Source organism: Thermobia domestica, chromosome 4 (assembly GCF_964235325.1).
Source record: "Thermobia domestica chromosome 4, izTheDome1.hap1.1, whole genome shotgun sequence".
Lineage (NCBI taxonomy): Eukaryota > Metazoa > Arthropoda > Insecta > Zygentoma > Lepismatidae > Thermobia > Thermobia domestica.
Window position 1 is genome coordinate 315,733,339 of NC_137457.1, and position 264,630 is coordinate 315,997,968.

Below are 264,630 nucleotides of genomic sequence, written 5' to 3' on the forward strand. Positions count from 1 at the left end.
TATATGTGTAAAAAAAGTTACTTTTATACATTCTTTAATGGGGTAATATGAAAAAATAGGAAAATAACATGTAAAGCATTGGATACTTTTTATAAGGTTGAGAACTGAACATTTTATGGATATTAGGCAAGTTGAGTTGAGTTGATTTTAAGTTTAACGTCCCGTTCAGCAGCGAGGCTATATGAGACATGGACCTACTGATTAAAGTGGAATCCGAACCACATCAGCTCCCGCCGGAAATATTAGGCAAGTTATTCGCTATAATCCATTATAATCATTAGGTACTATGCTTAATGCAATGTACTTAGTACATGTCCACAATCTGAGTCATAACTTGTAAATTTTTTTCTAGGAGCAAACATCTATTTTGCCACGGTATATTTCACTTCTGTGTTTCTTTTTAACGTATAACTGTGAAACAAGAAATCACAACACGCGTTATTCCGAACACGAGAAACCGTGGTGTAAAGAGACCCTAACTCTTCCGATCTTCCACAAAAGTATTCCGTGGTCACTGTTGTCAAGGTTTACCTTTGGATCCACATATAAGTCAGAATATATCTGTGAATTCTTTTGGCCGCATGTCTGGAAATTATACCCTGTAGAGAATCCCTTGAGTCAGAATATATCTGAGAATTCTGTTGGCAGCATGTCTGGAAATCATACCCTGTAGAGAGTCCCTTGTGTCAGAATATATCTGAGAATTCTGTTGGCAGCATGTCTGGAAATTATACCCTGTAGAGAGTCCCTTGTGTCAGAATATATCTGAGAATTCTGTTGGCAGCATGTCTGGAAATTATACCCTGTAGAGAATCCCTTGAGTCAGAATATATCTGAGAATTCTGCTGGCAGCATGCCTTTAAATTATACCCTGTAGAGAATCCCTTCAGTCAGAATATATCTGAGAATTCTGTTGGTAGCATATCTGGAAATTATACCCTGTAGAAAATCCCTTGAGTCAGGATATATCTGAGTATTCTGTTGGCAGAATGTCTGGAAATTATGCCCTGTAAAGAATTCCTTGAGTCAGAATATATCTGAGAATTTTGTCGGCAGCACGTCTGGAAATTATACCCTGTAGAGAATCCCTTGAGTCAAAATATATCTGAAAATTCTGTTGGCAGATACCCTGTAGAGAATCCTTGAATCAGAATATATCTGAGAATTCTGTTGGCAGCATGTCTGGAAATTATACCCTGTAGAGAATCCCTTGAGTCAGAATATATCTGAGAATTCTGTTGGCAGCATGCCTTTAAATTATACCCTGTAGAGAATCCCTTGAGTCAGAATATATCTGAGAATTCTGTTGGCAGCATGCCTTTAAATTATACCCTGTAGAAAATCCCTTGAGTCAGAATATATCTGAAAATTCTGTCGGCAGCATGTCTGGAAATTATACCCCGTACAGAATCCCTTGAGTCAGAATATATCTGATAATTCTATCGGAAAGCATGTCTGGAAATTGTATCCTGTAGAGAATCCCTTGAGTACCTACTGTACATTGCTACAGTGTGCATGCATATACGTGACGTCTTTTACGTTGATATGTACCTCCACTCCATAGTTTCTCGAATTCGTAATAGCGTGTTGAAATGTAAGATTTTCACCATTTTGGACATCCTTAGCTCTGAAAGTAAAGCCTATTTCAGGTGTATCCTCGGAAAATATGCGAGACATACTCCGTCCCCACCCCTGCCAGCCTCTGACGAAGGAAACCCTCCCTTTGCTTACGGAAAAGAAGTGAATGCCCTCTACTATGTTGTGAATTTATCATTTATTCGTTTGGTCTTAACGAGAGAAGATCGTAGACTACTTAGAATGGCTTACAACACAGAGCACAGCGATGTTCTAAAATAATTCATTGTGGCAACGCTTCCGCATCTAACAATTGAAAGATCTTGGCCGCCGAAACTAGTTCCTCCTCTTTGAGGGAGGTACGGGAAATCACATATCGACAGCAGCGTCAGAAGGGGAACACTTGAAATAGAAAGGCTTCTATGCACTTTTCTCAGCAGATCCATACGAGCTTTTCCTCCTATTTTTGTTAAATGCTCTATAAGAGAGCTAAGAACTCAGCTAATATTGACAATCTACATCAAATATGAGAAAATTTAGAATCTATTATTTACATTTCGTAAATACAGAGATTTGGTTTTGAGCTACCCCACAACTGCAAAACATAAAAACACTGATAATTGTTGACTCTTTTTATTATACATTTGTATGTACTTAAGATAGTGATTCATTTACCGAAAGAGGTCATACCAAACAAACAAGAATACACATTAACAAGAGTATAGATTCTTCCATGAAACAGAACATACTTAATAGTTCAGAGAATGCTATCATTTATCTTTGTTTACATAGATTCACCGCGACCAAATATCCCAAGTAGAAAATGCGCAAGATTCTGTAGCACTTTAGGCCCGTCCCAATTATCAACAATTTTGATGTAAGAAATCACTTGTTTCAGGTTGTCGGTATAGTTTATTAACATCCTGTATATTATTTCTGGGAGCCCTATTAGTAGACATTTTACTGAAGTGAGCCTAGATCACAGTTCCATTTCATTTAAGACTTTTTTTTTTTTTTTTTTTGGTGGTGGTAGACCTATTCCATGCTTTATCTATACATTGATATTCCCATCGTATTCTGGAACAAGGAGAAAGGATGTTTTAGCTTGAAGTGCACAGATAAAGTGGGTCAGTGGGTCAATTTGTAATAGGGCCAGTGGGTCGTGGGTCAACAGGACGTCACCCACTGCAACCCAACGTAACTCACACTGACCCACCGACACCCTCTGCTCAATGCATTGTAGACAATATCTTGTAAACACTGGTGAATTTGTCTACGTTTTACTTTCAAGACCTCCACTTCCCTTCCTTTTTCATTTGTTTCTATTCGTTTACCCGAGATGAGTATATCTAACTGAAAAAAAAACTTCAAGCACTTTTGGATATTGATATTTGTAACTGCAATAATAGTAATATAGGACTTATTTCTTGGCTTTCGAGACACAATCAAACTTGACACTGTTTTTTGCCCCTTTTACGTTGATCTACTTTCCCTTGATTTGAGATTTTCGAATTTCATCCTATTTTCCACTGAAAAGTATATGTAATTCAACAATCGTAATATGGCCCCTGGCAAATACTTAACCACTTTATATCGTAAAGGTTAAGATCCACCAATATTGTAACAGAGTGGCGCTTGAGCGATTGCCCATAGAAATTCAAACTCCGATTAGTGATAATTTCACAGCCTTGTTTTAATACAAGTGTAAACTCTTTAGTCAGGATCATTGGAGAGGAGGGCATGGATCATTGGTCAGAGTTAATGACAATGAGCTTTGGTGTGGGGTCAGAGTGGATCAAGGTGGGTCGTGGGTCATGAACCAAGTTTTCATTTACCCACGCCATCTCTGTTGAAGTGAACACCTCTCTTCAAACGGCGGGGGATCAGTTACCCTTCTTGCCCCCCCTCCACAATTAGAGACCTATAACGGTCGATAATATAAACGTCACTAACTCTATAGCATATGGAACCCGGAGGTTCAATGCCGCGTTCACAAAAGCTCTCCACTGACTTCTATCCTTAGCTAATTGCATCCAGTTTCTACTTTGTATTCCTATCTCTGCGAGATCCATCTTAATATTGTCTTCCCATCTGCGCCTGGGTCTTCCTAATGGTCGTTTTCCGATGGGTCTTCCAGTCAAGACTTTGAAAGCGTTTCTACTTTCTTCCATTCTAGCTACATGACCTGTCCACCTAAGCCTCCTAGATCTGACAACCCTAACAATGTTGGGTAAACCGTATAAATTATGTAGTTCCTCGTTATGAAGTTTCCGCCATTCCCCATTCCCGTTCCTCTTGGGTCGGAATATTCGTCTCAGGATCCTGTTCTCAAATACTTTCAGTCGATGTTCTTCCCTCAGAGTAAGCGACCATGTTTCGCAACCATACAGAACAACAGGCATGATTATACTTCAACGTTAAATTGCACCCAATGCTTCTAGCCTCCATCCTATTTCTTCATTTTACTCCACTAAAATGGTATGTTCTCTTTTTAGTACATTTTATAAAAGCATTATGTAAAGAAACTTAAAGCATTGGGTGCTCTTCCTAAAGTTAAGACTAAAGCTTTTATGGATATTAGAATGGTGGTTCACTATAATCCGTTATTATCAATAAGTCCCAATGCTTAATACGATCATGAGTGAAGCTGTTTATGTGAATATTAAATTGCGCCCAATGATTCTAGTCTTCGTCCTAGTTCTTCATTTTACTCCACTAAAATGGTATGTTCTTCTTTTCGTGCATTTTATAACAGCATTATTTTTAAAAGTTACATGTGTAAAAAAAAACATTACATTATTACATTGCTTTTATACATTTTTCCTAGGATAATATGAATTTTTTGTTAGCTAGCTATGGTGTAGCTAGCGCCCATTGCGAGGGCTACACCCTCTATTAGGGAAAGAAATTTGACATTATTATGGGTAAAAGGAATTTTGTTGGGCAAAGGGACATTTATTAACTTCATTTAACATCCATAAGCATTTTTTTAAAATCAGGAGATGCAGTTCGGAAATCTGAGTGGACTAACTATATATGGCTAGATGAGTGAAATGAAATGAGGATGAAGTGTTGCAAAGACGACACAACACAAAGGAACTGGTTAATAAGACAAAGCTGGATTCTAATCTTCTGTCCAGGGGACTTTGGACGTGATGAAATACATGAGGAGGCCCTGTTAGTAACAAGCAGGTTTACTATGCATAATATGAAGGTGAGATATGAGCCGAGGTGTGTTATGTGCTGAGGATACTGATGATGTTATAGTCCGGATGATCTGGAGGTATGATATATTTGTATAGTGTGAATAGCAATGAAAGAGGTGAAGGCATGTGGCGATGGTTTGGAGTGTAGGGAGCGTCGCTATAAACGGTTTCAAAAAAGAGAGCATGTTCCCTGTCATAGCATTGAGTGATATATTTAAGGCGAAGAGCTTCGAGATGATAAAGAAGGTGAGGGAACATGTACAGTTCACGGGTTAGACTCGATAATTTAATGCTGTAGACTTGGCGGAGAGCATGTCGTTCTACTATTAACAGCTTTTCATAATATTTTGCGCTTGCTAATATCCAAGCTGTGAAGCCATACGTAAGAACGGGACGAAGGAAGAAGACCTTGTACGTATTGATGAGCGTAGAAGAATGAAGCTTCCACGTTGTACCAGTAAGACTTTCAAGTAAATTTAGTCTATTTTTTGCTTTGCTGACGACGGTATAGAGTTGCAGACGCCATGTAAGATGGTGATCCAATGTTGTACCCAAATAGCTCACTGTCTTTGAGTGCTGTATGGCAGCATCGTTGACGGTAAGGGCAAGACGAGCTGGGTTTCGATGAACTCTTGATCGATGTTTTGGTGGAATAAAAGTTATGGCCTGACTTTTGGTAGCGTTTATTGTTAACCCCCACGTCCGACACCAATCACTAAACCGAGGATTGGCTTCATTCATCGCAGTATTTATTTAGGAGATAGTTGTAGCTAATACCAGGAAAGCCGTGTCATCGGCGTACTGGAAAGTGTGGACATCACGGGGTAATGACGGCATGTCAGTGACATAAAGCAGATATAAAAGCGAAGGCAAGGTGGAGCCTTGAGGAACGTTACTATGAAGAAATGTAGGATAAGATATACTGGAATTAATGTAGACATACGCCAGGCGGTTGGTAAGAAAGTTATAGATAAAGCGGAGGTACGTGACAGAAAGACGGAAAGAGAAAAGTTTGAAAAGAATTGTCATGTGCCATACTTTATCAAATGCCTTTTCAAGATCGAATAACATTAAACAGGAAGGCTTTGAAGAATTGTAATGATTAGTAATCATGTTGGTGAGGTGAAGTAACTGCTTGTTAATACTATTTCCTGGTCGGAAACCGGCTTGATGCAAAGGTAGTAAATTTTTCGCCGTTAAGTGAGTGTGAAGGCGATTGACCAGTATGCGTTCCAATATTTTGCTGAAAGTTGGAGTTAATTGAATAGGCTGGCAAGATGATACGCTATTGGGAGGTTTGTGAGGTTTAGCAAACATGAGTGTTTTAGAAGTCTTCCACTGAGCGGGAAAATATCCCGTGCGGAGAATAAAGGTAAAAATAGCTGCTAGAAGGTGTAGTAAGACGAAAGGTGCTTCTTTGACATGGCGGTAAGTAATTGAATCCAGACCAGGAGCAGTGTTACGTTTACGAGCTGTGACGGAACGGATATCTGTTACAATGATAGGTGCACTGAGAGGATGATCGGGTAAAGTAGGCTCGTGTCCGGTTGAAGTTCTGCTGAATTTATTATAAAGCCTCGGAGAGTATGCCTCCGAGAAATGTCAGCTTCGGCTGGCGTGAAGACAGATTGCAGATAGGTTGCAAAGGCGTCTGATTTTTCTTTATCTGTCTGAAGAGGGTGATCATTGTCTATTAGAGGATAAGTAACGTGTTTCTTGCGACCAGTGAGAATATGGAAACAGTGTCAGTATCTTGATGGATTGTACAGTATCAGCCGAATTACTGCAGGCTTTTGTCCACTGTTGGAGCTTATAGGCTTTAACACAATTGTGAACCGTACACTGATATTGACAATGTAGACATAATGACTGGGGATTTCCTGTACGTATATAATCTCTGTAGAGCACTCGTGATCGTCTGATAAGTGGTAAATAGTGAGATGGTAGCGTTGGGTGAAAACCATGTGATGTACTATTCGGTAATAAAACGGCAAGTCGCATCGTGGAGCGCTGAAGTTATTGTATCCAGAAAATGATAAAGGTCTTCCTCCGTTTTTGGTAGAGCTGGGTTGTCAAGAGTGGTATTGAGATAGGTGCGATATCCCGCCCAATCGGCTTTATCGAAACGTAGTGTAATGCTAGTGACGGGAGGTAGAAGTGGTGACGGACGATATGAAGATGCGAGTGATAGTTTAACCGGAACATGATCATTTCCAAGAGGATCTAAAACTTTGAGAGTACAACGTGTGGAGAGATTTGCAGAAGTAATGACAACAACCAGCGTAGTGTCGAAACTCGGGCGTGTAGGATAAAGCAGATTATGGAATGTGCCGGATGCTTTCGTTGCAATGAAATCAGGTAATATGAAGAAATGGGAATGACAGTTAAAGCATTGGGTGCTCTTCCTAAGGTTGAGAGCTGACGTATTTATGGATACTATGTTGAAAATTTGATCGAGATTGGTCATTTGGTTTAAGAGTTATTAAGTTTTATTTATTTTTTATAATTCCCCCTCCCCCTCCCCTAAGTTCTACCGTCAAAATGAATAGCTAAAAACACTCCCAGGCCAGAACTGCATCTACGTCAAAAATTTGATCGAGATTGGTCGGGAGGTTCAAGTGATTGAGAGTCACAAACATACTCACTTTCAATTTAGATCTGAAGTTGTTTGTTTATAGACACCGCTATTAATTTATGGATATTAGGGAAGTAGTTCGCTATAATCCATTATAAACAGTGAGTACCATCCTTGATGCGATCATGAGTGAAGCTGTTTATGTAAACATTAAATCATGCACAATGCTTTATGTCTTAATCCCATTTCCTCATTTCTTCCACTAAAAATGTTTTTTTTAAATCTTTTTAGTGCATTTAATAAAAACATTGTTATTATTTTGTTTTACGGTCATATTTTATGCGTAAGTGTCGGAAGTCTTATAGAAAAGCTTTGTCCTTTCGTCCTTCTGTCGACAGTTATTAGATCAAAAACGGTAAAAAGATATCTGTTGCAATCGTTTCAGCGTCCTAAAAATAGGTTCCCCATCTCCTCCGTTAACTCTCTACTTAAACCGAGTGTGATTCATATTAACCATTACCGGTTTTAACATTTATAAGCATAGAATTGGAACGGTAATAGATAGCGAGAAACTGTTTCTGAATTGTTTGAAGTCAACCTATCGCGATCATCTCGAACACTCTACAAAATCAGAAGTGGTTCAAATTTGATATTATTTTCTGGTATCAATACTGATTTCCATGGAACAAAAACTTTAAGAGATATCGAGATGCGGTTATTTGCAATCGATTTATTGTCCCAGGAATAGGTTCGATCTTTTTCATAAACCCTCTATTCAATCTGCAAGTGTTCAAAGTAGCCATTTCCGGTTTCAACACATCTACACAAGAACAAAAACGGTAAGAGATAACGGCAAGCAGTTTCGTGCAATAGATTTAGTGTTTCAAAAGAGCATATCTTCACAACCCACAACAGCTTACAAGTAGACCTCACCACTTCGCCGTTGCGTTAGCAAAAGGAAACAACTACTGTCCTAGAATAGGGTTGAATATAAGATATTGACAAAAATTTTAGCTGCTAATGAGCACTAGAAATATGGGAAAACGAAATAGAAATATGAATGTGGGAAAACCATCTATAATATACTTTGATAGTTGCAAGACCGATATTTTTTTGAAATAGATGGAGGAACAATAGTTATGACTTCAATTATGTAAATCGAGTTAGGAGGCATGTTTTTATGGCATTCCAGATCATGGCCGCCATCTTGAAATCCGCCATATTGGATCGACGTCATTTTTTCAAATGGATGGAGGGCCATGTGAGGTATCAAACAACAATGCTTTTTTCCACCCAATCTCATACACAAATTAATTTGTCCATATCTAGAACGGTTTACTACTTACAGCTCTTTCAATGTTGAAAAGTTCGTTGTTTGTAGCAGGTAACAGATAACTACAGTGGCAATGAACATAGCTCCAGAGACAACATTCTTACAGAACAAAATTACGGCAATGCAAGAAATGAAAGTCCTCAGCATTCATAAAGTAGTTCTGACCTCGCCACTTCGTGTGTGCGTTTGTAGATTCAAACTGAAACTATAAGCAGTTGGAACAGCACGATCAAGATAATAGCAATATTGGTTGCCAATGGCATTCCTGGTCGTAGCAGCTACGGTATAAGGTAGAAGTTTACGTGCATCGTGTACCATTCTACAGCAACAAACTCTTTGTAAGGAGACAAGTGCAGAAAATATTATATTCTCACTGTGAGTTCTACCCGTGAAGTTGGAAGTGTTTGAGAAATAGTTATTCCGTTTATTGTATTAAGCCTGTAATTCTGTGAGGTGCGTGCGTGTGTGTGTGTTAGGGAGACTGTGTGCAGGCAACTAAAATACGACACACCATGGTGTTAAATAAGGCAAACATTGCTATGTACCTCCTGCAGTAGTTACAGACATTACGGTTCAAGCACGATGCAACAAATATATCAGAACAGGAAAAAGTAATCGCAGATGACATAATTAGATTCGTAGCGGATGAAGAATTGGAATTCGAAATGAAATACACTGTGGATATTCTAGAGGAGGCACATCATGAGAAAAACAATCAAGAAGCTAGTGTGGAAGCGGAATGATATGTGAATTGCTATTGGTCGAATACAGGGAGCAGGAATTCACTTATGCACGCTTTCAAAATTTCCGGCATTAACTTTTGTGATATTTGTGACGCTTCATTTTTATTAGGTGCTCATGGTACTCTGCAAAATTCTGTTTTGACCATTTTATGAATGCCGAGAACTTGCATTTCTTGAATTGCCGTAATTTTGTCAAGTAAGAATGCTATCTCTGGAGCTATATTCATTGTCACTATAGTTATCTGTTATCTGCTACAAACAACGATTTTTTCAACATTGAAAGAACTGTAAGTTGTAAACCGTTCTAGATATGGACAAACTAATTTGTGTATGAGATTGGGTGGAAAAATCATTGTTGTTTGATACCTCACATGGCCCTGCTTCCATTTGAAAAAATTGACGTCGATCCAATATGACGGATTTCAATATGGCGGCCATGATCTGGAATGCCATAAAAACATCCCTCCTAACTTGATTTACATAATTGAAGTCATAACTATTGTTCCTCCATCTATTTCGAAAAAATATCGGTCTTGCAACTCTGAAATTATATTGTAGATGGCTTTCCCACATTCATGTTTCTATTTCGTTTTCCCATATTTCTAGTGCTCATTAGCAGCTAAAATTTTTGTCAATATCTTATATTCAACCCTACTCTAGGACAGTAGTTGTTTCCTTTTGCTAACGCAACGGCGAAGTGGTGAGGTCTACTTGTTAGCAAAACCGTAACTGGTTTAAATTAACTACTACTTCTGGTTCCAAAACTAATTTTCGTAGAGCAAAAAAGCATTAAGAACTATCGAGATGCAGTTCTTTGTAATTGATTTAGCATTCCAAGAATATGTTTCATCTCTTTCCTTAACCTTCAATTCAAACCGAAAGTGGTTCAAATTTACCATTTCCGGTTTCAAGATTTGTCAACATAGAAACAATGGTAGGCTATTAGATAGCGACAAGCTGTTTTCTGCAAATGATTCAGGATCTTAATAGGACATACCATCACAATCCGCAACACTCTACCAAAACCGGAAGTGGTTGAAATTTACTATTTACGATTTCAATACTGATTTCTATTGAGCAAAAACGGTAATGGATATCAAGATGCAGTTTCTGCAATCTATTTAGCTTTCCATCAGTAGGTTTTATAATCCTACTGAAACAGGAGTGGTTGAAATTTACTACTAGTTTCAGTTTCAATACTGATTTTCATAGAGCTAAAACGGTAACATACATCGAAATGCAGATTTTTGCAACTGATTTAACTTCCCAAGAATAGGTTTTACCTTTTCCATTAACTCTCTATTTAAACAGAAAGTGGTTCGAATTAACGATTTCCGGTTTCAACATATATAACCATAGAACAAAAACGGTAAGTAATAGTGAATAATGTCTTTTCGATATACAGTCAGCGTTTGAGGGATGATGTCTTTGTTTTTATTAATATATTTCAACCGGTAGTTATAAATGTACTTCTTCATGTTTGAGTATTAGTTTGGAAGTCTACCGTAGTCCACACTGTGAAACAAAACTAATATATATTCATTTTTAGTCTTTATTCAGTGGCTTTCAATCATTTTTTTTACTCCGTAACTTAAAAATACATTTAAAAATACCAAAAAAATTTTAAAAAACATAAAAATAAATTAAAAATAAAAAACAAAAAAATTAAAAAATACTACATGATTTTAATGAATGAGCTCACATATTTTATTTTCCAGGAAATTTTACAAGACTTTCATTCAAAATTTTATGGAAAAGCAACATTATATAATTCATTATAATAGAAAACTATATATAATAAAGATTACAAGTTAGTATATAAACTTCTTAAGCAAAAGATAGTTTCGTTTACTCTATTCTATTGTAAGTGTCAATGGCTTTGAAATTCGTCTGTTTCTGCTCCTTCGGTACCCTAGCACACTTCGGAACCAACATTTGCTACTGAATCCTATTAGGCAATTGCTTGTGCAAGTATGCTTACTAAAAGTGTAAATTTGTTCACTGAACTCGATAAAAAAAAAAGACGATTTCTAAATAATAATAGCAATGTATTATATATTTATAATCATAACGTGTATGGAAATGTATTATGTCTTTATGGTTACACATTTCGGCGCGAGAGACCTGAATTTGATTTCCGGTGCGGACTCATGTGATTCGGATCCCGTGCAGGTCAAGTTTTGGCACACAACTCCAAATGATTGTTGAAACTTCATAATTCTTTCACTAATTTCCTTCTTATTGTTCTCCATAAGATTTGCGCTGGGCGCCATGACATTACCCCATTTAGCAAAGATAAAATCCAAGGGTCTACCAGAAGAAATTATTGAAAAATTACAATTCTTTTACAATTTGCGTATAGATACTGCGTCCGGATGCATGGCATAAAAATTGCAGTGCAAGGAGCACAAAGTAATCTGTACTACGTGGCCAGTAAAAGTGCGAATGCTATCTAAGCGAGTCAGAACAGGGCTAAGCTGGTGGGAACGTGCGACAACACGTCCGAAGCAAGCACGCGTGTCAGCGATGGTAGTGAAAATAATTAGGTTTTCGCAATGATATGAATTTCAATACCATTAGTCACAGTTTCATACTAGTAACTCTACACTTGTAAACCTAAAATATAGTTGTATTGCTTTGCATTTAATTCTGTCGCTGCAGATTTTTTTCTTATAAATATGTCTTTCCATGAAGAATATTGAATTTTACGTGTAAATTTTCCAAAATAGTGTGTCAAAACTTGACCAGCACCTCGGATCCTACGTTAAGCTGTAGGTTCACGTCTTATATAGCCTCGCTGCTGAACAGGGACATTAAACTTCATAGCAACAATAATATAATATACAGGGTGGCGCAAAAGTAGGTATAGAACCCTGCATTGATCAAGTACATTTTGGGTTATGGATGTATTTCCTTCGACTATTCCGGGCTCAAGGTATAAGTAAAAAGACGTTAAGAACAAATAATAAAGAAACTAGGTCTACCTGTTTCATAACAATAAGAAATAATATAAAATACAAGACGGGTCTGTATACCTAGGTTTGGTTCACCCTGTATATATGCTGAAATATTCTCAATCTGAAGGAAATTTTCTATGTGGATCTATTATAATGTAAATATTATATTGTAAGTTTCTAACACATTTTTTCTTCTTTTACAGTGTCTACCGCCTGTCTCAGGACATAATCAACAAACTGTGACGAATGGTCATTTGCCAATTTATGGTAACTCTTTCTGAACACAGTGTATAAATACTCCAGAGAAGAAAAGGAAAAATATATAATCAGTGGTGCCAAGTTTATCGGTGTAATAGCAGTGTAAATATTTTTTTATAAAAAGAGCACGAAAAACAAAATAACTTCAGAGATGCATATAGTATTGCTATAACTGATATCTATCGAAAATCATGTGTAGTGTAAATTCAGAACAATGGAACATAAGTGCATCCAATGGATGCACTACAGATTTTTACAATGGAACAGACGATGTTCTTGTAGAAGACCTAGAAGTGTACATACAATTCCGCGATTCCTCCAGGTTTTGGATTCAGCGAATTTTTATCCCTTTAATTGTGTTTGTTGGTGTGTTGGGAAATGTAGTGTCCATTGTGGTACTCACACGAAAGAACATGAGAAGTTCTACGAACATATATTTAACTGCATTAGCAGTATCTGATCTCTTGTATTTGTTATTCCTGTTCTCATTGTCACTCAAACACTACCCAAACATCAATGAACCAACCAGCATAAACTATGTATACTGGCGGTATTTTGGGGTTGGAATATGGCTTGTAGATGCCACAAGTAAGTACCGGTATCTTATAATAATTATTGTTTCTTTCAAACGAACTTCTTTATAATTTTTCTTGCTTATTCATTTTTATTTTGTCTTTATTTATTTGAGGAGCCTAGTATCACAAGGAGTCAAATCTATTTTTTTTTTTTATCAAAATTGAGTTATATATCACTTGTTACATGTAGGGGCACGCATTTTTCGCACTAAGAATTTGAAAATTTCGCGTTTCGTTTTTATATTTCGCGTTTTGTCGCAATTTTCCAAATAAAGTTTCTCATTTTGTTGCTTTTGTGGAAAAGGTATTCTCTGACACTTTTACAACTGTTCATTTTGTTTATAGATCATTACAGAAATAAACTATTAATTACCTAAAAGCAAAAGCAAAATACACTGAATTATTTCACTTGACATTGTAAATTTCACTTATAGAAAATTATATTTTTTAAAAAAATCAAACTGAAGTAAAGTCGGTAACTAACGCGTAACATGTTCTTTGTAGCCGTGTCCGAATCACCCAAAATGCACCGTTCATGTCACGTTCTATCGCTCCGTCAGCGAAAAACGGGCCTTTTCAAATTTTAAAAAAAACATATTTTAAAATTTTCGCGTATTAAAAATTTCGCGCAAAACTGCCAATTTCGCATTTTATCGCGCAAAGGAGACCAATGAAAATACCCATAGAATATCATAAAACACCAAGAAACTGAAAATTACTTACTTCTGACGCATTTCGTTTTATCGCGCATTGCGAAAAATTCGCGCCTCTAGTTATATATTTGATATCACTTGTTATATGTTTGGTGTAAAAGAGTTTCATGGAGACAGAATTTTGTTTAAAAGCTTAATATTTCATACTAAAAAAACTAGTTCAAATATGAGACTTTGAACGCGTCTATATGGAGCTTCACTGCACGTTTTGCAAGATTAGTCGAAACTAAGCGAAATGGTTGTGGCGTATTTTGATACTAGGCGCCTCATTTATTCTCTTCCCTTTGCTTTTCTTTTCTATCGTTTATAGTTCTTCATCTTCCTTTTTCTGTATTCTTTTATTTTGCGTCTTTTCACCGATTCACTGTTTCCTTTCCTTCATTTCCTTCCTTCGTTGATTCTTTGTTTATTTATTCCAACTAACTTTATTTGTCTTTCTTTTATTTTCTTTCCTCTCATTTCCTTTTCTTTCTTTCTTTACTTGCTTTCTTATCTTACATTACTTTCTTTTCAAATTCTTTGCGTTGCTTTTCCTTTTATTTATTTCATTTCGTTTCGCTTTCATGGTTTCTATTTTCCTTTTTTATTTGTCTTCATATCTCTCTTTTCTTTCGCCCTTTCTTTTCTTATTATTCGTTTCTTTCTTTCCTCTTCCCTTTCCTTCTATCTTCCTTCGTTTCGTTCTTTGTTTATCTATTTCATCTATCTTTATTTATCTTTTTTTCATTTTCTTTTCTCTTATTTTCTTTTAATTTCGTTTTGACTTGCTTTCTTATCTTTTATTAGCTTATTTTTCATTCTTGCTTTCTTTGTTTCTCCTCTTATTTACTTCTTCTTGCTTCTTTTTCATGGTTTCTATATTCAATTTTTATTTTCATTTTCTTTCTTTCTTTTCTTTCATTCTTTCTTTTCTTACCACTCATTTCATTTTCTTTTTTCTTTTCTCTTTTTTCATTTATTTCCTTATTTTTAGTTTTTCATCCTTTCTTTCTCCCTTTATCGTTCTTTTATCTTTCTTTTCTACTCTCCTTCTTTTCTTTGTTTCTTTACTATTCTTCTTTTCTTTTACCATAGTGTAATGATTTCTTTCTGCTAAGACATTTATACGAGGGTAAGCCAAAAAAATTATCCGCAATTTTGACTTAACTCTTTCTATATTGTTCATAGTGACCTCTGTCCTCGTTTATTTTATTATTATGTTGTTGTGGTCATGCTCTGAAAGTTTGATCCTAACTCCTTCATTTGTCTTCCTTTTGTTCCAGTTAGGTCATGGTCGCTCCATTAGAAGTTTGCACCAAAAGAGGAACAACGAGCAGTGATCCGATTTTTGTGATCGGAAGGTGTATCAGGGACCGCAATCCATCAAACACTTTCGGCACAAAAAGTCAATAGTCATTCCTCTGTCTACAGTGCCGGATTTACGTATAAGCTAAACAAACTATAGCTCTCTTAGGGGCCCCAAAAATTTACAGAGAAAACTGGATGTACATTTCCAAACTATAGGATAAAACAAAACAATCTATAAAACTTACATAGATCAACAATATTTTGTATTCTGTAGGCTCCTATGATGTAAGTAATAGGGCCCGTTTTGCTAACTTGCTCCCAACAATATCACTAATTTGCTCCATTCTGCACATACGTTCTTCATGGACTGGTTGCATTGCAACGTGTAGCATGCAGCTGCAGATAAGTTGTCATTGACAAAAAAAAATAGCTGAACGTACAATGGGCACCATTATGTTCAATAGCATCATCAAATCTAAATCTGGGTCTGTCTGTCTAACAGAACCATGTCACGTCCACGCTTAATGTTGTTGTCATATGTGGTCGTAGATGGTTGATGAGCTTCTTCCTCGTGCGTAACATTTATGCGACCATTTTTGATTTTTTTTTTTTTTGTGTGTGTGTATGTGTGTAGACATCCGTTGCGGGTTGACATGTTCCCGTACTGTGCCGAAAATCTTTGATGGATTGCGCCTGCTAATACACTTTCCGACCTCAAAAACCGGATCACCGCTCGTTGTGCCTCTTTGGTTCGAAACTTCTAATGGAGCCGCCACGATCTTGCAGCAACAAAAGGAAGACAAATGTAGAAATTAGAATCAAATTTTCATAGCATATTCATAAAGCATAACAATAAAATACACGACGACAGACGTCAGTATGAACAATATAGAAAGAGTAAGTCAAAATTGCGAATAATTTTTGACTCACCCTCGTACAATATCCATTTTTCATTATATTGTTAAATTGCATGCAATACGGATGTGAAAGAACACTATTCAACAGTAATAGTTTCCAAAATCAGATAAATTGGAACGGAAAAGGATAATAATGGAACATATTGCATGCTATGATTCCATATTGTACAGAACCTTTTATATAGGCATTTCCAATTTGATGGAAGGGGTTATTATTCTCCATTGACCCCTACTATATTAGCAACGAGTCGAAATTATTCACATGTACGAATTCCTATTAAGATAATTTCTTCTTGTAATTTTTGCTAATTAAAAGTCATTAAACTACAGCACAAAGTAATCATTTTAACAACTTAGTGGATAATAATGTTCTGTTTTGTCTGCCAAAAAACTAATTATATACCATTCCAGAGACAAAAGAGTTTAAATTGTAAATGTCAAAGTTAATTGCACGTTTGTAATTAAAACTTACTCACTCACATTAAATTAGTTGAGAGTATTTCGTATGTCTTCACAAAAAAAATATTTATTTAGAAATTACTGCATTATAATCTCTATACAAATTACGTATATGTCAAGAGAAGTACATATGTCATAAATTGCATGTTCTAAAAGGTCATTACTAAGTGTATCATTTTAAAAAATAATTTACGTTTAGTTAAATTTACATAATATTTTAGCTGCGTATGTTTTCTTTTAGGTAATAATAATAATAATTTTTAAAAGTAATTGTAATACAGCTATGAATGTTTTTATTTTTTTGTAATAATAACTATTTTTAAAGAAGTTACAATATTTTATTTGTATGTTTTATTTTATGAAATAGCCATACACATTTTAAGCTTGAACGTTTTTTTTGTATGTAATAATAATTATATCAAAGGTATTTATAATATAGTGTGTTCATAAAAATACTACCATACTTTTAAGTGGTATTACATCGCTTTGGATAATCGTATTTAAATGAAATTGATCACATTTGAAAGAAAAACTCAAATATTTTTGTGCATGTCAACAATGAACAACACTATCAATAATTAACGAGATCAAACACAGAAAAAGTAAATTCACTCATGTTTACTTTATGATTAGTCAATATAGGTTCATTGTTGCGTGTTTCATAGGCAGTTGCTGTTTCTGCTGGAGCTCACTTGGGAAGCTTTTATGTTTCTGTACTGTTATGCTGTAATGTACTAACATAAATTTATTTCCTTTCGTTGTGTTGTGTTGTTACTAAAAAATAAGTTTTAAGGACTTTTGGCGACCCTGCAAGGAAATGATGATATCGTATTCTACAACTGGCCGCCGACGTCGCCTGACTCGACAGTCTGTGACTTCTTTTTATGAGGTTGTGTAAAGGAATGTGTCTATGTGTTCCTATTGCCTCAAAACCTACAAGAAGTGCAAGTTCGTATCAGTGCTGCCATCCAGTCCATTTCATTAGATATGTTGGAGCATGTGTAGCGTGAATGGGAATATCGTCTTGATGTCTGCATTGCCACTCGTGGGGCCCACATTCAATGTCTATGATCATCATCATCATCATATGTATTCTGCCTTTATTGGCAGGTCACTTGCTGCAGCTGAGAAGCTTCCATGCTCCACGGTCCTCCGCTAACCTTTTCGTCTTCGCGTATGATCTTTCTGTTTTAATATCATCCATTAATTGTAGTCTCTTTCGGCCCCTCCCTCTCCTTCCCGCCACCATACCCTCTAGGACGTCCCTCATGATACAATCTCTTCTTAGGCAATGTCCCAACCAGTTTCTCTTCCTCTTCCTAATAATATCTAAAAGTGTTCTTTTCTCACCCACCATTTCTAACACTCTCTCATTCGTTTTCCGCTCGACCCAACTAATTCTTTCCATTCTTCTCCACACCCACATAATGTCTATGAGGTATAGTAAAAAATATTTGAGCTTTTCTTTCAAATTTGATCAATTCCATTTAAATACGATTATCCAAAGCGAAGTAGTACCACTTCAAAGTATGATAGTATTTTTATGGACACCCTGTATCTTAACTGTTCCTTCACTTTATACTTATAATCAATTTCTAAAATAATTATATTTCACTTTGAATGTTTTGCTTCGTCTATTAAAATATACAGCTATAATATTTTAGTTTGAATATTTTATTTTATGTAATGATAACTTGTAAGAATAGTTATTTTTATAGTTTTGTTTTTTGCAATTATAATTATTTAAAAAAAAACAACTGTACAGGGTGGCCACAAAGTCCCGTTACCTCTGAAAACACAGAAAGAACTGAATGACGTGAACAATAATGCTTTCGAGAAGTTTTATTGAGATAGGAAACATAAAGTGTCCAAAGGATCAGTCTGTCGACCGTCATTGTCATGACAAAGGATAATACACCACCAGGTTCTGTGAGACATTTTGCGGAGCATTGCAGGTGTAACTTAACTGAAAACATGTTCACAGCTTCTGTCCGTTCGGCAGTGGTGTCGTAACGGTTTTGTACAATGGTGCCCTTTATGAACCCTCATAGCGCATTATCACAGGTGGAGGTATGAGCTTCATGGTGGCCAGGCAAGTGATGCGGGCAGATCCAAACTATCACGATCAATCCAACGCCCAAGAAAGACTTCCGAAAGATATTCGTGTACGGCGAGGTCATAATGGGCAGGTGCTTCATCATAGGAAAACGTAAATTAGCAAATATCAAAGGTTAACGGGACTTTGTGGCCACTATGTAATATCTTAACTTCAATGCTTTATTTTATAGGTTATTTATGTAATTACATAAACCTTTAATTTAACGTTCCGGGGCACCCCTACCGAATTGATCTAAATGAAGTAACCAGACAAGGAGTGTTCTGGGAGAAGGCAGCAGTTCTCCAGTAGCCAAGTTGGCGAGAATCATAGTGATTAGAAAGGCAACTAGGACATTAGTCCCAGACACGGACAGATTAACTTTAATGATATTGCGGGGTGGAAGGCAATGGAAGACCACCACTCTATTTTTCCCTAATTTGCTGAAAACAGAAAGAAATTATATGTTTAATGGTTTTCGCAGGCCGAAATACGGTTTCGGAAATAAAATATTCTTCCTTCATTTGGGTCTCCGGAAGGGAGGTGTATTGCGAAGGAGTATTGGACGAAAAAGTAACAATGCGGGGAAAATGCATAGAAAAGTAACAAGATATAGAAATATAGAGAAAGAAGAATAACCAAAAGGTTTAAGATAGAGAGATGGAACGTACGTACTGTAACAGACAGGGAAATTGGAAAATCTTAAAGAAGAAATTAAACAAAATAACCCAAATTTGATAGGATTTTGTGAAGTTAGATGGGAAGGTAATGGGGTTTTGAACAGCGACTAGAAGGTTTCGAAATGTGGGTGTGGAGAAGACTGGAGAGAATTAGCTGGATCGAGTGGAAAATGAATAGGAGGGTCTTAGAAATAGTGTGGGAGGAAAGAACAATTTTAGACATGTCAAGAAGAGGAAGAGAAACCTGTTTGAAAGGAACTGTATTATGAGGGACGTGGTAGAGGTAATGGTGGCAGGAAGGAGAGAGAGGGGGAAGAAGCCTAAAATTAATGGACGATACCAAAACAGAAAAATCGTATGTGAAAACGAAGAGGTTAAAGGAAGACCGTGGAGCACGAAAACTTCTCAGTTACGGCAAGTGACATGCCAATAATGGCAGAATACTTATGATGTGGCTACCAGTGTAGCTTATGCTTGGAGCCTGGTCAATCTGTAAATTTCTGTCCAAGAAGGGTGAGATCCATGTTCAATAAATGACGGAAAGGTTCCTACTGCAGGTGAATCTGTGTTTCAGTATAAAAGGACACCTTTAATTTAGAAAGACTTTTCGATGGACGGCCAGAGCTACAATGGTAGGTTAGTTAATCATCATTGAAGTAAAAATGATCACTGATAGTGTTAAGGAGGGAATTATTGGCAATAGGATGCATAGTTAAAGCAAAACTTTATGTACAAACAACTAAGTTGGTGCATTTGAAAATTCACTCCTAATTAAAAAGGGGGCCGACCCCTAGTGAAACCTCCAGTGGTGTCACCACACCGTAGGTGGCTTAGAATATCACCAAACTCGGTGTGGGGATTTATGGTTGGTCTATGCTTGAAAATGTTTTTTGCCTTTATCTCTTAATTATCTTTTATTTTTAGGTAAGAGATTTTTTTATGTTGCCATGTTTTTAGGAACATACTACCTTCTGCCATTGTACAGGTCTGAGATTTTTCATTCACTTCCTTATTTCTAGCAGCGAAAATAATATATTCTAACAGTGAAGAAAAAGAAAGAAAAGAATAAAGAATTGAATTTTTCCTGGCGACGTGAATTTAGTAAGTCTTTTCAGGCTATCAGGTGGATAAAGGTACTGATGTCTGACGTTTCGAATGAAGACATCGCATTCATCTTCAGGGAAAGTGACGAAGAGACAGGAGATGTGAGCATGTACATATGGTAACTGTTCAGCAGCGGAGCAATGAATGCGGGCTTGTGATTGGCTGAGGGAAATGTTGACTTCAGATTGGCTAAGGGATTCTGACTCCTGATTGGCTGTTATTGTTGCTACGAGAAATGTCTTTGTTGTATGTTATGTTTTTATTCCTGAAATGGACCGACCAGAAACAGAAAACAGACATTCAACAAAGTTATTTCTCGGAGCCACAACAACAGCCAATCAGGAACCAGCATCACTCAGCCAATCACAAGCCTCACAAATAGTAACCATTTACACATGTCCACATCTCCCGTCACTTCATCACTATTCCTAAAGATGAATGCAATGTGTGAATTCGAAATGTCGGATGTCAATACTTCACCCGGCTGATAGCCCGAAAAGACTTACTAAAAGAAAGGAATATTCTTAACTTTACAACTGTAAAAATTTATCAGGTTGAAGGAGAACTGTGTTAATTCGAAATGAGCTTTACAACATGTGTGACTTGTATTTATTTATTATCTTTTTAAAGGGCGATGTTACACACGATAAAGTACACATAGTTTACCAAAGGCTGCTTTGGGAACTATGAACACAAAGCAACGTTGATGTACACACTGACAGATAAGTTGTGTGGGCGGAGGAATCAATTGTTGGCATCATTTCTCATTACAACGAGAGGAGACTGGGTGTTCGAGCCTCTCAAACTGTGCATTAACGAAATATCTGTCATTTACAGTGAAAATGTTATTCTGTACATTATTTAAACTGTACAAAGTTAATAATAATTTACATTCCTAATACATTTTATTTCTTGTATTATATTTCAGGTATGACGTCAATCTGGCTTACAGTTTCATTCACAGTTGAAAGATACATAGCCGTCTGCCACCCGATGCGAGGAAGGATGTTGTGTACTGAATCGCGAGCCAAAATGTTGATCATAGTTGTGTACATATTCTGTTTCCTGTTCACCATTTCAACGCCGTTTGAATGGCATCTAGTCGAGAAACTCAATGACCAGAACGAAACAGTCGCCGTGTCAAGTGGACCTACCGACTTTGGGCAAAATGAAACTTACAAAACAATCTTTTACTGGGCAAGCAGTATTATCACCGTTTTCCTCCCTCTTATCCTATTGGCTATATTTAATTCGTTCTTGATTCACGCTGTACACTACAGCCAACGACAGCGTAAGCGAATGACACAGGCTGGCCAGTGCGACAGTAAACAGAACCAAGAGAATAAGATTACCATTACACTGATTGCTGTGGTTATTCTGTTCATGGTATGCCAAACTCCGACCGCTGTTACGTTGATCTACATGACGTTCTGTGAGCCAGAACAAGGTTCCAAGGCACACTACGTAATTATCGGACTTGGTAACATTTTCAACTTCCTCGTTGCCATCAATGCAGCTTGTAATTTTGTTCTGTATTGTGCGTTTAGTGACAAATACAGAAGGACGTTCCTTTTGACTTTCCTGCCCTGGTGGTACAAACAGAAAAGCCCTCTTCACTCTGTCAGCAATTACAACACTATTTACAGCAGCATGGATGAAAGTTCTCCCAGATTTAGTACCCGAGGTGTGTCCATGAGAGTCTCCAGAAGTTCTTGCAGTGAGAATCGAACAAATGCAGGGTGTATGATGGACAAAAACGGTCTTCTAGTTGCTAATAACAGTGGTAGTGGTGCCACACCTTCAGCAGGTGGAGGTACTCCACTTCTCAAACGTCATGCTTCGGCGTACGTCTCAAGAGATCACGCTGTACGACGTAGTGGATCCGACTTCCCCAGGTCCCAATCTCTTCTGTCCAAATCCTCCTCGCGGGGAAGAACGCCGAGTAGAGAAAGTGTAGGTCTTACGGAGCGAAATGGTAGACATAACGATGGAGGAAGAGTTGGTAAATCTTCTTCAGCCCTGCTTTGCCTGCACTTACCCAAACGCGCATGGCGAGTTCCGAGATTTTGGAGAAGTTCCAATCATCAACAACCGACGAATATTCAAATCACCGTTACGGATGGTGAAAGTATTGTGTTAGCCTCCAGTAAACAACATTCTGTGGACAGTGAGTACACAACAGTGTGAAGCCGAAAGGATACAAAGTATTTGTATGTGTGTGTGTATGTATGTGTGTATATATGTTACTAAAACATCAATATGTATTTTGACGATGCTCAGTATTCGAGCAAGAGATCATATTTTAAATATCTGCACAGGCTTGAGACTGTACAATGTCTGAGACCATCGTTCACTTTTAGTTTGTTGAATTATTATATGGGAAAATTTTTCCTTTTTCCTCGTTGAAAAGAATGGATAATGTTTGTTTTGATATCATGTATTATTTCAGTATAAGTAAGTGAGAGGAGGATAAATTTTTAACATGAAAGTGAACTCTTTATTGATAGGAATGAGGAAATATTTTCCTCTTTTTGTTTGAAAAGAATGTAGAATGTAATGGAAGTAAAACGTAGGGAAGAGCTACTGAATTTGTTTGCTGTTGTAATTACGAGATGTTGAAGAGGATGTTAGAAGAAGTGACATGTTGCCAGGGTATGAGAGCAATAAAAGTCAGCAGACATAATCCGTTTCACTTTTTGTTATCGGAAGTAGTATATGATTGTTGAAGTGGTTATTGTGGTTTGAACAGAAAAATTTAAACACCACGCCAGAAAAATTGTCAACACAAAGTAATTTGGTCCGATACTGGAAAATCTGTATATAAGATACAGAAATACTGTAGAAAAGAAGGTATTACTCGAACAGACGTTTCTACCAAATTTTGACACATTTCGTACGTTTTCAGGTTATGTTAGAGCTTTGTATTTCAGCAGAGCATGCACTAAATGAGGAGCTCCATTACTACTTGTAGATTGACTTTAGGAGAGCTGAGTATAAATACACTGCGGACGAATGGCATAGAAGCTACAGTGCATAAAACACGAACCAATTGTGCTAGGTGGCCAATAAAAGCACGAGTGCTATCTAACCGAGTTAAGGTAGGAGCGCAGCAGGGAGTGCGTTCGTATAGAGCGGGCGACGGGACGTCCCGTCAGTGACGAGAGGTATACGCGTAAGCGCGGATAGTGAAAGAGCACACTTACACATACAATATTTTCACTATCACTCAAAATTCATCTCAATACACTGTGCACTGACAGCAATTACTTATATTCACATTCTCATTCCTTCACAAAAATGTTTCACATCGTATTTTACCAATAAATTTTCTATTTGGTAGAACCGTCTGCTCGAGTGAACGCGAGAAAAGCCCTACGCTGCAGACACATTACTTTCAACGCTTTTTTAAAATATTCTATAATGTATGAAGTTCTTTCTTTTCATATAGAACAATTAAGTATTTAAGTTACTATATATCATATAGGTATATGTATATTAAACGAAAAGCAGTTTAAAGTAGCTATACGTACGATTGATCTCACACAAATTTGATTAGGTTCTATTTATCATTTACCTCTCTGTTTCTTTGAGAAGCTTATGCACATGCAAAAGAAATTTATGTTAAAGAGCTGTACGTTCCAAACATTAAGTGCTCCAATCTAAGCCGTTATCAACAAGTACTTAAGACGCCTAATCACGCGAAATTAAAATACCGTTAATTTTACAGTAATTATGTACAGTGCAGTATTTGATATCTTCAAATAGATAAAAGATAATCGAAATGTGGAACAAGATCGGCCTAGACAATATTATTTTGCATGAAGTACCGTTATCACAAGTCGCCTAGTATTTTTTTTTGTTTGCATCCATTTAGAAAGCGAAAATAAATGCCAATTTTCTAACTGACTGGAAATCGAAAGCAGATAAGTGAGTCATAATAACCGTATCTCATGTAAAATAATATTGTCTAGCGAGCTCTTGTTTCACTTTTCGATTATCTTTTATCTATTTCAAGAAATCACATAATTACTGTAAAATAACTGTATTTTAATTTCGCCGTGATGGGGCCTGTTAAAATAAGAATATTGTAAAACAATAAGAAAATATATATATCTTTAACATATTTCAAAAGGGGGAAAAAGAAAATGTTTCCCATATAAAATAGTGAACTTTTTTTTAAAATATTGCCAGTATACAATAGCCTTAAGTATTTATTCGTTTAGTATAGTTATTGTATTGCGCACACAGTACTTTACCGCGCACGAATACACTTACGTACGCTTGTATATTAATGCCAAGAGCAAAAAAAAAAAAACCTGAGCGTTTTCAGGTAAAACTATCTGTAAATACTATTGAAATGTAGTAACTATGTATATTGTCAGTTAGCAACTAGTCAAGAAAAGTATAACACTGTATTTTTAAAGGAACACTTTTGAATGAAGAATACCAAAAAACATATATATAAAGAACAGGGTAATTAAATACAATTAAATATCTTAATTGTTTTTATTGTTTTGCTTAATGTTAATGCTAAGTAAATGTACTCTCTCTATTGACACTGTAGTGCTTATATGTAATATATGGTATTAGGTATTCACTATTTATAAAATTAAAAAAAACAGCCTTACACGTAATTTAAAAAAAACCGTCCTCACGTTTTCTTCCTGTAAGTTCATGAATGTATACGTTAACCTCATGGCTTAAGATGTAAGTATGTTCTTTAGTTCCTTTGATAAGGAAATAGAACCACTTTTTTTGGTATGATCAGGTGCGCCCACAAGGGGAAGGAAGGAAGTCATGATGCAAAGTGATTTATGACCATAGAGTTATAAAGTAACCACTAGAGGCACAATTGGCCCTACTATCTATCTGATTCCAGCCACTAGCGCGTTGCCAATTGAACAGTCATTTGTTTTGTACTTGTATGGCAAAAAGCAGTCGCCTGCTATTTGTTTCAATGCGTAAACAATGTTATCAAGTGAAGATCCAAACAAGATTTCAGATTAGCATTCAGTTAAAACATATCAACTATTTAAAAGCTCAATATTACTAATGAATTAAAAGACCATTATATTTTCGAATAATGCTGTGTTTTTATTATTTTTATAAATTCATGCGGACATCTATCTGAAAGTGGAGTAGGAAATGTTAATCTTATAAACACAAAGTACAAACGATGAAATGAAATGAAATTCTTGAGTTTTACGTCCCACGGTTATGCCGGTTAGGCTAAAGGAGACGGTGATGATGAGTAATGAATGAAATGGTGGAATAAAGAAAGTGGGAGGAAACGGGAGAACCCCGAGAAAACCCACGCACACAGTGTTTGTCCACCACAAAGTTCACATGGCGGGAGCAGGGTTTGAACCCGAGACCCCTAGCACCAGAGGTGCACTCTCTACTACTGAGCCACCGCGGCCCAAAGTACAAACGATATAAAGACATCAGGCTTCTGTACACTTCATACGATACACGTTGCTATCCGCATATTAAAATAAGCTATTCAGATTTAATTTCAGTTGCGCGGTTAATCTTGATAAAATAAAGAAATAATATATATATATATTTAATTGTGTCTACGCGAAACATGTTTATCTATAAATTAATCACATAAAATACATACTTCTACTAAGTAAAAGAGATATCCATTAAAACAATATCATTTATCGTGTTTTAACTGTTACGAATATTCCAAGCATAATGGGTAAGGCTAGTTTTAGACGGAAACATTTATCGTAGCATTTCTCGTAGCAAAAATCGTATGTATCATCGATATCCTACCGTGTAAAGTAGCAAATGCTATAGCATTTCCCATGCCATAGCATATCCTATGGCATTTCTTGACGATATAACCTGCTCTATTTCGCAGCATTTTCCCCAGCATTTCTGGTCCGATTGCAGCGCCATGGTGTGTTAAAATGAAGCGAAAGATTTTGTGTCAAATATCCATGCCCTTTGTTTTGTGCGGGAAATTGAATTGTAGTAAAGAAAAATGAGTTGGAGTAGGGATGCTCTTTGTCCATATACTTCTTTGTGGTTTTCGTTCTATAATATAACCGGCGAGAACTGTTGTTACAACCACTATAACTTTAGCTATCTCACGCTTTAGTTTCGGAGCCATAATTGCGCTCTACTCCAGTGATTTGTTTGCTACGTTACGACAAGATGCTTAGCAAAATGCTACCGTGTAAAAGCACCATGTACCTTTGATGTCATAGAATATTATACGATTTTTGGCAGCACATCTGCTACGAGAAATGCTACGATAAATAGTTCCGTCTAAAACTAGCCTAAATTACCTGGAGGATGAAGAGGCACTCTCCCTTTGTAATTACTAATAATGATTTCTATTTTACAGTACATTAGTCAAAAGAGTTCTACAAATTAACAATGTTTCTGTTCCTAAATAGCACCTATGATATAGTTTGTTTAGAAAATGAATTACATCGTTGAAATAAGTGCAAGTAACACATAAAAAAATTAAAGAAACTACTCGAAATTTAATTATTACAAATACCGGGAAAATATACTTTCATGCATTATAACCAAACCAAATTAGTAGTTTATCATCTAAAGTTGGGACATTAGTTCATGGAGGAAGGACCCTTCCGGTTTGTTTTCTTGGAGGGACTAATGACAAGTTTAATTAGGAAACAAGAATGGCCCTTAACTACAAGTTTGATTAATGAATATATATGGTTTAGAGGGACTAAATGACCGTGCATGGTCACTTAAAGTGCGAAAATGGGACTGCTGATGTTTCCCTCTTTCATAACACACAATGCTATACAAGTGCGCTTTTGCCATACACCAGTGCGATTGAAAGGGAACGTGTTCGCTGCGCCAATTGTGCTTCTAGTGGTTATTTCATAACACTATATTTATGAAATATTTTTAAAAAATTCCATCATAAGTGTATATATACACACCGTATTTTGCTGTGTATAATGCGCAGTCAAGTTTTGCGACAAATTTTTATGCACAAAAACTCTTTTGGATGTAAAGAGAAAAAAAATTAACAAACCAAGTTAATTTCGTGCCTTCTCTGTTACCATATAGAAGTTTCTGTTTCTTCATGTTGGCTCCACAACTTACAGCACTTTTCCTTGAAAAAAAAAGTTCAATGTGTCTCTCGGCAGCTCTATTATTATAATATTCAGCACACTTAAACTTTTTTTTAGCTTAAAATTCTCTTCTTAAACCAGGGGCGGATTCAGGGGGGCGATCGGGGTGATCGCCGCTTCCCACAGAAGAGAAAACTTTATTATTTTTTATATAAATGAAACTCATCCTAGAGTTTAGATCTCTTAAAAGTAGTCCTAAGTAGCAGTATTACAACCTTCCCCCCAGAAGTCCGTCCTGGATCCGCCCCTGTCTGCAATAACTTTTGCAAAATGCCAGTCACACGTAGATTGCAAAAGTTTTCGCGTCATGTACACAAACAGAAATTACGTGCTCTTTATACTATAGCGTTTAATGAAGTCGATCTATAAGATACTTATCACAGTACTTACTCTGCGATTAATAATACATTGTTATTCGTATGTTCATACTTAGACAACAATGGTTGATTTCTTTACAACAGTAAGCTTAACAATGCAAATGTTATATAGCAGGTAGGCTATTACCAGTAATCTATATAAGGATGTCATTATTGTTTTCAGTAGTAGTTTTAACATACAACCATACAATTTGAGAATTAAAATCATTTATATAGATAAGGAATTAGTGCTATTCAGGTATAATGCACGTCCTTATTATCTCCTTTAAAGAATTGCGCGTTATACACGGCAAAATAGGTGACTGTGTCTCTTCGGTTCTAGAACAGCAAGTGCCAAATACTTTTCTGTAGAAACACACTTGCACGCTGTATACGTATATGGTACAAAAACAAATCATTCATTAGCTGAACCTAACCTACTATATAATCTCACCAACTAGGACATATTTCATGCATATCCGTGCAGAACATTACAAAATTATTAACTATAATTCATTCCAGATTAGCTGATAGGCAATCAAAACTAACTCCCCTTTTCCGGCCCTCTTTGCCACTGCAGAAGAGGAAAACATGTTGTTAATCTTGACAGGGTGGGAAACTTTTTTAAGCTACAGTATCTTGAAAATATACATTTTATCTCAGTTCGCTTGCACCTAATGTTGGAAAGGCAGTTTTTTTAGTCACTATCAACACTGCTATGAAAATTATTCATGTTTGACTTTTGTCATTGTCTTACGTTAATTTTGTTTTTAAAAAAGAAAAGAACTCATTCGTTACAAACTTAATTCGCGTGTTTCTTTAATTTAAGAGTCGGAGGACGTTGTGAATCAAACCAACCATGTTGAAATTTTATCGTTTCCTTTTTCATTTGTAATAGAAGCCGCGGTGGCTCAGTGGTAGAGCGTACACCTCTGGTGCATGGGGTCCTTGGTTCGATCCCAACTCGCGCCAAGTGAACTTTGTTCTCGACAAACACCGTGTGTGTGGGTTTTCTCACGGGTTCTACCGTTTCCTCTCACTTTCTTCATTTCATTCATTTCTTATCATCACCGTCTCCTTTAGCCTGGCAGGCATAAACGTAGGACTTAAAACAAAGATTTTCATTTCGAATTCAGCGCAGTTGTCACGGTTGCGCTTTCCTCATACAGATTGTGTTTTCTCTCGGATTGCATATTAGTATTCAATTATTGTATGAATACAGTAAGTACCGATTCAATTTCCAACCCTGTCATAGCTTCCAATTTCAACATCATTTTACAACCTCGCATTCATACCAAGAAAACGATAATTGTTCATTGAAATTTACTATTATACTAAAAAGATGGGTTACGTATCTCACTAATACAGGTAAATGTAATGAAGTGTTTCATAACATGTAGAGCTATTATGAAAATTATAATAATTAATTCTTTGGATATTTCCATACATTCACGTTTATCAGACCACATAGGGGAGGAGAACCGGTTTCGATCTCCTATGAACTTACCTGGAATGAACATTAGTTTTTTGATCTTTTGTATAATAAATAAAATCCATCAGCAGTTAGTTTTTTTCTGTTTAGGAAAATTGTATGTCGGCATGTTGTTCTATAATGTGAAAGATCTATACAGTTTACACAAGAACAAATCATTTTAATCAAGAGGTCGTACGTATTGTAAGGAAGTGTTATTGAAAGACAAGCATTTAAAAAAAGAAAAAGAACAAAGGTATGCACTGGAGTTGCGTGACTGAACAACCATGATGTAATTATGCTGTATATAATATTCTTAATGTTAGATTAAATTCTTGTAACTCATATATTGTATACGTTCTTCATGTTCGACACCTGTTGAAAATTACATAGTTATTTTTTTTTCTTTTGAAAACTTTTCTTCACTGTTATTGCAACACTGCGTTATGTTATTCAACGTTGATATTGTGAACAGTACACATATTAAACTCATCTCATAAAATTTATTCAATGTTAAGCTTAACACTTAGTGGCATTTATATAACGTTTTGTTATTTCCAAGGTTCGATTTACTACGTTAAGAGGCTTAATTACTGCGAAATTAAAATGCTACTAATTTTACAGAAATTATGTGATATCTCCAAATAGGTAAAAGATAATCGAAATGTGGAGCAAGAGCGCACTAGATAATATTAATTTGCATGGGGTGCCGTTATCATGAGTCATCTAGTAGCTTTCCGTTTGCAGCTATTTAAAAACGCGAAAATAAATACCGGTTTTCTGAATAGCTGGAAATCGAAAGCAGATGAGTGAGTCGTGATAACAGCATCTGATGTAAAATAATATTGTCTAGCGAGCTCTTGTTCCACATTTCGATTATCTTTTAGCTATTTGAAGATATCACATAATTACTGTAAAATTAGCAGTATTTTAATTTCGCCGTGGTGGGGCCTCTTAAACGCTCGTATACTCTTCTGGGATCCAGTATACAAATTGAATATCACATTTTTATTCAAGAATAATAAACAGAAAATTTGACAACTAGAAAACACTGACTGAATACGATTTATTATTATTATTATTATTATTATTATTATTATTATTATTATTATTATTATTATTATTATTATTATTATTATTATTATTATTATTATTATTATTATTTAGTTTTGCAAATCTGATCAAATGTTACTTCAAATCTTTCTCAAAATGTTACTCCTTCCCGGATATAATTCAGACGTTGGCGTAAAGCTAAGTTTACCATCATGGAAATAATCGCCGCAGAAACAAAACAATGTTATTGCGTCATCTTATCCTGGATAAAACAAATCCAATGGAGATTGGTACACCGTACTGGTTTAAGACTGGTCGTGCATTACCTTCCTATCCTTTTTAAAGCCAACCTACAGGTCTCTCAACCAAAAGCTTTCCAACTAGACATTTTATTGGAAAGTTTCGGTTTGCGTCAACGCAACTCAAAATTTGCTTTTCAGTTTGCGATAATTGATACCCCCTTCTTACTCAATTACTGCTTCTTAATAGTCAACATTTTCTGTGTCAATTGAGAACTGGAAGCAAAAATGTGATCTTATATAACCTTTTTAAAGTTAATCGCTAATAGTTGTGTGTAGTTATGCTTTTGGTTTCGTTACACATTTAAAAATTCGAACTAAATGCATGGGAGAAGTGCCCCATTTGTATCACTTGTGATTTTCTACTTGTGTATCTTACTCAACGAACTGAAAAATTTAGAGCCATCTTGTGCAAATTTAATTGTTGCTACTTTTCTGATAGAGGAGGCCCTCTCTCGATTTCAAATTATTTGATTCGAACCAAATTCTAGCTTAAACTGTACCTTTATAATATCTATCCTGCTCTAAATTCGTTATATCAGAATTTCTGGAACTAATTAAAACGTAGCTTACTCACTAAGTATTTCAATGATAACACTTAAGATAAAATATATTTAAACTAATGTATTTTCCGAAGATTTTCTTGCATTCGCCTTTTTATTTTTCATAAAATCACTTCTTTATAATTGAAAATACATCCACCCTTAATGGCTTTATTTACATATTATATTTGAACTGTATAGTAAAACATGTTTATACACGTCTGTCCACAAAACTTAACAAGTTAAATGTTCAGGTCTGACCATAGAAGAAAATGCTATCATACGTTACGGACTGTTGTCCGTATCAACATATACGTATAATATTTTAAATGTTGTCGCTATATCTTGCATAACAGACGATTACGAACAATCTTATTGAGACAGTATTTTGCTTCCATGTAGGGTCTATATGACTGAAAGTATGCTTATAACTTGAATTGATACATTTATTTAGTGATAAATTTCACGCGATCTCAAAGTTGTCCTTTGAGTCAATTTATATAACGTTAAAAATATACAAAACTTTGCGACATCGATAAAAAAAAGTTTACAGCAATGTGAAGCTTAGCGTCTTTTAAACATTAATCCTACACTTGTTCTATTCAACGTTGAAAATATACGCGTTATGTCCTTCTAATAAATGATCATTCAGCGTTAACATGTTTTTAACGTTTAAAGTGTGTATGTGTGATACAAAGAATGCTTTCTATAATCATAGAATAAGTATTTTCTATTGTAATGTTCAGTGTATGGAAGCAGATAACATGTGTGTATAAATATAGCATTTTTTGTAATGTATGATAATAACGTTTAATATGTATGCTATTATTGATTTGGTTATATAGCTGTTTATATCAGAATCCAGGACATTTTTAGGATTACAAGATATGTTGAAATTGGTTATATACAGCATATCCTGAAGAAAAAAGAAAGAAAAATAAAGAAAACTACCATTTTCGAACTTAGAGAATGGTATTTTTTAACAATTGAAAAATGTATGTCATCAACTTAAGAGCATGACATACTAAAAATAATACAAAATTTACCATTTTTCTTTTACTTGTTTTTCATAAGTGAAAGGAGATAATGAAATATAACTTTCCACAATCACACATAATGCTATTCTACAACAGAAAATATGAACCTGAAGAATTTACAGTGTTGCCCGAATAACATATCCCCCAAAATCTAAATTAAGGCAGTGACTAGAGGAACGAACTCAACTGCATTTGATAACGTATCATGTTGTCTTGGAATCCTGTGAACTACTTTTAAAATAACATTATTATTTAATTTTAATAACTTAATGTTAAAACTATTTTGTTTATTACGAACTAAATACAACTATTATTTTTTTTAAATAGTTTACAAAATACCAAGACATGTTACGTATTCAAATGCAGTTGAGTTCGTTCCTCTGGTCACTGTCCTAATTTAGATTTTGAGGGAAATGTTATTCTGGCAACACTGCAATTTCTTTCAATGGCAACATTAAAATGTTTTCAGATTAATATTTTCTCTTGTAGAATAACATTATCTATGATTGTGTTAAGTTGCGTTTCATTACCTCCTTTCACTTATGAAAAACAAGCAAAAGAAAAATGGTAAATTTTGTATTATTTTTAGTATTGTAAGGCTTTTAAAGTTTGAACTATTATCTTTCAAAACAGAATGGGCCTTATGCAGAGTCGTTTTGGCACGTGATTAGTGTCATACTAGAGTTCGACTAACATATGTTTTATGCAGTAGTCAGGCCTTTAGTATGGCGCTAATCATGCTTCAAAACGACTATGCATAAGGCGGAGTAACTTTAAAAAAGTAAAACCTAGCTCTAAGTAGTTTCAAGAATTATGGAAAAAATTATAGCAGCTCTACGTAAATATACGTTTGCAACTGCCGCTAGCTACTTTCATAACACATTGTAGAAGGTAATAGTACGTGTCAGAATATCCAGTTGTTACTCAATTCATTCTTTGGGGTAGTTACCATAGCATTCAATATAATACTTTTCTCAAAATGATTTTCAAACTTTTAGAAGCTTAATCACTGAAAGGTGTTTTTAAGTCTCACAATTGTTAGACCATTTTCTGCAGTTTTGAAAAAAAAAGTCCAGCACTCATTTTATGTCAAAAAAGTTGTGTTATGTTGTCGGAATTGATGTCTTTAATATTTATCCTGTTACCCGAATACATATGGCGTGTTCAGTACATAAGAGAATAAAGTTAATTTTTAGTCATTTTGGACAAATGTCATCTTTAAGATTTCTATCTGAAGATTCTTTCAGAGCTTAAAGGATTCATACCAATATATTGTAAATAACTCTTATTATGAAAAAATATATATAATGTACCGGTACTTAAGCTTTCGCGCAAGCTTTCTCTCTTTTTTAACAACTTCGGTAAAATCACGTGCTCTGAACGCCCCATATATATATGTTGCATGTAGTTTTTTTCGTATGAATACTTACATGATAATCAAGCATGTTAATTTATACCGTATTACTATAGTTACAACTATTTCTCTTGCATAAAGATTTTCTTGGACGTTACTCTTTCCTTTCAATCTATCTTTAGAAGTAATAGATTTTAGAAAAATAAACACACTGCTGAACAAGACTGCACTTATTTAATATAAAAACACATTTAAGTGCAGTCTTGTTCAGCAGTGTGTTTATTTTTCTGATTTTATACGCAAGACGTTGACTATGATTGTGTGTTAGTTTAATAGATTTTACAACGTAAAATTTAAATCTTCGTTTGGACTATTGCCGATCTGTGCAAAACTTTCTCTTCTACTTAAGAAACCACTTTCCAAAGTTTAGTAAGGAAATACACTGTAGTATAGATGCAGTGCAGTAGTTTTCTATGAAAAATATATTTCTTAATTAAGGTTTGAGAATAAAATTCTGAAGTAAACTATTGTTGATTGGTTTGGAAATCGTTATTATTGATGTACCATTGGTGTTAAGTTTGCTGTTCACAGATTGTTTTAATATCATTATTTAGGCTTAAATAAACGCAAGTGTATTATGTTGAGAGAAAAATATACATTTTTTTACAGAATTATGTTTGATTAATACATAAAAATAAAAAATAGTATTAAACAGGTACAGTAAGTAATTACAACTCTTTTTTTAAAATGATATTTCAAAGTAAGACAGACTCCTATTCGGGTTTCGACTTAAGATAATCTTTTTTTATTTCAGAAAGATAACCTATTTTTGTATGTTAAGAAAGATTGGATAATACGATACAAATGAATTACCTTAATAAACACAGATAGCACGCGCTAACGGTTAATAAACTTCGGTATGGAAGCTTCTTCTTTGTGACTAGGATATTTTTGTTTGTCTTGCTACAAACTTCACCAATAATATAGATTTAAAACTAAACCATTAACAAGTTGGGTAACTTTTTTAACAAACCAACAAAAGTGGTACAGTCAACGACAAAAATTATTTCCGTTTGGTAAAATTTATTTTGGGGAATAACGGTGGTATGATTGGAACGTACAACTGTGATATGACTTGAACGTAGAGAAAATTACATTCTTTTTAATTTACTGAAAGCTGTACTCAAATTCCATTCTGATTCCATTGTTTTTTTAATTCTGATATTATTTACAAAACTAATTTCATCAAACAGAAAGGACTTTTGTCGCTGATTGTACATAAGCTTTAAAGTGTTACTTGAGTCAGTTCGACACTTTGATAGTTAATATTCATATCTGAAGAAATAAATAAACAGTCGAATCATTAAATGAATTGCCTAAAGTAATATCTTACCAAAATAAGAAAATACGAAACTTACACAAACAAGAAAGCATATTTACAAATATATGTTACTGATACTTTTCATGTTATCAGTTTAGGGAGACACAAATTTGTAAAATCTACAGAAGAAAAGAGTTTCTTGATTTCAAAATAGGATTACATAAGTAATCGAAATATATCGGAAATTTTACGAAATGCTCTTTATCACGTAGTACTATGAGGAAGACATAATGAAGTGAAGTGCTACGTGGAGGTATTGTACAAATTAACCAAAGAAATGTCGCAAATCTGTGATATATGCACAGGGCATATGGTTTTATACTATATGAAACGTTTTGCACTATACTTCTTTATATGTTTCCACCGTCGCTGACGCGCCTGCTCCCTACAGATGGAAACTCAAGCTACGGCGCAGGCCCACCTCCTATGGATCTGATCTGACTCGGTTAGATAGCATTCGTGATTTTTAGTGGCCTCCTAGCACAAATTGCTTTGTTTTTAAGTTAGTTCGTGTTTTATGCACTGTAGTTCTCATGCCATCTCTATTTAAACTCATCACTCTTAAAGCCAATCTGCACCCATTAATGTAAACCCTCCCTTTAAAAAAAACACTTTATAAAGGAATAAGAGTTTATTAAGTAGGATAGCACGATATTTTCTCCTAAGCATGTTTCTTTCATTTGTTTAAAAATATTTGTCCTTTCATCCAAAGGGAATATTTTAATTTTCTTGCAATGAAAAATTTAGATTTGAATCCAGATCTTATTTAGTGTGGATCCATATTTAACTTAATTGTTTTGATTAAGAAATACGTTTCTATTAATTTCTTACTTGCCTTTCTCATTCTTTAGTTAAGCACCTATTTTTGTTAATCTTTTAAAAGGTAATTCAATCTTTTTTTCGATTTATTCTTAAATATTATTCTACAAATGATATAATTCGATAGACGAAAATAAAGTGCTTCCATGTTTATGATTACTACAATGCATCATTATTGTGAAAGACAGATTGAATTCCCCGTAAATAATCTCCCAAAATGTTCCCCGAAAAGAAAATAGTATAACTTTTATTTTTTAAAGATAGTTCTGTTTTTAAAATTACAATATTACGCTGCAAAGAAGACTCTTTTCGTTTTAGGAACACTTGTAAAAATAATTTAACATAGATCGTAAAAGTCGACTTATCATGTTGCAATATCATGGGGGACAAATGGCCAAATTCCCATTATCTCTCTCAATCAATCAAGAAGTATTGCATATCATCTGTAATTATGGTACCACATTTTTCACTTAATTTTATAATTTGTATTAATGACAATACGTATCGATTTACTTTTGGCGTACCGCTCGAAATAATTATGAAAAATTTTAATTCTTTCTCTAATTTCCTTCCTATTGTCCCCTAAAAGGTTTCTGTTGGGCGACATGAAACTATAAGTAACTGTTGAAAATTTACAATTCTTTTACGATTTGCGTATAAATACGGCTTCCGAATTTGTGTCATAACAATTACAGTGCATAAAACACTAACCGCCCTGTGCTAGGTGGCAACTGAAGAGCACGAATGCTATCCAACTGAGTCAGAGAAGGGCGAAGCTGGAAGGCGAACAGTAGCGAGGGGATACGTCTGAAGGGAACAGGCGTGTCAGTGCAGGTGGATATATCATAAGCGAGTGTAGTGAAAATGGGTGGGTTTTGACAATGATGCGAGTTTCAATAGCACTTGTCATGGTTTCATACTAGTAACGGTCCACTTGTAAACATAAAATCAACTCCTGTATACTGTGCAGAAATAGGCCGACAGTGCAAAATAGCATCTAACAGAGTCACCTTTCATATGCACTTACTTATTTTATCCGTCGTGTAGCACTTGTAATGATTTTACACTAATAACTCTCCACTTATAAACCTAAAATGCAGCTGTATTACTTTGTATTTAATTCTGTCGCCTGCAGAAATTTGTTCCTTATAAATATGTCTTTTCATGTAAAGTGTTGAATTTTACCAGTAAACTTTCCAAAATAAGGTGCACCAAAACTACACCTTTACCTTATAATTTGTACAGGTATTAAGAATAAGAATCCTAAGTCTGACCGTGAGACATAAAGTCTTACAATGCATTTATCTGGCATCTTTCCTAATTTATCAGTATCTTTCCTTGTACATTACCTCATTACGAAACAATTATTTATAACAAAACTCAGTGACAATGATGATCAGAACCTAGATCTGCACCTTAAGATATGAAACCTCAATTGAGGTTATGAGAAAGAAGAAATGTTGATAATGAGAGCCTATTCATTGCTTTAATAAAAACCATATAGCTAATCAGTTATTATTGTTTTCTATGTTATAAGGCGGTATATAAATGCTCGTATTTTATATATATTTCGAAATTAATCTGCTCCATACACTGTGTATATAATATATTAGTGTAAAAATGTAAAATATTTGTAATGAACAAGTTAGAAAACAGAAAAAAAAGTTCCTTGTCCACACTGTAGACTATTTTAATACACGAACAAACACGTATCTTGTAATTTGCTTTTGATGTTCTCTAATATATGACACATTTCTCAAAATTACTTCTAGGTATGTAAACACGAAATTAAGAAAACTTTTAAAGTATTATGTAAGATGATAGAAAACAATACACAATCGCTTTAAACAAGTCCGAAACCTATTCTTCACTTACTAATTATTTCACTTCTGTATATCTTACGTTTAAAAACTATAGCTGTAACATTCTGAACAAGGAATGGTCTTGAAGTTTTGAAAATTGGTTGTTATATATGATAGCATATTTTGGTCGTTAATTAAAATTCTTATTTACTGTAGTTTGATAAGTGGTTCATAAGTTGGCTTAGTTGACAAAAAAATATATACAATAAAAACATACGTTTATCTGATCTTCGGAATTACGAAACGAATTTGAATTTAGTTTATCTTTTCAACTAAGATTTTTTTAAATTGCAATACAAAATAGGATTTTGGAAGAATTGTAATAAATCATATCTAAGAAGTTGACTGCCTTTAATAGAGTTGCACGGAAAATGTCATTGGTTACTATGTGCTCGCATTATATAGGGTGTTTGAAAAAGAACTCCTTAGTTTTAAGTATAAATTTAATTAGGAAATGAATGAAACCTTACATCAATGAGTACATATCATGAAAGAGAATTCCTTCAAGTTTTGTTTAATGTTGGTAGACTTCAACGTGGGATCCATTTGTGGCCCTGCACACGTCGAGACGATATTCCACTTCTCGCCACGTATTCACCAACATTTCAGGTGTAACTGTTCCAACCGCCGCGACGATTCTTTCCCGTAAATGATTGATGTCTTTGATCTTTTCACTGTACACAAATTTTTTTATGTGGCCTCAAAAGAAAAAGTCCAGTGGGTTTGTTGCGGAGTCTGCGCTTTCTGTTGCGGAGTTGCTCTGCACTGCACGCCTGCCTGGACTGAACTGAACTGAGGAAACAGAGGAAAAAACAGCACTGGTGCCGTCTCAAGGTCAAGCAGACCTGCCAACTGCAGGAGAGCAAAACTTGGAGAGTTGATGAATCAAATACCATAAACTAGAATAGTGATGTCATTTTGTACAGATTCTAGGACACATTAAAACTAGGGAGTTCTTTCAAACACGCTGTATTATCTTCACGATACAGAAGCATTAAACAAAGGTTAATTAAATTCACTGGCAAGGTAAAACCTTAGTAATCCCTAAACGGTGCTAGAGAAATATATATTTGAACCTCATATAATGCCGTTCTATTATAATTGAAATTGGATAAATATATGGTTCGAATACAGCATGTGTAAAAATAGTCTTCGCCGTGTCTTACACAAACTACTAGCGACAATTTCGATAGCTCTCTAACCTTAATTTCTTACACTTTATTTCCTCTCTTGTAAATTAAGCGAACAATTTTCGTTTTCTCTGATCACCAGTTTGGAAAATGTCCTACGAAACAGCAACTCTGGAAAACGTATTCGGAAAATATAATTTTGGCTAATTAAATATTTTCAATTAAAAACAAGAACTGGGTATTGATATTAAACTTATGTGGAATGTTATTCTTTCATCGCCTTAATCATTCCTTGTTTCATAGCCATAGTCATTTGCTGTGACAACGTCATGATTATTTCGTTTACTACCAGATATCTCTTTTATATATATATATATATATATATATATATATATACAGTATAACCTCGTTAACACGAACTCGCTTAAGCCGAACACCCGCTTATGACGAACAAAATTTCGGTCCCGGCATCGCTGTACGTTATCTTATAGGAAGTTTTATCGGTTAACGCGAATTTCGGTTAGCACGAATCACGAACTAATTTTTAGTCCCTTGAGTCAGTAAAGGTTTTCATTTAACATGAACTTTCAATCCTTTGTTTGTTTGTTTGTTTTTAGATCATTTTTCTTATTTCAGATTTCACTCCAGATCAGTTTTTGTCATAGTATTTATACAGACGAAAATTGCCTTGTAAATAAGAGAAAAACCAGAAATTGGTATCTTTCCTCTCTTATGAGGTGTTGATTCTGTCCTCCGTCAAGCGCTGAACATGCAGGTGCTTGGCAGACGAGCTGCTGGTGACAGCTCGAGACAAAACATCTTCTCTCCAAACTGGTGACAGCAGTCATAAATACCTTTCCGTTACTAGCGGTACCCAATCTGCTAGCGGAGTTATCAATTTTATAACTTGACCTAGATTTTTTGCGTGGAAACTTTTTTTTAAAATCTTCGAAGATAGGATAATAAGCTCACTGTAGTGTTTTCACTTTTCAGAGGACGGTACCGAGACCGAAACTAGTCTCGATCTCGATCTTAATTCGAATTTGAGACCGAGCCGTGCTTTTCGAAATCTAGACGAGACCGAAACTCTCAATCTTGTCTCGATACAATTCTGTGGATGGTATCAAGACCGAGACTACTCAGTCTCGTCTCGATACCATCTCTAGTGCTTTCTATGACATACATAATATACTGTAATAGTATATATAGTCTGTATACTGTAGTGCGTATGTATGAAGAAAATCTATTCGAATAATAAAATTTGGGTCCCCGGTTAACGAATTTTTTTAACACGAACTCCTGATTTTTCAGTCCCTTGGAATTCGTGTTAACGAGGATTTACTGTATATATATATATATATATATATATATATATATATATATATATAATTATGGAATGATGAAATCAGTTTTAAAATAATTTCCATTACTTCAGACAATTTTATTACAAAAAGACAAAGTATATAACTCATTAGTATTGCATTTTCCTATTTTCACTTAGAGAACAACCTATTATTAGTATGGGGTTGAAACAATAAGAAGCATAAGCTAATAGCTTACTTCAATCTTACAGCATAAAGAATGTATCAGTCTAGAGTCCTGCTGGAACAGATTAGCATTTTTGTAGCTTAGATCCCTTTTGTATCAAAAGAATTCAGCTATACAAGACTACACGTAACAATAGCTATGTAAAACAATAGATTGACAATACTGTTAACACAGAGTTTTTCTCCTTTTTAAAACTTATTTTCATAATTTATGGATGTAATAGTTATACTCAACTTGTGGTGCGTTGAGAGTACAAAGGAATCAAGTTCAATTAAAAAGTTGTGAGAAAAAGAACAATTTTTTTTACGATACTCCTAACTACATCGAAAAGTTAATTCCTTTTACGAAGGTTATTTAAATATTTGGACATTATTCTCGTAAGCTCTGAAAGAAGTTTCATATAGAGATCTTAAAGATGAAATAGAATAAAGCCCAAATTATCCGCGGAATTTGGTGGCATGGACACGTGGATAGCGGAAATCGCGAATAACCCGGAAAAAAAGACTGAAAGGTGCAAACACAAAAATAATTAAAAATTTTAGCGTAACTATATTTTATTGTTTGTATTGCTCGGATCGTCAAGGTTAGTGATAAGAGAATGTGAAAGCCATGACCAAAACAAAAGAGCAGGAGTCTGCTACTTATCCACAAATTCCGAGATGGTATATAGGATTACGATACACAAGTAACTTGTCAGTAATTTTCGACCTTCGTTCTCTAGGGCTTTTATTTATTTATTTATTTATTTATTTATTCGTAATTATCCCTCCAGTGGTCGCCCGTGGACTTTCACTCCGCGGTGAACAACGGATGTAATTTACTACCACGCAAATCACTCTTCCCAATTCGTGTCTTTCATACCTTACAATAATCGACTTCTGCTTATCAGAGTAGAATTGCACTTTGAAACATGCACTATTGTTGAAAATATTGATTTTTATAATACAATTTATTTTTATGTTTTAGAACAAACAGCACTTTCTTAAATGTGGAGTGTCAGTCCGCAGCGACTACTTATGAGAAATAATTAGCGTGATAGCAGCAGGATTATTATTTTTTTTCGTGGTACTCGCGGATAATCTGCACTGCAGATCATCGTCTCTCGATAATCGTGACCTTACTGTACGATCAAAATGACAAAAAAAAAAAAAAAAAAAAAAAAAAAAGTAGACTTTATTCCTTTGTGCACTAACGCGCCAAATATTTGCACACTTGCTTCAGTGTTCGAATTAACGGGGGCTGGCGGGAAGATTCCCCCTCTCGTAAAATACCATCCCCGGTTCATACTACTGAAATAACACAACATCCTTACCACAATAAATATTTACCTCTTGTATAGGCCTATATACCCAACAGTGCACATCTGTCTTCAACATTGGGGGGAGGATACGGGCAGTTTGATACAAATCATCAGTTATTCCCCAAAAGCACTTTCCTAATCGGATTATTGGGAGATCCCCCATTGGGGGGACATGACCTCCGATTTCTCCGAGATTTGTGCCCGTACCTACAGCTCAGACAATTTTCCAACATGAAGAGAAGGACACAACCTCCTGTGCCACTTATCACAATTTGTGCCCAAGTAGCGAAAATGGAATTAATACAGATTGATGCGCCAGAGCCCGAAGTTCAGTTTGAAATACTTTTTAAAAAATGGAAAAACCAAGAGAAATCAATTTCATCTCACTTTCTTTTGAGGTAGTCGGACAAAATCATCATACTTATCCCCGAAAAACACATTTCAAATCAATTATTGGAGGGACAGTCCCCCTCATCCCCCTGGGATTTGCGCCAGTGTATATACCGACATTATACAAACATTTTCCTTTCGTCCGGAAGTTTAATTCGAACACTGACTTGGTTCCTTCCGGATCAGTCTATTTTCAACATTTTTTTACTTTTATGATACTTTATACAAGACTCGATAAACAAGAAAATACTGTATCTAAAACAACGAAAGATGGAACAATCATCGTCTTTCTGAGTAAGAGGTCAATCGAGTAGAGACACTGTCATTTGTTGAACTATTAAAAAAAAAAAAAAAAAAAAAAAACGGGCGAGAATATTTATTATGCTTTCTTCACAAAAGGTAACAATTCCAATAAATTATTTCTTTCGCAAATCTATCAAAGGAGATACAGATAACGCTAGTTTCATTACTGTATTCGAATTATGTAGAAGGAGTGGATGAAGAAATAAAAAAGAAATTCGACGCAGCAAGAATCAAAGCAAAACAAGATCAAATAACATCAACGGATCATCCTCAAGGTCAGATTACAAATGAAGCGATTTCCTGTGTAGAAGGAAATAACGTCAATTGAATACAATAAACAACCAAGTGATACGAAGAAAGAAGATCTAAGTACCCAAATTCTCTACTTTCATCCATTCTTATTTCAAAAAGAGAATGAAGATGACAATCAACTAATTTTGGACAGTTAGTTACATATTTGCCCTAAGTTCGTCAAAATATGATTATTAAACTACTTAAGATGTAATTTACCCAATGAATGTTCAATGATAACACACAAAATAAAATAAATTTAAAATTCACAAGTTTACGACATTTTTACATTTACCTTAGATTTTTACAATGTCTTCCTTTTAAATTCAACATACATACTACGTTCACAATGACGTCTTTTTGGATTATATCTTAACTGCCTAGAAATCTGTTTGGCAGTGTTGCCACAGTCCTAGCTCTGGAGTGGGCTGAAAAATAGTGCCACATTGAAACAAAAAGGACCGAATCCATTATTTTATACCAGTGTAATAATGCCCCCCCCCCCCCATTACACGAAACTAAAAGAGGTAAGATTCTAGAAAGCCCCTTCTCTCTTTTCCAAGAGTTCACATCAAGAAAGTGCTCTTTTAAAAATTACTTTTTAAAGACATCCAAATAGATTTCAAAATATTCAACTTTTTTTTTTTTAAGATTTCAAGCTAAAATGTATACTGCACTGCTTCTTTCTCGTCTCCTTCATGTAACCGTCATTTGTTTCTCAGTATAGTTCGAATAACGAATTTTCCACACAAAGTTCATAGCGTTATGCGGTGGAACGTCACAGAGTGAACGTTCAACATCATTTTTTAAGAGTCCAACACACAGTATGAGTAAGGTGAGATGTAGAAAAGTCTTACTGACACTTTTAAAAATGACACAAGTATTTGTTAAATGGTGCTGAATTGGGTAGAATTGTACCAACTTTTTCACAAAAGAGGCTGAAAATGCCAGCGTGGTACCAACGGGCCGACGAATGACAAGAAGGGCTGAATTTGGTACAATTGTACCAAGTATGGCAACACTGCTGTCTGACCACAAAAGCTAACAACATGAATGTGCAGGTCTGGCCATAAAATAAAATTATATCTTCCGTACCAGACCATTGTCCATAACAACATTTACACATTTATACGGATTATCCTTACAATACATCGCCTTTACAAATTTTGTTTAGAAGTGTGCTGCAAACCTAGTCTGGACAGCAGCTAACTTTCAAACATAGAAATAACGATAATATTGAAACGAGTGAACAGAAGAAGCTGTTTACTATTTTAAAAAGTTTCAAACCTTCTGATTTGTGTGTTCAAGCGGGTTTCTTTGATAGCTCCAGGGATCCTGAGTCCCCGCCAAGGAAACAAACAATTTTTACGTGCGTGATTATGGACTTAACTACATACCCTATCCAGGGGTGCCCACAAGGGGGGCTATGACGCAAACTGCGTCATTGAAATATTTGGGGGGGTAAAATCTATATAAATATGGTTGATGAGGGGGGGGTAAAATTAATCGAAAAGAAGATTTTTCATGGGAGAACACCTACGGATAGACAATTGGGTGGTGCGTCATAGACATAAGGGGGGGTGGGCACCACTGTCACATCATAGAAGAAGTTCGACACTTAACCTACAGATGATATGGATTTCACAAGTATCACGAAAATGCAGTCTAAAAAAGGTGCAACAAAGCTTCAGAAATTATTTTCAACAAATCCAGACGAAATGAGTAACGTACTTTAGTAATGGAGCATCCATTTACAATAAATATTAAGCTCCAGCATTTCAAGATCAACTTTATGTTGGAACTACCATTATTACTCTCCTGTATGTCTGAATGCATATATACTACTGTGTGCACGACCCGCTCGGGAGAGTAATACTCCCGGAAGTACGTTTTTCCGCGCGTTACTCTAGCCAGTTGTTTTACGCGCTATCCTAGCCAGTTGTTTTAAGTTGGTCACAAAATTTATATCATGAAGTACAAGGGGAACAAAACGAGCCCTATATCATGGACTACAAGGGCATAAGTACTACAACTACTTATCTGCACAAAAATAAATAAATCACTTTTTCAAGTATTATTTTCATATTATTATAATTTAATAAGTGTTACAAAAATGTAAAAAAAAAAAAAAAAAACTTTCCTCGGGCCGGGTTTGAACTCGTGCCAAAAGAGACTTTTATTACTAGCATATAGCGCTAGCCCACTCGGCCACGAAGGCCGACAACAGCAAGGACTTGATTTCTGCTATTTTATTGCAACGTGGCAAGAAGTGGATAACGCCAACCAATCAGAACTTTCCCGAGCTTGTCCTCTGTGTGCTACCGCTGCGAGATTATTCCAAAGGAATCTGCAATAATAAACTCAAGAACGATGTTTGCACCGCAAGCAAGCAAATGTTTTAGGAACAGTCCTTAAAAAAAAAACACTCAGAAGAGTCGGCAAGATTCAAACAGTTCTCTTCAGTAAGGGAGACCTTTCTTCCAGGAGTAATCGGTGCCCAACTAGTTAAATCCCAGAATGACTTTTCAACTTCCACCCTTAGAGAGAAGAAACAAACTCCATCTGCAACAATACATCTATTTTTCATTGAAAAAGAAGACAAATCATGTGGAAACAACAAAATAAACAAGAACAAGAAACAAATGAGAAGCTTCATATACCTACAACTCAAAATTAGATGAAGAAACCATACAACTATTATATAGTGAACTATATATATAGTGAAACCATACAACTATTATATAGTGACAGACAATTGAATGTCACCAAACAAGTTATTGAATCTACTGTAGATAGATTTACAATAGGTTACTTACAATGTTCTTACAAGGGTTACAGCAATCATCATTAGAATGGATTCCAGTTTTTAAGACTTACCATAAATGATTATCAAGAACATCAGTCAAAAATATCTCTAACCAAAATCAGGAGGATTACATCCCTATTAAAGGTGGTGGTTAGGAATTTACCACTAAACATAACAAGAAATGAAGTCAAGAATGTCCTAGTCAGCCAAGACTAATCGATAATAAAAATATATCGTATGAAAGGAAAACAATCAGAATCAAATTGTTACTGTGTTTGGTAAAGCTTGAGAAAGAAAGCGCCAACTGCACTTGAATAATCAAGATCTTAATAGGGCAGTTTAGACCACAACTGTTTCTACAATGCTACAAATGTCAAAGATTGGATCACTCTCAATTCACATGTCAGATTAAATTATGCTGTATGAAGTGTGTAGAACCCCGCTGGGCATAAGAGTGCACCAAACCGAGGGGCATTTCAACTGGTTGTGTTAGTTGAAAAGGATAACGTCCTGCAAATTTTAAATAGTGTCCAGAATACAAAATACCATCAAAAGCAAGGAACAAATCTTCCAACCTAAGTTAACGAAAACCTCAAATAAACAAGCTGACCAGACGCAGGGGTCACAAACTGCTTTATCAAAACAGACACGTATGCTCGGCGCTTAATTACGAGACCTTAATAAACTACAACCCAGGCAAACAACTCCCGATACTAAAAAGTGGGACTTGTTTTAACTCTTCACAGACTACAATTTGTCAACAAAACTTCATAAGCAACATTATCATCTACCAAAACTGAAAGAAGCCACAGGCTTCTTTACCAAGTTCACGATATTCATTGAAATGGTTGTCGAGATTTTGGACAATTGTACAGAATAAAGTGAACATTAGCCATTTCAGTCTAACCAGAACTACTTTTGCCCAAGATCAGTATGGAAAGCAGAGAAAATGTCTCAACCAATCCCTACTCAGGATTCTTTGAAATAATTAACCCACAAGAATATATTGGTATATAAGAATGTAAGTCTCCCCAGAAAGCAGAGGAAATCTCGAAATAATCTACAGAATATCAACCAGATCGAGTATCTAACACAGATTCTACAGGGTGCGGCACATAAAACCGGCCCGTAAAGTGAGCACATAAAATGAAATGTAATGTATTGAATATGATTAACTACAACACATAAATGAAATGTAATGTATTGAATATGACTACTCACCTTCACAGCAGGTGCTGAAAGTGTCCTCCGCCCACTTCAACACACATGTGAGCACGATTGAGGAGATTCATATATACCCTTGTCAGTTCTTGTGTTGTAATACTATTGGTGACATCCTGGATCCTGGTCTTGAGTTCTTCAATTGTGTGTGGATTTGTTTCGTATACTCTTCCCTTTAACAGTCCCCATAAGTAAAAGTCACACGTGTACAAGTCTGGTGACCGAGGAGGCCACAAGCCTTTGCTGATTGTCCTCTCTGGTGTAAACATCTCATGCACAAGGGACAATGATGCAGCTGATGTGTGGCATGTTGCACCGTCCTGCTGAAAGTAACATAACTGACGCTCCTCTTCGGTCAAGTGTGTATAAAACTCCTCCAGGATTCCCATATACACGTCACTGTTCACTGTCGTCTCAAAGAATATGGGCCCAATAACGCGTGTGGCGGAAATGGCACACCAAACACCAATCTTCTCATCATGCAAGGGTACCTGGTGGATTGCGTGTGGATTTTCTGTCGACCAATACCGGTTGTTTCGGGAATTTACGTACCCAGACAGGGGGAACCACGCCTCGTCACTCATGATGAGCATTAGTGGATCCAAGAAACCACTGGCAAGATTGCTCAACAGCCATGAACAGAAATGCACCCTCTTCTGCAGGTCAGGCTCCTTCAGTTCTTGCACAACACTTATCCGGTACGGTTTTAACTTCAGTCCCCTTAAAACACGTCTACAACTTCTCTCACTCTCATGAACCTGTTGACTCAATCTCCTAGTTGACTTTCGAGGACTTCTTGTCAGTATCTCCTCCACCTGCATCTTTAATTCAGGTGTGCAGACAGATGGTCGTCTGTTCCTGGGAGCATTTTGAACCGATCCTGTACGCCGCCATTTTTCAATCAATTCCTGAATGGTGCTTTTTGCTGGCACAGAACGTCCTGGAAATTTCTCCCGAAACAAATTCTTTGTTTTCACAAAAGATCCAGTGAGAATGAACCCTTCGACAATGGCAACACGCTCGGGAATCGAATACGGCATTATCACATACTGACACTCACCCGGCTTAACACAACAAGGCCTTTTTCTCAACTGGTTTCGACAAGTTTCACTGGCTGCGGCTGCACGTGACTGCTGCAGGTCACGTAAGTCGACCTGACCTCGATACGCCATCTCTTGGTAGGAAGGTAGATTATTTAAGTGTTGCCAAAAACACAATATACCAGAATATTACGACGGGCCAGTTTTACGTGCCGCACCCTGTACATTAGATAGACTACCAGACCACTCTTCCAAACTCCGCAAATCCAAACCACCCACTTTCATATTATACCACGCTTATCCTGCATGTTATTAATGTGGAGCTCAAGAAACAGAAAATTGTGTTTTATAATCTCAACAATCAGTCGAAAAATGGTCGTCTACAACTGATTTAAAAATTTCAAATAGTTCCCAACAAATTTTCAAACTCATTAAGGGTGGTGTACTGCTTCAAGAAAAGCAGTACAAAGTCGAGGGGTCCTGGAATGTCCCAAATCCCACTCTCTGTGAAAGTTGTTATCAGTACGGCCACGACCAAAAGAGATGCTTAAGACCATGTTGGAAGTGGGGGATCAGTAACTTCTGTTCCTTACATCAGTATATTCTGCTACTATTAGTTCACAGTAGCTTCTATACCTGACAAAAGTACATTCTGCTTTTATTAGTTCACAGTAACTTCTGTTCCTGATATCAGTAAATTCTATTTTCATTAATTTACAATTGTTTATGTTTCTGATATCAGTATATTCTGCCTTTATTAGTTCACAGTAGCTTCTGTCCCAGACATCAGTATATTCTGCTTTTATTAGTTCACGATAGCTTCTGTTCCCAACATCAATATTCTGATTTTATTTGTTCACAGTAGCTTCTGTTCCTGACATCAGTAGACCACGATCGATCGAAACTGCGATATGAACGAGACAGTGTTGACAGACGAAGACTAACATGCTAGAACCAAATAATTCTTAAACATAAGGTAGGAGTAACGGTTAGAAAGAAAATAAGAACACACGCGGTTACTATAGCTTACATTGTTGTGTTGCATTGTTAACATTTGTGAAAAATCAGTTCCTCTAATTAAAATTTATTTTTCTTGCACTAATCATCATCATCTTTATTTATTAAAAACGGACAAAATCATTTTAAAAGTGTCCAGGAATATAATTTCTTTCATTTGTTAAAAACGGACAAAATCATTTTAAAAGTGTCCAGGACTATCATTTCTTTTATTTATTAGAAACGGACAAAATCATTTTAAAAGTATCCAGGAATATCATTTCTCTTAATTATTAAAAATGAACCAAATTATTTTAAAAAGGTCCAGGACTGTCATTTCTTTTATTTATTAGAAACGGATAAAATCATTTTAAAGATGTACAGGACTATCATTTCTTTTATTAAAAACGGACAAAATCATTTTAAAAGTGTCCAGGAATATAATTCCTTTTATTTATTAAAAACGGATTAATTTTTTAAAAAGTATCCAGGACTATAATTTCTTGAAATTATTAGAAACGGATAAAATCATTTTAAAGTTGTCAAGTACTATATTTTTTTGTATTTTTCGAAAGGGATAAAATCATTTTAAAGGTGTCCAGGACTATTATTTCTTTTATTTATTAAAAACGGATAAAATCATTTTAAAATTGTCCATTAATATAATTTCTTTTATTTACTAGAAACGGTTGAAATCATTTTTAAAGTATCCAGATTATAATTTCTTTTATATAATAGAGAAATGAAAGACATCGTTTCAAGGGGAAAATAGAATTGTTGAACGTAAAACCTGCCAGATAAACGTAAAAATTATGGGGAAATTCGTAAGATCTAGCAACCTTTTATTGGCGAACCAACAATTTGCCAGCATTTCACCAACAAACTGGATCAAAATGTTACTTCTTGGTAAACGAAGGTTGGTAGTTATGTTGGTTGGTAAATGGCAGTAAATAAGAAAATCACAACACAGGATCTATGCTGGTGATTAGTTAGTGTACCGTTTTCAACTATTGGGCCCATTGTCTTCGCTACTAGGGGAAGTTTCGAGTTGAATTGAATATCGTGTGAGAGAAAAAGGGAGGAAGACTTCAAGACCAGTTCTTAGAACTAAGGATCTTATAATATAGAGGATAAGCTTAACAAAATCGTATATAAAACGTTAGTGTCGCCATATTTGTTATCCAAACTAACAACAATAGCTTCACTTAATAAAATCAGTAGATAAAACACGGATATACAATACCTGCTTCCATTTATTTTAAACACACTCGACCCTAGCCAAAGGAGCTAAACACAAGGTTCTCATTGGTTCGAGTTATTCGTTTCTCGATACGTAGCGTACACATAACACAAATCAAACACTAGTTGCTACCAGTCTTTTATTTTTTCACGCACTACTCTAGCCAACTGTTTTTAAGTTGGTTACAAGGAAACGAGTGAGGTTAGATTTACATCGAAGTTGTACCATTCGTAAAATATATGCTAGCTGCTTGGATAGTGAAATGCAGTTTTCAAATATTTTATACAATTGAAGAAAAAATAAACTTTAATGAAGTTTAAAACATTTATATTGTCTTTCCGCAAGTATTATGAAAAATATGGAATCTAGAAAATCTCAGCGCAAAGAAATCTCATTAAGTGAATTTAGAAACAAAAAAGTAAAGCTATAAAGAAAGAATTAACGATAAGAAGGAGGAGAAAAGTAAATAAAGTTAGAGAAGAAGCAAACAAGAGGTAAAGTACAATGTGCCTACAAAAATCACTTTACAAGATTGCACACTTATTACAGACTCACTGTATTAAATAGATAAGTGTGATTTAAGACATAAGAAACAACCAAAGTTTCCTTAAACCTTAATTATAATATATATTATAATAGTTGTTGCACATAGCCGAAACTACAGTTCCAAATATATGCTACAGCATGCTCTCAGTATCGGTCGAAATGATATTGTGAAAACTTCACTTTCTTCATCATCGTTTGATGAACGATGTATTTGACGTATATATATAAACTACATAGATGTGTTTGAAGAAAGAAGGTGGTCATGCAGTCCCCCTACCCTCCAGTTCACCATCGCAGGAAATGTTGTGTTTAAATAGTCTCCAATGTAGTGGTATACCACCCTGTTGCAATAATAAATTTGGTTAAAAGTTTTCCAACTGCAATGTTCACACAGAGCATTCGATCGATTTTCCTGACCGATATTTCTCGATATATCGAACTTTTGATATGTTGACGATATCGAGTTTTGATGTCCAAATCTGAATATCGCACACCTCTTGTTTTCTGATACCATTTGCAAGCGGTAGGACGAAATGGAAAGGTTTTCCTACACTTAACTCGGAGATATCTTTGTGTTTTTGAGGGAGGAACGCAGATTGAAAGTATTTGAGAATAAAATATTGAGGCGAATATTCGGGTCCAAGACGAATGGGAATGAGGAATGGCGGAAACTTCATAATGAATAATTTATACCCTTTACCAAACATTGTTAAGGTCATCAAGTCTAGGAGGTTCAGATATGCAGGTTATGTAGCCAGAATGGAAGAAAGTAAGAACACTTTCAAAGTTCTAACTGGAAATCCAATCGGCAAACGACCATTAGGAAAACTTAGGAGCAAATGGAAGGATAATATTAAGATGGATCTTGCAGAAATAGGAAAACAAAGTAGAAACTGGATCTAGTTGTCTAAGGACAGAAGTCAATGTGCTTTCGTGAAAGCGGCATTGATCTTCCGGATTCCATAGACCATAGGGAGAGAGAGATATAGAGTAAGGGACGATATCTAACAATCTATTCGTAACTTTTCAGTAGTAATAATGAAATTAAATGATAAACTCAAGATGACTATCACATTTTATTCCCACGCACTTTAGAAAACATTCAAAGCACAAGAAATGATACAATGAAGTTCTTTTACACTACACTAACACTTTATTTTTACTTAAGAAAGCTATTTCATATTTTCGTTTTCTGAAACTATCAATCAATTTCTTAAGACTTTTAAACGAAAGACTTTATTCCTGTCAGAAAGAATCAATTTTAGATGTGAAAAATTATCTTTCCACATCTACAAATGTTGCTGAAGCATACTGGAAACAAGTATCTTGGGAAGGATTCTTATCATTGTCAAGAGTTACATCAGCATCATCTACCATAACACTAGCAATCTTTTTCAATTTTTCCAAATCTAGATTAATACTTACAACATAATCACACTTTCGCTGAATGTCTGCGCCTTGTTACCAAGGTACAATACTCAGATCATTGACAGCATAATTGAAGGTTTTCAAAGAACTAAACAAGGTCTGTAATAGCGTCTGGAAACTTTGCAAAATGTGCTGCAATGAAAGGTAATATCTTGTTCAAATCCCCTGACGTTATGGACCTTTCTCAATCAAAAATTTATTGACCATGAATTACTGGAATATAATTCAAATAATCATTAAAAAAGACATTCAACTATTTAAAATCTGATAAAGTTCCTAGCAAAAGAGCTCAAGAGATAATCATTAAGATTTTATTTCAAATATATATATATATATATATATATATATATATATATATATATATATATATATATATATATATATATATATATATATATATATATATATATTAAAGACAGGCCCGTAAATCCCGTATGTGAAAATCTTCATAAATCATAAGTGCAAAAAAATATATAAGTACAATTATTATGCTACCACTCAGAAATGTCAAATCAAGAACTAACAATTCGAACGTCTTATAAGGATTTTCGCTGGACATAATTGAAATCACAAACAAAATGAATGAAACATCTTTAATAAAGTTTAAACCAATATCAGCTTATAACAAATAAAGGAAAATAGAAGACTTATCTATTAAGGCTGCCTCTTAATAATGAGAAAGTTAAAACCCACGGCAGGGTTCAGAAATAAGACGTTTAAGGCGTGTCCTCCTTTCCACAATACTCAATGCAAGTTAAACGACGTTGCCTAATACGTTCTACTTCAGCAGCTGCTTGAAAGAAATATGATAGAATATTAGCGCATGTTTATGAGAAAAGATAATCGTTTCTAAACAGGTAATCAAAAACAACACTATTCTACGTACAGTCACTCATACTTTATTGTAAATTTGTTTCCGCATATAAAAATCAATCTAAAACAGATTTTCCCATCTTAATTCTTCTTTATTATCCCATCTATTTCGTTCCAAGACTTTGCTTTGCTCTGTCTTCACGTATAACTGCATTTTACGAATAAACACAAACGTCGAATAAACAGACCGGCATTATGCAGAGTCTTTTGACGTATGATTAGCGCCATGTTAAAGAGTTTGACTAAAGCATGGTTATCAGAAGTGTATTTTGAGTCTCTGATTAGAACGTTGTAGTTGACAAACTTAATCACATGTGACTAATTAATTTAGAGCAAAGGGTATCCTGGTTTCGCTACAATAAACTTATATTATGAGAATACAAACCAAGGATGTTATAAATAGAAGATCTGTCCATATTTATCTTCATCCTATTAAATCGGTGAAGCCAAAAAGCAACTGAACATCGGCACGTCTGATTGGCTACTCTCGTTTCTACCATCGTCTGATTGGCTACTTTCGTTTCCACCATGATTGTTGGCTCAAAACATTGCGATCCTATTGGGCGGAGTGGACAGAGTAGGGGTAAGGAAACTGTGACGTATGGCTTCAAGATTTTGTTGTAAGGGCAGATCCTCTATTTTATAAGATCCTTGATACAAAACGCAATTAATTACCTGTCTTCCTTCCTTCCTTCCTTTCTTTCTTTCTTTCTATCTTTTCACCTTATCGGGTGAATTGTCTATGAAGCAGCTATTTAGCCAAGTCCTCTGTTTCTGTTTTTAAAAGTGAACATTGAGAGAGGAGTAGAAAATTTCTAGTTTCTGAGGGATACAACTGAAAGATAAATTATCTTCCCTTACAATTACAACATAATCCTCTATTGTCGCTAATATTTATTGATTTCTACTTATTCACCCTCCATAAATACATCTCTCAGAAATGAATAAGTTAATTATAATTCGATTTGTAACTATTTATACGTTTTCATGATGTCAAATCACACAGAAAACATTTCGAATTTCATATATTTTAATTTTTACAGACTTAGCATGTTCACAACTGAATTTACGCAGTTGCGACATTTATTTTTTTCACTCGAGGTATTGAGATTGTATTAGTTAATCCAATCTAAGAGTAAACGTCCCAGCGAAGCAGAGTTGCCAAGCTAAAAGAGCAAAATTATCGATTTTCGTTTTTAAAATTATCGTATAGTTGTTATGCACGTGATAATTGTAGAAGCAAGTATAATACTACTACTAATAGCAATAATATAGAATAAACTTATTTAGTAATTCTGGGCCTTATGCAGAGTCATTTTGACAAGTGATTAGTGCCATACTAAAGCATTCAACTACCATAAGATTTCTGCAGTAGTAAGGCCTTTAGTATGACGCTAATCATACTTCAAAACAACTCTGCATAAGGCGGCCTCAGTTTTGAACCCCAAATCGGTGCCACTCTCCTCATATATATATATATATATATATATATATATATATATATATATATATATATATATATATATATATATATATATATATATATATATATATATATATATATATATATATATATATAATAAACATTACTGTGAACTACAACATTTCCACCCCATCGTAAACGTAATTCAATTTAAAAATGGCTGCAGGATTGCCATTTGCCAATTCTCAAATGATTAGCGATTTATTTTTAGCGGAAATTACTGTTAAGAACCTCAGTGTGTTTGTATTTTACAATTACTTAATGCTTATCTACAGTTTATTTCCACATTCAAAAACTGAAAAAAAAAGTGTGTAGTCGAAAATTATCGTATATTCACCTGTTATGGCAAGGGCATTATCGTATATAGAATTGAGGGTGAAATTATCGTATATTGCGGTAAATTATCGTATAGTTGGCAAGCCTGCAGTGAAGTGTACGCAGGTTTGTTTGGGATTGGGGTAAGCAACAAACACAGCAGTGTTGAAAACAGCTACACTAATAGTTTCCCTGCGTTTTGGAAACCTTACTTTTAGCATTAGGTATAGATATTCAATGTATAGCCGGTTTTAGTTGTTTTCTTTTTCAAAAAAGAAAGATATATAACTATAAGCTTTTCCTCTGTATTCATAGATCCTAGTATTGAGCGATAAATCATAGATACATGATTTAAAAAAATACATATAATCCCAGAATTTTCGAACAAAAATATATTTTCTCATTTCTTTCCTTATATTTGACCACATTCTGTTAGAGGGGGAACAACACGCTTTTGATATAAAGATGTTGTCGGCTTAATCAGAGCCCTGCTTGCAGTCATGTCTGTTTATCAAACATCCCAAGTGTGGTATAGCACCTTCAAATAATATTACTTAAATATATATAAAAATAAAAGTATTTAATCTAATATGTATATTCAAATTTATGTATTGCTCTAAGTTAATGATTATGGGTGCCATGTACGTATGTATGTATCAAGAACTAAAATTTATAAACAATATTACATTTTTGAGAAGTCCTAAGTATAACTTATATTGTTAAACAAATAACATTACTGATCACAAACTGTTTGAATAAGCATTTTTAAGTATATAAAACTTACTTTTAAAATATGGTGTATATATACATATACAAGTTTTATCATATTGGTAGAAAAAATAATATCCTATCGCAAAATAATTCTTTAAATGAAACTGAGTGCTTGTAATAATTATCATGGATGTAATAAAAGAATGTTATTTTCATTTGTGGTCTCTGTTATTTATATCCTTGAAAGGTTTCTTTTATACTAACGCAGGCTATACACTATAGGATGGATCCTAGGAAATCTTTTACGATTTTTCCTAGAGTCAAAATCTCAACGTGTATGGCATAAGATCGCATGTCATTTCCTATGTTCTGAACGACCCTATGAGATTTCTCTTGTTTAGAGCACGCTCTATTTAGGAAAGAAAATTCGTAAAATTTCTATTTAAGCGACTTCACGTGAGAGAAAGTGGAAAAAAATTCTCCCCGACAGCCGCCATATTTGTTCACGATACGAAATGATCTGTTCACCGTATTTAAAAGGGAATCATGAGCAAGTTAACAATATCCCCACTACCGATTTCTTGTTCAACTGTAGGTGCCATTTTTTTTTTTTTTTTTTTTTTACCACAATGCACTATGGATCAACATCTCGCAAGTCATTCGGTCAGACAGGAAAAATCTTCACGTGTATGGCACAAAAGGGTAGGATTTTCTACGAGGCATGTCATAACATTCATCCTAACATATTTTCTAGGATTTCTCTCATAGTGTATAGCTGGCCTAAGAGGCTTAATGAAAGCACACTGGATAAGAAGTTAGTTCCTTCTCTAAGACTAACACTCCAGTGCCCTGAAAAATAGACACCCTGTAGCCATTGCTACGTATCAATGCACAGTACTAACTATTGTTGATGCTGGAATGAATACATGCGGGATCTCTCTTTGGCAGAAAATTAAGACAGGAGAACCCGAGATCATTAATTTTTGGAAGTGATAATTTGAATTCACTCTACATTCATTCATACATACGAACAAACTGAAAGTTTCATAGGAGGTCGCAGGGAAGGCTAAGCCTCCTGGCAATTCCCCTAGCTACGGGTGTGGCTTCAACTCTACCCTACGTGGGATAGCATACAGAAAGTCAAATGGAATTATCTGATAAGCGGTAGCATTGATTGCAGAATACCTTCAACTATTGTTTGTTTGCGAGCTATTATGGCCATTTTTGCAATTTTAGTTGTAGGAGGTACCGAATATCTTGTGTAGGATTCATGTTTGGAGATTGTCTGGGTAACAGGACCGTTTCATCTCCATTTTGTCTCTTGCAGCAGGTGATCACTTTTGCTTTATATGACATCATCATCCATTAATTGCATGGCATTCTGCGACAGTTCACCCGTTTCGAAGAATGGGAACAATCCACCTGACAAATTTATCGGTGTGCTTTGCAGCATTGATGTGTTCATCGAAGAAAAACAAGTTGCTGCGGCCACCTTTCAAATTTAGCCCTACACCATATTTATGAAGCAGAATTTCACTGTAGGATGATGAAATTGTGGGAAAGCGTTGTTCGTCGATCTCTTTCATACCCACTACTGATTGCTGTACGAGAATTTGCAAAACCGACATTCATCGGAGATTGAAAAATGTTCAAAAATTATGACGAGGGACCCAATTGTGTCTCTGTGTTATATACGGTTTTGTACGAAGGGACTTATTTCTGGCGGCGCCTCGATACATTTCCGTACTATGCGTATACCGCTGGATGGTTTGTAGTGATCTGTCAACCTGAGCTGCTATGTTTTGGATGGCTGTTTCTTTGTACTCTTGATCTCTGTATTTATCACGCGTAGCAATGGTCCTGGCGCAACGACAAGTGACTTTCTGTCCTGTTTCAGCTGTACTATAATCATGTTTACAGTTGATAACAGTACACGTAACACAATACTGATACTGAGCCGACTTCAATCACTATCACAATGTCTAATTACGTGTTTTCGGCTAAATTTCGTCAACTCCTCACAGACGTCTACGCGACTAGTGACACTTGCACTCCACGCGTCATATCCAGCGGATGATCTAATTCCTTCGGTGTCTCAACGAAATCGAATTACCCAGCAGCTGTGAGGGTAATGTGTTGTTATAGATAGCGTTTGACTATTGATACATGATTAAGTCACCCATTGCAGTTAACTGAAATAAGTTTGTCAGATGCTTGTATGAGTCCGTGAATGCATTTCTGACCAATATATGTTGGTAGTATTTAATATAAAGGACAAAGGGCAATGTGATCGTCAGGCAATTTAAAGACAAGTGTCCACACCTCCAGCATCTCCCACATTGAGGAGATGATATTTGTCAACTTGGCGTTTTGGTCATTTTAGGTCTCCTCAGGTACTCAATTACTAGAAGGTAGGTTAACTTCTTAGCCCCATTTGGATGAAGGCAGAACAGAAAAATAAACTCCGCCCAGACCGGTGATCGAGCCTAAGTTGTCTGGTTGGTACATAGACATCTTAGCAAATACCGCCGCCATTCTGTGATTGGATGTGGTCTATGCAAGTTCTTAATAGTGTAATAACGACCTGATTACTGCTGATTTTGTATTATTACTTTCATTAACACTTGTGAGTTTCTTGTTACTCCTTGCCACAAATCTAAACGGCGTGACAAACATCTTGACATTTGAAGGCGGCGCTCCAAATTCCCTTTAAATGCTGCTAGCAAATGAGAGGTCAGCGGTATTGCCACGTTTATTTTGTACACATCCACGTCTATCTCCTGTCACCTGATCGCACTGTAGTTTGTCTGCTTAGCCATACCCACTCCCCTTTACCACTTGGCAACGTCGCGCCAGAGTTTGCGTTTTATTCGTTCAGCTGAAATGCCAAGATGTTTGTCACAGGCTTTAAATCAAACTTATACACGAAATCCCCATATACAGCTTAGGAGAAAAGTCCTGCTTTCTTTCTGAAAAGCAGATGTATGCATTGAAATTGTGCCAGTAATATCATAGACTGATGCATCCTAATGACTACTCATTACTCTATGATAACACTCAAGACATCTTCGTGTGAAATCGGGAGACTTCGTATGTCGTGATTACGGGAGATATCTGGCGGTACTTTTAGAAGAATCTGTAATTGAAAACCATCATGAAGAATTCGGAATGGTGAACAACTGCGTTTTCCCTGTGGAGACTTGTGGATTCAGGGTCATAAGTGGCCATATACCGGAAGAAAAACATCAGTAATATCACGTAAGATTTCGAACCCCGATTTGGCAAAGCATCACCAATCAGAACTAAATGATGTAAGTGGAAAAAGAAAGCCTTCAGCACGGGAAGTATGAAAGACATCTCACGTGCTATCGTTGTAGAATCGCTTGTTCAATCACCCACGATGTCAAAAAGGAATGCTCTGCCGTGTTGTAAGTACCGTGAACAATAACGCATGACAATATGATGAACATTTTGAACGTAAAACCTTTTCAGCCTATGACTGTGAATGAATTAACAGACAGTAGCGGAAAGGTACAAGGCTGCAAGTGTACTGAAGCTGGAAACATTTATCAACACAGGAAAAGCAAAACATGTCCTGTTTACTTATAAAATACATAAGTTAATGGAGTTTATGAAGCAGAAAAATATCTCTCTAGGCTTACGATAATCCGCAGTTTTATCAGAAAATTGAAAAAAAAATCAGAATGCAATGATAAAACTTCTTTAAAGGATCAGCGAATCTTGTCTTAACTTCACGTAGTACAGGCTTTTGAAAATAATATTTAAGGGCAGAAAGTGGTTCGTCAGTTGAATATCCGTCCAAAATAGAAGCAAGATAGTTTCCCAAAGTCAATAGATTAAGAATTTACAACGTTATAGTTGACTAAGTTTGTAGGGATTACAGATCCAAGTAAGAAGACATGTGTAATTCTTAGTGGAATAAAAGGGTAACAAAAGACTAGTTTTTTCATTCTGCTTCATTGGACGAACTTTGCTTCTATTGCGTCCTTTATTGTATCTCGACCATTCTAAAGACAAATACTTTTCCCAAGTAGTTTCATATTTACACAGAAGCAATACGGATTTAATTACTTCCAAACCATGAAGCGACCGGTATTATGGACACTGTCTGGTTTCAACACGATGGTGCGCCTGCATCCTTTGCAACTGACATTCTTCATTACGTAGCTCATCACGACGTTTCCACAACGCTAGATTGGGCGCAGAAATGGACACTCACTTGCGTCGTTGTCTCGGCTCTATGCAATCCAGATCCTACCATACCAGATAATGAATTGTGGGGTTTCATTAAGGAGAAGGTGCAGCATAGCCTATATGTTTGCAACTAAGTTTTAAAAGAGGCTGTTCCACGCGCCTTCCAAGAGATAACGCTGCTATCCTCCGACAAAATACAAAAAGGAACATGGTGGCGTACAGCGACGCAAATACACTAGTTATCGCCCGGGACAAGAACTCGTCTTAGCGCCCCCCTGACCAACTAAACCAAAACGCTCTCCCAAATATTTATCCAATTTTGCGCCCTTCCAATCCGGCGCCCGAGGCACAAGCAACGTTTGCCCTCCAGTTACGTCACTGGTGGCGTATTAGATTGTGTTGTGATCATGGAGGGAGTCATACTAATGTCCTAGATGCGTAACAAGTTAAAAGTATTAATTTTCTTTTCGTACTTGTATATTAATCTACAATGAAGTAAAAAAACTGCCTTATTGTCAGTCTGCTATCTAACTGTCAATTTATAATTGTAAACGGAAAAAAATAAATAAATGAAAAATGAAATGAAATCTTTTTTTAAGTTTTACGTCCCACGATTATGCCGGCTAGGCTAAAGGAGACGGTGATGATGAGAAATGAATGAAAATGGTGGAATGAAGAAAGTTGGAGGAAACGGGAGAACTCCAAGGAAACCCTGCCCACGGTGTTTGTCCACCACAAAGCTCACTTGGCGCGAGCTGGAATCGAACCAGGGACCCCATGCACCACAGGTGAACGCTCTATCACTGAGCCACCGCGGCCCCCATGGAAAAAAGTAGCTGTGAAAAATAGTTGTATGAGGACTTCTTACCCACTACGTACAAAGACATTCTAATCTGACACAAACAATCAACAAACACGGAAAATCACTTGTTTACCTACAAGAACAGAATTTTAAATGCGAACATACATGTAAGGACATACGACAAAACATTTTAAATAATAAAAAAAAAACAAAGAAAACGATCATACATTTATTGAGATGTTATTATGAAAATAATTGTTTCTTTTTTCTTCTTTTTATACAATGGACATAATAATTTTAACAAAATGACTATTCGTAATGTTAATATTGAAGAAGATGCTCGGATATTTGTATGTCAACACTTCACAAAGAGAACTGTACATAATTTTGGTTGAAGTTAACATACTCTCATTTATCGATTTTCATCAACTTCACGAAGTACATAGAAGAACAAAATAAAATTTTAATACATATCTTAATACCAGAGAGACATGACATAAGTACTTACAAATACTGAAGATATAAAATATCTTATCACTATAATACAGGGTTTGTTCGGAAAGTAGGACTGAATTTTTTTAAAAAAATCTATTTACAATTTTGACACATCGACTTAATAGTTCTCAAAATATGTCCCTTCTGCATTAACACAGCATTTCCAGCAATTCTGCCGATCACTGAAGACTCCCTGGAACGCAGAAACTGGAATGCTTCTCAGCTCCCTCGTTATGGCCTCTTGAATGGTCTGGACGGGACCGAGCCGTGTTGCCATCCTTTCATGATCCTTTTCAGTCGGGGAAGGAAGAAGTCGTCTACAGGAGCGATTTCTGGGCTGTAGGGTGGCTGGGAAAGCTGTGTCATGCCATTTTTGATCAGGAAGTCCATGACAGCAAAGGAGGTTGTGGCTCGGCACATTGTTGTGATGCAGCTTCCATGATCCAGCGATTGCTGGACGGACGTAGGCGACTCGTTTTCTGAATCTATCAAGTGTTTCCACTTAAGAATGCAACATTCACAGTTTGACCAGGCGGTACAAACTCTCTGTGAATCACTCCTTTGCAGTCAAAATATATGATCAACATTAACTTCATTTTCGACTTCCTAATACGGGCTTTTTTTCGGGCGAAGTGAGACGGGGGTGTGCCACCCAAGTCTTTGCACTTTACGCAGTCTCTCTCGCAGTTTTATCTAGTTTGATGCAAAACTTCACCGCGTAACGCTACTCTAACAAGCCATTCATTGTGGAGATGACAAAGCACCTTGAAAGGGGTTCACCTTAAACTCGATCTACACTCCGTAAATGCTTGGAGACGACTGCCGACTGGTGCGCTGATAGCTACGACCCCCCACCCAACCAACACAGTAACCCCTTTCCTTTACCACATTTTGGCGGGAAAAACTCAGTCCTACTACTTCTCGAACAAACCCTGTAGAGCATGGAAGCTACAGGAAGACGAGGTAATCACAGTTGTTTATACATTAAACCAGCAATAAGAAGCATCAGAGTGGCAAAGATTTTCTTAACACAAGGAGAACATAACTTGTTGTTCTCAAATTATTGATTCAATAACATTTGGTGAACAGATTAAATATGTACTATTAGGATGGAAACGCATTTCAATAAAATGCAATCTTCTCTTACTTCATTCTAATGGCGGCTTTTGAGGGAAGTCACACCTATAACAACTAAACTTTAATCGTTTTTTTTAAAGTAAAGAAACTTTAATTTTGTTCCATGTAACGTCCCTCAAGAGGCGAGACTGGTTATTTGAATTTTTCCTCATAATAACAGAAGAGTCAATGCAGAACCAACCTTGAAAGTGTATAACACTTCATAAACTTATCTTTTGTCTAGAATTTCGAAGCGAATTGATCTCTTTGAGTACGGATTTTCTCATCTCAAGTTACAAGAGATAATGCTCCTAATACATTAAAAAAATATATATTAAATGTACTTAATTTTATCAATAAATTCCGAAGAAACAGATAAAACAATGACAATTTTGAATCGTACAAAAATATCACTAAATTCTGCACACACACATTTAATTGCACTAAACTCTGTTGCTTTCGTCAGAAGATTTGGGAAATAATTTGGTACAGGAAGGAAAGTACAAAATGAAATTCTAAACAATGAAAAAAAAACTTTCATGTGAGTTTAACAGGTCAAATGACGAAAGCAACAGAAATTGCTGAAACAGTTTAGTGAAATTAAAGTGCGTTCGACATGGTAAATTGTGATATTGTTTACTAATTATATAAACATGAGTCATTAAATATCTTCGTGAGCTTGATTGTACAGTCATGGACAAAAGAAATTAACATCTTTTATATAACAAATTACATGTTTTGCTCTTGTAGATGATTTGCATAGTTTTACAAATAGGCGATACAGCAAAAAATGAGGTGTTCAAACAACACAAAATGACTACCACTATAGCGTCTTACTTGTGTGTTATTTCAACAGCAATGACATCGTCTTCCGAGCATATCACAAATAACCAGTAACTGGGAGTGAGAATTTGCATTGGTTCTTACTGTTTGCTATAATCCCAGCTTTACGCAGTATATTTGGCATTTATACCAAGTACTACGTTTTCTATGCAATAACACCAAGTGACGACCAGCGTATTACTGCATTAAGTTCCTAGCACGTAAGAACAACAAATGGCAGCACTGCTACTCACGTAACTGTTCTCAGACAATTCATAGGCTTGCAAAACTATTTTCGTGACCGATTTCACAAAACATAGTACGTTATTCGTTACTTGGTATAAATGCCAAAAATACTGCGTAAAACTTTGATTATTGCAAACAATAAAAACCAATGCAAATTTTCACTTCCAGTTACTAGTTATTTGTGATATGCTCGGAAGGCAGTTGAGATAACACAAGTTTTACGCGAAAGTGGTAGTCATTTTGTGTTATTTTAACACCTCATTTTTAGCTGTGTACATAGATTAAGCAGACAAGTAAGAGAGAGCGCCACGTTAAAGGGTTTACATTAGTACTACAAATATAGTATCAAAAGAATGTCTATATAATTTAAGTTTATAATCTACTTTTGTTAATAATGACTGGGATTAAGTAGCAAAATATTGTCACTAAAAATTCTCTCAATTCAAAACTCCACCACCGGCTTTGAAACGTGGAGTTCTTCTTCAACGGTGAGAAATAAATAAATAAACCATTGTCTTTTACAAAAAAAAAAAAAAAAAAAAAAAAAAAATCTTTGAGTCAATTAAATAATCAAGAAAAAACACACATTTCCACACCCTTTGTCACCACAGTCTTCTTCCACGCTTGAACCACAATGTTACTACAACAAAAAAAAATCATTGAAGGCACCAACTCACCACTACCATATAGTCAGATTATCACAGTTATTTATTTCTGTATTCTTCTTTTTCACACAAATATGTTATTCAATATCACTATCTTCTTCTTCACCTCCTTCTCCTGGCTTCTTAATTAGTTTCCATTTTTCCGCAGCTTGTAACGCTTCCTCAGCGTACTTTCGAATTTTCTCTGTACCCTCAGATTCTGTAATATAATATGAATATTAGAATATCTTTATAATGTTATCTTTGTACTTCTACAATAGCACAGTGATGTCCAAAATGATTGTCGCATGTCTATAACTGTCTTCTTGTAAGAAAATAATTTGATAATGATTTTGCAGGGTACTTTTAATACAGATATTATGTGTATAATCGGGAAATGTATATTTGTGGTATAAATTTCACAGGAAAAGAATTACAAATACAAAAATTAGAATGAATAAAACGAAATGTTGCTAAGTGGACAAGAAAGTTTTAGTTTCGCTTTATTGTAATTATTTACTGCTCTTTTGACATGAAATTATCCACATGTATGTCTTTGCCGATTATACACATACTAACATTATAAGAAATACCTGGCGAAATCGTTGTCAAATTATATTCCTACAACAACATATTTATAGACATGCGACAGTCATTTTGGACATAACTGTACGCGGGTGATTCAGAAAGTAATGTCTCCTACTACTTGGCCAATAATATTGAAAACGTTTTTATCTATTTATCATTAATGCACTGATGTTTAAGCTATAGAATGTCACTTGTTTCACCTTCCTATCTCTTCTCGTTCCAGAGTAATGGAACAATTCATAGCATCCAATGGTGACGTCCGGTTGAAACACCGGGCTGTCATTGAATTTCTGACTGCGGAAGGTTGTGCGCCCAGAAACATTCATCGCCGGCGACGAGTCGTGGATACAACATTACGAGCCAGAAACGAAACGTCAGCCGATGGAGTACCACCACATGTTCTTTCCTCCGCCAAAAAATTCAAAGTTGTCCCATCTTTTGGCGAAGTGTTGACATTCTGCCTCATTATGCCTGTAGTCCAGACCTTACGCCCTGCGACTTTTGGCTATTCTCCAAACTTAAGGATCACCCTAAGTGCCAACGCTAGAGTTATGACGCGGAGATGGCAGCAGCAGTTCTGCAATGTGTCGCCAGCAACCACCACAATTCTTCATCGACGGCATGAGAAACCTTGTTTTGCATTAGCGCAAGTGTGTTGCCCGTAATGGAGACTATATTGAAAACTGATATCACCATTTATAGCTCACATTGCAAGCTTTCCACTGATACCTATATCGGTGCTATCTGTCAAGGTGGCATTACTTTTTGAATCACCCTCGTATTATCATTTATTGGAAAATAAATGGTTTATAGATGAGACGATCGACAAATCTTATTGAGCTAAACACAGTGATATGCGTGAATGTAACCTCATGCTTAGTTTCCCGTTTTAGTAGAGTGTTACACGTGGAGATAATACGTTTTTTAATATGCCGAATTGATATGCGTCAATGTAACCTCATGCTTAGTTTCCCGTTTTAGTAGAGTGTTACACGTGGAGATAATACGTTTTCTTAATATGCTGAATTGATATGCGTCAATGTAACCTCATGCTTAGTTTCCCGTTTTAGTAGAGTGTTACACGTGGAGATAATACGTTTTCTTAACATGCTGAATTGATTCGGAAAAAAAAAACTCTTGTCACTATCTCTTACAATTTTTATTCTACGACGATCAACGTTGAAAACGGAAATTGTTGATTACTACCATTTCTGGTTTGAATAGAGATTAAATGGAAAAAACGGAATCTTTCCTTGGAACGATGAATCGATTACGAAAAACCACTTCTCGATATCTCTTACCGCTTTTGTTCTGTGTAAATCAATATTGAAATTATAAGTACTAGGAAATTTCAACCACTTCAGGTTTTCATAGTGTTACAGTGGTTATAGTATGTTTTCTTAAAACACTGAATCGATTCACACACACACGCAAGAAGAAGAAAAAACGTTTCTAACTAATACCGTTTTCGTTCTATGGCGATCAACTTTGAACCGGATTTCTATTATTAAATGGAAATTGATTTCTACTATTAACTAACTAACTAACTTTATGGCCTATGGAACCCCCAGGTTCAATGTCGTGTTCACAAAAGCTCTTCACTGACTTCTATCCTTAGCCAACTGGATCCAGTTCTACTTTGCATTAATATTGCTACGAGATCCATCTTAATATCGTCCTCCTATCTGCGCCTAGGTCTTCCTATTAATCGTTTTCCGATTGGTCTTCCAGTTAAGACTTTGAAAGCGTTCCTACTTTCTTCCATCCTGGCTACATGACCTGCCCATCTAAGCCTCCTAGACTTGATGACCCTAACAATGTTTGGTAAACAGTATAAATTATGCAGTTCCTCGTTATGAAATTTCTGCTATTCACCATTCTTGAATGTTCGTCTCAGGATCCGAATGCTTGCAAATAGTTTCAGTCTGCGTTCTTCCCTCAGAGCATGTTTCGCAACCATACAGCACAACAGGCATGATTATCGTCTTATATATTTTAAGCTTCAAATTCATCGACACAATTCGCGACGACAAAGAATTTTGAACTGAATAATAGCACAAATTCCCTGCTTTTCGTCGATATTTAATTTCTTGACGAATATGGTTTTGATCTGTTAACATTGATCTAGATAGTAGAAAGTATCCACTTTCTCGAAAGAATTAGCTGATATTTTAATACATCCATCATAATTTGCCGTATTACGATCCCTACGAACTTCCATGTATTTAGTTTTCTCTATATTTACTTCTAAACCCATGTCCCTGCAAGTGTTTAATAAGAACTCTGCATTTCTTTCTATTGTTCTCCTATCATCCCCTATTAAATTTACATCATCAGCATACGCCATAACCTGGTGAATACCGTTCAGCTCTAGGCATTGGCTGCTATCTTTTGATTTTCCTTATAGCGTATTCCAAGACAAACTTGAATAATAATGGCGACAATGCAACTCCTTGTTCCAGGCCATTCTCAACGTGAAAGCTCGTGGAAAGTTCTTGTTTCAATGGAGGATTAACAAAGATGGTGCTATCCTTGGCACGATGAATCGATTGCTAATAAAGCGCTTTACGATACTTCTTATCATTTTTGCTCTGATACATGTCAACAGACGGATGGACGTACGCTCATGTCCAAAATGATTGTCACATATCTATAACTCTCCTCTTGTAAGAATATAATTTGATAATGATTTTGCAGGATACTTTTAACACTGATACTATGTGTATAATCGGGAAAGGTATATTTGTGGTAAATTTCATAGAAAAAAGAATTATAAATACGAAAATTAGAATGAATGAAACAAAATGTTGCTAAATGGACAAGAAAGTTTTATTTTCGTTTTATTGTTCTTATTTACTGCTCTTTTGACATGAAATTTGCCACATACATATCTTTGTCGATTACACACATACTAACATTATAAGAAATACCGGGCGAATTGTTTATCAAATTATTCCTACAACAACATATTTATAGACATGCGGCAATAATTTTGGACATGAGTGTACATAACTGTTCAACAAGACTTCCAACACTTATGAACAGCCTAGTTTGGAAGTAAAAAAAAAAAAAAAAAAAAATGCAGAGCCGAATCGTAACAAAACGTTCACTCTAACTGTTGCTGAGAACTTGAATAATAGACATCGTACATATCGGAGCCGTTGATGGTATGTAAAGAGTATTTTCCTTGATGCGATGTGAGAACCAGTCCATAGAAAAACAGCAATGTATGAGTAATACTAAAGTTCCATGACTAACACTAGCATTTTGTAACTACTAAATGACAGAAAATGGTTTATTTTGTGAGATTAAAGCTATGATATTTCTCTTTTGCAGGACATGTGAAGATTCGGTAAAGACAGCATATGTGCCTTTCTAATCACCAGTCATCGAAGACACTCTAGTCCTCAGTTCGTAGATTCTCATACGGAACAAAGGACAAACATTAAGTTTTGCTCTAAGTTAGAAACTGAACTGAACTGAAATAAAATCTTTGAGTTTAACGTCTAACAATTATGCCCTTTATACTAAATGAAATGAAAATGAAATGAAATTTTTGAGTTTTACGTCCCACGGTTATGCCGGCTAGGCTAAAGGACACGGTGATGATGAGTAATGAATGAAATGGTGGAATCAAGAAAGTGTGAGGTAACGGGAGAACCCCGAGGAAACCCACGCACACGGTGTTCGTCCACCATAAAGTTTACTTGGCGGGAGCACGGTTTGACCCGGGACCCCATACACCAAAGGTGAACGCTCTACCACTGAGCCCCCCCCCCTCCCTCCGTTTGCACTAAGGGAAAAATGAAATGAAATGAAATGAAATCTTTGAGTTTTACGTCCCACGCTTATGCCGGTTAGGCTAAAGGAGACGGTGATTATGAGAAATGAGTGAAATGGTGGAATGAAGAAAGTGGGAGGAAACGGGAGAACCCCGAGGAAACCCACGCACACGGTGTTTGTCCACCACAAAGTTCACTTGGCGGGGGCTGGGATCGATCCCGGGACCCCAAGCACCAGAGGTGAACGCTCTACCACTGAGCCACCGCGGTTGCACTAAGGGAGAAAGTAATTAAAAGAAGTAAATGACGATGGAAGAATTGGTGCAATAAGAAACGGGAGCACGCTGAGAAAACCCACGGATACGATGCTGTCCCCCACAAACTTATTGGCCGGGGATCGAACCACGGACCCCACGCAACAGAGATAAGCGCTCTACCACTCAGCGACCGTACCCCCGAGACGACAATTAACCCTTTTAAACTTTTTGCCCTTTATACAGGCCATGGCGTCGACCTTCGGAATTTGCTTTATAAATTTCTAGTAAAGCTTTTCACACCGGGTTTTTATCATTTATTCAAGTATGGAAGCACCAAAGAACATGTTTTATGGACATTTTGCAGACACGTGTGGGATGTCTTGGGGCAGTGACGTCACAAAAAACGAATGCGGCTTTTAAAAAAGGGTAAATTTTAGAGTTTTTTTTAAAAAAATTCGTGACGCATCCCTATTAATCTTAGAAACATAGTATGTACCTCGATGGTTTCGTTATAAAGCAGAATTTCCAAATGTAGCACTCAAATTTCTCTATTGTGTACCAGAAGCGGGAAAATCCTGCCCAAATCGAAAAAAGGGATTTTTTTACAAAAATTCCCTTTTGGGGGAATTTTCTTCCCTCAGGTGCATGATAGGGATATCCAAGTTAACCGTTCGAAAGGCCGATTGATGCCGAACAAGACGAGGTACGATTCATGTTCCTACCATGATTAGTCTTTATGCTGAAGTGGATTGGATAGAAATTGCCTGAAAATGTATTATCAATGGAAAATTGGTAAATCGACTACAGCGTCAAGACTATTTTACCCCGTACATTCTTTGTTCCTCATTATTTTCACAATGAAGCAAAGTTTTTTTTTTTTGGTACCATTCGCATGTGCGTGTCACATATCTGAGCGGAGAAATTCGCGATAAAAAGAATTTTTCTCAAAAAATCCCTTTTTCCCACACTGAGCGGGAATTTCTCGCATTTGGTTTGTAATAGGGAAATTTGACTGATGCAGTTGGAAACTGCTTCATTACAAAAAAAAAAAAAAAAAAGTACGAACCATGATTCTAGCATCAATAGTGTTGGTACTGTAGCTGCTTGACTGAAAGCCTAAAAGTTACCTTAAAAAAAAACAAAATTTAAAAGGGTTAAAGCAAGTGATGATGATGCATGAATTAGTGGAATGATAAAGTGGGAGGAAGCGGGAGTACCCCAAGAAAACCCACGAACACGATGCAGTCCTTTACAAACTTACCCTGCCGGGGATCGAATCAGGGATCCCACACGAGATAAGCGCTCTACCACTAAGCCATCGTGCCCTCCTCCGTGCTCTAAGTTAGTAATTTGAAAGATGATAAGTAATTTGTACCGCGAGAATGCCTTACGTTTTCTTTCAGGATTTGCCGGACTGTTTCGCAGTTAATGCACACTACATACTTCATTACGCAAACAGTCTGACTGCAGCAGATTGCAAACACGCTCCACATTATCCTCTAAATGACTGGCTGACGGACGTCCCACTTCTAAAGCCATCAGGAAATCGGGCGTCCCATTCAAACCCATGATCACGAGATAAAGCATTCTCGTGGTAAACAGTTTGGATCATCTCATAAGCCTTTGTTATTGATTTCCCTAACTTACAGCAAAACTTAATGTTTGCTCTTTTTGCTCATTCAAAGTGAGAACCAAGTCACATGCTCTACAAAAGAATATTCTAACCTTACTCTTACATGATAACTGTTATTAGTAGTTACAGAATATCAGCATTAGTCTTCGAACTTTATTGTCAAACTTTATATTCTGGACGTACCTTATAAAATTAACGGAGGTATATTGTCTTTTGAACAGCAAATTTTGGTTAACTGACGAAAAGGACAGTGAAAATTTAAATTTAAAAAAAAAAAAAAAAACTTTACTTACCTATCTTGGTTAACGCCATAAGAATTTCCATTATGTCTGTCTCTATAAGCTTTTCAGCGACAGATTTACTGCTCTGCATCATATTGCAGACAATCACCACGCCTCGATGCTGGACTTCAGGATTCGGGTTGGCAAGAAGAAACCTTAAACACTCTAACCACGACGTAGGCTGTTTTTTTTTTTTTCAATAATGAAAAAGAAAAAAAATATATATACATTAATATATATATATATATACAAATGGAAAATTTTCGTAAGTATACCGATACATCAAAATGTCTTTAAATAGACTTCTACTATCCACATCCATTTTCGCAAAGGAAGTTTTCGGTATACGACAGGTGTTCCGATACATAAAATGAAATGAAATAACATAAAGATATCTTCAATATGTTTGGAATCACTAAGTACACTGCACATAGGATTAGAGATGCAAGGGCTCGGAAAAAAACCGGCTTTTTTGGAAAAAAACTCGGTTTTTTCTGCTTTGCTTTTTTGCTTGGGAAATTTTGGGCTTTTTTCAAAATACTGCTTTAAATTGATAAAACAGACTTTGTATCGCTTCTCTATAACACAAAAAATCATTTAATTAGTGGTTGATGCTGATAATAATATAAAACATCGAAAATAAACTATCAATTTCGAAAAAATATTTCAAACAATTTTTCTTCAACATATTTACATTATGAATTCCACAGGATTAACCAATGTATATAATAAGAATTTTTTAACCTCCTATATACAAAAGTAAGCAGAGTTGGCAAGAACCGTGGTTGTTTTTGAAAATGCCAAAAACCCGTTTTTTGGGGGGATGTTTAAACCAGGCTTTTTTTGGTTTAAACCAGGCTTTTTTGACTTAGATTTTTTGCTTTATGTATTTATATTACATATTCACAGAAATAAGTTTGTTTCGCCTTGATGTTATTATGCAACAGCGGGCTTATGTCGGAAGAACTCCCATAAGCTTAAAGAAGTGCGGTCAGTAAATTTCTTAAGTTGAGGATCTCCCGCCCTAGCCATTGGGAAAATCCCGTCATTACTTGAAATGTAAGACAATAACGGGAAAATCATGTTATTGCTTTACATGTAAAATTTAAAGGTCAAAGTACCATAATCAGTACGCTAAAACTGAGGTATTAAATTACAAATTTAGTACCGGTACGTAGATATCATTGAAAGTCCAATCCAAGCTAATGTTGGAAGCTACGTAGGCAATCGATAAATTTTGCCAATTTCTATCAATATATTTAAGCAATATTGGCTTCTTTATAAAACAACACGCATTTAGGCATGCAGAAATATACAATTTGGTTTGTTTCGTATATTTAGGCTTAACATCCTTACGAAATACCGAGGTTATCAAGGAGAAGACTTTCGCTTAAACTGACATCCGAACCGCTACTTGGGTTACGCATGAAAGAAGGTTTGTGGTTCGACCGAGAATTGAACATGGGACACCTTGATTAAAAGGTGAAAGGGAAATAAAACTATTGCAGGTGGTTTGATATCTGGAAACGTCACCATGAAGTTCACACGATTCGCATTTTTCATTCTTTTTATTTTTGTGGTTTAAACCAGTTATTAAAAAAAAAAAAAAAGTTGGTGTAAACCAGCCAACCCTAAAAGTAAACACTTCTTTTTAAAGAATACACAAATAACTAGCAAAATAGTATGTAGTATTTTTACTTCAAAATATTCCATACCCTCTTTTTGAAACAAAATAAAATTAAAATAAAACATAAGAGAAATACTTAGATTTATATGATACACTTAAAGGCTGCACATCTAGAGCTTTTGGTTCTGTATATTCTTGAAATTCTACAGTTAAGTTTTATAGAACTACCATCACAGTTTACCCAATCCTCAAGTTTTCTGAATTTTTAACAAGAGGGATTCAACACATCATTACGGAACTCCCCCCCTTCCCCCCCCCAAAAAAAAAGACTACGGAATATATTTAAGTTAAGCTAAATACAACTGCACAACAAACATGACTGAGTGATTAGCTTTTGCGCTTCTATCGGGAAGTCCGGGATTCAACCAGTATTCGACCATTCTGACAAAGCTTTTCTTCATTCCATCTGTGAATGTAGAAATAGTGCGTGTACTGTGAGTTGGGCGACTTCCTTTTTTATTGTTCTTTAATCGTTATTATTACTAATTACCAGCAGTGACAGTTTTGCGAAGGTTAGGGGGGCGGTCTTTCGGACTGAAGCCCGTTCCCCAAAGTTACGGAATGTCTGCAACAAACGAAATATCTATTATTTATGCCTTTACTCATAAACTTTAAGCTCCCGTCAAATAAAAATTACGAATGTTTAAAAAAACTAAACATTAGTAAGAAACCCTTCCCAAAATACTTTTCTAAATCCGCCACTGATTCTCAGTATAAAATGATTTTTAAAGTTGTATCCGGAAGATTATTGCTAAACATATAAACGAAACAAAATATTAGTTATGCCTGTACTCATAAACTTCAAGCACTTCCCAAATAAAATTAGGACTTTTTAGGAAACGAAACAATCAGAAAAAATCCTCCTAAAGTACTTTTCTAAATCCGCTACTGATTATTTGTATAAATTGGTATTCAAGGTTGTGTCCGGAAAATTATTGCTAAATTACTTCACAGCTACAGTATAACACAAATGTGGAAGTACGGTTTGACGGATATATTGAAAAACGTACGCTTTGACGGATAAATAGAAAAACGGGCAAGTTTAACTTTTGCGCTAGAAGCTAGAGTACTAAAAGCTCTTAGAAATGAAACACGGATGACAAACTAGAGAAGAAAAAAGATGTCGATAACTCAAAAGTTAAAATAAAGTTAAATAGCCTCTAAAATTACCCTCAAATACTACATTCTTCATGTTAGCTTTAATTCGTAAAACATGTGCTCCATCCATCTTGATAGTGAATTTCAGAGCGAAATATCACATTCAGGTCATGGAATTCTTATCTAACTATAGAATATACTATGAGAAAGCTATTTAGATAGAAAAATCATGAAGTTGAGAAAAGCCAAAATTTCCAAAATTCTCGTTTTTTTCCCAAAAAAGCCGGCTTTTTATGTGAAAAAAACCATCGATTCAAAAAAGCCGGCTTTTTTGCATCTCTACATAGGATTGCCACCTTTTTCTAAATCTAAACCGGAACATACTTAGTCAGGGACGTACGCATGAATTCATTTCGGGGGTGTCCAAATTCAATTCTTCTTTTGTTTTTCCCACATTCACATAGGCGAAACACAAAAGAAGACAGAAGAATGGATGAAACAGCACAAAGACGACGTAAGGTTGAAGAGGGACAAGAACGCAATATAGAAGTATTAGAAAGAGCAAACCACAGGCTAGAACAGATGTCATAGAAGCAGGAAACAGAACATTGGTGATCAAACGGAAAGAAGCCGGAGAAATTATGAAAGTAGGAGACAACGTGATGAATTGGAATGCAGGATTTTCGATAAATAAATACCGAAGAAAGTAGATCAAGTGGTAGAGCGTTGTCTTCGCATTAGGGAGGTCGCGGGTTCTATTCCTGCTGCCGACCATCCTGATTGGGGTTTTCCAGGGTTTCCTTCAATCCTACCAGGCAAATGCCGGGATGGTACCTACTAAAACAGGCCCTGGCCGATACCATCCCAAATCCTTTCCATTGTTGTTATTGTTGTTAGATATCCAGTATAAAATGGCCTCTGAGCTGTATCTGGTGATTGTTAAATAAATAAAGAAAGAATGGGAGAAGATTCTCCTTAAAGAAAAAGAAATGAAAAGGAAGAAGAAAAGAAAGAGAACACATTAATAAGGGAACGGATAATTAGAGAACAAACATGTATCTAGCGAAAATGTATATTTTTAATTGGATAAGTGCGCAACTGAACAAGTGAAAGTGAAAAACACAAATGTTACTTTTAATGAAGGGGCGGAAAGTATATAAGAGATGACCAATTCACAACTAGTCAGAAGAAGTGGAAGTCTGATGAAGACACAGTTATTGTGCTTAAACTGTAACGTGATTGTTTTTTTATATATATATATATAATCACATAGCCTTACTGGGTGTGTTGTTGTATTTAGTTTGCCAAGTTCAATATGAGGAGTCGGGATTTCGGGGCGGGGAGTCGGTCCAGACTCCCAGGACTCATTCCTTGCGTACGTCAATAATGTAATGCTAGAAATTTGGTAGGTATATACTCCATCATTAGAAAAAAAATATACTGTATTCTCACCCCCGTACACGCTCGTTTCTAAATTTGAGGTGGGTATACCCTCGATAATAATAATAATAATAGTTGAATATATGCTATATACTCCTGTATATGCTCCATTAATCCCTGGACACATTTATCAATCATGTGCAGACTGTTGTTCCTCATACCGAAACTTGTACATAAAACAATTTATTACGAATAATAGAAAGAAATACATATATACAGTATTTATGAATAAAAATTGCAATGAAAATTTAAATCAAAAACTCATGAAACAGAAAACCCTAGCACCAGGTTCTTGGCGGTCAGTTGAACAATAATTATGAACCAATGAGCCGGTCAAAGAATAATAATATTGGCGGTGATTTCACTGTTTGGCAACACCAAAATTTTAGCGATAGGACCGTTTCGACATTTCCATTGCCATAGGTACACATCGTGGGTCGAAATTTACAAATTTCAAAGAATTTCTGTCGCATATTTTCTAAGTAGTATGAATAATTTGGCGTCTCGCCTTATAATGTGTCCTTTCTAAGGCGTAATTCGGGACGATGAAAATTTTTCTAATCTTCGGAACATCCCACCATATAACGCGTCCCTTCTTAGGAGTAGTTCGGGACGATGAAAATTTTCCTACTCTTCGGGACATCCCACCATATAACGCGTCCCTTCTTAGGCGTAGTTCGGGACGATGAAAATTTTCCTACTCTTCGGGACATCCCACCATATAATGCGTCCCTTCTTAGGCGTAGTTCGGGACGATTAAAATTTTCCTACTCTTCGGGACATCCCACCATATAACGCGTCCCTTCTTAGGCGTAGTTCGGGACGATGAAAATTTTCCTACTCTTCGGGACATCCCACCATATAACGCGTCCCTTCTTAGGCGTAGTTCGGGACGATGAAAATTTTCCTACTCTTCGGGACATCCCACCATATAACGCATCCCTTCTTAGGCGTAGTTCGGGACAATGAAAATTTTCCTACTCTTCGGGACATCCCACCATATAATGCGTCCCTTCTTAGGCGTAGTTCGGGACAATGAAAATTTTCCTACTCTTCGGGACATCCCACCATATAACGCATTCCTTCTTAGGCGTAGTTCGGGACGATGAAAATTTTCCTACTCTTCGGGACATCCCACCATATAATGCGTCCCTTCTTAGGCGTAGTTCGGGACGATGAAAATTTTCCTACTCTTCGGGACATCCCACCATATAACGCGTCCCTTCTTAGGCGTAGTTCGGGACGATGAAAATTTTCCTACTCTTCGGGACATCCCACCATATAACGCATCCCTTCTTAGGCGTAGTTCGGGACGATGAAAATTTTCCTACTCTTCGGGACATCCCACCATATAATGCGTCCCTTCTTAGGCGTAGTTCGGGACGATGAAAATTTTCCTACTCTTCGGGACATCCCACCATATAACGCATCCCTTCTTAGGCGTAGTTCGGGACGATGAAAATTTTCCTACTCTTCGGGACATCCCACCATATAATGCGTCCCTTCTTAGGCGTAGTTCGGGACGATGAAAATTTTCCTACTCTTTGGGACATCCCACCATATAACGCGTCCCTTCTTAGGCGTAGTTCGGGACGATGAAAATTTTCCTACTCTTCGGGACATCCCACCATATAACGCGTCCCTTCTTAGGCGTAGTTCGGGACGATGAAAATTTTCCTACTCTTCGGGACATCCCACCATATAACGCGTCCCTTCTTAGGCGTAGTTCGGGACGATGAAAATTTTCCTACTCTTCGGGACATCCCACCATATAACGCATCCCTTCTTAGGCGTAGTTCGGGACGATGAAAATTTTCCTAACATTTGGGACCTCTCGCCTAATTCGGAAACAGGTGCAAACTCTAACCACAAAGTCCAAAAACACCACATTGGGACAAAATAACAACATGGGTCATATTAAACAATGGAACCCTTTCTTGGAACACTTTCTTCACTACGAACTAATTGTAGTAAAATTGGTTTAGGTTGAGATCACTGTTGAGGAAAAGAAAGAAAAAGTATAAAAATATGATATAAATAAATAAATAAAATACAATTAGCAAAAAAAATGTCCCTGGTGAAAAATAGATAAAAAAGGGAAATATACATAAAAAACAATAGCTCACAAACGGGAAGAAACAAGAAAGAAGAAGAAAAGAACAAACAGTGCAAATGGCGACACAGACTGAGGTCTGTGCCAGCAATAAAGGGTTTTCCTTTTCAGAAAAGGGTTTGAATTGCATTGGAAAATATAAAATGTAGTTTAAATATGGCACAGTAAAAGCCAAATATATGCAGTTTGCCCCCGAAAAGCGATGAGACTGGTTTCATAAAATTTGATTATGTGTCCAAGCCATGTGGTCTGAGTGGAGAGCACCGACTGCAAGAGTCAGAGGATGTTTGGCTGTTCTGAGAACCAGACTGGGTAGCATAGTGGTTAATGCATCGGCACGATATGCCGGAGATCTCGGGTTCGAATCTCGGTCCAGTCAATCATTTTTTTTCACTCTTTGTATGTTATTGAATTCGCACGTACAGAGGGTTTGGGGTGTGAAAATAAGTTTAAATCGGTTGTTCCCTCCTTTCATAATTAATACATAAAGGACAATACAGGGTGTCCGGAATGGGACTGACGGTTTTTAAAAGTGTATAGTCTTAAGATGGTCAGAAACAGAAGAAGAAAAATAAAACATTCGTATTGAAAGAAAACTCAAAAAGTTTTGTTCAGCAAATTTTACTTGAACAACTACCGGTGACGGCGCTTCTGTCGCCGATAAACAGAAATGGTGTCAGCAATCGAAAAGGCGCAATGTGTGTGGTAGTTGGCAGAGACAAAAAGTGTTGTTCAAGTTCTTCCTGTGGGGGTATGTGAAAGACCTTGTGTATTCTGGTGAAAAGGGGCGTAACCTAATGAACTGGAGAACTGTATTAGGAATGCGATTGCTTCAGTAACATGTCAGATGTTACAGAATACGTGGAAAGAGAGACTGAGTTCAGGCTAGATATTGTAAGAGTTACAAATGGAACTCACGTGGAGTTACACTGAGTTAGAATGACTTGTAAGTAAGAGCAAATAAACTTTTTGAGTTCTCCTTTAAAATGCATTTTTTTTTTCTGTATCTCTGACCATATTAAAACTATACACTTTTAAAAACCGTCAGTCCCATTCCGGACACCCTATATATTTGTCTGTCCAATTTTGCAAACGTAACAAGGAATATATGGATTTACAAATACTGTTGGGTATAGTACACCTGAAAATATTTCGGTAAATGAAGAGGAACACTACAGCTTTGCACATTCAACTGCATTCTTTCCTTTGTCTAACTTTGTACATTCAACTGCATTCTTTCTTTTGTCTAGCTTTGTACATTCAACTGCATTCTTTCCTTTGTCTAACTTTGTACATTCAACTGCATTCTTTCCTTTGTCTAGCTTTGTACATTCAACTACATTCTTTCTTTTGTCTAACTTGGTACATTCAACTGCATTCTTTCTTTTGTCTAGCTTTGTACATTCAACTGCATTCTTTCCTTTGTCTAGCTTTGTACATTCAACTGCATTCTTTCCTTTGTCTAACTTTGTACATTCAACTGCATTCTTTCCTTTGTCTAACTTTGTACATTCAACTGCATTCTTTCCTTTGTCTAGCTTTGTACATTCAACTGCATTCTTTTCTTTGTCTAGCTTTGTACATTCAACTGCATTCTTTCCTTTGTCTAGCTTTGTACATTCAACTGCATTCTTTCCTTTGTCTAGCTTTGTACATTCAACTGCATTCTTTCCTTTGTCTAGCTTTGTACTACCATGAGCAAAATAAATGACGCGTCTCTTTATTTTGAAGTTTTTTGAAAATATCTCCGTTTTCTTTATATGTTCGAAATTTCGGAAGGTTTCCCCAGCAGGACAGGTTAATAACAAACCCGTTTTTAATATTTGTGTTAGATATTAGCTTAAAATAAAGAAATTAGAAGCAAAAAACATTAAATCGACAGAAATCTCGAGAATTACCAACTCTGCTAAAGTGGGAAATTTTCAAGAACACGAGGGAATTCTGCAGTTCAACACGAAGCAGCGACATCTATGACATTGAGAGAAATGTGGATTAAATCTTCAAACTAAACTTTTAACGAATATTTCTAGTATGTCTTATTATATGCATTATCTGCAAACTCCAAATATATGAATATATGCTAAGTATTAACATAAAGATAGAGCAAATAGTGGAAATTATCTATGGAAAAGGACGAATTGGTAGGACGATCGTAATGAAATATCGTCTTTACCGGAACAGGCTCAGTTCACGTAAAAAAACAAATAGCTCAGTTAGTAAAAGCAACGAGTCTGTATGCTCAAGGTAGCGGGTTCGATCCCCTGGAAGTACCGTTATCATTTTTATCACTACACTACGGTTATTTTTTTATTTTTTTATTTGGGAAAAATCAAATTGTAACGTATGTGAAAAACTCCAACGATACCAAAAAAAGAAAAAATGCTGTTGTCGCACTTGCAGTAGCGTCCTTAATTTTGTTTGCAAAGTTTCGTAATTATTTCCCCTGTGCTCACTGCTCACCATATGCTCGCTGGCGCATAACGAATGTTTCCCAGTAAATGTTAATTCTAATTTGGAGAATTTTATAAAGTTTCACAATATTTCTCACTAGATAGTCTTCTATCTACGTGTTTGGATATTTTGATAACAGATTTCCCTATTAAATGTTTAATTTTCCCTAGATGTTTAATTACGGAAAAGTTTTACAATGTATTTGTATTGAATTGAAATTGTTTTGAATTTACTACATAAGGTAAGTAGACCGAAGGAGGAGAACTCAAGTAATTGATATTCTACGTAAAAGCAACCTATTGTAGAATGATGCTTCTTACCTTCAGCACATAATCTTTACGTTAGAGAGTCAGACAGAGAAAAATCCTGGTTTTTCCTCCTCTACGACCACCCATCTTAAACCTCTACATATCATTGTTCGTCTCACAAAATTTCGGTGCTCCAAAAACATTCAAATAATAATAATAATAATAATAATAATAATAATAATAATAATAATAATAATAATAATAATAATAATAATAATAATAATAATAATAATAATAATAATCCTGAATATGCCATCCTTACATAATGTAGGATATCTTAGTTTCCTAGTTTAAATCTTAAATATCTTAGTTTAAAATGCTTTCTTTAGTACTTATTTGAGCAACCATGTAGGAGGGGGTACGACTTTTTATTTTGCCCCTCTCATTTCAGTAGCCTTCCAACAGAAAGTAATTTTTGATAAGCAGGACAGACAAAATGAATAAGAAATATATTTACAGCATCCTCTCCCCTTTCATGATTGGAATATCACGTAATATTTTTTATTCTACGAAAGATGGCCCTGTGCGGTTAGGGGTAGGTAACTAAAAAAATACCTAATATATAGCGCCCCTTGATTGTAATATTACCGCTTCTTTATTTGTACGAGGGAGCCCCTACACAATCAAGGGTGACAAAAAGAATAGGAAGAGTGTCTATTGATTCCAGTGGTGGATCCAGCACGAACTCCTGGGGGAGAGGAGGGGAAGTGAAACATTCTTTTGATGATGTGAAGCTGTCACAAATTACCACTTAACTAAACTAAACAATAGTGGGGGGAACCGGAACCCAGTCAATTTAAATTGATGTAAAAGTTTAATTTTTGGCTTCATATTAAAGTTTTGGTTTCAAATGAGAATTTCAGTCCAAGTGGTCAATGATCAAATCTCGTGGGGCTCTTCAGTGTAGGCTAATACGGCCCCCTTATGAGAAAAGGCAAAATTATTAACATGTTTATAACTTTCGAATTTTTCGTCTATTTTAAAGAAATATTTTGCTTCGTATTAAAGTGTTGGTTCCAAATGACAAATTCAGTCCGAGTGGACAATGATCAAATCTCCGGGGGGGTCTTCAGTATAGGGGGCTACGGCTCGCTTATGGGAAAAGGCAAAAATATGAAAATGCTTATAACTTCCGAATTTTCCGTCTATTTTAAAGAAATTATTGACTTCATATTAAAGTCTTGGCTTCAAATGACAATTTCAGTCCGTGTGGACAATGATCAAATCTCGGAGGGCTCTTCGGTGTAGGGGTTTCGGCTTCTTTATGGGACAAGATTCACGTAGTTGATATTGCAAAATTGTTTTGTATATATAAGTGGAAACTTGCACCATTTGGTTAATTTTACCTCTTATGTTTTGCAGATTCATATTCCAAGCAATAGTTACTTCGCAGAGCTAAAAGAAGGCACTTACTAGTTTCATTAAAATGAAATGTCTTTTATGAGAGGAGCAGACGAACGAACAGGCACCCAAACGTTGGTTGAGTCGTACGGTTGAAACTCGTTTAGCTCGCTTCAATTATTATTATTATTATTATTATTATTATTATTAATAATAATAATAATAATAATAATAATAAAGCATTACAGGGACCTTTGGTGCAGGGGGTTCGTGGCTCGATTCCACTTCGTGCCAAGTGAAATTTGAGGTGGACAAATACCGTGTGCATGGGTATTTGTTTTCTTGAGATTTTCCATTTTCCTCCCACTTTCTTCATTTCACCATTTCATTCATCATCATTCTCCCTTAGCGTAAGTGCATAATCGTCCAACGTTAAACTAGATATTGCAATTTCAATAATAATAATAATAATAATTAATTCAACTGAAAGGACTGTAATTTATGTGGACAGCAATTATCATAAATATGCAACCATTATAAAAACAATGCTTTGAGTTGAAAGATAATCCTTCCCAAGTGTTAACGAATGCGCACGAGATAAGACATGTCTCGAGAAAGAGACAAGACGCGCTTTGTGACATCCAAGATAATACGAGGCAAATGTTTTGGACACGAGATAGCTTGTAAAATGTCTCGTCTTGTCTGGAATGTCTCGAAAACAAAAGTCTAAGTTTTAAAATTATTTTTCAAGATCTATTCTCTCAGAAGTAGTTCTCTGCCTTAAAATTAATAACGACATTTGTGATTTAAAAAAAGATAAACAATGCCTAAAGTTAGTAGTTAACTTTTCGAAAAGAAGCTTCATTAAGGGTGAACCTGAAAAATGTCCACAAACTTCGGGAGGTGATTCGTGACATCAAAAGGAGACAAATGGTCCTCTTGCAGTTTTCGAATTCAGCTTCGTTGTCGAGATACAGGGTTGCCAACTGGTCGTGTTTGAGAAACTCACTGGGAATAAATTCAAGTCCAAGAATAAACTACTACTCATATATTTTTCAGGTCAATTGACTTATACCATGTTGTAAGGTCAAATATTTATTTATGAAGTGTGTACAAAATTCGCCAGGGTCTTTTCTGAGAAAATCGTCGAGAAAAAGTCACCTCCAAGAATAAACTACCCCTCGTAAATTTTTCTAAGAGAAATATCTGATACTGCAATATAGGGTTGTTAATTAAATATTGATTAATGAAAAATAAACAAAATTGTTAAAACCATTTTTGAGAAAATAGCGTTTTTCGATTTTCGGCTGTTTGTAAACCACATTTATTTTAGGTGGTAGGAAAAATGGAAAAGCTCCTGTAAGAATACTAAGTAAACCCTAAGTTTAAAATTTGGTGTAGATAAGTTGAACGGTATGGCCTCTAGGCGAGTGCATATAAAAGTGTGCCGAACGGACGGACCGGAAGGACGGGTGTCGAAAAGTCACATTTTCGATATGTAGACGCCATGAAACACGTAAATCCGTTGAAATCTGAATTTGATATTATTTTCACAATCACTATATTTTCTTCTCTCTTTTGTCGCTCGAAAAAGAAAAGCCTGAGTTTACCACAAAAAGCTAGGGAGTTTCTCAAAAAATATTCAATTACAGGGCCACCGCACTAAACTTTTTCAATTCAATTTCTTAACTGTGTTAGGCCGCAGTTGTTACTGAAGTGTGTATTTGGATAATACGAATAAAATTATCGTATTATTCAAATACATCGAATGTCAGATTATCGAATAAAAAACTTCGATTGAAGAAAATCCATACTACAAAACTAACTCACACTTTGAGCACATTTTCATTAGACATATAATAGACCAATTAATGCAATCATTGTTTATGAAATATGAAAAAAATCAAATGAGTCACTTTGGGAAAGTCATTCAAAAAGAACACGTCAGGAGTAACCTACCTCTTGTGAATTGTTTCGAACAATGAGTTAAGGTATACTTTTGGTTATTAATGAAATATTTATTTGCGAAATTTGAACAAAATCGCCTGTCGTTCGAGAAAATTGTCGGGGAAAAAACTTTGACCCCAAAAATAAACTATCCGTTGTAATTGTTGTTCATAGAAATGACTTATACTAAAATATAGGGTTATTAATGAAATACTTATTTATGAATTATCAATAAAATTGTCCGAGTAATTTTTGAGAAAATCGTGAGGGAAAAATAATTCCCCGAATAAACTATCTCTTGAGGATTCTTTCAGGGTAAGCGAGTTATTCCATATTACTAGGTTTTTAATGAAATATTTATTTCTGAGTACGAACAAAATTGCTTGACTCATTTTTGAGAAAACGGTGGAGGAAAAACACCCACAAGAGTAAACTACCCCTCGCATATTTTTTAAGGACAAACGAGTTTTGCCATATTGTTCGGTTATTAACGAAATATTTATTTTTGAAATATGAATAAACTCTTTTGAGTCGTTTTTGAGAAAATCGCCCAGATAACACTCCACCAAGAATAAACTACCCCTCGCATTTTTTTAGGACAAACGAGTTATGCCATATTGATAAGTTATTAATGAAATCTTTATTTATGAAATATGAACGAAAACATTTGAGTCCATTTTGAGAAAATCACTGAGAAAAAACTCACCCCCTTAGTATAAACTACCCCTTGTAGATTTTTCTCAGATAAATGCCTTATACCACAAAATAGGGTTGCTAATTAAATATTGATTTATAAAAAAAGAAAGAAAACAAGATCGTTAGAGCCAGTTATGAGAAAATATCTTTTTTTTATTTTCATCGTACAGGAAACTACCCTTGTTTTGGGAGTAGGAGAAATAAAAAAAACTATAGGAAATACTATAAAAATCTTAAACTAAAATTTGGTGCAGATAAGTTGAACGGTATGGCTTCTAGGCAAGTGCATAGAAAAGTGTAGCGAACGGACGGACGAACTGATGGACATGTATCGAAAAATAACTTTTTCGGTGTTAGGGGCTATAATACGTGTAAATTCGTTGAAATGTCAAATTTGATTTTTTTTTCGAACACCATACTTTCTTCTCTCATTTGTCACCTCAAAGTAAAAGGAACTCAGAACTACAGATAAAAGACACCTACTTTTACACATAGACATTTATTGATTTAAAACTGTTTTAGTTTGTGTCATTTCACTTCCAATTGAAAGGTTTTACAATGATTAACGGCATACCAATGACGAGACGGAAGTTTTCAGGAAGTAAATGCATTCAGAAGTCTAGACTGCATTACAGCCTGTTTTTATTTCTGCAATTGTTAACAGCTGTAATTTCGTCCAAACGCTACATGAAATAATTTTTGGTTGACGTCAATGTATTACTATTTTAGTATTGTTCTCTTCAGACTTGGTTGAAGTTTTGTCTTAACGGTTATACATTTTTTCTTTCTTATTTCATCGTTACACATAAGAACAAAATGTTATGGTGAGTGGATAGATTCGAACCTACGAACATTGAGTTTATATTCTTCCAACACTTTACCAATGGACCAAGCTTTGTCTTCACGGTAACGCCCGGTTACAGGGTTTACTACGATTTAAATAAAATGGCTGGCTGTTAGAATTCCCTGCTCACATATTTCGATAAATAATTTTCATTGATTCGGAGATACGTAGAGCAATGTTTAGATACACATTTTAGGAGAGTGAATGTTGGTGTATATAATAATTTCATGCCAGGTAAAAGCTAGATAAGTTTCGATAAAATGTTTCATATGTAGTTCTCAATAATAAGCTTGCTGTTCGGAGTGAAGTTCCAAGGTTCAGCATTGCCTAGCAGTTTTTGCTATTAATATCCCTTCTAATAATATTGGCAGTGGACAAAAGTTAGCCCGTGTTGAAGCTTTTTGCTCCTAATTTAGTTATTTTACTTACTTAAGGAATATATTGAAAATTGTCAGCAGGCACGTATGCAGTAATTTATTTCGGGAGAAGTCCGACTTCAATATTAGGATAAATTATAATAAAATTTAAAAGATAATCCTTAAATTTAGGCTAAATTTACAGAGAAGTTGGGATTTCAGAGGGGAGTCCGGACCACCTGGACCCACCCCTAAATGCGTCCTTGTTTGTCAGTAACGTTTCCTCATTTTGAAACCCTCAAAAACTTCGGATATATAAAGGAAAACGAGTTATTTTCGATAAAATATCACTTCAGAAGACGCGACAGTTTTATTGCACATGGTGGTATCCCAAGTTCACAAGGGCAAGAATTCATTAATTTTGATTCTCTGTCATTGTGCTCTATCGAAAGGTTAGGTTTGTAACATATTACTCCTACGAACAAGCATGACTGGCAGATAGGAGTACTGAACACAACTCCAGAGAAATGCATGCTGAACTCTACGCTTTGGTGATTTGCCCTCAAGGTCAATCGAGTGGTAATTCAGTTCCGTCTCTGTTCTTAAGCCATGTTCGTATTACTTCGAATAGTTTTGATAATGAAAAGCATGCCTCTTAATATAACAGACTTCTTTCTCGTAAGAAATCGAAACTCAGTTGGTCAGAGCAACTAGTCTGTAAGAATTAGGTTGTTAGTTAGTTAGGAGCCCAGTACGAGTAAGGGTTTTTATTACTATTGTTTTTATCTTTTTTATGTGAGGAAAAATCAAATTGTGACATCGCGATATCAAATGTATTTGATTAGGTAGCTTTGTCTTAGCTAAACTTTAAACATCAGTAACCGTCGAAATTATTTCACCAACTGATCACTTACTGAACATTTCAAACACGTCAAACCAGTGGCATAACATGAAGGTTAACCTCTCCTCCGCAGTCCTTAGTTATGCGTCCGTACTTTCAAGGGCGGACTAAGGGCCGGGCGACTGCCCGGGGCGCCAGAGAAAGAGGGGCACCAAAACGAGCCTCAAAAAGTAAATTTTATAATGTGCTTTCTACTGACGTTTTTGGTTTATATTCTTGTAAAGTAGTGGCAATTATATGATATTTTTCCATTTCACTATGAAAGAAGAGAGTTTCATAGTACTAAGGGGGCTGTATCGAAAAATTGAGAGATGGCATGTAGAATAAAGAGTGTTAAATAATAATAATAATAATAATAATAATAATAATAATAATAATAATAATAATAATAATAATAATAATAAATATGAATGTCTTTGGAGAGCCGAAATTATGTGAGACGAACAATGATATGTAGAGGTTTAAGATGGGTGGTCATAGAGGAGGAAAAACCAGGATTTTTCTCTCTCTGACGTTAAGATTATGTGCTGAAGGTAAGAAGCATCATCATTCTACAATAGGTTGCTTTTACGTAGAATATCTATTACTTGAGCTCCCCTCCTTCGGGCAACTTTGCTTATGTAGTAAATTCAAAACAATTTCAATTTAAGACAAATATTTATAGAGAAAATTAAACATTTAATAGGGAAATCTGTTATCAAAATATCCAAACACGTAGATAGAAGACTATGTAGTGAGAAACATTGTGAAACTATAAAATTCTCCAAATTAGAATTAACATTTACTGGAAAACATTCGTTATGCATCAGTGAGTACAGGGGAAATAATTACGAATCTGTTTGCAAACAAAAATTAGAGACACTAATGCAAATGCGACGATATTTTCTCTCTCTCTTTTTTTTTTTTTTTTTTTGGTATCGTCATGAGTTTTACACATATGTTACAATTTGATTCTTTCCCAAATAAAAAATAAATAAAATAACCTTAGTGATAAAAATGACAACAGTAGTTCCACGGGATTCGAACCGTCTATCTTCGGTATACAAACTCGTTGCTTTACCTAACTGAGCTATTTGCTCTCTTACGTAAGCTGAACCTGTTCTACAGTAAAGACGATTTTTCATTACGATTGGGCTAACAATTCGTCTTTTTCCATAGGTAATTTCCACTATTTGCACTATCTATACGTTAATACTTAGCATAGATTCATATATTTGGAGTTCGCTGATAATGCATATAATAAGACATACTAGAAATATTTCGTTAAAATTTTCGTTTGTAGATCTAATCCACGCTTCTCTCAATGACATAGATGTCGCTGCTTCGTGTTGAACTGCAGAATTCCCTCGCGTTCTTGAAAATTTCCCACTTTAGCAGAGTTGGTAATTCTCGAGATTTCTGTCGATTTAATGTTTTTTGCTTCTAATTTCTTTATTTTAAGCTAATATCTAACACAAATATTAAAAACGGGTTTGTTATTAACCTGTCCTGCTGGGGAAACCTTCCGAAATTTCGAACATATAAAGAAAACGGAGATATTTTCAAAAAACTTCAAAATAAAGAGACGCGTCATTTATTTTGCTCATGGTAGTACATTCAACTGCATTCTTTCCTTTGTCTAGCTTTGTACATTAAACTGCATTCTTTCCTTTGTCTAGCTTTGTACATTCAACTGCATTCTTTCCTTTGTCTCTATTAAAGTACACAACACACCTCTTTGTTTGTTCGTTTATTGAAAGTGGCGTCCCTTTTCAGTACTCAGGTTACATGAGACGGGCGCCTACAGTTCGAGGTGGAATCCGGACCACCGCACAGTGAACAAAAATAAGGTTCTAGCCGGAAAAAATTCTGAAAATGCACAATAAATGGGCCAGCATTAAACCAATCTATATAATTCATACCCAATTGAATATATAATCTTATTTACACGTCTATAGTGCCCTATAGTATGACCAGACCATATCTTCTTGTAGTACTGGTGAATTTTGGGTTGTGTTGAAACCTATATACGAAGTTTTTCTGTGTCGTTAAAGTAACAAATGTTAAGCAGAACGTATTACAATTCCTTTATTATCGCACTGCATGTATTAGAAACACAGTGTGACAAAAATAAATGTAGGCACATATATAATACAGACACAGTAATCCAAATAAGACTATTGTAATATGACTGAAGCGATTTGGTAAAGGGCAAATAATATTTTATTAATTTTGACATTAATATTTTGTAAACTTTCATATTTTAAATGCAAATAAAACTCAATTCCCAATCTGGTGCTGTTAGGTCGTTCACACGTGTAAAGAAATTAAGGAAGTCTCGTAACAATTCAAAACTATGTCTAGATAAAACATTCTTTTAATAGGAAATATAATTTATGTTATGTAGCAATGTGTCAATGTCCTACTTCACGTTATGAGGTAATTCTAAAAATGTAATTCTAAGCGGAAGAAATGACGCTACCAAAAACTAGGAAGAAAAGGTAGGTGGACAAAAAGAATTGTGAACTCGAGAGAATTTTCAAGTGACCATCAGACAAGAAGGATCAACCTCTCAAATCTTCACTCATCAAAATCTGGGTGAGTACATGCTGGTTACAAATTGATAACACACTTCTATTATTCAACTTCGTTACCAAATTCATTTAACTCATAACCTAACTTCTAAATTCAATATGACAGTTGTTATTGATTTTGACGTAAGGCCACAGCACCAGTTTGGGTAATTACCTTATCTGATATCTCTATTTTTATTTATGCAATCATAACTATCCATCTTAACACATTTACCGCTCTACCAAAAATTAAATGGTTAAGTTTGTTATGAGAATGCAGTTTAAAATGCCCCCATGCTAATATGATTATTATTACATGAGCTATGTGTGGATAAAAATTGTGTATGTCGACGCCCTTTCGGTCCAATAAGTTGGCATACGTTAATATTTACATTTTAAAAACATATACGTCTGCAACTAAAGAAAGAAAGAAAAGAAAAGAAAAAAAAAGCTAATTGAACATTTTGAAAAAAAAGAAGAAGAATAAGAAGAAAACAAAAAACGCCGAGTTGTATTACAGTCATTTGTGGACCCGGTACCTCTCGGTTTCGGTTTATCGACGAACAAACCCATAATTTCACGTAAGAATTAGGTAACATTATATTTTCATCTTTCATAGGCGTTATTGCGGAGTAAACTTCTCATTTGCTACTTTCTTTCCTAAAGCCTGTATGAAATGCGGATGGTACACTCGAAAAAATGTATAGGTACGCAACACAGATAGGCTAAAACGAAATTTTTCGTGTCACCTTCTGGTTGCTTGGTTGCCAAGTCCAAATTGTTCATTTTACGTGGCTTAGCTTCTAACACAGAGCAATATTGTGAGGGAGTCTGTCAAAGTATTGCATATCTTTCTGTCCACCATAGTCATCATCATGTGGTTGTAACCACAGACACATCCATTTCATTCACGGTAACTGTTGTTGGTTTATGTTCCGATACCTGTCGTTCAATGATACCTATTTCTGGTCTTGCTAAAAGTAGTTTCGTTCACCACGTAGAGTTGAAAACAAACACTGACACGCAGGTGGTAAAAGCGCGCAAAACTTACAAACAGAAAGGTCAACGTTGGAGGGTACTAATCGTGCCTTTATTTATTTCTCGTGGCCAAGGGTATTGAAAACATAAAGACCATGGCATCATCAAAAGATATATGACGTTCGAATCATGAAAACAATTTTCGGACTTTTTTTTTCGGCTAGATTGCCATTTTTGTCCATTGTGCACCGTAATGCGTTCAATGCATTTCACCCGAACCCGGGAGTCCATGCAACAAAAAAGTGCGTGCTATCCACGAGAACAATAAAAAAAAAAAAAAAAAAAAAAAAAAAAAAATCTCAGTGTTGGAAAGAAATGTGAAACTTCAATCAATGAATTAATTAATCTAATTCCGGTTCACTTACCTCGAACACTTTCTTGCAGCATTTTTTGCTGACGGACGTAAGAATCGCGAGGGCGCCAGCAGCAGCTTTACTCGTCTCGACGTCTTCCTCTGAACAAAGTAGCACCAATAATTTGGTTCTATCGTTGTTGCCTTCATACACCTTTACTACCTACAAAAATTAAACAAAGTGTATTATTTTCAATACACGTAAATCATATTTCTAATTTTTGTAATAGCAGAGTTGTTGAAAACAACCTTACAAACCACAATTGTATGAGCAATGGGAGGAGATAACTGAGTTCTCCTCACACCATGAACAGGCAGGGTAAATATATAAAAACGTTTGGATTGACATGTGGACAGACAGGGTAAATATATAAAGAAGTTTGGATTGACATATGGACACACAGGGTAAATATACAAAGAAGTTTGGACGGACATATAGACAGACAGGGTAAATATACAAAGAAGTTTGGATGGACATATGGACAGACAGGGTAAATATACAAAGAAGTTTGGATTGACATATGGACACACAGGGTAAATATACAAAGAAGTTTGGACGGACTTATAGACAGACAGGGTAAATATACAAAGAAGTTTGGATGGACATATGGACAGACAGGGTAAATATACAAAGAAGTTTGGACGGACACATGGATAGACAGGGTAAACATATAAAGGAGTTTTGGTTAATTAATAAAAAACGGCAAATTGCACGTAATTTTGGCATGCATCTTGTATATTTATGACCATAATGTTTCAGAAAATATACGTACGTCGGGTGAAAGCATCATGTTAGTCATGGCTTGAACAGCTGCCCGTTTCAACATCTCATGATCCTCATACATATAGTGCTCGATCCTTGGGATACCTTGTTCTTTCACAATCCTGCAAACAAATAATGTAATTATGCTTTCTCGTTTCAAGAAACAAAATTAAATCACACTTAAATCTGTAATAAAAAGAGGCAATATTTCCCTTAATAAATTTCCAACTACAGTGTGAAACACACTAGTTGCAAAATTTAATGCAAACTCAATCCTCATCTTTAGAACACATACACCATAAAACATGAAATACAAAAACTACATAAAAGATTGAATAAAGAAGACTTTTGATGTTCAATCCGTACTTCAGTAATATTTTAAATACATGAGTGGATCCAGATATAACCGACGTATTCAAACAAAATGAAATTAAATGAAATCTTTTAAATTAAATTTAATCTTGAAGTTTTACGTCCCACGATTGTGCCGGTTAGGCTAAAGGAGACGATGATGATGAGAGATGAGTAAAATGGTGGAATGAAGAAAGTGGGAGGAAACGGGAAAACCCCGAGAAAACCCACGAACACGGTGTTTGTTCACCACAAAGTCCACAGGCGCGAGCTGGGATCGAACCATTGACCCCAAGCACCGAAGGTAAACGCTCTACCACTGAGCCACCGCGCCCCTCACATGAAATCTTTTAGTTTAACGTCCCAAGATTATACTCTTTAGGCTAAGGGAGACGGATGATTTAAGCAAATGAATGATGATGGGAGAATTGGTGGAATGAGAAAGTAGGAGGATACGGAAATACCCCAGGAAAAACACGGACACGATGTTGTCCACCACAAACTTATCTGGCTGGGGATCGAACCAGGAACCCAACGCACCAGACGTATATGGAATACATTCGTAACAAGTTATTTATACGGTCACATAAGAAACGATTAAAATATCACAACAGTAAGTTTTTACCATATATCAAAATTAGGCAAGTTTTCAGTTATTTTCTTTATGTCTCTGGGCACTAATATGATCCCGTTACGTAGTTTCTCCCGAAACTGTTAAGCCTTCTGTCGTGAGAATGGGAATAATTTTGTCCGAAATACAACATACTCACTAGTATTGTATGCTGTTGTTGAAATTGTATCTTATTTTAACGGAATTCAGAGAGAGAAAAATGTACGACTGAGTCGAAAATTGTACCTGGATCCGCAGCTTATCACACGTAGTTTGGATAAACCAAGTTGTAGCAACACTGCTCTCACGTCAGAGGGCTGTATTAGCAACACTCTCACGTCAGAGGACTATACTAGCAACACTGCTCAAGTCAGAGGGCTGTATTAGCAACACTCTTACGTCAGAGGACTATATTAGCCACACTGCTCTCACGTCAGAGGGCTGTATTAGCAACACTCTTACGTCAGAGGACTATATTAGCAACACTGCTCTCACGTCAGAGGGCTGTATTAGCAACACTCTTACGTCAGAGGACTATATTAGCAACATTGCTCTCACGTCAGAGGGATGTATTAGCAACACTGTTCTCACGTCAAATGGTGTATCTCAGCACTATAAGTTTTCTGTACGTGATAAGGGAATGTAAAACGATGTAGTGTGGGGAGTGGTAATGAGTGTGTGTTATTCAGTCAAAAGCCGCAATGCCGTAAACTAGAAGACGGAAGTAAAAGCGTCATAACAATATTGTAAAAAGAACCTTGACAAGATATTAGGTAGAGGAAATTTAACACATGGGATTCGGTTCTCTCACAACCTTTTTATTATAAAAAGTATTGTTACATACAAAAATACCATACGAAGTCACTCTCATTGTGGCCCGAAGACCAATATAATGTTCTCTATGTAGTTTGTCTGGGTAAAATAAGTGTCACATGGCCCAGGAAGCTAAGGGAAGGACATCACAGAGCTCCAGGCAAGCTTCGTGTTTATGATTAGGAATTCTCAGTCCTCCAGGCAAGTAAGGAGAGGTTTAGACCTCGCAGAGCTCCAGGTAAGCAAATAGAGTAGTCGAGTTTCCACAGAGATCCGGGCAAGCTTCGTGGTTATGGTTAGGAATTCTCAGTCCTCCAGGCAAGTAAAGAGAGGTTTAGACCTCGCAGAGCTCCAGGTAAGCAAATAGAGTAGTCGAGTTTCCACAGAGATCCAAGCAAGTTTCGTGGTTATGGTTAGAAATTCTCAGTCCTCCAGGCAAGTAAAGAGAGGTTTAGACCTCGCAGAGCTCCAGGTAAGCAAATAGAGTAGTCGTTTCCACAGAGCTCCAGGCAAGCTTCGTGGTTATGGTTAGGAATTCTCAGTCCTCCAGGCAAGTAAAGAGAGGTTTAGATCTCGCAGAGCTCCAGGTAAGCAAATAGAGTAGTAGAATTCCCACAGAGCTCCAGGCAAGCTAATAGAGGGGATTATCAGCGAAACTGATGGCGATGAAGTTCTTACAGAGTATTTTATACCATCTTCCGGATGGTGGTGGCGCTAGTGTTCCTCTTCTGTCACATGACTTGATAATAATGATGGTGTTTGTCGTCGGCTTGCTCGCAGTAGTTGTAGTAGAAGAGCACGTGTTTTGTTTACAAATAAGAAGTATGTGTTGTTGTTTTCAAATATAAACAAAGTGTAGAATATAACAATATGTTTTGGAAACACAAACAACGTATGTGGATGAATATTGAACTGGTACGTGGGCGCAGTGTAAAACGGTGTTCTCAGGTACTTCGTGGCAACCTTCTTGCCAAAATGAAGGAACCACTTCGTGGGAAGCGTTACGACAAACAGAAGCCAACATCCGTGACATATAGCGATCTCTGCAGGACATCGACAAAGATTGACGGCATACGATGCCTTCCTCAGGTGCGGCAGAAAGTGATAGAAATAGGAAGCGATTACATTGAAGGAACACACCAGGCATTGTTTTGTGCTTAATCCCAGGTACGAATTATAACAATGTTGCCTTTTCTTTTCACCCAGGTTTTGTGTTTGCACGATAACTACTATGCTCTTCCTACTATTTTACGTATTTTCACTTCTTAGTTTAGTAATCAGTGTTTCCGTGAAGCATAGTGCGAGCAAACCCTAAAGTTTTGGGACTTTAATACCATCCAACAAAAACGGAAACTATTTTTCTCCCACATTTTTTTCTTCCTTTCTTTCCATCATGACTCTTATAACATCGCTTAGAATACACTTTCTACTCAAGTATGTTAAACAAGTGACAACGTAACTGTGTACACCACGCGTTGAAGTTTGGACAGTACAATATACGAAGTGCACTCAAGTTTTTTTTTTTCTCACTAACTAATCAGACGAAAAATATGAAATTTGCATCACTTCTCAATGTAATCTACCTGCAGCCGTACACATTCTTCACAACGTTGACGCTATGATTCCACGGCCACAACGAACCTTCTTTAGGAGTCTGTTTCGACTACTGAAAAATCGCTGATGCAATAGGGCACGGCTAGTGAATGTGCGACCACAGGTTTGAAAAACAGCATCCATGTCTCATCCATTGTCACAATCGATGAAAAGAAAGTTCCATTCATGCCATCATCACGCATCAACATTGCCTGACAATATGCCACGCGCTCAGCCTTGTGCTCGTCCAACAGCATTCGTGGCACCCACCTGGAGGACACATTTCGCATTTTCAGGTCTTTATGCAGGATTGTGTGCACATATTCCATAGAAATTCCAACTTTGGAGGCGATGCGTTCCACATTCATTCGGCAATCCTCCAAAACAACCTTCTCTCTCCACTCGTTCGATCATGTCATCAAACCGGCTTGTGTGAGGCCGAGTTTGTTTTGGTTTGTTGTCACACGATTTTCTGTCTTCTTTCAACTGTCGCAGCCACAGACGTACATTAGACACATCCATTACATCATCATCAAATGATTCACCCAACCTGATGATGAATTTCAAGCAGTGTCACAACCACGCAAATGGAGAAAACGAATCATTACACTTTGTTCTTGTAATGAAACCCTCTATATTTTACGAGTATATTAAGTATCAAAAACAGTCATCATTCTCATCGCTGCCGCTAGAGTTCTGTTTGCCGTACGGTGTTGTCATCTCTGTCATGCATTGACAATAAGTGCTCGCGTAGTTTAAAACAAACAGCACGTTTCTATCTGTTACCAGTTCTAAGAAAAAAAAATTGAGTTGTTATAATTTGAATGCACCTCGTACATAATGTAAAAATTGAAGTTTGAATTTTTCCATGAATATTAGTTTTGTCGAATAGAAAATCATTTAATTTCATTTGTATCCTGAGCGTTATACTATCTCGCATACCTGAGCAACATTACGGGTAGTATATCAAGCAGGGGTGATATCCATAATATGGCCCATAAAAATACATGAGAAACCAAACTTTGATTCTCCATATCTTGGGATCAACTGAAGGGATCACCTGCACTAATGAACTTAATTTCTACCTTTTCACCTTCTACAACCTGATCAAAATTGAAGGTAACCGACCAAAAAGTTTTTGAGATGTTGTGTCTTCCAGACGGACACACGGACAAAAAGAGTAAATACAGAGTCCGCCAGAAAAATGTGAAATTTTAAATATGTTGTAGTATGTTTTTTCGCCCAACAGATGTCGGTACCGTCAGCACGGTTAGTAAGATAAGAAAACGGCAGGAGCACGCTTGACGTTCGAATAGCCTAAGTGCGTTTTGAAGTCTTTTTTATCAGGTTTGGGAATGCCATCGAAGTGCAGCGTTAGTGGAGAGGGGAGTTTGGTACTGAACCACCAACCTGCTAACAATCTAACGCATTGTTGACAAGTTTGAGGCGCATGGAACGACGAGCGGTCGCTTCAGCTACAGCGGTCAATGTTATCAATGAAGACCGATACATATGCCTCTGTAATCTTTTGGCGAAGGTTCTCGAGCGTCCCAACTGAAAACAATCAACAATACCGACATCTGTTGGGCGAAAAACCATACTACAACATACTTAAATTTCAGAACGACTGTCAATGCCAGTATCCTCATACAGGATTACAAAAAGTGTCATTTTTCTGGAAGACTGTATATAAAAGAATTTGTGATCATACAAACTCTTTAATAAACACGCTAAATTAATGCAACTTAAAAAATTACATATACTAACCTTTTACGAACTGTTTCATTGACTCCAGCCAAATTACAAAGGGCCATAAGTGCTTCAAAATTTTCCAATCCCGAACAATCAACATGCAGCAATGATATCAGCGGTCGAATAACCTCTACACACTGGAAATGAATAGGCACAGGTAAGTGACACAAAAACCTAACACAAGCTGTTTTTTTTATGTAAATTATCAGGGTGTCTACTAAAATTCCAAAATGAAATTTCGTGACCTTTTCTTTACCAAATCACACAATTTCCTAACATTCTCAAGAGCGAATTTGGGTGCAAATTAGGCCGAAATTTTCATCCATGCGATAGAAACGTACTTTACTAGCAATTTGGTAGCGTCTACAGCCGGCCATATACATTTTTTGGTGGTGAATTTTGACGTTTTATAAAACAAAATTTTCCAATCTGTACTTACATTTGTATAGTTAAAAAAAATCGTGACCCAAAAGCTAAATTTCATGACTTTTTCGTGACTTTCGTGACCAATAGACACCCTGATTATTGTAACTTAAGAATTACCTCACTATGTTGTTTGTGTTAAATCTACTGGAAATACAGGACAATTATTAAAGATAATCAAAAACCGACATTAAGTACGGAATATTCTGCACTTATTTTTATTTAAAATTAAAGAATTTACAATACAACAGATGTCCAAATTAGAATCCGGTGATACAATTATAAAAATGGCGCTGATCATGTTCCCAGAGAAAAGGAAAATATTCAATTAAGGTAATAAACACGAAAGCACACGATGTGCCTTTTTTTATTTATAAATATGTGCCCTTAGCTTCTATAAGTAGACTTTGTCAGTTACTTTGGGACCTCGGATCGATTTTGTTCTTTTTTTTTTAAAAAAAAAAATAATAACCTAATAGTTCAATGTAAAGAATAGTTACGTTAATGGACCTGTACTGATGAAAGCTGCATAGCCATATTATATAGCATGGCCATATTATACAGCATGGCCATATTATATAGCATGGCCATATTATATACAGTCATAATTTATTATATTAATAACCGATTTCCTTATAGAGTCCTCATTCATTTTTGAAATGCAATCTTCGTTTATAAAATCTTCGACGATTACACCCATTAGATTTTGGTGAAATGAGAACGTGCAAGAAAACGGAAGTACTCCTGAGAAAATCCACAGACACTATGTTGTCCACTACAAAAGTATTTGACCGGGGATAGAACAAGAGACTCCACGAACCAGAGGTAAGCGCTCTACCACTAAGCCACCCAGTTCTAATTTTTGTATACATTAAGTGCTCACTGAATTGTGACTAACCTTCCACACAAGAAGGCGTGGCCGGCAGTTGAGCTGGTAACATGACCACCGGGACTGGAAGTATTACAGAGAAAAAAAAAAGAAAAGAAAAAACACTCGAGGCTACATGTTAGCAGATAAGCAGATAGCACATTGTTGCAATGGCAGATGGACAGGATTTATCTGCATTCCAAAAGGACATGATTGCGGGTCCCCGAGCAACAGCTGCGGCAATAATCCAGACATCAACACTTGTCGCATACACCCGTTCCAGTGTAGTGAAGGTATACAAGGAGTGGAAAGAAAATGGGATAATGGCTGCGTACGGAAGATCACACCGCAGGGCGAGCGTTACGACAAACTGTTTGTGACAGCCAAACGAACCATCCGAGAATTATGTGACCAATACAATAGTGGATGCACAATACCCACATAATACGCAACTACGCGGCGTACACTGGCAAACATGGAGTTCCACAGCAGACGACCCACTAGTCACACCCTCCTCACGACCTGTCACCGCCGACTTCGTCGCGTTTGGGCACAGGTGCACTCTATAATTAGACCGCAGATGATTGGAAAAGAGTGTGTTGGTCTAATTGTGCTACACTATTTGGACGGGAACGTGCGTGTGTGGCGCCAACAGCACGAAGCTATGGACCCCTCGTGCATGGCGCGTACTGTACAGGCAGGTGGGGGCGGCTGTATGGTTTGTGGATGCTTCTGTTGGCATAGACTGGGGCCGTTGTGAATCTGCAGGTGTTAGATGATCACGTACACCCTACAATGAAACACTTCTACCCCACACGAAGACTGCATTTTCCAGGACAACAATGCACAGTATCACCGTGCCAAGACTATTATTGCTTGGCTTGACGGACATTCCACGGAGCTGCAGCCTACGAACTGGTCCCCTAACTCACCGGATCTTAATCTTATAGAACATCTATGGAATGTCTTGGTACGAGCTCTTCGCGCCATGACTCCTGCACCGACATCTGTGAGATCATTGCGGGATACATAATGTCAGATTCCCGTGAAAACATATCAAAAACTTGCAGAATCCATGCCACAAAGGGTTCAGGTCGTCCTTCGAGCAAACGGTATACCAACAAAGTATGAGGTAGGTGGTCGCAATTTAGTGAGCACTCAGTGCTGTAAACCGTACAGGCGAACACACTATATATATATACTAGGGCGGGTCTTATTTTGACTTTTGATTTTTTTAATCTCACCTCCTAAAATGAGTCCATATCAGACAAAAGAAACCCACGAGAAAAAAAGAACTTCAATGTCCCAGGCGAACTCATGTTCACAATGCATTTACAATATACAATATGACGCAAAGATAACTTGTAAGTTTCCAACAGTAACAGGAAGTAACATTATATCTTGGCTACGGGTAACACAGGTAGAACCATATCTATCCGTATAATACAATTATGGCTGCCATGTTGAAGTCCGCCATCTTGGATTCAGGTTCAAATTTTTTAATAGGAATATCATCCTGTTCATATCATTTAATGGTAGCTTTTCACCAGAAACACACATTTCACGTTATTTCCAACTTATCTCTAATCATTCAATAGTATTACCATCATATTATATGTTTATTAACTTGCAATTGTCTCTCCAAACTTACAAGATACCTTTGCCTCATATTGTATACTGTAAATGCGTTGCGAACTTGAGGTCACTTGGAGCACCATTTAATATTAATTGAGCTAATTTTTCTTATGGATTATTTTGGCCTGATATGGATCCATTTCAGGGGAGTACGAACCAAAAAAAAAAAAAAAAAAAAAAATCCGAAATCGCAAAATAAGGGCTACCCTAAAATATATATATATATACAATATTGGTAAGAAATTCTCTACAGAAATTTAAAAGAAAAAAAAATTAAAGAAAACTTACTCTTTGTCCAGGGAATGCAACTTCTGGATTAATTGTGATACCAATTCGTGCTAAGGCCTGCGCTGCTTGTTTCTTCCCCTTTTCTGTTCCATCTAGCGCCATGGGAACCAATACCTTAGCTCCTCCTTGCTGAACCACTATGCCTCGTAAGTCTTGTTCAGAACAAATGGCGTTGAATACCCTACAAAAATAAATAGAAGGAAACAATAAAGGAAGTGAAAAAGCAAGCAAGAAAGAAAACTGAAGTAACAAATAAAAAAGTATTAAAGAAAGAATGAAAGAAGGAAGGCAGGTAGGTAAGTAGGTAGATAGGTAAATAAGTAAGAAAGAAAGAAAGTACGAAAAAAATAGGAAAGTAGGAAAAAAGAAAGAAAAGAAAGAAAAAGTAAGTAAGAAAGAAAGAAAGTAGAAGAAAAAAGATAAAGAAAGAAAGAAAGTACGAAAGAAAATAATTAAGAAAAAAGGAAGTAACAAAGAAACAGAAAGACAGAAAGAGAGAAAATAAGTAAGAAAGAAAGAAAGAAAGAAAACAAGTAGAAAGAGAGAAAGAAAGAAAAAAATTAAGAAAAAAATAAGAAAGAAACAAAGAAAATACAAAAGGAACAAAGTAAGAAAGAAAATACGAAAGAAAGAAAGAAAACAAGTAAGAAAAAGTAAGAAAATGCGAAAGAAATAAAATAAGTAAGAAAATAAGAAAGTAAGTAAGAAAGTAAGAGAAAAATAAATAAATAAAGAAAGAAAGAAGGAAAGAAAGAAAGAGAGAAAGAAAGAAAAAGAAAGAAAGAAAGAAAGAAAAAGAAAGAAAAAGAAAAATAAATTTAAAACAATAATATGATCGTATTTAGGCATTTTATACAGCTATTTTGCTGTGCATAAATGCATCTCCAAGTTTTGGGACTACGTTTTTCGAAAAGGAAGTGAAACTGTACCAAGAAAAATTCTTTCAGATGGCAAGAGAGAATGCATGAAGTTAACACTACTGATTTTATTTCTTTTGTATCTTCATTTCATGCCTTCTCTCATGGCGTATGAAGACACTTTTCTTCCAGTTGCCTGTATAATCTAATGACACTTTCCATGGACACAGGTCCAAAGTGGCAGCTCTATTACGATACTCTTTAGCATATTTAATAAATTTTGGTGTAATTTAAAGCTACAAAATAAGTAATATATGCTTTCATTTTACGTAAGCAGTACCGTGCCGTGGAAAATCAGTGCCCGGGGCGAAAATATACAACGACGACTCCGTATGAGTGAGGTCAACAGACCAATTTTCTAAAACAAACCTTGCTTTTCCTTGATTTTGAGCAATTTTTATTATTTTTTCCCTTCCATTTTATATACGTGCACATGCATTTTCCTAACATGAATAACATTTTTCCTCTCTCTTTTTACTTTTCTTTTTCCTCCCGAATTTTGCAACCCCTTACTTTGGCACTCGGGGCCGTCGCCCCGCTCGCCCTCCTCACGGCACGCCACTCAACATAATGGTAAAAATGGTTAATAACCTGTGCCCCTCGAACCGTTGACAATGCAACACATGATGACAGTAACTTTTTCCTTAGAATGACCTCCCCTATCACCTCTCAAAGAGACGCGATTTTCTCCCGGAACACTCTGTATATATATGTCGTTGCATACTGCAATAGCTGCTTCTCTGATGTCGTTGCATAGTGCAGCACGCAAAAACCGAAAACATGCTCATACATGTTAGCAGTTTGAAGATTGATCACAAATCTTCAAATGAAATTAAATCTTTAAATTTTACGTCCCACGGTTATGCCGGCTAGGCTAAAGGAGACTGTGAGGATGAGAAATGAATGAAATGGTGGAATGAAGAAAGTGGGAGGAAACGGGAGAAGACCAGGAAAACCCACGCACACGGTGTTTGTCCACCACAAAGCTCACTTGGCGCGAGCTGAGATCGAATCAAGGACCTCAAGCTCAAGAGGTGAACGCTCTACAACGCAGCCACCAAGGTCTCTCTGAAGACTGATCACGTAACTGCGAATTGAATTAAGCCGGAGATTTCGTAAGCCGGAGATAATTGTTGCACCGAAGAAGCTGTATAATACAGGATTTGCTGTAACCTCATCCATCTTAACTCTGGAACTACTACTTAAATAATTAATACTTTTCTCACCAGATTGTCTTTATAACTTTAAATTATTATTGTTGATAAGAAGATATTTCTTCAAGTTAATGTCTGATGAAGACAACGTTAGGTTATTGAAACTGTTACGCCTAATTTTAATAAGTAAGTATATACTCTGGTCAGAAAAGTACTAATTACTTAAGAATTTACTACTTCAAGTGGGATCCAAACTTCTACTTTGAAGTTTTGAATCCTCACAGAGGATCGAACCCTGGATCAAGTACATCAGAAATGAAAGAAGGGAAGAAAACCAGCTTACCTAGCAATTAACTCCTTGCTATTTTGACTTTCCGTTTTAGACAAAGCGACTAGAGCAGATGTCACTCCCTCTTTGGCAAGTATCTATAAGAAAATAAAATAATTTTATCAGAAACAAAATCAGACATTTTGAACAACTCAGAAAAGGAACAAAACCTATCTGGTTTCGGAGAAATACGAGGATTTTTTCAACTGGGCGACAGCTGTGAAAAAAACACCTTACATCTACTGTACAAACTAAAGGAACACTATAAAGTATTGATGCTTAACTATGAAAATCTTTGAACACCGTGTGGAAGCGTAGTAAAAATACAGTAAATAATAAGTTTTGGGTATTAATGAAATCGAACTATAACATGACGCATTACCATTACCTATTTCCTATGTATGTATGACCTTCATGAGTGAAGTAACAGCACGCCACGGTTACAGGGAAGTGATACAGATAATATAGCTAGCGTGAAATTATATATACATATATTTAAGTGTAAAAGGCTATGCTGTGATTATAATATGAGTATGGTTTTAGGACACTTGTTTCTATACTGAAAATATCATAATGTTTTCGAGTCAATACGATACTTATGTACTACCTACGCGTGAAGTACTTTCTGTGTACTTGTAGTTTCTGTTAAGTAAATACAACTTTATAGAGGTACAAGTACATATTCTAGTACCTTGATCGTATGTGGAAATGAACCAAAAGTAAAGCATTTGGTAGAACTTTATCGAAGTAAAGCTTCGTGCATATATCTGTCTGTTAATATAGGACACTTTAGTTTTATTTTAGAAATGTAGTAGGGTGTCTCAAAAGTAACTGTATGATTTTAAAACTTAATAACTTTAAAAAGTTATTATTGTTGTTGTTATTATTATTACTATTTCAAATTTAAAAACAAGAACATTGCCAGAATAAACTTAAAAAGAATTAATTTTTCTTGCAAACTTTTACAGGCTTTATACCAATTGTTCTATGTATTTTATTATCATACTCATTAAACAATTCTTGTAATATATCTATCCATTTATAATTTCCTTGAATACTAACATTTTTCCACATGTTTTGTTTATGAGCTCTGATAAAACGTTCTACAATATGTTGTTTTGCAAAGACACATGATTAAAATTGAAAAATTCGCAAAATATCTTCTCTCTATGACTTATGGTTCCCGAGATATGGCTCCTTAGAGCTCCCGAAATCCGAACTTATTTGGCCAATATCTGGGGGAACGGAGGCCAGTTGGCCAGTTATTTAGTACCAAAATGTTTACCATCCTCTTAGGTATTGATCAACACCAATATAATCTATCTATGTCTTACGGTTCCCGAGATATGGCTCCTTAAATCTCCGAAATCGAAACTTTTTGGGACAATATCTCGGAAACAGTAAGATTGACGCGAAAATTCCATCACTTCTTTCAGATAGTTTTTGATGCTATATCGAATGGAGGACTTAAAATGGAAAAAAATCGCAAACAACAGAGAGAGAGAGAGACAGAGAGACAGACAGACAGACAGACAGACATAGGGAATTCAGTACTAAACTGTTTTAAGTTCGTTGACCAGCAACTTGGAAGGTATGGAGAGATTCTGCATTGAACAAAGAGCCGCAATTGTGGACCTTTGTTTTGAAAATCAAACCATCAATTACTGCGATCCAAGGAGGCTATTGCAGACGTTTTAATGTAAGAAATGCACCTTCAGAGATGATTATTTGCAACTGAATTACACGTTTTTTGACAAAAGTGGTCTGCAACTGACCTGCCTCGAACATGTCTTATCATGTGCTCTTCCAACACCCGGCAGGATATGAGCAACAATGTGCGAGACTGAAAATGGCACTGTGAGACTTGAAGAATGTTATCTTTAAGTAATGAAAAGAAATAAAAGAAACATGTATTATGCTATCTTTTTACGTGAAACCTTTATGTAGAATAAACTTCTTAAAAAAGTTAAATGATCTAGTAATTTTGAGCCACCCTACACCTACTAAGTAGATAAAATAAATGTATTTCCAGCATACCACACCAAAGGATTATACGTACCTCTATTCTCTTGGTTACAAAATCTGGGTCATCCAATTCATGCTCTTCTGGAATGTGATGCTTGGCAAACTTAGCCAACTCAACCATCTCCGGTATCACCTCTTGTTTGTCATACGAGTTTGTAAGGTTTACCAGCGTTGTTACCACGCCGTATACTGCTGACTGGTCACCAGTCTGAAATTACAAGATCAATATTTGCATTGAATAAGATAGAAATTTTAAAAAATAATATATTCTCGTGTTATAAATATTAATTTATTAAACTCGTGATACATAATTGGTTATTTAGCGTATGGAACACTTTATATTAACAATAATTGCAACTAACTTGAATATCATTTATTTTTTTATGTGTTTTTAGTCAATATTTCCAATACTTCCCACGGCTACTCTTCATCGAAGCTAAAGCTTAAGACTTCTCTATGGGTTTTTACTAGGGATGGGCAAAACCGGTTTTTATAAAAACCGAAAACCGGTTTCTATAAAAACCGAAACCCGAAAAACCGACATTTCGGTTTCTCCAAAACCAGTTCGGTTTTTCACCGAAACCGGTTTCGGTTTTCTCCAAAACCGGTTCGGTTTTCACCGAAACTGGTTTCGGTGAAAATATTTCGAAAACACACAAAACTATTTCTGTGGAAATGGATTCGGTTTCCGGAGAACAACGAAACACCATTCTGGTCAGAAATAGAACAAATTTTGAAAAAAAAAACGGAATCGGCTTCGAAGAAAACCGAAACCGGATCAGGTGAAAAACCGATAGCCGGTTTTGGAGAAAACCGATAACTGGTTTCGGAGAAAACCGAACCGGTTTTGAAGAAAACCGAAACCGGTTTCGGTGAAAACCCGGAACCAGTTTTTTGAAAATTTTCGAAAACCGGTTTCGGTTTTTCTGAAAACCGAAAAACCGGTTTTTGTGCCCACCACTAGTTTTTACATAGTTTTTGGTACAGCAACAGTGGAGTAAAAATAGATAGAAATTTCTCAATATATTAAAATAGTGCACTAAACTCTAAATCAAATCTTATTCTATATTTTTGAGTATCTAGGGTGCACGGTGGCTCAGTGATAAGAGTGTTTATCTCTAGTATGTGGGGTCTCTGGATGACCGGCCAAGTAAGTTTATGGTAGCAAACATTGTGTCCATGGGTTTTCTCAGGGTACTCCTGTTTTCTCCTCCTTTATCATTCCACCAATTCTTCAATCATTATTCACTTGCCTTAATCATCATGTCCCTTAGCCTAAAGTCATAACTGTGGGACGTTAAACTGAAAGATTTCATTTTATTTTTTAGTATTTAGTCCTGTAATCTGCTTTCCACATATCTTCCAATACTTTATTAAGTTTAAAGCCTTGTACAGTATGTACAAATGCTGCCATATTAACACTGTTGCAAATTAATGTACAAATGCTTTCCTCAATCTGTAATCTCTTTATGTCCTAAAGAATAAATAATCAAGTATTAACGGTCTTAATTTTTGTTTTTATTAATGTAATTTGTAATCATCGTATCCCGTTCTTCCTCGAGGTTCCCATTTTTTGTGTTCGAAAGTGAGTTTCTTTTGTTCTAATACAATAAACTTCAAATACGTTTCTTTCATTCAGTGTTCGAAATGGAGTTATATGTTCTAATATAACAAGCTTCAAATACGATTCTTTCAATGTTAATAATGGCCCAATGTAACTGGATGTATTATAGTTTGAAGATGTTTTGACAGTCCTGAGACACCTTTATTCTCGCGGAAGTTTCTACTGTGTTCCATTAACCTAGTGCCAATGTTTCTTTTAGACATTCCAACATAGAAAGCGTCACAAGAGCTAAAATCCCGATATATGCCACTTAGGCTTTTTTTTTTTTTTTAATCCACAAAATAATTTGTTTAAGGACTTAAAGTTCTTTCACGTTTCTAAGGGGCTTAAAACTAACTTTAACCCTTATCCGGGCAAGCGGGGCCTCCCAGGCCCAGTAGCTTCATATATATATATATATTTCGAATTTCTCAATATAATAACCATAAATATTTCGATGACATAAAATTCTGAATTCTCCTATCTTTAGTCGAAGTTAAAGTCATGAACATATCGAGTTGGTAAGGCTAATAGAGTTAGTAAGGCGCCAGTTGCCATCTACGTTACAAAAATAGCTTGCCCGGACAAGGGTTAAGGTTGTGTCTTTTTGATATTTTCTTTAATTTGTACAATGTCTCTGGATACAATGGGAATGAGACACACGAGAGGGAAGTCTTGTGCACGAATTTTTTTCACATCTATTTTCTCACGTCTTGAAAATGTAGTGAACTTCTTGTTTCCAAATTTCTATCGTAAGGGGGCTGTACCCGTTAATAGAACCTAGATTTGATCTTGTATTTGGTTCTTCACCCAAATCCTCCTGAAGTCTTACCAATCTGAAAGTACTAATAAACATGTTTTATATATGTGTTGGCTTTGGTGTGCCAAGAGTGTCCTGAAGGATTTTTTAATGAATATATTACTTGGCTAGAAATACATAAAAAAGGACATTACTCAGGTCAGTTGCAATTATTATTGTGTTACATAATTTATTAACACCCTATATATATCACGCGCATTTATTTCTTTATTCTGGGATTTAGCTCATGTTTTATACATGTACTGGCTTTAAAATAATGAAACCACTTCGAAATAAAGCACTTTACTTCGAAATACTTGACACTAGGGAAAAGCTACTTTACACTCTTACCTTAGCAAGTTCTATAAGCGCCCGAATAGCTGGTAAATCTTCAATCAGCTTCTCTTTCACGTCTGCGTCTAAAGTAAGGTACGACAGACCTTCTGCGGCCCAACGACGCATATCTCGATCTTTGGCTGGATTGATCAAAAATCTAAAAATAAATAAATAAATAAATAAAAAATAATTATCTCACACTGTGTGAGTTCAAATCAAAGGTATTCAGTCCTTGATAAGTATTTTCTCAAATATTTACTATTTAATGCACTTTTGCTCCAAAATCGTCAACAATCCTCCTTACACACCTAATCATTAATCCACACTGTTACGCATTTAAAAAATAATTTTCACTACTGTCATGAAATTTGAAAATTATTGTCTTATTTTTATAAGTATACTGAGAACTTGATACAAAAAAAAAAAAAAAAAAAAAAAAAAAATCAAACAGGGTTCCCATTCATGGATTTGTCACAGTTCTCAAGTTCAAAATTTTTCAATTTCGCGGTCAGAAAGTTTACAAAATAACCTTGTCTGATCATATAACGACTATAAAAAAAAAAACAACATACGGAAACAAAGCGTAGGTGCGGCGGTCGGCACGTTGCAATGGAATAATTAAACTTGCCCCGTTCAACGTTATAGTGTCAACTGTACATACAGGAAACGAAAAAAAAAAAATAATTTTATAGATTTTATAATTTTCAAGGTTTGATAACGAAATTCATAGCTTATTCCAGGGTTTTTCATGCTATACTAAATCTGCGGCTTCACGATTTTCATGGTTGGGTGGGCACCCTGTAATTATATACTGTAGTATTTTTTTTTTTTCTTTCTTTTCCTTAACGACAATGCTGAATCAAAAGTCTGAATTGCACACTTCTAATTTAATCATGAAAAACGAAGTACTCAATAAATAACAGCAATTTCACCATTAACTCTCTTTATATTGTGCGCGCTACCTTCTGTCAGAGAATGTTATAAGGTTATGCTGCTGTGATAATGTTATAGGATTTTGATCTTACTTGCTCCATTTTTCTTTCTTTTACTGCAGAAAGAACATGGCCGTTCTGCCGGAATTATATACCAAGCAAGAACAGAAGACAATGGCCCACCTTGTCTGCTCTGAAGGTGTATCAGATATTAGAACTGATCGGAGACATTCAAGATTTAACATAATACGGGGAATGTCCTATTTCACGTTGAAGTGTGTACGATTGGGTAGAAAAGTTTTTAAAAAAATGACCGAACAAGAGTGACACACGAAGTCACAAGAAGTAGCAAGATGTTCGTCAACCTCCACCACTTACTCGAACGTCGTAACAATCAAGGCAAGGAAGATTTTAACAGAATAGTGAATGTTTGGAGGATGGGATGATAATGGGGACAACTTCACTTACTATTCTGCTCAAAACTTCGTTGCCTTAATTGTTGTGGCATTCATTATTCTGTTCACAACTTCGTCGTCTTGATTTTTTGTGGTACTCACTATTATGTTCAAAACTTCGTTATCTCGATTGTTGTGACACTCACTATTCTGTTCAGAACTTCGTTGTCTTGATTGTTGTGGCACTTGGTTTTCTACTCAAAACTTCGTTGCCTTGGTTGTGATGGAACTCACTATTCAGTTCAAAACTTCGTCGTCTTGATTGTTGTGGCACTCACTATTCTATTCAGAACTTCGTTATCTTGATTGTTGTGGCACTTAATTTTCTGCTCAAAACTTCGTTGCCTTAATTGTTGTGGTACTCACTATTCAGTTCAAAACTTCGTTGTCTTGATTGTTGTGGCATTTATTATTATGTTCAGAACTTCGTCGCCTTAATTGTTGTGGCACTTACTACTCTGTTCAAAACCTAGTCGCCTTGACTGTTTTAGCGGTCAAGTTAAGTAGTGAGAACTGACGCACTTAGTCACAGGAAATGAAACATGGGTCCCTCTCATGAGTTAAAATCCAGAGAGAAAACATAGAGTGGAAATACCCACGATCACTAATCAGAAAGAAATTCAAGGGTCACGTTCCGCAGTAAAGGTGATACTAAACATACTTTGAGACAGAAAAGGGCTATACTGGATGACTACCTAAAGAAGGAGTGCAAACAAAAAAAGTGCTCGCCAACAATCTGAAGCCAGTAATTCGCACCCAACGGCGAGATTTATTGTCGAAGACAGTATTTTTGGTGCATTATCACCACCCTCTATTCTTTCTTAAGCACAATGCCAGTGAAGCAGCTTGTTCTGTTTGCAAAAGAAGAAAGAAAAATGAAGCAATTAAGATCATACTTTTGTAGCATTACCACAATAGTATAATCTTATAACACGCGAAAGCAGAAGGCAGTGTGCACAGTATAAAGAGAGTTATGGCAAATTGTTGTTGCTTATTGATTGTATCATAATCTCAGTATTTAAATAATCATTCATTTTCATCATAGACGGTTTACCTTCTACAAGCTTCAGCAAGTTTCTGCGTTGATCCGTCAGCGAATGGCCGAATCGAAGCATCAGTTCCTCCGCTACTACCAAGCTTACACAGACCTACCAGCGCTCTAACCTAAAAGAAAAGAAAATGCCCTTAATTTACTATTTCTCATATAAATAAATTCAAGGTAATATTCTTGTTTCTCTCCATACTCATATTTATTTATTCACAGTACAAGTAAACAGTATTGCGTGTACACCACGTGAATAAGTTTGGTTTGAATGGCGTGCTGTTTTCGCAATCAATTGAAACTGTAAGTGGTAGAATATTTTTTTTAGCACTTCTTGGGTTAGTACAGAGATTAAAAGGGGAAATGGAATATATTTTTGGGATATTTGATTAATGGCAGGAAACCGCTTCCTGGTATCTATTACCATTTTTGCTCTAAAGTAATCAACGTAAAAAACCGGAAATGGTTGATTTCTACAATTTCCTGTTGATTTATACCACTAATATCACCTTCATCAACGAACTCGATATACATTTTGGCCTAAATTGGTGATAACATTTAAAAAAGGTTGAGAACCAATGGTATAGAACGCCTCAAAGAAGATCGAAATCATACAACTAGAAATAATCTCTTGGATACAAGTTTAGTGCATATTTTTAGTCTATAAAAGTGTATCTTATAATGCCCATCAGCAAATATCTAGACTTACCCTAATACTATCATTTTTGCTTTGATACAATTTCTTCAGAATATTCACGCCCTGTGAAATAATAGATTTGGCTTTATCCTTCTTTGATGCTGCTGCAATGATACATTCACAAGCCACTTTCTGGAAATAACACAAAATTAATTCATAAATAAATAAGACAATAGAGGCATAAAAATATTTCTTCATGAATTACACTGTCCGACAATTAAGTAATGAGAACTGATTTTATTGTGACCAAACAAAGGTAATGTAATAATACCTGTTTTATTATTCAAAGTACATCCCTTCTTCGTCAAAACAGCGAGTGGCATAATCACACAAGAAGCAGAACGACCTCTGTAACTCACTTTGTGATATGAGCTCCTCCGTGGCTAAGCGGTTAGCGTACGCGCCTTTGGCGCGGGAGACCTGGATTCGATTCCCGGCGGGAGCTCATGTGGTTCGGATTCCACGTTAATCAGTAGGTCCACATCTCATATAGCCTCGCTGCTGAACGGGACGATAAACTCAAAATCAACTCAAATCAGTTTGTGATATGAGCTCCTCCGTGGCTAAGCGGTTAGCGTACGCGCCTTTGGCGCGGGAGACCTGGGTTCGATTCCCGGCGGGAGCTCATGTGGTTCGGATTCCACGTTAATCAGTAGGTCCATGTCTCATATAGCCTCGCTGCTGAACGGGACGATAAACTCAAAATCAACTCAACTCAGTTTGTGATATGTTCCGAAACGCTGTTGCTTGAATGTCTTCAACATTGTCAAAAAGTTGTCCTTTTAATGGTAACTTCAGTTTAGGGAATGCAAAATAGTCGCAGAGTGACATATCTGGAGAATATGAAGATACTGCAGCACACACACTTGCTTTTATGGCCAAATATTCCTGAACAAGTACTGCCCAGTGAATGGGTGTATTGTCATGGGTAAGGATCCAGCTACCTGACACAGTATTCACGCCGAACACGACAAATTCTCTTCATGAAACGTCCAAAACACTTAAATAAAACTGGGCATTTACTGTGTGACCTACTGGTACATATACATGTTCAATGATACTTTTACTGTCGTCGAAATGAAGCAGCATTGTCTTCACTTGAAGTCGAACTTTCTTCGTATCCCCACATCCTCATACACTCTCCGCATCATTTTTACCCAGTTTAATACAGAATTTGACATTTATTTTCTGTTCCATGCTGCTAACTTGACAAGGGCCCTTCAATGACTGCTGGTAATGATGTCATATTTCTCGTCACGCTTCACGTGCAACAATGTAGTATTGCCAGACTGTAGAGGAGGGATTACTCTGTCGAACGCAAATATTACTTTACGGATTGCATTCAGTGTTTCGTTACAATAACATAAGTCTCATTACTTACTTGTCGGACGGTGTATAATCATAACATACACATTACTTCTAAATGTATTTTACAGTAACACTGTTGAGAATTACTGAAAAGTGTTTGATTTTCAATGCTACTGATACTTTATCCCTAAATACGTATTACCTATTAGTCATACTGGAGGAGGAGGAGGAGGAGGAGGAGGAGGAGGAGGAGGAGGAGGAGGAGGAGGAGGATGATGATGATGATGATGATGATGATGATGATGATGATGATGATGATGATGATGATGATGATGATGATGATGATGATGATGATGATGATGATGATGATGATGATGATGATGATGATGATGATGATGATGATGATGATGATGATGATGATGATGATGATGATGATGATGATGATGATGATGATGATGATGATGATGATGATGATGATGATGATGATGATGATGATGATGATGATGATGATGATGATGATGATGATGATGATGATGATGATGATGATGATGATGATGATGATGATGATGATGATGATGATGATGATGATGATGATGATGATGATGATGATGATGATGATGATGATGATGATGATGATGATGATGATGATGATGATGATGTTGTTGTTGTTGTTGTTGTTGTTGTTGTTGTTGTTGTTGTTGTTGTTGTTGTTGTTGTTGTTGTTGTTGTTGTTGTTGTTGTTGTTGTTGTTGAAGAAGAAGAAGGATATAATACGAATAATAGTAATCACAGTTTACTACTTCTGCTAACTGCAGTTAAGGACATCAGTGACAGATCATCAGACACAAGAACCCCTAACAACAAAACGGTCCGTATACTTTACAATTTGAATTGGGAACAAACGCTAGTCAATCAGAAATGAAAAATATGCTAGCCATTCTGTAGGGGTACGGTAAATGACCGAACATCATAGTTTGAACTGAGAACAAACGTTAGTCAATCAGGTAGGAAAATATGCTACGTAATCATTTGGTAGGGTTATGGTAAATGAGCGAATAGTATAGTTTGAACTGGTAAAAAATGCTAGTGAATCAGGTAGAAAAATATGCTAGTCATTCAGTAGAGGTGTGGTAAATGACTGAGAACAAACGCTATTCCATCAGTTACAAAAATATGATAGTGATTCAGTAGGGGTGTGGTAAATGAGCAAACAGTACAATCTGAACTGGGAACAAATGCTAGTCAATCAGGTATAATAATATGCTACTCATTCGCTAGGGGTATAGATAGAACAGTACAGTGGTTCTTTAACGAGTTTAAGAATGGCGATGAATCCTGAAAATAGTGTTTATACATGGATGTGGTTTATACAAAAGCACAACTCGACAAGGATGCGGATACCAGAAATATCCGCTGATAAGAAGTAAATGAGGATAACGAATAATACTATACCTGTTGTAAGACGTCATCTGTGTTGGCCATTACCAGAATCATCTCCAATATTCCTTCTCGTGCGATAATGGTGTTACCAACATCTAGTGGACCAAGCAACAGTGACGTTAATGCAACTGTCACACGAACTTTTGACTCAATGTCCGGAGTAATTAGTTTATCCCTATTAAGAGAAAAGAAAGAAAAAAAGATCATAACCGATTTATTATTATTATTATTATTGTGTGTGTGACTGTCAAATTTTTGGTTCCTTTAACATTTAACTAGAGGAAGGGCTGTGAGGAATATGGGATGAAAATAAACGTTACAAAGACAAAAGCCATGGTGATTGGAAGGAAAAGAAATGAAATCTTTCAGTTTTACGTCCCACGTTATGCCGGTTAGGCTAAAGGAGACGGTGATTATGAGAAATAAATGAAATGGTGGAATGAAGAAAATGGGAGAAAACGGGAGAATGGCCGATAGACCGATAGAATGGCCTGCACGCAGCCCCGATCTAATCCCATGCGACTTCTTCCTTTGAGGTTAGGCTAAGGAACAAGTGTACAAGTGAAAGCTATATGATATTAACAGTCTAGAACAAAACATCCGTGAAGTGTTTGCAAATGTTCTAGTTGAGATGCTAAGTAGAGCCATGGATTCTGTTCCTAAAAGATTCGAGAAGTGTGTGGAAAATGCGGGTGCATACGTTGAAATGTAACTTAATAACCAAATGGTACACCCTAATAATGTATTCAACGGAAATAAAACTATGATAGATTGTTTACTTTTTGAAATATTCATTGTTACAAATAGGTACTGACTTTACAACCACCCTGTATGTTAGATGATATTATGATACAAAACTAACAAAAGTGAACGTGGCTGGCGTGTTGTATTCAAAGAAACAACATAAAAAAATCACGAGCGGTACTTCTAGTGTTAATAAAGTTAAATTAACACGACAACTTACTTTATATAATCGTCCACATTTTCTAAGAATCGTTCCCTGGCCTTATCATAATACATATTCTCATATACTCGAGCTAGACAAACAGTCACAATGGTTCTAGTCGAAGGTGTGATTTCCATGGCTGATTCGTATTTGTATTCCTCCAGCTCACTCGAGACTTCCAGCAAGCGCTGAACACCTAAAAAAAATAGATAGAACATACTATAGTGGTACCATCACTCATAATAATAAATAAAAAAAAAAAACTTAATTTATTGATTTGGCAATCACTAATTCCTTGACTTTTTCAGGCCATGATTTACGAATTTTCAATTCTATATACAGTGTAAAAAAAAGAAGAAGAAAAAAAAGAAAAGAAAGAGCAACTATTGCCAACAGATGACGAGAAGAGCCCTAAAACAGGGGTGGCGGGGAAAGGTCAACGACACGGTCAAGTCCATTTTCGGTTTTTAAGGTGCGGTCTATACTTAGATGTCGTCTGCTATTCCGGGTAAAGTTATCTGTGTGCTATTCCGTGGTGTCATTTGAAACGCGCGTTGTGCTTTGTGTTTCGTGCTTAGTTTCGTTGTGTTTTTCGAATTAGTGTGTTTTAATATTATAATATACTGTGTTTTAGTGTAATGGCGAGCTCTAGGAAGAAAGGCGCGACTATTCATAGTGATTGTCGAGAAATAATAAGCAACATTGTTGAATTCTGTGACCGCGAATCAAGAGAGAAACATTGTTTAGTACCTCTTGGTCAAGCCACAAAACGTGCTTCTAGAGCTACAGGTTTGTCTGAATCAACTATAAAAAGAATTCGCAAGGAGTCTCTTACACGGAAAATGCATTCTCCGACACGAAAATTGATTTCTCCCGGTAAACACAGGAAAAGACCCGATCACAGAAATGTCATTGTAGACGATTTTGATTTGTGTGTTATAAGAAATGCTGTGATTGAAATGTACGTGTCAGATCACATTGTACCAACGTGTGCTAAGCTTTTAACTGTAGTGCGGCAAAAAATTCATTTTCCTTGGAAAATAGACTCACTGCGCAAGGTATTGAGACAGTGTGGTTTCATTTGGAAGAGATGTAACAATAGGAGAAAGGTGTTGATTGAAAGACCAGATATTGTAACGTGGAGGAGTAAATATTTAAGAGCTGTCAAGAGATATCGGGGAGAAAATCGCGCTCTGATATATCTTAATGAAACTGGAGTCGACAGCAACATTACAACAAAGAAGTGTTGGCAGTCAGACGATGTCGTGGGGGTCCATGCGAATGCTAGTTCTGCATATCGACTCATAGTTGTGCATGCAGGAAGCATTAATGGATTTGTGCCGAACGCGTGTCTTATATATAAGGCAGGTAGTAGTACAGGTGATTATCACGGTCAAATGAATGGTGAGAATTTCCAGAAGTGGGTTAGAGAAAAACTTATCCCAAATATTCCTCCTCAGTCTGTCATAGTAATGGATAACGCTCCTTACCATTCAGTACAAACAGAAAAAGTTCCTTCGGGCTATAGCTTGAAAACCGATATGCTCTCCTGGCTAAAATCTCGACAAATTAGCTGTGATGAAACCATGAGGAAGGCGGAATTAAACGCTATAATTCAAGCCAACAAACCTCGTGAGAAAACGTATCGTGTGGACAAATTACTTGAAGAACATGGCCATACAGTGCTTCGTCTTCCCCCGTACTCGTGTGATTTGAACCCGATAGAACTTTCGTGGGCCAAGGTGAAAAAATATATACGTGACCATAACACGACAGGGTCACTTTCATTCACAGCACTCCAGGAACTTACCTCAATTGCAATATCATCATGCACTTCAGAAGATTGGAAGGGTTTCTGTCAGCATGTCGAAAAAATAGAAAAACAGTATTGGGAGCGGGACGGCTTGATGGAAAATGAGGTAGAAAAAATTTTGATTTCGTTTGGAGGAACAGAAGATAGCGACAGTGAGCCGTCAGATGATTCGGATGGTGCATTCGAGGGTGAAACAGATGATGACAGTGACGAATTGGCACAGCCGTTATCACAGTAAAGGGTAAGTACCCTATTCATTTCGTTTTGTGTCTAATTTTTGTTATACTTGTTATACTTGCGTTGCAACGATATTCCTTGGTAAAACATGAAGGTGGACGTTAGGGATACGCACAAGACAGGATTTGAGGCTGTCTCGACTCGAAAATATGTCGTGAAAGTGATGTCTCGTCTCAAAAAATAAATATGTTTCTATTAGAAGCACTCTGTCTCGACTCGAATTTTTTGACGAAAATTCTGTCTCGTCTCGTCTCGAGCGAAACCCTAGTGGACGTTACTTAAATGGAATCGCAGGTATCACTATTCATCATCGACTCCGAAAAAACTGTGGAATCGACAGTATCATTTCTCTCTAGGGTATAAGTGACATTTGTACCAAGTTGATTGGAATTTCTCGAAACCAATGCTGGCACATGCACACATACACACACACATACACACGCGGATACATCATATGATCAAGAGGGGGGCTAGGCTGTATATAGTCTTCAAATTGTCCAGTAAAGGATAAAATCAACTGCCATTTATGCCGTGTAAATTTTGATGTAAAGGGGGAGCGTACTATAGCCTCTATAGTTCCCTTGGATCCGCCTATATGTGTATATATATACATATATACGATATATCAATCACTCATATTTGTAAAATACATATTTAAATATAGAACTTATACGTTGCGCGCAAGAAAACGAATGTATTAATTAGATAGCATGAGAACTCGTATAGGGAACGACTTGCCGAAACCCCCGTGCGAAAAGTGGGTGAGCCCATACCTACGTCACACTACTTCTGCTAGGGCTCTTCTCGTCATCCGTCCACTGTACATTTTTCTCGACCAGCGAGTTCCTTATATACTATGCATGTGCATGTATATAGCGTACGTATGTAGATAGAGAAGTTTCGCGAAACAAATTAATTTTATAAAATATCTACCCCCTAGTATACAGTTAAGCATGGTAAACGTCTAGTTCAATTATACTGAAAAGACTAGCCTTCGGCTAGCTGTGGGCTCCGCCTGCCAGACTCCTGTCTTTGCTCCGCCTATTGCCTCCTACCTCCTTTTTTTTTTTTTTTTTCCTATCTAAGAGGTAATAAGATTTCGTATCCCAGAAAACGAACATTTAAATAACATGGGAATTTCTTTATCCCCCTTTAGACTCCATAAAAACTAAAATTTTTATTGTGGGTTAGTCCCGGAAGACTACAATCATGCCAAATTTTATTATTCTAATCATGAAGGAAGTGTCTAAACATTTTGAGATGTAGAGAATGTCTCGTATAGATAACATGGGAAAGATTTTTCAGTTCCCAATAAGACCACTCGAAAGTTGAAAATTTTTATTTTTTGTGATGTAGTAAGATAACGCTAACAAAAACGTACAAGCATACCGAATTTAAAGTTTTTATTCCAATTCCAAGTACTTGAGACATGAGATTATAAATCCAAAAAAGGGCCTATTTCAATAATACAGAGAATTTCTTCATCCTCCCTTTAGACCTCCTAAAAATTAAAAATATTAACTTTTGCCAATTTTTCTGTGGGTTAGGTCCGAAAAGCTACATTCACGCCACATTTAATCATTGTAGCCCTACAGCAAGTGCCCAATAATTTTGGAGTGTAAAAGGTGTCCCATATAAATAACATGGGGAAGATTTTTCAGTTCCCCATAAAATAACTCTAAAGTTGGAAATTTTTATTTCTACTGATTTACTTAGGTAACGCTAACGAAAACGTATAATTATACCGAATTTCAAGTTTTTATTCTAATTTCAAGTACCTAAAACATAAGATTATAGGTTTAAAAAAAGCCCATTTAAATAACACGGAGAATTTCTTCATCCCATCTTTAGACCCCGTAAAAGTTAAAAATATTCACTTTTGGCAATTTTTCTGTCTGTTAGTCCTAAAAAAAACTAGTATCATGCCAAATTTCAACTTTCCACGTCAACCGGATGTACCCCTTTATTTTATGTCAGTTCATGTAGTTTTATATATAGTTATGATTAGGATAGGATTTGTGTTAAATGTAAATGGTCTGCTCTTGATTTACACGCACGATTTCCCATGTTGAATGCCCCCAAGAAATTTTCCATGTTGTTAGTATTTTGAAATGAGAGTTTCTCTAACGAATATTTTCTTTAAAACATTCGTATATACAAAAATCTGTGAGGATCAAAAGTTATTTGATATTTAAAACAAATTTATCAATTGTCTTTCTTTAAGATGATTTAAAGCTTAAATTGTGTTACGTAGCTGGCTAATCACATATTTAGGTATAGTACTCTAAATCAACTATAGGATCTATGGATAAACTATTTGAACAAGTAATGGAAAACTCTCAATAGATAATGTATGTAAAACATTCTCTATTGAGGGTTTTCCGTTATTTGTTTTTACATACACTTATTTCAAGCTGTTTTATAAATGAGTACATAATAGACTAGTAAATTTCTGTTTATTTACAGATAAATAATACCACATTTTATGGACAATTTGCTGGAAGTTATTTCTTCTTCATCCACATATCTCTAGCGGAAAACTAACAGCAGCCATTTAAGATGTCGCCTTGGAGTGTCAGTGTTGCAAATTCATATTTTAAAAAAATGAAATCTTTTTCAAGTTTTATGTCCCACGTTTATGCCGGTTAGGCTAAAGGAGACGGTGATGATGAGAAATGAAAGAAATGGTGGAATGAAGAAAGTGGAGGAAACGGGAGAACCCCGAGAAAACGCACGAGCACGGTCTTTTTCCACCACAAAGTCCACACGGCGCAAGCTGGGATCGAACCAGGGACCCTAAGCACCGGAGGTGAACGCTCTACCACTGATCCACTGAGCCTCCACCAATTCATATTTGTAACCAGATTGTGAATTTCATGATGATCTGTAGCAAACAATTTTTGTAGATTACCTAATAATGTATTTTTATAGATTAAAGTAGCTTTAAATGTATTTTGTAATATAATGTTTGTTATTAAAATTATTAATAATGTTATCCCACTCTTTGTCAATATTTCCTTTCCCAAGCTGAGAGTCGATTTTCTCAAATACAAGGTGATTATAATTAAAGTCCCACTTTCAAACCGCTGTTAAAAAAAGAACTACTGGTCAGAATGACTTCAAATTTGAACTAAATATACTTGAGAAAGGGGGAAACGGTATGGCATAAGAAAAAAAAAGTTCTAAAGTGTATCAACAGATGGCGTTGTGTGCGGCATATCGAAAGTGGATTCGACTTCCGAGTACGAGCTCCTTCGTGGCTAAGCGGTTAGTGTACTCGCCTTTGGCGTGGGAGACCCGGGTTCGATTCTCGTCGAGAGCTCATGTGATTCAGATTCCACGTTAATCAGTAGGTCCCGTCTCATATAGCCTCGCTTCTGAAAGGGACATTAAACTCAAAATCAACTTAACTCGACTTCCAAGTAACATTTTGAAGCGAAATACGACGGCTTTTTTATGAGTTGCATATTAAACCAACTGTACTGTTCAATGTGCATGATTTTTTCTGTTTCGTGACGGAAAAAGTGACTTCGAACTCATTCAATAGTTGTGGCACGGTTAATGGAGAGCCCATCCACCACGGCAAGGTCGTACCACATTGGATAGGAAAAATCGATTTTTAATTATCCATAGGAGAAAAACCGCATAAAAAGTACATAATAATTCGGATAATTAAAAGCCAACTTTTTCCATCCAATGTGGTACGACGTTGCCGTGGAGGATGGGCTTCCCATAAACAGTGCCACAACTGTTGAATGACTTGGAAGTATTTTTTTTCGCCACAAAACAGAAACAATCATGCACATTGAACAGTACAGTTGGTTTAATGTGCAACTCATGGCAAGTCCGTCGTATTTCGCTTGAAAATATCGCCTGTAGCCGAATCCACTTTCCTTATCCGCTTACAGCACCATCTATTGCTACAATTTGGAACTTTTTTCTTATGCCATACCGCTTCCCCCTTCTTCAAGTATATTCAGCTCAAATTTCAAGTCAGTCTAACCAGTGGTTCTTTTCTTTTTTTCTTTTTTTCCCACAGCATTTTGAAAGTGGAACTTTAATTATAATCACCCTGTACACTATTTTCAATTTTAGAAGTAGTACGGTGCAAGACACCGACAGTATTATTGTAATAATAATAATAATAATAATAATAATAATAATAATAATAATAATAATAATAATAATAATAATAATAATAATAAAGGATAAATTCTTTCTATGCCAAACAAAGAAAAATCCTTCATTCACTTCAATTGAGAATAACGCCACAAGCATTATGATTTTTCTTGAATATTAAACTCACCTTTAATCTCCACAAGTTTTTCTGCCCAGTCCAACGCCGTGTAATGAATGTTCTTTGTAAGCAACTCAATAATTGCATCTCGTGCCAGACCAGATATTGTACGACTGGTTGTACTAACAAGCAGAATTGTCAACAGAGTATCAATTTCTTTCTTATGTTCTGAAAAGAGAAAACAATTTCAATTCATGACCTTCCTTTTATCCGAGATGGAATGTTTGGTTCTTGTTGATGCAAAATGAGTACTTTGAAGAAAACATACCTTCAGTTTTAAAAATTGATTCATCTTAGCCTTGATTAACACACTTAATTAGCCTTAAGCCTTGACTTTTCTTTTTTTTAAATTAAAATTATTCCTCTTTAATTTGACTTTTTTAAAAACTTATTCCACTTAAGCCTTGTTTTTTAAAACATTCCTTTTTTAAGGTTGGTGTAAACGGACAGGTTTCGCCGATAAATGTCATTACAGTCTTATCTTTCTCATGTATTTTTATACTTTTTACGAAGATTTAAAATTTCTCTTCCAAATTTCAACGTAAAGACTTCAAATTTTTAGGGAAGGAACGTCATAAGCTATCGGAGGCAACAATCCGTGCCCATTATTTATTTAGAATTTTCTTCATTGTTGAAACAGTTCCATTGTTAAAAGTTTGGATATTCATTTCAATAATAAAACCATTTCAACAATGAAGAAAATTCTAAATAAAAAAAAAAAAAAATCGGCACAGATTCTTGCCTTCGATAGGTTATGAAATTCCTTCTCTAAGTCTGTAGGTCGAAATTTGTACGAGCATTCGTGAATTTTCGTGAAAGGTTAAATATACATAGAGATATATGAAGACTGTAGTGACATCTATCGGCAAAACTTGTCCCTTTAAACCAACCTTAATCCTTTATTTTTAAAAACTTTTTCTTCTTAAGCATTCATTTTCTAAACAGCATATTCCTCTTAAGATTTGATTTAGTAAAGAACGTATTTCTCTTAAATCCTGATTTTTTCAAGTAAGCCTTGCTGCTTTAAAACTTACTCTTCACATATGACATAAAACTAATTATAATGAATTTTCTGCCCTCTGCTTAACTCATTTGTGCTAACGAAATAAATTAAGCAACTATCGTACGAATAAAATGAAATGAAATGAAATCTTTAAGTTTTACGTTCCACAGTTAAGCCGGTTAGGCTAAAGGAGACGGTGATGATGAGAAATGAATGAAATGGTGGAATGAAGAAAGTGGGAGGAAACGGGAGAACCCCGAGAAAACCCACGAGCACGGTGTTTGTCCACCACAAAGTCCACACGGCACGAGCTGGGATCGAACCAGGAACCCCAAGAACCGGAGGTGAACGCTCTACCACTGAGCCACCGCGCCCCCGTACGAATAAATTATTCAAAAACAAATATTATTCCGTTTGAAATATTATTACAAATAGTATGATAGAAGTAATGTATTAACACAAAATATATATAGAGTAACTTAGTGCTAACGAAAAGAAAGAGGTTCATATAGATCATTTTCGACAAAAAGACTAAATTGATATAAACTATAACACACACAGAGTAAAAAAAAGTGACTGGCTGGAAAGAGGCTCAAACCCGAGACCTCTGGAATACCGTGGTGATGCGTTAACCACTACGCAGCTATATAGGATTTGGTGTGTAAAATTAAAAAAAAAAAAAAAATCGTTCTTTCCTTCTTTCATTAGTACAGAGCGTTCAAAAAGTTTCTATACACCTGAATCGTGGCAAGTCAAAGTCGCATTCAAAGTCACATGAAATAAAATTTTATGCGAAGTTTTGCAACACTGCTATATTATCGCCTTGCCTGAAGTTCCTTTCTTAGATTCCAGTCGGCAAAGTGACGTTGAAGTGATTCTTGCATCTAGTTAGCGGTCTCTGAAACAATGGTGTTAACTTTGGAACAACGAATATTCCTGGTTGAACATGTGTTCCGTGAACAAGGTGAGTACAAACAGACAGTCAAAGATAAGTATGCAGCTAGAATTCTGTTTATAAAGGGAACCCTACACGCTACAAGAACTCGAAACAGCTATTCGAGATTTTGCTCATAGCATTCCACATGAACAACTTGTGAGAGTATTTGAGAACAAGAAGAGACGTGTGCAAACATGTTTGGAGGCTCATGGGGGACATTTCCAACATTTGCTGTGAAAATGTGTGTGTACATGCTACGCCCTGTACATAGTCCTTTTATGGCATAAAATATAAAAAAATTTGAGTAAAATAATTTTCTCGTTGCTTTGAATATGTGACAATTCAGGTGTATAGAGACTTTTTGAACGCTCTGTATATATGAAATAAAAAGGTTCCCGGTATATGAACACAGGATTGTCCAATCACAGCAGCGGTCTGTGGTACAACCACGTGGTTCAAGATGAGAGCATCGACCTCAAGAGTGAGTAGCTGTTCTGGGAAGAGTACTAAGTGGCATAGTGGTTAACGCGTCAGCACGATACGCCGGAGGTTCCGGGTTTGAGTCCTGGTCCAGTTAGTCACTTTTTCACTCTGTGTGTTTTAGAATTCGGTAACAATTCGGTTCTTTCCTCGTTTCATTAGAATATATGATATAAACTGTATTAAAACTTATCACGTATAGTTTATAATAAGTTACCAACAGATATAAAAAAATATACAATCAACCTCGGTAATTAAAAAAGAAATTAAATACTTCTGAAAACGACATGTAGAAGAATAAATTTCTTAAGTTACAAATGTAGATCATACTAGATTAGAGGACTAATGCGTTAAGAGCATGACATATCAAAAATAATACAAAATTTACCGTGTTTCTTTTGCTTGTTTTTCATAAGTGAAAGGAGATAATGAAATGCAACTTACCACAATCATAGATAATGTCATTCTACAACAGAAAATACGAACCTCATGAATTTTCAGTGTTGCCGTCCATAGAAATTACAGTCTTGCCAGAGTAATAATTCTCGCAAAATCTACGTTAAGGCAGCGACTAGAGAAACGAACTCAACTGCATTTTATTACGTATCACGTTGTCTAGGAATCCTGTGAACTACTTTTTAAATAATAGTTGTATTTAGTTTGTAATAAACAAAACAGTTTTAACATACAGTTATTAAAATTAAATAATAATGTTATTTAAAAAGTAGTTCACTGGATACCAATATTGCATGATACGTAACATACAGTTGAATCAATTGCTTGTCAAATGAAGTTGAGTTCGTTCCTCAAGTCGCTGCCTTAACTTAGATTTTGGGGAAAATGTTATTCTGGCAACACTGTAATTTCTATGGATGGCAACACTGAACATTTTCCAGGTTCATATTTTCTGTTGTAGAATAACATTATCTATGATTGTGGTAAGTTGTATTCATTATCTCCTTATGAATAAACAAGTAAAAGAAAAATGGTAAATTTTGTTATTTTTGGTATGTCAGGCTCCCAAAATGGAAAATGTCTGTAATAATAATAAAAAATACTGAAACCCTGTTTTGATCAATCAGCGAACACGACAATTTAATGGAAGTTGAAGCTGTCCAGTAATACCCGCGAAGGTATGTGAATCTTTTTCTTTCTTTGATGTTGACAGAGCGTACAAAGCATTTAATATTATAAATAAACAAATAAAAAAAAAAAAAAGAAAGAAATATCCGGAAAATTACCTTCACACATCTCCTTTTTCGGTTTACTATCAGGTTTGTTATCCATTCCACTCAAACTGTTGAGAATGGTCTGCATACAATATTGCGACGCATTCACTTGCTCCTCGCTCTGGCAATTCAAAATATCTATGAACCACGGAATTCCAAGTTCCTGCATTACAAGCTTCGTCTGAAAGAAAGATGGAACATAACACCACTAATAAAAACGAACAAAATAAAAAAAAATGAAAATGAAATGAAGTATTTTAGTTTGACGTCCCACAATTATACCCTTTAAGATGGGTTGCCACGTTAGAAGAACTTGTAGCTGTCATTAAAAAAAAAAAAAAAAAAAAATCTTGAAACCCTACCATATTCACCATGTACACATAGTCTTGAAAGAGTCATAAAACATTTTTTACCATCTTGCAAGGAGTCGAACAGTGTGCAACATTCTGGGGCGTCTTGCTTCCTACCTGCTATCGCCCTCCTGCTGACATAAAGGAAAAACCAGTTTCGCCGCTTCCTAAACAACGGATTCTTTTGGACAGGGAGGGGAAGTGCGCCAAAATACACGTTTTTAATGAGGAGGTTCACTGTTTGTCCACTACAGTGAAGTGCTGCATGTGTGGAGACACCTTTCTTGCTTTCAAGAAGTTGTAACGTCTAAAGAGTAAATAGAAAGATCGGGTTGCAAGGTTATTTTTTTATGACAGCTACAAGTTCATGCAAAATGGAAACGTGTCTTCAGGCTAAGGGAGACGGATGATTAAGGCAAGTGAATGATGATGGACGAAATGATAGAATGAGAATGTAGGAGGAAACAGGAGTACCATGAGAAAACCCACGGACAAACTTACTTGGTCGGGGATCGAAACAGGGACTCTCGCACCAGAAGTTAGCGCTGCACCATTGAGCCACGGTGATCCCCTAAAAACGAACAAGTATGTAATGATGTAACTTTTCGTAACGTACGACAGAATTTATGCAAGCTGAAATTAAATAAAGTAAAACAGCAACACAATGTGGCGTAGGGAGTGGAAGACTACACATCTCTAGTGTAAGTAGCCCCTCGTTGGAACTGAGACCATACAAATTTCTAGAAGATAACAGCGTATGCGGGAGCGCGGTGCCTCAGTGGTAGAGCGTTCACCACCGGTGCTTGGAGTCCCTGGTTCGATCCCAGCTCGCGTCGTGTGGACTTTGTGGTGGACAAACACCGTGCTCGTGGGTTTTCTCGGAGTTCTCCCGTTTCCTCCCACTTTCTTTATCCCATCATTTCATTCATTTCTCATCATCACCGTCTCCTTTAGCCTAACCGGCATAAACGTGGGACGTAAAACTTAAAAGATTTCATTTCATATATAACACCGTATCAGTTTTTTTTTTTTTTTTTTGGTTACTCCGTTTCCTCGAACACACTAATTTCACCGATTCTTCCATCATCATTGTCTTTTCCCTTAATCATCCATCTTTTTTAACCGAATGGGAATGAGTATGGAAAAGTAATTTGTAAACACACACTTTTATTTACAGCATCTAATATTTAATGTATTACTAATTGTGTTGTTTCGATGTTCCCCGACACCCTCCTCAGCATATGTGGCTAACTCCTCTCGCTTATTAGAATTTTGCCTTGCTATTTCGTGTGCACGATAAACAATGATGAGGTAAAAAAATTGTTAGAACAGAGTTCCGCAAACTCGACTCCCGATATCTCGACATTCCGTGTAACTCTTCAATCATTTTTTAAAATTTTTTTTAATAGCTAAATGACCTCCGCAGATCAAAGAGAATATTATCTTTAAAATAATGTGTGATGTATTAATGCCTAAACTGTAATAATTTCTAACATCGCCTATACACCGCAAACGATGTAAGTACATTTTAATTATTGCAATATTGTAATTACGATACATATTCATATACAGTGGACTCTTTTTAATTCGACGTCCAAGGGGACACGAAAAAACTTCGAATTATCCAACAACATTCATTTTCATTTATATAACAACAAACAAACCAAAGTACTGTGCATCTAAAACATATTCATATGGTGTAGATTTTACCTTTAGAGCAGCTTATTATTTGCGTGATCGAATAACGCAAACTAACAGTAGACATTGACTCTATATGATTGCAACTACGTGTACAATGGAAAATATATTTACGTACAACACTACGACACACATTGAGTAGCCCAAACTATTAAACACCAGTAACAATTTGAATATTCTGTTCTCCTTTTAAGAAGTCGTAAATCTCATTTAGTAAAATTTGATTGTTTTTGTACGGTCAATAAATCTTGAATTTCATGTATTGCGTGGAATACAATATCAATAACATTTGGTTGACTTTATCAATAATTTATCGTAAATTTTCAATCAATTCTGAAACAAGATGAGACTGGCACATGTTATCTATCTTTACTTCTTCCCCAATTCACCTTCATCTTTATCATTACATAGATTTTCTATTTATCTTTTGTGTTACTCTTCCCTATGGCTGCATCTGGATAACTGAAAACACATTAAAACTGTATTTCTCTGTTTACATCTGTCCAACATTAAAAATTTTCAACTGTATTTACTTCGAATTATCCAAAACATAGGTTCAAAAGTTCGATTTATCCACGATTTTTTACTACTGTTTTCAATACAGTTTTCAAGGGGAATGGACTTCTGTTCGAATTATCCAATATTTCGAATTATCCAAGTTCGAATTAACGAGACTCCACTGTATATGAATGTCCATGTGTTTTCTTATTCTGTTCTAAAGCCTCCTCTCTCACCATGACTTTTAGCAGTTACAACAGCAAATTCTACTATAGTCTATCTCCCATTTTGTTTTAGCAATCAAGCACCTATCAGCAAATTATACTACGGTGAATCTCCCTCGTTAAGTCTGAGTTTTACCATTCAATAGATATGACAGAATTAGCTAATCCCTACGACCTAGATGAGTCTCAACATGAACATTATTAAGGAACTTACCCTGGACACATTATTTTTACAAATTTCACCAATAATTCTCACAGCTGGCAAGAAGATATCTTTATTCTTCTCAACTTTTAAAAGTTTGTTAATTTTCTGAATAACGCCTTCTTTCACCATGACTTCAGCTCCTAAAAGGAAGAATAAATACGTAAATAAATCTATAAATAGATAATATAAAAATGTTGAACATGTTTCGTTCATCTTCAAAGTACCTAAATAATAAATTAATTAATTAATTACAGAAAAGATAAAAAAAGAAACGGAATATTGCAGTGAATCATAGTTAATACAAACTTCTAACTGGTACATTATTTTATTAATTTAATAAATCGGTGATTCCTGACAGGTATGTCAAGCAACTCCATGAGGTAAAACGCGAAATTTTAGTATTTTAAAAATACAGGGTGTATGAAAAGGACTTTACAACTTTAAGAACTCATATTTGATTTATTCATTTATGTTACAGACATAGTTTTGGTGTCATTTTGTAGCAAAATATATCAAGTTTTGACTCATGTAGTATACTAGTTCATAAACAAGCCACCGCAAGCGCTAGCGTCAGTTGGAATAAAGATGGCTGCCTTTACTGGTCTCGAGCGTGCTACCTGTGCGTTTTGGTTTGAAGAATCCAAGTCTGCGATAACTGAGCAACGTAATTTTCGTACAAAGTATAGTAAAGATCCCCCCAGTAAGGCTACTATTTATCAGCGGCATAAGTGTTTTATTGAAACTGGATGTTCGGTGAGGCACAGCAAATCTTCAGGTCGTCCCCGTACGTCTGAAGACGTTGTAGGGCAAGTGAGACAAAGCTTTTGTGAATAGTCCTATAAAATCAACCTGGCCTGCTTCTCGACAGCTGAGCGTCCCACACATGATAGTTGGGCGTGTGTTGAGAAAACGGTTGCATCTCAAACCATACAAATTACAAATCGTGCAACAATTAAAAGACACGCCTGACATGCTGTAGCGGGTTTGGGAAGAAATCAACTTCAGATGGGATGTGTAGTGTATCACCAATTGAAGCCACATTAAACCTCTTTAGGTGTAAGGTTTTTTTTTTTTTTTTTTTTATTTTATTTTATTTTAAAGGTGTATTTTCCTACAAAATGACACCAAAACCATGTCTGTAAGATAAATGAATAAGTCAATACGAAATGAAATTAAATTTTTAAGTTTTACATCCCACAGTTAAGCTGACCAGACTGAAGGTGACAGTGATGAAAACAATGAATGAAATAGTGAAATGAAAAAAGTGAGAAGAAACAGGAGAACCCCAAAAAAAAAAACCACGCACACGGTGTTTGTCCACCACAAAGTTCACTTGGCACGAGCTCGAATCGCACTACAGACCCCAGGCACCAGAGATGAACTCTCTACCACTGGACCACATTTATTTCCGAAAGGGAAGTGAACATTTAATTTTGCGACTTTATGACAAGACGTTAAACGCAAAATTTACTCGGATGGACAAAAATACGTATATTGCTGACAAAATAACACTTTTTTTAATTCACAATGTTATCTGCACAAAGAAAACTTACCGGCTTTCTCCTTCGCCAACACTAACAGATTATTCATGGCCGTTTCTCGCTTCTCTTTGTCGGCGGCAATGTCAAAAGCGTAGTTGAACATCGAGGTCACTTTGTTCTGGGTCTGTGCATTTTGCCGTAGCTGGAAGAAAATAACATTACGAATTAGTTAACATTACTTAAGATATATGTATCTTTATTTTTATGGAATTAACACACATATATATACATACATACATACATACATCAGAAAACAAAGAAAAAAAGGTGTAGAAATTGGAAAAAAGACTAGGGGACAGAACAGAACAAATAATCAGACAATTTATTAAGTCTTGTGCTAAACGCTTTTGCGATGTATGGTGATTACTTGGAAAGGGTTCTTCAGTGTGAAATGGCGATACCAAAACTAGTGTTCTGAAGATCTGGGAAAAAAAAAAACGGAAATTTTGGGTTTAAAAAAAAGTTTTTTACAGTTATTTTCCCTGAGCGTGAAAAAAATGCCTTAAAAGTTGGCAAAATTTTAAATTTTCGAATATTTTACTATATTATGCATTTAAAACGAAAGCTATTTTATATTTACTAGTTTACAGTTAAGATCATTGAGTACTTATGTTTCTTGTATTAGAATACGGAAATTTTGTGGCAACAAATATATGTTCACCACTCATTCACTTGAAAGTTAGCACCGTGACAGAATGGACTTACAGCTACGAAAGAAACTAAAACATAATCCTAGTTAGATTAATTAATATAAACGCATTTAAATTATCTTAAGCAATCTTATGAAGTTCTCGCTTGATAGCAGGGAAGTGTTAAAACAATGAGTTTTATAATTAAGGAGAAATGAAATTAAATGATATCTTTAGGTTTTACGTCTCACGTTTATACCAGCTAGGATAAAGGAGACGGTGATGAGAAATGAACGAAATAGTGGAATGAATAAAGTGGGAGGAAACGGAAGAACCTCGAAAAAACCCACGCACACGGTGTTTGTCCACCACAAAGCTCACTTAGCCCGAGTCGGGATCGAATCAAGGACCCATGCACCAGAGGTAAACGCTCTACCACTAAGCCAACGCGGCCCCTTATAATTACCGCAACCCCTGTAAGTAGTTATATGTTTTAGTGTATGAGTATTAGTGAAATTTACCTACTGCTCTTTCTTCTAAAAAGTAATTTGGTTAAAATTAACAAAACTTCACCAGATCAAAGAGCATATTAAGAACTTAGTTTCATTCAAGAGACCTATTTGTTGCAACAGAAACGCTTCATGATGGTAGACTTGTATGTAACTGTAAAAGTTCTGTAATTAATGCACATCCAAGAATAAACGACTAAAAAGCACATAAAGGAAATGAGTGCAGACTATTATTTTTTTAAAAGTAACTCCAATATTTTTATTTTCGAGTGCTTCTTTTTTTTTTTTTTTTTTTTTAATATTCGCAATATTGACATTTCTCAACTTACATTTTTCACGAGTTCAAAAAAAATATAAATAAAAAAAAAGTTCAAATACTAGTAAAATTAACCTAATACAAACACTTTTGTTATTTTCCCAATTTTTAAAAATTTTTTGGAAACAGGTTCAAAATTTCCGGAAATTTTATGACACTAAGCAAGCCAGTCTGACAGTATTAATTCTGAATTTAGGTTTGAAGTTGGTAATTTTTTATATATAACCACCCATTTCTTCTTCACTTTGATAAAAGTTCTGTGCAAGGGAAAAGAAAATGGAAGTGCTAAATTACAGAGGGTGTTTCAAAATTAATATCAGGGTTTAAGGCTTTATAGTATTTATTACATTTAACATACAATTATATATAATACATCAAATGAAAGAGCAGCTCAAACAGTTTTTGCTACAAGTGTTCAATTTGAGCACCATTCGTCAAACGACGCACATCGAGTCGATAGGCCCATAAACTTTCCGCCGGGATATGGCACAAAACATATTCAATTTAGGGGAGTTTCGTTGTAACTGTATCATCTCGTGGGGATTTGCTGTCTCCCAGATACGAACATTATGAGTATTCACATCGCCACTTAGATGAAATGTCGATTCATCACTGAAGACGACACGATCCAGGGAGTCTTCATCGTCTTGCAGTAACATTTCATTTCCAACGTTAGCACGTAAACCATTGTCTGTAGGCTTTAGAGTTTGTGGTAACTGCAAACGATAAGGATGTAGTTGTAAGCGTCTCCTTAAAATTCTCCAGTGACAGCTGCACTGTAATTACAGATTCAGTCTTTGCAAAATGTAAAATACAAAAAGCTTTCTGTTTACAAGTCGGCATCTTTGCTATTAGCGCTTTCTAACGGCAGACAGTGGAAATAGTGCATGTGCATCCGTGCGTACAAAACTGAGTTACTCTTTCATTTGATGTATTGTTTATAATTGTAAGTTAATTGTAATAAATACTACGAAGCCGTAAAACCCCGATGTTCATTTTGAAATGTGTTTGGAGAAATCTACAACCACTTTCTGTTTGAATATTAACCTACATATTGCAAAAACGATAAGAAATTGATGAAGTGGCTTTTTAATGAGGTTTCAGTCTCCCCAGAATAAGCACCGTCTGTGACCTTATTCCTGTATTACAACTGAAGTTATACATCTACTACTTCTGTACGACTACTTTCAGTACTGAGTTTGCATAGGTTAGAATTCTACCGTCTCTGCCCTTATCACTGTATTACAATTGAAAGTTACAGATCTACTACGAGTGGAGAATCAAATAAAAACCTTAAAAATGCAATCAAATGCCGTAAAGTTGGACGACTGCTTCGATACGTGGCGGTAACATGCCTTGAGTTGCACTTAATTACCGACAGGCGGCAGGGTGTTCCTAGAGGAACGACGAACGCGGCAGCGTCAGTATCAAAATGGCCTCTCCACTGTACACATGCACCGCATTAGAACAGCGTTCGGTGATCCGGTTTTTGAGCAGTGAAGGTGTGGAACCAATTGAAATTCATCGAAGGAGAGCGACAAAGTATGGTGATTGTTTGTCCCTGCAGTAAGTATACGAGTGGTGTAGAAAGATTAAAAGCGCCGTAACATCTGAGGAAGATGTTCCTCGACCGGGACAGGCTCACCGCCTAGTGACCGGTGAAAACATTGTATTAGCGAAACAGCTTGTAAAGGAAAACAGGCGTATTACGCTGAAAGAAATCGTGACAATCATGAATATTAGCTTTGGTTCTGCTCAACACATTGTGCATAATGTTCTGCATTTCAATAAGGTGTCTGCAAAATGGGTCCCACGTCAGTTGACTGGAGAATGAAAAGATCGTTGCGTGGACACCTGAGAAGAACTCAACGCCGATTGTGATGCACTTGTGGACAGAATTGTTACAGGCGATGAGACCTGGGGTCACTATTATCAATCAGAAAACAAAAATCGAGCAAGGAATGGCGACATAGCTCTTCGCTGAAACCAAAAAGTTCCGCACTCAACCGTCAGCAGAAAAGGTCATTCTCAATCTCTTCTGGAATGCAAAGGGAGTAATTTTGGTACAGTACATGGAAATAGAAGTGATAGTAACCAGTGTCTCGTAGTCAAACCTGCTGAAAAATCAACTTCGCCCTGCAATCAGGCGTAAACGACGAGGATTTCTGTTCTCAAGTGTCCTACTACATGACAACGTCTGACCGCATGCTGACCGTTTGACCGTTGAGACTATCGATGATTCAAATTTAAGTGTCTCATTCCTCCACCCTATTCACCAGACCTTGCCACCAGTGACTTTCAGGTGTTTTGGACCACCCAAAGAAGCGATGAGAGGCAAGCATTTCAATAGTGATGAAGAGGTGAAAAATACTGTGCACGAGTGGCTAAAATCTCGACCCAAATAACTCTTCCAACGAGGTATCCATGCAATTTCGAAGCGGTGAAATACTTGCATACAACATAAAGGGGACTACGTTGAAAAATAAGAGGTAATATTTCCTTTTCAGTGTTGCATTCTACAATGTATTGCACTTTTAAGGTTTTCATTTGATCCTTCCTCGTATTTCTGTACGATCACTTTCAGTATTGAGCTCGCACAGTTTACAAGTCTAACGTAGTTTGACAGTGTATAACGAAACTCATTTGTTGTTGTTATTATTATTTTACCTACCCTTTCTTGAACTATTTCATGTAATCTGGCCAAGATAGGCTGTATGGCTTTATTTCCTGGGTCAACAGAGTGGATTTGCCTGGCATCTCGGTAAGCTTCTTCAAATCGCTCCAGGGCTTCCAAAGCCTGGCATCGCCGGAATAAAGCCTTTGGGTCGTTTGGTGAGATATCCAAAGCTGCAAAAAAATGACGAAATCCAACAGCATTTATAAAATTAAACATTTTCAAAGTTTTTCTACATCAATTACGTTCATTACGATGGAGCTTGTAAATGACAGCTCGTTTCGAAAGTACAATAATAATAAAAAAAAAAAAATAATAATAATAAATAAATAAATTTAAAAAAAAGCCATCCAATTCTTTAAAAAGCTCCGTATCCTTAGGCATAAAGCTGAAGTACATCAAACAATATTACAAATGGAACACCAGAAAATGAATTTTAAAAGAGTCTAGTTTACCAATAACAATAACTAGGGGCACGAGTTTTTCGCACTAAGAATTTGAAAATTTCGCGTTTCGTTTTCCATATTTCACGTTTTATCGCATTTTCCAAATAAAGTTTCTGTAGCTCTTGTGGAAAAGATATTCCCTAACATTTTCACAATTGTTCCGTTATTTATAGATCAAAAAACAAAATACACTAAAAATTTCACTTATATATATATATTTTTTTTAAATCAAACAACGAAAATCGGTAAACCTACTATGAGTAGAAAAGTTTTGCTGTCTTCTGAAAACACATAGGCACAAGTTACATTTAAGCATTAAACACAAGCATGTTACATGTTTCCACATTTTCCTCCTTCATCGTTGTATGTTTGTCACTTATTACTAGTCCATACTTGGAAAATAACCTCTCACATTTGGCATTGCTTGTTGGACCACACATATGTAAGTGCATATACAACAAATTTCAAACAATCATCACTTCGGAACTTTTCTCCATTCAAAAACATTCACTTGACTGCACTTCCCAGACGAATCATTTGTCAAGAGTTTATAGGCCACTTTGTAAAACTCAAATACGGAAAGAGCTCCTCTGTGGCTAAGCGGTTAGCGTAGGCGCCTTTGGCGTAGGAGACCCGGGTTTGATTCCCGGCGGAAGCTCATATGGTTCCGATTTCACATTAATCAGTAGGTGCAGTCTCATATAGCCTCGCTGCTGAAAGGGACGTTAAACTCATGATCAATTCCATCAGCTCTAAATACGGTACTTCATAATCAGATGCAAGCATCTTTTTTAAATAAAAGCAAAGCTTTAAAAAAAAAAAAAAACCTTCCTTAACGAAACTATATGCAATTACAGAAGGATCAAATAGCTTTCCCATTTTTTTTAAAGTAATGAAAATGCATTTTTAAATTTAGTGTTATTTCGCGTATTGTTAGAAATTTCGCCCAAAACTGCCAATTTCGCATTTTATCGCGCAACGGAAACCAATGAAAATACACATAGAATATCATAAAACGTCAAGAAACTTAAAATTACTTAATTCTGAAGCATTTCATTTTATCGCGCATTGCGAAAAACTCGTGCCTATACCAATAACGCTTTATTTAACGTATTAACTGTGACCGTGTGACCATCCAGAAGTGACAAAATAAAAATCTCGGAGAATTATTCGATGGATCAGGATAAACTTTGGCCAGGTTGTGGAAAGTCAAAAGTTACGAACCGAGTATGCTGATGGAGATGATATTCAAACCGGAAGTGGTAGAAATCAACCATTTCCGGTTCCAACGCTAATCACTATAGTAAAAATGGTAATATACAGCGAAAAGCGGTTACCTACAACATCTCGAGAACACATATAATCTTCACCTTTAACCCTCTAATAAAACCAGAGGTGACAGATATTTGCTACAACTTCCGGTTTCAATATTGATCTGTACTGAGCAAAAACAATAGGAGATAACGAGAAATGGTGTTCTGGAATTGATTTAGGATTCTGAGAATAGGTACCATCTATTCAAACCAGAAGAGGTAAAAAATCAACTACTTCCGGTTTTAACGTTGACCGCTCTAGAGTAAAAGCAGTACAGAAGCGTTTACTTCAATCAATTAAGGGTCTTAGGAATATACCCCCATCTCTACTCTAGTCTTTCTACTAAAACCGGAAGTGGAAGAAATATACTAACTGAGAAAATAGCACGTCATAGAAACCAAAATTCTTTGCGTGGTGTAGACGTGGCACAGGTACTTGTTACATTTTAGAACGCTTGCACCCAAAGAACAATCGTTTTCATAAAATGATTCTATTTTCGTACGAGTGACTTAACCTGTTAAAAATAACCAAAGGAAAAAAAGGGTTAAACATCTCGGGTAAACTCTTCGAAGATATAATAAAGAAGGTAAATATACATTACAACTTTTTAAATAGTATATAAACTGTATAAATTACTTTATTTAAGTAAATAACTTTTAAACTGGAGTAAAAAGAAATGAAATCTTTTAGTTTAACGTCCCACGATTATACTCTTTAGCCTAGGAAGACGGATGATTAAGGCAAATGAAAAATGATGGAAGAATTGGTGATAGTGTTGCCAGATTGGTCTACATGTAGCGGACGATTTTTTAAAGTGGCCTCGCTACCGAAATTTCGAATTTCGAATTAGGCGTCACGCTACTTTTAATTACCTGCAGGCTATAACTCTTAAGGATACGCTATTTTTTTTTTCATTTTTATATATGAAATCACTAATTTTTAGTTTTATATAATACAATAAAAGATTTGTTTATTGACTATTCTATTTACAATGAACAATAGTTCTAGAAAAACTAACATGTTCAATACTAGTTTAATTCTTGTTTTAGTACTTTTTAATTTCCAGATCTGACAACACTAGATTTTTGTTGAGTTTACGCTGTTGCACTATCACTGACAGTGTTGCTGTCTCAGTTAATGCCTTGGCCTAATAGTTATGGAGAGGTGTGTAAACATGAACATCGCAAATTTAATTGTGTTACTCTTTTGTCCATATTAACATAATCAATAAGTGAAGTTGCAATAAATCTTCAAAAATTCATGGCTCCCAGATAAGGAATTTAGCAAATAAACTAAAGAAGTGAGAAATAACAATGAATGAACATACTGTAAATGTTGTAAAATGTATTTCAGGGCCCACAAAACTGACTTAAGCAAACATGTCTCCTTGAAAATCAGAAAAGTCGCCCATTTTATATTATCACCATACAACTTGCCCGTTCATTGCTCACTGCATTCCTCTTGCAGCTGACGTAGTATGGAGTTTGTCTTAAAACAATATACCGAAACTGCTGTCGCCGCCTGGTCATTGCCAACCCAGACATCTGGTGTCTTTTGATATCTGATACTTATATTTGAGCTACAAATAGTTCAAATCCGCTACTTTTGGAGCACAACCTCGCTACCTTTTTAATCTTCAGATCTGTCAACACTGATTGGTGGGATGAGAATGCGGCAGGAAATGGAAGTGCCCTGAGAAAACCCACGGACACGGTGTTGTCCACCACAAACTTACTTGGGCAGGGATTCTACAAATCACAGGTGAGAGTTCTACCACTGTCCACCGTGACCTCATTAAACTGAAGTCTAACTATAGCGAAGACGAACAAGGAAAAATAGAAAAATTAAGCCTTACCTTTCGTGCAATCATCAATTGCTTTGTCGTAGGCATTTGTTTTTAGATGAGCTGCTGCACGATTTTTGAAGTAAATAGCTTTGTCATTGTTATCCTCCTTTGTTAATTTTATAGCCTGTAATAATAATAATAATAATAATAATAATAATAATAATAATAATAAAACTTTATTAGTGCATTGGGAACAGCTGAAAGCAAAACTACAGCACTTGATCGTATAATTCAAAGTTATTACTTTATACTAGAAATATACTAAGAAAACAATAGAAAATCTTGCTAATTAGATACAAAATGAATGAATAACAAGATAAAATCTGACAACATTGTAGTATGACAGAAAATTTGGTTAGAGGAAAAGTATTGTTTATTTTTGTATACTATTGATATATTTTAAACTCTTGTAGTTTAATGATAAACAAAGAGTGAAAAAGTGAATGACTGGAAAGGTACTCGAACCAGGGATCTTCGGCATGCCACGTCTTTCTGTTAATCACTACGCTAACCAGTCCGCTTCTTACAAGGAACCCGAGGTATCTGTCGGAGCCCGATTTTCATGAAACTTTGTATCTAAAGAGAGTGCCTCGAAAACCTCGCACAGCAAAAACTGTAGCTGCGTTGGGACACTAGGGCTCGAGAAAGAAGAAAAATGAAACGCCTGCATATTAAGGACATGGTTAGAAAATGCACGTTTTTCTTTAAAACTGATTATTGTATCGATACCAAATGAGCATACACGGATACAAGATGGTAGATATGATCTGTTAAAAGTGATAAAAAAAGAACATTCGCCATCTTGAAAGATGCCATGTTGAAGTAAATGAGAAGAGGGTAATACGATGCATCATTTTGAATGTAAATAGGCGCAAAAACCTGTTGATGAAGTCTGTTGTGGGATTACATTATTCCTGTGCTTTTGGTAGAGTTGTTTAAGTACAAGATAAGCAAATTGTATCTCGTAACACTCGAACAGATGTAGGGTTTGGAGCGCTATGGGTGGAATCAGTGTAACTAGGAAAACAGAGCGAAATATAATTTTAGCACTACGTTATTTGTGTCAGAGACAACATGTAATTGGTGTGGATGGAGTGATATGACGTGTTCAATCTACATAATAATGCCATGGTTGGCATACACTTGTAACTATTTATTATATTTCCATTAATTCGAACAGAAATCAGAAACAGAATATATATACTACGTGGCCCCGCGTAGCGTACTCGCTAACGCTCTCGCCTTTGGTGCGAGCGGTCCCGGGTTCGATTCTCGGTGGGGGCACTCGGTCGAAAAAGTGTAACAGCTTTTTCAGGCCAGCCACTTTGAATGAGGTTTTCCTGGGTTTTCCTCATTTACACCAGGCAAATGCCGGGGTGGTAACTTATAGGTCCCAGGCCGCTTCCTTCCTTCCCCAATTCTTTCTGACTTCCCTCTCCCCGGATAGTGTGCTCGCCGAGGGACGTGACGGGCTAAATGGTCATGAGATGCCGAGAGTCCAGAAATCTAAATCCTAAATCGTATACGTATATACTACAAACGTATATAGTATAGTGTGAACAGTATATTGGAACGGAAATGCGATAAGTCTATTTATGAAAGAGTTACAATTGTTCTCATATTGGTTACCCAAAGATATTTCCTTTTGTAGGGAGCACTCATCACTGAAGAAGGTTCAGTGACTGAACATCACGTCACAAAATGTTTATGATGCAGTTGAAGTGCCTGCAAGTTGTTCGTTCTGTCCCTTTTTTTTATAATGGTGTGGAACGAAAAAATATTCAAAACATAAGTCAGCTGAACAATAAATGCACCTGATAAAAGCAAGACTCTCACGTTCGCAAAGCACAACTACCTGTAGTTACAATGTAGTTTGATAGCACCAGTTTATTACATTTGTGAATACATACTACTCATTATATCAATTATGAAATTATTATTATGAAGATTGAACACGTCATATTAACGTATCCACACTAATTACATGTTGTCTCTGACACAAATCACTTAGTCCTCATTCTTCTGCCTCTGGAAGCCAACTTATGTGTCACAAGTCGTTCAAATTCAACAATGACAAAAGGTTAAGGCTTCCGGGCTTACTAGCTGAATTGGACACAACATCGATAGATGGCACTGTATACCTACATTCACCGTACTTTTTGATCACACATTGCATTCTATTTAAAAAAAAAAATGCAAAAAATTCTATAGTCATAACTAACTAACTAACTCTATGGCCTATGGAACCCGGAGTTCACAAAAGCTCTCCACTGACTTCTATCCTTAGCTAATTGCATCCAGTTTGTACTTTGTATTCCTATCTCTGCGAGATCCATCTTAATATTGTCCTCCCATCTGCGCCTAGGTCTTCCTAATGGTCGTTTTCCTATGGGTCTACCAGTCAAGACTTTGAAAGCGTTTCTACTTTCTTCCATTCTAGCTACATGACCGGCCCACCTAAGCCTCCTAGAATTGACGACCCTAACAATGTTGGGTAAACCGTATAAACTATGTAGTTCCTCGTTATGAAGCTTCCGCCATTCTCCATTCTCGTTCCTCTTGGGTCCGAATATTCTTCTCAGGATTCTGTTCTCAAATACTTTCAGTCTATGTTCTTCTCTCAGAGTAAGCGACCATGTTTCACAACCATACAGAACAACAGGCATGATTATCGTTTTATATATTTTAAGCTTCAAATTCCTCGACAGAATTCGCGACGACAAGAGATTTTCAACCGAATAGTAACACGAATTCCCTGCTTTTAGTCGACATTTAATTCTATAGTCATACCTTTGTATAACATGTAATGGCTTTCTCCCAATCTCCAATCTTAAATGCTTCATTTCCCTCTTCTTTCAATCGGAGGGCTTCATCAGTAGGAATCTCAACAACGTTCTCTTTCGTCATCTACAATAAATAAAACCAGATTAGTATTTTAATTTATTATTGTTTTATTATTGAGAAATTGATACAAGAGCATTATTATATAAGCACGAAAAGAAAGAACCTTTTCTGATATGAATTGAAATTTTAGTAATAATTATTTATAATACACACACAGAGACTTCGTCAAAAAATGAATACATAACTTAACAGATGCTATCTGCATATACGTAAATAATTTACGCACCTTGTGTATAACTTTCAATCTAATAACTGGCATTTCATTTAGAGATTTTTTTTTTCAACGAACTTAAAAAATTTGTTACTGAATTCTCTATGTCTGTGTGTAAGAGTGTGTTTGTTATTTGTGAATTTTTCAATTTTGAGTCCTTCATTCCATAGAGCATCAAAAACTATCTGAAAGAAGTCATGGAATTTTTCGCGTCACTCTTACCGTTCCAGAGATATTGGCTTTAAAAAAAATAATAAAAAAAATCGGGAGATTTAAGAAGCCATATCTCGGGACAGTAAGTCATAGAGAGATGATATTTTGCGAATTTTTCAATTTTTAACCCTCCATTTTGAGCATGTGTCTTCGTGAAACAACATATCAACTCAACAAAACTCCTAAACGAAGCATGTGGAAAACATTTAGTACTCAATGAAATTATAAATGGATAAATGTATTACAAAAATTGTTTAATGAGCAACGTTTTGGCAATGCTCTTGGAGCATATATATATCTCAGACTCCAGTTTTTTTTATTTATTTTTTTTTATGCTGTTTCTTATACAATTATACTTCATTTTTGAATAATGATTTTGATTTCAACTATTTTTATTCAGTTGGAATTTCGTTGAAGCATTTTATGAAATAATTCTTAACCCCTCCTGTTCCGTATGTTTTTGAAGAATAAGATTTCGCATGTATTTGTTCTCTATGTCTTGTCTCATAACATTAAACATATAATACATAGCTGATTCTTTGGCTAAATAATCTATTGCTGCAAAAATTTCTGCAAAATTTGTAGTGGAAGCAGTGCACTTTTGTTCGAACGTCTCCATATTATGTTCATGTAAGTTAAATGAGAGTGCACATATGCATAATAGATATATTTTTTTTTAAGGTTCGGTGATAATATATTTCTAAATCTATTAAGAAATTATTGGTAAGATTTTATTTAGACAAAAATGCTATGTGTGGTCCCCATTCAAGATGCTGATTAATTATTATTCCTATGTATTTATTTTCAATGACTTTTCTTATTTGCTGACCTTGCAAATAATATTTATATTATGGTGCACTTGGATGTCTGTTTTCTTATGGAAACTTACATATAAGGTTTTTTTCTACATTTACTGAAAGTTTATTGCAATTTAACCAATTCTGCAGTAGATTTAGATCCTGCTGTATTATATCTTTTAATGTCTTTTTACTTTCCGACAGTTACGGCACCATTTTTGCTACTGAGACCCCGTAATCAGTTAGAAGTTGAAATTCTATACGAAATACTATTTTTAGATGCCATTCAGCAACTCCCCCAAAAGCCATCGATGGATTCGGAACTGATACTGTGACTTATAGTGAGCCGTTGTTAATGGCCTAGTTCAAGCGTACACGCACCATTGCTGACGCGCCTGCTCCTTACGTATGCACTCCTTCTGGCATCACTCGAGCAGACGGTTTTACCAAATTTTTACACGTTTCTTACATTTTCAGCGGAGGTTAGAGTTTTGTATTTCTTTTAGCAGAGCATGCACTAAATCAGGAGCTAAATTAACACTTGCAGATTGACTTCAGAAGGGCTCTGTATAAATAGAAAGTGAAAGTATGGCATAAAACCTTCAGTGTGTAAAACACGAACAAACCTGTGCTAGGTGGCCACTAAGAAGCACGAATAGTACCTAAGCGAGTCAGAGGAGGAGCGCAGCAGGGAGGACCGAGCGGCTGCGAGGGGGTACGTCCGTACGGAGCAGACGCGCCAGCAACGTGGGGTATACGTGTAAACGAGGATAGTGGATGAGCACACTTAAACATAACAACACTTTCACTATCACTGAAAATTCATTTGAATATGCTGTGAATTGATACTAACTGCTTATATTCACATTCTCATTCCTTCATGAAAAATATTTTACGTCATATTTTACCTATAAATTTTCTATTTGGTAGAACAGTCTGCTCGAGTAAACCCTGCAGACTGGTAACTGGTATCCCACTTATATAATAAGTAAAGCTAAAGAATGACACCAAAAACAATTGTTCACATATTACTATTCCTTTACTAATCATTTCCTAATGCTTTCCGGAAACTTATTTTCTTGGTGTTTGCCAATCTACACGGTATAGATTTACAATACAAATTTATATAGAACCAAGGCTATTACTCGTGTGAAAAACGTACACCAACGTGTGCTAGGTGTTCACTACAAGCTAGTATTGCTTCTATTCCGGCTACGGCACGACGAAGCTGAGCGCACTAGGTGCGTCGTTAGGAGGCAGACGCGTTACGGCAGGCATCTACATAAAGGAAGACAAGTAAAAAGAAAACATGCGTTAACCTGTGCTTGGTGGTTACTATAAGCTCCTTTTGCATTGAAACTGCACAGTATTGAACTATAAACAGGCAAATTTCAAAAAGAATGGTCGAGTATTCAAGTTTTGCACCTTTTTTCTATTCAATATTTCAAATGGATTGGTTAAACTATACTAAGGCCCAGTAATTAGTTAAAAGTCGAAATTTTATAAGAAATGCAAGTTTTAATTGTTCATGAGCAAGTACACACCGATGTAAGGGATATTTTATCATCATAGTTATTAACAGCACTATGTAAAATATCCCATCAATGTTTATATTAGTAATGGTCACCACTTGTGCTTTACGCTAAAATTCTTAGGCAGCATGGGTCAACGTGAAAATATATAATATACGAAGATATTTTACAAATGACAATATAGCACATTATCGGACATCGGCTTATTATCGGATACTGGGATCATAAGAGGAAAAATGTTTAATGTACGCACAGCGTGTAGTGTTTTACTATGTGAGCCTCTGTAAAGGTATCAACATGTTAAAGCACCATGTTTCTAATTCTTACAAACACACTACATTGATAGGAAATTATGTTATCAATTTAACTTACCTTTCACAAGAATACTAGGTCGTTCAACGCAAAACTTGACAATACTGACAGTACAGTAATAGACAATCTCTCAATTGCACCTCTTTCAGGTAATATTAACAACTGACCTCCTTTCGCAGAATTTCTAAATTTAAGCACTCTTCAGCGACTTTACTAGAATACTCACGACTCTCAAGAAGTTTCTTTAAAGTCTATTTTTAACCATTTGGCACCATGTCAACATTGAGAGCAGGCCATGCCCATATCAAAACAAAACGCAATATGGATAGCAATTGTTTTTCGTAAAACAGCAGAGTAGCGAATAGCGATATGGTATAAAAACAAGAGCTTTCATAAATCCATAACTACTGTGTAGTTTACTACGAAACAATTCCAATTTATACCAATTTCTGAAACGATAGTCTCCATTCGTACGGGTTTGCATTACCACAACGCAAAATATAAGTTTTAATTTGCGATAATCAGTATTGCACTTACATTTGCTTAGGTAATGGTGCAAAATAGTCCGTCATAGGGATGGTAATTTTACTGTTAAAATGAATGAGTACCTATGAAAGAGAATTGTCAGGAATATTAATTTCTCTATCGGAGCATTTCTACACAATATAAAAACTAGCCGCCTTATGCTGAGTCATTTTGATGTACGATTAGCGTCATACTAAAGACATGACTACTGCATGAAACCTATGTTAGTAGAACTGTTTAGTATGGCACTAATCGTTCGTGAGAACGACTCTGCATAAGGCCCTAGTATTTTATTTTCACATGCGTAATGTTACTAATGTCAAAAGAAAACATTACAGGTGCTATGTTAGGATTAAAATAAATGAATGGATATAAAGACGTTGTGTAATACGCTGACTTCAACTGGTGGAGTATTTCTCCGTGATGTAGAACACCTATATTTTATGCTTACAACAAGTATAGAGTTACCAGTCCGAAACCGTGAGAAACGATTATGAGTGCTATGTAATGTAATTTAATGTGAATTTTCTATGTAATTTCATGCGATAACATTTTTTTTCACTGTCCTCATCTAAATGCATACTCTCCGTAGCTGATGTGCCTGCTTGATAAGGAGGAGAGTATGCTGTGCTTCTGCCTCCCTGACTCAACTGGATAACGTTATTGCTTTTAATGTATACCTAGTACAAATTGGATCGTGTTTCTTGCAGTTGTTTTTATGGTGTGTTTTTATTTGAGTGAATATTCTGTACCTCCATCATTGGTTTTCCAGCTCTTGCGTTGCGTTAGTGTTCGCAAGGTTTTGCAATGACTATTACGGAAGACCCTCAATAGTGTTCAATGTACATTGAAACAGTGTAAACAATATGTTTATATGTTTGAAACAATATAGGATCTGCTGAAATTGTTCAGAGCTGTATGTTCTACTCATCAATAAATATTTCTATTAGCAATTGAAATGGTGCTTGAGATGGAGAATCTAGGGATCAACTATTAAGCAATGGCAAAATGTGACGAACAGTGATTTAAATGTCCTTAATATCTTAATAAATTTACTAAAAATGCGATTTGATTTTCCTAAATTTTAGTGCCCTTTTCCCGTCTATAAAATTTTGCAGCAGTGAATACGTCAGAAGGCGCTGGTGTTTTAACCGTATTTATTGCTTTATGTTGATACCTCTGTAGTGATCACATCTTTCTAGGTTGTTCGATTTGTTAGCACTCTTCGCTACGCTAACACCGCCCCTCCCCGCCCACACACAGTTTTTAATTTTTTTCACAAACAATTTAAAGGCAAAAGTCAATATCACAAATGTAGAGAGAAATCTATTTCAAACAGATCTACAGAATGCTATTACAAACTTAAAACAGTTCCATACTTTTTCTTATAGACCAGAAATTTAGGTACGCCATTTATGACATATTAATTAATGAGCTCTCAGGTTTCTACATCATACGAAAGATTTTGAAAATAACTATTAATTCGTTTAATAATATTTTAAAGATGTTATCTTGCAAACTGTATTATTTTTTTATGTTCATTGTCTTTCATTTATTCAGTAAAATTTTAAAAAGTGGGTTAATTCCCAATGGTGCCTTTAGGATATGGGTTTCGCCCTTGAAAAAATTTGGGGGAATATAATTATTCATTGAAAACGGCATGACTAGACTGGAAAATGATAGATTTACGGGAGGCAGAATGGTAATTTTTGGAGAGAATTGTACATTTGGTAAGCAGAATCGTAAATTTGGGGGAAGAATGGTATATTTTGGGAGAAGAATGGTAAATTTGGAGAGTAGAATGGTAATTTTGAGGTGAATGGTACATTTGGTCAAAGAATGATACATTTTGGGAGCAAAATGTAATTTTTTGGGGAAGAATGGTACATGTGGGAAGCGGAATGGTAAATTTGGGGAGCAGAATGGTAAATTGGGGAAAGAATGGTAATTTTGAGGAGCAGAATGGTGAGTTTTGGTGGAAGAATGGTAAATGTGGATGGAAGTATGGTAAATTGGGAAGAAGAATCGTACGTAATTTCGGGGAAATGGTAAATTTAGAGAGCAGAATGGTAAATTTGTGAGGGGAAATAATTGGGGCGAAAATGGTAGTTTGGGGGGATATTATACTTTTGGAGAGAAGAGTGGTAAATTTGTGGTGCAAAATGGTAAATTGGGGGAGAATGGTACATTTGGGGAGAAGAATGGTAAATTTGGAGAGTAGAATGGTAATTTTGAGGTAAATGGTACATTTGGTCGAAGAATGATACATTTTGGGGGGAAGAATGGTACATGTGGGAAGCAGAATGGTAAATTTGGGGAGTAGAATGGTAAATTGGGGAAAGAATAGTAATTTTGAGTGGGAATGATAGATTTGGTGAGCAGAATAGTAAATCTGGGGAGTAGAATGGTAAATTTGAGGGAAGAATGGTAATTTTGGAGAAGAATGGTACATTAGGAGAGAAGAATGGTATATTTAAGGAAGAATGGTAATTTGGGGAGAATAGTACACTTGGGTGCAGAATGGTAAATTTGGGCGATAGAATTGTAAATTTTGGGCAGAAATGATAAATATAGGGGCAGAAAGGTAAATTTGAGGGAATGGTAAATTGGGGGAAAGTGGTAATTTTGAGGGAGAATGGTACATTTCGGGAGAAGAATAGTAACTTTGGAGCGTGTCGCGAAGTCCTTGAAGGGAAATGGGCCTCCCGCCTTAATTAAAGATACCATCATTTTTAAGAAATCTCATGGTCTCTTCCGTCTCATATTTCGTTACAGAGTCGAAACAATTACAATACTTTCTTCCTCTTCTCCCCGATTCTTAGTAAATCGAATTGGTATTTTATACCTTCTGGTTTCCATCCATTCATCATCTCCAATACCTGTATTTTATTGTTAACCCTAAGTATATCGTAAACCTTTTATTATTTCAACTTATTTCGTTTTCCGTTTCAACAACTAGATGGTGCGCAGTAGTAATAGCGCCACTCTATCGAAAATTTGCCAATGTCAAAGGTAAAGGTTCTTGGTCCAGGGTTAATAACCCAGGGTTACCTAGGACCACCCTCTCTAAATGTAAATATTGCTAAATTTAAAATTTTGGTATGGTAGTATAGGACCAGGGTATGTATCTCTGTAAGCTTGGGTGGTCCATCTCGTTCCCTTTTATGGGTAAAAAAAAATGTCGAAAATTTAAATTTCTGAGGTTCTTGGCCTAATTTATCCTCTTTGATGAGGTCATATTACTTTATATTGTTGTATGAGTTTCAACAGGTGTCAATTCCCTTTCATACGTCGTAAGTACTTTAGTGTTCCCCTTTCAAAATTAGGTAGGGGTTCATTGGCCCACCCCTTAAATTTTTGAAATTTACAAATTTAAAAATGTGTTATAGTAATGTAGGACCCTTAAAAAGTACCACTATAAAGTAGGATAGTCTACCTTGTTACCCTTTATGCGTAAAAAAATGCCAAAAATTAGTACGAGCTGTGTTTGCCACGAAATCGGTTGTTATTAACCTAATTTATTGCATTTGATGATGCTTTATTACCTTATACGATTATATCGTCGCATGAGAATAGGGATGTGCACGAGTGGAGACGTGTCTCGAATCTCGACTCGAATTCGAGTCGAGATTCCAGTCGAGACACACTTTGTAAAATTCAAGACGAGTCAAGACAAACGTATTTCTCGACTCGAATGTCTCGAATATTTTTTTTATAATTTTAAATATTATTTTGAAGAAAGTAATTCAGAAACACTCGGCACGAGAATTTCGAAAACTGCAGCACTCAGGTGTTCGAGGGGTGCTGTGCTGAGTGTCTTCAACAAGTGGCGAAACCAAGGGGAAACGACGTCCAAACGTCGAGGTGTTGGGCGCCCCCCACTTCATTACATATGTCATACTTGTAGGCTGAGTAGACTGGTAAAACAGGACAGGCAGCGAACAGCGTCGGAACTAACATCAGAGTTTAATGCTGGGCCAAGTACAAGTGTTGTAAAATTTCCGGAAATTTTGAACCTGTTAGTAAAAAACCTTTTTTTATTTCTTTCCGAAAAAATTGGAAATATTGATAAAAATAAAAATTTTTGTATTAGGTTAATTTTACTAGTAATGATATCCTTTTTTCAAACGCGTAAAAAATATAAGTTCAAAAATTTCAATATTGAGAATATTAAAAAATAGCACTCGAAAATAAAACTATTCCAATTATTATCTGTATTAAAATACTAGATTTACGCGTATATGTTTGTCCCCACAGTAAAGTTTATATGTTTGTCTCCAGTCCTTTCGACAATGAGATGTTGAACCCACAAGTGCTAAAAACGTGCCATTTTCATTGGTCGATTCCAAATTTTGTGTAAATTGTCCAGTTCTAATGAATATTTAAAAAAAAACATGGCCATTAGTTCTTTATTAAATTTTTAGAAGTTCACTGGAAGTACTGAAATTTTTGAAAAAGTAAAGCTTCATAACATACGAGTTATATATTCCAACATCACATAGTTGTATATATGGGTTGTATATCTCTCAAGTGTTTGTTTCATGGCCAAATGATAAGAAAACGAAGGATAACCATTTTTCCAGTCTAAGATGAATCTTCATTGTTTGGAGAGTTTTTTTTAAATGAACTCCGTATAGAACTGACATAATTAATTATGTGTGTAATTTATTTACTTATTACATAATGCATGTGAAAAGAAAGAAAACACTGGTCATATATGAATTAGTAATTCCAACCACAAGTGGTTTCAAATCTTGCAAACGGTGCGAGATATTGAAAAAAAATCCCCTTTATGATTTCCTTGACGATTTTTATGAAGTCGTTCTTCACTTGCATCTGTAAAGGGACATGTACAGATATGAGGAATGACAAGGAGATTCTTGCTCATATGTGAATGATGCGCTGTGTAGAGAGCGCAAGTTCAGCTAGTTGAAAATTAATAGTCTGCACTTATTTCTGTTATGTCCTATATTCGTGGATGTGCATTCATTACAGAAGTTACAGTTACAGTTGCATACAGTTACATACAAGCCTACCAACATGAAGTGTTCTGTTGCAACAAATAGGTCTCTTGAATAAAATTGAGTTCTTAATATGCTCTTTGGCCGGGTGAAGTTTTGTTAATTTTAACCAAATTACTTCTTAAGGGAAAGACCAGTAGGCAAATTTCACTAATACTCATGCACTAAAACATGTAATTACTATTATTTAATATTTTAATATAGACATTTATACAAACTTTATGTACAAAATCTTGTATGTAAACAAATACATGTTTTCTAGTGCGACAGATTATCTATTACAAGCAAAATGAAAGTAACTATGTTTCTAACTTAGCTCTTGAATCATCAGACCGACCTCGATAAAATTTTCAACATAGATGAGGTTCAGGATGGTTTTTATCATTTCGCTTTGAAGGTGCAACTTGAGGGAAGGGGAGAGAGGAAAATGACATATTAGTGTCGAATCCACAATTTTCGGGGTCGCTGAAATGAAGAATGACACTTCCGATGCCATTTAAATCAAAATTCAGACCCACAACTTGGAGGAGGGAGGAGATATATAAAAAATTGAAAAAGACCGATTTTAGCGTCGAATCGATAGTTTTCGGGGACGTTAAGATGAACGGTGACAATTCCGGCCGTTTAAATCCAAATTCAGCCCCGCAACTTGGCGGAAGGGAGAATATATATATATATATATATATATATATATATATATATATATATATATATATATATATATATATATATATATATATATATATATATATATATCGACTTTTTCTGTCGGTACGCAACGGTACGGCATACTGGCACCATTTAATGTAAGCGGAATATTTTCTTTTCTGTCTTAAAAATGGGTTGACAAGAACTTTAAAAAATACCAAATAGTAAATGTATAGGTTTATTGAAAATCAGTTTTTTCTTTGTTTGTTTTCGTTTTCCTTTTTTCTTTAAGGAGAAAGAGCTGCGAATCTTTGTTCCTTCTTGAAGCCAGTTAATAGTATTCAGGGATCTTTCCCTCGCTGGTACTTCCTCGCGCTTCCCTTTGTTCATTCCTTTTTCGCACGGTAATATAAACCACAAAAGCTTTGAACCAACCAGATTTTTTTTTCTGAAAATACTGATGGCTCACAACAAATTTGTCTATCGCTAATTCAATGGCCATTAGGGATGGAAAGTTGAGGGTTGAATTCCTGAGATAAATAAAGCAATAAGGCAAAAATGGACGATGAGCAAAAGTCAGACTCTCTCTCTCTCTTTCACAAATGGGCATTCAGTAAATGGAAATGTGCATTCAGGATGCAGAAATACTAGAAAATTTCCATTCAATTATCTATACAAGCCGGCTACGAGTCTTTTGTTTTGGCGACGGGTACAGTCGAAACTACCCTTTCATCCTACCAATTTTACAATTTAGGATTTAACTTCTTACGGGATGTGTAGCCTACCGAAGGACCACACAGATGTTATCGAAACTATTGTGCTATTGTTTCTTTGTATGCTTTAGCAGAAACTTCTTTGGATATCGAAGCCCGCTCACTTTTGTTACTTGCGGACACGTTGAGAAAAGCAATTTAGTAAACCAAGCTTTCTGTCTAAAATCTTAGTTTTTTTCGCATTGAGAAGCAAACTTCAACTTTTCGCGCTCTCGAGTTTGTGCTCAATTACAGGTGGAAAAGATTGAAGTACCGACCACAGCTGCTCAAGAGATCCTGTGAATCTGAACATTTTGCAAGCGGCTTCGGTTTCGGGGGCACTAAAACGTCGCGGGATGAATTTTCAGCAACGAAGCATATTTCATTTAGTTCATCGTGTGATTTGTTGCGTGGTATAGCAGACAAGAAAGCTGTAAATATTTTCGAATTATGAAAATTTTAGTTGAATCTTAAACGTACGTATAAGTGTGTAGTGTGTAGAGGAACGTCGAGTAGTTATCTCCAGATACGACAAAAAATATAGTCACTTTTTTAAAATGGCCAAGGACCATGTGAGTACATTTCTTATCCTATGAACCGTTTTAAATTATTATGCTGTCTTATCGTAATTTAATGTGCTGGCCCTCCAAATCGCCGGATCTGACCCCAATCGAACACATCTGGGATGTAATTGAACGTGACGTCAGGGAGCATCGCCCCCTCCCCAGAATTTACGGGAATTAGGTGACCTGTGTGTGCATATATTGGTTTCAACTCTCTCCGGCGACCTACCAAGGATCATTGCGTGCATGCCAAGACGTGTCGCCATTGTTATCCATGCCAAAGGTCGACATACTGACAATTAGGTAGGTAGTCATAATGGACTTTAAGTCGTATATTTTGTCTCGACTCGAATTTGTGTCGAGTCGAGACAACGTTTTCTCGAGACGAGTCGAGACAGGCATAAATCTCGACTCGACTCGACTCCTGCGCATCCCTACATGAGAATCAGTGGAACCTAACTCCAAAGATGCGGTTTTCGTTTTCTTCATGTCTGGACATAATTTTGAAAGCCCCACTTTGTGTAAATGGAACGTAACACCATCTGTTCTCCTTGTTGATCATCTGTTGTACTGTAGCTCAATTACCATATTATTAAAAGCATATCTTTCTAAGAAAATAATATTTTTGTCCACTCGTCTGTAAACCTAAGAAAATGGAGTTACGTTCCAATGGTTCTCATGCGACGATATGGATTGTACAAGGTTTTATTTCACAGGGCATGAGTTCATTGATGTATCGTTCTTAAAATAAAGAAGAGGTACCTAGAACTACCCCTTAAATTTCGGAAATTGTCAAATTTAAAAAGTTGGTATTGTAGTATAAGACCTAATATATACTATTGTAAATGTGGGTGCTTCATCTTGCTCCCTTTCATGAATATAAAATTGTCAAATATTAGTAGGGCCACGTGTTAAGTTATTGATCTAATTCATCTTCTTTCATAAGTCTTTAACACGTTATATGATTATATGGGTATGAACAGTTGTCCATTTCCTCTTATATATACTTTGAAGCTCGTTTTTTAAAAATTGTTAGGATACATACCCACTCCTTAAATTTGGGAACTAGCTAATAACAAAATTCGTTAAACGTTCTCTAGACCCCAATGTAAATTTGGATGGTTCTGCTTCTTTTTAGATGAGACCTAACTATAACATATGATTATATAGTTACGTACATGGTTAATTCTTTTTCATACGACTTAGGTATATTGATGCATTTCTCTTAAATTTTGGGAAGGGTTCATTGGCACATCCTTTAAATTCGGGAATTGTCAGAAAGCAAAATTTAATAAATATTTTGTAGGACCCCTTGCAAATTTGGATGGTCCAGCTTATAAAATTCTGTGGGTAAATAATTGCCAAATATGATCACGTGGTTGGTTATTGGCCTATTTTGTCTTCTTTGATGGGGTTTTGTTATTCTATATGGTTATAGGGATCCATTCTCTTTCATAAGACATGGGTATGTTGATACTACCCTTTTAAATTTTGGGAGGATCACCTCCTAAATTTGCTCTCCTCGTTCGTCAGCTCTCCTTGGTGGATTATCAGGACAATTGTTCTTGTAGTGTTCTAGTAATTTCTGCTCATAGCATTTCCATCGATTTCAGGGCAGATGCTCTATGAAACCAGTCGAGTAATTCAATATTGGGTTCCTGTCGAAACCAGGCTTGAACCAAATGGGAATCGTGAACTGAGCTATAATCTTGTTGAGCTTCTAGAATGCTGTTCTTGAAATACATATCTTACCATTGAGAGCAATCCATATTGCAGAATATCCAGATACTTCTGACTATTCAATCGACGCTCTATGTGGTGTAACTCGCCTATTACTTACATAACTATCTCCAGCAGTTCACACTGCCATACCATCATTCGATGACGCAAATATTTTCTTGTCTGTAAATATTACTCTATTCCAGTTACAATTAATAATTGCCTCAGCAATGCTAGTCAGCTGACTTTATGGATGTCTATCAATTGCTCCTTAGTACGGCTCGAGAGACCTAAAGACCGGCATCGTTGAGCAGCATGAAAGGAACCAGGAAAACGAAGTACCAATACTAATTTAGGGAATTCATGAAAGGGTTTTGACGCCTGACGTTAATCAAGGCCTGATCTTGGTCTTGGGTTGACACTTTTGGAGGACCGGTGCCGCCTTATCAAACCACGTTACCTGTTTCTCTATATTTCCTCCACCAAGTGTATGCTGTTGCACGGGGAATAGCAAGTTGTTTACCAGTTTCGGTTATACTTATATTAACGCAGGGGTGCCCACAAAGGGGGGCTATGACGCAAACTGCGTCATTGAAATATTTGGGGGGTTAAAATCTATATAAATATGTTTGAGGGTGTGTAAAAATTAACCGAAAAGATTTTAATCATGGAAGAACACCTACGGATAGACAATTGGGGGGTGCGTCATGGACATAAGGGGGGTGGACACCACTGTTAACGTATTGCTTCTGAATCGTTTGACAACAATGTTCCATGGTTTGTGGGTATCTGACAAGTAAACTTTGCCAAAAGGTTCTTTCCTTACCAACTAGATATTCGTGGTGAATCGTTTGCTAGCAGTTTTCCCTCAGGGGAGAAAATAGGGCTATCGAACTCGGTGAAGATGAGACGAATCCCTCAAGCCGTTGGTAAAAGCATTTATTTGATTGCTTTCTTATCATAGTCTCAAGTAACTAGAAAGCAAATATTTTCAAATGGTATGTTATAATCTATTTTGTGAAATCATTATTGTTATAATTGTTACTGATTGGTTATAGGTCTATATTATTGATTGGCATATTCTAAGTAGGCCTCGTCTGTGCTGGAAGGAGAAGTTAAACTCCAAGCGGATCGATCAATATATTCACGTTTCAAACAGTTTCTGTGATTTATTATTATTATTATTATTATTATTATTATTATTATTATTATTATTATTATTATTATTATTATTATTATTATTATTATTATTATTATTAAGTGTAAGTATCCAGAAGCTTTATGAACATAAAACGCCCGCAACCAGAGGAGCGCTAGGGGGCCTGGAGGCTCCAAATTTTTGTGGCCCCACCAGATCTCAACACAAAAAACACAATTAGATATGTGCAAGAGAATTTTTAATGATTTGGTCCCCCCCTAACATATCCATGCCCCCCTAAACTTCTGTGACTGTTTGCGGGCCTGAGGTAAAATAAAAATTATATTTGGGTCAAGCTCTAAATATTACAAGTATGCAAAACGGAGGCAGAAGACGAAATATAAACTAGAATGGCTGGCCTTGAGCAAACATATACTTCTCGTTATTGAGGTGAGGTTTAACAGTTCACTTACATCAAATTCTCCAATCTCTCTCAAGAACAGTACGTCTAGGCCTACAGTTGTGACTAGATGTATGATTCGACTTCGCTTACTTTGCTTGAAGGTTGGTGGAGTTTAGTATACCTTTCAACACCGAGGTTATACTAGATGTAGACTTATAGTTTTAGGTAGAACCCGAACCACCGTAATGGGTTCAAATTTTAAAGCTATCATTCCAGGAATTAAACCCAAAACCTCGTACAGCAAAGGCCCACGCCCAAGCTACTATACCAGTGGAAAGGAATGGCTGAGATTATATTATTATTTAAGAGGCTTCATCACTGCGAAATTAATATACCGCTAATTTTACAGTAATTATGTGATATCTTCAAATAGATAAAATATAATCGAAAACTGGAACAAGAGCTCCCTAGACAATATTATTTTGCGTGAGATACCGTTATCATGACTCATTTGTCTGCTTTCGATTTCCAGCCATTTAGAAAATCACCATTTATTTCCGCGTTTCTAAACGGCTGGAAACGGGAAGCCACTAGGTCACTTGTGATAACGGTACCTCATGCAAAATAATATTGTCTAGGGCGCTCTTGTTCCACATTTCGATTATCTTTTATCTATTTGAAGATATCACATAATTACTCTAAATTCAGCGGCATTTTAATTTCGCAGTGATAGGGACTCTTAATAATGTCTCACAATTATATTTCGAGAACGGGTGAGCTTGCTACATAATATTGAGATGTATTATTTAATATTATATTATATGAATAATGAAAGCGAGGATTGCGAGAGATTGGCCTATATCTATTTCCGACTTCATTTGAAACATATTCGGCAAACTATACGAACTCAAAACATTCTTGATTTCCCACATTTTAAATGTATTTCTCTTGTCACAGTTTACAAGAAATGCAAACAAATTATTGCACAAAATGCTTCCTCTCTCATGCTGGGTGAGCTCTGACTTACCCTCAAGTTTTGACTACATCAAGCGGATTATTAATTCCTAGTTTTTCATAGGGGTTTCTTAGGTATCTACCCTTTCGTTAGGGGAGATTTATAAATACAGGTCTCAAATGAACGTATTACTTTTGAAGTTGATAAAGTATCATTCAGTAACATTAGTGATGTAATATATTCCTCTGTGCTTAAAATATGTAGTTTATGGACTGGAAATGAAGAAAGATACTTTGAAATCTTGATGTAGAATTTAACTCTCTAAGCTATGTTATGATATAACTTCTAATAATTTTATAGTTTCGTAGTTGCTGAATAATCAATTTCAAATAATTTTTTGTCTACTTGCCTATGGCCCATCCAGTATAACGGCAACAAAAATTGCCCGCTTTATATGAATCATTTTGGTGACAAGGATCTTTGGCTTGTTTAGAGGCCATATTTCAGTTTCTAGTGGATAATATCGTGTCTGTGAGTTTCCTCGGGATTCTTTCGTTTTCTTCAACATTCTCATTCTGCCAAATCTTTCAGAATCATTTACTTCCATGAATCATCCACCTCCTTTATGAGCCGGATTTTGAGGTTATATTGTCCAATGTGGGACGTAATACTTAAAAAGATTTTATTTATTTAATCGCCGACAATGACACTTAACCCTAGTAAATAAAAGCAAAAACTTTACAGCTGTGACACACGGCGTCGCTATTACCATAAGTAAACTTAAATGATCAAAGATTGCGTCGTATAGTGTCATTACTGCTAAAAGTAAATAGTCCGGAGTAAGAAAGAGTTCCCGTTTGATTCCAATAGACATGCCATTTTATGTTCTAATAATAGTAATAGATAGCAACCAGGGCCTAGAGTTGAACGGCATTCACCAGGTTATAGCATATGCTGATGATGTAAATTTAATAGGAGATGATAGGAGAACAGTAGAAATAAATGCAGAGATCTTATTAAACGCTTGCAGGGACATGGGTTCTGAAGTAAATGCAGAGAAAACTAAATACATGGAAGTGCGTCGGGACCGTAATACGGCAAATTGTGGAGGCGTTAAAATATTAAATAATGCTTTTGATAAAGTGGATACTTTCAAATATTTAGGATCAATATTAACAGACGAAAATCATATTCACGAGGAAATTAAATGTCGACTAAAAGCAGGGAATTCGTGTTACTATTCGGTTCAAAATCTCTTGTCGTCGCGAATTCTGTCGAGGAATTTGAAGCTTAAAATATATAAAACGATAATCATGCCTGTTGTTCTGTATGGTTGTGAAACATGGTCGCTTACTCTGAGGGAAGAACATAGACTGAAAGTATTTGAGAACAGGATCCTGAGACGAATATTCGGACCCAAGAGGAACGAGAATGGGGAATGGCGGAAGCTTCATAACGAGGAACTACATAGTTTATACGGTTTACCCAACATTGTTAGGGTCGTCAAGTCTAGGAGGCTTAGGTGGGCAGGTCATGTAGCTAGAATGGAAGAAAGTAGAAACGCTTTCAAAGTCTTGACTGGTAGACCCGTAGGAAAACGACCATTAGGAAGACCTAGGCGCAGATGGGAGGACAATATTAAGATGGATCTCGCAAAGATAGGAATACAAAGTAGAAACTGGATGCAATTAGCTAAGGATAGAAGTCAGTGGAGAGCTTTTGTGTTAGTTAGTTAGTTATAATAGTAATAGATAGCTATAGGCCTACCCCACATAGTTCCGTTCAAAAAATTCTGACTATCTATATTTCTGACTCAAAACAAACAAATGTGGAATTTCTTTGGTCAATCGAAATATTTATTTAGAGCTAAAGTATTATAATTTCTTAAGCGTGCGTCTGCCAAAATATGGCCTTTGAAAAAACAATAAGATAAGTGACCAGATTTTTATGAACAAAAAAAAATGAAATGAAATCTTTAAGTTTTACGTCCCACGGTTATGCCGATGAGGCTAAAGGAGACGGTGATAATGAGAGATGAATGAAAATGGTGGAATGAAGAAAGTGGGAAGAAACGGGAGAACCCCGAGAAAACCCACGAGCACGGTGTTTGTCCACCACAAAGTTCACTTGACGGGGGCTTTTTATGAACAAGACTGTACATAATAGAGTCATTTGACCACACTTCATTTGAAACTTTCGTATTATAATTAAGTTAGATTCAAGTACATATTTGATATGTGGTATTGCTACTTTTACATTTGTTCAAGAATTCGATTATTTAGATAATTGGTAGACTTTACTACTGAAATGAGCGCCCATCCTGGCAGGTCCAGCCCTTCTCAAAATGTACTTGGAACCCTTCAGGATCTGGATATCTTCGTTAGAATATCTGACAACAAAATGGGCGTACTTGAAAATCTTCTAACCCCCAAATTTATACAGAAATTACCGCTACTGTTTACTTGGGTTAAATAGGATTACAAATTAAGGAAAAGATTATGTGACAAAGTTAGATAATAACAAATGATAATTACCTAAAAACATTTTTTTTTTAGATAAGCATTAATAAGCTTAATGCAGAAACGCCTATAAGATTGTTTTCAAGAAAAGAGAAGAGGGAATAGACCAATACACAAGCGAAGTAAGCAAATTTGTTGACATGTATTTTGAAGAAGTGAACTATCAAAAATCTACAAGAGGGCAATTACCTCCTGTTGTCCCCCGTTATGGATGCCAATGGCTCAGTGTACTGTCAAGTAACATAATAAGAGATTGGTTTCTTCGATTAAGGATAAATAAAATAACATATTATTATTATATAAGACTGTTTCAAAACATATTTCTTTATTATTTTACTTTCTATTATACATATATTCTAATATACACAATACTTTTTTTTAACAGATCAGATTAGTTCATAAAAAACATGTCAGCCTAATTTACAAGTAGTGTGTGTGTGTTTGTATGTGTGTGTGTGTGTGCATTAATCGTACACTATTTTTCTCTTATTTTTTCTAATACAAAATATTTATTTTTACATAATTTTATCACAACACTTATAAGACTATACAAAAATAAGAATAATATTTTGTTTCTGGTTCTGTCTCCAGCGTAAGGGCATACTTCCCTCGAACACGTTAACTCATGAATATTATCGAAGGCAAATAAAGGTATAGTTTGCTATGGTAAGAGGCTCCAATTTGTTCGGTTTGTGTAAATTCTCCGCAACGCAAAATATGCGTTTTAACTTGCGATAATCGGTATAATATTTACAATGGCTCGTTCCAGCTTTTGCGTTGCGTTGCTGTCCACAAAAGTTTGCGAAGACTAGTACGGAATGACGTCCTTTCCATTTTCTTAGGTATGGCTCACTACAGAGAAGATCCCTAATGCAGATGTAACAAATAGCAGCAAGCAATGGTAGACGAGTAGTACAGAAGATTAGGTCGCTGAATGCGTATAACTGAGCATCATTCGCTATCACTATCACATATTGTATTTTCTATAAATGTTTAAAAAGTTTGTTGTAATGTTTACCATATGTAGTTCTTTTATTATGTGGATTAGATAGTACTTACTTTACTTGTACATAGTGTTTCTCTATAGTTCCTTGTTTGTGACTGTACGTTAAGTATAAAAGAGTAAATTCTCTTTAAAACCCTTTAAGTAATAGTGGTTATATTTCTAACCACCCACTCTTTCATAAATTCTTGTTACATGCTTGAATGGATAGTGTTTACTTAAATAACCCCTCGATTTTTTTCTACAGGGTACATAATAGTTATAACCCAGTCAAATTAGCATGTTATAAAATCATGGTATGACACTAAGAAACTGAATACAACGAGATATTTGTGTTGGGACTTAAAGGGAATGTTGCCACTTAAAGGGTTAAGTATGAATTTTCAATTTTTCTTTGGAAGGATTACATTTTAACAATAAAATTTATACTTTTGTGCTGAACCATTTACAATCAACACGAATAACCCACTTTGACTCAGAGACGGATCCAGGGGGGCGATCGCCTTCCACCGAAGAGGAAACTTTCTTATTTTATATATAAATAAAACCCATCGCATAGTTTGGAGCTCTTAAAAGTAGCTCTAAGTAGCTGTATTAAAACACACCGCCCCCCAGATGTCCGTCCTGAATCCGCCGCTGCTTTGACCTTCCGAACACAACATGTAAGTTAGTCAATTAATTCCAAATCTATTGGGGAGATGCATGCGGAAAGTGGAACATATTTATGTTGCTGATTGTATAATGAATCCTTGACACAATCCTGATATCCAGACAGGCTTATATTTTTTTAGTTAAGCACTCTCAATATTCGTATGAGTAAAAGCTGTAGAAACACTGAAATATCGTTGCGGTCAAAGTCCATCTATTGGAAATCTGAAACAAACAAGTAAATACACTTCAGAAACATTTGATCACTAATAAGTTAATATACAGTATATACATATGGACCATTTATTTCGATAAGACTTTGTAACATCTAAACTAATAGACCAAAGAAAACGGAGAAATTTTGTACCATGCAAAATATCGGCAAGAGGACATTGTTCGCCGTATTATATGATATCACAAGGTTAATAGTGTTGCCAAATTAGCATGTAGAATATAGGCTTAAAATATTTTACTACGTATGTAGTGTTGTTGATGTGAGATTAGAAAGAGAAAGAAATGTCATTTTTAGACACGTGAGGGACACAGGACATAATATTAATTGGTGCAACATTGAAGTTAGCATGGGAACAAAGGACGTTAATAAGAAAGTGGAAGGAGGCCAGCTTTATTCAAAAAGAAGAAAGCTGTCTTATAAATTGGAATGCAGACTTAAAATTGACGAGCAGTGGGGCAAATTATTGCAAAGATTTAATTTGTAGAAAAAATAGCCAAGGACGCCCATATTGTGGTTTCCAAGGAGGCAACTATAAGCAACATTTCAAATGTAGTCTCAAATTTTGCGGTAACTATTCAAAAATCTATTGGGTTTTCGATCTTCCGAAGTACAATTTGTTCTATAGGGGGCAAGCGCACCACGTTGCCCCTTGATGGGCGCCCTTGTTTGTAGCCTAGTTTTTTTTTCTTTTACCAGGCCAGGGAGGGAAATGTATTTGTGGTGTTTAGTTTTACTTGTGTAAACTTCTGGTATAATTGGCTGACTCCGGTTAGATCAGCCAATCAACGTTCAGAACTATTTTGCGAAATCCTGTTATATTTAGACGCAAGATCCTGTTATATTTAGACGCAACTCTCTTGTACAGAAGTTTGGGGGGGCATGAATAAGATAGGGGACTAAAAATTCTATTGCAAATGTCTAAATTGTTATTTTAGTATTAATAATAGTATTTCGCATTGAAGTCTGGAGGGGCCACGAAATTTTAGGGGGGCAGGCCCCCCTCTATTTGCGGGCCTGTGCACCAGTTAATAATATGACGTATTTGTAACAAATAGAAACAAAGTTGCAAGAATTTGAACTCTTGATTTTTTTCAAGGATCTTTATTTCGAAAAAAACAATGTTTTTATAAGAATCACATCAAATCACGTACACTGTTTTCAATAAGTATAGAGACCATAATACCGTTTACAGCAGTTTGATACTTTAAACTATCTTAAAAAAATGGTTAAATTTGATATATTGCTTAAAATGGCATATTAGTGGGAGCTTCTAAAAACAATTTTTGATTTATTTTGTATCTATAACATTATAATACTTTTTTTTTTTTTATCGGTGTAAGTTCAGCAAGCACTCGGAATTACATTATTTTAAGCAGTGTCGCAATATTTGCCATTATTCACCATATCTTTAGAACAGTTCGAAAAAATGAAATGAAATCTTTAAGTTTTACGTCCCACGGTTATGCCGGTTAGGCTAAAGGAGACGGTGATGATGAGAGATGAGTGAAATGGCGGAATAAAGAAAGTGAGAGGAAACGGGTGAACCCCGAGAAAACCCACGCGCACGGTGTTTGTCCACGACAAAGTCCTAACGGCGCGAGCCGGGATCGAACCCGGGACTCCAAGCACAGGAGGTGAACGCTCTACCACTGAGCCATCGCGACTCGAAAAATGTATATTTCTCTATTGGAAGAGCCGTGTCTCGACTCGAATTTTGTCAGGAAAGTCCTGTCTCGAGTCGTTTCGTGCGCATCCCTACAAGGAAATTTTGAATTTTCTCCCTCACCCTTTTATTACAAAAGTTCTTATAATACAAAGTCCTCTTTACAAAACTGGGTCCGAAGACTTGCATATAATTCCCTTATTACACTAATTAGAAAGTGTTGTAAAGGGTGTCCATTTATGAGACTTCTCGACCGAGAGCACTAGAGAGAGTGAGAAATTTTGGTACGATGTTCCAAACCAATATAGACGGAACAGGATGGTCAAGGTCCAATATGGTCGAGAGGTGAGGACTCTGAAGGAGCACAGCAACTTAGAGGGGAGCGATAAATTTATCTCAGGGCCCACAGCAGCCGAGAGAAGTTTGGTAAGTTTATTTCAGGGCCCACAGCAGCCGAGAAAGAAGTGGCAAGCTTATCTCAAGTGACACAACAGCCGAGAGAGGGGTGATAAGTTTATCTCAGGGCCCACAACAGCCAAGACAAGAGTGACAAGTTTATCTCAAGGACCACAACGGTTCACAGAGGGGTGATAGGTTTATCTCAGGCATACAGCACTCAAGAGAAGGGTGGTAATTTTATTTCATGGCCCATAGCATCCGAGTGAAGGGTGGTAATTTTATTTCATGGCCCAGAGCATATGAGTGAAGGGTGGTAATTTTATCTCAGGGCCTACAGCAGCCGAGAGAAGGGTGGTAGATTTATTTCAGGGCTCACAACAACCGAGACAGGGGTGACAAATTTATCTCAAGGCCCACAATGGCCGAGATAGGGGTGGCAAGCTTATCTCAAGGCACACAATAGCCGAGGGAGGGGTGATAAGTTTATCTCAGGGCCCACAGCAGCCGAGAGGAGGGTGGTAGATTTATTTCAGTGCCCACAACAGCCGAGACAAGGGTGACAAGTTTATCTCAAGACCCACAACGGTTGAGAGAGGGGTGAAAAGTTTATCTCAGGCTCACAACAGCCGAGAGAGGGGTGATAAATTTATCTCAGAGCCCACAACAGCCAGGACAAGGGCGACAAGTTTATCTCAAGTCCTACAACGGTCCACAGACGGGTGAAAATTTTACCTCAGGCCCACAACAGCCGAGAGAGCGGTGATAGGTTTATCTGAGGCACACAGCACTCAAGAGAGGGGTGGAAATTTTAATTCAGGGCCCACAGCCTCCGAGTGAAGGGTGGTAATTTTATCTCAGGGAACACAGCAGCCGAGAGAAGGGTGGTAGATTTATTTCAGTGCCCACAACAGCCGAGACAGGGGTGACAAGTTTATCTCAAGGCCCACAAGGGTTCACAGAGGGGTGAAAAGTTTATCTCAGGCCTACAACAGCCGAGAGAACGGTGATAGGTTTATCTCAGGCACACAGCACTCAAGAGAGGGGTGGTAATTTTATTTCAGGGCCCACAGCATCCGAGTCAAGGATGGTAATTTTATCTCAGGGCCCACAGCAGCCGAGAGAATGGTGGTAGATTTATTTCAGGGCTTACAACATCCGAAACGGGGATGACAAGTTTATCTCAAGTTCCACAACGGTCGAGAGAGGGGTGGCAAGCTTATCTCAAGGCACGCAACAGCCGAGAGAGGGGTGATAAGTTTATCTCAGTCCCCACAGCAGCCGAGAGAAGGGTGGTAGATTTATTTCAGTGCCCACAACAGCCGAGACAGGGGTGACAAGTTTATCTCAAGGCACACAACGGTTTACAGAAAGGTGAAAAGCTTATCTCAGGCCCACAACAGCCGAGAGAAGGGTGGAAGATTTATTTCAGTGCCCACAACAGCCGAGACTGGGGTGACAAGTTTATCTCAGGCCCACAACAGCCGAAAGAGGCGTGATAAGCTTATATCGGGGCCCACAACAGCTGATAGAGTGGTGATAAGTTTATCTCAGGCCCACGGCAATCGAGAGACGTGTGGTAATTTTATCTCAGGGCTAACAGCAACTGAATGAAGGGTGATAAGTTTATTTCAGGGCCCACAGCAGCCGAGAAAGGGGTGGGAAGCTTATCTCAAGGCACATAACAACCGAAACAGGGGTGATCAATTTATCTCAGGGGCCACAACAGCCGAGATAAGGGTGGTAGATTTTTTAGGGCCCACAACAGCCGAAACAGGGGTGACAAATTTATCTCAAGGCCCACAACCGTCGAGAGAGAGGTGATAAGTTTATCTCAGGCCCACAATAGCCGAGAGAGCGGTGATAAGTTTATCTCAGGCCCACAACACTCGAGAGAGGGATGGTAATTATATTACAGGGCCCACAGCATCCAAGTGAAGAGTGGTAAGTTTATCTCTGGGTCCACAACAGCCGAGACAGGAGTAAAAAGTTTATCTCAAGGCCCACAACAGTCGAAAGAGGGGTGATAAGTTTATTTCAGATCCACAACAGCCGAGAGAGGCGTGCTAAGCTTATGTCAGGGCCCACAACAACCGAAAGAAGGGTGATAAATTTACCTTAGTGCCCACAGAGCCGAGAGAGGGGTGGCAAATTTATCTCAATGCTCACAGCAGCCGAGAGAGGGGTGATAAGTTTATCTCAGGGCTCACAACAGCCGAGAGAAGGGTGGCAAGTTTACCTCAGCGTCCACAGCAGCCGAGAGAGGATGATTAGCCCTATGCAGACTGATGTCGATGAATGCGGTGCTCCTCCTTTTATACGAGTAATTTTGATGGATCTTCGATCAACTTCGGTGTTTCAGATACCGAAATTTCATATGATGCAAATACTCGTATAAACAGAAGGACAATATTTGACGTACTCTACCCAACATAAAATTGTACTTTTTTTCAAATGAAAGATTACTTGAAAGAAATTCAAATGAAAGATTAAAGTGGCTATTACTTGTTTTATATCTACATCTTAACAAGATCTCACAATACCTTCAATAGAACTTTAAAAATGGAAAACATAATGTCCTAGAACTTTAAATTTACTATGAGATATCGAGGTAAAGTTTTTTTCTTTTATTTACAACTGCGAAATAAAATCATTATCATCGATAAATAGTAAGAATGTATTTCCGAACTCTTGAAAAATGTTTCTTACTATCTTATAATTATGTTTTATAGTAGAAGTACTTTCTGTAAAGTTTGCAGAAAATATGTCTTACATTTATTTACTGAATATAAAAGAAAAGAAAAAGACGTCAAACAATCAGTAGCAAACTTTACTGAGGCGAATGGGTTCACTGCATCTTTTGAGTCATCAATTGGAGTTTTTTTCTGCTGGAGCGAAAATTAATGAGGACATTCCTCCAGCTCTTCATTTGTACAAGTCTGATTTAAAAAAAAAAAATGACAGGAATTTAGTTCTTGCGTGCAATTCTTCCGAAAAAAATTAAATGTAACTTAATTTTTGTAATTTGTTAGAAAACTGGAAGTGATCTTGCTTTGGAAAGTAAAGCACCAGTAAGTTGGGTTCAGTGAAACGTTTAAGTGATCACTTTTATATAAAATAGTACAATTTAGATTAATTTATTACAAATACCACCAATTAGCATATTAATTTATTAGTTTATTTCAATGAGAAAAAATGTAGGTGGCTACTTAAAAAGATAAGTTACATGCGTAACGCCTGTAGTTTTTGGACTTAACGTACAACAGACGTATAACTGAAAACGCATGTTTTATAATACTTTCCGTATAAGTGTTCCATCTATACGTACTTTCTGTATCAAACAATGTAGGCGGTCAGGATCTCACATACAAATGGACGTATACAACATATAGCTGAGGAATGTAACGTAAGTATATGCATGTGATATATGAAAAACTGTTAGATGTCAGGCATCCTGCAACGGCATGATGTAACATCTAAGGACAGTGCCTATGTACCATAAGAATAACGTATGTTCCGTACTGATTTCTATAGTAAGCAAGAGGATACCGTATATTTGTACAATATACCGCTGTCCGGAGAACGGATTATTCTTAGTGTTCGAATAACAAGTAATGCTTTATTTTATTTTTGGCAGAGAAAAATCTTCAAAGCAGTACTAGAAGTATATATTCACGGTATAAAAATGATTGTGGAAGTATGGATGGAATATACTCACATTTTACTCACCCGTTTGATGTTGCGTGTGACGTTAGTTATGTTTTGAAATATTTTTCAAACGTTTAGCTACTTTTAGTCTGTTAACTGGTGGTCCTGAAAGAAAAAAAATAAAATCTTTGAGTTTAACGTCTCACGATTACACCCTATAGGCTAAAGGAGATGGATGATTAGATCAAGTGAATGATGATGGGAGAGTTGGACGAATGAAATTGTGGGAGGAAACGGAAGTACCCCGAGAAAACCCGCGGATATGATGTTCATTACAAACTAATTTGACAGAGAATCGAACCAGTGACCCCCCGCATCAGAGGGAAGTGCTCTACCACCGAACCACCGTGCCCTCCCCTTGAAAGAGGAGCTTTGAGAAATTACGTAAGTACATCTCAAATAGAGAATTTTCTTTACTCAAAGTTGAATGTTTGATTGATAGTAAAAAGTATAAAATATTCTATTAAGAGCTACAAAGGACATAACATTTAATACATGTATCTGATGATGGCATAATTAGTCTTTTAGATGAAGACATACAGTAGAAACTCGATTAACCGTCACCCTCGGGACCGGGACCATGACGGTTAAGCGAATAGACGGATAACAGAAATATCGTTATAAACCTCTACAGTAAGTAGATTTAAAAGGTTCTGGAAGAAATAAATAACCTTATACAAGTGAATAATACATCACAACTTATAATGATTGAACAGGACCAGAGTAAACCGTATTCCTTCCATGTTACACTAATATAGGTTCGTCTTGAAAATAATTCATAACAGTTTGGAATTTAATTTCTGGCATCTTGAGTGTTTCAAGTCCATGCTTTTCTCCACAAGGGTTTCAGTACTGTACCAAGTTTTTGTGTGGAAACTAGCATGACCGGAAGTGACGCATGACTATTTCAGTCCATTTTGCTTACACTTTATTCCGTGCTCTGTACGGCGCACGGCGTCAATTACGGCACATTTAAAGTACAGTACTGCCCGGAGCAGTGACGGATAACAGAGAGTGACGGTTAAAAGAGTGACGGTTAATCGAGTTTCTACTGTAATTAATTCATAACAGATGATATCATAATGATTAGACAATGATATAATTAATCCATATCAGGTAGTGTTCGAAGTGGAAAAAAAAGCAGAGATGGTATGTTTTATTATAATTTTGACTCGACATACCGGCTACCTAAATGTTGAAATACAGTGAGGGTACGCTGCCTAAAAGATAGCATTTCTATTTACATAATGACTGAAAACCACTGAAGAGTTTCTGTTAGTTACAGTGCGGGGGGGTGGCGGGGGGTGAAGAGATCTTGATCCTCGCCAACAACTTCCTAAAAGAATTTTAAAATCCCCTTATATTGTATATAAGAGAATTATACACGAAAATGATCAAAAATCGAGTTTTTATATTAATAATTTCCTGTGGGAAAGCTCCCGGATGCCCCAACTCGACTGAGGGGTATTTCAACACCACACACACAGCAGGCAACCCCTAAATCTGCTCATGCTCAAAACACGACATTTAAATGAATTAAGACAAGAAGACACAAACATACATACGAAAAAACAATTCAGTATGGCACATCAAAATATAAACCAGATCAACTTCTTTGAAGACACCAGGTAGGAAAAAGATGTCGATGTTGTCAGCTTAGAAATTATTTCTTTATAAGAAATAAACACTTTTTACGTGCAAAGCTATTCGTTAATTATTGTGTGTAAAACTGGCTTTATTATTGGTATTTAGCATCTACTCTCCCGTGACGGTATGTCTTGATCACTGAAAAAACAGAGGTGGTATGCCTTCATCAATGAAAAACCAGAGGTGGTATGGCATACCACCGCTTACCGTCTCACTTCGATCACTGATATCAGGTGGTATAACTATTCAACGTTAGATTATAACAATCTATACCAGGTAATGATGTAATTAATTTTGAATGATAATTAATCCATTTCAGATTAAGATGTAAGTAACCAATACCAGGTGATAACAAATTAATATCAGATTATGACACTTAATCTATGTCAGATGATGATATGATTAATCAGTTCACATGTTGATAATTTATATTAGATGATGCTATAATTAATGCATTGCATATGACGAAAATGAATACATGTTAAATGATATAAATAATCCATATTGGATGATGATAATTAATAAATATTAGATGTTATAATTAATTAATCCATATCAGATGATGGCAATTAATCTATATCATATGATGACAATCTAAATTAGATAATAAAACAATTAATTCATATCAGATAATGGCAATTAATGAATATCATATGATGACAATCTAAATTAGATAATAAAACAATTAATTCATATCAGATAATGGCAATTAATGAATATCATATGATGACAATCTAAATTAGATAATAAAACAATTAATCCATATCAGATGATGGCAATTAATCTATATCATATGATGACAATCTAAATTAGATAATAAAACAATTAATCCATATCAGATAATGGCAATTAATGAATATCATATGATGACAATCTAAATTAGATAATAAAACAATTAATCCATATCAGATGATGGCAATTAATCTATATCATATGATGACAATCTAAATTAGATTATAAAACAATTAATCCATATCAGATGATGGCAATTAATCTATATCATATGATGACAATCTAAATTAGATAATAAAATTAATCCATATCAGATTATGGCAATTAATCTATATCATGATGACAATCTAAATTAGATAATAAAATTAATCCATATCAGATTATGGCAATTAATCTATATCATGATGACAATCTAAATTAGATGATAAAATTAATCCATATTAGATTATGGCAATTAATCTATATCGTATGATGACAATCTAAATTAGATGATAAAACAATTAATCCATATCAGATGATGGCAATTAATCTATATCATGATGACAATCTAAATTAGATAATAAAATTAATCCATATCAGATTATGGCAATTAATCTATATCGTATGATGACAATCTAAATTAGATGATAAAATAATATCAGATGATGGCAATTAATCTCTGTAAGACAATGATATAATTAATCCATATGGAATTATATAATTATGGTTACATAATTCATATCAGATATAACAATTCATTTATATCAGATTGTGACCGTTAACCTATATCAGGCGATGACATAATTAGTCCATATTTGATTATGACAGTTAATGTATTAGACTGTGACGTAGTTCATTCATATCACATGGTGACAATTAAACTGTATCAGATGATGAAATAACTAATCCGTATCAGATTATGACAATCTATGTGAAATGATAGGCAATTCATTTATATCAACTGATGATATAATTAATTCGTAACAGATGATGAGATAATTAATCTATATCAGATGATGACAATTAATCTACATCATATCATAATATAATTAATCTACATAGATTATGATTATCTATAATAAATCATGAAATAATTAATCTGTATCATATCATAATATAATTAATCTACATAGATTATTACGATCTATAACAAATGATGATATAATTAATCTATATCATATCATAATATAATTAATCTACATAGATTATGACGATCTATAACAAATGATGATATAATTAATCTATATCATAATATAATTAATCTATATAGATCATAATAATCTATAACAAATGATGATATAATTAATCTATATCAGATTATGATAATTAATCTGTATCAGGTGATGATTAATATTTATATACTTCTAACTATACTTTCCAATATCCAGTATCCATTTTGTTGAATCCAACACGTTTCAAATTAATGTTTGATATTTTGAAAGTTAAAACAGGTCATGTAAAATAAACTTACCAATATAGCTAAGTACAACAGGGAGAAAAATGATCCCATGCGCTGCTCCTAATAAAACGATACAAAAATACATTCTGAAGTAGAAGACTTTGAAAATTTGGGATTTGGAGAAAGCCAAAACAATTATCCCTGCATACTTTGTCAAAGTGATCCCTGAGAATACCTGAAAATAAAAAAAACAGAATCGTATATAAGGAAGTAGACATAATACTTTAAAGAGAAAATAAGAATGGGTATTCACTGTTGAGTATCTTTTTCGTTATAAGATAACGTGGTGGTAAGTTTTCTAAGATATGAAACTACCTTATATTAGTTATAATTATTTACGTTGAAAATTACCAAAAACAATTAAGGATTATATTCTGCATGTACATCTTCTGAACATGTCTCTAATAGGTTATGCTAAATTTGGTAGTATGTTAGATAATATAACTTAGTTCAAATTAGGTTAAGACTTCGAAGTGGAGCAGAACATAAGCACCACATGAGATACACGTCACATTACAAAATCGGTCATACAAGCCACATTCACGTTCGGTCACAGCCGTAGTCGCATCGCGAAGAAAGTTGATCAGACAAGCCACAGGAAAGGCAGCCATTGGTCACAGACGCAACCAGTCATAGGAGTCAAGAAACATTGGAGTCACATATGCCCAATAATGCCAGATTGTTTTCAGTATATACTATAATTACTTTTTCAGTACTCTTTTGATTGGAATGTATTATATGATTGAAGTATTATCTCTAGACTAGTAAAAATTAGGGATAAGTTTATATTATCGCTGGTTAGTGTCGTACCGTTGACATACTGATCAACTATGCAAAGTCATCACTATTATGAGTAGTTAGCTAGCTTTGTATGCTTTCCGGTTTAAGGCAGGGCAAAGCTGAAGGGCTCGCACCAAAATGGGAGTGCGTCTGTACGAACAGGCACATTAGCGACTGTGAATATGCGCGTAGAAAACGATTTGTTTGCAACGTTAGTGTCTGCATTCAAAATGGAAGTTGCTAACATTTTTTAGGACATTAGAAGACATTTTCTGCACAACAGTGAATAATCCTTATATGGAGGTACACGCATTCTACATGTATGCCAGTATGGGAAAGTATGGCTTTCTTGCCTGCTGGCGTCTATGAGCGGTGGCATGTGACGGCTATAACTGAATGGGAATGTGATTTCTATGATCGATTTTTCTAATAGATGTAGTGCAGTAACCGTTGTTGTCTTTGAACAGTGACATGTATGTACAATAGCTTCTATGACTGATTTTGTAATGTGGCACGTATGTGATGTAGGCTCTATGACCTAGACCCATCCGAAGTACAATAACATGATTTTATTTTCTACTAACAGAGGAACTGAGGTAAACTGAACTCACGTCCTGCTTTCATATTGAACACCCTTATTCCATACCACAGTTAATAATTTCTTCGTCTTTCTAATCATTGGGAATTATTCTATGAGTGAACTTTTAACATTAGACTAGTAAAAGTAAAGGATTGATTTACATTAGAGCCAGTTGGTGTCGTTTCGTTGTAGAAAAAGAACTAAGCTCACATCACAAGCACAGCATTTTTCGTGTATGGGAGAACCCGTGCTGCAATGTTTTGTTTCACATTTATACATAAGAAAAAGTGAAATAAGATACCGTGATAAAATATCGTTATTCCGAACACCGGAGAGTTGGTAGTTCCCAAAACGTTCGACTGCTCCTTCGTATATATAGTACGAATTCAACTGAGCTCATTCCATATGGATCAATCTTGGCATGATGATAGACCATGGAAAGTTTAGTACGCATATGCAACCTTTTGGTTTCACATTTGGAGTTTCATATTTTTTAAAGAAAAAAATCAACTGAACTCATCCGGTCTGGATCAAACTTGGCATGTGGTGGATTCTGATTTGCTATACAAGCTCGTGAAATATTATGGCGTCAAGCTCGTGTGTCTATGGTTATGGGTTCCGACATATGGGCCAACAAATTTGAAGTTTCATATTTATGAAAACAAACGGAGAAAAACCTGAAAGAAAATAATCCGGTTACGAATCAAACTTTGGCATTGTGATAGACTTTGCTGTAAAAATTTCTGACATGTTAGGCAGCCTTTTGGTTCCCAAGATATGGGAAATCAAGTTTGAGCTTAGTGAAATTTTGGGAAAATAAGTCTTGTTTTTCCTCAATTGGGTAACTTATGCTAGTCATATGGTACTAATACTTACGACTATCCAAAACTTTCTTACCGAACTTCCAATGTTGACGAGAGTACTACGAGCTCTTGCCTTGCGAGTAGTCTTCGTTGATAACGAGAAGAAATGAACCATATGGCCGCAGAATTCTACAGAAATTCCACTAGCCTAAAAAAAAAGTTATAGTAAGGATTAGCTATAAAATATTAGCAATGTTTTCTATTTACAGTAGTTTTATAGCAATTAGTAAGTTCACACGTATAGTACGTAAAGGAGTTTGGTCAGTATGTTGTAATATTTTTTAATTAATATTAAACGAAAAATTACAGTAGATTTGTAAAACATTCGGTTTTAGTATAGTTTAGAGTACAGGTGGAATACGAGGTGTGACCAAAAAATACGCTGAATAATTTTATTAGAAACAAAGTAATAAGCTTACATGGAATTTGATTTAATCTCCTTCAGGTGAATAATTTTATTAGAAACAAAGTAATAAGCTTACATGGAATTTGATTTAATCTCCTTCAGGTGAATAATTTTATTAGAAACAAAGTAATAAGCTTACATGGAATTTGATTTAATCTCCTTCAGGTGAATAATTTTATTAGAAACAAAGTAATAAGCTTACATGGAATTTGATTTAATCTCCTTCAGGTGAATAATTTTATTAGAAACAAAGTAATAAGCTTACATGGAATTTGATTTAATCTCCTTCAGGTGAATAATTTTATTAGAAACAAAGTAATAAGCTTACATGGAATTTGATTTAATCTCCTTCAGGTGAATAATTTTATTAGAAACAAAGTAATAAGCTTACATAAAAATTTGATTTAATCTCCTTCAGGTGAATAATTTTATTAGAAACAAAGTAATAAGCTTACATGGAATTTGATTTAATCTCCTTCAGGTGAATAATTTTATTAGAAACAAAGTAATAAGCTTACATGGAATTTGATTTAATCTCCTTCAGGTGAATAATTTTATTAGAAACAAAGTAATAAGCTTACATGGAATTTGATTTAATCTCCTTCAGGTGAATAATTTTATTAGAAACAAAGTAATAAGCTTACATGGAATTTGATTTAATCTCCTTCAGGTGAATAATTTTATTAGAAACAAAGTAATAAGCTTACATAAAAATTTGATTTAATCTCCTTCAGGTGAATAATTTTATTAGAAACAAAGTAATAAGCTTACATAAAAATTTGATTTAATCTCCTTCAGGTGAATAATTTTATTAGAAACAAAGTAATAAGCTTACATGGAATTTGATTTAATCTCCTTCAGGTGAATAATTTTATTAGAAACAAAGTAATAAGCTTACATAAAAATTTGATTTAATATCCTTCAGGTGAATAATTTTATTAGAAACAAAGTAATAAGCTTACATAAAAATTTGATTTATTCTCCTTCAGGTGAATAATTTTATTAGAAACAAAGTAATAAGCTTACATAAAAATTTGATTTATTCTCCTTCAGGTGAATAATTTTATTACAAACAAAGTAATAAGCTTACATAAAAATTGATTTATTCTCCTTCAGGTGAATAATTTTATCACAAACAAAGTAATAAGCTTACATAAAAATTTGATTTAATCTCCTTCAGGTGAATAATTTTATTAGAAACAAAGTAATAAGCTTACATGGAATTTGATTTAATCTCCTTCAGGTGAATAATTTTATTAGAAACAAAGTAATAAAGCTTATACGGAATTTGATTTAATCTCGTTCAAAGTACTGTCCTTGGCTAGCAATGCACTTATCCCAACATTGAATTCATTACTGGAAGCACTTCCGAAAGGCTTCTTTTGGAAGGGCGTTCAGCTGCTCTGTCGTGGCTCTCTCAATGTGAAGAATGGTGTCAAATCGTTTTCCTTTAAGCACGGTTTTACTTTCTGGGAAGAGCCAGAAGTTCCATGGTGCTATATCTGGAGAGCAACAGCGAATGTGAACAAACAGGAATATTTTTTTGGACAAAAACTCACGAATCAAAAGCAAAGTGTGGCACAGCACATTTTCGTGGTGAAGAAAGAATCCATTTGCCCAATTATTTGGAGGTTAAAATGATTTCACGAACCCACATGAAATGTGTGGTTCTTCGGAAAGCTCTCGAATAGTTATTTGGCTGTTTGAAGAAATCACGTGTGCCACTTTTTGCACGTTTCGTCTGCTTTTGACGTCGAAGGACGTCTCGATTGTTCCTCGTTTTCAACAGAATCCTTGCCGGTTTTGAATCGCTCACACCACTTGTAAACAGTCTTCAATGTCACCGCTTTATTGCCATTCACTGATTTTGACATTTTGTGAGCTTCTTTGACACTTTTTTCAGCTTTGAACAAAACTTAATGTTGGCGCGCGACAGGCACTCTTAACACGTCCTCACTCTTCTGCCTCTGGAAGCCAACTAACATGTCACAACTCGTTCAAACTCGAAACTGACTGTATCAAAGGCTTAGGCTACCGGGCTTACTAGTTGAAATGGATACAATATGGATAAATGGCACTGTGCAAATACATTGACCGTAGAATGGGCGTTTCAGCTAGTTGGGAGCAAAGTAAACTGAAAATAAACATTAAACGATAGCCGATTTAGACAAACAGTGGAGACAAAGTGAGATGTTTTCTTGTTAGGTCAGCGTCTTCTCAGAAAAGATGCCGTTTTGCCTCTGGAAAGTCAGTTTTATAAGCAAAAATGTGTGTCAAAAAGGGGTCTTTTGGGATTGGGACGCGTACGGGTAGAACACTTTATTCTTCGATCGTGTTAGAGGTTCCATACACAGAGAGTGAGGGAATTTAGATTTTTGGCTTTCGGCATCTAGGGCCATTTAGCCCTTCACGTTTTGAAGGATGACGTTCCTCGGCGAGCAGACAATCCGGGGAAAGGGAAGGAAGCGACCCGGGGACGTATAAGTTAGGTACCATCCCGGCATTTGCCTGGTGTGAATGAGGAAAACCCAGGAAAACCTCATTCAGGGTGACTGGTCTGAAAATGCGTTTTACTCTTTTTCGACCGAGTGCCCTCACCGGGAATCACACACAGAGAGGAAGATGAAAGATATCTTTTAGATCGGTTCGCGTAGTAGTCAGGTTTTTGTTCGTTTTCGGACCCTTGCCGCTCGACTGTGGGGGCAGGTCTTTCACTCGCATGTCGGGTGAGATCCGCACAAGCGTTTCCAGAAGAGTATCCAAGAGAATATTTCCAGAAATAGCACGCATCCTGAAGAAATATATGTAAAAGATACTGAAATACAGATTCAGAACAGAATTTAAAAGATAATGTATTTAGGTACTATTTCTGAGAGAAAAAATACGAGCGCCTAGGGTAGAAAGGGTAGAAAATAGATTGTCAAGAGTTGGATTAGTGCCAGCTTTCATCGGGCACTAAAGCTAGGACTCATGGACAAAAACAGAATATACGTACTAATTTAACTTGAAATTATGTTTTACCCTCTTGGGAGCTGATTAATATATTTCTTCCCAAAACATCGCGGTCTGTTTTTAACTTGTACCACTTTACAACATTACGAAATAAGCAAGTCAATGTTTTTCAGATGTTGTTCGTTCTTACCTAAGCCTACTATATCATAATGCACTTGAATGCCTAATTTTTTATAATGAGAAGCGTATTGACAACACATGCTACTCTAGTAAGCAGTATTTTCTTAAGTACTGGGTAATTACGTAGAAAGACAATAGCATGACTTAAGAGCCTGACATACTAAAAATAATACAAAATTTACCATTTTTCTTTCGCTTGTTTATTCATAAGTGAAAGGAGATAATGAAATGCAACTTACCACAATGATATATAATGTTATTCTACAACAGAAAATATGAACCTGAAGGATTTTCAGTGTTGCCAGAAGAAACAACGCCCCTAAAATCTAAGTTAAGACAGTGACTAGAGGAACGATCTCAACTGCATTTGGTTACGTATCATGTTGTTTTTGGTTTCTTGTGAACTACTTTTTAAATAACATTATTATTTAGTTTTAATAACTGTATGTTAAAACTATTTTGTTTGTTACAAACTAAATACAACTATTATTTAAAAAGTAGTTCTTAGGAAACCAAAACAACATGATACGTAACCAAATGCAGTTGAGTTCGTTTCTCTATTCGCTGCCTTAACTTAGATTTAGGGGTGTTATTTTTCCGGCAACACTGTAATTTCTATGGATGGCAACACTGAGCATTCTTCAGGTTCATGTTTTCTGTTGTAGAATAACATTATATATGATTGTGGTAAGTTGCATTTCATTACCTCCTTTCACTTATGAAAAACAAGCAAAAGAAAAATGGTAAACTTTGTATTATTTTTAGTAAGGCAGGCTCTTAAAATCTTCGTTGTCTTAAAAAATATGAAAAGGAAATGAAAGCAGAATGAACACCCTTACATCTCAAAGTCATCCTGAATCAAAAATATTTATTGTCTTGGATATTTTGATCCTGAATTTTAAAAAAATCTCATTCCACTTTTTCATTTAAATCTAACTTGCGCTCTGTTTTCGTAGTTATAAATACCAGAATTAACCCCTTTTGGGATTTTGAAATTATTAAGATAAATTTTAGACTCTCAGCCAAGCAGATACTTCATCATCACTATTTATCCTAAAATCGTAGTTCGTATCTCATTATCTTTAGAATAAAGTAACTTTTCAAACGGTACTATTTAAAACCGCATTATATACCGTTCGAATATTCGAGGGGAATTCGAGGAAAATGGGGATTTTTCTGAAAAATTACTTTTTCAAACATGTAGGCTCATCTGGACCGGCTATACGTCTGAAAATCACTTGAAAAATACTAAGTGGTGAACGCAATGTGTGTGCAAAATGTGTTATTGGATTCCATAAAATTTTTAGACAGTATTTGCGAGAGAAAATAGGCTTTTTGAGTTGTACTATTGAAGTCCAAACAAATGACGTTATGACCCCCTTCAACTTGATGAGCTCCTCAAAATACATGTGACCTGTTTCGCAATGCATGCACTAGTGAACAATAAAAAGATCCAACAGTAATAAATGTTAAATGAGCTTCTTTAAACAATTCATTTGTTTGCTACATACGCCATAAATTCCGATAGGGTTAAATTTGACTTGAGTGTTCATTTTTTAAACAGTTATAACCTTATACTTTTAAAGATTTCTTCGGCCAAGTATATCTGGATTACATTTCGGTATCATACAGACAGTACACTTGAATGGTATATGAAATATTGTAAGTTAATGAATAAATAAATGAAAAAAAAGATACAAAATGACATCTTACCATTACTAAATTCACAAGTGATACAGCATTCAAAGATACGTCCCAAAAGTACATGCAAGCTCCAACATCTACAACGATCATAATGGTAGTAATTGTAACAAAAATTGCAGGGAACACATCTAGACCAGACAACAGGAACGTCATTACAAAGATGGTTAACCAAGAAATACCTAGACTGGTCGCTGAATCTTTCCACATTGTTAGGTATTGCTCATAGAATACGTAGAAAACACTGAAAACAAAAAGAGAAGCATTTAATTAGAAAGATATATAAACAAGAAAAGCATTATTATAATCATGTCGCTGTATGAACCGTCCTCCAGTGACGTAGCACTACCGTCTAAAGCAGAAGACAGAGCACTTGTGGTTGGCTGTTGATGACTTAATGTCCTTGTAAACATTCGGCTGTCGCCATGTCACGCGAATAAGCAAGAGCCGTATAACCGTAACAGATTGAGTAAGTTCAGTGGTGTATGCTAAGTTGGAATACAGCACATAGCTCTTTCAGCTAGATGGGGACTAACAGCGGCGGAAGTATATAGTACATAATTACTGACTATTGATGTGTACAATCTGAAAAGTGGTGCTAATATAATGCCGAATATCTCGGCAACGCGGAAAGTTATCGCTGTTGGGTCAAAAGATTATACAGAAAGTCGACCCTGACAAATTCAACGACGTGCAGATTGTAGCGGAGTGATCGCTGCGTTACACAGGCGGAGAATTCACACTGTATTCTCCCTCCTATGAATATCCCCATTGCGCATTGACCGCTCGGCTACCATAGGTACGTCATTGCATTCTTTTGAGTCAACAGCTATTTCTTTGCACGTCCATACGATACTTGATATTATCTCAGCATCCTGGAACACCTCTCGCGGCAAAACGGTGCATACGTTCATTAGACTTTTTCTCTTTATCAGCTCCTTCAGTATATTAACGTACTACTTTATACAAGTTTGTGTTAAGTAAACTCTATCTTAGTACTCGATAAAACAGTCGTACCATACAACACATAGTTCACTTCTGATTGCACGGAATCATAAGTATTTTCTTCAAGCTGTCCGTACACAAGTTATATCATCTGTCGGTTTAAGATGCTTTGGAGGTCTGAAAACGATCGTTCAACTTTTACCGATACGATAGAACCATGTTTGAAGTACGTCGCAACCTTGAAATTCATAGCAACACCAATTATACTATGTCAATAATGATATATCACCTCCAGTGAAGAGTATTAACTACTGCATCTCAGAGATTAGTTGAATTCTACGATAACGGCAAGCAATGTGCTTTTTATTTTCGGTAGAAAGGTAAACAAAAACTGAAAAGCAACATAAAATGGCAAATATTGTCGATGATTTGGTTAACTGTGATATAGGATGAGGAATGTTAAATTCCATATATCACAGTTGAGCTGCATTCGATAATAATAGTAAACAATGTTAGTTGAATTTCTGGTAGAAAAGTAAACAGTCATTGAGAAGCAACCATAAAATGGTAAATACGGCCAATGATGACAATGAATGGCATTTTGTCACAATTTCGGGCATCAAATTGCAAAATATGGCATTTATAGCTATTTGTTACTAACTCGTCCCGGAAAAAAAGACGAGAATGGAGACAAAATCACATTTTCGAATTGAAGGCAAGACTAGAAACATTACAATTCTTTACTCGTTGTCGAGTAAAGAATCGAGATGACATGAGAAATTTTCCAAGTCACACTGGCAACACTGGTTCACTCAACTCTTAGATTTCAAACATTGTTTTAGTGTTACACGGTTCATAATATAAAAGTATAAATTGGTTAAGTGAATGCCTGAACATAATGAAGAGTATTTATCAAATTCAGAGATATACAAGTTATTACATCATAAACAAAGATACGTTAAATGTTGTTGTATCACACCCTACGTGTATCTCTCATGGCACAGAAAAATATTTAAGGAAAAACTCAGAAAAAAATTTGCACATAAATTTACAAAATGAAACGATAAAAGCTTTTTGGAGAATCGAGACGAGAAAATACGAGACTTACAACAATTTACGAGACGAGAAAACCTTGTTTGTCGTTTAGTAGGCAACACCATTTGCTACAGCTACTGATCTTTGGAGTGATTAAAATTCTAATATTTTCACAGTTTTTTAGTTGGGAATTAAAAATATTTAATTTCAAATACATTTTGGGCCTGTGACTTATGACACATCCTGTAGTTTGTTGCCGAAATGCCACTTTACATTACTACAACCTCGAAAAGAAAAATCCCACTGGACATCCACAATCGGTTCAGATTGATTTCTCCTTGTACTTGTATGAGACTTGCATAGTATGTAATTAGTTACTTGTATGGAAGCATTTCAGTTTCTTTCCCAGAGTCTATGGTGTTTCTTTCGTTTATTGCTTGGGAGCTACTCGATAAAATATTCCTCGCCCATGAGACTTGCATAATACAAATATAATTAGTTACCTGTATGGAAACACTTCAATTTTTTCCCAGAGTCTGTGGTATTTCTTTCGCTTATTGTTTGGGAATGTTCAATGAAATATCCCTCGCAGATGAGATTTTCCTAAATATGTAATTAGTTATCTGTATGGAAACCTTTCAAATTCTTTCCCAGAAATTATGGCATTTCTTTCGTTTATCGTTTGGGAAATGCTTGATAAAATAACTCTCACCCATGGGACTTGCCTAATATGTAATTATTTACCTGAATGGAAAGATTTCAATCTCTTTCCCAGAGTCTGTGGTGTTTCTTTAAGTTATTTCTTTTGGGAAATGCTTGATAAAATAACTCACCCATGGGACTTGCCAAATATGTAATTATTTACCTGAATGGAAAGATTTCAATCTCTTTCCCAGATTCTGTGGTGTTTCTTTTGTTTATCGCTTGGGAAATGTTGGATGAAATATCCCTCGCCAATGAGACTTGTATAATACAAAAAATATTAGTTACCTGTACGGAAACACTTCAATTTCTCTTCCGGAGTCTGTGGAGTTTGTAGTGTTTCTTTCGTTTATCGCTTGGGAAATGCTCGAAGAAATATCCCTCGCCCATCGCAGCGCTTCGTAGTAGTCTTTGGACGATTTTAATACTTTGTGGTATGCCATAAAATAACTGGGACCAACACTAGCACCGCCGTCTTCATCCAAAACATATTTGACAGCCTGAAACATAAATATTCGATGTAAATAACTGCTTAAAAATCTTAAAAGTTTATTGGCTTCATTATTTTCATCAAGTGGAGCAATAAAGCGAGAGAATCGTTACCCAAAGTAAGTAATTGAAATTTCAAGGATCAAGGAAAGGTTGTTCAAATATATAAGATTAATTTTTAACAAGTAACTGTGTCAGGTGTCAAGACATCAAGAAGTCTTTTTGTATGGTGTGATATTTTCTGAATTAATATTTAAACCGGAAGTAGTAGCAGATTTCTAGTACTTCAGGTTTTAGTACAAGAATTAGAGTGAAGATGGAAAATATTCTCGGGTTGCTTGATTAATAGTAGAAAACTACTTCCCGCTATGTATTACCGTTTTTGCTCTATAGCGGTCAAAGTTAAAAACAGAAGTGGCTGATTTCTCGCATTTCTAGCTTGGATAGACGAATAAGAACGAAGATGGTAGATTTCAATTCTTAGAAAGTTAAATCGATCCCCTTTCTCGATTATGCTCCACATAGATCAATATTGAAACCGGAAGCTTTTTTCACTATCTGTTAGCGTTTATGCTCCACACAGATCAATATTGAAACCGGAAGTTCTTTGCGCTATCTCTTAGCGTTTATGCTTCACACAGATCAATATTGAAACCGGAAGTTCTCGCTATCTCTTGTCGTTTCTGATCTACGTAGATCAATATTGAAATAGGAAGTTATTTTGATTTTTGCACTACAAAACCGATATTGAAACTGGAGGTTCTCTGTATCTCTTAGCGTTTATGATTTGCATAGATCAATATTGAAACCGGTAGTTCTTCTCTTACCTCGTAGCGTTTATGCTCTGCATAGATCAATATTGAAACCGGAGGTTCTTTTTCGCTATCTCTTAGTGTATATGCTTCACACAGATCAATATTGAAACCGGAAGTTTTCGTTATCTCTTGTCGTTTCTGATCTACGTAGATCAATATTGAAATAGGAAGTTATTTTGATTTATGCCCTACAAAACCGATATTGAAACTGGAGGTTCTCTGTATCTCTTAGCGTTTATGATTTGCATAGATCAATATTGAAACCGGTAGTTCTTCTCTTACCTCGTAGCGTTTATGCTCTGCATAGATCAATATTGAAACCGGAGGTTCTTTTTCGCTATCTCTTAGTGTATATGCTTCACACAGATCAATATTGAAACCGGAAGTTTTCGTTATCTCTTGTCGTTTCTGATCTACGTAGATCAATATTGAAATAGGAAGTTATTTTGATTTATGCCCTACAAAACCGATATTGAAACTGGAGGTTCTCTGTATCTCTTAGCGTTTATGATTTGCATAGATCAATATTGAAACCGGTAGTTCTTCTCTTACCTCGTAGCGTTTATGCTCTGCATAGATCAATATTGAAACCGGAAGTTCTTTTTCGCTATCTCTTAGTGTATATGCTTCACACAGATCAATATTGAAACCGGAAGTTTTCGTTATCTCTTGTCGTTTCTGATCTACGTAGATCAATATTGAAATAGGAAGTTATTTTGATTTATGCCCTACAAAACCGATATTGAAACTGGAGGTTCTCTGTATCTCTTAGCGTTTATGATTTGCATAGATCAATATTGAAACCGGTAGTTCTTCTCTTATCTCGTAGCGTTTATGCTCTGCATAGATCAATATTGAAACCGGAGGTTCTTTTTCGCTATCTCTTAGTGTATATGCTTCACACAGATCAATATTGAAACCGGAAGTTTTCGTTATCTCTTGTCGTTTCTGATCTACGTAGATCAATATTGAAATAGGAAGTTATTTTGATTTATGCCCTACAAAACCGATATTGAAACTGGAGGTTCTCTGTATCTCTTAGCGTTTATGATTTGCATAGATCAATATTGAAACCGGTAGTTCTTCTCTTACCTCGTAGCGTTTATGCTCTGCATAGATCAATATTGAAACCGGAGGTTCTTTTTCGCTATCTCTTAGTGTATATGCTTCACACAGATCAATATTGAAACCGGAAGTTTTCGTTATCTCTTGTCGTTTCTGATCTACGTAGATCAATATTGAAATAGGAAGTTATTTTGATTTATGCCCTACAAAACCGATATTGAAACTGGAGGTTCTCTGTATCTCTTAGCGTTTATGATTTGCATAGATCAATATTGAAACCGGTAGTTCTTCTCTTACCTCGTAGCGTTTATGCTCTGCATAGATCAATATTGAAACCGGAGGTTCTTTTTCGCTATCTCTTAGTGTATATGCTTCACACAGATCAATATTGAAACCGGAAGTTTTCGTTATCTCTTGTCGTTTCTGATCTACGTAGATCAATATTGAAATAGGAAGTTATTTTGATTTATGCCCTACAAAACCGATATTGAAACTGGAGGTTCTCTGTATCTCTTAGCGTTTATGATTTGCATAGATCAATATTGAAACCGGTAGTTCTTCTCTTACCTCGTAGCGTTTATGCTCTGCATAGATCAATATTGAAACCGGAGGTTCTTTTTCGCTATCTCTTAGTGTATATGCTTCACACAGATCAATATTGAAACCGGAAGTTTTCGTTATCTCTTGTCGTTTCTGATCTACGTAGATCAATATTGAAATAGGAAGTTATTTTGATTTATGCCCTACAAAACCGATATTGAAACTGGAGGTTCTCTGTATCTCTTAGCGTTTATGATTTGCATAGATCAATATTGAAACCGGTAGTTCTTCTCTTACCTCGTAGCGTTTATGCTCTGCATAGATCAATATTGAAACCGGAGGTTCTTTTTCGCTATCTCTTAGTGTATATGCTTCACACAGATCAATATTGAAACCGGAAGTTTTCGTTATCTCTTGTCGTTTCTGATCTACGTAGATCAATATTGAAATAGGAAGTTATTTTGATTTATGCCCTACAAAACCGATATTGAAACTGGAGGTTCTCTGTATCTCTTAGCGTTTATGATTTGCATAGATCAATATTGAAACCGGTAGTTCTTCTCTTACCTCGTAGCGTTTATGCTCTGCATAGATCAATATTGAAACCGGAGGTTCTTTTTCGCTATCTCTTAGTGTATATGCTTCACACAGATCAATATTGAAACCGGAAGTTTTCGTTATCTCTTGTCGTTTCTGATCTACGTAGATCAATATTGAAATCGGATGTTCTTCTCGCTACTTCTTATGATTTATGCCGATATTGAAACGGGAGGTTCTCTATCTCTCTTAGCGTTTATGATCTGCATAGATCAATATTGAAACCGGTAGTTCTTCTCTTATCTCGTAGCGTTTATGCTCTGCATAGATCAATATTGAAACGGGAAGTTTTCGTTATCTCTTGTCGTTTCTGATCTACGTAGATCAATATTGAAATCGGATGTTCTTCTCGCTACTTCTTATGATTTATGCCGATATTGAAACGGGAGGTTCTCTATCTCTCTTAGCGTTTATGATCTGCATAGATCAATATTGAAACCGGTAGTTCTTCTCTTATCTCGTAGCGTTTATGCTCTACACAGATCAATATTGAAACGGGAAGTTGTAGTGGATTTCTGTCACTTAAGGTTTTAGTAGAGAGTTTAAGGATTGGGATGTAATGTATTCTTGGGACTATTTGTTGATACCAGGAAACCGCTTCTCGCTATCTATTAACGTCTTTACTGTATAGTGATCAACGTGAAAACCGGAAATGGATGATGATGAAATATCCTTATCACTTCCGGTTTGAACATCACCTCCATCTTCGAACTCGATTCCTTACTTTTATCTCTACATTATGGTCAAAAATTGATAGTGATCCATCTAATATTTTTTGAGTTTTCTTGTCTTCTGGATGGATGGACACTGGAATAGATACGATAAATATATAATGGAGTTTTTAAAACCAAATTTCTTTAAGATTGCCCCTAATTATAATGTCAGGAACCTTCTGTCTATAGTTCATATTTTGTTGGAAGGATATTAGGCTTTCAAATTCAAAATGTTTTCTGAATGATATAGTAATTTCACATAGATTGTTTTGTCTTATATCTCTGAGTAGAACAAGCTTAAAAACAAGGTAATACGAATTCGGAAATATACTAAGTCAGAATTCATAATCTGTTTCTTAAAAAAGTATAGATTATTATTAGTAGTATTGGAATTATTAAAGAGTGCTTACCCCTGCATAGGCAGCATGTCCACCTTTAGCGCAGTTCTCATCTGGGTTATCCTTAAGAAAAAATGGCAAATATTTCTCAAACTCTTCGGGTGTGGGACGCTGTTCTCCTTGAAACTTGCAGGCATTACAGCTAGTATCTACAATAAATTAAGATAACACAATTATATAAAAGAATTATTATTATATTAATCCATATACCATATACATTCCTTTAATAGAAAGTGACCGATCTATATAATCAACTTTTCAGGATAATGAGTTGAAGATTGGCACTACTACAGATTAAGATCAGCGCATAAATGACATAATTGCATCCTGGGGAGTGGAGAATATGTACACAAAGCTTTTCGAGGCTTTAGGACCATTTTCAACATTATATGTCAATAAGGTTCACTTTTGAATTGTTACTTTTCTATTAAAGAAATATCATGTCAATAAACATCATTGTTGAATTGTGTTGCTTTTCTATTAAAGGAACATTACATGCAAACAAGGATCAATATTGAATTGTGTTACTTTTCTAATAAAGGAATATCATATGCTAATAAAGATCATTATTTAATTGTGTTTCTTTTCTATTAAAGAAACAACACAATTCTCTGCTTTGTTGCTCTTTGAAGAACAATTATATTCTCGTAACAACAATACAATATTATATAATCTACTTTTTGAGTAAGAATAAACACATGGAAAACACAACAATCAGAAACAATCCTTTCCTTAAATATGTAGTCTGGATGTTTCTGGAATATATTCTATTTATAGATTATGTTGTCGAGAGGTTATGCAAACCAAAAGAAAATTGTGAATAGTGGATTTATAAAGTCTCAGTCGTATATTCAGTTATCCATACACTACCGTATATGTAAAATTATTTAGTGGTTTCTGTAAGGTCTCAGGCTTATATTCAATTAATAATCAATATCCATAATTATTTTTTTTATTATTATTATTAATATGTTGAATATTTACAACAAAACGTGACTTACCATTGTGAGGACAAAATTCACCATCCTTTTCCCTGCAACAGCCATTGGACGACCAATCAAAGAAATCATCCAGCCATGAGGACGCTGGTTTAGCAATGTATGTACTGCAAATGTCAATAGAATTCCGTTTTAATATTATTGCTAAAAATAAGTCATTATCTACCAAATTACGGACAACAAAAATACGGACATTGATTAGCAAAGCTTCGAAATATTGCAAAAGTTTAGCAAAAAGATAGCAATGAAATACACAAATTAAACATAAGTGTATGATAATGGAACTGTTTCGTTTTGGTACGCAAAGTACAAGAACATCATACTCTACGGTGCTCTAAAATATTGCGTGCTTGGCAATGAGGAGACGCTGTAGTCATCGTGTAGTGGAAACTATGATTGCTTTCGTTCCAACTTATGGGTTCCAGAATATTCAATAGCAAAATATGGAGGCTTTGAAATGTATAAAAGATGGAGAACATGTGAAAAATCATATATTATATGTGCAAGCATAGTTTAGAAAAACGGTTTGGGAGGTACAAGATAGACGGATTTGATCCAAAAATAAATACTTTTTATGAGTTAATGGGGTGTTACTGACATGGTTGTATACAGTGCTATGAAAACAACAGAAACATCTCAATCTATTTGTTGCATATGGTGCAATGCTGAACATATTTGAAAAACTCCGGTGGGAATCTGAGAATGTGATTGGAATGTAACGGTAAAAGAAAAATAAACATATACATGATGTTTTGGAATGTCGTTGCAAACATTTGCGTGACATCCTCATCCCAAAATCAGCCTACCCAGGAACCAAAGTTCCAAATCATATGTAAAAGATGTAGATGACGAATACATCGTCTATTTTAGATGTTACATCGTTATATCCGTCAATCATGTGCAAATGTGATATGCCTGTAGAAAATACAAGGATGTTTAGAGGGACAAAATTCCCTGATGAGAAAAAATCCACAGTCTAGTTAAATATGCCACTTTCCCGCTTCTTATATGTTTTCCTATCCTGCATTATATCACTCGTAGCAGGCTAGTGTTTGGTTTATGTAAGTTATGCATGGATATTCAAATAGTGTGATTATATAGATACAAATGCTGAGCGCGTTTTTTCAGGCATGTTTTGTAAGCCTAAATTGCATAAGGCACTATATATTGAATATACGCTGGTGGGAATCCGCTGTATGGGGATGCGAACGTTTGATACCAGAAGATTGTTTCTGAGGGCTTATTTGGTTCTTATGGGAAATGTTTTTTTACAAAGCGTTAGGGTTCCCCACAGAATGTACAACAAAAGAAGCAAAAGAAAAGTGTATACAAGATTATTTGACCATGAAGAAATACAATTAAATTTCGAAAACAGAGTATAATCCCGGATTAAGAAATACATAAAAGTTTTTCCTCAATTCCCTTTATAAGAAATGGTTGCAAATGATAGATATATACCCCAGAGTGAGGTCGTGGACAGTGTAGAATATTTTCGCCATCTTCTTCATAGGGCCGAAGTATGAAATTCAAGTTGTGACACCATTTGGATGATAAGCATTTAAATGTGTATTATAAAAAGTAGAAAATGAAAACACGCTACTTGCGTTCTCGAATGTTGTGCTTACAACATTCATAACTTCATGGGGCGCGTATTTCTTTGTACAATTTACTGACGGCTGTTGGACCTGACAAAATAATTTACTGTGACAGACAGTATTATGTGCAGAGGAAAAATCAAGTCCCCTTAGAAATAGGATCTTACTTAGGAGAATTAACAGATGAGGTTCCACAAGGGTGGACGCATACAGAATAATCAAGGTAAAAAGAAATGTGTATACAAAATTCAGAGAATTGCGCTTTATCATAGAACTAGACACAAAATTAATTCTTAGTTTTTATACTTTATGAATGGAAAAGCAAAAGGAATTGTGATTGGAAATCCAACGAAAATGCTCAGGAAACCAGTTTTTCGCATCTTCTCTTGAAGTGAAATAAAGACCATAGGATGGTAACTTCTAAAAGATAAAGAGTAGATGCAGACGGTGAGGTAACTAATGTTTCTCTAAGCTATTACGTTAAATACGGATATAAAATTTCATGCATGAGTGCACTTGCAAGTGTACATCAAATTTGTTTTTCTATGTACATTTGATTTTTCATACGTTTCCTATATTCTTCTCCACACTTATAGAAACAAGAAGGTAAAACTTCTTTTGTATTGAATCATTTGTAAGGCAAACATTAAAGTTTCACCATCCCTGTACAATTATAATTGTTTACCCGTCTAAATCATGTAAAACATGTTTCGTCAAACGATTAATAGAAGAACGTGATGCTGTTTAATATCTCATTTCAAGATATTGTATGGTGTTATGGAGCAGTATTACTAATCTTGGATTTGAATCAAAATATAATATTTATATCATGGATTCCACAAGTAAGTGATTTTGATGCAGTAGAAGATTCACTGTTAATATTGGATTACTTAATGTTAGAAACGAATGAGAAAGTAGCAAAATCGTTTACTAAATACTATGTCCACCCTAAGAGATTAACAGTAATATTTATTGAATAAAATTGATTTCTAAAATTCCGGTATTCAAGAGATATAAGTTCAAGTTCAACAATATAATGTGTTTAGAAACCCACGTAACCATTTACAAATTGATTATTTGGTAAGACAAATTATGCCATGGCAAGGTAAACAATTGGTTCAAATATTTGAAGAAATAACACTTGAACTTCAGATTCATTTACTGTTTGATTTTACACAATATACACATGATGCTCTACGTTTGAGAACCAATATATTTCCTAGAAAAATTATGCATGCATACACTATTCTTAATAACACAGGATTTCCCATTTATGTTTAATCGCTCTCAAGATGTTGAAGGTAAAATAAATCTATAGCTCGTTCTGTTCCCTCGCGAGATGCAAGCCCTCATATCGGATTCAAAACGCTTCCGGCAATTTAATTCGAATCATATCGTAAGTAAAAAGAAATACTATAAAAGGAAATACCCCCATTAACAATACTCAGAAACAAAGAGTCAGTAGACACAACAAGATCTTACACGCTCTCTCATCGAAACTGTCGCTTAATAATAAAAATAAACTGCTACTTCAGAAAGTGGTGGTTTTTGCTGGGAATTTTTGGACCACGGGTTGGTACTTTGTCTTGAAAAATATTTAGAAGATAACATGACAAAATTAAGTAAATTGATGTTAGTTCCTTAAAATGCTGTTCGACAAACTCAATCCAACATAAAAATCAATGAATCATATAAACCGCGACTAGACAATGATATAAATAATATTTTGAAACGTACAGATCTTAGTATGGAACAAAAATGGAAGATTTGTCAACAGATACTCCACCCATATTTGCAATATAAAATATCAGCGCCGCAAAAACCTATTGCTTTACAAATCGTTCACTCTAATGCATAAAATAAGACCAATGGTAGTAGTACGGTTAGTAGCGGTAGTAATAATAGTATTTTAACGTTTGTGTTGGATATAGTACTATCAGCAAACAAATATTAAGAAGAAAAACATAATTACTAGTCAAACAACTCTTTAATTTTCAGAAAATCTTTTGGGATCAAATAGAAAGAGTAACTATTCATGGAAATCCAATTCCAGGCTCCAATATTATTGATTTGGTGAATGAGGTAGTGCATACACGTAAATATTCAATAATAGTTCATCAAATTTTTTAAATAGTTATTGGATGAAATTAAAGTTTGTCGCGAGTTTACACGGGTGCCAACTATAGCATTGAGCGCCCCGAAAGTAATTAGTACCAAAATACAAAAATATACTTCCAGTAGGATACATTCTTCTGGTGTCCATCCCTACCCCTATCAGTAGTCTTATTAAATATTAGTACATGAATTTACTAAGTTATCATCCCTACCCCTATCAGTAGTCTTATTAAATATTAGTACATGAATTTACTAAGTTATAATTTTTAAGCACACTGTACAATTGAGGACATGAATTGTGATGTGAAAAAATTAGTAACCGAAATGTCCATTATATAGTTTTACTTACATATCTGGTCGCCTGGATGCAATATATATTTGAGTACTAAGAGATTCATCAAAGCAATTTTGACCACCACATATTACGTTCTGATCCATTTCAACTGAATAGTTGAGGCCATCTTTGACGACAAAGTACACAGGAGGTCCTATTGATAAATATGCCTTCATGAACTGTAAAAATAAATGAATTAAAAAAAACAATGCCACGAAATGAAAAACAACTCAAGGAAAATAAACCTTACATGCTAGGACTAGTGATGGGTAAATTTCCGGGAAGATATTTTTCGGGATGTACAATCACAAAGAAAATTGCATTCTATTAGTATATTATAATTTCAAAGCTAAATTCTTTTTTATCACAGTATATTATTACTGTTGTCTCCAGAGGATTCTTTAAAATGTATATTCTGAACGGTATTATGTTATTTTATTAATATTTTATTATATTTAGAGAGTACGCATAAATGTCGCGCTACCCTAGCCCAGGGCCGTCATGTGGGCAGAGTGACTGGGGTGTTCGCACAGGCGCCGCGTCCAGGAGGTTACCGGGACGACAAATCAACAAAATTTAAGGAATTCAGATTATGTTGGTAAATGAAATTAATGTTAATTTAGATATATTAATAATGACCAGGCTACGACTAATTAAAATTTATTTATTTCTTAAGGACAACATCACAAGCTTAATACCCAGTTATAGTGTCGTGTACGTAATTATCTCACATACACTATCATACATACACAAATATACTTCGTCTAATTATACAGAAGTTATTGCTTGACAATTGTTTGGAATTTGTTTTCAGGTATACTAAATACATCTACTATATGAAATCTAATCATTTCGTTATATGAAGCACATATTCTCCACAGAGGAGACTTATGTAATACGTAAGTTCTTCCTTTTCTACAATAGAATGTCCCAGTGTTTGCTACTCTAGTCTTCCCTATTAGGAAACGTAATAATACTTCTGAAACTAATTCTGGACACTCAATTTTACAGTTTAATATTTTATGTAAGAACAACAAATCAAAACACCTATCTTGTTTTTTTCTAATGTTTGAAAGCTAAAATTCGTTACTAAGTCTTCATAGTGGGCATACTTGTGGTAGAAACCGGTTTTCTTGTATGGAAACATTTAAAAAATAAATTGCACATTTTCTATTGCATCAGAGTATTTAGTGACATTCGGTCTCCAAACAGTACAACAGTATTCTAATTTTGACCTCAGATACTAAAAATATAAGTGTTGATTCTTTGTAGAAATCTTGTCCTATCCTATAAATTAAATCTAGGTTTCTATATGGACTACTCGTTATTGCGTCAACGTGTTGAGCAAAAGTTAATTTGCTATCAAATATAACTCCTAGATCTTTGATAGTAATTGGGGTACACATGGAAATGCTACTTATTCTATACGTAAAGTAAAGTTAATTTGATTTTCTTTCATCGTGAAAGATGCAGATTTACATTTGGAAACATTCAGGACTAATTTATTCTTATCACACCACATTTGAATACTCTCTAGATCTTGTTGAAGTTTCACGCAGTCATCAATTGAACTTATTTTGGAGTGTAATTTCGGCAAAAAGAAGAACTTAAGAAGTTTGGATACACAGAGAAATATCATTAATAACAAGAAGAAACAACACGGGACCTAGATTAGATCCTTGAGGGACTCCTGATAGAGTATTAAACTTGAAAATTACCGGTAATTTAAAATATCGTCTAGGCCTAGGATTATTCATCTGGAACTCTCTCCAGCCCTCTGCAAGAATAATTTTATCTTGGAATTTAATATTTCTATTGATATTTGAATATTCTATGCTGTTACTTTGTTGATATGTATCAAGTTCAAAATAAACAAGAATAACATTCTATTTCAATAATTCAAAACCATGTTTGCATTAACTTTTATGTTTTAAATAAAAAAGCTATTCAATTAAAAAAAAATGACGTAATACCAACTTATTTTATCTTACACTATGATCTTACATTCCACATTTTAATCTAGGAGTACAGAATAAAATCTGGTTGTTCTTCATAACACACTGGGGGGAAGGGCGCCTGGAAATTCTCGCCCCGGGTGCTTACAACCCACGGCCCGGCCCTAGCCAACTCTTTTAAGTTGGCCACAAGAAAGCGGATGAGGCTAGATTTACATCGAAGTTACACCACCCGGGTGCGACGTATTGCCACATGCTATTATCATGGGGGTCAAGGTGGAACAAAACCAGCTTCCAACCCCCTTTGCTCGCTGACGGTCGCTCAGCTATGTTTCGTAATGTAAGTTAAGTAGATTTTTAGTTTGTCTGTTTCAGCAGTGAGGCTATATGAGGCTACTGATTAACGGGAATCGAACCCGGGTCTCCCATGCCAAGGGCGCGTACGCTAACCGCTTAGTGGTTTAAGAGTTATCGTAACGTAAGTAAATAACTTTTTGTGCATTACATATTACGTAGAAAGGTAAACGAGTATTATTATAATCTTATTTTAACGATAAAAGTACTATGAAAATTAAAAGGATTTTCCTTGGGTCGGGTTTGAACCCACGCCAAAAGCGATTTTCATCACTAACCCGTGTGCTAGCACGCTCGGACACGAGGACCGACAGCAGCTGACGTTTGCTTTGTGCTATATGTTGCTACGTGGCGAAAAACGGATTTCAATCAATCAGAACTGTGTATTTAGCTGCATGACGAACTCAATAAACATAATTTGAGAAACTGAACGAAAACAATTATATACTTACTTCAAAATATTTTAATACAAAAGAATCCTCAGGCATGGATAATTGTTGTTCTAGTCCAACCTCTACTTTGGGAACAACAGAAATGCTTCCACAGAACATCCCAAAGAAAATAATAACAACTAAGATTCGAACAATATTATTCATCAGAAATCTTGCTAAGTATTTCTTGAAAATGACGTACAAAAATCCTTGTTGATTTTCGTTGGTGTTCTTTGGACACTGAACACAACAGCATAGATCCAATCTATTTTCCTACAATAAATAGAATAAAATCAATAATTATTATTACAAACTTTTATTATTATTATTATGTATACTAGTGTATTCAAGTTTCTTGGAATAATTTTCTTCCCATTATTCCAGTATATGAGGGACGTTGAAGTCGAACTGGAACTTAATTCTACACGAGGATTGCAAAACATGATATATACAGTATATCTATACAGCCAAGCAAATTTTAACTTTAAGAATTAAATTAATACTGCGATGGCAAAATATGCTCCGTCATCTTTTGGCCATTTTGCTCTGGTAGTTGGTCACATTGAGATCTATATGCTGGAGGTAGTCGATAATTGCTTAATTGAAAGAAGAAAAACTATTTAGCAGTATATAATTCGTTTTCACTAATGCACTGAAAATATTTTAAACCTCATTCATAAGGTTGAAATTTGGTTACCTGTACAAATGTGCATATCATGTTTTGCCATCCCCCTATAGAATTTTACACGTATAAAAAGATATGCTAGTGTGGTGATAAAAGACTCAGTGTTGCCAATGTCAATGACAACCTCATTGTAAAATAATTTCCGATTGTTCAATTCTCTGATTACAGGCCAATTCTCTTAATTGTCATGCAAAATGTCAATGGGATCATTCAAATTTCTTTAGAAAATTGGAGCTCCTGCTCTTGTGCCAACAATGCCATTATGAGAACAATGAAAATGAAATATTCTATCAGAGTAACGCATGTAAAGTAAAGAAATATGAAAATAAGATTCAAAACATACTTACTGATTGTCGTTTACTATCTAATGCCAATAGGCTAACAAAACATGTTATTTGAAGGAAAAAGTCCAACAACAGGGCTATGCCAGCATTTAAAGCAAAAATATTTACAGCTGGCATACCAGACAAACAACCTGAAAATAGGAAAGAACAATAAGCCATCTTACTGAACAAGATATATGGTAAACAGTGATACCAACCTGTGGGGAAAATCTCATATTGTAGGAATTTTGACAATAATTTCGTTAAAAAATAGGATATAGAGAATTTTCGTAAAAATTGGTAGTAGAATTTATGGAATTTTAAATATATCTATTGCAATGATGCTAATAAAATTGTCTATGGTCAAAGGGTAGACAAATGAGTCTACAATAAACTTGAAATTAATGCTAATTATCAAATTTCATTATTATAAAATGTATATTCATGTTAAAGTGATGTATGCAATGACTTGTAAATCTTAAAAAAAAAAAAAAAAAAAAAAAAGTACCAAGGAACGTTAACGTACAGTACTCTGGTATTAAAAACAAGAGAGAAATGAAAGGAACAATAGAATTAACGGAAGAAAATAAAACGAGAAACGTCCAGCTTCCAAATCGTTCCATACGAAGTGGCTGAAGAATGAAGTTTATTTAGTTTTATTACGTTCAGTTGAAGATTATGGCACAAAAGCATGATGTACACTCATGTCCAAAATTATTGTCGCATGTCTATAAATATGTTGTTGTAAGGATATAATTTGATAACGAATTCGTCCGGTATTTCTGATAATGTTAGTATGTGTATAATCGGCAAAGACATGTATGTGGTAAATTTCATGTCAAAATGGCAGTAAATAAGAACAATAAAACGAAAATAAAACTTTGTTGTTCATTTAACAACATTTTGTTTTACTCATTCTAATTTTCTGTATTTACAATTCTTTTCTACTTGTGAAATTTACCACAAATATACATTTCCCGATTATACCATAGTATCAAATTCATTATCAAATTATATTTTTACAAGAAGACAGTTATAGATATGCGATAATCATTTTGGACATGAGTGTACATACTAAATTCACAACAAACTGTACTTATTTTCATCATCATTTTCAATTTTCTCTTTCAATTAAGGGAAATACTTGATCATAAACTATTTGATAAACGTAGACTTTGAATAATTCACTCATATATTGAAGAAAATGACTGATACACGAATTTCACTGTTCATGTTCTTTTTTTTTTTTTTTCGAAATTTAGAAAATGTTGTTATTAGTATAACATGGGAAATTCAAGACCAAAATGATAATTTCTGCACCTCGAGATGGGATTTTATAACGTTTTAGGTTGGCAACAAGCTTAAACACTAAAGTACCAATAATTAGTTATCTACAAGGATGTCCAAAATACAATGTAACCCGGAGTTTGGGATAGTACAACTTTTGAACCTGAAGCGATACACAAATAATGGTTACATCAAAATGAAGCCTTGTTACATGCATATATATTTAAACTAGGAAGCAACGATTGAAGTAAAGTCTAGGAACCACACAGTGTTGCCAGCTGTTACCGAAGATGTAATTTTTTTTTATAAAGCACGTAAATTGACTCATAACTCATACGTATGGATGTTCTATTGTTAATTTTTTAGTTTGTTTAGTTGGAGTAGCCTGGAAACTATGAAGCAGAAAAAATTCATTTCCACCGATAACCAATCGGATTACGCCTCTGTAAAGGAGAACTAGGGAAATCGTAGTTTTCATAAGTTAACATTCTGAATTGGCAACACTGCTGACGTTTCAGTGCATCAAAGGTATGTTAAGGGTCTGTCTGCATTATGCAATTCCTGGAAACTACGAAAAAGGAACTTTGAAATTATCATGATAAAGCCATTATTTACATGCACCCAGAACTGCTATTCATTTCTATGCGGCTACTTAAAGCAAGAGCTATACAAGAACAATCCTCGAACTATACAAGACCTGGAAACAAACATTCGCAGTGCCATTGAAAACATTAACATTTCTACTGTTTGTAAAGTTGATGCCAACATGGCGAAACGTGTGAACCAGTGTTTGAATCAAAACAGAGACACTTTCAGCATCTGCTGTAGAGCTGATAACTCATTTCGTGATAATAGCAGTGTTGCCGGGTGCATGTAAGTAAAATGCAAGATAATGATAATCATGATAACTTGAAAGTTTTTTCGTTGTTTTCAGGAATTGCATAATGTAGACAGACCCTTAACACATCTTCTGATGCACTGAAATATCAGCAGTGTTGCCAATTCAGAGTGTTAATTTATGAAAACTACGATTTCCCTAGTTCCCCCTTAGAGAGGCCTCATCCAGTTGTCACCGGTGGAAATGAAAAATTCTTTTTTCTGTTCCATAGTTTCCAAACTACTCCAACAAAACAAACTGAAAATTAACGACAAAGCATCCATACGAATATATATATATATATATATATACCTTCGGTTACATCTGGCTTCATTTTGGTATAACCATTATTTGTATACCGGAGAGATTCAAAAGTTCTGGGTTGCATTGTATATTGGACACCCTGTATGTCGTTTATGTTTTATCACACATGTTTTATACTAAATTCTTAATCATTTACAAGGATCACATTTTTAATGTAAAAAACGGTTTACGTTTGGTTTAAATTCTTCTCATTGTTAAGCCTGCATTATTGAGAAGCATCAACAATGTTTTCATTTTATAATTTCAACAGAGATGGAGATGAAATTTAAAATTAGTTTCGATGGAAATGAACCTACAAAACCTTCTCTGTTTTGAGGTCTATATGAACACTTTGGTAGGAAACAAATGAGAAATAATAACTGTTGTAAATTATGTAGTGAGTTCTTCCAGAAGGCAGACGAAACAAACCTATTAGAGATTGCACAGTATATTCTTGCTATACTAGTCAGTAATACGCTTATTGACTGAGTGTTTCGTATAATGAAAGTTTTGAAATAGAATTATATCAGAATTTGTGATGGCCAGAAAGTTGAGTTTAAATAAACTTGAAAATGGCCTGTCAGTGTTTCTACAAAACAATCATGGGAAATAAGACTTTTCTTCAACAACGAAGAAATTCAAAAAATATGAATCATAATGTAGCGTCTTTAATTATTAATGTTTTTGTATTTTCATTTAGTTCAGTACAGTATACGCTTGGTTATTAGTAATGGTAGTTCTCGTACGAGTGGTTGTAAGTGTTAGAAGTGACAGTGCTAATAATATACCAAAACCTTCAGTTTCAAATGTATGTCACTTGTTACATAAATACCACTGCTCTCTGGGCTTTCCTTCAGTTCAATTTGGCAACACTATTTGTTCTCAAATCAAGATGTTACTATAAACTCGAACAATGAGCTAGTACTCGATATTTGAAAATAAAATTATGAGGCGCATCGAGAAAGTAATTTTCCCACTCGATCGACGAAGTGCAGGCCAGGCAGTGCCAAATGATAGTGGACATGCTTGCAAGACAAAACATGTAGCTATCAGCTATGACACATGACAGTCGCCAAGAGTAGCAGACTAAAAATGAAACTTATGATACCGTTGTGTGTCAACTGGAGGTGTGATCTATGATCAGATTTTAGTACGCGCCTCACATACGGACCTTTCGAAACAAGAAGCATAGGATTTTTAGAGCCAGTGTTGTATTGATACACGATAATGCTCACCCTCATACGAGCCACGTAACAACCGATGTTCTGTAGTCGTTTCACTGGGATACATTTGACAATCACTAGTTTTGCTCCGAACGATTTTCCTGTCTTTCTAAAACTCGAAAAATTCCTGTTCGGTAAGCATTTTGATAGTGATGAACAACTGTACGACTCTTATATACTGGTTCCATTCCCAGGAGGATGACTTTTACGACATCGTAATACAAAAATTCATTCCACGGTATGATAAATGCCTGTATTGCGGTGGTGAATATTTGGAAAGTAATGTCACCTATACTGTATTTATGAGAATGAATGTTTCTCAAGGTCACAGTATCTTCTGTGCGTTTACCGACCTTCCTAAAGAAAGTTACTTTCTGCATGCACCTCGTATTATATTTTGTAAATATACTTGTTCACTTGTGGTTTATGGTACTGTGTAGTTCTCACTAAAATATAAGGGAAAAAATCTTTGCAGAGAAAGCATACCTAATAGAAAGCATGCAGACTCAGTTAGAGTAGTCAGTAACATTGATGGACCGATATACCCAACAATTCTACCAATGTGTTCTTCGTGGGTCTCTTCTGGCCGTCGCTTCTCCCGCTGAAGTCTTTGCACCAAAATAAAGATATTATCCACTCCGACGGCCAACACAAGAAAAGGTACAACCTGCAATGATTAACGATTAATTAATATGGATATTTGTTAATGGATCAAACAAAATGAATGAATTAGCTGTTGATGAAAAAGACAGAATGTAAGTATGAAATAAATATGAACATAGGAATGATGAAAGACGCGTTTAGGAAGAAGTATAGTCTATTGTGTGAGTACTGGAGAAAAGGATTAAGAAAATGACATACACAAAAACGGTTAACTGTGGAATATTATATTTAATGATGAAGATACCTGTACATAGACACTAGGCAAAAAAGATGAAAAAACACTAGAGGGTTTCGAAATGTAAGTGGGGACGAATTGAGAGTATTAGCTGAGACGAATGAGGAAATTTTAAGACTAGTAGAGGAGAAAAAGAACAATTTTAGATGTAATTAAAAAAAAAACAGGTGGAGAAACTAATTACAACATTGGCTGAGAAGAAATTGTATAATGAGAGACGCGATACAGATATGTTGAAAAGGATAAGATGGAGGATTGACGTCTACAGTTGATGGACGCTATTATAACTGAAAATTCCAAGGTGAAAACGAAGAAGTTAGCTGAGAACCGTGGTGTACGGTAGCTTCTTAGTTTGCACTAAGAGATCTGCCACCAGAAGTTTTGTACTGTATGAAAGGCATATACTAGATGTTTCAAAACAACACCAACAACATTTGGGAGGTGATTCCTGACACCAAGAGAAGACAAAATATATATATATATATATATATATAGGCAACCTGGGTGCACTAACGCTTCCTTTCGGAGTTATAGGCTGCCGAAAACGTGAAAAAAAAATGAACTTTAAAGGTCCATAGCTCCAAAACTATGGGACCTACCGTAGTCGGGTCAACACTTTACATAGGAACTAGTATGTTCACTATCCAAATATCCAAGTTTCAGAATCCTGTGGTATTTCCGTAACAATTTTGATAGAGGTAGTGGGAGAGTACTTTAAATTATATGCCCGTAGCCAACCTTACTCTATAAAAATTGCTTCGTGAGTTCTTAGGATTTTGAAACACGTATTTTTGGATAGTCCACATATTAGTTTCTAAGTAAAGTCTTGATCCGACTACAGTAGGTCCTATATTTTTGGAGCTATGGACCTTTTAAAGTTCATTTTTTTTATGTTTTCGGCAGCCTATAACTCGGAAAGGAAGCATTTGTGCACCCAGGAGGGTCTATACTTTTTGTGATATCTTGGTGTCAGGAATCACCTCCCAAACGTTGTCAGTGTTGTTTTGAAACATTCTGTATATTTAGCGTGGCACTTATTAAACTAGACAAACCATGTTGAGGCTTGCCAACATTGTAATGTACATTTTTTTCCGTTGTAAGTGAAGGCTGAAATGATGTAAGTTAACACCTACGAAGCAAGAATCATTATGGATTTCAAAGTCCCGTTTTCGTCAAGTCCCGTACCTACCAAAATTTCCTTACCTACCTCAAGGACGATGAGCGAAGCAGTTACATTTGCATAGCCAAGAATTCCAATTGAGCATAGCACAGCAGCTAAAACTATGACCACGCCTCCTAGACCCACAGTTAATTTACTGTCAATCTGTAAAAGACAAAAAGCTTAAATATACAAATATGTCATTGCATTAAAATCTTCATAAGAGTATAATTCATACTATTACCTAAAATAATAAAACAACACTTAAAAATACATAAACATTAAAAATAATAAACTACATAAACACTTAAAATCAGTCTTTTGAGTTATTACTTCAAACCGTTTTTTTTTATTATTTTTTTTTTGTGTGTGTGTGTGTGTGAAAACTTTATGTCCTCTTTGGACATTTTTTCCTGCTTTTGTCCACCTTACCTACCTATGATTGTATTAGGATAATACAATCAGATCAGAATATGGCTTCTATTACTTCTGGCATTCAAAAGTGAAAGGGTGCCGCCCCTATCTAACACCATACCATTTTTTAATGCAATTATTGAAGGAATTCGTTAGACACAACAATCTGACATGAAGCGACATCTATTAGCACCGGGAAGGAAAGTGATTGCGCATGTATCGAAATTTATTAGCATCAGGAAGACAAATAATACCGTATATAGTGATATCAATTAACATCACGAAGGCAAATAATAGCGTATGTAGCGAAATCTATTAGCATCAGGAAGGCAAATGACAGCGCATGTAGCGACATCTTTTAGCGTGGCTTTTATTATCAGGAGTTAGCATGACGCACCAAGACTTTTCTGCTTATTATAAGGAATTCTAACTGTGCCTCTTGACTTTCTACAGAAGCAACATTACAAATGTTTTAAGTAAGGTCAGTGTAACATTTCAGGTTAGCGTGACGCACAGACTGACATCATTCCCTATTACAGCGTTTCCCAACCGGTGTGCAGCGGCACACTGGTGTGCCGTGAATGGACCGTTGGTGTGCCGCGAGGAAATTGAAACAAAATGATTAATTGTATAGCAATCAAATTGAAAAACGCAGGGGAAAATGTATATTTGTATTTCACATTACTATGAATCTCTACTATGAATATAGAATTTTAAGTTTCATACCATGTTACTGTACTATACATTTCTAATGTTGAAAAAAGTATTTGTTGTCATTGCTATGACCATTATTGCTTCTTTATTGTTGCAGACTATTTCGTAACTTGAAAATTTAAAATTTCATTCAATCCTTTCCTACATTTGTGTTTTAAAAGTAAAAGAGATTTGTTTGTTCGTTCGTTATTTAATGATCTTCCTTCTTAGTGAAAGGTTGGATACAGTTTCCGAAAAAGAAAACGTAATTTTAAAAACCTGAATCCAATATTTCATTGCAATTGTTTTCTGTTTTTAAATTAGAATGAAAAATAAGCATAGTGATTTACCACGGGGGAAAAAACAGTGTCGAGCTTTCTTCTCTGTGAGAAGGAGCTCAGTAATCACAGCAAAAATACCACGGTATTTTATATTTACAAATAATAATATCTATAAGTGTGCCGCGAGAATACAAGTTACACCCGTAATGTGCCGCAAATTGAAAAAGGTTGGGAAACGCTTCCCTATTACAATGAATATACTTACTAAAATCCGATGGCAACTTCGAAATTGTCCCAGAGCTACGGCAATGTAGACAAACATAACAACGTAACTAATAATAATTGTAGAAATATCTGACTGAGATTCTCTGTCAATTTCATCTTGAATGGAACGCTCTGACGAGAAGGCAAGGTCCATGAAATCAGGTTTTTCGTTCTGTACCCACTCTTTCATAAATTCGATGAACCTAAAAGAGACAACAGAGAGAAATAATTAGTAACTTACATACATTTTTGCATTTAGGAACTTTCTAGAATTTACGAGGAATGTTCTGTAAGATATTTATCTTGGAGTTATTTTACATTGGTGTACAAGGTGCCCGAGAACTTCCCGTATCCCCTAGCCTTAATAGCATTGTAAACTTTTAATAGCCTTATTCAAACCTTCAAGGCCAAGTTTGTAGGCTTGCATGAATTTGCACTTAAATGACTGCAGATCTAACCAAGGCCACGGCCAAGTTTGTAGGCTTGCATGAATTGGGCACTTACATAACTGCAGATCTAACCAAGGCCACGACCAAGTTTGTAGGCTTGTATGAATTTGCACTTACATAACTGCAGATCTAACCAAGGCCACGGCCAAGTTTGTAGGCTTGTATGAATTCGCACTTACATAACTGCATATCTAACCAAGGCCACGGCCAAGTTTGTAGGCTTGCATGAATTTGCACTTACATAACTGCAGATCTAACCAAGGCCACGGCCAAGTTTGTAGGCTTGTATGAATTTGCACTTACATGACTGCAGATCTAACCAAGGCCACGGCCAAGTTTGTAGGCTTGCATGAATTTGCACTTAAATGACTGCAGATCTAACCAAGGCCACGGCCAAGTTTGTAGGCTTGCATGAATTGGGCACTTACATAACTGCAGATCTAACCAAGGCCACGACCAAGTTTGTAGGCTTGTATGAATTTGCACTTACATAACTGCAGATCTAACCAAGGCCACGGCCAAGTTTGTAGGCTTGTATGAATTCGCACTTACATAACTGCATATCTAACCAAGGCCACGGCCAAGTTTGTAGGCTTGCATGAATTTGCACTTACATAACTGCAGATCTAACCAAGGCCACGGCCAAGTTTGTAGGCTTGTATGAATTTGCACTTACATGACTGCAGATCTAACCAAGGCCACGGCCAAGTTTGTAGGCTTGTATGAATTTGCACTTACATAACTGCAGATCTAACCAAGGCCACGGCCAAGTTTGTAGGCTTGCATGAATTTGCACTTACATGACTGCAGATCTAACCAAGGCCACGACCAAGTTTGTAGGCTTGCATGAATTTGCACTTACATGACTGCAGATCTAACCAAGGCCACGGCCAAGTTTGTAGGCTTGTATGAATTTGCACTTACATGACTGCAGATCTAACCAAGGCCACGGCCAAGTTTGTAGGCTTGTACGAATTTGCACTTACATGACTGCAGATCTAACCAAGGCCACGGCCAAGTTTGTAGGCTTGTACGAATTTGCACTTACATGACTGCAGATCTAACCAAGGCCACGGCCAAGTTTGTAGGCTTGTATGAATTTGCACTTACATGACTGCAGATCTAACCAAGGCCACGGCCAAGTTTGTAGGCTTGTATGAATTTGCACTTACATGACTGCAGATCTAACCAAGGCCACGACCAAGTTTGTAGGCTTGTATGAATTTGCATTTACATGACTGCAGATCTAACCAAGGCCATAGCAAACTTGCTAGTTTCTGTATTGCAAGCTTGTTTCAGACTGGCCGATAATACAATATATAAGGCTAGCCTTAAAATTCCTTTAAATTGATACATCTGTCAAACATGACAAAATTTACACTTGGCAAAGTCATATACAGGAAGAGAATCTCTAAGGCTAAGTCTAATACGCAAGCATTCTTGCGCAACCTTGATTCTTACATCTTACGTACCCGGGTCAAGTCTGGACATCTTACGACATCTTACGTCAAAGCAATCTGGACTCCAAACATGACTCGAAATTTAGATTTGACAAAGCCATTCACAGAGATGATTTCTAAGCTTAAGTTTATTAAGGGAAAGTAACGGCAAACTTAGATTTATCGTAGACGTGCTTGCTTACTGGGAGGTTTGTGTTTCGCAGTTAAAGTAAAATTTCGATCATATTCTTCACAGAGACTCGAATGGCGCCTTATGATTAGGGCTGTTCCGATAATCGAGTAATCGATAACAATTCAATAAATTTCAAAACCGTTACATCGATAAATAATTTTAATTTTATCGAATTATCGAACTTTCGAGACTCCCGAAATGTTTGAGACTCCCGAAATGTTCGAGACTCTCGAAATGATCGAGACTCCCGAAATATTCGAGACTTGAAATGTTCGAGATTCTCGAAATGTTCGAGACTCTCGAAATGTTTGAGATTCCCGAAATGTTCGGGCTCTTGAAGTGTTCGAGGGACTCGAAGTGTTCGAGGCACTCGAAATGTAAGAAACATTAGACAACTTCGAGACTCGAACTGTTCGAGAGTCTCAAATTGTTTGAAAGCAGCAAATACAGAAACATATCAATATGATCGCATTTGCCGAGTCGCTTGAATATTTTGAAAAGTTCGGGCTTATCTGAGTGTTCGGAAGAAACAATGTATTTGAGGTTATCATAGTTGTATATAATATGTATTTCATATATGCAGGGTGTTCATTTTAAAACTTCTCTCCTTAGCAATGAAGTGAAAGAAAAGTTTTTTCCCACAGATCTGTACAAGGTTTAAGCAGTCTGTCAGAAGAGAGAAAGAGGAAGAGAAAACATGCATCACCCGAATGGAATTGGAATCCAAGACACCATTAGTCTACTAATAGTCACTTTGCCGATTGCGCCAATAATGGGACAGGTAGAAAAATAATTTTACACATGATTTCGACAAATACAACTTTGCAATAATTTATCAGATGAATAAAGTTGTTTGACTAGTTTGGCTGCAAGAAGGAATCATTGGAGAGGTGAAGGAACCGAACTGTCCATCACTACTTTTGATAATATCCGAAACTTCGATAATACTCGAAATATCGATAATACCCGAAACTTCGATAATACTCGAAATGTCGATAATACCCGAAACTTCGATAATACTCGAAATGGCGATAATACCCGAAACTTCGATAATACTCGAAAAGTCGATAATACCCGAAACTTCGATAATACTCGAAATATCAATATTACCCAAAACTTCGATAATACTCAAAATTTCGATAATACCCGAAACTTCGATAATTTCAAATATTCGAACGGTTTCGAGTAACCGATGACAACTCGATAAATTTTCACTCCCGAAGTTCGATAGGTCCTCAGCCTTAGGGATGCGCACGAGACAAGATTTATGGCTGTCTCGTCTCGAAAATGTGCTGTAAAAGTGATGTGTCGACTCGAAAAATGTATATTTTTCTATTGAGAGAGCCGTGTCTCGACTCGAATTTTATCAGGAAAATCCTGTGTCGACTCGTCTCGTGCGCATTCCTACTCAGCCTTATCGAACACCACTACTCGGCTATTGCCACCGGCTCCACTGAGCAGGGGTGCATCCACGCGGCGGTCCACGGGGTTCGGACACTTCCCCGTAAAACTCACTAACTCAATATATTTGTATACTTTTTAACCCTTCAATGCACCGTGTAGCTGATCAGCTACACACAGTTTTTTTTGCGTATAAATCTCTTAATAGTTGTTTCTTTTTGTAAGTGCATTTTGTCGCAACTTGTATGCATTCCGTTCTTGCAGTGCTACAAGAAAACGTCCCTAGGCCTCTAAAAAAACTGAGTTTTCCTTCATTACAAAACTTTTTTTGTGAAGTGATAGTTATGTCCTACCTTTTAGTTATTTTATAGTGCAATATATTCATGTATAATATCTATGAACGTATAAAAGAAGTTTTTAACACTTAATATTACAAAAACTAAAAACAAACGCCAACCACAAAATAGATATTGTGACATGGGTTCGAATTGTAAATTACATTATATAGCTAAATAGCTGCAAACAGCTAATTAACCTAAATTTTGGTCGTAGGGTTTTAAATTTGTTTTCCTATAATTTACATCTTTAAATTCTACTCATGGTTTTTTTTTTTAAAATCATGCAATTAAGGGTTAAATAAAACGATACTTGTTTAGCAGAGAAATGAGTCATATAGTATGAGGATTTGATTGCAATGTATCAGTGATAGCAACATTATTTTGAATTTCATATAAAAATAGTTTAATAGAGTTAGCCTTATAGGCTTAAGGGTCTTCGCCACAGAGAAATTAAATTACCACTTATTTTAGAGTTTTTCTGTAATATATTGAAAACAAATAAAAAATATTCGAAAAGCAGAAACGTAGTGAACTAGACAATACGATTTTGCATATGATACCTTTACCACAATTCTCCTATCTGCTTTTGGTATGCCGGTATTTACAGAACCCGCAAAAAAAATGCTAAATCTATCTACAGTTGCAAATCGAAAGCAGATAGATGAGTTGTGATAATGGTAACTAACTAACTAACTCTATGGCCTATGGAACCCGGAGGTTCAATGCCGCGTTCACAAAAGCTCTCCACTGACTTCTATCCTTAGCTAACTGCATCCAGTTTCTACTTTGTATTCCAATCTCTGCGAGATCCATCTTAATATTGTCCTCCCATCTGCGCCTAGGTCTTCATAATGGTCGTTTTCCGATTGGTCTTCCAGTCAAGACTTTGAAAGCGTTTCTACTTTCTTCCATTCTAGCTACATGACCCGCCCACCTAAGCTTCCTAGACCTGACGACCCTAACAATGTTGGGTAAACCGTATAAATTATGTAGTTCTTCGTTATGAAGTTTCCGCAATTCCCCATTCCCGTTCCTCTTGGGTCCAATTATTCGTCTCAGGATCTTGTTCTCAAATACTTTCAGTCTATGTTCTTCCCTCAGAGTAAGTGACCATGTTTTGCAACCATACAGAACAACAGGCATGATTATCGTTTTGTATATTTTAAGCTTCAGATTCCTGGACAGAATTCGCGACGACAAGAGATTTTGAACCGAATAATAACACGAATTCCCTGCTTTTAGTCGACATTTAATTTCTTCGTGAATATGATTTTCCTCTGTTAATACTGATCTTAGATATTTGAAAGTATCCACTTTATCAAAAATATTATTTAATATTTTAACGCATCCATAATTTGCCGTATTACGGTCCAGACGCACTTCCATGTATTTAGTTTCCTCTGCATTTACTTCTAAACCCATGTCCCTGCAAGCGTTTAATAAGATCTTTGCAGTTCTTTCTATTGTTCTCCTATTGTCCCCTATTAAATTTACATCATCAGCATATGCCATAACCTGGTGAATACCGTTCAACTCTAGGCCTTGGATATCACATGCAAAATCGTGTTGTCTAGTTCACTGCGTTTCTACTTATACTGGTTTCGAATATTTTTATTTGTTTTGAAGATATTGCAGAAAAACTCTAAAATTAGCGGTAGTTTAATTTCGCTATAGTGAAGACCCATAATGAACGATGTATGCTTGCTGTTATACCATACATACATACAATCAGTGTACAAACCTTTTCTCCCATCGTAATGCAGGTTCCAGTAAAGTCTTGTTATAATGATTTTGGACGAGAAACGTTAAAATAACTGAAGTTGCCTTTTCATACTGTGTTGTTCCATCGAAAGCTTGTCCAGCGGATAAAAAGCCTCCCAAAGCCGCATTAATATCTACAGGTCCTCCGTAGGGAGCTAAACACTCTGTGCCAAAATTATTTCTGGAAAAAAAGATAGGATTATATTAATTTAATTTAGTATTACTATGCAGCAAATAAAAGAATAAACGATGTCTTAGGAAACCTTCTCGAATGAATTTAAAGCTACACTGTAAAAAATGAGGTGTTGAAACAACACAAAATAACTACCACTTTAGCGTGTTACTTGTGTGTTAATTCAGCACGAAGCACATCGCCTTCCGAGCATATCAGGAATAACTCGTGACCACCCGAGAGAATTTGCATTGGTGTTTATTGTTTAATACGAGCAAAGCTTTGCGAAATATATTTGGCACTTATCCCAAGTAACGAATAATGTGCTATGTTTTCTGTACTCGGTCACAACAATATTGTTGTAAACCTGTGTATCGTCTGATAACTGTTATGTAGGCCACAGTTCTGCCATCTTTTGTTCATACATGCTAAGACACAAAAATAACAGATAAAGAAAATAGATGGAAGCATTGCTACCTGTGTAATTTTTGTCAGATGATTCACAAGTTAACAACAATATTACTGTGACCGATTATAGAAAGCATAGAATGTTATTAGTTACTTGCCACAAATGCGAAATATACTTCGCAAAGCTTTTTTCATACCAAACAATAAAAAACAATGCAAATACTCACAGCTAGTAACGAGGTATTCCTGATATGCTCTGAAGGCGGTGTGGTTGGTGTTGAATTGACACACAAGTAATACGCTAAAGTGGTAGTCATTGTGTGTTGTTTCAACGTCTCATTTTTTGCTGTGTATTATTGCCACCACGGAATTAAGGATGATTCATTTAGCACCCGTTTGCTATCTCAACCAAATTTGGTCAGAACATGTGACTTGAATCTGTGAATACCCATCAAGTCCAGAGTAGAATTGTGTATTTGGGACAAAGTTATATAATTATGATCAGAGGCGGATCCAGGACGGACTTCCGGAGGGGGCGGTGGGTTGGAATACTGCTACTTTTAAGAGGTACAAACTCTGAGATTGGTTTTATTTATATACATAAAATAAGAAAGTTTCCTTTTCTGTGGGGGGGGGGCGATCATCCCGATTGCCCACCCTGGATCCACCACTGATTATGATATTTTCTCGTGTTTTCGACAGATAGCTTAATATACTTTTTAATCATAAAAGACAATGCGAAGGGTCCTTGGTTCAGTCCAAGATCACGTAAGTTTGGAAGGGGATAGTATGGTGTCAGTGGGCTTCCTTATGGTTCTCCCGTTTCCTCCTACATTCCCATTTCATATATTTTTCCATAATCATTTACTCTGATTAACTACTCGCCTCTTTTATCCCAAAGGTCATAGCTAGTGTTGTCCAAGAGACGAGATAAGGCGTCTCGTGATGACATACTGTACTAGATAGAATTTTTCTTATAGAACCAGATCAAATTAACGAGGCGAGACATCATTTTCATAACAACTTTTCGAGATGAGTCAGTATCAACTCTTGTCTTGTAGACAACTCTAACCATTGCATGTTAAAAATTTCATGAATTAAAACACAAGTGAAACATTTGTAGTAAAATTAAACATTTCGTTTTAATTTATGATTCAGACACAGCAGGAGCATCACTTCAGATTTTGCTTTGGGGGGGAGGGGTAAGACCCCTTGATATAAGTAAAATTTCGTTTTTTTCACTGACTTACTACTATTCCATTGATAAAATCTGTATAAATCTTAAACTCAGAGGGAACAATTGCTCTTTCCAGCCCCTCCTAAATGACGTCCCTGAAACACAGGTGAAATATTCTTAAGAGTAATGAAATTAAATATTTCATTTTAATTGATGATTCAAACACAAGTGAAGTATTCTTATGTGTGGTGAAGTTACAGATTTCATTTTAAAACATGGTTAAAACACAATTGGATATTTTTATATACTGTATTAACATATGCCAACATATTGGACCGAAATCCGGACGTTGACACATACAATTTTATCCACACATAACTCATTGTATTAATAACCATTTTAGCATGGGGGCAATTTGAAGAGTTTTCTCATAATAAACTTAACCATTAAATTTTAAGGTAGAGCAAATAATTAGTTAAGATGGATGAATTAGATTGTAGAAATAAAAGTAGAGATATCAGATTAGAATATTACCCAAATCTGGTGCTGAGGCCTTACGTTAAAATTTATAATAGCTGTCATATGAATTTTGAAGATAGGATAAGAATTAAACGAATTTTGAGACAAGGTCGAATAATAAAGTGTGATATCAATTAATAACCAGCATTGTACTCACCCAGACTTTGACGAGTGAAAATTTGAGATGTCAATCCTTCCAGTCAGACGGTCACTTCAGAACTCTTCTCGAGTTCCCTACTCTTTTAGTCCACCTACCTTTTCTTCCTCGTTTTGGTAGCGACATTTCTTCCGATTACCATTACATTTTTAGACTTACTTCATAACGTGAAGTGGGAAGTGTTATTATTTCCTTGATACATTGCTACGTAACATATTTTTATATTTCCTATTTAGAAGAATGTTTTAACTAGACATAGTTTTAAATTATTATGAGACTTCCTTGATTTCTTTGCATGTGTGAATGACCTACAGCACCAGACTGGGAATTGGATTTTATTTGCAGTTAATATAACAAGGTTTACAAAATATTGAAGTCAAAACCAATAAAATATTAATCGCCCTTCACCAAAATGCTTTAGTCATATAACATTCCTCCCCGCTTGGATATTCGGCATTTCCAATGTCGATATAAATATTTAAAAATCAAAGTAACACCAAAAGCCTAAAAAATTGAATATATGTATATGACGTTTTGTTAAAGTAAAATTCAGTTTGTGGCAAGCTAAAATAAATGAATTATAAAACACTGCTTAGTCCCAGATAATCATATCAAACGTAGAAAGGAAGACGTTATGATTACGTTTGCATATTGCAAGGTCAGTAATACAGTCACAAGAATATGCATGCGTCCTTGCAATGTCACATGTAAAAAAAAATCTCCACACAGCAAAAACAGAATATAGGTCAGTTTTATATTGTTTGTGTTCTGTGATGGAGTGAATTATATTTGCTTTTTAAGATTTGGTCGCTAATATATTGGTAAGTAATTATTTATATCATTATATAAAAACAAAATTCACTTGTTTTTTTTATATACACTGATTGTATGTTATGTGAATTTTTCACTGATGTTCGCAACTGTACTATACTAAATAATTGTGAATATATGTATATATGTGTATAAGTAACATGAAGATAATCATAATTATATCCATCACCAAATTATTCGTGAATTCACTCTCACTTTTCTTTTTGCTAGAATTTAAAAATATGCACTAAAATCACCACACTATTCACATAATTATATATATAACATTTCACTATTGATACGACATTATTTCACACATAATCACTTAACACTGTTCATTTTCACACATAGATCTGGGGGAGGGAAAATCACACTAGGGGGGGTTCAGATGAGTATTTCCTGGTTCATCCTATTTCCAGTGGGTATGGCAGGAATCCAAATGTGTCCTCTTCCGTTGTACTTGTTGAAATTTTTAGTGTCCATGGAAAATATATTGATGGAATTTAGTAGTTAATATCGTCTTGATGTAAAGGATGATTATTTATTAGCATATGGTATGTCGACATAGCCGTCTTGAAATATATTCTTTAAAGTCAATGGTTGGCGATTTGTAATTTCAAAACTGTGGGGATGTCTTAGAGTACATGCATGCTGGTTTGATTGACACGACACAAATTCGACTTAAGAAGAAATATTTGAAGTATAGTTGGAATAAGTAACTATGTAATTTAAACCATGAACGCGCAGAGAAATATTATCTGAAGAGAAATTAGGAATGTTTTGATTTTGTTCATTTTCGTAGTAGATATCATCATATATAGGGTCTAGTTGAGGTAAAGATGGGATTTGAATAGAACAAATTTTCTGTTTTGGCTGTTGAATTACATTTTCTGAAGATTTTCTGCATTGAAAGTAAATAAACATGGCTAACATAAGGAGAATTAAGATAGAAATGACAGTGAATATAATTATATAGAATATGGCGAAGTTCATGTTGATTATTTGCCTATAAAGGAAAACAGAAGAAAATACTATATAATTTTAGTATGGGAGTTTAATGAATAGATTTATAATTACATAAGACACAATATATATTTGTTTCATATGCGCATACACACTTCCAAAAATTCGCTTTGCGAATACCTTTTTGTGTACCACTTTTTTTTGTCCAGTTTGATGTCTTGGTCTCGCTTTGCAAGAAATTGATATTCAAAACTGGAATTTTTCTTTAAAAAATAATAGTCTGTCTTTGGATTTGCTTTGCAAATCATGTTATGACTATTATTTGATTACTTCAGTAATATATAATCTAAGTTTCTATCATCATATTGCAATAATATTTTTCGTATAAGGAAACATTTCATACACTATTCGTTTGCACGTGCTTAAAATCGTTTAAAGTTTCTTCATTATGTAAATGTAATTTCGTATTTATATTCGATAACTCCCTATTAATTTTAAATAATTTTATAGATAAAAATATGATAATGAGAGGTGACAGTACAGCACTTGTAATAGATATTATTAATAGCAATGACATTGGGTCATTAGAAATTTGTAAAGATGGAGTGTAGGCATTTACAGTTATATTTTCTATTTGCTGCGCTAAAGATTCCAACTTATTCGAAAAAGTATCCATATGAGGAGAAAATGGGGGATAAGTGATGTTAGGTATTAACATTTTGTGAGTTAAATCTAAAGTGCGTCGTGAATCAAGAATTTGATCGGCTATTGTTATGGATTCAAAATCTTCGTACACGAAAAATGAAGCATTTTCATGATTGACGTTGACACTGCTATAGGCTGGTTTTCCGTGTATCCTTTTAATTAGGTGACCATTTACATTTGTGGAGAGAATTATTCCCAAAGGAGTATGCTTGAAAATAAACTTAGCATTTGTTTCTCTGGTTTGCATTTCACAAAATTCTGTAGAATTATGAAACAATAAGTTTGATAAACATTTCGCTTTAGGTAAGATTGACATTTGATTAGTGTAGCAGAGAAACAAGAAAGAAATCCAATGGCACTGATCTTTTTCTATTAAGTGAAGAGAATCTTGGTATAAGTATACATGTTCTGGAAGCTTGAAGGAAACAATACGATTTTGTGATAAATAACCCAAATTGGTTACTTGGTATAAAGGATTTATGTTTTGTGGAAGAATTAATGGAATGTCTAATAAAACAGATAGCGTATGAATGTTGGGATTATACTCTAAAAGAAGCGTTTTCGTAATAGCATAAAATAAACCTAAGTCTTTTTGAAACACACTATACTTGAGTAAAGAATGATTAGCAATAAGTTCTTTGGCATGAATAGAATTTAAAATTCGAAAAGTTAATTTATTTGATAGCACATCTCTAAAAGTACGTAAGGTTTCATCTTTTGAAGCTTCGTAAGCTTGTTTAGCTAATAACCAAGCATCAGATGACAGATGGTTACAATATTGTTCAAACATGTCTTTCTTTAATTCATGAAGAGCCGATTGTATTACCAAAATAGTGTCATGTTGTATAGACATTTGATTCTTAAAATCTGCCTTCAATTTTGAAATTTCAGTAGTGAGAATTTGATCGTGATTTTTAAGATTGTTAACTACGTGCTTTAACTTTTGTGTTTCGTAATAATTATATGATGAAAAGCCAAGACTTAAAAGTCCAGATAAAGCTGAGAAGAATAAGGAACGTTTCTTCTTAGATTCACATGCTAACGTGTTGTTTTGTTCCGAAAACATGAAATGACATGGAATGAGATTCGCTAATTGGTCGTAAAATGTCGTGTCGTTTTGAATCCAAGATTTCGCAAATAAATGTGAATTAGAACAATGGTTAATTCGTATTGTTTCAAATTTCAAATCAAAATGTATCCCTAAAGGAACGAAAATTTGGTCACTATGTTGAATCGAAAGTCCAATTTTATGAATAGCAACGCCGAACTTCTGTAAGGTTAACTGAGAATGTTCAATTAAATCGTGAACACTTGCGTATGTATCAACACTAGCGAAAACAATAATTGAAGCTATGATCAATTTCCTAATGATTTCGTTCATGTTGACTGAAATAAAAGGAGAAAAACGAAATAATAGGTTGTGTACTTTACTAATGCAAAAAAAATATATATATATAACATTAATTAATCTAAAATGCAATATGTATATATCAGTTTCAGCTAATGACTCTAACGAAAATGTTTATTCTGGGGGGGAATGGGAGGGGATTGCGAAATCGAAATGACGTCCTATTCTACCCCAAAGATAGATGAAAGAGACAACACAATGTTACAAGAGTACTAAATCGTATTCAATGTTCGAAAAATGAAGGTTTGAACTACATTTCTGCAGCTCGATTTTGCAGCTTTTAGCTTAAGGTTTGGTTGAGTTTTAGGAGAGCGCCTTATACTCGCTCACCCACAAAGAATACTATTTAGTACAAATAGACCACACCAACATATAACCTAACTTAAACCGTATTTACAGAGGGGAGAAAGGGGATGAAATAAAAATATTCTAATTTACTCTTTTCTTTCATGAATTTCACTAATTACGTTATTTAAGTTATTTTGATAATTTAGATATAGACTTCTTGCACAATTATGCTGTGTTTCACTGGTTGCATATTTCCAAGGATGACGTTTGTCTCTTCTTGTCCTTTGTTCGCATTTTCATTTGCTGTTGAAGATTGGAGCGGCTTTAATCGACGTACTTCTATCTCATCTTGGACATCAGCTCCTTTTGCATTTTTAAAAGAAACAAGATATTTGTTTGAGCTAGGCAAACGTGATAGTATCACACCTTGCTTGTCATAACGGAAATCAAATGCTGCTGGTATTCCTTTATGTCTTGTCACATTTTGAATGAGAACCTTTTGTCCAGGGTGAAATTGTGTTTGCGCATGATGGTCTTCGTATTTTTCCAATTGCTTGAGATAACTTTTATACATATTCTGATAGGCATCATCTCTCGCGAGACGCATCGTTTCCATCCGTTCGATATTTTCTTCCTCTTGAATTGGAGTATTAAATTGGAGATCAAAAACAATCTTTGCTTCAAATCCATGGAGTAAGTAGAAACTCGAATATTTAGTAGTTTGATTCTTCAAATTATTTAATCCAAACACAATTTGCGGTAACATGATGTCCCAATTATTTCCAGTTGATTTGATGTAGTGACGTAACGCTCTTTGAATTGTGTCACTTGTTTTCTCAGCCAAATTGAGAGAATAATGTGAATTAACTGGAATGAATTTCAATTCTATTCCCAATAATTTCGCTAACTCTGACATGATCTTAGATTTATGAGATGGAAGACGGTCTAGTATTAAAGATGATGGTGCCCCGTACTTTAAGATGAGTTTATTATAAATAGCAGTCGCAATAGTGTCTCCCGTTAAATCCGGTATGCTTTCAGTTATGACATATCTTGTACACGCATCACACATAATTAAAATATACTTGTGACGATATGTAGAAGATGTTGGAAAGGGGCCGCATTGATCAATTGTGACTACTGAAAATGGGGCCGCTTTTGGAAATATTTGAGGTTTAATAGTAGCTACTTGGCTTCCTCTTTTATTCACTTGACAAGAAACACATTGTCTAATTTTCTGACGAAAATAATTGCGCATGTGTGGAAAATACACCTTTTGTAGCGCCAATTGATATGTACGATTCTGGCCTGCATGCGCTGCGGCTGACGGATGAGCGTGCAATAAGTTAAAAATTTCATCTCTCATTTTGAATGGAATACACAATAAATGCTTCGTGATATTTCCAAATCTATGTGCACGGTATAACTTTCCATCAATTAATTGAAATGCTCTAGCTTGCCGTTCGAGCCTGTAGTCTTCTCCTTGCTTATTTTCCTGTAAGCATCTGTATATGGGTCCAAAATAAGGGTCCGTCTTCTGCATTTTTCCAATGTTTTCGGGTGCTTGGAAATTTACTAAACATCTCTCTTGGTCCAAATCTTCTAATAACAGGTCTCCCGGTTGTGGGGGAACAACCGAAATACGACTCATCGAGTCTACAGGGTTATTCTCACTGCGGACATGAACAGGGGTAAAATCATACTCCGACAAAATTAAACTCCAACGAAGTAGTTTGGGCGGTAGATTAGCTGCTGTCTTGAGGTAGACTAATGCTCGGTTGTCTATTTTCAAATAAAAATGCCTTCCTATTAAATAATATTTAAATGCCTTTACTGCGGCTAATGCGGCTAGCAATTCCTGTTCTATTGTTGAAAGTTTCTGCTCTGCTGGTGTCAAAAGCCTCGAATAATAACCAATGGGAGTCCAATCTTGTAATTTTTCGTCCGTACACTGCGTACACATTGCAGAAATTCCGATTTTGGATGCATCTGTCCATAAACACAAAGGTTTGTCTGGCCGGTAAGGAGCTAGTATTGGTGCTTCCAAAAGTTTCTTCTTTAATGTCTCAAATGCATGTTGGTGAGTAGAGTCCCAACTAAATTTTACGCCCTTTTTTAATAACTTTTGTAAATTTTGTACTACTTCCGCGTAATTAGGTAAAAATTTCCTTACAAAATTGCACAAACCGAGAAACGATCTAACGTTCTTCGTCGATTTTGGGACAGGATAAGTTTCAATTGCTTTTAACAGCCGATCTGAAATTTGGTAGCCATAACGCGACACTTTGTGTCCGAGCGCTAAAATTTCTTGAAATAAAAATTGAGATTTTTCTACTGAAATTCTAAGTCCTGATTTTCTAAGACGTTTAAATAGATCTCTTAAAATCTCAATAATTTGTTCCTGTGAGTTGGCAAAAATGTATAAATCGTCTACATAACAGGCTATGTTTTCTGGATGGAGGTTAGCCAACACCATAGACATGAATCTATTGTACACAGCACCACTATTTACAAATCCTTGGGGAGTAACACAATACTGAAATGTCCCAAGTGACGGTAGAGAAAAGGCAAAATATGGACGAGAATCTGGTGTTAATTCTATATTAAAGTATGTCGAAGATACGTCCAAATTTGCATACCAAACATGTCCAGCCATGGAAGAAATTATATCATGTATAGGTGGTAAAGCCAAGGAATGATGAACCACTTTTGAATTCAACAGTCGCATATCAGCTATTTTTCTCAACTTTCCCGATGGTTTTCTCAAAAATAACACTGGCGAATTAAAAGGAGAATTAGACCTTTCCACAACACGTTGCTGAATTAAAGTATTCATGTATTCACGTACTTCTGATTGCAAGGCTTTCGGAATTTGATATTGTTTACGAGAGGTAGGTAACTCTGACTTTAGTTGCACCCTGTATTGATATCCTCTCGCACGGCCTAATTTATTTGGATTCCAGGTAAAAATATCGGCAAATTCCCAACATAGATCTATTACTTTTTGTTTATATTCCGGACTAGCTTTTTCTCCTATTTTCAATTTTGAAGCATCAAATAACCTTTGACCTTCTTCCAAAAATTCGTAATTTATATAATCGTCATTTTCTAATACGGTAATAACATCTGTCGGTTGAATATATACGTCTTCTGCCTTACCAACTACAAGATTAGTATTCAATACTACCTTATGTGCTAATGGATTTATTATTTCAATAACTGGAGACTTATCTGACACAAGAGCTCTCGGAATTAAAATTCCTAATCTTTCCGGTAATTCTTGATCCGGTTCAAGAACAATTTCTTTATGTGACCTAGATTGTTTTAGTGTAAGTGGAACGATAACCTTAGATCTCGCTGGTAGCATAGATCTCTTCTTTACAACAAATTTAGGTGCAAGAGCATCCTCAACCAAAAAGAATACGAAATTCGACACATTATGTTCCTTATTTACATCAATTTCTGCATTCTTGGGTGGTAACCCAAACCTAGTTAACGTTAAAAGATTCTTTCCTAGACACAAGTTAGCTTGGTGAAATATTAAGAAATCGTTTCCTATTAACACTTTCGGTTTAAAATGCTCCAAGACACGAAACTTGTGGTGAAAAGTCCTTCCATTTATGCAAAATCTAACAATTGCCATATATTTTATAATTACGGGGTTCTGAGATACACCCGACACTTTAGTCTGTGTTTCAATAAGTGTTACATTTCTGGGCAACAATGATTTTTCTATGATGCTGATAGTAGAAGCAGAATCAGCAATAGCATTAACTGTCTTAGAATTTACGTCTATAGGAAACTTAGCTATTTCGTTTTCTATATTTAAAGGGACTTGAATGAATTCCTTTTTCGATTTTCTAGCATTTTTACGCCATTCGTTATATGTGACTAGATTATCTTTCTGTTGACGGTTTTGATTATTAGGCTGTACTTTGATATTCTCCGAACATGCACCGCCGTCATGCACGGATGAACTCAGTTTAAACCTTGCGTCTGAGATGCATTTGCGTTTGAACCCTGCATATTTTGATAAGTAGGAACTACATATTGGGGAAAGCTTTGTTGTATTGGTACCATTTGTGGAATGCACAAATTTCCCTGTGACATACAATTTGGGTCATTAACTACTGGTAATTGCCAAGTTTGATACATCTGGGGTACAAATGACCGTTGTGGGTAGTAATTATTTCGACCTCTACTTTTAAAATTATTTTTACCCCTAAAAGCTTTGCCTCTATATGAACCTGTTCCGACACTATTTTGTGACTGATAATTATTTTGTCTATAATTTCTCGAATTTCCTCTGAAATTTCCACGAAAATTTCCTCTATGGAAACCTCTGTTGTTCTGATTAAAATTTTGTTTCGCAGAATTATTTCCCTGTGTTATCTGGACATTAGTTTCCTCACATTGTTTTTGTGTATCCTCAAAACTTTCCATTTTCAACGTTAATTGTTCTAGTTGTTTCTGAACATTCTCCATTGCCTGCGATATTTTGTCATGTTCTTTGTTATTCCGTTCCGATCCACTAGTTTCAAATTTATTATCGTCCTGTTTAGTCACTTTCGCAACCTGCGAACTAGATCTTATATTAGTACGCGATCTCCTATTTTGACGCAAAACTATATTATCTTCATCTTCATCTGACTCGGATAATTCGGCCTCACTTGATTCTGATGATGTTTCAGAATCTGACGACATATATTTACGCAATTTTCCCAATTTACGCAACTCCTTTTTCATTGATGAATTTAGTCTAGCATGAAGCTCGTGTTTCTTCCTATTTTTCACCCTATACCTATTCGTTTCGAGATTATTCAAGGCTTGAATAAACTCGTCCAATGAATTAAATTGCTGCACACCTACTCTTTCTAAAAAATATGGCCTCAAACCATTTGTCAAAATAGAAATAATCTGGGCTTCCGTTAATGTAGGTGCTCCTTTATCTATTAGTCCTAACACATCGTATATGTAACTCTGTACCGACTCGTGTTTCTTTTGAACTCTGTTTCGAATTTTGGCAAATATATCTACATTCTCTTTCGGTGTTTTAAAACACTTTTTTACTTCTTCCTTAAATGTGTCATATGGCTTAGAATTTAACTGCTTTCTATTTATAAAAACACGTAATCTTTCTTTATCTTTTCCTGAAAAACACGTAATTACTAAATCTTTAGCCTCATCCGGGGATAATTTGTTTAGCTTTATAGTATCGTCAAATGCAGAAAAGAATTGCTGAATAGTCATTTCTTTCGGATCATATTTAGGAAAAGGAAAAGCATTGCTATACACATTTACAATAGGTCGTGAATTTTGGTTGGATGTTCCTGACTGCGAATTAGATTGAGAAACATTATGGGATGGAGATGGAGGGGTCGCCATGTCTGATCTTAATTTCACCCTACGTCTGCTCATAAGTTTTATAACAATAATATTTAATTCTTGAACGTGATTTCTGTACTGAAACTAACTTCGTTTTTCAAGATAACCTTCGCACACGCTATTGTCCACATAAGCATTTCCTGTTTCAATGCACTGCAATACGATATCCTAAGAATGCCTGACATATGAAAAACAACTCAAACATGAACGCAAAACGTATCTATATGTATATGTAATATTTCTTTGTTGTAAGTTACCACAGAATTCTCTATAGGAAGTGATATGCACATATTCAAACATATATATCAGCACCATCCTGGATAATAACAAATCTGATATCCCATGTAATTTTTCTCTGCATGATTTAATTCCTTACTCATATATGTGTGGCTTCGGGATCGATATCTATATTTTAAACGGAAAATTGTTCTATAACGTGTTTCTAACACGGGCGCTAGCCACAAAATTCGGCGCTTATTCCACCATAACATATGCCAACATATTGGACCGAAATCCGGACGTTGACACATACAATTTTATCCACACATAACTCATTGTATTAATAACCATTTTAGCATGGGGGCAATTTGAAGAGTTTTCTCATAATAAACTTAACCATTAAATTTTAAGGTAGAGCAAATAATTAGTTAAGATGGATGAATTAGATTGTAGAAATAAAAGTAGAGATATCAGATTAGAATATTACCCAAATCTGGTGCTGAGGCCTTACGTTAAAATTTATAATAGCTGTCATATGAATTTTGAAGATAGGATAAGAATTAAACGAATTTTGAGACAAGGTCGAATAATAAAGTGTGATATCAATTAATAACCAGCATTGTACTCACCCAGACTTTGACGAGTGAAAATTTGAGATGTCAATCCTTCCAGTCAGACGGTCACTTCAGAACTCTTCTCGAGTTCCCTACTCTTTTAGTCCACCTACCTTTTCTTCCTCGTTTTGGTAGCGACATTTCTTCCGATTACCATTACATTTCTAGACTTACTTCATAACGTGAAGTGGGAAGTGTTATTATTTCCTTGATACATTGCTACGTAACATATTTTTATATTTCCTATTTAGAAGAATGTTTTAACTAGACATAGTTTTAAATTATTATGAGACTTCCTTGATTTCTTTGCATGTGTGAATGACCTACAGCACCAGACTGGGAATTGGATTTTATTTGCAGTTAATATAACAAGGTTTACAAAATATTGAAGTCAAAACCAATAAAATATTAATCGCCCTTCACCAAAATGCTTTAGTCATATAACAGTATAGCTAAACTAAAGTAATAGTACACCTTCATTCTGAATAGCCAATATGGTGCATGTTTGGTACAATAGTAAGGTTTCAAACTTCCATGACCTTGACACACACTGACAGGTTATATGATGAGTACCACGTTCCAGCAACCTCCCACCCAGTGTTGAATTCAGACATTTTCACTCGGGGGGGAATGTCAACTCCTCGAGGGGGAGGGTTGTTTTTCTGTATTTTTGCAAGAAAGCAGCATATTTAACAATTCCATTCACATACATATCTTACCTAATATTGAGACTAATTGCTGATAAATATTCAATGTGAGATTATAATTAAAAAAAACAATCATTTGATTTAATCTAAAACATTAAATAAAGACTGGCAAAAATATTTTACACTAAACTTTAACTGCTATTTACAGTAGCTATTTTTGTTATTATTTCCTATATTCAGTAGTTACTGCTTGTTACTAATGTAGAAGTTTTTAAAAAGATTTAAATTAACTCAAATATTTTTGTCCTAAAGCAAACATACATAGGAATATCTTAAAAAATTATCATTCTTTCTCACACTTCTGATTCTAAATCAAGCCTTGGTTTCTTTACTGCATACACATCAATAGTTTAGTTTACGAAATGTTCAGTAGGATTAGTGCCGTGTCATGGAAAATCAGCGCTTGGCGCGAGAGTATACGACGGCACCCCCGTATATAGGCATATGAGTGAGGTCGACAGATTAGTGATGGGTAAATTCCCGGGAAGATATTTTTCGGGAACATTCCCGGGAAGATTCCCAAAAATGGGAATTTCCGGGAATTTATGTACAATCTAAATAAAAGTGCATTCTATTACTATACATATTATGATTTCAAAGTTAAATTCGTTTTTATATCACAGTATATTCTTACTGCTGTCCCCAGAGGAGTCTTTCAAATGTATATTCTGAACGATGTTATGTTATTTTATTAATATTGTATTATATTTAGAGAGTACGCATAAATAGATATTTATTTACAATATGTTCTGTGAAAGTAAATATGTTTCAAAAATGGTATAGTAAATCCATATACTTTTAAACCGCTAAAAAGTTTAAATTTACATGTAAGTGGATTTTCTAAACTTGACTCTGCTACTGATATAAACATATTAAATTTTTAAATCTTAAAAACAAATTAGGTTGGGTAACTGCCAGAAGACACATGTCGCACTATTTTGTCAACATTTGCGCATAAATATGTATATTCACAATATTTGCAAGATACTTTCTTATCTTTATAATTTTGCATGTAATATTGCCACACACGACCTTTCTTCCTGCCCATTTCTCGAAATTTCATGCTTTAATTCACTTGTAAGAGAAGTCCGAGTACCGCTTCAGAAGTTCGAGTCAGAGACGGAGACAGACCGACGTCTATTACTAACGTTAGTTCAGGGTTTATTAATAATACTTCATCTCTATTTCTACGTAATTCTACATTACTTTACAAAATGGTTCCTTTTCATCATTTATAAATTAGTAGGTCTACTTTGCTACTTTTGGCTATTGTTTAGCTTTGCTGGGCCAGCTTTTGCACCTACTTTTTTGCGATATTCTATTCCGATGCGGTTGTTTTTACTGTTTCATGCCGAGCGAGCGTTAGCGAGTGAAGGCGGGGTAGAGCCCCGCAGGGTACGTTGTTTTCTATCTTTGTTACCAACAATTCACTTTCTTTTCTCACATAAATCACTTCCACCTACCTTTACGGTTTGTACAAATCCCATAGTGCCCTTAAAAAATGTGTTCGATACTTTCTTGACTAATTGAACATCACTATCAACTCATTTCTTCCGTAAATCGTCCCAGTTTTTGTTAGTTTTGGGCCCCAATACTAAACAATTACCATACTTTTTAGTGCAAATGGAAATGGAACTTAAAAACTCATATTATTAGTTATATAAAGTACAATAAAAGAATTTTAAATTTTTCAACGTCCAAATTCTTTAAAACCTAGAAGTAAATCATAATATATTAAAATAACGTCATTAATCATACGGTTCTTATAATTTGGAAGATAAAATAAAGAAATGGAAATAAATTCCTTCCCGGGATTTTTTTAAAATTCCTTCCCACCGGGAATATTCCCACTGCCCATCTCTACGACAGACCAGCCGCGAAAGGTGAGGAAATTTTAAAAAGTAAACCCAGCTTTTTCTTGATTTTGAGCACTTTTCATTACTTTTTTTTCTTTCATTTTATATATGTGCACATGTGTTTCATTCCTTTGTGTTTCTTTCCTTCTTTTCTTTGCTTTTTCCCTCCCGAATTTGGCACCCCTTACCTCGGCGTCCGGGGCCGTCGCCCCGCTTACCCCTCCCCCATGGAACGGCATTGAGCAGGGTCTTCATCATTTTCAATAGCAATCTTTTACTTATATACTACTATCATATTAATACATTCTATATAGGTCTCTAATCCAGGAGAGATAACTGTTCCTCCCTGATCCCTCTAAATGACGCCCTCTGAATCTCACCCTTTAACTGAATTATTTTTAATTAAAGAAAGGTGTGTTTACTTTAACAATCGTAAAACACATTTACGTCTGTTACTTCCGATGCGCGAAATGGGATTTAGGCACTCTATTTCAAATAATGCAAGAACTGTACATTTTCAAGACCTCAAGTCTGTTGACATCAGAGATCATATGGACTGATCGAAAGATCTCAACCTGTGCTAGTGCTACCTACTAATATATAATATAGGGCAAGAGTATACTACCTACTAAAATACAAACTTTTCTTCAACAGTTCACAATTTCATGTTCTGCCAAACTCGGTAATAGCGTTAGGAAATACAAGTTTTATTGACTATTTGGTATTCTATCTTAGACGTGTTTAATATTTATATAGAATGGGTCTGCGTTATTTATATGTATATTGGCAGATTGGATTTCGTCTGTACGTGCATGGAAAAAAGCAAATAATTGGGTGAAGTAATTTCTACATTTTGTGACTGAATTTTTTTTAGTTTCTCCGGGGGGGGAATGAATTTTCTTCGGGGGGAGATTCCCCCCGGGCTACCCCCTGAATTCAACCCTGCTCCCACCTTCGCCCCAGATTTCCAAATTTAACAGGCCAAGTGGTGCTAAGAATTGCGTTTCCATGAAAGTTTGTAAAATGACAATAAATCTCGCCCTTGCCGTGACTTGAACTAGGGCAGTCCCTTTGGGAAATAGTTCTTCTGACTATGCCACAGTGAGTATCAATAGCAATATTTTGTCTGAATCTAGTATGTTGAGTAGTTTATGTAGAGTATGTAGATCAGAGAAAACAACATGGAGTAGTAACTCATGTACCTTTTGGAGATATATTATTTGCATTTCCACTTACATTACATCCAAAAGAAGACGTCATGAAAGCAACTGAATTGGTACAGTCCGCAGCAAAAAACCTGCATCATGAGTATGTAAGTTTATTGTGAAACTACACCTAACAGCCCAAGGAATTAACATAATGTCTAAGTGGCACGAATCATGCCAGGAGAAACCTCAGCATGCTCCCCTGCACACTTATTTTGGAGAAAAGACTTCCACAATAAACTAACATGCTCATGTTGCAGGTTTTTTGCTGCGGACTGTACAAATTCAATATTCCCATGAAGCTTCCATCGGTACAGCTACATTGTCAATATGCCTACGAAGCTTCCATCAGTACAGCTACATTGTCAATATGCCCATGAAGCTTCCATCGGTACGGTACAGCTACATTGTCAATATGCCCACGAAGCTTCCATCGGTACAGCTACATTGTCAACATGCCTACGAAGCTTCCATCAGTACAGCTACATTGTCAATATGCCCATGAAGCTTCCATCGGTACGGTACAGCTACATTGTCAATATGCCCACGAAGCTTGCATCGGTACAGCTACATTGTCAACAACCCTACGAAGCTTCCATCAGTACAGCTACATTGTCAATATGCCCATGAAGCTTCCATCGGTACGGTATAGCTACATTGTCAATATGCCCACAAAGCTTGTATCGGTACAGCTACATTGTCAATATGCCCACGGAGCTTCCATCGGTACAGCTACATTGTCAATATGCCCACGAAGCTTCCATCGGTACAGCTACATTGTCAATATGCCCACGAAGCTTCCATCGGTACAGCTACATTGTCAATATGCCCGCGAAGATTTCATCAGTACAGCTATATTGTCAATATGTTCATAAAACTTCTATCGACACAGTTACATTGAACTAATGTGCCATTCATTTTCCAAAAAGCTTCATAGACCCGGCATATATGGTGGAAAGTGTTTATTTCCCTTCTTTGTAAATCGAAACTGTCATTCAACAATCTTGGTGCCTTACGTTTGGATAAAAAAATGCCTATCTTGTATGACATCTGCAAGTACAAAATCACATAAAGAAGGAGTAACTAAGGCAACTGAATAAATCTTCAACTTACTGTGCACAGCCCAGGAATATATCCAAATAATTAGAAGTGGTACCGTCATCATTTACTGCTTCTTGGTTGAAGATGTCCATGCTGTTCTGATAATAACCGTAAATGCTCATCACAGTACATTGAGATACGTCTCTGGGTCCATTATTGTCCGAAGACAAAGGAGCCACACAGATTTTCTCCAGTGAATTGCCTTCATCATGTCCCAACTGAAAGATAAACATATACATTTTATTGATGAAGGTGAATATATTTAAGTAGAAATAAACCAGATGCTTAGATACTGAAGTAGAAAATGAAGTAGCTATATCCGAGATTATGAATGTAAAGACAACCGGGATAGATAATAAACCATTATCTGTATATTTAATTTATTAGGAATGTGAGGAGGCAAGAAAGAAATGTTTCGACTCTACAATGAAATACAGAGTTGTAATTAGATTGAATTATCAGTTTATTTTTAATTTTATTAAATTCTGCTTAACAATAGTAATTACCACCTCTTAATTTATGATTACATATTTTATTTGAAATATTAACAATAGTCTTGTACTTTTAGTTTAAGAAAACTCCTCAGACTTATCTGTTTTCTTCAATTTATTTTCTCAACTGAAAAAAAAATGTACTTACCATTTGTATTTTCTCTTGCAGTTGAAACACAGTTTGAAGAAATGTTTTGTTGAAAACAGGTCCAAATGTAAAATTATTGTATTCAAACTGAAATAAATAAATAAATAAATACAATATCACTTAGTGCAAGTGTTACATATAAATTTCAGTAGGCTTATATGTAGCCCTTGTACACAAATTTACGAAACATTTATTGTAACTACAAACTACATATGTCGACTCGTTCATAAAGTAGATGTGATAAAGTGGTGTAACTTGGGGCTCGGGGGCCCGCCTGCAGACAGTATGGAGTAGGGTCCCACGTTTCTATTGGAAAGATAATATGAAGCATTGGCCGATTTTTGCAATTTTCAAGGACTAGCTGATGCTATAGTGACTTGTGAAATACATCATTATAGGTCATAAACCACCACTGTACACAGTGCCGGATTTACGTATAAGCTAAACAAACTATAGCTTAAGGCCCCACTCTTTTGGGGGGACCCCAAAATTTTAAAGACAAAACTGGATGTACATGTTCAAAAATAAGATAAAAATAAATACAATTAAATCAACATACAGAAACTGTGACTTCTTGCGGCCCCTAATACTAGGCTGCTCCCTAATATGTCAGCCGACAAAGGACAGCTGGATATAGTAAAGACTCGATTAACTTCAATAGCTTATGGCTTCATCAAATCTAAATTCGGCTCTGACTGTACAGTACTTTAGAAAAAAACCTACCTATATAAGTTGTTCAGTTCCAAAGCGGTTTATGTCCATTTACAGCAAATCCTGGAAAACTGAGAAAAACTGCATCTTTTGTAGAATTAGAAATATTTGAGTGTGTTCATGTGAATAACTTGAACATTATCCAATATTTCCAGTTCTACAGAACATATTGATCTTACACAGGCGCGTATCCAGAAACGTTTGTTGTGAAGGGTCCAAGCTTTGGGAACTCGGTCCAATATTACAAGCAGACCCACACCAGAATTTTTTTTCTTGGGAGGGGTCCAAGCTTTGGAGACTCGGTCCAATATTACAAGCAGACCCACACCAGAATTTTTTTCTTGGGAGGGGTCCAAGATTTGGGGGCTTAGTTCAATACTACAAGCGGACCCGCACCAGAATTTTTTCTTGGGAGAGGTCCAAGCTTTGGAGACTCGGTCCAATATTACAAGCAGACCCACACCAGAATTTTTTTCTTGGGAAGGATCCAAGCTTTGGGGACTTGATCCAATACTACAAGCGGACCCGCACCAGAATTTTTTTCTTGGGAGAGGTCTAAGTTTTGGGGGCTTGGTCCAATACTACAAGCGGACCCACACCAGATTTTTTTTCTTGGGAGGGGTCCAAGCTTTGGGGGCTTGGTCCAATACTACAAGCGGACCCACAACAGAATTTTTTTCTTGGAAGGGGTCTAAGCTTTGGGAGCTTGATCCGATACCGCAAGTGGACCCGCACCAGAGTTTTTTTTCTTGGGAGGGGTCCAAGCTTTGGGGGCTTGGTCCAATACTACAAGCGGACCCGCACCAGATTTTTTTCTTGGGAGGGGTCTAAGCTTTGGGGGCTTGGTCCAATACTACAAGCGGACCCGCACCAGAGTCAGCAGAGTACTTGCTAAGTAAGTGTTTCCAACTAACAGAAATCGTGTGAGATCTTTCACTGATACAAGTTCTTTTCTTCTAGCTTCTGCACTCATTAATGTTCTAAAGCAGAGAAGTTGTTGAAACAGTTTATGAATCTAAAAAATGAAATGAAATCTTTAAGTTTAACGTCCCACGGTTATGCAGGTTAGGCTAAAGGAGACGGTGATAATGAGAGATGAGTGAAATGGTGGAATGAAGAAAGTGGGAGAACCCCAAGAAAACCCACGAGCACGGTGTTGTCCACCACAAAGTCCACACGGCGCGAGCTGGGATCGAACCCGGGATCCCAAGCACCGAAGGTGTACGCTCTACCACTGAGCCACCGCCTCCCCAGTTCATGAATCTAATCTACAATGGCAGCAATATTAATAATATTTAGTATGTTACTCAAAGTGGTGGTGGCACCCTCTACTAAATATTATTAAAGCTTATTCGACTCAATTCACTTTCTACGATTAGGGGGCACCCTAATAGGTTGAGTCCTCCGCATTGCGGAGTCCGCGGGGCCGTTATTTACGCCACTGAATGGTATATATCTTTACCCAGAGGTTACGTTGATCCTGTTATAACTTCCAAACCAAGGAAATACTGACATTATGTGGACATTCCATGTGACCAGTTGCATCTTGTGCGACAGATGTTTTCAACATCGAAAAAGGTCTTCCAAGCTAGCAATGCGGTAATGACAAAAAGTTTGAACTCGATACCCAATTAAAAATTATCCACTAAACTTTGTCAATGTGACATTTTTCCAATATACTGCTGTGCTTTTTCAAAAATACACTTAAAAAGTTAAAAAAAAAAAAAAAAAAACCTCTCCAACTTACCTCTTCAAGACCAACAGACGTAAATATAATTTGTTCTGTTCTGTAGAAAGGTTCAAACCGCGAATCGTAGTATTGTTTTTCGATACGAGATCTGCTCTGCGGTGCAGCCCAAATTTCCACAGGGTCTGTAGTTATATTAATTAACAAACCTCCATGCGCCAAAGCAATCACTACAACGAAGCCCATGAAGAGAACTGCCCAAGGGTAAGTTGCACATCCTGAAATTAAAATATATATTAAAAGAAGGGATGTAATGGGACTATGAGGCATTTACCCACCAAATATTTTTAGTCTAGTGTACAAGGAAGAGAAAAGTATGCTGTAGTCTAGAGGGGCCTTACGTTAATTTTTGTGACTTCTGGATCAATCGAGGGACGGTAAAATACATCATGTAGTCAGTTCAGGACGCGTACGTTTCCATGTCTGTAGGGAATAGATTGAAATCGTGAAACCATGAATACTGCACGGCTCATAACTTGTACGTACAGCAAGAAGTTAGATACAAGGGGAAATGTAGGTGGGAGAGGGAATGAACCAGGGACCCCAAACGGGAAAAGTTCGTACTCTAACACGGTGCCACCGTGGTTAAGAAACACTAACTAAGGGAACTCGGTACTGAAAAGAGTATACGGTATAAGCGACATTTAAGTTGGCACAAAACTGTGTACAGTCCTCAGCAAAAAACCTGCAACATGACCATGTAAGTTTATTGTGAAACGACACAATCTTTTGCTCCAAAATAAGTGTGCAGGGAAGGACGCCGAGGATTCATGCGACTTAGACGTTATGTTGATTCTCTGGGCTGTTAGGCGTAGTTTCACAATAAACTTACATACTCATGTCGCAGGTTTTTTGCTGCGGACTGTACAAAAAATAGACATTTGACAATAGGTGAACACCAAAATAGTGACATGTGTCAAAGGCAGGTTCACAATCACGTTGAGAGAGAAGTGTGTTCCAAACTGATAACAGCAACAAGGAGTGGGGGCGAAGGTAACTGTACATAGACTACTGCCATTCAGTACATCCCACCTGGGGGTTACATGCAATACGGACGTTATCTACGTTTTCCTCGTTCAATCACGCTTTCTTGTTTCTTGTCAATCTATTCGGATGTTTTACTTTTTATGCTACAGTGATATGAATGCATTCTCCATCCAAACACCCTATTCATAGTCTTCCATCTGTGCAACAGCATTCTGATAACAACTCGTATATACTGCCGTTGCATGGTGTGAGGTCCACTCCATAACTGGTGTGGAATACATAAAACGAATGGTTCATCACGATTTCAGCAAACATCATCTGGTGTCTAAATATAATTGTTGTGCCCAGCCAATCAAAACTAAAATTTCTTGCTCTCTTAGTGCATAGTCACCTTAAATTTACGAAAGAGCACATACGGGGATGGGTAGACGCTATATTTTTGAAAACGGTCAAGCATATACTTACCAAAAATTTTGTAATTTCATCGCTGTTTTAATCAGTGATGAAATGATAAAATTTAATCACTTGATAATATACTGAACTTTAAAGACGAATGACCGGGCGACAGTTAGAAAAGCAGTGATCTTTGAATCGAAGTGGTCTGCAGCCAAGGAGACGATGACAGCAAACCTCTTTATTTCCTTGGTTAGACTGCTGCAAATTGTCTATACCAGCAACGCACCATCTGCTTGCTCATGACGTTAGGTCCATACACTTGGCACAGCTGACGATAGATTTCAATAGGCGTTATGCCCCGTGCATTCAAAGACTTTATCACTGATCGCACTTGACACGCGGTGGGAGCTGGAATACTCGTAGGAACGTTTATCTTCAATCACTGCCACAACACCACTGAGAACATTAAGAAAGTTCGGCTGGTGCATGCGCCTTGCTAGGACCTTACTCTCTCACGTGAACGCAGTCGATTCGCGCAACATACGGTTTCCTAGCTATGGGACGCGTGGGAAATTTACTTTCTGGATGCACCTCGTACTTTGTCGAACAGATATTGTGTTGCCTATAATATGTATTCTCACATACTTGCCGCACACTGTACTTTGGCTAAGTCATTATAGAACCATTTCCGTCATCAAAAACATCTACAAGTCAATAATGATGACCTGTGAGCATTTACATTAGAATAAAGTAGATATATCTTTATTGAATGTTGGAATTCTTCTTGAGGTACAAAAATCCAACCTTTTGACCTAACCCATCCAAGGATCTGTACCTAATTTAAGCAAATATTTGCACAAGGAGAACTGTCAGTTTGCAATATTACGGTAAGCAATTTCAGATAAAAACTCACACTTTCAGATTGATTTTTGCAGGTCTAAAATGATCAAGAAAACAAGAAACAATTTATCTTATCGAAACTCGCACATTGATCGCAGAGTGGAACAGCAAATGCAAGGCAGAGGGAAGCAAAGAATATATATATATATATACAGAGAGAGAGAGAGAGGCTTGATTTATTAACCACATATTGAAAGCAGTCAGTATACAATGGAGGAAAAGAATTGATGTCTCACTTATAAAGGCGCACGATGAATGAAACCGCAGAAAGAGTAGTAATTTTGTTGTTGTTGAAAAGACATTCATTGGGAGTTTGTGCTAGTCATGTGTTGACAATGAGTTTCACAAATACTTTATAATTCAGTCGATGGGAAGCTTACAAGAATCACACCTTTTTGGTCTCAAAAACACGGTTTTCTTGATATTATAAATTGATTCTGGTCGAATTTCTTCGCTTTAGGAGAACCAGAGTGCCGCTATTGCATTGACTGATACTTCGACTCCTGATATCCAGGTATCATTCCCCGTCACTGTGAGAAAAGACATCTCCCCCCTCCCCCAGCAGGTCAAAAAATCACTCATAGCTGTCATTCTTTGCTCTTTGTGAGCGTCTCTCAGGATATTTGGCAGCCACCTCGCACACATTACAATTCGATGCACTGATTTCGCAGACACTTCTGGAAACTCTTTGGCGAGTTCAGTTATTATGAACCGGCGCTTGCATCGCACTTTCTCGTTAAGCGTTCCACTATATCATCCGTCTGAACACCTGGTCTTCCACTACGCTGATCGTCATGAACATTTGAACCCCTTCTTAGAACTCTCTGCACTATTGCCTGAATCTCCCTTCACTCATTCCTGTCGGTCCGTAAATGGCATACAATTCCCGATGGATGGCAGGTGCAGTCTGCCCTTTGGCGTTTAGAAATCGTATGACAAATCTTACTTCACATTTGGCGGGATTTTAGTATTACAGCAGCCATTTCACCTTAATGCTACTCGCAAGTAGGCAACTACACGAGAGCGATCCTATCTCTGTTGCAAACACAGAATACTAGAGCATGCTCCTGTGTATGCTAAAGTCCATCGGTATTCCCAACGCCGCATAAAAAAATATCATCTTTTTGATATGCGCATCGTAGTTATTCAAGTTAATTACTAAGTCCTAACTAAGAAAAAACAAGGCATAAGATATATAATTTTCCCAACAGTGATTCTTATTGAATACATTTGTCGCAATTATAAATCTGCACGAGCGAGTTCGAGCGAGTTTCCTTTGACACTCGACTGAACTCGAAACAGACATCTCTGAGCTCGACTCGAGAACTTGGCTCGAAAAAATTCTTACAACTTGACTCGAGTTTCGAGTCAAGTCGAGCCAAAACGAGCCTAATCCTCTGTGTAGTTTCAAGTACTCTCGTCAAGTATCCTACATAGACAATATAACTATCAATGAAAATACTACTACAACATAATAATAATAATAATAATAATAATAATAATAATAATAATAATAATAATAATAATAATAATAATAATAATAATAATAATAATAATAATATAACAATACCATGTATAAACATGAAAGATAAATGTTTTTTCTCTGAATACTAAAAATTAATTGACTGCCGATCTCGTCTAGGATAAAGTCTAGGAGGCAAGGACATCGAGGTTCTAAGTTTGAGTTCCAGAGGAGCAAATATTCGGACTCGAGCCAAAAATTGTTAGAAGTTATAGGGCGCCGGTCAAACATGTTTAAAACTGCTTGGCCTCGGTTTAGAGTTGTCAACGGCTTGAGCAGCTCGGCTCACAGCTCATTCACTATCGAGTCGAAGCGAGAACAAAGCTCACAAAACCGAGCCATCTTGACCCCTTGGGTCAGTTGAACCAAACCGAACCTATAGTTCATCCCAACCGAGCCAGCTCAAGCCGATGGTTCATCCCAACCGAACTGGCTCGACCTGATGCCTCACCTGAGACGAACCGAACCGACCTGATGGATTCGTTTCAACCGAGCTGACTCGAGCCAGTAGCTCACCTGAACCGAGTCCAACCGAGTTCGTTACTCACTCCTACGGGTCGGGATTGGCTTCTGCTTGCGCTAAAAATTCGACTGTGCAGGTCGACACCTTGATGGTAAGAATTACAGTACAAACATATATTAGTGCTCACGACTTTTGAGGCTGTCTAGTTATTGCCGTCTCGTTATCGAGATGAGACGAGATACAAAGAGTATCCCCTCTCGTGAGCAACATTAAAAGTATTCCACATCACTGCTTGCACATGTCATGGAATTCGCTTTCCAGTCTAATCAGGCCATGATTTCAGAACGAGTTAAAACTATCTGAATGAGCGAGCCATTTATCAAAGTCGACTCGACTAGAAACTCGATTCGAATTCGAGTCGACTTTCGGGTCGAATCGAGTTTTAGCTCGACTTGTGCCATCCTTACTCGCGATTCTAAATAAATTAAGGTAACAAACATAAAACTAAACTAAAGATCTCACTTACTTATTCCCCACCACTCAAAGAAGTTCTCCAAGGACTCTTCTATAGACGCCCCGATTTTCTGCCAGCAACATGACCTTGAAGGAATTGGAATTGTCACATTCTCGCTGCTTACGGATTCTGATTCAGATTCTTGTAGAGCTGTAAAGGAAGAGATCATTCACTCTGACAGACAGAGAAAGTAATTCACACAGACAATTAGAAATATTTTTTTTTATCTTAATCTTAATACAGTAAACTCTTGATTATCCGTGGAATTGGGTGGCGCAGCAACTGCTGATAATCCATAAAACATCCAACAATAAACCAAAATACAAGGGCATAGCACAACAACAAAATGCTTCTGAACAACTTTTATTCACAATTGAAGCCTATACAAACAATTGTAATAAACAGGAAAATTTCGGTGCTTACAACTTTATTGATTTATTTTGTCACTAAAAAAGCAGTGGCGGATCTAGGCCAGGGCCGGGGGTCTAGGCTCCTCCATTTTTTTCAGTGACAAAACAACTTAAGCTATTAATTATGTATTTTTGAAAGTTTATATATACCTATCATAATCTGGGTGTTGGCTGGCCTCTCCAGTTTTAACTTCTAGATCCGCCACTACTAAAAAGGTAATCGGTCAACTGTTTTTATTTTTTGTGTTTAAAACATCTCTTCTTTATTTATAGTAACAATAAATTACAACATACAGAGTGAAAACCTGAAGAAAAGAAGAAAGAAGAAGATGACCAATAGGTAAACACGAAAACACAAAACATACGACATTCAAAACAACACACACGTAACAAACTTAAACTCAAACTTAAACTCAATAAAACAAAAAAACACACAAAATCTCACAAGACTAGAAATGAGAGTAGAGTTAAGCAAATATTAAGTTTAGTTTTTTTTTTTTTGTTTTTTGTTTTTTGTTCGTTTCATCTTTTTTTTTGTCCAATCCCTTGTTTAGGTTTCACGTCCTTTTCCCCTTCCCTTTCCTTCTTCAAAATTATGAAATAAATAAACCCAAAAGAGAAATCATTCGCAATGATGATACTTCGCCGGTTTTGAATGCTCAAGGCACCGGCTGACAGTAACGCGGCTGAGCGAATGAAATAAAAAAAAAAAATCTTCTTTATTTGTGACTGAAGTTTTATTTTCTTTTTAAAAATTGTTACTCAAAATATAAGACAGTTTAATACCGTAATTTATCGTCGAAGAAGAAAAAAAGGAAAGGAAGACTGCAAAGTAATCGATACTTTAAACTAACCACTGGCATGACAGCCCGTATGAGCCTGAGCCGCTCCAACACCCATCTGTTAGCTACCGGCTGAACTATGTACAGCGTGCTGTGTCACCCTGTCAGGAACTTTCTAGACTTAGTGGCTGTCACGTCTTTTATTCAAGTGATTCCTCAGTTTGCCTCACTACGCTGAGTGGACGTCGAAAATTGGCAAGCACCGGCCGAGAATCGAAGCCAAGACCACGCGGAAATGAGTCCAACACTTTAACCACTAGGTTACGGTATTCCCCTAATCGATATTTTACTGAACTGTAGTCTATATAATAAAAGTGAATATGAATTTCTAATCTGATCGCATCACACAATAACTACTGAACAAATTTAAAATGAAACTCGACATGATTATATCAACTTTATTAAGTTGATTGAAATTTATATTCGAAGGGGAAACCGAGGGGTTACAATTTATGCGAAAAGAAATGGAATGGTGAAATATAAAAGCAATTGAAAACGTTCCATATATGTCCAATTGATAGTCTTTTGGGGTCGATGACATCCTCAGTGACATCCCCAATAGCGTTCAAGTTCAAAGGGTCTTTCCTAAGAAGATAGTGACATCGGCTCTTCATCCAAGCAATGACAGTTACTCCTAACACGTACAAGACATTCACATCTCTAGCAATGACACAGTTACTCCTAACACTTACGCAAGTGACATTAATACCTCTAGCAATGACACAGTTATTCTTAACACTTACGCACATTGCATTAATACCTCTAGTAATGACACAGTTACTCCTAAGAGTTTCGCATATGACATTCATACCTCTAGAAATGACACAGTTACTCCTAACACTTACACACATGATAGCCATACCACTGGCAATGACACAGTTACTCCTAACACTTACGTACATAACATTCATGCCCCTAGCAATGACAGTTACTCCTAACAGTACAAGACATTCACACCTCTAGCAATGACACAGTTACTCCTAACACTTACGTAAGTGACATTAATACCTCTAGCAATGACACAGTTATTCTTAACAGTTACGCACATTGCATTAATACCTCTAGTAATGACACAGTTACTCCTAACACTTACACACATGATAGCCATACCACTAGCAATGACACAGTTACTCCTAACACATACGTACATAACATTCATACCCCTAGCAATGACAGTTACTCCTAACACGTACAAGACATTCACACCTCTAGCAATAACACAGTTACTCCTAACACTTACGCAAGTGACATTAATACCTCTAGCAATGACACAGTTATTCTTAATACTTACGCACATTGCATTAATACTTGTAGTAATGACACAGTTACTCCTAAGAGTTTCGCATATGACATTCATACCTCTAGAAATGACACAGTTACTCCTAACACTTACACACATGATAGTCATACCACTAGCAATGACACAGTTACTCCTAACACATACGTACATAACATTCATACCTCTAGCAATGACAGTTACTCCTAACACGTATAAAACATTCACACCTCTAGCAATGACACAGTTACTCCTAACACTTACGCAAGTGACATTAATACCTCTAGCAATGACACAGTTATTCTTAACACTTACGCACATTGCATTAATACCTCTAGTAATGACACAGTTACTCCTAAGAGTTTCGCATATGACATTCATACCTCTAGAAATGACACAGTTACTCCTAACACTTACACACATGATAGCCATACCACTAGCAATGACACAGTTACTCCTAACACATACGTACATAACATTCATACCTCTAGCAATGACAGTTGGTCCTAACACGTACAAGACATTTACACCTCTAGCAATGACACAGTTACTCCTAACACTTACGCAAGTGACATTAATACCTCTAGCAATGACACAGTTATTCTTAACACTTACGCACATTGCATTAATACCTCTAGTAATGACACAGTTACTCCTAAGAGTTTCGCATATGACATTCATACCTCTAGAAATGACACAGTTACTCCTAACACTTACGCACATGGCATTCATACCTCTAGCAATGACACAGTTACTCTTCACTTGAAGCAATGAAAATTAATTTTCATTAAGTTTGCTCTGTCTTCGTAACATTTTCAACTTCGTTCATTTATTAGATCATGGAAACACCTTTTAAATATAACTCCAGTTAATAAGTATTTTTTTTTACTTTACCTCTGCTTCTTCTTCTCCTCAATACGTAATAGACGATCATTAAAATTAGAAAAATCCAGGAACCAACCAGAAATATAATAAGCATTATGACAAAGACTCCATCCAGAGAACCTATCATAAAATCTTCATCCACAACTACATTGTCGAATGACCCAGCCGGGCAGCTGTCGGAACAGTCAACACAACTGCAAGCGGAAAATTCACCCTAGAAACAAAGTAAACAGGTAGTAAGAATCTTTAATGAATTGACAAAATTAATGAATGTAGTATGAGTATTGTTACTAACAAGTAGTAGTGGATTTAAAGGGGCTAACGGGCTGAAGCCCCCCTTCCAAATCATGATACAAAAGATTTTAATAAGCAATGAAACTACGAACAGCAGATAATGTAAGCTTACGTATATATATATTTCCATTCAAAAATAATTATTTTTCCAAATACGTTTCATTATTTTAACGTACACTAAGACCCATTATAATTCAAGGGCTACTTTAGACAAAGCTACGGTGTCTACTTGCTGCGTAACTGAGTACTGCCAGCCTTCGTAAAGGAGGAAAACAACTACTCTTACCGTCCGTTGCACGCAGAGTCGCAGAGTTACATTTCCGCCGCTCAAAAGAAGCGATTTTTCTTGCAGTTTTTTTTTTTTTAACAATATGAAAGTGTAAATGCGAATAAAATACAAAACTCGAAACTGTATTCTCCCGACGAATGCAATTGTTCTAGTAAACCAGGTAAGGTAAAATGAAACAGTTATTGCATTAGGCGTAAATTATGTTAGGTTTCCATTTTATTTTGTAGGTATACTTGTTACTACGAGGTTGTACAATATGTTTATAGTTCCTTATAATTATGGTTCCTTGATGCAGTATGTTTAGCACCATGTATGAATAATGTAGAAAGCTTTTATTTCTTCAATTGAACCAACTCATGTTAAAATATGCATTTCCAAGCCCCCCCCCCCAAAAAAAAAAAAGAACGTAGTCCAATGGTTAAAGCGTTGAACTCACGTTCGTTTGGTCTCAGGTTCGATTCCAGGTCCGGTACTTGTCAATTATTTTGGACGTCCACCGAGTGTCGTGAGGCAAACTGGGGAGTGACGTCAATAAACGATGTGACAGCCATTAGGTCTAGAAAGCTCCTGATACGCTTGTCAAAGACAGGGCGACGCAACGCGCTGATCACATGTTCGTCCAGTGGCGGATCCAGGAAGGGGGCGATCAGGACAATCGCTCCCCCGTAGAAGAGGAAACTTTCTTATTTTATATATATATATATATAAATAAAAACCCATCCCAGAGTTTGGAGCTCTTAAAAATAGCTCTAAGTAGCAGTATTACAACCACCGCCCCCCCCCCCAGGAGTCCGTCCTGGATCCGCCCCTGTGTTCGTCACTAGGGAGAAAGTAGTTCAGACGGTCGCTAACAGATAATGTTGCAGACCTAGGCCCACAAAGGACTGTTACGCCATTTTTTTTTAAAAATTCTTAAGAGAACAGCTTAATTTTTAAGCGACTTCAAACAAAGGAATTCGTTCTAAATTTGACCCGCTTATATATATGTATATATGTTGTAGGTAAGTTCACTCATAACTTTGACACAGGTGCACTAATTTAGGTAATTCGATTTGTTTGTTTGTTTGTTTGTTTGTGTGAAAACGTATACCGCTACCTTCGTGATGGTCGGAGATAAATTTGATCAGGATGTAATAATGTGAGTCTTTGAAGCTAGCCCACGAAACATTTCAGCAGCCGCAGTGTGAAAAGCGTAGTTAATTAACTTCATTGTGTGTATGTTCACGCATATTTTTTTTACATATTTATCGATCTTAAAGAATCTTTTTTTCGGGAGAGTATACCGTTCGGTGGCCCCATATGAATCTTATGAGGACCTAACAATTGTCTTCGGAGATACACTATGAAATATCTCAACAATTCACAGTGTTAAAACCATAGTTGTATATATGATCACACAAATGTTCGACATAGATACACAAATTTTATTAATTTTATTAACTCACCTTTTGTACTAAAGAGTGTAACTTTGTAGTGAATGTAAATAAATTTCCATAGGGTCTGTTTCATAATTTTCCGGAACTAGGCCATGACACTTCTCAATGACACACAATCACACAGTGGTAATATCGCAATTAATCGACTCGATTGTGTGCATGTTCACGCATAACTTTAAACACATAACGCACTGATTTTCACTTTTTATTTTTCCCGTTTCAAAAAGCATACTTTCACGCAGGTTTCCTGCAAAAGTTATCAGAATCTGGTGAAAATCTGTGCAGCTAGATTCACGTGTAATTTCGTAACGTGTAGACGTATTTAAATTTGTTGATGGCATGTTGCGTAGGCCATGTCACTCTATTAGAAGTTAATGCTCTTTCTTCAGTTTAGATATCTATAGAACTAAAAAGTGGAGAACTTTAATAAGCTTAAAGCAAAAATAATCGATTTTAAAAACACATTAAAAAGCAGAAAGTAATAAAACCTTAACTTCGTGCTAAAAGCTGAAAATAATAATAATCATGCTCTTGCTCTTAAAAGTAGAAAATAATTCTTTGCTATTACCTATAAAAATTTTGAAGTCTGTCAAGCAAATCCAATTAATGCCTCATGAAATTATCATCAAAACTAATTTTATATTAGATATGAATATAAACACTTCAATTTTTTTATAGATCGAATTGCTTTCTGCTTTTAAGCGCTTTATTATTATTATTATTATTATTATTATTATTATTATTATTATTATTATTATTATTATTATTATTATTTGCTTTTAGCACTTTTATTATTTTCTACTTTTAGAGTTTTTTTTTATTATATTCTACTTCATAGCGCTTTTATTTTTCTACTTTTAGAGCTTTTAATATTTTCTACTTTTAGAGCTTTTATTATATTTTGCCTTTCAGTGCGTTTATTATTCCCTACATTTAGTGCTTTTGTTGAAATCGGTTAATATTGTTTTTTTAAAGTACTTTTTCCATGATTTTATTGAGGTTTACATAAGTGGTCGTAACTCCCAACGTAAGTACAGCAGAGGATCATGGGATACCTTGTTTTTCTTTATAAGTGAGTAGGCTTTCCAACTGGCGCATATTTATTAGAATTATGTATGGATTACCGGTATAACAGATGCTGATTGATTGGGAGTTTGAGAGTCCCATTTCAGCACTAAGATTATATGAGACGTAGACCATACTTCAACTCAACGTGGGATTCGAACCATGAGCTCTTATGAAGAACCGTTTCCATTCTTGAGCATTGAAGGCATTTAACCACGATAGCTATATTACTCAACTGTCTTTACCAATTTATTTATTTATTTATTTATTCATGTTCTCATTTTCTTGCCTTGCCTCTCTCTTCTGGTGGTGTCTTGTCGAATTTGGTTGACTCAAATTTTCACCCTCTCAAATTTGGTTAACTCAAAATGCCATTCTCTCAAATTTCGTTAACTCAAAATGTCAATCTCTCAAATTTCGTTAACTCATAATGTCATTCTCTCGAATTTCGTTAACTCAAAATCTCGTTTTCTCAAATTAGCGGACAACAGGTTTTGAAATTTTCAATATTATATCTTTTATGTTTCTAAGTGAAAGTATGAATTTCCTCCACACTCCTACAGAAAATATCTCGCTCATCGGAATACGGAATCTCCCCTTACTTTCACAAAAAAATACTTCCCTTGTTGAAATGTGAGCTTCCCCTACTTAGTAAATATACTTATCTCGTCGGAATATGAGTTTTCTTCATACTTCTACAGAAAATATTTCTCTCTCTTTCTTTCGTCGGAATGTGAATTTTCCCCCATACTTCAACAGAAAATACTTCCCTTCTCGAAATGGAAGAAGTTTCCCCTACTTCCACAGTAAATACATTCCTATCGGAACGTGAGTTTAGTTCATACTTCTGCAGAAAATATCTCCTTCGTCGAAATGTGGACTTTTTTTTTCCTATACTTCGACAGTAAATACTTCGCTTGTCGTAATGTTTCTACTACTTCCAAAGTTAATTCATCTCTCGTCAGAACGTGAGTTTTCTTCGTACTGCTGCAGAGAATATCACCCTCGTGGGAATATGGATTATCTCCATACTTCCACAGAAAACACTTCCTTTGTCGAAATGTAAGTTTCCTTTACTTCCTGAGTAAATACACTTCCTGATCGGAATGTGAGTTCACTCCAGACTTCTGCAGAAAATATGTTTCTCGTCGCAACATGGATTCTCTCCATACGTCAACAGAAAATATTGGAAGGGTTCGTATGTCCACGCGTACTATAATCCACATGTTTTTACTATAAACACGTGTTTTTACGATCTGTAAATAAATAGTGGCAAACGACAGATGGGAACTACACTTCCAGAAACAGACGAAATGGACACGGAGAGCGACGAAGAAATCCGACAACCTCTCCGCAAGTTCTCTCTCTAAAGAATGGCTATAAAAAAAAGATGGCGGGACCGAGAAATCATCAGCGTCTTGTACTGATCATTAACCTACAATACCTACTTCCGAGGCCGCTATGGACTACGGGGTTACTATACCGTCTGAGGTCGCTTTGGGTAAAGACAATACCTTATCTACCCGAGGCAACATCGTATGTCGAAGGAAATTATCCTACACATTTTAGAGTTTAGAGAAAGACTTATAGAAACTTTATATAATGATTTCATAAGATATTTTTTCATAGTAAAAGAGTGAAGGATTAATAATTCCCGTGTACATTATTGTAAGAAAGGAAGGAAGGACGGTAGAAAAGAAGAAAGCAAAAAAGAAAGAAAGGAAGAAAGAAAGAAAGAAAGAAAGGAAAAAACGAAGCAAGAAAAGAAGGAAAGAAAGAAAGAAAGAAAGAAAGGAAGGAAGGAAGGAAGAAAGAAAGAAAGAAAGAAACGAAGCAAGAAACGAAGCAAGAAAAGAAGGAAGGAAAAAGAAAGGACGGAAGAAAGAAAGAAAGAAAGAAAGGGAGAAAGAAAGGAAGGGAGTAAGAAAGGAAGGGAGTAAGAAAGGAAGAAAGAAACGAAGCAAGAAAAGAAGGACGGAAAAAGAAAGAAAGAACGGAAGAAAGGAAAGAAGAAAAGAAGAAAGGAAGGAAGGAAGAAAAGGAGAAAGAAAGAAAGAAAGAAAGAAAGAAAGAAAGAAAGGAAGGAAGGAAGGAAGGAAAGAAGAAAGAAAGAAAGAAAGAAAGAAAGAAAGAAAGAAAGAAAGAAAGAAAGGAAGGAAGGAAGGAAGGAAGGAAGAAAGAAAGAAAAGAAAGAAAGAAAGAAAGGGAGAAAGAAACAAAGAAAGTAAGCTAGAAAGGAAGAAAGAAAGAATGATAGAAGGGAGAAAGAAAGAAAGGGAGAGGGAAAGAAATGAAGAAAGAAAATGTTAAATAAAGAGAAAATAAATAAAGAAAGAAAGACAAACTTACAGGATATATTTCATTACAGGCTGCAAATCCAGGATCCAATGGCGTAAAATTTTCAGGCGCTTCATTGCTAATAATATAATTAATTTGTACAGGGCTAAAGGCGTCTCTATCTCCAGTATATTCGGTCCACCTGAAAAGGGGGAAAATGTTAGATATGAATATAATTAAAGTGGAAAGCGTAAAAATGAAATTAGCACAAAGAAGGCATTTAAAAATTTAATAATTCGTTCAACATGACTTATTGGACTTCTTTAACTGGCCTTTGGTACATATCGGTGCAATGTTTTCAGGTGCTGATAAAATGGGAATTTTTCTTTTAAAGAATAGCTTGAAAACGGTGAATTCTAAACACTGATGAAATTTTTCTTTTAAAATATGCTGAAAGTCAGAAATTCCGAACTCTTGCAGATTTTTATTTAAATAATCTGAAATCTGAAAATTCTGAACACTTGCGGGAATTTTTCTTTAAAGCAGACTGAAAATGAAATAATCAGAACTGTTAACTTTTCTAGCATGTCTTTTCTTCGTTCGCTCTTTCTTTCCTTTCTTTCGCTCATTCTCTTTCTTAGCCAGTCACAGAACAAAGCTGTTACTTTAGTATCCCTCTGAATAGCCCCATGAAGGAAGAAAGATATCTTATCAAAGTGAAGAAAGTCAATGGGAAACATATAAAGAGACTCATCTTGGGAAATAATCGTGGTTGAAGAATAAATCTTACGTTCTGCTGCCTGTTGTTCTTCGCGCACTTGGATTGGGATTGTAGTTTCTGAAATGAATGTGGTAATATTGAAATGGTAATTTTGTGTTTTTGGCTCAGACAAAAGCGTTACTGTTGTTTCCATGAGCAGAAGAAGAAGTGCATTTTAGTTGAAAGGAAAATTCGCATCTAAATCGGAAAATTTCATAGCTACGGACGGAAAATTTCATAGCTACGAACGGAAAATTTCAGAGCTACGGACGAAAAATTTCATAGCTACGGACGGAAAATTTCATAGCTACGGACGGAAAATTTCATAGCTACGGACGGAAAATTTCATAGCTACGGACGAAAAATTTCATAGCTACGGACGGAAAATTTCATAGCTACAGACGGAAAATTTCATAGCTACGGACGGAAAATTTCATAGCTACGGACGGAAAATTTCATAGCTACGGACGAAAAATTTGCTGATAGAGCCTTTCTGTTTTAAGTGTGGCCCTGCTGGAATGCTGTCGATATGTATTTTCCCCTACCTCCTTCGGAAGAGGAGGAACAAATTGCTGTGGCCGAGAACTTTCAATAATGGGATGCGGACAGGGTTGCCCGCAAAGAATTATTTCACGGACTTCATTGTGCCCTATCTTTTTAGCCATTCTAAGTAGCCTACGATCTTCACTTGTCAAGACCAAACGTCTGAATAACAAATTGACAACACAGCCGAAGTAATTACTTCTTCCGCCAGAGCAAAGGAAAGGTTTCTTGCGTAAGAGGGTGGCGGGGGTGAGGCTGAAGTATGTTTCGCATATTTTCCGAGAGCACACTTGAAATAGAGAAGCTCTACAAACTGATAATGCTCAATAAAATATCTGCTTCTATGAACAAAACAAGTATTGTTCCTGTAGGTTGAAGGTTAATGTTTCCGCTCAAAGGATCAGAGCGAGGTGGTACAGTGAGCGATTTAAGTATCGTTTATCTTCTGAAAGGAAACTAAAAAGCAGTGCATAATATTAACACTGTGTCGGTGTGGATATTGTAAATAAAGACAAAGTGCAGCGATGGATTTTAATGTTCCGTTAGGGTGACATCAATCTCAAAGATGAAGAATGTGAAGGAACAAAATTTCACAGGGAACGAAGAGAGAGATACGTAATTTCCAGGTTGGATGTTCGCCTGAAAACGATTGGTAACCGTCTGAAGGCTGCTGTTGGGGAAAGAAAAGGCTCAAACAGTGGATATCACGTAACCTTAGTGAAACACCAACAGTATCATGAAGAAGCGAGCCGACGCTGGGTGTTTCCCCTTGACCGGACGGAATCCATAAACTACATTTCGCAATCACATAGAGACGTGATAAAAAGTTGATTTTGTATGGTAGCTCCAGATGGTCAACAAAGTAGACTAATGTCAACGAGCCATCTAGATAGATGGTAAAACCTCAATCTATAGCTACAGAAGACCATAGTGAATATGCGACGCTTTGTGTACTAAAATTTCCTACTACCAACATCCAACATTACATCAGATGGAGTTGAATTGATTTTGAGTTTAACGTCCCGTTCAGCAGCGAGGCTATATGAGACGTGGACCTACTGATTAACGTGGAATCCGAACCACATGAGCTCCCTCCGGGAATCGAACCCCGGTCTTCCACGCCAATGCGCGTACGTTAACCGCTTATCCACGGAGGAGCTCAACATTACATCAGAGTCGTATTGTCATGAAATCGATTCTATGCTCCAGAACCTAACAAGCAATGGCTATTAATAGTGAACATAAACGAGACAAGCATGCTTCACGACAAGACCTGTCTGCATGTGGCTAGGATGAGAATCGTAAAGCTTAACGAAATGAGATATGAGACTCTTTCTCATGCCCCGTATACCCTAGATGTAAGCCCAATGGATAGCCATTTTCCGAAAATGCTGGTGTTTTAGGAAAGATAATGTCAACAGAATTCTGAGAAAGAGAAGTTCCGATGTTTCATTTCTTCTAGACAGAAGGACTTCTTTCTCAAGGGAATCCTGCAATGCCGGATTGATTACAAAAAGTATAATTTCTGCGCGCTGCAAATTAATTTCGTTAAATACTTTTCTGTGTTAATAGCTTTACATTTCGTTCCTCACAAGTCACAATCAAACAGTTTAAGTTAGCCAGGGCCAAATTTAACTTTTTTCTTTTTTTTTTTTTTGCCACTCTGGGTAATCAAAGAGTGCTAGCCCCTTTGCTGAATAAAATTCTTCGCCCTCAATATTTGCTCATTCTTTCAGAGATTATTTGTAATTTAACAATGAAACAGGGCTTCTACTTTCAGATATTTAAACACAAAGAAACAATTTGCTGAGCAAAACGATATATTCACATTAAAAAAAACTACATACGTGTTACAGTTTCGCCAACTAACACTTTGGATTCATCAAACATTATCTTTCCTGAGTCACTGATCAGATAGTGTCTGATGAATCCAAAGTGTTAGTGAAGAAAACTATCACACGTATATAGTTTTTTTAATGTGAATATATTGTGTTGCTCAGCAAATTATTTGTTTGTGTTTAATATCAAGCAAACCAAGCAAGGCTTCTACTTATGGAAAATATTTCAGATATTATCTGTAATTCAACGGTAAAATGATGTTCCTCCTTTCACAGATGCATTGAATCTCAATAAGGAAATGATGCTCCTTCCAGCAAGAACTTACTGTGACATACGAATGATGTCCATCTGCCAAGGTTTCAGTGTAATTTAGCAATAAGATGAGGCTATTTTATCAAAGAATGCAATTTAACATAACACTTGAATGGTTCTGTTTGGTCAAATTTACCAGTAAGGCTAATTCTTGTGTTAAAGATTTATGAATGGAATCAGTGGTTCTTTCAGAAAAAGTATTCGGGGGGAGGGCGCACGTAGTATTTCGGGGGGCACTGCTGGTACTATTTTTATATTATTATTGTATTATAGACGTATTATTTAGGTCTCGTCCGGGAGGGGGCATTCTCAGAGCTCCGGGGGGCAGTGCCCCCCAAAAAACATGTCTGAAAGAAACACTGAATGGAATGACTTTTTTGACAGAGATTCATTGTAGTTTAACAATAATGGAAGGACAACTATTTTTAAATAATAATAATAATAATAATAATAATAATAATAATAATAATAATAATAATAATAATAATAATAATAATAATAATAATAATAATTTTACTATTTAACAACGGTGGTTTCAGGTAAATGATAAAAGTCTAATTCCACGTAAACATAAGAAACTGCATCCATACATTATTCCTAAAACTACGAATTAAAAATGTAACATAAATTAATGGAACCGCTACACTTACCGTTGTGGGTTACATTGACTTGGACTGTATTTTCCACACATCATCCCCAACGCCAAATTCCCAGTGGCAGGTACAATTACTTCATCACAAGAGTTGTAAGTACCATACATATAATCCTCCGATATGTAAAGATCAAATTCAGATACCACTTCCCCTGTTGATACAAGTACAGTTAATATTAACACATAAAACGCTTGTTCATATATATTTTATTTTTCTGTATTATTTTACAAGTCGAACGGGAATAACCAGGTGTAATATATAATAAAAGTAAAAATTTGAATATTGCAAAAACTGTTCCGTTCCTCCCGCAAAAGCCAAATATTCGGAAACGCTGAAACACGTTTTCGGTCATTTGTAATGAAGAGTTTACACATCAAATTTTACTACATCTCCAACTTAAACCAATTCTCGCATTAGGTATGTTTTGCATAAGGAAAGAGAAATTTGAATATTATAAACATTTTCCCTTTGCCCCTTTAAGAGTGATGTTTTCGAAAAGAATGCACTACGTTTTCCCTTAATCTTAATTGATAATTTATATATCAAATTTGAATCTACAACTTAAGAAGTGAATACTCATATTCGGCACCTTCCGAATAAAAAAGAAAAATTAGAATACTGTAGAATTGACCCCGCTTTAGGAAACCCTGAAACACGTCGTCCCTTTATTTTCTCTTAAAGAGTTAAATGCCAAATCTCATTTCTTATATATTCTCCCCTATAACCAAGATTTTCAGGGATTCGCAAGGTAGTACCTAATTTTAGACAGAAAATTTGAATCATCGTAAGATCATATGGGTCTGGAATCGAACTAGACATCTCTCGCACAAACCAGTGAATCATTGTGGCTCTGAAATATTTTATTGACATTAATGCAACGTTCCAACATTATGTTCCGTTTCCACTCGTATTCCTTCATTTTGAGACCTAAAGTGGTAGTTCTGTAGGCATTATTTAGCGAGGATAGGCATTATTTTGTCACTTTTGTCACTTAGTTTACCTGTTTACCCTGTCTGTCTGTCCAGCCGTCTGTTCGGAAGACAAAAAATCTTAAGAACTATTTCATCTACCTCCGTCAATTTTGATTAGGAAATGGACAGAAAAATTAGAAATGGAGTTCGGTAATAAGATGTGATATTAAAAAGTTTCTAGAATTAGTTTATAGAAATATTGTGTGAGATTGCTGATAGAGTGGGGATAGTGGTTGTATGCTAGATTGCATAACCTGCAGGATGTAGACAGATTGAAAACGAAAGGATTGTGATTTCCCAAACCAACATCACCAAAGAGGTTTAACAATAATACATAACTGAAATACAAAGTGAATTTAAGAGATACAATACATTGCCTATTAAAGCAAAGGACCACTGCCGTGATCTCAAAATACAGTCTTGCATTCATGTCTCCACACTGTGACAAACAGAGAATTAAGAGCAATTCATAGAAGACCATGATAGCAGATCACACCGCACTTCACTCGATGCACTGACGCCGTCTCATATAGCCTCGCTGCTGAAAGGGACGTTAAACTTAAAATCAACTCAACTCGATGCACTGACATGAGTGGTTGAGAATGATTGTGATAATGATGACTGAGTCAAGTTATTAAAAGGTTTTATAGTAGTTACTAGTCTTTGGCTAACTGGGGGCTCCGCCCCCAGGCCCCGTGTTTACTGAAGTAGTACAAGCCATCAAAGACATGCGAAGGAGGAAGGTCATTGGAGACGACGACATACCAGCAAATTCGTTAAGGGATTACGAGATAATGGAATGAAAATACTGACTTCACTTATTAACAATATCAACCTGAGTAGATAATGGCCGAAGGATTTTCTTTATGTTATAATTATTGCATTACCCAAGAGAAAGCAAGCAAAGAAGTGCAGTGATCACAAAATCATCCACACTGGAAAGGTTATTGCTAGCATATTGAACAGTCGGCTGGAAAGTAAGACAGAAGAGATCTTGGTGTAAGATCAATTTCGACTCTGGAATCGAAAAGTCATCAAAGATACAATTGGGTTGATCAGAATTCTATCACAACGAGTTCTTCACTAAAAGAAGAGTTGTGTTTGCGCTTCATCAACTGGCAAAAAGCTTTCGACCGGGACAATTCGACCAAACTTCTGAAAATACTTAAAGAAATCGACTGGAGAGATCGAGACTCATTCGCAACTTGTACATAGGACAATGAGCAAAGTTGCGTTTGAATGAAGGAGCAACCAATAGTGTGAAGATTGATAGAGGAGTCAGACAAGGGTACAGTTTGTAGCCCCTAATTATTCAACATTTACAGTCAACGTTTAATGAAGGAAGCAATAATAGGAATTGGAGATTTCACGATTGGAGGGAAGATCAGTAACAAGATCAGGTATGCAGATGATACAGTTATTATAGCTAGAGCCGAAGAAGACTACAGGAGATGACGGACAACATAGTTAAGGCATTCAACAAGAGGATCTACTCTTAACTAACAGATTTAATATAGAGCTAAGGAAGAAGTTGGCCAATGCTATATATGGAGCATTGGACTGTATGGTTCAGAGACTTAGACATTACGGAAGTTAGAGAAGAAATATTTAGAGAGCTTTGAAATGTGGAGTTGGAGGAAGATGAAGAAGATAAAATGAAAAGAGAGAACAACAAACGAAGATGTTTTAAAACGGATAGGAGGAGAAAAGAGGACACTTCTAGCCACCGTTCTTCGTAGAAAGGCCAATTGGATTGGACACATGTTGAGAAGAAATAGTCTTCTTCACACCGCTATAGAAGGAAAGATGGAAGGAAAACGAGGAGTAAGAAGAAGAAGAAAACAAGTGATCAATGATTTGAAAAATAGAAGAAAATATTGGGAGTTAAAAGAGGAAGCTGAAGATGGAGAAACGTGGAAGAAACATTTTCAGGCCCAAACCGAAAATTATGAAAAGAAAGAAAATACTCATTAATCCCAGGATCTGCCAAAAGGCAGGATACTTAATAATAATAATAATAATAATAATAATAATAATAATAATAATAATAATAATAATAATAATAATAATAATAATAATAATAATAATAATTATTATTATTATTATTATTATTATTATTATTATTATTATTATTATTATTATTATTATTATTATTTAGCAAAAACGATAAGGGATAGGAAGAAGTATTTTTCTCTTGAATTGCTCAGTATTCTAAGTATTAAAACCGCAAGTGAGAGAAGGCAACCACTTCCGGTTTTAAGGTTGATCGCTATAAAGTAAAAATGATAAAGTTGTTATCTGGAATCAATTAAGAGTCCCAAGAATTTATTGCTTCTCCACTATAATCTCTCTAATGAAACCGGAAGTGATAGGAATATACTACTACTTCCGTTTTCAATATTAATTCAGAAAATATCACACCAAACAAACCAACCTTCCTTACGTAGTAAGCATGTGATACTTCTGCTTGCTTACCAAGTAATATCAAAATTAACATTATAATAACTCGAGCACGACCAGTGGCGGATTCAGGGGGCGATCGGGGCGATTTCCCCCCCCCCCCAGAAGAGGAAAGTTTTATATATAAATTAAACCCATCCAAGAGTTTGGAGCTCTTAAAAGTAGCTCTAAGTAGCAGTATTACTACCCACCGCCCTCCCCCCCAGAAGTCCGTCCTGGATCCGCCCCTGAGCACGACATACCTTAAAAATTAAATAATATAAATACTTACTTACCTTGGAATCCTTCTTGAAATTCTGTTCCGGTGACATTAATAAATGTAGACTGCCTAGGTGAACATGTGAACTCACAAATTATTCTGACAAAATTACGAAAACATGAAGGACAACGCTTTAACACGGCTGCCGCCATCATGATATTTTGATCAAGTGAGTCAACCTGGCTCGGGGAGCAACATGTCTTCGGAGTGGTTTCTAAAATTAAAGTAAAAATATGATCACTAACCATTAGCATTATTTGATATAGGTTTCTACTTAGATATCTAGAACAATTATATAAACGAATAACTCATATGGTATCAGAGGATTCATAGAGTCTTCCGGAAAAATGTATACATTCTTTGTCCTCCTGTATAATTGACAATTGTTCTGAAACTTACAAGGATGTTATAAAATAGAGGATCTGCCCATATGAATCTTCATCATATGAACTCAATGAAGCCAAAAAACAACCCAGCATCGTCTAAACAGGACTAGCTCGGGAGAGTAATGCTCCCAGAAGTAGAAACGAGAAACACAGTTCTGATTGGTTGGCGTTATCCACTTCTTGCCCCTTTGCATTAAAATAGCAGAAATCAAACGCTTGCTGCTGTCGGCCTTGGTGGCCAAGTGAGCTAGCGCTATATACTAGTAAAGAAAATTCTCTTTTGTCGCGAGTTCAAACCCGGCCCGAGGAAAGTTTTTTTACATTTTTTTTACATTTTTATAACACTTATTAAATTAAAATAATATGAAAATAATACAAAAGTGATTTATTTATTTTTGTGCAGATAAGTAGTTGTAGTACTTATTCCCTTGTACTCCATATATAGGACTCGTTTTATTCCCCTTGTACTTCATGATATAAATTTTGTGACCAATTTAAAACAACTGGCTAGGATAGCGCGTAAAACAGCTGGCTAGAGTAGCGCGCGGAAAAACGTACTTCCGGGAGTATTACTCTCCCGAGCGGGTCGTGTCTAAACCGACACGTCTGATTGGTTACTCTCACTTCCGCCATGATTGTTGGCTTGAAACGTTGCGATCTTAGTGGCGCGGAGTGGGCAGAGTAGGTGTGGCGAAGCTGTGACGTATGGCTTCACGATTTTGTTGTATGGACAGATCCTCTATTTTATAATATCCTTGGAAACTTACGTATGTTGTAGTATGGTTTTTCTCCCAACAGATGTCGACATTGTCAATTGTTTTCAGTTTAAATTATGTTGTAGCCAGTGTTCGTAGTTTCAGGGAAATTTTCCTATTTCTAGTTAAATTTCATAGGTAAATTTAGCGAAAAAGGAAAAAAAGGGAATTTCTCGATAAAACTTGAAAATGCAAGGAAATTCTCGCGATGACTGATTGACCAATATAAATGCTTACATTTTTCTTTGTTCTTAAAAAATGAACATATACCATCAGGGATGTAACTAGAGGGGGGAGCAAACGAGGCTTGTGCCCCGGGCGCCGCATAGGGGTCAAAAACTTGGGGAAAGCGGACGAAAATAGTTTATTCCGAAACAGTGGAAATTGACGGACGTCTGTCTGTCGTTCTATATGTAATTGTCCCTTCTAAATCGATTGCAATTACTGCGAAATCGAAAAACCCCTGCTGCAATACGTGCAGTTATATATACACAGGATGCTCCAAAAGTGTGGAAACCCCTCACATAAATGTCAAATACTGCAAAATATAACCAAGGGAATATAATAAAGGTGAGGGGAAATTGAGGAATTGAAAGGAATATGTACGGGAGTAATAAAGGTGAGGAGAAATTGAGGAGGACACAGAACAATGAAAGCCGCCATCTTGAAATTCACCGTCCTGAATCATACATACGGTTTATAAATTGAAAACATAACATGTTGACGCCTTATGTGAATTGGACTTCGCTAGGCAGTACGAAGTTATGACAGGTGTTAGTATGCATCCAAGAAGCGGTTACAAGTTCAAAATGCTCTCCTTCTAATTGTATGTGAAGCTAATAAAGAGACGGTGTAAAACCAATATGTGTTTGGCCTTAGGATACAAAATTAAGGTTCGCGGTTTTGCACTCGCACCATCTTCGGAGAAACACTAATACTTATTGGAATGTAATTTAATTCTGTATTACGTTGTTTCGGTAAGATTAAAAGATTCAGTACAGAATCTTCTTATATACTAGTGCACTGATGTGCAATACATTTGCAGCAGCTCCACGTGAATGATAGTTTATCACTGCAATGTGTATGAGGCTTTCACTAAAACTTTGATTCAGGGACGAAAGGCAATCCAAATTACGTACAAGACAATATGCCTTTACTCTTTGTAAGGCTCAGATAGCGGACCTCGATTGCGATCACAACAGCATTACTCATAACGCTTTTCCAGTTAGGTGCTCTTTCAGGTACTCTTGGCTGCAGCTACTTCCAATGCTCAACCTTTGTATACTACTCCTGGTCAACTCAATAAGCCTTATTTTGCAGATAAGCAAGGATAAGCTTAGACTGCAGAGCTACTAACATCAGATGTAACTTTTCGGTAACACTAACAAAGCTATCATATAAATGATACGACAATGGATAACAAATAAAACTCTTCACTAAACACACAGTATTTGAGTCCAATGTACTATCCATCCGCTTGCATCGACCTCAGAAACGATATAAATGGCTAAACCTTACGGTGTATATTGTTTGGTCAATATTTTACTGATTCTTTCGGCATTTTTATTTGTTCATGTTTACATACATTTTATGGACAGCGAAAATATTCCTATATCCTGAAACTCCGCTGTAAAGTTGACAAAATCGATTTTTGACCGCTTTTTCCCAGTTTCCGACCACTGTACGCCGCTTTGGGAGGACGAAAAATTGGGCAAATATTTGGAGAGCTTTTTGATTTGGGAGGTCAGGGGGTGCTAAGGCGAGTTATTGCCTGGGACGATAACTAGCATGTTGCGTAGCTGGATACAATAGCAAAAGTTTGTGCGTGTTTGTGTGTCTGCTCAAAGTAGCATAATTCGCACTTATTGTTGCTTGGGTTGATAGCATTAGGGTCAGGCAGGCACGTAGCCAGGATTTCGCAATAGGGGGGGTCCGTGACGAAATATTGTAGTTAACACACCAGGGGCTCGATCATTTTAAACTATTTTACTGGCAACATATATTCGTTCGTTTAGCAAAAAAAAAAAAAAATGAAATCTTTGAGTTTTACGTCCCACGGTTATGCCGGCTAGGCTAAAGGAGACGGTGATGATGAGTAATGGATGAAATGGTGGAGTGAAGAAAGTGGGAGGAAACGGGAGAACCCCGAGAAAACCCACGCACACGGCGTTTGTCCACCACAAAGTTCACTTGGCCGTTCGTTTAGCAGGATTTCGTAATGGGGGGTGACATGAAATATTGTGGTTACACACCAGATCAATCAATCTAAACTATTTTACTAACAACATATCCATATTGGTTTGTTAGAATAATAAAATAAGGATAGGTTAGTAATTATTTTAATAAAAGCTATGAAGAAATCTTGAGTAAGAGAATATAAAAAAATATTGAAAAAGATATAGTCTACCGAGGTCATTCGAACTCGGCTCTTTTTGTCTTCTTTCTTCTTTTTCTTATCCTCGTTTAATGCCTCAACGATAGGAACGAAATCTCTTTCGAGAGTAAAGACATGCTATAAAATGGATTAGTGTTGCCGCGAAATTCAAAATGGCTCATATTATTGGTGATTCTGGAAATTTCTTAAGTTCTACCTGAGAGTCTATCTTATCCAACTGGTTTGTCGATCGTCATTTGTAGTTCATAGGATTAGCATGGAGATAGATGGAATTCGGAATGCTCCATTACAATAATATTAATTTTTAATTTGACTCCACCGTTTCTTCCACAGAAACGCTTGGTGTAGCTTCATATTTTTGACGATGATTCATCTTTTTCTCGTTTCTTCTTGTTTCATACTTCGTTAAATTTTTTCATTTCTGGATCCGAAGGGGGGGGTCCGGACCCACCCCTTGGCTACGTGCCTGGGTCAGGAATTAGATTTCTGGGCTTTCGGCATCTATGGCCATGTTAGCCCGTCACTAGGATTAGGATTAGGAATTAGATTTCTGGGCTTTCGGCATCTATGGTCATGTTAGCCCGTCACTAGTATTAGGATTAGGAATTAGATTTCTGGGCTTTCGGCATCTACGGCCATGTTAGCCCGTCACTAGTATTAGGATTAGGAATTAGATTTCTGGGCTTTCGGCATCTATGGCCATGTTAGCCCGTCACTAGGATTAGGATTAGGAATTAGATTTCTGGGCTTTCGGCATCTATGGCCATGTTAGCCCGTCACTAGGATTAGGATTAGGAATTAGATTTCTGGGCTTTCGGCATCTATGGCCATGTTAGCCCGTCACTAGGATTAGGATTAGGAATTAGATTTCTGGGCTTTCGACATCTATGACCATGTTATCCCGTCACTAGGATTAGGATTAGGAATTAGATTTCTGGGCTTTCGACATCTATGGCCATGTTAGCCCGTCACTAGGATTAGGATTAGGAATTAGATTTCTGGGCTTTCGGCATCTATGGCCATGTTAGCCCGTCACTAGGATTAGGATTAGGAATTAGATTTCTGGGCTTTCGGCATCTACGGCCATGTTAGCCCGTCACTAGAATTATGATTAGGAATTAGATTTCTGGGCTTTCGGCATCTATGGCCATGTTAGCCCGTCCTAGGATTAGGATTAGGAATTAGATTTCTGGGCTTTCGGCATCTATGGCAATGTTAGGCAATCTATGACTGAAATTACAGGAGAAACCGTATCTTCATAGGAATCAATGTCAGTGTTCTTATGAAGTTCGAGGGAACTGTCATCGAACTTCGCTTAATTAACTGTGGTGCTGAATAATAACGAACTTTCAATATTGTTCGTTTGTCTTTTTCTTCCTCTTTCTCTCAGAAGATGCTCCCCGTGTAGTAGATGTGGACTGTACTGATATGTTTTTACCACTGCTGGAGGAACCGCTATTACAGAGATGCAAATAACCACTCGCCCGGGTCGAGTGGTTCATCAGTGTGGGCGAGTATTTAATATCATACCGAAGGTAAGTGAATGATTTCTATTGTGGGAGTGGACTAGTAGCTTTTTTCTTGCGTTAGTAAAATTTTGTTGATTATTTGCACCCCTGTGCTATTAGCTTCTCATATAAGAGAGGGATACGTCCTCAGAGGAGATATGCTGTCAAGCGAGAAATCCTCCAATTTTTCCTTCGGGTATTTCGTTAAAGTTACGCCGCTGCTGTTCTTTTCTGAGGAATATGTTCTAAGACAGTTATTCCTACCATGGCTAGCTTCTCTTGCCATCACGGATGATGTCTCTCCCTCTAGCACTACAGTATATGACAAGTGTCACCAGTAGCGTATTTAGGATTTTGTTTCGAGGGGCTATGCACATTCTCCTGAGTGGGTATATATATATATATATATATATATATATATATATATATATATATATATATATATATATATATATATATATGGGTCTATGTAGGTATACAGTTACTATATATATATATATATATATATATATATATATATATATATATATATACAAATTTATCTATTTCGGGGGGGCTTAAGCCCGATAGCCAGCCCCCTAAATACGCCATTGAGTGTCACAAAGTAACCCCGCCAATGTTTCAATCTTGATAATGATCACCACCACAACATTATTTTCGGATACAAACCTATGCTATACAGCATATGTAATATAGCAGGGTACCCAATATTCATTTCAGGTACTACTTTTCGTAGCAGTGGCTCTACTCTCTGCATACGTGATAAAAGTTTGTCAACAATAGCTCATCCCTCATCTACGCACAATACACTTCAGTTTGCTGTGATTCTGCTCAGACGCTTTCCAGTGGTCTCAAAAGTTGACATTAAAGAGCAGCAGATACTTGCCTTTCTGACGGGACCATGGAATTTCGCTTTCCGCGATAACAAGGGGTTCCATACTATAACCAACATGTAAAGAATGTGTTTCCCAAAGTTACACCTGTTGCCCCAAAGTAACCAGGGTTTATGGTATTTCATAGCTTGTGCTCATCATGCTAGTTGGGCGGTTAATAACAACACATGGTGTGTGTGTGTGTGTGTGTGTTTGTGTGTGTAGAAAGAACAATGTGTGGCTGTTCCTATTTTCTACCTAGTTCTGTAACACCACCACAGTTTTATTTTTACACTGCTGTATACTATCACTGAATGAAATCGGTAACATCAAGCCTGTGTTAAATCCAACACCTTGTCCTAGTCGTTGAAATACCACGCTAAAGTGGTAGTCATGCTGGGGCAACTGACTTGAGTTAAAATTGAGTTGCATTAACACCGTCATTTTTTTTGCCGTGTAATGACAGAGCTATTCCTATTTCTCCACTCCTTTGTTCATTCTCTTAGTTCTTTAACACTGTCGCAGTGTTATTAATATTTTCACACCGGTCAACACCATTTCTGTGTCAAACCGTTAACTTTAGGCCTGTGTTAACCACAACATCAGACCTTTAATGTGGAAATGACACACTAAAGCGGTAGTCATGCTGGGACAACTGACCTGTGTTAAAATTGAGTTGTATTAACACAGAGCTATTCCTATTCTCGCGCTCTTTTGTTCATTCTCTTAGTTCTTTAACAACGCCAGAGTGTTATTTTCACACCGGTCAAAACCATCTCTGTATCAAACCGCTAACAGCGGGCCTGTGCTAACCGCAACACCGGGCCCTTGATGTTAAAATAACATGATAAAGAGGTAGTCATACTGGGCCTACTGGCCTGTGTTTAAAATGAGTTGCATTAACACCGTCTTTTTCCGCTGTAGACAACTTCCGTCGTTCGTTCTGCTAGTTCTTTAACACTGCCATAGTGTTATTTTCCCGCTAGTTAACACCATCTCTGTGTCAAACCGTTAACACCAGGCCTGTGTTGACCATAACACCACACTCTTGGTGTTGAAATAACACGCTAAATGATAATCATGCTGTGACCACTGACCTAACACCATAATTTTTTGCTTTGAAGATTTAAATACATTAATTTGTCACCATATTTGTATAAAATTTAAGCACGTCTTAATTTTTTGGTTGAAAAAGTAAATACTTAATTAAAATAAAATAAGCTGAAAACGAACTTACCATTTTCGAAAAGATACGGACACCACTCCATCAGTTTGGAATGTGCATTATTTACGTCAGGAAGTTCTCTGGGTGGGTTATTATCCACACAATTCATGTCTTTCGCTGAGCCATGAGTGTAGTCTGTTCCGCAGTGGTCGTACCAAATGCAGTGACCATCTGTATTCTCATCAGCACCGTTCGAAACCTGGACAGAGTCATTAACGAAATATCATTAAACGTGTATGATGTATATACCTCAGTATAGTCATCAACGAAACATCATTAAATGTGTATAATGTCTATACCTGGGTATAGGTATTAACAAAATGCCATTAAGCATATGTAACACTTACACCTGGGCATAGTCAATAACAAAACATTATCAAAGTTGCACATTAGGTATAGTCATTAACAAATAATCATTAAACGTGTGTAATGTCTAGATGAGCATAGTCATTAACAAAATATCCTTAAACGTGTATGACGTCTGTAGAAAGTACTGTGTAATATTAAACTATACTACCAATCATTCCCATACCAAGAAAACCCAAAATTAACAATTTAAATGGGATACTTCTTATGAACAGAAAATGAAAAGTCATATTTGAAAGTGCTCGCAGAGTCACCAGTAAATACATGGGTCTTAACGAACTATATCGACAAACTGCTAGAAGTGATTCCTTACGTCGAAATAAAATAAAGAAATAAATCATGTGAGCATGCGGGAGGAAAAAAATATAGTTTCAGAGGTAGGACCGTCCAAAAGTACGAAACAAACACATGTGCCGTCTGTCAGGAAAGTAAATGTACATCTTTTTTTTTTGAGTCTGGCATTCCTGCGCTTGAACTATGAAGAATATGAGAATTAAATCAATCAAATATGTAATAAGGGTGGAGAGAAAAGTCTAACCTGAATAAGACATTGCAGAGGGACATAAACTGTGAATACGAATAGTGCATAGTGCAAATAATGGATATCATCGAATAGAAAGCCAGAAACAGCTGCTAAACGGAGAAAAAAGAGCAAAAATTGTCGAAGTGGGAACATAAAATACAAATACAAACAAATACGCCAACAACTCAGCATCTACCAACCTGTGATCTTGGTGTAGTGGTTAAGGTGGTGGATTACAAATGCAAAGGGCGTCAGTTCGAATCTACTTCAAGGAGAACTCTTTTATGTTTTTAATAATGCATGCAGCTCAAGAGAGATGGTAAAAGAGATCGTATTACCCATTTAATATGTTAAGTGAAAACGAGATAAAAATTTCAGTAACATTTATTAGAGAAGTGAAACTATGAAAACGAGCCAAACCCCTGGTCATAGCAGTAAATGCGAAGAGGCGTATCCAGTAGTCCAAAGACCACAAGGCGTGGACTCATGAGCAGTGGAAACACGCAATGTCGTCCGATGAATCGACCTTCACCTTGTTTCCAACAACCGGTCATGTTTACGTATGGAGAACACCGCCGAAGGCCTATGATACAGACTGTCTGCTCCCAACTGTAAAGCATGGGGGTGGTTCTGTTACAGTATGGGCAGTGATATCGTGGTTTTCTGCAGGTCCCATCATAGCCCCGCATGGAATGATGAATGCTAAGGCGTATGAGGCCATTTTGGGGGACCAGGTTCTACCCGTGGCTCAAATATTGTTCCGTGATGGTGATGGCATCTACTAAGATGATTGGCACCCTGTCACGCTGCAAAAACGGTGAAATCATGGTTTGAGGAGCATGACCAGGAGCTATCACACCTCCCCTGGGTCCCACAATCCCCAGATCTGAACATCATTGAGTCATTGTGGTCTGAGTTAGAAAGGCGTGTTCGGTGTCGTTACCCTCCACCAGCATCCCTTAAGGAACTGGAGCATGTTTTGGAGGAATAATGGTACAAAATTCCACACACCACGATTCAGGATCTGTATAGTCCATTCCACGTCGGATCCAAGTTATTTTGGACGCAAAAGGAGGCACCACAAAATACTAGGTATGATTTTCACACTTTTGCAAACGTTTTAGATTTTTGTCCAACCCCTGTATTTTCCACTATTTATATTAATGGTAAATAATTATTTAAAAAATAGCATCAACCACTCTTGTAAAATTAATTTCCTCCCGTCATTAATCAATGAAGTGTGTATATGTATCCATAAGTAAGGGAGCAGTCTAGCCAAAATTAAAATCCGTCCCTGACGATACTGATACCCCACAGATTACTCTACTGAAAATGTGTTTTCAACGAATGGTGAAGTGATTCTTTCTAAGACCAATAACATGAAAAGAGGATACTTCAGATTAGTGAAGTTTCGAACGGCTCTGGTAATCCCCGTAGATGTTGTTTGTCCTTTCCCAACCAACATTTGTAAATCATCTCTGTGATACAGATGTGTGATTCCACCATCCTAAGGATTGCTCGTTTAGTATGAAAAGTCACTCTTCGATTCTTCACGACCGCTTTGTAAAAAAAGTCCTTGAGTTGAAAGGGACTTGAGCCTAAGTTGATTAGCTGTATTACTCAGAAGTCCAGCATGTTACCCCTACACTATATTTCCACAAGAAATCATAAACCAAATATTACTAAGTTCAGCCCTGATGTTTGGAGTGAACCGGTAATGTTCTTCCTGTAATGATATTTCCACCAAAGTGCATGCCGAAACTAATTTATTTGATGACCTGGAGACAAATTAGTGCCCACTATTAAACTAAATAACATGCAATGCAGGAAAATTACTGAAATATTAACATATACAGTAATTTCGCCGTGCATATTCAAAAGTACGCTAATAATAATAATAATAATAATAATAATAATAATAATAATAATAATAATAATAATAATAATAATAATAATAATAAATATTCACCTTCACTGTATAGTTTTAACTTCAACGAACTACTTACGTCTTCGTACGAGTGGACATTGGTTCGAGTCCGTTGGGGACTATTGAACATAGTGGCTCTTAACATAGTTTTGCCACAACTGTAAGTCTTGTCGTTAGGAGCTCAGCTGTTCGTTTTAGTGTTTCGTAGCAATTATTATTGTTAATATTTATTACTGATAATACTTTTTGTTTTTTCGTTCTTGTCTTCATTTCGAAAGAGAAGAATATCCGAACAAATGCCACCATAATTAATCTTATTTTGAATGTAAACGCCATTTACAATTAGTAAAGAACAAAATTGAACGTTCCGACGTAGCTGCAAAACGTAAAAAATGGAAGTGGTTGAGTTCGAACCCATACTCATGGTCATTAAGAATACAATACCACATGCCTTAAATCTCTTGACTACGGTTTCTACGGTTTTAATTTTCTTTACAAATGCCAGTTTACTTACCTTATATTCTTCTTACAGTCTATTATCCTCCGTCGGTCGTGAAATAAGCGAGAATAAGGTGCAATAATTTATATTTTAATATTTTATTATAATGTACTGTTTACACATGAACTCGGAGATGATTGATTTGTTCCTAGTTTTATATATTTTTCATATATGGCCATAATACCGTTTTGGTTTTTTGGTCATTTTGAAATGGAAGCGCGTTCGGTTTCCTTACAATACATACCGAAGATGATAACTGTTTTCCCCTAGATTTGCGGCCTCTGTTATACTTCCTACGTGCGGGAAAAGTTTCATCTACTTCCACGGTTGTTCGAGGTTCTCCTATTTGGATGTTTTTGAAAAGTATTTTTTAAAAAGAGCTCTTTCTTGATTTGGACTCTTGGAAAAGAAGCCGAGTGTTCTAGAACATTACCTCTTTTAGTTTCGTGTTATAGAGCCATGTACTACACTGGTATAGGATAATGAATTCAGCCTTTTCTTTAAAAAAAAAATGGTACTATTTTTCAGCCTATTTCAGATCTAGAACTGTGGCAACACTGATAGTTCTATATATAATTATAATAAAAGAGGAAGCCATAGTGGATGTATGTAGAGGGTCTACAAAATCAAGTAAAGTCACTGGTATTATTTTTCATGTCGAATTGCATGAATTCTTTTTGAAACGTAGTATTGTATGCGGTGATTGGCCCAAAGTGTTTAGACGTAAATGTTTAAATATTAAACAAATAAATGTCAGATTTATTCTTACAGATTAATCATGCGAAAGTGTCATTTAATTTTGTGTAATGAGTCATCTGCCAATGTAAATATTAAACTCTATGTAAATGAACTATAACAATTGAAAACTCTTTCAGATAAAGACAAATACATTGTATGGACTAAATAAAAGAGATACATTATAATTATTTCTTACAAATGACATCAGAATACAAATTGCTTTATATTAATTTAAGATAATTCCGATCGGGGCAAATACCTTTGTGCTCTATGAAGCTCTGAGCTGTACGGTTAGGAAAGAAGGAATGCTCTGTTTATCAAAAATAGCATTGCATTCTAATCTATATTATTATTCTCCCAAAATTGAGTCATTGATTTCTTAAACAATTTCTACTGAAAATTGCTTACGTTGTCAACTGTCGCTCCCACATGCTGTGGCGTGATAACGTTTCCGGTAGATTAAGATAACATTTTTAAAATTTTATTCAAAAGATGATAGAGCTGACTCGTAGCTGAAGGATCAGTATACTAGCATTCAGTGAGGAAGACCCGAGTTCGATTCCCGGTACGAGCATAAGTGTCTCGGATTCCACCTTAGACTGTAAGACCATGTCTCATGTAGTCCCGGTGCTGAAAAGAGGTTTAAACTCCAAAATAACCAATTTATTGAATTTATTTCAGTGTCCATTAATTAACGAGTCATAATTTGAAAGAAAGGATAGAAATGAAATATCTTGAAAATTGTTTCGGGGGCACAATGAGCCAGTGGTAGGGGGTTCACTTCTGGTGTTAATGTTCTCAGGTTTGAATCCCATTTGGTGGATAGCATAATGTCCATGAGTTTTATCGGAGTCCTCCCTTATGCTCATTCCACCAATTCTTTCATAATCATTTAATTCCATTAATTATCTATCTCCTTTAGCATAAAGAACATAATCGCGAAACATTAAATTAAAGGTATAATTCCATTTCCAGTTCGAAATTTGTTATTTTCTTACTGAATACCTTCATCCAGACACCATGTACTCAGGCCCGTGTCCAGGGGGGTCTAGGGGGCCGGCCCCCCCTTAAATTTTGGCTGCCCCCTAAAATTTTCACAGTAGACTGGCAAATGAACTATAATATGGTTGCATCGGCCCCCTTAACTTCAGCCGCCCCCCCCCCTACATTTTTGGGCTGGCCCTACAGGCCTGCATGTACTACACACACCGCTTTGGCAAGTCCTCGAACGCCTCCTGAAACTGTTCCTCCATGGTATCCTTTAAAGTGATGCTTACTTTTAAATAGATGGCGTTGATACATGCGAAAGTTCGAGACAGTCTCCTTTTTCTAAGAGGTTTATTTTTTTTTTCCTAGTAGCGTAGCGGATTAGCAATATCTCAATTAGTTTGAGGAAGGTTTCCATTCTTTCATATCCTGAGCCAGACTTTTCATATTCTGAACCAGACTTGTAGTTTCTATGGAGTTTATTTGCTAAAAATCCCTTTCTATATGTATTTACCCTATCCGTCCGTGTGTGTTTGAGTCTGTCGTCCAAGAGACATAATATCTCATAAACTACTTTGATGGATCATTGTCAATTTTCCTCAGAATCTTGGGGGTCGAAAGTTTGGAATCAAATTTTGTTGCTGGAGATGAACCAATCACCGGAAGTGGTAGAAAACAACTATATCCGCTCCGTTGCGTCTCAAGAATACATTTCATAACCATCTTTAACTCTCTACTGAAGCCAGAAATGATACAAAATTCACTACAACTTCCGGTCTAAATATTGATCTACCTAAACCCAACACTAAAAGAGATAACGAGAAACTATTTTCTTGAAATCAATTCAGCGTTCTAAGATTAGGTGCCGTCTTTTGTTTTAATGCTATATTTAAAACGGAACTGGCAGAAATCAAACATTTTTGGTTTTAACGTTGATCGCTCTGGAGTAAAAACCGTTATCAGATAGCGAGAAGCTATTTTCTGTAATCAATTAAGCGTCCCAACTGATGATGCTTATGTATGGGGTGATATGTTTATGTACTTTATTTACAAAACACGCATATCACATCCACAGGTAATGAACTGTATGATTAAACCCATTTTACTGATTCACCCAGATATCATGGAGGAACGAGAAATAAGACTTAACGAATATTTTAGATGTTACTTGCTTCAATTCTTATTCCGAAGTACATGCGTTAATATAATAAACATGACATGCTTTGTTCGTATGTTAACATAATGATTGATATAATACTTAAAGGTTAGTACAATGAATTACTTATCTTAACTTGTTTCTGCAGTAATTGTTGCTTGCTTGCTGCTAAACCACATGGTTGCTTGCTAACCATTATACTTTGTCTTCGGTCACACATAAACTGAATACCACTCTAAAACACTGTTAACAACATGTAAATCTCGTCTATTAATGAACATGAGTGTTTCTCAAAACCTATGAATAAATACGGTGTATGCTTTTCTGAAACTTAATGAATATTCTTGCCTAGTTGCACTTCACGGCACATTTTCGAATGCACAGACACACCTTGAATAGCACACTGAAGGCACTGTTGCCAGGCAATGCAAACACAACTCACTAAAAACTCACCAAAAAAATCACTAAAAGAATCACAAAGAATTCAGTAAAACCACTAAACTATATACACAAAAAAATGAAACTAATATGAATAAAAATAATGCACATATGCAAGCTTATCCATCCTCCCCCTCCTTGATTGGACACAATCAATTAACATTCTAGGGGTAAAGGAATTAATTTAGCAACACTGCGCCGAAAAATGCCACTTTTACACTTCACAGTTGCCACTCGCACTAAATTATCACTGCCCGGATGAACTTCTTCAATCACACCTAACTTCCATACTTGAGGAGGAACATTGTCTTCTTTTAACAACACGACCATGCCCGGTTGTAGATTAGGCTTCGCTGATTTCCATTTTCTTCTTTGTTGTAACTGGTTGAGGTAATCCCTTGACCAACGTTTCCAAATATGCTGCTTCATTTGTTGAATCCGTTGCCATCTGCCTAGTCTGCTGATAGGTACGTCCAGTAGATCTGGTTCCGGAAGGCTGAGAAGTGTAGCTCCCATCAAAAAATGTCCTGGACTAAGATACATTGGATCTGTAGGATCGTTGGAGATGGCTGTCAATGGTCTTGAATTTAGAATGGCTTCAATTTGAATAAGTAACGTGTTCAACTCTTCGTATGTCAGACTTGCTGTTCCTGCTACACGCCGTAGGTGGTACTTCATGGATTTTATTGAACTTTCCCATGAGCCCATGTGAGGAGATCTGGCAGGAATGAATTTCCATTCTAAACCTTCTTGAGCTGAGTATTCCAGGATGTCCTTTCTGTTAGTCTTGGATTCAAAAAATTGTTGCAATTCTCGATTGGCGCCAACAAAGTTTGAACCATTGTCGCTACAGATAGATAAGCATTTTCCTCGCCTAGCAATAAATCTCTTCAATGCTGCGATGAAGGCTTGAGAACTTAAGTCTGAAACTATTTCTATGTGAACTGCTCTAGTGGCTAAACAGATGAACAACGCTGCATAGACTTTCATTTGAATTTTGCTGCGAATTGTGGGCTTGACATAAAAGAATCCTGCATAGTCCACTCCCACGTGTACAAATGGTCTTGCTTCATTTACTCTCTCCTTGGGTAAGTGTCCCATTAACTGTGATGAACTTGTTGATCTCCATTTGAAACAAACCAAACAATTGTGTACTATTGCCTTGATCATCTTCTTAGCTCTTGGAATCCAATATCTGGTACGCAAAGATGCAATAAGAAGCTGTGGTCCTGCATGAAGCAACCTTTTATGTTCTTCTTTGACTATCAGGTGGGTGAAATGATGTCCTGCAGGTAAGATGAATTGATGCTTGTTATCGTACTCCAAGTTTGAATGTTCCAGTCTTCCTCCTACTCTTAGCATTCCTTCCGTGTCCAGAAATGGAAAAAGATCCTTGATTGGGCTCTTTGTTGAAACTTCCATTTGTTGCTGCAAGTTCAATATTTCTTGATGATAGGTAGTATGTTGTACTATCTTGATACATCTGTGTAACGCTAAACGAAGTTCCGAAGCGTCAAGACTATCGGTTTTTCTTTCTAATTTCTTGGAAAGACAATTATGTTTGAATCGCAAACAATAAGCTACTACTCTCAACATTTTGTTTAACGATGAATACCTTTTCATAAAGCTTGTTTCATGAACTGCCACCAAACTTATCATGACTTTCTTCTCTTCTGGAATATTAGCTGGCTCATTTTGTTCTTGACATGGCCATTCTGCTGTGTGAAGAAACTCTGGACCATGCCACCATTCTCGAGACTGAATAAGAGTGTTGGGATCCGCTCCTCGACTAACTATGTCTGCCGCATTTTCTTTACTAGGCACGTGGTGCCATTGATTGATTGATGTGATTCTCTGAATTTGAGCCACCCTGTTGGATACAAATGTCTTCCAACGATTGGGAGGTGATTTGATCCATGACAAAACTATCGTCGAGTCTGTCCACAGGTGTATACCACTGACCTCTATATTGAATATGGATTGTGTTTTGTCTATTAGCTTCGAAAGTAACAGTGCTCCACATAATTCCAATCTAGGCAAGGTTTGCTTCTTCAGTGGTGCAACCTTCGACTTTGAACAAAGTAAATTGACTTCAATGTTTCCTTGATCGTCTGTAGCCCTGATATACACTACTGCTCCAAAATTGTCTTCACTTGCGTCGCAAAAACCATGTAATTGAATTTCCTTAACGTTCTCCGAAGACATTACGTTTCTTGTAATTTGTATCTTCGCCATCGCAGGTAACCAAGACATTAATTGATTCCACTCAACTTGTAGGACTGTGTCTAATGGGTCATTCCAATCCATTCCTGTCTTCCACAACTTCTGTAAGAAATTCTTGTATTTGATGACAATTGGAGCGATTAGACCTAATGGATCGAAGATAGATGACACTATGCTGACGACTTGTCTTTTTGTCATTGCAACATTACTTTCTACTGCAGTTCCATTTTTACAAATTTTGTTCGAAACTACAAGTTTGTCTGTTAATGGAATCCATGCTATTCCTAAAGTCTTAACACCGTCTTGCTGACCAAGTATGATTGGCTGTTGTTTTTCCCTAAAATCCTCGGGAACTCCTTGAAGTACTTCTACTTTGTTAGAACTCCATTTACAAAGCTTGAAACCTGCTCTGCTTAAAATATTAATAAGATCCTTCTGTAGTTCTAAGGCCTTTGACACGTTTGGTACTGATTTTAACACATCATCAATGTAGAAACTGTGCTTTATTACTTCTGCTGCTTCTGGAAATTCCTTGGAATTTTCCTCCGCTATTTGCTTCAGACATCTTGTTGCCAAGAAGGATGCTGACGAAGTCCCGTACGTCACTGTTTGTAGTTCGTACGTCTGGATCGGTTCTTCTACTGAGTTTCTCCAAAGGATGCGTTGTAAACACTTGTCCTCATCATGAATTAATATTTGGCGATACATTTTCTCTAAGTCTGCTGTAAATGCAACTGGATACAACCGAAACCTTAAAATAATGGAGTACAAGTCATCTTGAACAATTGGCCCAACTTGAAGAATGTCATTCAATGATTTGCCATTAGACGTTTTTGCACTTGCATCAAAAACCACTCTTAATTTAGTTGTTGTACTGTCCATCTTGAATACAGGATGATGTGGAAGATAACAACTGCTGCTGCTGTTCACGTCTTCTTCTGTAACTTTTCGCATGTGACCCAAACTTAAATACTCATCCATGAAGGCGGCATATTGTTTATGAAACTCAGGATTTTGTAGCAATCTTCTTTCAAGCTGCTTAAATCTTTGTAGTGCCATGTTGTAAGACTCTCCTAAAACAGCATTCTCTTCCTTCTTTGGTAATTTGACAATAAATCTTCCGTCTCTATTTCTGGTTGTATTTTGTAAAAAATGCTTCTCACAATTTTCTTCTTCCGGCGTGTAAATCTTAGTCTGAAGATCTTCGAGTTCCCAAAATTTTCTCAATTGTGTATCCAAGTCTGTCTCCATCTGAGCAAAACATGAAATTACCGACTGGTTGGCTTCTTCGGGTATTGAAGGCATATTTCCGACGACAACGTATCCTAGCTTCGTTTCCTGCAAAACTGGATAATGTCCTTTTCTAGTCTTCTGGCCTGGCTCAAGGAGACTGTAGAATAACCCCGCACCAATAAGCATGTCCACTGACGACGAGCGATTAAAATTTGGATCGGCTAAGCAAATATCCTTTGGCAAGTTCCAATTACTGTAATCGATATCCTTAGAAGGTATGCAACCTGTAATGTTTGGCAATACTAAACAATCGACCACTGCATTAAAATCACATGTTCTTGAATAAATATGAACTTCAACACTGTGCTGAGCTTCAGAGGTTACAGAATTGATACCTCTAATGGGAACACGATTTTTCGTTTTCTTGAGACCTAATCTATGAACTAAAGCTTCGCTTACAAAATTCGATTGAGACGCTGCATCTAATAACACTCTGCATTGTTGAAAACGACCTTTAGTGTCTGTTACGTTAACTAACGCTGTTGCTAATAAGACTTGCTGACCATAATTAATCTTAAATGAGCAATAAGAGTCCTGTGGTTGAACTTTAACCTGGTTCTGTTCCTTAACTTTAGGTACATTAGTATTATTGTTATTTGTTTTGCTTGAACTGTCTTTGTTAGTAGCCTCCTGAGCAGTATCTTCATGCAACAGTGTATTATGCTTAAAATTACATTTCTTACAAGTACCTGATTTGCATGCCCTTACTTGATGTTTATTACCTAAGCAATTAAAACATAGTTTATTTTGCTTCACGAGCTCCTTTCTTTGATTAATGTTGGCACTCAGAAATTCTGGACAACGAAAAACAGCATGCGTTTCTTTGCTACGGCAAATATTACATGCATTTGGAAGCACAGTAACAAACGAACTCACTTGACTGTTATTCTTTCTTTTTGCTTTGGAATCTACACTTTTGTTGTCATAAGTACCTTCAGATTGAGTAGGACGAATGTTTTCTAACATTTGACATCGACCTTCTAAAAATGAAAATAATTCCGATAACGATGGAAAGGAGTCACTACTTTGCTCAGCTTCCCATTCCCTTTTGCTTGTGGAATCAAGTTTTTCTACTAAATGCTGTGTTAGTAGTACGTCATGCAAAGGTTTGTCCAAATTCAATGCTTCAAGGGCTTGAAAATTACTGCGAGCAGTATTTACAAATTGTCTAATGTCTTTAGCGTTTTCTTTCGTTACTGGCTTGATATTGAGCAACCCTCGTACATATGTCGAAGCTATCAACCGTTTGTTTTCGTAGCGTTCAACAAGAAGCTTCCATGCAATTTCGTAATTTACTTCTACCGTTGGCAGATTTGCTATTAATGTAAACGCTTCTCCCTTGAGTGATGTGCGCAAATATTGAAACTTACAAACTGTACTTAATGATTCGTTGTTGTGAATAAGGGAAATGAAAATGTCCTTAAAGGGCGACCACTCCTCGTATTTACCGCAAAATGTGGGCAAGGAAATTTTAGGCAATTGTACTGAACTACTACTAGAATTTCCAGCTTTGTTATTTGCTGTCCCTGAATCCGTTTTTTGTTCAAAACTATCAATAAATTCTTGTAACTTAACCTTTGAATCATAATACAATTCCTCGAATGTAATTCTGTGCGTTTCTTGTTCACCCGTCTCATCTAAGAGCTCTATTTCTGACTGTATCTCATCAAACTTAATAAAAACCCCCTCAAGTGCAACTAGCCTTGTTCTTGCTTCTTGTATGCTAGGTTTATTTTCATTCTGTAGTTTTTGAAGAAATGTCTGTATTCTTGTTGCCTGACCTTTGACCGAAGCACGTTTCTTAATTAATTGACCCAACTGCACTTCTGCCATTGTTTCAGTCCTTCTTTTTTAACTACACAAACCGCTGACAATATATTTTACTTTTCACTTCTGAGTGACCTACAAACGTGTAACCTTGAATTCAGCTGGGTTGAATGCACACACACCACTATACTGATATGAACAGCTCTGTCCTGCTTATGACAGCAGCACCCACACAAACACACACGAGAACAAACAATGCAAAGTCACGTTTCTCGTTCTGACATCCGGTGGACGGAGGACCAAAAAAATGATGATGCTTATGTATGGGGTGATATGTTTATGTACTTTATTTACAAAACACGCATATCACATCCACAGGTAATGAACTGTATGATTAAACCCATTTTACTGATTCACCCAGATATCATGGAGGAACGAGAAATAAGACTTAACGAATATTTTAGATGTTACTTGCTTCAATTCTTATTCC

The 264,630-nt window shown here is 36.0% G+C and overlaps 4 protein-coding genes across 4 annotated transcripts; 1 reads left to right on the forward strand and 3 right to left on the reverse strand.

Moving 5' to 3' along the window:
- Nucleotides 1-12,782: 12,782 nt before the first annotated feature.
- On the forward strand, nt 12,783-28,521 carry LOC145684339 (putative G-protein coupled receptor 139). Its single transcript, XM_081756541.1, has 2 exons — nt 12,783-13,235; nt 21,406-28,521. Exons 1-2 carry the CDS (start codon nt 12,839-12,841, stop codon nt 22,662-22,664), a joined length of 1,656 nt encoding a protein of 551 aa, XP_081612667.1. The 5' UTR covers nt 12,783-12,838; the 3' UTR covers nt 22,665-28,521.
- A 32,108-nt stretch (nt 28,522-60,629) lies between these two features.
- On the reverse strand, nt 60,630-141,017 carry unc-45 (unc-45 myosin chaperone). The gene is made up of 21 exons (XM_081756542.1): nt 140,755-141,017; nt 137,516-137,632; nt 134,735-134,849; nt 131,117-131,292; nt 127,004-127,133; nt 125,460-125,590; nt 122,488-122,656; nt 118,836-118,994; nt 112,498-112,675; nt 111,546-111,708; nt 108,798-108,917; nt 108,101-108,210; nt 105,675-105,816; nt 102,956-103,129; nt 100,912-100,994; nt 98,498-98,678; nt 95,299-95,420; nt 90,175-90,286; nt 89,415-89,564; nt 70,290-70,458; nt 60,630-63,956 (listed from the first exon to the last, which is right to left on the reverse strand). Exons 2-21 carry the CDS (start codon nt 137,630-137,632, stop codon nt 63,835-63,837), a joined length of 2,823 nt encoding a protein of 940 aa, XP_081612668.1. The 5' UTR covers nt 140,755-141,017; the 3' UTR covers nt 60,630-63,834.
- Nucleotides 141,018-162,605: 21,588 nt separating this feature from the next.
- On the reverse strand, nt 162,606-241,518 carry LOC145684341 (NPC intracellular cholesterol transporter 1-like). Its single transcript, XM_081756544.1, has 21 exons — nt 241,390-241,518; nt 237,358-237,487; nt 231,934-232,138; nt 228,524-228,661; nt 223,730-223,947; nt 221,272-221,358; nt 220,645-220,850; nt 202,919-203,119; nt 197,359-197,560; nt 195,754-195,870; nt 194,135-194,315; nt 189,983-190,110; nt 188,972-189,223; nt 186,226-186,389; nt 182,170-182,273; nt 181,181-181,317; nt 176,840-177,051; nt 173,882-174,113; nt 168,665-168,778; nt 166,420-166,582; nt 162,606-162,695 (listed from the first exon to the last, which is right to left on the reverse strand). Exons 1-21 carry the CDS (start codon nt 241,497-241,499, stop codon nt 162,634-162,636), a joined length of 3,363 nt encoding a protein of 1,120 aa, XP_081612670.1. The 5' UTR covers nt 241,500-241,518; the 3' UTR covers nt 162,606-162,633.
- A 17,495-nt stretch (nt 241,519-259,013) lies between these two features.
- Nucleotides 259,014-264,206, reverse strand: LOC145683208 (uncharacterized). Its single transcript, XM_081754570.1, has 3 exons — nt 263,822-264,206; nt 261,392-262,630; nt 259,014-260,143 (listed from the first exon to the last, which is right to left on the reverse strand). The coding sequence occupies exons 1-3, from the start codon at nt 264,204-264,206 to the stop codon at nt 259,014-259,016; spliced, it is 2,754 nt and encodes a 917-aa protein (XP_081610696.1).
- Between the last annotated feature and the right edge of the window lie 424 nt (nt 264,207-264,630).

Bases quoted from the DNA above. Each gene is read 5' to 3' on its own strand.
- unc-45 (XM_081756542.1), bottom strand. From the start codon at position 137,632: ATGACGAAAGAGAACGTTGTTGAGATTCCTACTGATGAAGCCCTCCGA. The intron at 70,459-89,414 runs GTAAGTGAACCG...AAAAAAAAACAG, and splicing joins GCTGCAAGAAAGTGTTCGAG to CCTACGTCGTGGTTAGAGTG. The intron at 63,957-70,289 runs GTAAGTAAAGTT...ATTATATTACAG, and splicing joins TATGGCGTTAACCAAGATAG to AATCTGAGGGTACAGAGAAA.
- LOC145683208 (XM_081754570.1), bottom strand. From the start codon at position 264,206: ATGGCAGAAGTGCAGTTGGGTCAATTAATTAAGAAACGTGCTTCGGTC. The intron at 262,631-263,821 runs GTAAATACGAGG...ATTTTAATGCAG, and splicing joins TTCCTTGCCCACATTTTGCG to TGGTCGATTGTTTAGTATTG. The intron at 260,144-261,391 runs GTCAGCAAGACG...TCTTACCTGCAG, and splicing joins ACAACAGCCAATCATACTTG to GACATCATTTCACCCACCTG.
- LOC145684339 (XM_081756541.1), top strand. From the start codon at position 12,839: ATGTGTAGTGTAAATTCAGAACAATGGAACATAAGTGCATCCAATGGA. The intron at 13,236-21,405 runs GTAAGTACCGGT...ATTATATTTCAG, and splicing joins ATGGCTTGTAGATGCCACAA to GTATGACGTCAATCTGGCTT.
- LOC145684341 (XM_081756544.1), bottom strand. From the start codon at position 241,499: ATGTATGGTACTTACAACTCTTGTGATGAAGTAATTGTACCTGCCACT. The intron at 197,561-202,918 runs GTTTGTACACTG...TGTCTCTTTTAG, and splicing joins GCATTACGATGGGAGAAAAG to GTTCATCGAATTTATGAAAG. The intron at 168,779-173,881 runs GTAAGATGTCAT...CTTTTTTTTTAG, and splicing joins CACTTGTGAATTTAGTAATG to GCTAGTGGAATTTCTGTAGA.